The 223,659-nt window shown below is 40.0% G+C and overlaps 2 protein-coding genes and 1 pseudogene across 7 annotated transcripts; 1 reads left to right on the top strand and 2 right to left on the bottom strand.

Moving 5' to 3' along the window:
• Positions 1–753: 753 nt before the first annotated feature.
• REC114 (REC114 meiotic recombination protein) lies at positions 754–106,861 on the top strand. Its single transcript, XM_019441522.2, has 6 exons — positions 754–912; positions 23,700–23,789; positions 90,047–90,130; positions 98,051–98,263; positions 103,739–103,828; positions 106,600–106,861. The coding sequence occupies exons 1-6, from the start codon at positions 754–756 to the stop codon at positions 106,762–106,764; spliced, it is 801 nt and encodes a 266-aa protein (XP_019297067.1). The 3' UTR covers positions 106,765–106,861.
• Position 106,862: 1 nt separating this feature from the next.
• NPTN (neuroplastin) lies at positions 106,863–181,513 on the bottom strand. 6 transcript variants are annotated; one of them, XR_008417013.1, is made up of 10 exons: positions 181,226–181,513; positions 142,767–143,114; positions 137,716–137,887; positions 134,016–134,110; positions 121,420–121,553; positions 116,254–116,527; positions 111,642–113,868; positions 109,344–109,365; positions 108,439–108,513; positions 107,792–107,888 (listed from the first exon to the last, which is right to left on the bottom strand). XR_008417013.1 is itself a non-coding variant. In XM_019441520.2 (9 exons), exons 1-8 carry the CDS (start codon positions 181,314–181,316, stop codon positions 108,453–108,455), a joined length of 1,197 nt encoding a protein of 398 aa, XP_019297065.1. In that variant the 5' UTR covers positions 181,317–181,502; the 3' UTR covers positions 106,863–107,888; positions 108,439–108,452. The 6 variants fall into 6 exon arrangements, 1 of the variants encoding a protein (XP_019297065.1); XR_008417017.1 differs by lacking the exon at positions 111,642–113,868 and adding an exon at positions 115,864–115,956 and having other exon boundaries at positions 181,226–181,503; XR_008417014.1 differs by lacking the exon at positions 181,226–181,513 and adding an exon at positions 181,029–181,214.
• A 25,579-nt stretch (positions 181,514–207,092) lies between these two features.
• LOC109262566 (zinc finger matrin-type protein 5-like) lies at positions 207,093–207,597 on the bottom strand (annotated as a pseudogene).
• Between the last annotated feature and the right edge of the window lie 16,062 nt (positions 207,598–223,659).

The raw sequence follows: 223,659 nt of genomic DNA, 5'->3' as shown, positions 1-223,659 counted from the left end.
CTATTCAATGGGGGGCAATAATCTCTTTTTTGCTTAATTCACAAGGTTGTTGGGAGGGCAAATGAAATAACAGATGTAGAAGTGCTTTGTCAACGACTCTAAATCACCCAGACCTGTCATTTAGTTGCACCTGCTGTTTGATTGAGGCACATCTTTTATTGCCTGCAGCATGCTACCTATTTGCTTCTCTCTTTTGGAGAGAACTTAAGGGTCTGGAGGGAGTATGTCCACAGAACGAGGAGAAAATAGCCTTACTTCCTGAACGGCGGGTGGAATTGATGCTGTGTTGTGATGGGTTTGGGGTGGGCAGGGACACTGTCATCTGAAAGGCTGCTGTGAGTAAGGGAAATATACTTGTCCACGCAGCCTCGGTCAGCGGGCCTAGTCTCAGCGCGTAGAAGTTACAGGGAGTCCACCAGCTTTCGGAAATGTCCCAGTCTGAGGGGCTGGACCGTGACACGGGCGGCCTGAGGGAAGGTGAGGGCCTCAAGGATGTAGAGGAGAGGCCAACTACTATCTCCTAGTGTCCCAGCCCCTCCTCAAGGTGGAAGTTACTATCTCCGCTTTGCCAAGGAAGAGGAGAAGGTCACAAAAGTTCGGGTGCCCACAGCCTCAGAAGCATGCAGGAGTCTTTGGGCCCGTCCATTGGCTTCCACCAGTGGGGGAGGTGGGCTTTGGGCCGTCTCGCTTCCTGATTGGTTGGCTGCGCAGATTGGCAGGTGCCTGCCTGCAGTGCACGTCGGGAAGCTGAACATGGCGGAGGCGGGAAAAGAGCCTGCAGGCCTCGCGTTCCCGGGAGGAGGTGCCACCCAATGGCCTCTGCAGCGGTATGGACGCTTCATGCCCTCAGGCACCGGAGAGCCTCCTGGTCCTGGTCAGGGCGCGGGGACAGCCTCTTCCCTCACATGGAAGGTGAGGGCTGAGGGAGGGAAAAGCCGCGAGGCGCTCACTCCCGTGGGGTAGGTGGGGGAGGGAGGGTAGACCGGGGATGCCACGCAGGGTTCAGTCCTCGAATGCCATGCAGGCAGGAGGAGGGGACACCGCGGGACTGACAGGAATGGCTACAGCTAACAGAAAAAAAAATCTATGTAATATCTCATGTTTGGGCCCAATACATTCTCAAAATAATTATGCAAGGGAGTAGTCATATATTTAATATAGATTATTTACTGAGCGTCAATTATGTGTTAGATTTTATTCAGGGCGATGGGAATATATCATCAGCGAACAAGATCGAAATGGTCCCTACCCTCATTTATGTTTCCAGTCTAGCGGAGGACACAGTATTTATCCAAATAACTTTGTAATTATTAGACCGGTTCCATATCCCTTATGTGGAAGCAATGGTTGAATAGTCCATAACCAAGTTGTCACGCTACAGGCAGTCAAGCACTCCCACAGAAGAAGGACTAAATTTCAGTCCTTGCTTTGCCACTGAATTTCTGTGACCTTGGTTAAGTTATGGATCCCCTCTGTACCTTATTTAACTTACCTTAAAATAGAGATAGTAATAGTAACCACTTCATAAGGCTGTTGTGAGCAATGAATAAGTCAACATATATACATTACTTAAATCAGTGCCTTATACATTTATAGAAGGGTTTGCTATTATTATTTTCTGTTGTGGTGGTGGTATGTTTGGTATATTTTAACGCCAAGCGTTGTTAATCATTCAGTTCCTTTCGATCTGGTTTGACTTAGTTGTGGACCCTGAAGTTTTGGATTGTGCCTGTGCATGCGTATGGTAGTGTGATTTGGGTAGCAATGGGTAGGAAAAGAGTAAAAGAACAGATATTTCAGGTAGAGTTTGCAGCAAATGCAAAGGTCCTACACCTGGAAAACCTCAGCATGTATAATGTATGGAGAAAAGAAGAAGGCTGTTATTTAGAGGACAAAGGGAATGATAGCATGAGGTGAGATTGTCTGGAGAGGTATACAGGTGCCTTGTGAACATTATCCTAAAACAAGCTGGAAGCCACTGAAGGGTTTTAAGTAGGAGAATCTTCATATTTGAAAGATCATTGGCTGAAGTCTGAAGACAGAATTGAAGGGGAATATGAGTAGATTCAGGAAGATCACTTAGAATGCCATTGCAGCAGGCAGGTGATGATGACTAGAGTGGGAGGGGGTGTTGGAGAGGATGACAGTGAGGTTGGGGAAATGGCATATTGAAACTATATTTTGGAGGCCAAAATGATAGGATTTGGAGCTTGATTGGGTAGGAGTGGTGAGAGTAAAGGACTTCTGGGCTTCTAGCAGGAGCAACTGGGTAAATGGTAAAGGAATCGAGAACATTGGAGGAGGAACAGTGAGAGAAAGATCCAAGGCTTCAGTTTTGGATGTATTGAGTTTAAATGTGTTTATGAAACACTCATGTGGAGATGTTGAGTAGGTAGTTGGGTATACTGGTGTAGAAGAAAGATCTGGGTTGGAGATGTAAATATGTTATCAGGCTGAAGGTGGGTCAACAGCATGAAGATGGTATTTATAGTTATGAGATTACATGAAATTCCAGGACCAAGTCCCAAGATAGTCCAACATTTGTAGGTCAGGTAGACAGAGTCCCTAAAGAAGACTGACAAGGGACAGGGAGTTGGGAGGCACCCAGGAGAAAGCAGGTCTATCAAAGCTACAGAAAGTTGTTTTAAGAGGGAGAGAACAGTGAACTTTGTTGAATGATGCTGCAAAGTAGAGAAAAATGATAACAAAGGGATGTCTGTTGGATTTAGCAACATGAAGGTCCTTATGGTCTTTACTAAGAGAAGTTTCAGTGGAGTGAAGTGGTGCAAACCAGATGCAGTGGGTTGAAGAGTGACAGGTAGGTGAGGGAGTGGAGCTAACATTCCTAGATCATTCTTCTGAGAGACTTGGCTGTGGATGAGAGTAGAGATGGGGCATAATGAATTGTTCGCCAAATTTTTGAATATTATAGCTATAGGGACACTACTTAAAGCTTGAAATCAATATATCTAGGGCCATAAAAAGGGAGTTCAATACTTAGTTGTACTCTTGTAGAATGCTGTCTATATTCTGGAAAATTATATAGGCTGCAAATGCAAAAAGGCATGAGTAAAGTTAAATAGAAGGATGACTGATCTATAATTGTGTCTTATAAAAAACCTGGGCATGTTTGAGGACATATTTAATTTCTGAAATTGCCCATAACATTCCTTCACACCTTCTCTTAACACCCCTTCAAACTCTTTCTCCCAAGGCATCCGTGTTGGGTGCGTTGGCTCAGATGTACATGGGTAACTCTTGGATTCTTATTCTGCAGCCCAGAGGCCATGGACATTTGGCTATTGTAAGGAGTTCATTGTTATTGCAGTTATTTTTCCCTTCTTTTTGCAAAGCTCTTCATAATTGCTTATGAGGAATGGCACTTTTCAACAGTTCTCAAATGTTTGGCATAAAGCCACAGCTCCAGTGACAAGAGATGAAGTTGGCTTTTGCAGTGCTTTTGAAAACTGAACATTTGTACCTTCCTTTGAATCTGTGCTGAAGCATCCTACCTGCTGTGATCAGTTTCAGCCTAGGTCTGTCATTTTTCTTTTTGGAAAAGCGAAAGAGAAAACAAGATTTGTTCTATTTTATGTGCACTGTGACTATTGTGTAATAGTAATAATAAAAGATGAGCCATCTAAAGAACTGTACTAAGTCCCATGTGAATTTCTTATTTTAAAACTATGTGGTACCTGCAGAAAAAATTTGTGTTAGGTAAAGCATAAAAATATATTATTGTGGAGGATAGAATCATTCTGGTCGTCTTTTCCCTAGGGAGCTTTCTTTTTTTTTTTTTCCCTCCCCCTAGGGAACCTAGGAAACAAGTTCAACCTTGTTTGAAATTATTTTGAATTTTTCATTTTTTTCTGAAATTATGGGGGGAACTGATCTGGTATTGTTCTATATAGTTGTTTAATTACAGAGAAGATTTTGTCACAGTGGCCACATGCTAATGCTCACAAAAATGTTGACTCGAGAAAATATGGATAGTACAGCAAGTCTTCTAAGACTTGAAATCATGGTTGAGAGGGGAGGTCAAGTCTGAGACATAAATACTATATAGAGAACATCTAATATATGTATATCAATTGGATTTGTCTGAATTAAATACTCTTTAAAAAAAAATTTTTTTTTTTAATTTTGAGGGTGGGCAGGGGCAGAGAAGGGGGAGAGAGAAAATCCCAAGCGGGCTCTGCACTGTCAGCACAGAGCCCCATGCAGCTCGAACTCACAAACCAGACCGTGAGATCATGACCTGAGCTGAAACCAAGAGTCAGTCGCTCAACCGACTGAGCCACCCAGGCGCCCCTGAATTGAATTATTCTTGATGAAGAGTTACTATCTGGAGATAAGTCAATCAGTGTTTGGAAGCAAATAAACTTTTGTAATACTGTTAAAAAAAAAAAAAAGTATGGAAAAAGATCAAGAATTTAAAACTTTGCCATTCAGGTTTCATTGCGCATAAAATCACTTGGGGAGGGGGTGCCTAGGTGGCTCAGTCGGTTAAGCATCCAACTTCAGGTCACTCAGGGTTCATGGATTCCAGCCCCATATCGGACTCTGTGCTGACAGCTAAGAGCCTGGAGCCTGGTTCGGATTCTGTATCTCCTTCTGTCTCTGCTCCTTCCCCACTCGTGCTCTCTCTCTGTCTCTCAAAAATAAATAAACGTTAAAAAAAAAAAAAAAAAGAACTCACTTGGGGATTCTTTTTTAATGCACATTTGACTCAGTAGGTCTGGTATGCAGAATAAAATTCTGTAGTTCTAACAAGTTTCCAGGTGATGCTGATGCTCTGGTTATAGAACCACACTTGGAGAGGCAAGGGTTTAGAAGACCTTGAATGAAATGGGCAACCATACAGTAAAATTAATAAAATGAATTTATGGAGTTATGAAGTAAGGCAAGTAGATTCATAATGGAAGTGCAGATGTTTTGTTAATAGGGTTAATATTTAAGCCATCTGTCATTTAAGTGGAATGAGCAAATGAAATACAAACTTGAACTTTATTTTATTTTTTTATTTTTTATTTTTAACGTTTATTTATTTTTGAGACAGAGAGACAGAGCATGAACAGGGGAGGGGCAGAAAGAGAGGGAGACACAGAATCTGAAACAGGCTCCAGGCTCTGAGCTGTCAGTACAGAGCCCGACGCGGGGCTCGAACTCACAGACTGTGAGATCATGACCTGAGCCGAAGTCAGATACTCAACCGACCAAGCCACCCAGGTGCCCCATTGAACTTGATTTTAAATCCTTACGTCTGTTAGCCCAAGCCTTTCTGAAAAGATTATCACAATAACAGATTGGTCCATTTTGTGTATTTTACGTCTGAATATAATTTGTTCTACTAATTTCAGAATAATTTTGAAAGGTGGTGTTAATTGTAGGTTCCTTTTAAATTAAAGTTTTACCACGTTTTTCAGATTTCAGGATTTCTTAGACATGCCCTAATTGGTTGAACCTGACAATTTCTTATTTTTTCCCTTTCAAAGGGAAAAAAAATCAACCTTTAATTTTTATAGGAGGAACTTAAAATAATTGCCCTACTTAGAAATTAAGAAACAGAATATGAAGTTTGTACTTGAGATGAACTACGAAATGCGGATTCAACATAAAATATACTTCGGGTCCTCTCTATAGTGGCCTTTTTTTTTTCCCCATTGTATTCCTAGTGCCTAGATACTAACTAGCATATGATAGTTCCTCAGTAAATGTTTGAGTGTATGCTAATTTTTCTAAACTTTCCTTATGATGATGTGATAATTATGACATGATAGCTACTGTTTATTAAGTGTTTACTTTGGTATATTTATTATAGAAGCCCTATGAAGCAAATATTATCATACCATTTTATAGATAAGTAAGCCAAAATTCAGAGAGGTTCAGTGGCTTGCCCAGGAACAGAGATAAGAGTTTATTCAGAGTCTGGTTTTTCTGCCTCCAAAGCTTGTGCTTTTAACCACTATGCTGTTTATCTTTGAAGAGTTAATATTTCATATGGGGAATAACAGTTCAATTATGTAGATGAGGGATTTTTGAGATTAACACACAGGGTGAAAATGATAAAAATGACAGTTTTTTTTTTTAAGGAAAATTTAAGATTCAGTAAAACCCCAAGAAAACTATTTTTAAAATAGCAAAGTAGTAGTTCTTTACATGTCTGGTAATTTTTGATTGGATGCTTGATGTTGTGAATTTTACCCTGTTGGATGCAGGATATTTTTGTATTCCTATAAATATTCTTGACTTTTCTGGGATAAGTTATCTGGAAACAGTTTGATCCTTTCAGGTCTTGCTTTAAAGCTTTGTCAGGTGGGACCAGAGCAGCATTTGATCTAGGACTAATTTTTTCCTCACACCTGAGGCAAAACTCTTCGGACTGTCCTACCCAATGAGAAATTATGAGGGTTTTCACCTGAGCTGATGAGAACAGGCACTATCCCCTGCCCTATGTGAGGTCTCTGGATTGTTCTCTTAAATCCTTTCAGGTGTTTTTTTGCCCAGCCTCACACACACACATACATGCTGAAGAGTTGAGTCTCTGCAGGCATTGGGAGTTCTTTCTCTGGTAATTCTGTCCTGTGAACTGTAGCCACACTGTCCTTCCTGCACTCACAGCTCTATTCCCTCAACTCAGGAACACCTCACCTGGTTCTGCCTGGGCTCCTCATCTTTCTACTTTGGCCTGGAAACTCTCTCCAGGCAGTTGTAAGGCTCCCCTTTGTTTCCTGTTATTTCTCAGGAATCATGTTTTTTATTACCTAATATCCAGTGTCTTGAAAACTGTTGTGTCCTCTAATTTGCCCTGTTTTTTTTAGTTGTTTCAGGCAGGAAGGTAAATTCGGTCCCTGTTATTTTGTTGGCCAGAAATGGTGGGTCATTTGATTTGGTTCTACCTTGTCATTTTCCACTACAGTTCTTCAATTCAACAAAATATTATTAAATTATCTACTGGGTACTTAGCATTTAGTGAGGCACTGGAGAGGCTATGGAGCTGTCCTTATGTTTCATCATGATCTTTTTTTTTTTTTTTTAGCATTTATTTATTTTTGAGAGAGAGAGTACATGCCAGTGGGGGAGGGACAGAGAGAGAGGGTGACGGAAGATCTAAAGCAGGCCCCAACACGGACAGCAGAGAGCCCGAGTGGGGCCCGAACCCATGAGCTGTGAGATATGACCTGATCCGAAGTCGAAGTCAGATGCTTAACAGACTAAGCCACCTAGGCGCCCCTCTTCACGCTCTTAAAATAACAGAGCATCAAGCACAGGATAACAAGGATGGGTAGCGCCTGATCATAGAGCAGTGTTTCTCAAGGTGTAACGGGCACATTGCTTTCAACAGTGTCTTGGGGTACGTGCTGAAAATGCAGTTTTGTGGTTCCTGTGCTAGACCTAATGAACCAGTCTCTGGGGGTGATGCTCCAGGTTATGTTTATGTACTGCAGTCCATTCTCATGCTCCAATTCTGAAGGAAGGGTGGGGAAGAAGGAATAACTGACAAAGTAATTGATACTATATAGCTGTTTACAATTTGTAGAGTATTTTCGTAAACCTCTTCCAATTCTCACAACTTTTTAGATCTGTCTTACTACCATTTTATAGAAGAAGTTGAGGCCTGCCCAGGTTAAATGGCTTGCCAGAGGTTTTACGTAGGAAGTAGAAGAATTCGTTCTAAAACTCAAGTCTTAATACAAGCCAGTCCTCATTCTGTTGTACACTGCTGCTTCCTACATTGGTATTTTCTCTTAATGTAGATGTAGGAATATCATTGAGAGTTATTATTCTTTCATGCAGCTTGCTTCTTTTAAAGAGTTAACAGTTATGTTTTGTATTAATTAGAATTGATATTGACTCTGAGTAACAAAATATAAAATAACAGTGGATTAAATGAGATGAAAGTTTATTATTCTCCACATAAAAGTTCAGGGCTGGTATGACACTCCACAGTGTTAGGAACTGAGGAGCCTGTTTTGTTCCTCTGCCCCGTGTGGCCATGGTCAAATAGTCCAAGATAGAATTGATACTCCAGACAGCTTGGTGGAGAAAGGGATCAAGAAGTTAAAGGATATACACATGCTGTCTCTTAAGGAAGATTTCCCATAAGCTGCCGCATGATACTACCTCCTACGGCACAGTGGCCAGGACTTGGACCTGAGGCCATCGTAACTGCATGGGCAGCTGGCATATGTAGTCTGTATTCCACAAGATCATGTGTCCAGCTAAAACCCAGCAGTTCTATTACCATGTAGAAAGGAAAATGGATATTAGAAAATAGCTAGAAGTCTGCCACACACTCTTCTCTTCTGAATCTGGAGACTGCTAAAAAATGAAGGCTTTATTCCTAGGTTCCCTGGTTGGAACTCAAAGGCATTTTCTAATAACAATAGCAATAACCAAAAAAAAAACCAACCACCCTGTTATTTAGTGCATAATTGCTGTGTGGCAATAGGTATGTATCATTACTTTGTTTGTTTGTTTGTTTTTGCTCTGGGTGTTATGCTGTTGTAATTGTTTTTATTGTTACTATTAACACTTAGCATTTCTATGAAACAGCAAAAACACTGAATTTTATAGTTTGGTAATGGGTATGTAGCAGGATCACTTTCATTAGCATATATACTCTACTAGTTTGTTGAAATAATTTATGAGGCACTTTAGCTACCAAGAGGGAAGCAGCTGATAGCCTACTTAGCAGTTTTGCATGTTTTTCATATTTTGTAATGCATAAATTCCTTAGGGCCAATATATACAACTGTGACACTTTCTGAGGGGCCTCAAAAGCAGGAAAAAAAAAACAAACCCTTAATCAAGTACATAATTTGTCACATCTGAAGAGTAATGCTGTTTTAACCTTTCATCTAAGTATATTTGAAATATTTTTCTATATTTTCATATATTTCTTTTAACTGTTTTCTTTTTAACTTTAGTGTTATAGTGCAGTCTTGCACAAATACATGCATATAAAGTATTAGAATATAAAAATATGCATGTATCTGATTTAACCAATGTATAAACTGTGCCTGAAAAACCAGCTTGTAATAGATAGGCTCTATATCTTAGTGCATCCTATTGTATTGATGTCAAAACACCACAATAGACAGAGGCCAGGTTGATGTAAACCTCCTCCCCCCCCCCCCAGTTTTATTGAGATATAATTGACATATAACGTTAAGTTTTTGATACACAACATAATGATTTGAAATATGTAAATATTGTGAAATGATTACCACAGTAAGTTTAGTTAACATCTGTAACCTTACATAGTTATACATTTTTTTCCTTGTGATGAGAAGTTTTAAGATTCTACCCCCAGCAGTTTTCAAATATATAATCCAGTATTGTTAGCTGTAGTCATCATGTTGTATATTGTATCCCCAGAACTTATAAGTGGAAGCCTGTACCTTTTGACCACTTTCACCTATTTTGCCTGCCTCTATTCTCCACCAATCTGTTTTCTGTTTCTATGAGTTTGGCTTTTTTTTTTTTTTTTTTAGATTTCACATGTAGGTAAGGTCATGCAGTATTTATCCTTCTGTGTCTGGCTTATTTTACTTAGCATAATGCCCTCAAGTTTCATCCATATTGTTTCAAATGGCAGGATTTCCTTCTTTTTCATGGCTGAATAATACTTCATTGTGTATGTATAAGTCTCAAATTATCTTTATCCTTTCATCTGTCTCTTGACCCTTAGATTGTTTTCATGTCTTGGCTATTGTAAATAATGGTGCAGTAAACATGGAGGTGCAGATATCTCCTTAAGGTAGTGATTTCATTTTCTTCAGATATATACCCAGAAGTGGATTTGCTAGATGATGTGGTAGTTCTTTTAATGTTTTGGTTTTTTTTTTGAGGAACATCTCTACTGTTCTCCTTCATAGTTATACGAATTTACATTCCCACCAACAGTGTACAAGGGTTTCCTTTTTTCCATATCCTTGCCAGCACTTGTTATTTCATGTCTTTTTTATAATAGCCATTCTAACACATCTGAGGTGATAACATACTGTGGTTTTGATTTATATTTCCCTGATGGTTAGTGATATTGAGCCCTATATCATGTACCTTTTGAACATCTTTGGGAAAATGTCTTTTCAGGTCCTTTGCACATTTAAAAATTGGATTATGTGCTTTTTTGCTATTGAGTTATATGAGCTGCTTGTATATTTTGGATGTTAACCCTTTGTTAGATATGTGGTTTGCAAATATTTTGCCTTATCCATTGGTTGTCTTTTCATTTTGTTAATCATTTCTTTTTTTATGCAGAAACTTGTTAGTTTGATGTAGTCTACTTGTTTATTTTTGCTTTTGTTTCTTGTGCTTTAGTTGTCATATCCAAAAAAATCATTACCTAGACCAGTGTCAAAGGGCTGTTTCCCTGTGTTTTCTTCTAGAAGTTTTATGGTTTCAGGTCCTACAGTTAAGTTTTCAATCCCTTTTGAGTTAATTTTTGTGAGTGATGCAAGATGGGATACTAGTTTCATTTTTTTGCATGTGAATATCCAGTTTTCCCAGCACCGTTTATTGAAGAAACTGTCTTTTCTCCCTTGAGTATTCTTGGATCCCTTGTCAAATATTACTTGACTGTATATGCATGGGTTTATTTCTAGGTTCTCCATTCTGTTCCATTGGTCTATGTGTCTGTTTTTGTGCCAATACCGTGCATACTTTTTTTGATGACCTAAATCTTAAGCCACATTTAGGTTAGAAACTAAAAAGAAGAGAAGATGTGAACATGATAAATGTTCTCTCTGACAAATTAAAATTAATGTCTTTTTCTCTGATGACTTGGTCATTAGAGATAACATTTTTCTTTGAGCTTTCCGTATTGTGCTAATGTGAACATTTCAGTAAAATGCTAAATCATCACTCATTAAAAATATTTCCCAAGAACCAGAAATAAGTAATTTCTTTTCTCAGATGCCTGGATTATACTAGGCATTATGATATTTGGAATTTGTAGAGTTAGGACACTGCATGTAGTGTTCCTGTGCTTTGTAGTAAGCTAAATGCTTTCCTTAACCATAATTCTACCTATTCAACAAAGAAAATGAAAGGCTCTTATAAAACTTTTTGTTATAAAGAAATTCAAACATAATCAAAGGGATAAAAGAGTATAGTAAACTCACATGTATGTATCACCAGCTTCAGTGGTTATCAACTCATGACCAATCTGGTTTCATCTATATCCTGTGTTCATTGTGTTATTTTGAAGGAAATCTCAGACAGCATACCATTTCATTGATTATTTCAATTACCTCTAAAAGATAAGGGACCAGGGGTGCCTGGGTGGCTTGGTCGGTTAAGCATTCGATTTCGGCTCAGGTCATGATCTCACGGTCCGTGAGTTCGAGCCCCGTGTTGGGCTCTGTGCTGACAGCTCAGAGCCTGAAGCCTGTTTCAGATTCTGTGTCTCCCTCTCTGTCTGCCCCTCCTCTGTTCATTCTCTGTCCTTCTCTGTCTCAAAAATAAATAAACGTTAAAAAAAATTTTTTTTTTTAAATAAAAGATAAGGGACCAGTTTTTGTTTTATTTTTGTTTAGAGAGAGAGAGAGAAAGTGTGCGCACATGTGCACATGCAAATGAGCAGGGGAGGGGCAGAGAGAAGGAGAAGGAGAGAGCATCTCAAGCAGGCTCTGTGCTATTGGTGCAGAGCCAGACACAGGCTGGATCTCACAAATCATGAGATTGTGACCTGAGCTGAAATCAAGAGCCCCGACAGTCCGACACTTAATTGACTGAGCCACCCAGGTGCCCCTGGATGCTGACTTTTCTTTCTTTTTCTTTCTTCCTTCCTTTCTTCCTTACTTTCTTTCTTTAAAAATGTTTTACTTATTTTGAGAGAGACAGAGAGTGTATGCACACACATGTGAGTGGGGGAGGGGCAGAGAGGGGAGAGAGAATATCCTAAGCAGGTTCTGTACTGTCAGCATGGAGCCTGATGTGGAGTTCAGACTCACGAACAATGAGATCATGACCCTAGCCAAAACCAAGAAGAGTTAGATGCTTAACCAACTGAGCCACCCAGGCACCCCTGGATGCTGATTTTTAATAACTGCTCAAGGTGGGGTGCCTGGGTGGCTCAGTTAAGTGATTTTGGCTGAGGTCATGATCCCGTGGTTTGTGGGTTTGAGCCCTGTGCCGGGCAGAGCCTGGAGCCTGCTTTGGATTCTGTTGCTCCTCCTCTCTCTGCCCCTCCCCTGCTCATGCTTTGTCTTTCTCTCTCTGTTTCTCAATAATAAATAAATGTTAAAAAAATTAATAACTGCTCAAGGAAAGGTAATTGGTATTTGGTTTGGATTTGGGAAGGAAAGACTGTAAGGATGCAAACTACCGTTTTTCCTGACTCCTTAGAAACTTCTAATTAGACAATTTCAGAATGTATGAGCATACTTTTAAGATCTTTTAGATGAAGGATTGCAACAAATATTTGAAAAATAGTATTATATACCCAGATATTTGTGTAACCCTCTCATGCCTTCAAGTCTTTGCTCAAGCCTCACCTTCTCATGATGCCTACTGTGACCACATATTTATATTGTAACTTTCATGCCCTGTCTTTACACTCCTATTCTCTTGACCCTGCTTTACTATTTCCCTACCTCCTAGCACTTTCTGATATACTAGATTATTTATTTATTATGTTAAGTGATGTGCCTAGAGCATTTGACACCCAGAGTGGATAATTTTTTTTTAACATTTTTTATTTATTTTTGAGAGAGAGAGAGAGAGAGACAGACAGACAGACAGACAGACACTGAGCACGAGCAGGGGAGGGGCAGATAGAGAGGGAGACACAGAATCTGAAGCAGACTCCAGGCTCTGAGCTGTCATCACAGAGCCTGAGGTGGGGCTTAAACTCATGAACCACGAGATCATGACCTGAGCTGAAGTTAGACGCTTAACTGACTGAACCACCCAGGCGCCCCTGGAGTGGATGACTTTTTTTTTTTAATGTTTATTTATTTTTGAGAGAGGACAGAGCACAAGTGGGGGAGGGGGTAGAGAGAGAAGAAGACACAGAATCTGAAGCAGGTTCCCGGCTCCGAGCTGTCAGCCCAGAGCCCGATGCGGGGCTCAAACCCATGAACCACGGGATCATGACCTGAGCTGAAGTCGGATGCTTAATAGACTGAGCCACCCAGGTGCCCCTGGAGTGGATAATTTTTTAACACGCCACTCCCCTAAATGATGACATTATTTTCATAAAATTTTCACAAATGAAATTGTTCATTTATTTTGTAGATAGTAAATTTTTCTATTGAGCTTCATTATTATCCTCATGGCAGTAAAATCAATGAGAAAAGGGAAATACACATTATAGTATAAGACAGGAAAAAAGCATAACTCCTTAGCCAATTGTTTTTACATCTTGTTAACTGAACTTTGATTCTTTGGTTAGAGGCCGATACTTTATGTAATTAATCACCCACAAACTAACGAATGATTAAAAAACCTGAATCTCCAATGGTACAGTCTAAGCAACTAATGATAAAATTGCTGTTTTGTTCTCCTTTTTGTTCTTTAGTTTGGAAACATTTAATAATTTAAAATGTTAAAGTTATTATTCAAGTTTAGTAAAATACTTTTAGTGTGAGCTAAAATTTGCACTTCAACAAAATGTTCCATCTTATTAGTTGCACTTATAGTTTTTTAAAACACACTTTTAAACACAAATCTAAATACCAAGAGGTCCCAGGTTTTGAGTAACTTAAATCCGTTTTTTTGTCTTTACAATCAGTATGCTATCATTGTTTATTTTGAATCTAGTGTAAATGCAGAAGGACATAGTACCACAGGTTTGAAGTAAACTGCATCCTAAGAAAGAGTTGGAGACAAGAACTTTGCATTAAACAAGCTTGAAGTATTTCAAATCTTTGTGAGCTATTCTTGAAACAAATGTATGTGGTTAAGTCTGCATTTATGTGGGCCAACATTATAACTGGGAGTTTTCCAAATGAATGCGTAAAAGACCAAGTTTATTAAAGAATAAGTAATAACAATATGATAATTTGAAGCTTACATATGTGTTATTTAAACTTAGCAGTAATTGTAGCAGTTGTTTGGAACTAGGACCAACAAAAGACTTTTTTCAGGGAGGAGTATTTTCTCAGTGACATTGATTAGAATTGTGGGCATGTGGTGGTAGTAAAAAGCAGAGTGCTTGTTAGTCAGTTTGACTATTGTTTATAAATTCTTGACAAAGCATTCCCTTATTGCCTGAACCAGGATTGACTGCTCTCAACATCCCACCCTTAGAGTGCCACTAATTATACTTGTTTATTGTAGTCTCTACCCTTGCCCAGCATCCCATCCCACATTAGCTCCATGAAGCCAACAAATATTTTGTTCAGTGATGTATCACATCTTTCAAAAAAAACGCTTGACATCTAGTAGGTGCTCAATAAATATTTGTTGAATAAACAAATGAATGAATGAAGCTCAAGGTCAGGGACATTCCTTGCCATGTTTTTTTTTTTTCTTTCCTAAATATTTATAAAAGAAATTGGTGTATAGTGGGTAGTACTTTGTTAATGTTAACCTAGTGAAATGCTTGATATATGGTGTTTTTAATCTCTACAGAAGAGTTTAGAATTTTTATTACTGCTGTAACAAATTGCCACAAACTTAGTGGCTTATGACAACTCAAACTTACTCTTTTATAGTTCTCGTGGTCAAAATAGGTCTTATGGGGCTAAAATCAAGGTGTCAGCAGGGCTGCATTCTTTCTGGAGGCTCTAGGGGAGAATCTTTTTCTTTCCTGTTCCAGCCTCTAGTGGCTACCTGAATTCCTTGCCTTGTACTACCTTCCATGTTCAAAAGCCATCAATCACATTTCCTTCTCTGACTCTTCTGCCTCCTCTTTCCTTTATAAGAACTCTTGTGATTATATTGGGGCCCCCTGGACAATCCAGGCTCTCTCTCATCTCAAGATCCTTAACTTGAATTGCCTCTGCAGAGTCTCCTTTGCCACATAAGAAAGCATAATCATAGGTTCTAGAGATTAAGACATGGAAATCTTTGAGGGGCCATTATTCTGCCTGCCTCAGCATTGTACCAATACTAGATGTTCCTATCCATGAACAAAATGTCTCACTCCATAGATTTACATGTTCTTAAATTTCTGTCAATTTTCAGTGTGCAGGTCTTTCACTTTTCCTCATATTTATCCCTAAGTATTTCATATTTTTGATGCTGTGATAAATGTTGATATTTTTAAAATTTCAAATTCTTTTTTATTAAAGTTTATTTATTTTGAGAGAGAGAGAGAGAGTGTGTGCATGTGCAGGAGGGGCAGAGAGAATATCCCAAGTAGGCTCCACGCTGTCAGCATGGAGTCTAGCATGGGGCTCAAATCCATGAACTGTGAGATCATGACCTGAAGCCAAAATCAAGAGCTGGGCACTTAACTGACTGAGCCACACAAGTGCCCCTAAAATTTCAAATTCTAATTGTTCTTTACTAGTTTGTATACATTTAGTTTTCCTTTATTGCTCTTGTATCCTGTAACCTTTCTAGAATTCATTTATTCTAGGAAAATCAATTGGACTTTCTACATAAGTGATCCTATTGTTTGTGAATTAAGACAGTTTTACGTCTTTCTTTACAATCTGGGTGTTTTATTTCTTTTTCTTGCCTGATTGCAATTGTTAGAACCTCCAGGACAGTGTTGAATAGGAGTAGTGAGAGCTAATGTTTGTCTTGTTCTTTATCTTAGAGAGAAAGCTTTTAGTCTTTCACTCTTAAGTATGATGTTAACTGTAGGTTTTTCATAGATGCCCTTTGTCAGCTCTAGGAAATTCCTTCTATGCCTGGTTTGCTGAGTTTTTAAATCAGGAATGGATGTTAGATTTTGTCAGATGCCTTTTCTGTATTCTGTCATTATTGAGGTGATCATACGGTTTTTCTTTTTGAGTTTGTTAACATGGTGAATTACATTCATTTCAAAATACTTCCTAATTTCCCTTTTAATTTTGTATTTGCTCATGGGTTATTTAGAAATATACTACGTAGTTTCAAAATATTTGGGGATTTTTTTCAGAGATTTTTCTGTTATTGATTTCTAGTTTAATTGTGCTCAGAGAACATACTTATAAATTCACCAAGACTTGTTTTATGGCCCAGAATTTTGTCTGTCTTGGTAAATGCTTTCTGTACACTTGAGAAGAATGTGTATTTTTGCTGGTATTGGGTGAAGTATTCTATAAATATCAATTGGGTTATGTTGGATGATAGTGTTGTTCAAGTCTACTATATACATTTGCTGATTTTCTATGTACTTGTTCTATCAATTTTTGAGAGAGGGGTATTGACATCTCTGAATGTAATTGTGGATTTGTCTGTATCCCCCTACAGTTCTATCAATTATTGCTTCATGTATTTTTAAGCTCTGTTATTGGAGACACAAATGTTTAGGATAATTATGTCTCTTAATTAACCTACTCCTTTATCAATAAAAATGAAATGACCTTCTCTATACTTTTTGATACTCTTGCCTAATGTTAATATAGATACTTCAATTTTCTTTTGACTAATATTCGCATGATATTATATTTTCCCCACTCTTTTGTTTTTAACCTGTTCATGTTTTTATATTTAAAATGTGGGGTGCCTGGGTGGCTCAGTCGGTTAAGCGTCCAACTTCAGCTCAAGTCATGATCTCCTATTTCGTGGGTTCGAGCCCTTCATTGGGATCTGTGCTGACAGCCCAGAGTCTGGAGCCTGCTTCGGATTCTATGTCTCCCTCTCTCTCTACCCCTCCCCTGCTCGTGCTCTGTCTGTCTTTCTGTCTCTCTCAAAAATATAAACACTTTTTTTTGATATTTTAGATTCTTCTTTTATTTATTTTTCTCATTCTGGTTTTTTTCTTCATTTAATTTTTAAAAAAAATTTTTTTTTCAACGTTTATTTTATTTTTGGGACAGAGAGAGACAGAGCATGAACGGGGGAGGGACAGAGAGAGAGGGAGACACAGAATCGGAAACAGGCTCCAGGCTCCGAGCCATCAGCCCAGAGCCCGACGCGGGGCTCGAACTCACGGACTGTGAGATCGTGACCTGGCTGAAGTCGGACGCTTAACCGACTGCGCCACCCAGGCGCCCCTTCTTCATTTAATTTTTTATTTAATTTTTTATTTTAACTTATATCCAAGTTAGCGTATAGTGCAACAATGATTTCAGGAGTAGATTCCTTAATGCCCCTTGCCCATTTAGACCATCCCCCTGCCCACAACCCCTCCAGCAACCCTCTGTTTGCTCTCCATATTTAAGAGTCTTTTATGTTTTTGATCCCCTCCCTGTTTTTATATTATTTTTGCTTCCCTTCCCTTATGTTCATCTGTTTTGTATCTTAAAGTCCTCATAGGAGTGAAGTCATGTGATATTTGTCTTTCTCTGACTAATTTCGCTTAGCATAATACCCTCTAGTTCCATCCACGTAGTTGCAAATGGCAAGATTTCATTCTTTTTGATTGCTGAGTGGTACTCCATTGTATATACATATATGTATATATACCACGTCTTCTTTATCCATCCATTGATGGACATTTGGACTCTTTCCATAGTTTGGCTATTGTTGATAGTGCTGCTATAAACATTGGGGTGCATGGGCCTCTTCGAAACAGCATACCTGTATCCCTTGGATAAATACCTATTAGTGCAATTGCTGGGTTGTAGGGTGGTTCTATTTTTAATTTTTTGAGGAACCTCCATACTATTTTCCAGAGTGGCTGTACCAGCTTTCATTCCTACCAGCAGTGCAAAAGAGATCCTCTTTCTCCTCATCCTCACCAACATCTGTTGTTGCCTGAGTTGTTAATGTTAACCATTCTGACAGGTATAAGGTAGTATCTCATTGTGGTTTTGATTTGTTTTTCCCTGATGATGAGTAATGTTGAGCATTTTTTCATGTTTTGGTTGGCCATCTGGATGTCTTCTTTGGAGAAGTGTCTATTCATGTCTTTTGCCCATTTCTTCAGTGGATTATTTGTTTTTTGGGTATTGAGTTTGATAACTTCTTTATAGATTTTTGGATACTAACCCTTTATCTGATATATCATTTGCAAATATCTTCTCCCATTCCATTGGTTGCCTTTTAGTTTTGCTGATTGTTTCCTTCGCTGTGCAGAAGCTTTTTATTTTGATGAGGTCCCAGTAGTTCATTTTTGCTTTTGTTTCTCTTGCCTCCAGGGACATGTTGAGTAACAAGTTGCTGTAGCCAAGGTCAAAGAGATTTTTGCCTGCTTTCTCCTCGAGGATTTTGATGGCTTCCTGTCTTACATTTAGGTCTTTCATCCATTTTGAATTTTTTTGTGTGTATGGTGTAAGAAAGTGGTCCGGGTTCATTTTTCTGCATGTCACTGTCCAGTTTTCCCAGCACCACTTGCTGAAGAGACTGTCTTTATTCCATTGGATATTTTTTCCTGCTTTGTCAAAGGTTCGTTGGCCATATGTTTGTGGGTCCGTTTCTGAGGTCTCTATTCTGTCACATTGATCTGAGTGTCTGTTCTTGTGCCAGTACCATACTGTCTTGATGATTACAGCTTTGTAATACAGCTTGAAGTCTGGGATTGTGATGCTTCCTGCTTTGGTTTTCTTTTTCAAGATTGCTTTGGCTATTCGGGGTCTTTTGTGGTTCCATACGAATTTTAGGATTGTTTGTTCTAGCTCTGTGAAGAATGCTAGTGTTATTTTGATACGTATTGCATTGAATATGTAGATTGCTTTGGGTAGTATTGATGTTTTAACAATATTTGTTCTTCCTACCCAGGAACGTGGAATATTTTTCCTTTTTTTGTGTCTTCTTCAATTTCTTTCATAAGCTTTCTATAGTTTTCAGTGTATAGATTTTTCACCTCTTTGGTTAGATTTATTCCTAGGTATTTTAAGGTTTTTGGTGCAATTGTAAATGGGATCAACTCCTTGATTTCTCTTTCTGTTGCTTCATTGTTGGTGTATAGAAATGCAACCGATTTCTGTGCATTGATTTTATGTCTTGCCACTTTGCTGAATTAATGGATCAGTTCTAGTAGTTTTTTGGTGGAATCTTTTGGATTTTCCATATAGAGTATCCTGTCATCTGCAAAGAGTGAAAGTTTGACCTCCTCCTGGCCGATTTGGATGTCTTTTATTTCTTTGTGTTGTCTGATTGCTGAGGCTAAGACTTCTAATACTGTGTTGAATAACAGTGGCAAAAGTGGTCATCCTTGTCTTGTCCCTGACCTTCGGGGGAAAGCTCTCAGTTTTTCCCCATTGAGGATGATATTAGCAATGGGTCTTTCATATATGGCTTTTATGATCTTGAGGTATGATCCTTCTATCCCTACTTTCTTAAGAGTTTTTATCAAGAAAGGATGCTGTATTTTGTCAAATGCTTTCTCTGCATCTGTTGAGAGGATCATGTGGTTCTTGTCCTTTCTTTTATTGATGTGATGAATCACATTGATTGTTTTGTGGATATTGAACTGGGCCTGCATCCCAGGTATAAATCCCAGTTGGTCGTGGTGAATAATTTTTTTAATGTATTGTTGTATCCAAAACTAAATACACGTTTTAAAAAATAAAATGCATTTCAGGGTGTCTGGGTGGCTCAGTTGGTTGAGCCTCCGACTCCGGCTTCGGTCATGATCTCACAATTTGTGAGTTTGAGCATCCATTAGGCTCTGTGCTGACAGCTCAGAGCCTGGGGCCTGCTTCAGGTTCTGTGTCTCCCTCTCTCTCTGCCCCTCCCCTGCTCACACTCTGTCTCTCTCAAAAATGAATAAACATTAAAATATAAATAAAATAAATTAAAATGCATTTCGTATAGGCAGGATATAGTCATACCTTTTTGTCCTGTTAGATTGTCTTTTATTCGGGTATTTAAGCCATTTACACTTAATGTGATCGATCATTGATAGGGTGGGTATAAGTATATAATCTTGGTATTTGTTTTGTGTTTGTCCCATCTGTTCTTTGTTCCCTTTTTATTCTTATTCTGACTTTCAGATTACGTTTTAAAGAAAATAGGTAGATAACAAGTAAATATAAAGTAACAAAAATGGAAATAACTATGGAGGAAAGCAAAGCTGGAAAAAAGGAATAGGAGCCATCTGGTTTGGGCAATGAGAGGAATTGGTGGCAGTTTTCAGTAGGATGGTCAGGAAAGGTATTACCTGAAAAGGTGACATTTAAGCAAAGACTTGAAGAAGATGAAGGAGTGAGTTATGTGAATATAAGAGAATTTTAGATAGAACAGGACTGAAAAAGCCCTGAGATTTATAATCACGAATTTTCCTAGTAGGTTCAAAGAGCAGCAAGGAGGCCAGCGTGGATGGAGCAGAGTGCCCAAGGGTGATGAGAGCAAAGGGGCAGTAGGGGCTGGGTTGTAGAATACTTTGCATGAGTTTCCGAATGAGATGCAGGGCTACTGCAGGGCTTTGAGCTGGAAATAACATGATCTAACTTAGGTTTTAAAAGGATCACTCTGGAGGGGGCTCCTGGGTGGTTCAGTTAGTTAAGTGTCTGACTCTTGATTTCAGCTCAGATCATGATCTCACAGTTCACAGGATCAAGCCGCTTGTCAGGCTCTGTGCTGATAGCATGGAGCCTGCTTGGGATTCTCTGTCTCCCTCTCTCTCTGCCCTTCCCTGGTTACACTTTCCCTCCCACTCTCTCAAAATAAATAAACTCTAAAAAAAAAAAAAAATCACTCTGCTTACTTTATTGAGAATAAATTGTGTGGGGAGGGGGAGCAAGAACACAAACGGAAAGCCATTTAGGAGGTTATTATGTTAATACAACTGGAGATGGTAACTCAGACCAGACCCATGAGAAGTGATTGGATGCTGAATATTTTGAAGATAGACATGAAGGATATGCTGATGGATTGATTTGGATATGAGGAAAGGAGAGGATTTAAGAATGATTCCACCATTTACATAAGAATTATATTCTTTGATGTGAAACTGTGGGAGTCAGATACCTACAACAGCCTGGTATGTGGTATGCGTTTTGTGTTGGGAAGGCAGTCTTTTGTGCATGTAGTCTTTCAGCCCCTTTCGGCCAAGACCCTAAGAATGGGTCTGAAGCCTGGAACACTTCCTTTACCAAGGGAGAGTCCTCATAGCCCATGCTCCTTTGTTCTGCTTAAGTATTATATGGCACCCAGCCAACCCTACTGCTGTATCTGTCCCTTTGGGGGAGGGAATGGTGTCCTTCTGCTGCAGCACCAGAGGGCTGAGAACAGGCCAACTGCTCTGTATGGCTGCTGAGAGGGACCTGCTCTCTCTCTCCCCCACCAGGGGGAACTGACCCCCACTACTGATGCTCATCTTGCTCTATTTATTCTGTATGTGAGTAAAGTGCTGTTCCATCCAGTACTTGACTGTGTTGTGTTTTCCATAGTGACTCCAGTACCAAAATGCAGTGGGCAGAAATGGTTGGATTTCTACTCCTGGTGATAGGCAACAGATGTCACTTGCTCAACACTTTGTAAATATTGAATGAATAAATGAATGAATGGAGGGTTTGGACTTGGAATTAGGAGCTGTTAATTTTGAAATGACTGTTGGACCTTTAAGTGGAAATAATGAGTGGGCAATTAGATGTAACAATTGGGAGCCCAGGGGAGTAGTCTACTGGGATTCTCTTGGAAGTCATTAGTCACTACTTGAAAAACTTATAAAATAATTGGGAAAGAATTGGGGTCTCCATAGTGAGTGTTCCTACCCAACAAAAGACATATATAAAAATGTTCATAACAGCATTGTTAGTGGTAGACCTAAACTGGAAAACAATATTGATCAACAAGAGAATGAAAAAATAAATTGTGGTGTAGTCATAGAATGGTATTGTACAGTAATGAAAATGAATGAACTGGGTACATGCAACAACACTGATGAAGCCAGACATAATTCTTTCTATATGATTCTATTCTTATAAATAAAGCTAAACTATGGTGTTAGAAATCAAGCTGTGTTAGGGGGAGAAGGAGCAGGTAGTGATTGGGAGACAGCACTAGGGTACCTTCTGGAAGGCTGGCAATGTTCTGTTTCTTCACCTGGGTGGTAATTATTATATGTTGACGTTATCATTATTCACTGAGTTGTACACTTAAGTGTTGGACACTTTGGGGGGTATTTTCAGGGTGTATATTACATTTCTAAAAAAAATAAACTATCATGTTAACATATTGCCTCCTAAAGCATTTGTTGACCAAGCTCTAGTTTTGAAAGCTCCTCTTGACTCCTAGCTATCCATGTGGTTTTAAGTGGTCATGAAGCATAAAAGATAATCTATTTAAACTGTGGCAGGAAGAGTATCATACAAATAGCTGAATTCTTAATACTAGAAAAGAGGCAGAATAACAACCACTGAAGTTTCGATTTTAGCATACCTTCCTTGACATCTAAAAATCCTTCAAGTTTTTTTAAGGTTGGAATTTAAAGTGAATTAGAGGAAACTCAGTAGGAAATCTTAAGTTTAAATATAGCATTAAAGCTGTAAACCCCACATATGAAACTATAAGAACATTATTTCTCAATAGAAGGTAGTAACCGCATAAAGATATACTTGATATATATGTGTTAATTGTTTTGAGCTTTGAGCATTGAGGTGAATCCATAATTTCATCTTATTATTTCTACAAGGATGTTTACCTTACAATGTATGAAAACCACCTATACAGGGTAGCCACTTAAGACCCAAATTCTACTAGTCTGTATCTGTCAGTCATATCCTCCTTGACATTTTGATTTCATTGCCTCAACTCCCTACGAAAACTATGGACCAAATTTAACAAGATAAAATATAATGAGAACAAATGCAAGGTCTTACATTTAGGTTCAGATGAAAATGAAAGTCTGATTTACCAATATAAGTGATGAAGTTTCAGGAAGTTTTGCTGATATCAGATCATTCTTCAAATGGGACTACCCCCTCAAAAAGTTAATGTGATTGTAGGCTGCATTAGTGCAAAAAATAGGAGATAGTTAGACCACACCAAGCGTATTATGGTCAGTTTTGGGCACCATATTTTAAGAGTGACATTGACAAATTAAAGTTCATGCAAAGAAAAGCACCAGGTTTTGAGGGATTATAAAAATGGATTGTATGGCTGATGAAAGGAGGACTCTGAAGTCTCATAGCAACACTGTAGGGCATTATCCCCATTTTACAGAAAAGAAATTGAGGCTCAAAGATAATTAATGACTAATTAAAATGATACTGAAAAGTGGTTGGCTTAGGGCCCACATCTCCTTATTTTTAATGTAGTATTCTTTTCATTTCAAAATATATGTTTTAGTTATATTTTTTAAAAGCTGACTGTTAGCCCCTATAGAGGAGAAACTTGAAATGATAAGTAAATGATTACAGATCTGTAAATTTTTTTAATGTTTATTTTTTTTTAAAGAGAGAGAGATAGAGTGCGAGTGGGGGAGGGGCAGAGAGAGAGGGAGACACAGAATCTGAAGCAGGCTCCAGGCTCCGAGCTATCAGCACAAACGCCAACGCAGGGCTCAAAGTCATGAACCACGGGATCATGACCTGAGCCAAAGTTGGAGCTTAACAGACTCAACCACCCAGGCGCCCCTACAGATTAAACAGAAGGAAAAGAAATGTTCAGAGTAGGAAGCTCAGTGTGAGAAGATATTATACATTTATTGGTATTTCAGAAGTGTATTGTCTTATGCACATTTCTTTCACTTTTTCTTTTTCAAGGTTTTTGACTCCAGTGAAGAATCTGGGTATCTTGTTCTCACCATCGTTATATCAGGTCATTTCTTCATTTCCCAAGGACCCACACTGCTGGTAGGTTTTACGCATATAGTTTAATTATGCAAATATATTTCTTTATATTTGTAGCTTTACATTAATTTTTGTACTCTCATGCTTCTTCAGTCTCACAGAAATTCATCAGGTTCAACAAATTAAGCATTTATTGAATGTTCTTTAGCAGTAGGTAATACAGATATATACTGAAGAGGTTTAGGGTTCTGTTTTGGGAATCAAAGTGGATCAAAGGATTGAGATTAACCAGTATTATAAAGGATTCTTAACTGGGGAAATTGGGTTGAGACCGGCTAAATTTATAGAGAAATGTGTGGAGGGTTTTTCAAAGAAGGTAAAGAACATATGCAGAGGGATAGATTTGAGGAAATAGAAAACTTGAAACAGGCTATTATTAACTTACATAGCCCTCTATAAAACTAATTTTATAAAGGTGCATTTGTTCTTTATTCTGAACACACACATGTATTGTAGGAAATTTTTGAAATGAAGAAATAAAGGAGAAAATAACATTCATTTTTGCTTGAAAGTTTGTCTGAATTGGTATTTAGAAACAAAATGAAGAAACAAGACAACTTCTAGTCAAAGAATTGTAAAAGAAAGGAAATATAAAGGAAGGTTATTACATCATTTACCTGTGAATAATATCTACATAGACATAATTTGTACAGGTATTTACTGAATATCAACATAGGCATAACTTATTCACTTAACGGGTATTTATTGAGCAATTATTACATAGTAGGCATTGTTCTAGGTGCTAGGGATATAGCAGTAAACAAAGACAGAAATCCCTATCATCATGGAGTGTCATCAATTTAGTGGGGAGAAACATCATAAACAAATAGGTCAAATAATAAATAGGTCAAATATAGTTAAAAGATATGAATTTTTGGTGGATCCCTTATACATTCTATTTTATTAGGATGGCAGCATCCCACAGTCATATATTGTGATGATCCGTCTCTCCACTTACGTGGTGTATAGCCTTATCCTTGAATGTGAAGTGACCTGCAAAGTCCTCTTTGTGTTCCTCCTGATTTTTAAAACTGTAGCAGTGGTATCATTTTTGCTTTATTTACCACTGTTAGGGCTTGAATCATTTGCAGAAGAAAAGATGTCTTCTTTAGCTTTGAATGAAGAATATTCCAGATGGTGGACAGGGGGATGCCTGGTACACAGCTAAGTTTTCCTCTATGAATATTGTGAGACTTCACTGAATGATGACATTAAGGCAATTTTGCTTCCTGAGACATAGGAGGACATCCTGTGCTTTGTCTGCTCCATCTGTTTGTACCAGTGGTAAATGTTGTTACAAACTGATAGAGGTCTCTTTGTATCATACATGAAACGATTTTTGCAATGCAGTTATAAAACTAAGGTTATCAAATTCCAAAGAACCACTACTGAGAAATACAATGGTAACTCCACAGTTTGTTGCACGTTGCCTGTACATATATACCTTATATATTGGATAATACTTAAAAAAAAAAAAATTCTAGGTAGGCTTCATTCCCAGTATGGGGCTTGAACTCATGATCCTGAGATCAAGAGTCACATGTTCTACTGACTGAGTCAGTCAGGCACCCCTATTGGATATTACTTTTTAAAAGTCTTGCAATGCCTGGGTGATTCAGTTGGTTAAGCCTCCAACTTTGGCTCAGGTCATGATATCACGGTTCGTGAGTCTGAGCCCTGCGTTGGGCTCTGCACTGAAGCTCAGAGCCTGGAGCCTGTTTCAGATTACGTGTCTCCCTCTCTCTCTGCCCTCCTCTGCTTGCACTCTGTCTGTCTTTCTCTCAAAAATAAACATTAAAATTTTTTTAAAATCTTTATTAAATGCTTTGTTTTACTTTTTTTAATGTTTATTTATTTTCGAGAGAGAGAGCACGAGTGGGAGAGGGGCACAGAGAGGAGACACAGAATCCAAAGCAGGCTCCAGGCTCCCAGCACAGAGCCCAACACGGGGCTCAAACCCACGGACCACGAGATCATGACCTGAGCTGAAGCCAGATGCTTAACTGGCTGAGCCACCCACGTACCCCTGTTAAGCACTTTTTGAAACTCAGTTTTATTGGGGTATAATTTACATAAAATCACTAATTTTCAGTGTTCAATTTGATGTGTTTTGGGAAATGAATATAGTTGTGTAACCACCATCACAGTTGTGATGTAGAACATTCCAAATAACTCTAAAAGTTTCTGTGTGCCCTGTTATAGTCAGTCCCCTCTGAGGGGGGGAATCTACCCTTCTACCCTCAGATCCTGCTTTCTGTACCTACTGTTTTGCCTTCTGTAAAATTTCATGTAAATGAAATCTGATAATATGTAGTCTTTTGTGTCTGCCTTTTTCCACTTATCATAATGCTTTTGAGATTCATCCATATTGTTCACTCCTTTTCATTACTGAATAGCATTTACTTTATATAAACCTCATTTGCTTATATCCATTCACCTTTTGATAAACATTTGGGTTGTTTCCATTTTGTTAATATGAACGATGCTGGTATAGCCATTTGTGTACAAGCCTTTGTATGAACAAATGTGTTTTAATTTTTCTTTGATAATTCCCAAGAAAGGAACTGCCGCAGGGTCATGTAGTACATCTGTGTTTATAAAATGCTGCACAGCTGTTTTTCAAAGTGGCATTCGCACAAACAGTGTTTGGAAGTTCCAGTTGTTCCATGTCCTCACTAACACTTGGTATTGTCAGTCTTAAGTTTATTTTAATGGGTGTCTGGTGGCATCTCATGGCGGTTTTAATTTGCATTCCCTTAATAACTAATGACATTGAACAACTTTTTATGTGTTGACAGGTGTACCTTGGAGATACTGCAGGTTAAGTACCGAACCACTGCAATAAAATGAGCACAATGAAGTGAATCAAATGAATTTTTTTATTTCCCAGTGTATATATGTTAGGTTTAGATTACACTGTAGTCTGTTAAGTGTGCCATAGCACTGTGTTTGAAAAAAAACAACAACAGTGTACATGGATGCCTGGGTGGCTCAGTAGGCTAAGCATCCGACTCTGAATTTCGTCTCAGGTCATGATCTCATAGTTTGTGAGATTGAGCCCCACATTGGGCTTTGCACTGACAGTGCAGAGCCTGCTTGGGATTCTCTCTCTACCTCCCTCTCTCCTCTCTCTCTCTCTCTCTCTCTGTCTCTGTCTCTAAGTAAATAAACAAACATTTAAAAATTTAAAAAATAGTGTACATACCTTAAATAAAAAATACTGTGTGACTGAAAAATGCTAACTACCATCTAAGTTTTTGGTAAGCCATAATCTTCTTGCGGGTGGAGGGTCTTGCCTTGATGGTGATAGCTGCTGACTGATCAGGGTGGTGGGTGCTGAAGATTGGGGTGGCTGTGGCAATTTCTTAAAATAAGACAACAGTGAACTTTGCTGTATTGGTTGACTCTTCCTTTCACAAATGATTCCCTGTAGCGTGCAATGCTGTTTGATAGCATTTTCCCCACAGAACTCCTTTCAAAATTGGAGCTGATACTCTCAAATCCTGCTGCTGCTTTATCAACTAAGCTTATGTCATATTCTAAATCCTTTGTTGTCGTTTCAACAGTCTTCACAGCATCTTCACCAGGAGCAGTTTCCATTTCAAGAAACCACCTTCTTTGCTCACCCATAAGAAACAACTACTTATCTGTTAAAGTCCTGTCGTGATATTGCAGTAATTCAATCCTGTCTTCAGGTTCCACTTCTAGTTCTCTTGCTGTTTCCACCACATGTGGAGTTTCTTCCTCCACTCAAGTCCTGAACCCCTCAAAGTACTCCATGAGGGTTGGAATCCACTTCTAAACTCCTGTTCATGTTGATATTTTGACCTCTTCCCTTGAATCAGGAATGTTCTGAGTGGCATCTAGAATGGTTAATTCTTTCCAGAAGGTTTTCAATTTACTTTGTCCAGATCCATCATAAGACCCTCTATAGCAGCTATCACCTTACAAAGCATAGTTCTTAAATAAAACTTGAAAGTCAAAATGACTCGTTGATCCACAGGCTGCAGAATGACTGTTATGTTTGCAGACATGAAAACAACATTAATCTTGTCATACATATTCATCAGAGCTTTTGGGTGACCGGGTGCATTGTCAATGTGCAGTCATATTTCGAAAGGAATCTTTCTCCGAGCAGAAGGTCTCAACAGTGGGTTTCAAATGTTCAGTAAACCGTGCTGTAAACAGGTACGCTATCATCCAGGTAATGTTGTATTTATAGAACACAGGCAAAGTAGATTTGCCATAATTCGGAAGGCCCTGGGATTTTTGGAATGGTAAATGAGCATTGGCTTCAACTTCAAGTCACCAGCTGCATTAGCTCTTAACAGGAGAGCCAGCCTGTCCTTTGAAGCCTTGAGGCCTGGTATTGACTTCTCTTTAGCTGTGAAAGTCTGAGACAGCATCTTCTTCCAATATAAGGCTGTTTCACCTACACTGAAAATCTTTTGTTTAGTATAGCCACCTTCATTATCTGAGCAGGATCTTCTGGATAACTTGCTGCTTCACCTTGCACTTTTATGTTATGCTTTCCTTACACCTCCTGAACCAACCTGTGCTGGCTCTAAACTTTTCTTCTGCAGCTTCCTCACCTCTCTCAGCCTTCATAGAATTGAAAAGAGTTAGGGCCTTGCTCTGGATTAGGCTTTGGCTTAAGGGAATGTTGTGGTTGGTTTGATCTTCTGTCCAGACTGTTAAAACTTTCTCTGTATCAGCAAGAAGACTGTTTCACTTTTGAATCATTCATGTGTTCACTGGAGTAGCACTGGTAATTTCCTTCAACAACTTTTCCTTTGCATTCACAACTTGGCTAACTTGTTTGGCACCATTTGCTTGCACCTCATGTTTGGTACAAGTGGCCTAGCTTTCAACCTGTTCCAGCTTTCAACATGCCTTCCTCACTAAGCTTAATCATTTCTAGCTTTTGATTCAAAACAAGAGACGTGTGACTCTTTATTTCACTTGAACACTTAGAAGCCATTTCACTGTGGGGTTATTACTTGGCCTAATTTCAGTATTGTTGTGTCTCAGGGAATTGAGAAGCCCAAGGAGAGGGAGAGAGATGGGGAAATGGCTGGTCAACAGAGCAGTCAGAACACACACAACATTTATTAAGTTTGCTGTCTTAGATGGGTGTGGCTCATGACTCCCCAGAACAATTATAATAGTAATATCAAAGATAACTGATCACAGATCACCCTAACAAATATAGTAATAATTAAATAATATGAAATATTGTGAGAATTACCAAAACATGACACGAAGACATGAAGTGAGCAAATGCTGTTGGAAAAATGGCACCAGTATACGTGGCTTTGCACAGGCTTGCCACAAACCTTCCATTTGTTATAAAAACACAGTGTATGTGAAGCACAGAGGTTAAGTATTGCACAAAAGTGAAGTGCAATAAAATGATGTATGCCTGTATTTGCCATTTGTATGTCTTATTGGTATAGTGCCTTTTTATATCTTTTAACCATTTTTAATTCAGTTGTCTTTTTATGTTTGAATTAAAGGAGTTCTTATTCTGATTACAGCTCTTTTATCAGAAATATGTTCTGCAAATATATTTCTGTGGCTTACCTTTTTATTTCTTAACAGTTTTTTGATGAGCAGAAGCCTAAAATTTTGATGAAGTCCTTTTTTCTTTACTTTATGGCTCATACTTTTTATTTTTGAGAGAGAGAGAGAGAGAGAGCGCGCACACACTCATGCTCGTGCTCATGCAGGGGAGGAGAGATAGAATCCCAAGCAGGTTTTGTACTGTCAGTGCAGAGCCTGATGGAGGGTTCGATCTCTCGAACTGTGAGATCATGACCTGAGCCAAAACTAACAGTTGGACACTTAACCAGCTGAACCACCCAGATGCCCCTATGGCTCATGCTTTTTTATGCTGTTTTAGAAATATTTGTCAATTTGCCACTATTGCAATAAAAATTTTCTGTGTTTTCTTCTGGAAATGTTAAAGTTTTAGCTCTTACATTTAGGCTTATGGTCCATTATGAATTTTTAGTATTAGTTGATGACACTAATATTTATTAGGGCCCCTTCTTCCCCTTAATTAAAGCAATGGGTATTGAGAAAAATTACTATATTGTGAAATATGATCATGGATCTTAGGGAATCTACTTCTGGAACCATTGAGTGAATTTTTAATGTATGGTGAGAATTAAGGGTCTGGATTAATTTTTTTGCAAGTAGATAGCAGATGTTCCAGCACCATTTGTTGAAAGACTAGCCTTTGCTCATTGAATTAATTACCTTGGTACCTTTATGAAAATCAATTTGTGATGTATGTGTGGGCATATTTCTGGACTCTCTTTTCTATTGATCTATATGTCTATCCTTTCTTCCAGGAAGAGACTGTCTTGATTACTTTAACTTTGTTGTAATTTTTGAAGCAGGTAGTATAATTCCTCCAAATTTGTTCTTCAAAGTTCTGGCTATTTTAGGTCATTTGCATTTCCATATAAATGTTAGAATCAGCTTTCCTATCAAAAAACCCTGCTGGGGTTTTTACTGTGATGCTTTGATTCTATAAATCATTTTGGGGAGAACTGACAACTTCATAGTGAGTGAACATGTTATAATTATTTATATTCATTATTCCATTTGTTATATATACTTTTCCTCAGCAGTGTTTTGAAGTTTTCACAATAGGTCTTGCACATATTTAACTAACTTTATCCATAAATACTTCATAGTTTTTATGTTATTATAAATATAATTTTATGAATCTCAGTGTCTAATAGTTTGTTGGTAGTGTGTAGAAACACAACTGATTTTTGACTTTGTATCCTGTGATGTTGCTAAACTCATTAGTTCCATAGCTTTTTTGTGGATGTTTTTGTAGAATTTTCCATATAGATGATCTGTTGTCAATACAGTTTTCCATTCTTCTTTCTAATCCAACTACTCTCCCTTGCCTCCCTCCTTTCTTTTCCCCAGGTGACACTGGGTAGGACATCCTTTACAGTGTTGAATAGAAATGGTGAAAGTTGACATCCTTGCCTGTTCCTGATCTTAGGGGAAAGCATTCAGTCCATTCACCAATAAGTATAATGTTAGCACTGAGGTTTTTGTAGATACCCTTTATCAGACTGAGGAAGTTCCCTTCCATTCTAGTTTGCTGAAAGTTTTAGTCATGAATAGGAGTTGAATTTTGTTGAATGCTTTTTCTGCATCTACTGAGATGGATTGTCTTTATTTTTTTAGTTCTGTTGATGTAATACATTTTTAAAGATATCTAGTTTCTTATTGAATCTTCCTTTATCATAGAAGTATTTGCTTTTTAAAATAATATACATGTCTAAGTGATTAAAAATAAGAATGCATATTAAAAAATGTACCACCTAAATTAAATAACAATTTTTGTCAGTTCATACTATTTTTTTGACAGTATTTCTGGGGTTCCACAAGAACCAAAGTATAGAAGAGCAAACACATTGGAATTATAAAACATTTTAATTACAATTTTATATTGGTATTATATTTATACACCCTCCCCCCTCATGCTAATCTGGGTTGTGATATATTTTTAGAATTTTTCCCCTAAAAAGTAGGGACATAACAGCTATGGAAAGTTTTAGCCACTTCTGTTTTAGTAAGAGAATCCAGTTGTTGGCATAGATTAAATTGTGCTATATTTGTACTATCAAATCTTTGTGGAAGCTGCACAAACCTCTAAAAAAGTCATTTATTTCAGAGAAACTGATGGCTAGGGCTCAGTGACAGCTCCCACTAGATATGTTTTTGTAGAAATCCAGACAGGTCAACAAGGCTTTGGACTTTCTGCTTGGACCTGGCCCCTATTTAAACTTCATTTCCCTTAAATTTCTTGGTTCTCAGATTGTCACTTCCTATTGAGGTCCATGGGAACTTAATGTTTCAGATTAAATGTAACTTGGTGTCCAGTAGTACAATGGATTTTCGTTTAGCTCGTTCAGTTAGCACTTGCACTCGGGTGATGATTCACTGTTGGAAGGCGCTATGCACACCTACCACTGGGCCGTTCTATTATTTCTTAAGGAGGGTTAGTATGGCAAGAAGACAGGGAGACCTTGGCGCCATCCTCGTTCTGCCTTGGACTTGAGCTCAACAGGTTTCCCCTTTCCAGTCTTGGCATTTTGAACAGATTGTCCTTTGGCTGTTTTGGGCTTTTAAAATTTGTTTTTATATAATTGTAAAATGCACATAACATAAAACGTGCCATTTTAACCATTTAAGTGTATTGTCCGCTGGTATTAAGTGCATTCACATGATTGTGCAGCCAGGACTACTGTCCATCTCCAGAAGTCTTTTCATTTGCAAAACTGAAACTCTGTACCCATTAAACAGTAGCTCCCTACTTCTAGCCTAGCACCTGGCAACAATCATTCTACTTTCTATCTCTGTGAATGGTAACTAATCTAGGCACCTCATATAAGTGGGATCATACAGTATTTGTCTTTTTGTGACTGGCTTATTTCACTTAGCAGAATGGCCGCAAGCTTTATCCAGCTGAAACATGTATCAGAATTTTCTTCCTTTTTATTTCATTGTTTTTTATTAATATTTTTTGAGTAGGCTCCACACCCAGTGTGGAGCCCAACATGGGGCTTGAACTCACGATCTGAGCTGAAATCAAGAGTTGGACGCTCAACCAACCGAGCCACCCAGGAGCCTATCCCTCCTTTTTAAAGCTGAATAATACTCCATTTTATGTGTATACTACATTTTGTTTATCTATTTATCTGTCAGTAGACACGGGTTCTTTCTACCTTTGCCTACTGTAACTAATACTGCTATGAACATGGGTGTACAGATATCTCTGTGAGACTCTGCTTTCAATTTTGCGGGGTATATACCCAGAAGTGAGATTATTGGATCCTATTATAATTCTGTCTTAAGTAAAGAACTGCCATACCCTTTTCCCACAGTGGATACAGTATTTGAAGCTCCCCCTAACACTGCACTAACACTGCACAAAGGTTCCAATCTGTGCCAACACTTGTTATTTTGTTGTTGTTGTTTCTTTAGTTGAGGCATCATTGACATACCATTGTTTAGTTTCAGGTGTATAATGTAATTATTTGATATGTGTATACACTGTTAAATGATCACTACAACCATCTGGTTTAATATCTGTCACCTTATATAGTTACAAAAAATTTTTTTTCTTGTGATGAGAACTTTAATAAGATTTATTCTCTTAGCAACTATTTAATATGCAACACTATTATTAACTATAGTCACCATGGTGTACATTACATCTCCATGACTTACTTATTTTACAACTGGGAGTTTGTACCTTTTGACTCCCTTTTCTTATTCCTCCCCTGCCCCCCACCAGTATCCACTCCTGGCAGCCACCAATCTCTTTGCTGTATCTGTGAGCTTGTTTTTGTTTTTGTTTTTAGATTCCACATATAAATGAGGTCATAGGGTATTTGTCTTTCTCTGTCACTTATTTCACTTAATATAATACTCTCGGGTATATCCATGTTATCTCAAACGACAGGGTTCTTTTTTATGTCTGACTAACAGCCTGGTTGTGTGTGTGTGTGTGTGTGTGTGTGTGTGTGTGTGTGTGTGTGTGTGTGTAACATTTTCTTTATCCATTCATCCACTGAATGGACACTTAGGTTGTTTCCATGGCTTGGCTATTGTAAATAATGATGCAGTGAACATGCACTTTCATTTTCTTTATTTAATAAAGCATATTTAATAGTTGCTTTTCATTTTCTTCAGATAAAATAACCAGAGGTAATATTGCTGGATCATATGATAGTTCTAGTTTTAATTTTTTGGGGAACCTCCAGTGTTTTCCATAGTGACTGCATCAGTTTACATCCCTGCCAGCAGTACACAGAGGTTCCCTTTTCTCTGTATTGTTGCCAACACTTGTAATTTCTTATCTTTTTGATAATAGCCATTTTAACAAGTACTAAGGTGATATTTCACTGTGGTTTTGATTTGCATGGTGTATGATCCTTTTAATGTGTTGTATTTGGTTTGCTAATATTTTATTGAGGATTTTTGCATCTATTTTCCTCATAGATAATGTTATTGGCCCATGATTTTTTTTTTTCTTTTGGTGTCCTTGTCTGGTTTTGGTATCAGGGTAATAATGCTGGTCTCGTAAAAGGAGTTCAGAAGCATTCCCTCTTCTTCTGTTTTTTATTTTATTTATTTTATTTTTTTTTAAAGACTTTGAGAAGGATTGGTATTAATTGAATGTTTGGTAGAATTCACCAGTGGAGCATCCTGGTCCTGGACTATTGTCTTTTGAGAGGTTTTGATTATTGATCCAATCTCTTTACTAGTAGTTGATCTGTTCAGGTTTTCTTTTTCTTTTTCTTTTTTTTAAATTTTTTTTCTAATGTTTATTTTTGAGACAGAGAGAGGCAGAGCATGAACGGGGGAGGGTCAGAGAGAGAGGGAGACACAGAATCCGAAGCAGGCTCCAAGCTCCGAGCTGTCAGCACAGAGCCCGACATGGGGCTTGAACTCACAGACTGTGAGATCATGTCCTGAGCCGAAGTCAGACACTCAACCAACTGAGCCACCCAGGTGCCCCTGTTCAGGTTTCCTTAAAAAAATTTTTTTTTAACGTTTATTTATTTTTGAGAGATAGAGCATGAGCTGGGGAGGGGCAGAGAGAGAGGGAGACACAGAATCCGATGCAGGCTCCAGGCTCTGAGTTGTCACACAGAACCTGATGTGGGGCTCCAGCTCATGAACTGTGAGATCATGACCTGAGCCGAAGTCGATGCTTAACTGACTGAGCCACCCAGGCACCCTTGATCTATTCAGGTTTTCTATTTCTTCATGATTCAGTCTTGGTAGGTTGTATGTTCCTAAGAATTTATCCATTTTTTCTAGGTTGTCAAATTTGGTGGCATATTGTTCACAGTAGTCTCATGATTCTTTGTATTTCTGTAGTATCAGTCATAAAGTCTCCTCTTTTATTTCTTTCTTTTTTTTTTAACATTTATTTATTTTTGAGACAGAGAGAGACAGAGCATGAACGGGGGAGGGTCAGGGAGAGGGAGACACAGAATTTGAAACAGGCTCCAGGCTCTGAGCTCTCAGCACAGAGCCCAATGCTGGGCTTGAACTCACAGATCACGAGATCATGACCTAAGCCGAAGTCGGCCGCTTAACCCACTGAGCCACCCAGGCACCCCTTTTATTTCTGATTTTATTTATTTGAGTCCTTGAGTCTAGCTAAATGTTTATCAATGTTGTATATCTTTTCAAAGAACCAGCTCATAGTTTCATTGATCTTTTCTGTTGTTATTTTACCTTCTATTTCTTTTTTCTTTTCTCTTTCTTGTTTGCTTGCTTGTTTGCTTTTTTGACTACCTCATCCTAATAGGAGTGAGGTAGTATCTCAGTGTGGTTTGATTTGTGTTCTCTAATTATTAGTGATGTTCAATGTCTTTTCATGTGCATTTTGACAATTTGTAGATCATTTTGGGAGAAATGTCTGTTCAAGTCTTTGCATATTTTCTGATTTTTTTTATATTTCTGTTTTTAATTTAAATTTTAGTTAATATACAGTGTATTGTGTACTGGTTTCAGAAGTAGAATTCAGTAATTCATCACTTACGTACAGTACCCAGTGCTCATCGCAACTAGTGCCCTCCTTAATACCCATCACCAATCTAGCCCATCCCCCATCCACCTCCTCTATCAACCCTTAGTTTATTCTCTGTTGTTAAGAGTCTCTTGTGGTTTGTCTCCCTTTGTTCTCTTTCCCCCCTTCCCATGTGTTCATCTCTCTTGTTTCTTAAATTTCACATATGAGTGAAATCATATGAATTTGTCTTTCTCTGATTGACTTCTTTCACTTAGCATAATACATTCTAGCTCCATCCACATTGTTGCAGATGGCAAGATTTCATTTTTTTTCCTGGCTGAGTAACACACACACACACACACACACACACACACACACACCATATCTTTACCTGTTCATCAGTCAGAGAACATTTGGGCTCTCTCCATAGTTTGGCTATTGTTGATTGGGGTTTTTTGTTGTTGTAGGATTGAGAGTTTGTTGTTGTTGTTACTGAAGTATATTATCACATTTAACACACACAGACACACACACACACACACACACAGCAGCTGATGAATGCAGCTTCTTTTTTACTAGGTCTTATGTGATTTTCTTTTTCTCCCTTGTTTCTTCTTTCAGCTTGGGTAAGTATAGGCTGAGCATTGTGAGTCTTCTTTAGGAGGAAGACATGGAATAATGGCCTTTCTGGGGCACATCGTTCTGCACCCTGCTGACCCTCACCCAGTCACCATTAAGTGCAAGATTGCCCCTGCCTCTCCTCAGTCCTGCTTGGCTCCTGCCCTCTTGGTGCTGGAGCTCCAGGTCAGAGTGAGTTTATCCTTCAGTGAGGTGTCATCTGTCTTCTCTTTCTCAAACCCTTTTAAAAAAATCTAGAATTCCTTGTACCCCAATGTTTATAGCAGCACTCTCAACAATAGCCAAATTGTGGAGAAAGCCTAAATGTCCATCAACTGATGAATGGATAAAGAAATTGTGGTTTATATACACAATGGAGTACTACGTGGCAATGAGAAAGAATGAAATATGGCCCTTTGTAGCAACGTGGATGGAACTGGAGAGTGTGATGCTAAGTGAAATAAGCCATACAGAGAAAGATAGATACCATATGTTTTCACTCTTATGTGGATCCTGAGAAACTTAACAGAAACCCATGGGGGAGGGGAAGAAAGAAAAAAAAAAGAGGTTAGAGTGGGAGAGAGCCAAAGCATAAGAGACTCTTAAAAACTGAGAACAAACTGAGGGTTGATGGGGGGTGGGAGGGAGGGGAGGGTAGGTGATGGGCATTGAAGAGGGCATCTTTTGGGATGAGCACTGGGTATTGTATGGAAACCAATTTGACAATAAATTTCATATATTAAAAAAATCTAGAATTCATAACTCCTTTTGAGATATTTTTCTCCCATCCAAGTACTAACCAGGCCTGACCCTGCTTAGCTTCTGAGATCAGACAAGATCGGGCGGGTTCAGGGTGGTATGGCCATAGACGAGATATTTTTCTAAAGTTAAAAACATATTCTGTATATAATTGTAGATCTATAAAGATCCACCTTTTATCAGCATCTCCCTTCTCAAGCTAGAAGTTGCAGAAACCAAAATTCTAAAGATATCCAAATGGGGGAAATTACTTCCTAAGACTTTAGCCTTTATTTCCAGCCACTCCTTTTTATCTCACTTGGTTCTGATCCAGAACAAGTGTCTTCACCTAAATAAAACTATGTCTGAAACACAGGAGTTAAATGGTCTTGAGACAATATAAATTCTATCTTCTTGGGGAACATGGGTCATCCTGGAAGTGATGGCATTCATAGTTTTTGTTCTGTTTTCCTTTTAACTTTTCACACTCAGCCCAAATATTCTTCAAAAAGAAATTGTCTTTCTGTTTACCAGTAGAAATGTTAAATTCCTATTTACATGAACTCTGGAAACTTCAAACACTACTTCTAACCCAGTTTAAGAAATATTTGTTTAAGTCTCAGTCTGAACTTAATAATCTTCTGAGAGGAAAGACTCATCAGAGAGTTTTAAAATCAGGTTATTGTTCACACAGTTAAATTCTTTAAATTAGAACCAGTCTTTTCTTTGGCCATCTTTTCAAAAAGGATCAAGGACAACAGGGCTTTTGTAACTTTATTGTCATCCCCCTTCCCACATTTGAGACCACTGGCATCAACTGTATCATTGTTTTTTTGTCTTTTATCTCCCCTCCAGAGAGAATTGGGTTAGCAAGAGTTAAAGCATTCCGCTGCTCTATTTTTATACTTTCCCACTTCTAAATAAACTTCAGCGCCTATGCGGTACTGGCCTGAAAAGTTACTGACTACTCATCTAAGAGGCATGTGCAGGGCACCCTCCATCATGCCTCCCCTATCTCCCTGTGCTGCCTTTGGGGAACTGTAATCATTCGCACCACCTTCATTAGTGAGCTATCTGTGACTTACACATTAGACTGTCTTGCCTTTCCTCTTTTAAATTATCCATTGGGCTCAACTTGTCAATAAGTAAGAGAACAGCCTGTGAACTCCACTCATGACTACTCCAGAAAAAACAACTCTCATAGCTGCTGTAATTTCTCTCATCTCTGCCCAGACTTCCTCAGTCGTCACTTTCCTCTCTTGTCTTCCCAACACTCTTTCCAGACTTGTTTAACAAGGATGGTGGTGTGTCTGTGCCAGTCTCACTTGCCAATTTCAGGTGGGTGGAAGGAGAAGGCACACTCATGCACAATGGAGTTCAAGTTCCTTGCTTAATTGGCAATGGGACTACTATTAGAAGTCAGGTGACCACACCTGACTGCAGTAGATACAGTGAATGTCAGCAGAGTCTCCCTCACTCTCTTGTCTGATGACACTGGTTTTTGCCAGGCTCTAGAAAAACTCACTTTTTGCTAATCCATAGCCTTTTATATGTGAGACTTATGTTACCATTCCAGAAAAATGAATCAGTCAGCTTCTGATTAAGGAAATGTTGGCAAGTATTAGATTCACATCTGTATCTTTTTTAAGATGGAAAACTGTCAGGGGTGCCTGGGTGGCTCAGTCGTTTAAGCGTCCTACTTCAGCTCAGGTCATGATCTCGCCACTCGTGGGTTCAAGCCCCGTGTCAGGCTCTCTGCTGACAGCTCAGAGCCTGGAGTCTGCTTCGGATTCTGTGTCTCCCTCTCTCTCTGCCTCTCTCCTGCTCACACTCTCTTTCTCTCAAAAATAAATAAACATTAAGAAAAAAAAAAGATGGAAAGCTGTCAGTGCTCAGGGGTTTCTGCAAGCTTTTCAGCATTCTGGAAACCCACAGTGTCTTTCACATTTTCTGTTGGGAAACTGGAGTTTTGTTGTTGGTATTATTGGCATTATCTTTCTAGAGTAAGAATATTAAATCTTTGAATGTATGGTGAAATCTTTTTTCTTTTTTTTTTTTTAAGTTTATTTATTTTGAGAGAGAGAGTGCGTGTGTGCATGAGTCATGGAGGGGCAGAGAGAGGGAGAGAGAGAATCCCAAGCAGGTTCCACACTGTCAGCACAGAGCCAAATATGGGGCTCGAACTCACAAACCATGAGATCATGACCTGAGCTGAAGTCAGATGCTTAACCAACTGAGTCATCCAGGTGCCTGAAATCTTTTTTTCTTGATTTTCCATTAGCTTTTTTGAAAATGATTTTAATTGGAGTATATAACTTACATAAAATGTACTCATTGAGTGCGTGGAGTTTTGATAAATGTATATATACAGCCATATAAAGCATCATCACAAGCATGATATGGAACTTTTACTCCCCCAAATTCCTTCATGGCCACCCATCTCCATCCCCAGGCAACCACTTTCTTTCTGCCCTGCTGTTGCTGCAGATTAGTTTTGCCTTTGCTAACAATTGGTATAAATGGAATCGTATACTATGTACTCTTTCTTGTCTGGTTTCTCTTACACAGACTAATGTTTTCAAGACTGGTCCCTGTTATTGTGTGTATCATGTACTCTTTTATTGCTGGTTAGAATTTCATTTTATGAGTGTACTGCAGTTTGTTTATCCATCATCTGTTGATGGATATTTGGTTCTTTCCAGTTTGGGTCAATTATGACTAAAGCAACTATTAACATTTATTTGTATACAAGTGTTTGTATGGACTGATGTTTTTTTTTTTTAATTTTTTTTTAATGTTTATTCATTTTTGAGACAGAGAGAGACAGAGCATGAATGGGGGAAGGTCAGAGAGAGAGGGAGACACAGAATCTGAAACAGGCTCCAGGCTCTGAGCTGTCAGCACAGAGCCCGACGCGGGGCTCCAACTCACGGACCGCGAGATCATGACCTGACTGAAGTCGGCTGCTTAACCAGCTGAGCCACCCAGGAGCCCCTGGACTGATGTTTTAATGTGTCTTAAGTAATACCTAGGAGTAGAATTGCTGGGTCACATGGTAAATGAATATTTAACTTTATAAGAAACTACTGTACTGATTTCAAAGTAGTCCTATGATTTTTGCTTTCCCACCAGCTCTGTTTGTTAGTCCATGTTGCTCTACACTCTGGTTAACACTTGATAGTGTCGCTTTTTATAATAGCAATTCTAGTGTCTGCGTAATGGCATGTCATTGTAGTTTAATTCCCATTTCCTGAATGACTATTGATGCACATCTTTCATACACTTATTGTCCAGGTTAAGAAACAGAACGTTTTTTGAAGTATAATTGACATATAATACTATGTTAGTTTCAAGCATATGATAAAATGATTCAGTGTTTGTATATATTATGAAATAGTCCCCCAAATAAGTCCAGTTAACATTCATCACCATACATAGTTACAAAGATTTTTTTTCTTGTGATAAGAACTTTTAAGATCTACTCTTTTAGCAACTTTCAAATATGCAGTACAGTATTATTGACTATAGTCCCCATGCTATATGTTACATCCTCTGACTTACTTATCTTACAGCTGGAAATTTGTACCTAAGAAAGAGAAAAAAGAGAACATTTTGATCACCCCAGAAACCTCTCATGTTCTCCTCCAATCATTATTGTATATTACCACCCTCCTAAAGGCTAACCACCATTCTGACTTCCAACAGTAAAGATGAGTTTTGCCTGTTTTTATATTTTATATAAAATGAGTAAATACCTGGTCTCTTCTATACCTGGATTCTTTCACTCACTATCATATTTATGAGACTTATCCATATTGTTGTATGCAACTATAAATTATCCATTCTCACTTTGTGAATATATCACAATTTACTTATCCATTGAATTGTTTATGGGTATTTGGTTAACTTCCAATATTTAGCTATTAGAAATAATGCTGCTGTGAATATTCTAGTACATATCTTTCAGTGGACACTTGTATATACTTTTGTTGGGCATGTAGGTAGGTGAGATGGGACAGCAGCTCTGCACTTAAAATTTTTTTTTAATGTTTATTATTGAGAGACGGAGAGAGACAGAACATGAGCATGGGAGGAGCAGAGAGAGGAGGAGACACAGAATCTGAAGCAGGCTTCAGGCTCTGAGCTGTCAGCACAGAGCCCGATGCGGGGCTCAAACTCACAAACTGCAAGATCATGACCTGAGCCGAAGTCCGACGCCCAACTGACTGAGCCACCCAGGCGCCCCAGCAGTTCTGCACCTTTAATGTGCACATGTATTACCTTGGCTCTTAATAAAATACCTGTTGTGAATCAGCAGGTTTTGGGTGTGGCCTAAGATTTTGCATTTCTTTTTTGTTTTGTTTTGTTTTGTTTTGTTTTGTTTTGTTTTGTAAAGAATTTATTTATTTTAGAGAGAGAGGGAAAGAGAGAATCTTAAGCAGGCTCTGTGCTTAGCACAGAGCCAATGCGGGGCTTGATCTCACAACCTTGAGATAATGACCAGAGCCAAAATCAAGAGTTGGACACTTAGCTGACTGAGCCATCCAGGCGCCCCCCCTTTAAAATAAAAAAAAGAAAAGAAAAAATACAAACAAGTTTAAAAAATTAAAAAAATTTATCTTAGAATGGGGGAGAGGGACAGAAGGGAAAAGAGAGAATTGCAGGCAGGCTCCACGCTCATTGCAGAGCCTGACTCGGGGCTGGATCCCGTGAACCCCAGGATCATGACCTGAGCCAAAATCAAGACTTGGACGCTCAACCAACTGAGCCACCCAGGCACTGCTAAGATTTTGCATTTCTAACTCCAAGGTGATGCTGTTGCTACTAATCCCTAGACACACTCAAGGATATGCCTATGTTCAGCTTTCGTAGATACCACCCAAGAGTTTCCAGTGTGATTATGTTCAAGTCTTACTGTCATTAATAATGTGTGAGAGTGCTTCACATTTTTGACAACACTTGGTATTGTCTTTTTATTTTGGCAATTTTGGTAGGTGTGTGGTGATCTCGTGATTTTAATTTATATTTTTCTACTTACTAATGAAATTGTGTCCTTCTTCTTATATTTATTGGCAATCTGGATATCCCCTTCTGTGAAGTATATGTTGAAATCTTCTGCTCATTTTTCTATTGGATTATCATTGCTGTAGTTTTTACTTCTGCTATTACACTTATTATTCTTCTGTTAACATTTTTTTAAAATTAAAAATTTAATTTTATTTTTGAGGGTGAGAGAGACAGAACACGAGCAGGGGAGGGCAAAGAGAAAGGGAGACACAGAACCCGAAGCAGGCTCCCGGCTCTGAGCTTGTGCGCACAGAGCCTCATGCGGGGCTCGAACTCATGAACCGCGAGATCATGGCCTTAGCTGAAGTCGGATGCTCAACCGACTGAGCCACCCAGGTGCCCCTAAATTTTTTTTAATGTTTATTTTTTGAGAGCGAGCGAGAGAGAGAGCACGCACACAAGTGGGGGAGGGGCAGGGGCAGGGGCAGAGAGAGAGGGAGTCACAGATTCCAAAGCAGGCTCCAGGTTCTGAGCTGTCAGCACAGAGCCAGAGGCAGAGCTCGAGCTGATGAACCTCAAGATGATGACCTGAGCTGAAGTTAGACACTTAAACAACTGAGCCACCCAGTCGCCCCATCCTGTTAATACCTTTTCATTCTGTTACGTCTCTTAGTCGTCTTATTCTTTTCTTAATCAATCTTTCTTTCCTTCCTTCCTTCCTTCCTTCCTTCCTTCCTTCCTTCCTTCCTTCCTTCCTTCCTTCCTTCTGCTCCCTACTTATTTCTATTGACTCTTAGCCAGACTTCAGTCTGGTATACAATATCTGATCTGATATCTCTGGTTTCAAAGAACCTGTTTTTTAAGTTTTTATTAAATTTCATAAAATGCAATGTTAATTAAAATTTCTGTTTCCAGGGTTTTTTCAAAACTGCATGCCCTTGTCTGTATCTTGAGTGTTATATTTGACTTTTTTTCCTTTTTTGCTACAGAACAATTTCATAGACCCAGCATGTGTTTTTTTTTTTTTCTCCTCCTCTCTCTGTTTACCTCTTTCTCCTCTTTTTCCTCTTCTTCCTTCTCTTCCTTCTCTTCCTTCTCTTCCTTCTCTTCCTTCTCTTCCTCTTTCTCCTCCTTTTTTCTGTTTTATTAATCCTTATGCTTGGAGAAGTCTCATCTAGGGCTTGGGGGTGGATTCATTTGCAACAACCTCACTGTCCTTGGATACTAATAGATTTTCCTTTCAATTATTACATAAGTGACCTGGTTGATAGAAATTTATGTTTCTGTTCATCTACCCAGAAGCCTAAGAGGAGTAGATTGGGAGCCTGTCCTAGCAAGGAGTGTTGTCTCCAATTTCTTCTATGAGGAATTAAACTCATTCAGAAGCTACGAGGCTAGCTTTTGCTAGCTGCAAGGCCAACAAAAAATATTATACAACTGTAATGTTTCATCCACCTTCCTAGTAGATCTTCCCACTGTTTCTGGGAGAAATTGCTAGATTTCCTAAACCATTGTTTGGTACACTGCAGTGCATATCCTGGGGTACATTGTTTCCAAAACTTTTGTCCAGTAGAACAGATTTCACATGAAAGGTTTCTTATTTTTTTCCCGTGGTGTGCCTGTTCCCTAGCTCTTGCCCTTCTTATTAATGGTATTTTTGCCAGTATCTCCTCTACTTTCTCTCTGACTCACAGCTCTCCTTTCTCAGGAAGATAAGTCACTAGTCGACTCTTAATATCTTTTTTCCGTCCCAGATTTATCTTTCCATGTCTTGCAGAAATTCTTCAGTTTTGTCCTATGAATCTCATCCATTCCTAGTTTCTAACATTGGTATAGTTCTCTCTTATTTTAGATTTGTTTTGGCATTTTAATTGTGATGAGATGAAGGTGATGAGTTTAATGCCACTATTCAAGATGTTCTCATAACTGGGAGTATAAAAACCTTTTAGGTAATTTTTATGATTTTTTCCCACTAAAATATTTTATTCCACCAAAATGGAATAGAGTAACACCATAGAGTAACAAACATAGAATTAAAGTTTTGCAATTTTCTGTGAGGCTTGGTTGTTCATTGTATCTCACATGAGTCTGTATTAGTAATTGGGTGATCTTCTATTAGTGGACTGGAATATCCAAATATAAATCAAGAACATTTCTGTACTTGAAAGTACTTAACAGACTATACTGGATCAGACAGATGAGGCACTCTAAATGGGTGATCTTTGACCTAAGCCTGAGTTACTTTGTTATACTAAGTGTTTTGTGGTGAGTGAGTGTATATATCTAGCTTCACTGATAAGGTAATGGCTCTGATAGGGAATTTAAGGGCTTATCTAGCCTGCTTTGCTTTTAAAACTATAATTATACTTTTGTTATGTTGGATTTTACTGGGGCTTTTCTGTGTATTTCTTGTCCTTCTTAAAGGACTAATTCATGACAGTAATTTGTAAAAAAGCTTCTATTTTGTATTTAGTATGAAAACTCATAAGCATGTACAGCCTGTAATACTGATCATTTCTTTTTCTGTTTTCTCTAAAGTGAGTCATAACTTTGGAATGATGCTTTTGAAGGGGTATCAGCTACACACAAAGAGAAATTTGGACACTTGAAACCCAAGTGCTTCCCCCCATTCCTTTTCATGTCCACACATCTTGGAGTCAAATATATTTGCCAGATTTTGTGGATTGTGTCTTTGTTTTTAAAGCTCCCATTTACTTTACCAGATTGTAGTTTGGAAGAAAAAGTGGCTCTTTGGGGCTGAATTCTGGTTGGTTCTTATTTCATATGTTGAAAGTGTATATCAATATAGAGCTCACCAGTTATCTGTGGTATACTCAAACAAAATATTGTGAATACCATAGTCTTAAAATTTTTTACAGGGCAAATCTTTAAAAAAAATTCTTTTCATATTGTTTTTTACTGCAACAAATTAATTCTTGGTTAATTTATATTCCTCTTCACTGTCTTATCAAAGGATGTGGCATGAGTTTAATCACAGGACTCAGCCAGGCTTCTAGATTCCTTCTCTGGTTAAGAAGTTATAGAATTTAGAGTCTTTCTTAAAATACATCTTTGGTATAAGATTTTTTTCCCTGCAGTATTCAAGCCTACACAGGTTTCAATTGGATCAGCTTTCCTTGGGTTGTTTTAAAATAGTAAATCTTCTACTATTATTGGAGAAAAGTCTTTTTTTTTGTGTTGCTAATCATTAACGAAGAGGAAAAGAACAGATTTTACTTTGGCCATTACTACTTAAACTCTTCTTTTTAAAAATAAATTTAAAATAATTTAATACTTGAGAATGTTTAGTTCTTCAGTGGAGCTTACTTAGGAGACAAAATTTATACACTTGAAACAAAGAAAATGCAACTCCAACTGATACGGTTTAGATTATAAGCACCAGTAACTTTTTTTTTTTTTTTAACTGGTTATTTGGAAATAATTTCAGACCTAAACCAAAAGGTTGCAAAAATAATACAAGGAATTCCCACATACCTTTCACTCAGCTTCTCCAAATGTTCACATGTAGCAGAGAACAATGATCAAAACCAGGAAATTCACATTGACACAATGCTATCGACTAATCTGCCTATTTTACCAGTTCCACTGGTCTAACTTAGGATCCCACGCTGTGCTTGGTTGTCATTTCTCCTTGAGCTCTTTCAATCTGGGACACCTCCTCAGTCTTTGTTTTTTTGTGCATGTCTTTGATACTTTAAGAGTACTGGCCAGTTATTTTGTAGAATGTACTAAAAGAAGTGTTTGGCCCTTCTCAGTTCACCATCTCAGGAGGTACATGATATTGCTAGGTCTCATTGCTGGTGAGGATCACTTGCTTAAGGTAGTATCTGCCAACTTTCTCCATTGTAAACTTACTGTTTTCCCCTTGTAATGTGTATCTTGTGGGGAGATACTCTGAGGTATACAAGTTTCCTGTTTCTCATTATAGTCTGGTCCATTAATTTTACCATCCACTGATGACTCTTGCCAGCAACAGTTACTACTCTAGTGTTTGCCAAATGGTGGTTTTCTATTTCTGTTATTTTGTCCACATTTATTCATTGGAAGGGGTGTCCCTTTCCCCTTATTTGTTTATTTATTCATTTAGTTGGTTATATTGGTATGGACTCATGGATATTCTGTAGATTATCATCCACAACTATTATTAATTTTGCCACTAGCACCTTTTCTTTTTTTTTTAAGAATATCAGGGTTCTTAGCTTTCCTGTGTACCATGAAATTTGGTTTCAGGTAAAATATTCGACTATTCTCACCCTCCAGTGTATTCAGTAAAATGGAAATAATATCTGCTCTACTGTATATAAAATAGATTTGCAAGTGCTAAAATGTGATACAAATGGTAACATTGTTACTATTTTGTTGTTAAATGGCTATGGCTATGCAGAGAACAAAGGCTGTTTTCAGGGGCAGACTTGAGAGTTCATTCTTTTAGACTTGGTCCTCAAGTCTCCGCCACAGGGAGGACCAAGTCTAAACGAATGAAGGTGGAGAGAAATAGCTATATGGAGATAAGAGTCTGAAGAAAGACAGAAGTAAATCATAGAAATACAGAGGCAGCACACATTCTCACATTCTGCTGTGTGCAATAAATACTTTCTGAATGCCCTAGAATATTATGCAATAGTAAATGTATTTCTTTGACTATTAATTTTGAAAACTCCTTTGTTTTGTGTAGCAAAATAGGTTGCCAGATTAAATATAAAAACAACATAATTTTTTCTTGTATCTTAAACCGTTGTCTGGTTTGGAAACGTTATCTCTGGTGTACTTTATTATGGGTGTGTGAAACACACAAGACCATAAGGTACCATGGATGTTATTGCTTTTGGCTTTTTTTTTTTTTTTTTTCCAATTTGCTTTGTGAGTCTTTCTTGGTACCTATGACAATACTGTGTGCAGAAGTACTTGATGTGTCTTCCTCTTATTAAGTTTCTGAGTCAATACCTATATCCCCTGCCCAGGATGATTTGTTCCTTTATTCTCTTTGCTTTAGATATTTGGAAGCTACATCGAACATTAAATTTGCGACTTAAGATCTCTCTTTTTTTGTCTTTGGGGATGAAAGTTTTATTTCTTCGTGTCACCACAATCAGGCAAAAAATAGTAGACTAAGCTGCTAAGTAGGTCGACCTGCCCGAGCACGGTGAGGTGGCAAATTCTAATGAGATTTCCTGACTTCAGCAGTTACTAGTGATGGGGATGGGGAGTGGAAATAGCAGTGCTTGAACTGCAAATAGTCAAGGAAGAATAGATGAGATTCCACTGTGTTCAGCATTGTAACTGAGGAGACAGAAGACTTCACATCACAGTACGTTTTTTTCTATTTCATGTTAAAGAATGTGGCCAGATAAAGGCATGAAACCAGAATGAAATAAAGAACAGTCACAGTAAATAATTATATTAATGGATGGAGGACATTTCATTTGGCATCTTTTGTGTTCTCTTCTGCAGTAAAACATTAGAAATAGACTTGCCTCATCATTCTGTATGTTTATAAAAGCTAACATGAGGTACTGAAGCCATCAAAGGTTAATGTTTTTTTGCCAGTTATTTCAGGGATGGATGTTTTATAAAGTCCAGAGACCTCAAAATCAACAATAAATGCAATGAACCTCAAACTTTGGGTTTGGCTTAGCTTTTGCTTTTAGCTTGGAATTTCATCTTTTTTTGTTGGTTTTCAGCTGTTGACTTGTTTGCACAATGGCACTCAGCTGAACTCTCCTCCTTGTCACTGCTGTTCTGACTTGGTCTGCCAAGTAGCTAAGATTCTCCAGCTGACCGTGAGGACATTGGACACTCTCAAGGAACACCTGCCAAGGTGTTAGTACTTCTTCTTTTAATTTTTTTTAATGTTTATATATTTAATTTAGAGAGAGAGAGAGTGCGAACAGGGGAAGTACAGAGAAAGAGGGAAAGACAGAATCTGAAGCAGGCTCCAGTCTCTGAGCTGTCAGCACAGAGCCCTACATGGGGTGCAAACCCACAAGCTGTGAGATCATGACCTGAGCCGAAGTCGGACGCTTAACTTACTGACCCAGGCGCATCAAGGTGTTAGTACTTCTAAGTCAATTAGTTTGATTCCTTTTGTTTTGTCGAACTGAAACCTATTATGAGGGGTAAAGTATTATGGAAAAATATGTTTAATTGCTGTAAGGCTGTGTGGAGAATTTTTAAATAGAAAAACTAAATATTCACCAGAATTCAGTTTGACCATTTGCTATCTAATGCAACCTTTTGTGCTAAATCTTTTAGGTTTGTATACAAAGAACAAAAAGCTAATTAAAAAATGTTTTAATTGAAGTATAATTAACATACAGTGCTATGTTAGTTGCAGGTATACAGTATACAGCTGATTCTACAATTCTGTACATTATGGTATGGCTACCACAGTAAGTGTGGTCACTATCTGCCATCATACAGCAGTATCATTGACTATATTCCCTATGCTGTACTTTTCATCTTTGAGATTTATTTATTTTTTAAAATGTTTATTTACTTTTGAGAGAGCGAGAGAGTGAGCACGAGCACATGGGGAGAGAATGAGAGAATCTCAAGCAGGCTCTACACTGCTAGTGCAGAGCCTGACGTGGGGCTCGAACTCACAAACGGTGAGATCATGACCTGTGCCGAAATCAAGAGTTGGACGCTTAACCAGCTGAACCACCTAAGTGCCCCTTGACTTATTTATTTTGTAAGTGGAAGTTTATAGGTCTTAATCCCCTTTATCTATTTCACCCATCCTCCCACCCACTTCCCGTCTGGCAGCCAACAGTTCTCTGCATTTAAGAATGTTTTGTTGTTGTTCTGTTTGTTCTGTTGTTGTTGTTTTGTTTCTCAGATTCCACTTATAAGTGAAATTACACAGTATTTGTCTCAGTTTGACATATTTCACTTAGCATAATAGCATCTAGGTCCATCCGTATTGTCACAAATGGCAAGATCTCATTCTTTTTTATGACTAAGATTCCATCATGTATATGTACCACATCTTTCTCCGTTCATCAATAAATGGCCTAACATGTGATCTATCCTGGAGAACCTTCCATGTGTACTTGTAAAGAATGTGCATTCTGCTGGTTTTGGATGGACTATTCTGTGTATATCTAATAGGTCCATCTGGTCTAATGTGTTGTTCAAAGCCATTGTTTGATTTTCTGTCTGGAGGATCTATCCATTGATTTAAGTGAGGTGTTAAAATCCCCTACTATTGTTGTATTGCCATCAGTTTTTCTCTTTATGTTTGTTAATATTTGCTTTAGATATTTAGGTGCTTCTGTGTTGGTTGCATAGATAGTTCCAGGTGTCACATCCTCTTGTTGGATTGATTCTTTTATCATTATGTAGTGCCCTTCTTTGTCTCTTGCTACAGTCTTTGTGTTAAAGTCTATTTTGCCTGATAGAAATATTGCTACCCTGGCTTTTTTTTTCCTCTTCTTCCATTTGCATGGTGTTTTTTCCATCCCTTCACTTTCACTGTGTGTGCATCTTTAGGTCTGAAGTGGGGCGCCTGGGTGGCTCAGTTGGTTGAGCATCTGACTTTGGCTCGGGTCATGATCTCAGTTTGTGGGTTTGAGCCCTGCGTCGGGCTCTGTGCTTGACAGCTGAGGGCCTGGAGCCTGCTTCGGATTCTGTGTCTCCCTCTCTCTCTGCTCCTCCCCTGCTCACACTCTGTCTCTCTCTCAAAAATAAATAAAGATTAAAAAAAATTTAAATATAGGTGTAATCAGATCATTCTCTTGCTTATGGTTGCTTTAGTAGCTCCTGGTTGCCTTAGAATAAAGCATGAGATACAAGGACCTTAATGATCTGCCTGTCTCTCCTACCTTAACACCTACACTTCCCCAAACGACTTGTTCTCTGAAAACTCTGTAGTTTTCCTTCTCACCTTTGCTTTTCATATTTCTCTTGCTTGGGGCACCTGGGTGGCTCAGTCGGGTAAGCATCTGACTTTGGCTCAGGTCATGATTTCACAGTTTGTGGATTTGAGCACCACGTCAGGCTCGGTGCTACAGCTCAGAACCTGGAGGCTGCTTCTGATTCTGTGGTCTCCCTCTCTCTCTGCCCCTCCCCTGTTCATGTTCTGTCTGTGTCTCTCTCAAAAATAAACATTAAAAAATTTTTTAAAAAATATTTGTCTAGCTAGCATGCTTTTGTGTCATCTTACTGATTAACTCCTATTTGTGCTTCAGGACAATTTAAACTTTATTATAGATATTGTCAAACATACGCTAGAGAAAATACTGTAATGACCCCCCACACATCTATCATTCATGTGCAGATAATCAACAGTTAGAAAATCTTTCAACTTGTTCTGTTTTTCCAATTCAGTCTTAAATTTTTTTAACGTTTTCTTTTTAATTTATTTTTGAGAGAGAAAGACAGAGTATAAGCAGGGGAGAGGCAGAGAGTGAGGGAGACAGAATCCACAAAGCAGGCTCCAGGCTCTGGGCTGTTAGCACAGAGCCTGATGCAGGGCTCAAACCCGTGAACCACGAGATCATGACCTGAGCCCTAGTCAAATGCTTAACTAACTGAGCCACCCAGGAGCCCCTCCAACTCATTCTTTATTGGAGTCTTCTATAACCTTTTTAGGCAAAGTGAGCCATTTCTTCCCTGTGTTCTCCTTAGAATGCTTATAAGTTGATATAATTACTCATTTACCTGTCTCCCCCTCTAGATTGTAAGTCCCTGACGAGTAGGTACCAAGTAGGGGCACCTGGGTGGCTCAGTCAGTTAAGTGTCCAACTTCGGCTCAGGTCATGATCTCACTGTTCATGAGTTCGAGCCCTGAGTTTGGCTCTGTGCTGACAGCTTAGAGCGTGGAGCTGGCTTCAGATTCTGTATCTCCCTTCTCTCTGCCCCTCCCCCACCCATGCTCTGTCTCTCTCTCTCTCTCTCTCTCTCTCTCAAAAATAAACAAACATTAAAAAAAATTTTTTTTTTAAAGAGTAGGTACCCAGTTCCTTTTACCTGGTGTTTTATGTGCCTAATGTAGAGACTGATACATAATAGGTATTTAATAAATATGAAAAGTAATAAACCAATCTCATATCTTTCCCCTGCTTGCCATTACCCCATTCTCCCCTGCTTCCCAGAAATACATACATTGAAAAAAAAAAAAAACCAAAAACTTTTCCCCCCAAAGAAACCAGATACAAAAGAGTACATATATTAAAGGAAAAACAAAACTAAGCTATGGCGATAGAAGCCAGAATAGTGGTTACCTTTGGCAGCAGGTGAGGTGGGGACATTGCTAACCTGGAGAGATCATATGTGAAGGGAAATTCTAGGTCCTTGGTATGTTCTATCCTGATCTGGATGATGGTTAGCTATATATGTGTATAAAATGTATCAAGCTGTAAACTTCTGTGCTTTGCTTAAGGTAAATCCTCCCTCAATTTAAAAAAAAAAGGAAAAAAAAAAACCAACTTGCTCTCTTCCATTATTTTTTTCTTACTGGTACCACCATTTTCTTGGTGACTCCAATTGGAAAACTGGGAGCTGCTTCAGACTCCCTGCTTCTTCTTCTGAGTAATAACACTTGTCCTTCCCTCCTGTTCATCCTCAGCACCTCTGTTCCTAGAATGCAGACCAGCCTGAAGATGGGCCTCCTCTGTGTCAGGTCCCACTCTGGCCTTTTGGGTTGAGGGAGGGAGTGAGTCATTGGACTTACTATCCATCTAACAGGAGTTGTAGTTTGGGGAGGCAGTGATACACTCACCAACACAGATTACGTGAGTATATAAGGCATGTTCATGAAACCATTTTCAGTACCTAGGTGAGAGTGTCCATGTAAATGATGTATGATACTTGGCATAAAAAAAGACACCAAAACGTTGGTTTTACTAAGAATATTTTTTAATTTTTAATTTTTTAATTTTAATTTAATGGTTTTTAAAAATATTTATCTTTAAGAGAAAGAGAAAGTGCACACATGTGAGCAGAGGAGGGACAGAAAGGGAGACAGAGAATCCAAAGCAGGAAGGCTCCATGCTGTCAACACAAAACCCGACCTGGGGCTTAACTCACGCCATGAGATCATGACCTGAGCTGAAATGGGACACTCAACCAACTGAGCCACCCAGGTGCCCCACTACAGGAATATTTCTTATTGCATATCCATGAAGATGCAATACTCAGTCTGGTTGAATAAATGTTAATTGAAGTCTAAAAGACACAACTTTATATATGTAGTGTATAGTAGAATTTAAGGCAAGATGAAATTATTGCTTGTCATTTTCCTTTCTTGGAGGAAAATATATAGGAGGGTCCAAAATAAATAGTGAGAGTTTATGCTGTGAGTCTTGGCCAGTTTTATTCTTGAGGAAGGACAGAATCAATTCACTTCTAAGCAAGCTGATTTTATGTTTTATTTTTCAGAATAAATGTTTCATCAGATAATCAGAGCAGGTGCAAAGGACGCAGTGCAATGACTGGAGCAGTAAATACTTACATATATATACACTTCAGGAACAGAATTCATTTTCTTGTGGGATGAATTTTATTAAAAGCATATTCTTTATGCTCAGGACTTAAGAGAGTTCTATTGTGAAAAGTACAATTCCAAGAATGATCTTAGCAAGGAGAGAAAGTAATTTTGGTTTATCTGGAATGTGACACTTGTATACTTTGTGTTCTCCATGCCTATTAAATAATAAACTTTAAGAAAAAAATAATGAAAATAAAATATCAAGCTGAAGACTAAATTTCCACAGTAACATTATCTGTCACACTAAGTAAGGAAGATTAGATTACATTTAAGGAAGTTTGCTACTAAAATTTGTCAGGGTATAAAAGGTTAAATTTTGCATTGATTTTTTTTTTTTTTTTTTTTAATTTTTTTTCAACGTTTTTTTATTTATTTTTGGGACAGAGAGAGACAGAGCATGAACGGGGGAGGGGCAGAGAGAGAAGGAGACACAGAATCGGAAAGAGGCTCCAGGTTCCGAGCTGTCAGCCCAGAGCCTGACGCGGGGCTCGAACTCACGGACCGCGAGATCGTGACCTGGCTGAAGTCGGACGCTTAACCGACTGCGCCACCCAGGCGCCCCTGCATTGATTTTTTAAAATGAAATTTCAGCCTATTGTTTGGAATACCATTGCCTCCCCCAAAAAACTACTTGTACTTGTAACTGCAAAAAGGATGATCTCTTCAAGATATGTATTGATACTGAAATTAAATAATTTTGTTTTGGCCATTTATAAGAAATCATAAAGGAAGATGTGGAGGCTATTTAAAGATACTTTTTTATGAGAATATTCAAACAGAAAAACATGGGAAAAAACCATTGTATCTACCACTCGGCTTTAACCAGTCTTTAATATTTTTCTGTTTGTGTCAATTCTTACTGAATTGATTACATAGATTAAATAAATGCAAATTAAAACCACAAGGAGATACCACTACATGTCTATTAGAATGGCCAAGACTAAACAAATAAGAACTAAAATATTGTTTGCAAAGATGCAGATTTCACACTTTGCTGTTGGGAATGCAAAATAATACAGTCACAGGGGCAAAGAGTTTGGTGGTTTCTTGTAAAGTTAAATACATGCTTATCACATGGCCCAGCAGGAGAAGCTCTTAAATATTTACTAAAGTGAAATGAAAACCTATTTTCACATGAAAATTGGTTCATAAATGCTTGTAGCAGCTTTATGCATTATCACCCCAAACTGGAAGACCCCAAATCTTCCAATTGGTGAACATAGGAATAAAACCTAGGTATATACATGTACTATTCCTCAGCAGTACAAATACCTGACTACCGATATATACAACAATATGGACGAATCTTAAATGTATTTTGCAAGTGAAAAAAGTCGACTCAAAAGAGTATATGCCTTATCATTCCATTTACCTGACTTTCTGGAAAAGGGAAGACTATAGAGGTGAAAAAAAGGAGTGATTGCCAAAGGCTGGGTATTGGAGTCAGGGTTGACTACAGACAGGCAGCAATTTTGGGGGATGATGAAAATCTTATTTATTTTGATAATGGTGGGTACACAACTATGGTCATTAAATCCACAGAACTGTATACCAAAAAGGGTGGATTTTACTGTATGTAAATTATACCTCAATAAATCTGACTAAAAATTTTCCCATTTTTTAAAGACATAGCTAAAATATTTACAGAAAAAAAAAATGCTGCAATGCCTGGAATTTGCTTCAAAATTAACTGGCATTTGGGGCCCCTGGGTGGCTCAGTTGGTTAAACGTCCAACTTTGGCTCAGGTCATGATCTCGCAGTTTGTAGGTTCGAGCCCCACATCGCACTTTGTGCTGCCAGCTTGGAGCCTGAAGCCTGCTTTGGGTTCTGTGTCTCTCTGCCCCTTCCCCACTTGTGCTCTGTCTCTGTCTCTCAAAAATAAATAAACATTAAAAAAAAATTAACTGGCATTTGAGGTATAGATGAAATAAGATTGACTATGAACAAATGGTTGTTGGATTGGGGGGATGGGTGTATGGATGTCATTTTACTACTCTATTTTCATATATGCTTAAAATGCCCTATTATAATAAAAAATTTTTAAAGTTGCTAATTTGGTGGATAGGAAATAAGATTTCGTGTTTTTAAATTTTATTTTTCCTGATTATAATAAGCTTTAGCATCATTTCATAGTGGCAACTGAGGTTCCTTATGTATGGATTGGATTTTTTTCTCCCCATGCCTGTTTTCCTACTAGTTTGTGTGACTTTTACTAATCAACTTTTATGTATTCTGGATACTTGTCCCTTGCCATCAACTAGTATGTGAGTTGCAGATATCTTTTCCCAGTCTTTTGTTGACTTTTTCTAATTAGTTCGTGTTGACTTTTGCTGTACATAAGTTTCTAATATTTATGTAGGTGGGTTTATCCCTTGCTGCTTTCATGATTCTCTCCTTGCCTGAGTATTTTGTGAATTTGACTATGATATGCCTTGTTGATGGTCGGTTTTTGTTGAATCTAATGGGGGTCCTCTGTGCTTCCTGGATTTTGATGTCTGTTTCTTTCCCCACGTTAGGAAAGTTTTCCGCTCTGATTTGCTCACATAACCCTCCTACCCCTATTTTTCTCTCTTCCTCTTTTGGGACCCCTATGATTCTGATGTTGTTCCTTTTTAATGAGTCACTGATTTCTCTAATTCTTAAATCATGCTCTTTTGCCTTCATCTCCCTCTTTTTTTTCTGCTTCATTATTCTGTGTAAGTTTGTCCTCTATATCGCTGCTTCTCAGTTCTGCCTCACCCATCCTTGCCACTGCAGCGTCCATCTGTGATTGCAGCTCAGTTATAGCATTTTTAATTTCATTATGACTAGTTTTTACTTTTTTTATCTCTGCAGAAAGGGATTCTAATCCCTGGATTCGACTCCAGCTAGTATTCTAATTATCGTGATTCTAAATTCTGGTTTAGACATCTTGCTTGTATCTATGTTGGTTAAATCCCTGGCTGTCGTTTCTTCATGCTCTTTCTTTTGGGGTGAATTCCTTCATTTTGTCATTTTGAAGGGAGAAAAGGAATTAGTGAGGTGGAAAAATTAAAATTAAAAAAATTAAAATAAATGTTAAAATTAAAAAATTAAAAACACAAAAAATTTGAATACATGATGCTAGATCCTAGGTGTGTTTTGGTCTGGGGGTTGAAAGTGGTTTGACAGATTAGAGAAAAAAAGGGGAAAAGAAAAAGGAAATCATCTGAGAATTTGAAAAAATAAATACACTGAAGTAGATTAAAATGAAATGATGGGAGTAAAATAGAATTTGAAAAAGTTTACACAAAAGTAAAGAATATAGTAGAAAAAAATTAAAAATGTTTTTAATAAAAATTAAAAATAAAAATGAATTTTTTCTCTTTCTGTATTCAAGAAAAAGAAAAACGAAAAAGAGAAAAAAGAAAAAAAAGGAAATCGTTTGAAAATTTGAAAAAGTGAATACACCGTAGTAGACTAAAATAAAATGATGGAAGTAAAATATAATTTGAAAAAATTTACATAAAAGCAAAAAGTGTAAAAAATTAAAGAAAAATATTTTTAATAGAAATTGAAACTAAAAATGAAGTTTTTCTCTTTCTGCATTCAAGAAAAAGAAAAACAAGAGGAAAAAGAAAAAGGAAATTGTTTGAAAATTTGAAAAAGTGAATACACTGCAGTAGACTAAAATAAAATGATGGAAGTAAAATAGAATTTGAAAAAATTTACACAAAAGTAAAGAATATAGTAAAAAAAATTAAAAATATTTTTAATAAAAATTGAAAAGAAAATTGAATAGATGGACCTGCTATGTAGATGGGTTTATCAATCTATTTCTTTGCGTTTTATGCTTTTTATATCTTGTTTCAGAAATTCTTCCATAGAAATATTTTCATATTTGTTTTTTGCATTTATGTCTCTATTCCTCCTGGAATTTATCTTTGTGTTTAGTGTGATAAAGGAACCCAATATTATTTTTTTCTGTGTGGATAACTAATTGTTCTAACACTGTCCTTTTCTTGCTGGTTTGGAATGCAGCCTGCAGTTTGTCACTGGGCTGCCTGCTGATATTGGTTCCCTTCCTGGGCCCTGGTCCTGTTTGGCCAAAAGAATCCTAGCCTTTCCTCCTGCCCACAGCCAGCAGTTGTTTCCCCTCCTCTTGAGTTTCTTCAGATACTCAAGATTTATGCTCTTTGGCTTTGCCTCCCCTTCAGGTTTGGATATGAGTCATTTAAAAAAAATTTTTTTAATGTTTATTTTTGAGAGAGAGAGGGAGAGACAGAGTGTGAGTGGGGGAAGAGCAGAGAGAGAGAGGGAGACACAGAATCCGAAGCAGGCTCCAGGCTCTGAGCTGTCAGCACAGAGCTCGACGCACGGTTTGAACCCATGAACCGTGAAATCATGACCTGTGCTAGAATCAGACGCTTAACCGACTGAGACATCCAGGTGCCCCACCAGTGGATATGGATCATTTTTCATTCTTCCTTAGGAATATTCTTGAGGGAGGAGGACAGGGAGGAACAGTCAACTGATTTTACAAGTTGGGTTGAGCTGTTTAATCTTTCTGTTATTTATTAAAGCATTGATTACATACATATTATGTGCTGCATGAAAATCTTGAGTTAGCGATTTTGTGGATTTTGTTAGACATGTTATTAGATTCTGTTCTAATCCAGTTTAAGAAACCCTGGACCTTGGGTTGCCTAAATTTCTACAAGAATAAAATTGCATCCTATTCTCTAATCAAACTAAATTAAATTCTGTTCCTTGTTCATATCGTATTTCCTCCACTCCTCTGTACATTTGTATTTGCTGTCCTCACTTCCTCGAATGACTTTGTTTTCTCGTTCTCTCCCTAGAACACTTCAACGTGTTTATCTTCCTCGTTAGCTTGTGAGCTCTCTCCATGCCTTATTTATCTTTTAATCCTCTTTACCTTGCATAGCCCCTGCAGTGTAATAGGAGCCCTATAAATGTTTATGAATGATCTTACATTCACCATGTTTGTGGTATTCTTCACGTATCAAAGTTCGTAAACTTCTCCCCAATTTGGTTGGACATTTGGCAGTGTAAGTTTATCAATTAAATACATGTGTGTTATTGTTCAGTTCCTACCATGTGTACTCAACCTGTTTGTCTCATATTTGCTAAATCCACAAAGATTGTTAGGAAAATAGTTTTTTGTCCCATTGCTATGTATATAAATTTTCTGACCATCTCTTTGGGGCAGTCTAATTGGGAGTCTTTTATTAGTGGTAATTAATTAATTAATGAGAGAGAGAGAGAGAGAGAGGTGGGAGAGGGGTAGAGAGAGGGAGGGAGAGAATCCCAAGCAGGCTCTGCACTGTCAGCGCCGATGCTAACTCAGGGCTCAAACCCACAAACTGTGAGATCATGACCTAAGCTGAAACCAAGAGTCAGACGCTTGACTGATTTCAACCACCGAGGTGCCCAGTGAGGTCCTTTGCACTAAATAGGGCCTTTTCTTACCCAACATTCAGCTCTAGTCCTTCTTAACCTGGTAATAGTTCATAGAAAATTCCCTGCTTATTGTTGCTCTGTAATGTACTTTTAATTTGAAAAGGATTTCTTTTTATTGCTACAGATAGAACATTTGAGGAGAACATGCCTGAGAAATGTGGTTTGTGTCGAGAACATCCTTTCTGAACTGACAGAATTAACACTCCGCTGCTTTTTTTTTCCTTTTTGTAAACATGTTTTCATATTAATTTTGTCCTTTTACGCAGAAAACTTATAGTAGGCTTCATAAATTAAAAGTAAGGAAAGCTTTGCTATTTCTTAGAGGCTAAAAGCTTTATGTTTTGCCTTTGGCCTTTTATCACACATATTTTCTAATAACGGAAGATAGTGAGAACTGAATTGTGACCCTTCTGTTTTTAAAAAAGCTTCTCCATTTTGTCTTGATCGTACTTTTAATGTCAGTCAGTATTGTCTGAGTTGTACTGAAATAGCAAGAGGTGGCATTATACCTAGCTCAGCTGGTTCATTGCACTGTTATAATTACTACTACTTGTGAAATCTAAAAATTAAAGTTTAAAAAGATGCCTGTAGTGCTGATATAACATGACTGAAGTGCCACTAGAAATGAAAGCAAGCAGAAGTGCTGTATTTAATAATTCTGGAATTCGATAAGAAATTGACATTAACTGTGAACAATGTTGGTTCGATAAGGATTATAGTTTAATTCAGCTATAAATATTTCTTTATAAAAACTAAATTCTGTCAACGTAGAATCACTGTTACAATTATAAATCTTTTGGGGGATAAATGTAAATTAATGAGTGAGTTTTATAAATCCTGTCTTACATGCCTGAGAAGCCAATGACCACATCAAACTTAGAGGTCCCTTGGAAGATCAAAACTATAGGTCTGAAAGAAGGTACTTACACAGATTTGTGTACTAACTCCATAACTCTCTTACCTTTGAAAGGCTTTTCAAAATCACCAAGGAAAATATCAAGAAATGCTGACTACATAGAAGTGGAAAACTTTGGTTTTATGGATTTTATTGGGCATAAAATAAACTAAAACAAATCTATTTATTTATTTATTTAAAGTTTCTTTATTTTGAGAGAGAGAGAGAGACAGCGCAGGTGGGGGAGGGGCAGAGAGAGAGAGGGAGAGAGAGAGAATCCCAAGCAGGCTCTGTACTGTCAGTGCAGAGCCCAACATGGGACTTGAACTCACAAAACTTGAGATTGTGACCTGAGCTGAAACCGAGAGTTGGACACTTAACTGACTGAGCCACCCAGGTGCCACCAACTAGAAAAATTTTTAAATGGAGTGAGGAAGGTCTTTCTAATTAAGATGTAAAAACCCAGAATTTATAAAAGTTGATAACGTTTGCTAATAAAAAGAATCAGTACTTACACATGGAGAAAATGCCATAAACAAAGGTTTTTTTAAATAAAAATGACAAAAACATTCAACTCAAGACAAAGTGTTCATTTCTTAGATAGTGAAGAATATCTACAATTTAATTAATAAAACTATAACTCAAAAATAGGTCAAGGCTATAAAGAGAAATACAGAGTATCCATGTCTCTGGAAATGGAAACTATGTGTGTATATAACTTAGATAAATGTATATCATGTGATATATGCTTGTATATGCATATGCATAGAGTATATCTAGAGGCTTTATGAGAACTTAGTTTCAGTGTTTATGCCAGGTAGGGGACTGGATGGCTGAAGGACAGAGATGAGAGGAGGAATTACTCCTTACTTTCAAATCTTTATCCTTTGGTATTTTTCCATTGCATATTCGATACTATACCTATATGTATATATACACATATGTATAAAAGCCTAAGAACAATATTTAGAGAACAAATTGACAATATTTTTTATGATAACAATGAGCTCATGCAAGTTAACAAAAACAAGACTGTTATAGATAGAAGTAAGCAAGCACACATGAACAAATAGTGAAAAAGGAAAACAGAATGAATAAATAAACATACAGAACTGTGTTCAATCTCAGTAGTAATCAGAATGAAGCTGAGTTATAACCTCTTAGGAAGTCATTCCTAAGCACCTAAAATCAAGGTAAGCACCATTTCTGTGTGTTTCTGGCACCTGGCCTTGTGGTTCTTATCTCATCTCCACCGTAATTACTAGGTTATGTGTTGATGATGTTTTCTGTCTCTACTTTTGCAAGTTCTTTGAGGTTAGAGAGTGTGTCTTTTTTTTTTTTTTTTTAATGTTTATTTATGTTTGAGAGAGAGAGCATGAGCAGGGAAGGAGCAGAGAGAGAGGGAGACACAGAATCCGAAACAGGCTCCAGGCTCTGAGCTGTCAGCACAGAGCCTGAGGCGGGGCTCAAACTCAAACTGTGAGATTATGACCTGAGCTGAAGCTGGACACTCAACCGACTGAGCCACCCAGGTGCCCCGGAGAGAGCACAGGAGATTCTATTACTCCTGACATCCATAATGGGGAAGGCCAGGAGGGTCTTGAAGAGATCTTTACCAGAACAGAGGCTTCTTCTGTGCTTTTAGACTTTTGTCTTGAGGTGTTTCAGGTCCTAAACGGTTCTTAAGATTTCTTGGCAGTTTATGATCTTCAGGATCTTCTGTTTACCAAGTAGATATGCAAATGTTTGCATATTTCACCCCTTCCCACTTACTCCTTTGCAGAGCATATGAAAGTTTTTTTTTTTTTTTTTTATCCTTAGAGAAGTAGGACGCTATTGAAGGAGTCTAAGCAGAGGAGTGACAGGGCCAGTATGCTTTTAGATTAAAATGACATCTCTCACAGTAGTGTAGAGAAGGGAGTGGACAGAAGGTTACAAGAAGCCTACTTTAAGAGGCTATTTTAGTAAGTCAAGAAAGAAGATGTAGCTTATACTAGGATGGAGAGAAATGGGTTGATTGAAGAGATATTTAAAAGCTAAAAATCAGAGAGTAGTGGTGATTTGGAAGTGGTGGTGATGGGGAGAGAGTTGTAAAAGAAACATTCTAGGTCTCTAGCTTCTGCAACTCAACTGGAGGTAGCCTCATTCATTGTGGTTACGGAACTCTAGAGAAGAGCCAGGCCCTGGCAGTGGGTGTGTGTGTGTGTGTGTGTGTGTGTGTGTGTGTGGACTGTGGCCCTGGTTTGGGACAATTTGAATGTGTGGTGACTTTGAGATACTCCAGCAGAGATGTCAGTTCCACACATCCTCATTTACTGCTCAACAGCTAATCTCCTTGTTCTCTAAGGTCTCAGAGTGGTCTGCACTAGAGATCTGATTCAGGAATCAGAGGTATTTAAACAGTAATTGAGACTGTGGATGTAGTGAAGATTGCCTCGGGAGAGGGTAACAAAATAAACAAGGGGAGGGGGAAGTTAAGAAGAATAAACTAGCAAAGGAAGCAGAGAAGGAGCTGTCAGGGGTGGGAGGAAAACTAAAGAGTGTGGGATCATACAAGCCAAGCAGACATGTTTCAAAAAGGAAAAAGTGGTCAGCTGTGGTGAGTACTGATAAGACATTGAGCAAGAGCAAGATAAAATTAATGTGTTAATTAGTGTATTGTTAAATGAGAGGATGTGGGGTTTTGAAAATGTTATGGCAATTGGACAGGGAAATTTGGATACATATTTGAACTGTTAAAAAGTGAATTATGTTTGGGGGCGCCCGAGTGGCTCAGTTGGTTAAGCTTCCGACTTCATCTCCGGTCATGATCTCATAGTTTATGAGTTCAAGCCCCACATCAGGCTCTGTGCTGACAGCTCAGAGCATGGAGCCTGCTTCAGATTCTCTGTCTCCTTCTCGGTCTGTCCCTCCCCCTCTCACACTCTGTCTCTCTCAAAAACAAATAAATCATTTTAAAAAGTGAATTATGTTTGCTTTAAGCTGGATATTAATTAAATTCTTTGGGTTGCAAATAACAGAAACCCAACTCAGTTTCCTTTAAACAAAATAAATAACTTTTTGCCTTAGGGCATTGAAATGTCCAGATAGGAGTGGCCTCTGGCACAATTGAATCCAAGGGCTCAAACGATATCATTAACTATGTCTTTTCTATTTCTGTCTCTCTCAGCTCTGCTTTTCTTTAAGGAAAGATCTCTTCTGGTGGTCCCTGGTAACTTTGGGCTTTTCTTATCCTTCCAATCCTAATGGAAAGAGTGTTCCTGCTTTCCAGTTCTAGCAAAAATCTCAGGATTTGCTTGGATTGTACGAGTTTGTATCATGTGCTTATTCATAAACAAGTCACTTTGGTCAGAAGCAATCAGATATGCTGCCAGGCCAGGCCTGAGTCACCTGCTCAGCCCTGGAGCTGGGCCAGGTAAGGAAGTAGTCTAATCTGAATCACATGGGCTGTGAATAAGGGAGAAGTGATTACCCAAAGGAAAATCAAGATGTGTTCCCCAAATAAGGAAAAATGTGTGCTAGGCAGGCAGAAACAGCAGACACCTATTTCAGCTGTAAAAGTAACCTTTGGCCCAATATTTTTGAATACCTGCTTTGTGATATACTTTGTAAGTAATCTTTTGGCTGAAAGGATGATTGGGTCTATGTGTTATTGTAACTTACAGAAAGAGCCCCTGGATTTGATTCTTATGGCTAGAGAAATGTTGAAATTATCTTGCTGCGTGTGCTCCTGTGTTTGGGGAGCTGAATAATAACTAATCTTAAAGACACATTGAGATCAACAAACACATGAAAAGATGCTCAGCATCACTAATTACTAGAGAAATGCATATCAAAACCACAGTGAGATACCACCTCACACCCGGATGGCTACTATAAAACAACAACAACACAAACAGAAAATAACAAATGTTGATGAGGATGTGGAGAAATTGAAACCCATGTGCACTGTTGGTGCGCTGATTATAAAATGGTGTTAACTGCTATGGAAAACAAGATCATGATTCCTCAAAAAATTAATAGACCTACCATATGATCTAGAAATCCCACTTCTGGGTGTATAGCCAAAAGAATTGAAAGTAGGGTCTCGAACAGATATTTGTACACCATGTTCATACCACCATTATTCACAGTGAGCAAAAGATGGAAGCAACCTGACTGTCCATTGACAAATGAATGGATAAAATGGGGCATATACATACAATGGAATGTTATTCATCCCTAAAAAGGAAGAAAATTCTGATATAAACTACAACATGAATGACTCTTGAGGACATTATGCTAGGAGAAATAAACCAGTCAGAAAAAGTTAACTTACATGACTCCACTTATGTGAGGTACCTAGAATAGTCAAATTTATAGACACAAAATAGAATGGTGGTTACCAAGGGCTGGGTGAGGGAGAATGAGAAATTGTTGTTTGATGGGTTCAGAGTTTCAGTTTTGCGAGATATAAAAGTTCTGGAGATCTGTTGCACAGCAATGTTGAATGTATTGAATACCACTGGACTGTGCACTTAAAAATAGTTAAGATGATAAATTTTATGATACATATTTTTATCCTAATTTAAAAATTTTTTAAAAACACGTTGATGAATCAACAAATTACAGATGTTCCTTAAGGACTAACTTACTACATTTTGAAATAAGGACTGATGCACCTAGCCAAAAGCAAGGGGATTTTAGGGGTTGAACATATCAAAAGCTGTCCCCTAGCACCACCATCACTGCCACCCCTGCTTCATTTTGCCTGGATATGACTCTGAAATATGTGGTGCTACTTGCAGTGGAATTGGTAGATTTGATCCCTAATTTAATGTACTTTTCCCCAGTCTTCTTTTAAATAGTCCACCTGTATTATGTGTTATCAGTAACTACCTTTTAAAAGAGTACTTTTAATCTAGTGTCTAGGAATTTGTAATTTTTCATTATATTTGTTTGAGAAGTGAAGTGCACACTTTTTATGCCATTGGACATTTTTCATTCATTCAAAAAACATAAGTGCCTATTGAATATTATTAGTTTTTAAATATTTTTTAATGTTTGTTTTTGAGAGACAGAGCATGAGTGGGGGAAGGGCAGAGAGAGAGTGAGACACAGAATCTGAAGCAAGTTCCAGGCTTCGAGCCTGACACAGGGCTTGAACCCAGGCACCATGAGATCATGACCAGAGCTGAAGTTGGACGCTTACCTGACTGAGCCACCCAGGCACCCCTGAATATTAGTTTTATAAATTGGGGGCACCTGGGTGGCTTAGTCAATTGAGCCACTGACTCTTGATTTTAGCTTGGGTCATGATCCCAGGGTCTGTCTGTCTCTCTCTCTCTCTAAAATAAATTAAAAAAAATAAAATTGAAGTAGAGTTGATATACAATATTTTGTTAGTATCAGATGTACAACATAGTGATTCAACAATTATATATGTTACAAAATGCTCACCACAATAAGTGTAGTTACCATCTATCACCATACGAAGTTACTACAATATCATTGACTGTATTTCCTATGCCGTGCTTTTCATTCCTGTGACTTATTTATTTTATAATTGGAAATTTGTACCTCTTAATCCTCTTCACCTATTTTGCTTATACCCCCCAAACTCCTCCCCTGTTGCAACCACTAGTTTGTTCTTAGCACCTATAGGTCTGTTTCTGTTTGTTGGTTTAGAGTCCACATATAAGTGAAATCATATGGTATTCATCTTTCTGTGTCTAATTTCACTTAGTATAATATCCTGTGTTCCATCCCTGTTGTTACACATGGCAAGATCTCATTCTTTTTTATGGCTGTGTAATATACCATTATGTATATTTACCACATCTCTCTGCATTCATTTATTGATGGACACTTAGGTTTCTTTCACATCTTAGATATTGTAAATAATACTGCAATAAATATAGAGGTAAATGTATCTTTTTGAATTAGCATTTTTGTTTTCTTTGGGTAATTACAATTACTGGATCACATGGTAGGTCTGTTTAATTTTTTTAGGAACTTCCATACTGTTTTCCACAGTGGCTCTATTGGATTAGAATCCCCACCAAACATGCACAAGAGTTCCTTTTTGCCACATCTTTGCCAACACTTGTTATTTCTTGTACTTTTATTCCAGCCATTCTAACAGATGTAAGGTGATATCTCATTGTGGTTTTGATTTGCATTTCCCTAATGATGAGTGATGCTGAACATCTTTTCATGTATCTATTGTCCATCTTCTTTGGAAAAATGTCTATTCAGGTTCTCTGCCCATTTTTTAATTGGATTATTTGGGTTTTGGTGTTGAGTTGTGTAAGTTCTTTATATATTTTGGAGGTTAATCCCTTATTGGATATATCAGATTAAAATATCTTCTCTCATTCTATAGGTTGCCTTTTTGTTTTCTTGATGGAAAAAGTTTGACATAGTCCCAATTATTTATGCTTGATTCCCTTGCTTGGGAAGTCAGGTCTGGAAAAATATTTCTAGGGCTGACGTCCAAGAGGTTACCACCTATGTTTTCTTTTAGGAGTTTTGTGGTTTCTGGTCTCACATTTAGGTCTTTAATCCATTTTGAGTTTATTTTTGTATATGGTGTAAGAAAGTAGTCTAGCTTCATTCTTGTTCATGTAGCTGCCCAGTTTTTCCAGCACCATTTATTGAAGACTGTCCTTTCCCCGTGGCATAGTCTTGCCTCCTTTGATCATAGATTAATTGACTTTAAAAACGTGGGTTTATTTTTGGGCACCCTATTCTGTTTCATTGATCTGTGTATACGTTTTTGTGTCGGTACCATACTGTTTTGATGACTACAACTTTGTAGTATGTTTTGAAATCTGGGCTGGTGATACCTCTGGCTTTGTTCTTTCTGAAGATTGCTTTGGCTATTTGAGGTCTTTTGTGGTTACATACAATTTTAGGATTATTTGTTCTAGTTCTGTGAAAAGTACTGTTGGTATTTTGATGGAGATTGCATTGAATCGATAGATTGCTTTCAGTAGTATGGCAATTTAAACAATATTAATTCTTCTGATCCATGAACATGGTATATCATTCCATCTGTTTGTGTCTTTAATTTTTTTCATTCTTGTTTTATAGTTTTCAGAGTACAGGTCTTTCACCTCCTTGGTTAAGTTTATTCCTAGTTATTTTATTGTTTTAGGTACAATTGCAAATGGGATTGTTTTCTTAATTTCTCTTTCTGCTACTTCATTATTAGTGTATAGAAGTGCAACTGACTTCTATGTATTTTGATTTTGTATCTTGCAATTTTACTGAATTCATTTATTATTTCCAATAGTTTTTTGGTAGAGTCTTTAGGGTTTTCTGTGTATAGTATTATATCATCTGCAAATACTGATGGTTTACTTTTTTCTTGCCAATTTGGATGCCTTTTTTTTTTCTTGTCTGATTGCTGTGACTGGGACTTCTAGTACTATGTTGAATAAAAGTGGCAAGAGTGGGCCTCCTTGTCTTATTCCTTATCTTAGAGGAAAAGCTTTCATCTTTTCACCATTGAATATGATTGATGTTAGCTGTGAGTTTGTCATATATGGCCTTTATCATGTTGCGGTATGTTCCCTTTAAGCCACTATTGAGAATTTTCATCATGAATGGATGTTGCATTTTGTGAAATACTTTCTCTGCATCTATTGAGATGATCATATGATTTTTCTTTTTTGTTATGTTAGTGTGGTATATTATGTTGATTGATTTGCAAATACTGAACCATCTTTATATCCCCAGAATAACTCCCACTTGATTGTGGTGAATGATCCTTTTAATGTAGTTTGCTAATATTGAGGATTTGAGGATTTTTGCGTCTGTGTTCATTGGGGATATCGGTCAGTAGTTTTTATTTTTTGTTTCTGTTATTTGCATGGTGTGTCTTTTTCCATACTTTGACCTTTAGTTTGTATGTGTCCTTATTATTTTTTTTAAGTAGGCTCCATGCCCACTGTGGGGCTTGAACTCATAACCTTGAGATCAAGAGTTGCATGCTCTTGGGGTGCCTGGGTGGCTCAGTTGGTTAAGCGTCCAACTTCAGCTCAGGTCGTGATCTCGCGGTTTGTGAGTTTGAGCCCCGCATCAGGCTCTGTGCTGACAGCTCAGAGCCTGGAGCCTGCTTCAGATTCTGGGTCTCCCCCTCTCTTTGCCCCTCCCCTGCTCACATTCTGTGTCTGTCTCTCAATAATAAACACATGTTAAAAAAAATTTAAAAATAAAGGGGGTTGCATGCTCTACCAACTGAGCCAGCCAAGCACCCCTTATATGTATCTTTAGGTCTGAAGTGAGTCTTTTGTGTGCAGCATATAGATTAAGTCTTGGTGTTTTTTTTTTTTTTTTTTTTAATCCATTCAGTCACCCTGTGTCTTTTAATTATTCAGACCATTTACATTTAAAGTAATTACTGATAGGTATGTACTTACCACCATTTTGTTAATTGTTTTCTGATTGTTTTTATAGTTCTCTGTTCTTCATCTCTTGCTGTCTTGCCTTATGATTGATGACATTCTGTAGTGTTATGCTTGGCTTTCTTTCTCTTCACTTTTTGTGTATGTATTAGGTTTTGGGTTTGTGGTTACCATGAGTTTCATATGTAGGATCCTAAGTAGATAGCAGTTTATATTAAGTTGATAGTCATTTAAGTTTGAACACACTCTTTTTTTTATTTTTAAAAAAAAATTTTTTTTCAACGTTTTTTATTTATTTTTGGGACAGAGAGAGACAGAGCATGAACGGGGGAGGGGCAGAGAGAGAGGGAGACACAGAATCGGAAACAGGCTCCAGGCTCTGAGCCATCAGCCCAGAGCCTGACGCGGGGCTCGAACTCACAGACCGCGAGATCGTGACCTGGCTGAAGTCGGACGCTTAACCGACTGCGCCACCCAGGCGCCCCGAACACACTCTTAAAGGACTTCTTTTTTACTTCCTCCTTCATGTCTTTGTATATGTTGTCATATTTTACATCTTTTTGTTCATAATTTTCTTCTAATTATGGCCTTTTCTTTTCCATTTGAAGAAGTCCCTTTAGCCTTTCTGGCAAGGCCCATTTAGTGGTGATGAACTCCTCTTAACTTTTGTCTGGGAAACTCTTTATGTGTCCTTCCATTCTGAATGATAACTTCACCAGATATTCTTGGTTTTGGTTTTTTCTTTTCATATCTTTAAGTATATCATGCCAACTCCTTTCTGGCCTGCAGTGTTTCTGCAGAAAAATCAACTGATAACTTTGTGGTATTTCCTTTGTACTTAATGTTTTGTTTGTTGCTTAAAATTCTTTTTTTAAAAAAACTGTTTTGGAGCACCTGGGTGGCTCAGTCAGTTGAGCATCTGACTTTGGCTCAGGTCATGATCTCACGGTTAGTGAGTTCAAGCCCCACATCAGGCTCACTGCTGTCAGCATGTCAGCACAGAGCCTGCCTTGGATCCTTTGTCCCTCTCTCTTTGCCCCTCCCCTGCTTATACTCTGTTCTCTCAAAAAATAAAAATATTTAATAAATAAATTTTAAAAGTTTTAATTTTTATTTTTTTATTAATTAATTTATTTTGAGGGGAGCCCAGTGCAGGACTTGAACTCATGAACCGTGAGATCATGACCTGAGCTGAGACCAAGAGTTGCTTAACCAGCTGAGCCACCCAGGTGCCTCTAAAGTTCTCTCTTTACCTTCAACTTTTGACACTTTGATTTGCATGTGTTGTGGTGGAGACCTCCTTGGGTTCATCTTGTTTGGAACTCTCTGTGATTCCTGAATCTTGATGTCTGCTTTCTTCACTTGGTTAGGGAAATTTTTAGCTATCATTTCTTCAAATAAGTTTTCTGCCCCTTTCTGTCACTCTTCTCCTTCTGGGACCCATTTAATGCAAATGTTTGTTCACTTGATGTTATCCAAGGGATCCCTTTGCTATGCTCATTTTTAAAGTTCATTTTATTTATTTTGAGAGAGAGAAAGAGAGAGAGAGAGCCGAAGTTGGGGGAGGGACAGAGAGAGAGAGAGAGAGAGAGAGAGAGAGAGAGAATCGCAAGCAGGCTCCATACTACCAGCGCGGAGCCTGATGCAGGGCTCAAACCCATGAACCACAAGATCATGACCTGAGCCACGCAGGCATCCCAGCTATCCTCATTTTTAAAGATGATCTTTTTTTGCTGTTTAGCTTAGATTCTTTCCATTGCCTTTTCTTCCAGATTGCTAATCTGTTCTTCTATATCCACTAATCTGTTGATTCCCGCTACTGGATTTTTCATTTCAGTTATTGTATTTTTCAGCTGATTGGTTCTTTTAATATTTTGTATATCTTTGTTGAAGTTCTCACTGAGTTTACTCTTCTCTGCAGTGTTGTGAGCATCTTTATGATCGTTAAACTCTTTATCAGACATATTGCCTATCTCTGTTTCATTTAGTTATTTTTCTGGAGTTTTGTCTTATTCTGTTACATGGGGAATATTCTTCTGTCTCCCCGTTTTGTTTAACTTTGTTTTTGTTTCTATAAATTAAGCAAAACAGCTACTTCTAAACTTGAAGGAATGGTCTTGTGTATGGTGATTCTCCATGTAGACTGTGTGCCTGGTGACTTTGGCTGGTTGGCTGGAGCTGTGTCTGGTGTGGACCGGGGGTTCTGGGTCACTCCATGCTGGGCCACCCTAGTGAGATGGCCAGAGATGAAGTGGGTGTGGGCTGGGGTGGTCCTGGGGTTCTTTGAGCACAGCTGAACCTGAAATAGGTAAGCTAGAGTATCCTGGGGTTCTCCACATAGAGAGTGACCTGAAAGGACAGCTGGAGCCAAGGCAGGGTGACTGCAGAGATCTCAGGGTGCTCCACACTGGGATTGCCCTCACAGGACAGCTGTAGTTGAAGTAGGTATGGACTAGTGTGGTCCTGGAGCTCTTCCTACAGAGGGTACCCTGGGAGGACAGCTGAAGCTGAAATGGGTGCAAGTTGAAATGTTCAGGGTTCTCAGTGCAGGGGGTGCCCTGGTGGGGCAATTAAAGCTGAGACCTACATGGGCTGGGGTGTCCTGGGGTGCTTTGTGCAGGGGATGCCCTGGTGGGGAAGCTGACCAGGGGTTCCTGGGCCCTCCACAAAGGGGCTATCCTGGCAGGGTGGATGAAACCAATACAGGCACAGGCTGAAGGTTCTCAGAGCATTCTGCACAGAGCTTACCCTGACAGAGTGCATGGAGCTAAAGTAAGTGTGAGCCAGGAGGTCCCAGAGTCCTCTGCTCCAGGGATGCCCCAGCAAGCTGTCTGGAGCTGATGTGGTATGGGTCTGGAGTGTTGGAGTTTGTGCCTGTGTCACCTTGACATTGGCTGGAAATGTGAGTGCTGGCCAGGGGTGTCCTGATGTGTTGCACTGGGGCTGCCTTGATGGGATAGCTGGAGTCTGTGTGGGCTAGGGGCCTGGGGCATTAGATCTGGACCTTGCTCCTGTCCACGCCCTCAAGTTGCAGAGGGGTGAGTAAACCATGGTGCTCACCAGCCCCTCCAACTTGGAGAGTGTTCCAGCAGCTCTTCAGCTGTTTGGCAGAGTTCTAGGGCTGGATCTTTTATATTCTAGTTGTTCTTTTAAATTGTGGCTCTTTTTCTGTGCCCCAAGGCAGGAAAATCTGCTTATGGCTTTTCAGTGCTGTCCCTCCCCATTGCAGTTTGCAGCATTTGGGGTGGGGGTTCCTTTGTTACCACATCTCCATCTCTTCCTCTTCTCCATGTGGTCTCTCTTTGGTTGTGCGGAAACTGTTGAGTCAGCCCTCAGTTCTTCTTCAAGAGGAATTACTCTATAAATAGGTATCGATTTGGTGTGTCTGTGCCAGATGTGAGTTTAGGGTCTTCCTATATTGCCATCGTTGACCAGAACCTCAAGTTTCATCCTTTGGTATATAGCCTTCCAGTTTCCCCCCAACACTATCTGTCTATCTATATATCTATTTAATGTATTCTTTAGATGCATATTTTACTTAGTACATTTCACAGTATTCAACCCCTCATAAACATTTTGCAGGGATATCTATTCAATACTGATGTGAAGTATAGGATTCCAGTTGATTCAAAGGGTATGATTCCTCTTTTCACTCATGCCCAGCACCATTTATTGAAGATACTCTCTTTTTCCCATTGTATATTCTTACCTCCTTTTTAGTAGATTAGTTGACCATATAAACATGGGTTTATTTTGGGGCTCTCTATTCCGTTCTGTTGACCTGTGTGTCTATTTTTGTGCCAGTACCATACTCTTGATTACTATAGCTTTGTAGTATATCTTGAAGTCTGAGATTGTGATACCTCCACCTTTGTTCTTTATTCTCAAGTTTTCTTTGGCTATTCAGGGCCTTTTGTTGTTTCATACATATTTAATTATTAGTTTTTATAGTTTTGTGAAAAATGCTGTGGGTATTTTCATAGGGATTGTATTGAATATATAGATTGCTTTGGGTGGTATGGACATTTTAACATTATTTTTCCATCCATGAGCATGGGATATCTTTCCATTTGTCTGTGTCATCTTTTACTACTAAGCCACAAAAAAGGATGAGATACTACCATTTGTGACAACAGGTATGGACCTAGAGGGTATTATGCTAAGTAAAATAAGTCAGAAAGAGAAAGACAAATATATGATTTCACTTATATGTGGAATCTAAAAATATAGAACAAATGAATAAACAAAAAGCAGAATCAGACCTATAGTTACAGAGAGCAAACTGTTGCAGGGGGGAGGTTGTGGGAGGATGGGCAAAATGGGTGAAGAGGAGTGGGATATACAGGCTACTAGTTATGGAATGAATAAGTCACAGGAATAAAAGGTACAGCATGGGGAATATAGTCAATGGTATCGTAATAGTTTCGTATGGTGATGGAGGGTAGCTCCACTTGCAGTGAGGAAAGCGTTAGGTAGAGAGTCGTTGTACACCTGAAATTAATGTAACATTTTGTGTCAACTGTACTCAAATTTTTAGAAATAGAGAAAATAACATTAGGAATGAAAAGAGGTATATCACTGTAGAGTCTACAGACATTAAAGAGGTAAAAGAGGATATATTTTTAATATCTTTATTTCATGCCATTTGATTGTTTGGATAAAATGCACAAGTTTCTTGAAAAAATACAACTTACCAAAGCTAACAGAAGAATGAATAGAAAATCTGCATAATACAATGTCTATTAAGAAAACTGATTCCATTATTTAAACCTTCCCACAAAGAAAACCTCAAGCTGTATAACTTATCTGGTGAATTCTTTCAGATATTTAAGGAAGAAACACCAGTCTTGCAAAACTCTTCCAGAAAGCAGAAAAGGAGGGAGTAATACCTACCTCTTCTTGTAAGAAGGAAGTTATAGAATAATTTGCAAGGAAGGAAAATTGCAGGCCAGTCTCTTAGTGACCTTATTTATGGCGTAAAAGTCTTTAACACAATATTAGCAGATTGTATACATAAAAAAAGATAGTGTGTTACAGCAAAGTAGGTTTGTATCAAGTATGCAAGTGTAGTTTAATATTTAAAAATCAATGTATTTTACCACATTGACAGAAAATAGAAAAACTGTATGATCATTTTGATACATACAAACCTTTAAGTTTAGCATAAAAGGCCCTTTTCAAAGAACCTACCTCTGTCTGCAGCCTCCTCTCCTTGCATTGCCACGTATGCACAAATTCCTCCTACCATTTATGGAACAGTGTGCACTTTCTGAATCATGCCCTGTTATTTCTTGATTCTCTGCCTTCGTGCGTGTTACACCACCTGCTTCTTTACCCAATAACTTGTTCTTCAAAAGGCAGTCTCCCCTCCCTTTATATATTCTGGATTTAAGTCCTTTGTCAGATATGTGTATTGTGAATATTTTCTCCCAGTTTATGGCTTACTTTTTAATTTTCTTAACATTGTCTTTCAAAGAGCTAAAGATTTAAAATTTTCATGAATTCTAATTTATGAACTATTGATTCTTCTATGGCTTGTACTTTTTGTGTCCTGTGTAAGAACTCTTTGCCTACCCCAGGGTTGCAAAGATTCTTTCCTGTATTTTATTTTATAAGTTTTATAGTTTTAGTATGTTTAGGCTTATGATTTATTTTCAGTTAATTTTTGTGTATAGAATGAGGGTAAGAGTCAAGGTTTATTTTTCTCCCCAAATAAGTAATTTTGTAGTCCCAGTACTTTCTTCAGTGAGTTACTGTGGCACTTTTATTGAAATCAATTGCCTGTGCATGTAAGGGTCTGTTTCTGGACTCTATTCTGTGACAAGGATCTATATTCTTAATCTTATGCTAAAATCTTGTGTTTATTACTCTAATTTTATAATACTCTTGAAGGTGGTGGTGTAAGTCTTCCAACTTTGTCTGTTTTCAAGCTTGTTTTAGCTAGGCTAGGTCCTTTGCATTTCTGTATGAATTTTAGAATCTGCTTATTAATTTCTAAAAATTTCTGCAAGATTTTAATTGGGATTTCACTATATCTATATATCATCTAGGAGAGAATTGAATCTTAATAATATCATAATCCAGTCTGTGAACATGTATATCCCTCCATTTGCTTAGAGCTTAGTTCATTTGTTATCCAATTATGAAGTATCACAGTCCTGTACTACCTACTTCCCATTGTCTGAAAATAGCTGTTTCTAATAGTTTGTCCTGTTTTCTAGTTGTTTATGGCAGGAGTATAATTTTTGACCCTCTTACTCTTTCTTGGCCAGAAATTGCATCCTAGCTTTTGAATCTCCTCAAATCATCCTATAAAAATAGATCAAATAAGACTACAAAGCCAAAGACCCATGGATAACATCTACAACAAAACTAGGTGACTAGGCGTTTCTTTGACCCTCCAAATATGAATGGGGGAGGCTAAATCACTGACAGCTGAAGATCTGTGTGATATCACCATCAGTGCAGGAGGAAACAGGGAGGCAGCCTAGCTTAGGATACATGTTCAATGAATTGAAACAGCAAATATATTTGAATTTGTGAGTTTCAAATGATACTTAAAAAAAAAAAAATCCCTTCATTGTTATTATTGGAGTATACCAAGGAACCATCTCATTATTTTGAAAGCTGACAAATGAAAGAAGCAAGCATTTATCCTGCCTTTTCTGTTTTTACCTAGAGTGACAAAGTAGTTGATTAGGCAAAGTTTCTCTTTGCTGATGTACTTCAGTTCATAAATGAATGAAGAATGAATGGAAAACTAACGCATCACTTTGCAACCACTGATGAAATTAGTGGGTCTCTGGGCAGGGATGGTCAATGGCTGCTAATTCACAAAAAGGAAGAGAAGACATTCCTACAGAATCACACATGGCCATCTAGGAGGTAGTCTCACAAAATCTGAAGAAAAAAAAATCCAAACTGAATCTGATCAAGCTTACTGGTCCACCAGTTTACCAATCACAGTTACGTATTACCATGTATTAAATCACAATCATGTATTAAAAGACACCATAGGGATACAATAGCAAAATTTAGTGAGGACAACTCTAGAGTAGGATTTGGCAAACTTTGGCCCATGGGACAGATCTGGCCCATTGCCTGTTTTTGCATGGCTTATGAAGTAGGAATAGTTTTTACATTTTTAAATGGTTGAAAAAAATCATGAAATGTGAAAATTAAATAAAATTCAAAGTTCAGTGTCCACAAATAAAATTTTGTTGGAACACAGCCATGTTCATTTGTTTATGTGTTGTCTGTGGCCACGTTCATGCTACAGTGGTAGAGTTGTAACTGCAACAGAGACTATAAAGCCTACAAAGCCTAAAATATTTCCTCACTGGCCCTTCACAGAAAAAAAAATTACTGATCCCTGATCTAGAGGACTAATGACCCAGTTTCTTCAACAAAAAAATGTAAGGGAACAAAAGAGATAAAAGGAAGAACCAACAGTTTGAAAGACACTTAAGAAATGTACCAGTTACCACAAGATATGAATCTTATTTGGATCCCTAATCAAAAAACATCAGGATGGCTGGCTGGCTCAGCATGCGACTCTTGATAGTGGGGTTGTGAGTTTGAGCCCCATGTTGAATGTAGAGTTTACTTAAAAATAGTCTTGTAAAAAAAAAAAATAGAGAAATGTGAACATTGAGAAATATATTTGATATTAAGGAATTGCTCATTTTTAAAGTTATGATAACCATTTTGTGGTTATGTTTTAGGAAGAGTCCTTAGCTTTTAGAGGTATATTCTGAAATATTTACAGAATATTACAGAATATCTGGAATTGATCCAGAATAATCTGAGGAGTGGGAGTTATTGGGTGTGGGTATAAAAGATTGGCCATGTTATGAAAATTGTTGAGACTGAAAGATGAGTGCATGATGGTTCATTATACTATTTTACTGTTTAGTGTTGTGAATGTCTGAAAATCCACGTTACAGACTTAAAAATAAATCAGTTATTTCAAAATAGAAGTTTTTAAAAAATTGATTCAAGGGCCATATCCTCTGGGCCTTGTAATCTAATGCCTCTTTTCTGTGCTTCTGCAGAAACATGGGATTTACCACATTGATTGTTACTGTTAAATGATTGTTTGATTTCCCTATGAGTCGCTGAGGGCAGGGGTCATGTGTTATTTGACTTTGATGCCTAGTGCTAATCATAGGACCTGGCACATAATAGATTTTTCATTAATATTTTTGGAACAAATTGTGACACTTCATAGTATATTTGATTTCTAGATGTTAAAGATTTCAAAATATAGTAACTCCTATTTTATTGACATTATTCATTAGTTTTTATTTGCTATATGCCTTCCAAACAGCCTGTTTTTCAGTATGAAAGCAAACTGTTTATAGCTCTTATAAATCAGGAAAAATATAACTCTAAGTTACAGAATGGGCATGTTCATTTGAACTGTCTCAGTCTGAGACATGATATGGTTTGTTTATCTTCATGCTAAGTGTGGAGTAGTTCCTTCCAAATAAGACAATTATTTCTTCTGTAGGCACAATATTGTATATTTCTGAATGTAGGGGAAACATCCACATTCAAATGTAAGTTAAAAATCTAATCATCAAGGAATGCAAATTGGTGCACGCATTATGGAAAACAGTATGGAGGTTCCTCAAATGAAGATAGAGGGACTTACAGGAGTAGATGTAGGGCAGGGTAGGAGGGTCCTAAGCTCACCTTGTCCCATGGAAATGCCTAGATAACACCCACATTGGTGTAAACAACCCAGAAAATGACCCAAAGTCTGGCAGAATAGATTCTCCATAGCTAAATGTAGAGAAGAGAGGCCACATCATAAAGGATAGGAAGGGTGGAGACACAGTTGGGAACCAAACTAACCTGTGAGACTATCTGCGGGAGGGAGGGATGCTGTTGGCACAGAGAGGGGAGAGGAGCAGACCCCACACCAGGCACCCTGGGCATAGATAGGGACCTGTGCTGAGAAGATGAATTTCCATAACATTTGGCTTTGAAATCCAGAGGGGCTTAATTTTGTGAGTTCTGACAGTCAATGGAGCTTAACACCTAGAACTTTAAAAATAAGCGAGGGGTGCCTGGTGGCTCATTCAGTTGAGCATCTGACTCTTGATTTAGGCTCAGGTCATGACCTCATAGTTTGTGAGTTCAAGTCCCGTGTCAGGTTCCTTGCTGGCAGTGTGGAGCCTGCTTGGGATTCTCTGTCTCTTTCTGCCCCTCCCTGCTTGTTCTCTCTCTTTCTGCCTCTCTCAAAATAAATAAATTAAAAAATTGTTTAAAAAAATTTTTTTAAAGACACCAAAAAAAAAAAAAAAATCCCAAGGATGGACCTTGGGAGACTCAGAGGGCATTAGGAAACTGAGTCCTCACCCTTAAAGAGCACAACAAACAGTCCGCTGAAATATAGCATAGAAGCAGCAGTTTGAAGAACACCTGGGTGGGATGTAAAATGGGAGGGAAATTTATTTACCAATCTCAAAACGTGTTGGAGGGACAGAGATGTTTAGGAGACTTTTCTAAGAGCAAGAGCTAATGGTGCCATTTCCCTCCTATTCACCCCAGCCTAGATACATGGACACATGAAGGGACCAGTGTAGCATGAACACTCTCCACATAGTTTGTTAATAGCATGCCCTGTCCCCTTGCTCTTCTGCAGGCCTGCCCCCCCCCAACCCATCCTCAGCAGTTCTCCAAAGCAGCTACAGGTCCCCTCTCATAGCCCACCTGCGCAAACTTTGCTAACACTGTGTACCCTGTCCCCATGTTTTGTGGGCCTCCAACCCACCCTCAGCAGAAGTTCAAAGTGGTGCCACAAGTGGAGCAGAGGATAAGCAGCCCTGACAGGGCCAGTACCACTCCAAAATGATGCCTACCCTGGAGAGAGAGGAAGATAACCACATATACCAGTTCATAGCCCCAGCAGTGTGCTGGGAAGACATCTGGTCTGACCATAGGCCCTGCCCATCAATGAAAGCTTCCTGGGGCACAACACAGGAAGAGTGGCCTGAAGTTCACTGTGACCACAGCTCTGAAAGATGCCTGGTCTGATCCAACTCAAGCCCCAGGTGCTCCCATACTGGCCCACTGACAACATAGGGATCAAACCCTCCCCACACAGGCAGAGAGAGCCACTGAAGACAACTGGACTAAAAGCAAAAGTGGCTTAGCCACAACAGTAGGACACACATGTAACACATATAGGAGACACCCCTACAGTGCTAGTTTCTGGTGAACAAGGAACATTGCACTGCAGGGCACTACAGGACTTCTTCATAAAGCTACTACTTACTTCTTTTTTTAAGATTTTATTTTTAAGTAATTCCACACTCAGTATGGAGCTTAAATTCACAACCCTGAGATCAAGAGTCACATGCTTCACCAGCTAAGCCAGCCAGGCCCCCAGTGCCACTACTTTCAAGAGCTGAAGACATAGCTGACTTTCCTAACACATAGAAACAAACACAGAGAGTTAGGCAAAATGAGGAGGCAGAGAAATATGTCCCAAATGAAAGAACAGGACAAAAATCACAGCAAGAGATTGGGGCACCTGGGTGGCTCAGTTGGTTAAGCGTCTGACTTCAGCTCAGGTCATGATCTTGCAGTTTGTGAGTTCAAGCCCCGCATTGGGCTTTGTGCTGACAGCTCAGAGCCTGGAGCCTGCTTTGGATTCTGTGTCTCCCTCCCTCTCTGCCCCTTCCCTGCTCATGCTCTGTTTCTCTCTGTCTTTCAGAAATAAATGAACATTAAAGAAAATTTTTTTTAAATCACAGCAAGAGTGTTAAACAAAATGGAGATAAGTAGTATGCTTGATAGAGAATTTAAAGTAATGGTCATAAAAATACTCAATGGACTTAAGAAAAGAGTGGAAGACCTCAATGAGACCCTCAACAAAAAAAAAAAAAAAAAACAAAAACAGAAAACATAAAAAAGAATCAGAGATGCAGAACTCAGTAACTGAAATTAAAACTACACTAGATGGAATAAATAGTAGACTAGAGGAAACAGAACAGATCTGCAATCTGGAGGACACAGTAATGGAAAGCAATCAAGTTGAACAAGAGAAAGAAAAAAGGGTAATAAAAAATGAGAATATATTAAGGGAACTCTGACACCATCAAGCATAATAACATTCTTATTATAGGGATCCCAGAAGGAGAAGAGAGAAAATGGAGCAGAAAATTTATTTGAAGAAAATTTCTCAAGTCTGGGGAAGGAAACCGATATCCAGATCCAGGAGAAACAGAGATCCCCTAACAAAATCAACCCAAAGAGGTCCACAACAAGACACATAGTAATTAAAATGGCAAAAAGTAATGATAAAGAGAGAATTTTAAAAGCAGCAAAAGATAACAGTTACATACAAGGGAAGCCCCATAAGACTATCAGCTGATTTTTCAACAGAAACTTTGCAGGCCAGAAGGAAGTGGCATGATCTATTCAAAGTACTGAAAGAAAGAAAGAAAAAAATCCTGCAACGAAGAATCTATCCAGCAAGCCTATCTTTTAGACTAGGAGAGATCAAGAGTTTCCCAAACAAAATTGAAGGAATTCATCACCACTAAACCAGTCTTACAAGATATGTTAAAAGGGATTCTTTGAGTGGAAAGGAAAGACCATAATTATGAGTCAGAAAGGTAGGAAGCACAAAACGAGTAAAATTAAATATGTCAATAAAAATTAGGGGATTCACAAAATAAAAGGACATGAAGTATGACACCATATACCTAAAATGTGGAGGCAGTAGGAAGAGGAGTAAAAATTTAAGACTTTTAGAGTGGGTTCAAACTTAAGCAACCATCAACTTAATATAGACTCCTGTTTGCATAAGATGTAAACCTAATGATAAACACAAATCGAAAACCAATAGCAGGCAAAAATTAGAAAGGAATCTACATATATCACTAAAGAAAGGCAGCAAAAATGAAAGAGGAGAACAAGAGAAGAAAGGAGTAGAGAAAAATTACAAAACAACTACAGAACAAATAACAAAATGGCAGTAAGTATGTACGTATCAATAATTACTTTGATTTAATTTTTTAATGTTTATTTTTGAGAGAGAGTGTGAGTAAAGGAGGGGCAGAGAGAGATGGAGATAGAATCTGAAGCAGGCTCCAGGCTGTCAGCAAAGAACCCGATGTGGGGCCTCAAACTCACTAGCCATGAGTTCATAACCTGAGCCTAAGTCGGACATTTAACCAACTGAGCCACCCAGGTACCCCTATCAATAATTACTTTGAGTTTAAATGGACTAAATGCTCCAATCAAAAGATACAGTGTAACGGAATAGATAAAAAAGGAAGATCCATCTATATGCTACCTACAACAGACTCATTTGAGACCTAAAATACACTTGCAGACTGAAAGTGAAGTGATAGAAAGGCATTTATCATGCAAATGTAAGTGAAGAGAAACCAGGGTAGCAGTACTTATATCAGACAAAATAGACTTTAAAATAAGGACTGTAATAAGAGACAAGGACACTGCATAATCATAAAGGGAACAATTCAACATGATATGGTAATTGTAAACAATTATGCACCCAACATGGGAAAAAGCCACATACATAAACATAAAGGAAGCAATCAATAGTAATACAGTAATAGTAAGGGACACTAACACCCACATCAATGGACAGATCATCCAAACAGAAAATCAACAAGGGAATGGTGGTTTTGAATGACACATTGGACCAGATAGTTCTAAGATATATTTAGAACATTCTGTCCTAAAACAGTGGAATACACATTTTTTTCAAGTGCACGTGGAGAATTCTCCAGAATAAATTACCTATTAGGCCACAAAACAAGACTCAACAAACTCAAAAAGATTGAAGTCCTATTATGCATCTTTTCTAACCACAACACTATGAAACTAGAAATAAACCACAAGAAAAAAATATGGAAAGAACATAAATACAGTGGGGTTAAGTAACATGCTATAAAATAATAAATGGGTCAACCAAGAAATCAAAGAGGAAATCAAAAAGTACATGGAGACAAGTGAAAATTAAAACACAATGGTCCAGGGGCGCCTGGGTGGCTCAGTCGGTTAAGCATCCGACTTTGACTCAGGTCACAATCTCGCGGTCCGTGAGTTTGAGCCCCGCATCGGGCTCTGGGCTGATGGCTCAGAGCCTGGAGCCTGCTTCCGATTCTGTGTCTCCCTCTCTCTCTGCCCCTCCCCCGTTCATGCTCTGTCTCTCTCTGTCTCAAAAATAATAAAATAAACATTATAAAAATTTTTTAAAAACACAATGGTCCAAAATCTTTGGGATGCAGTAAAAGTGGTTCTAAGAGGGAAGTTTATAGCAATATAGGCTTACCTCAAAAAGCAAGAAAAATCTTTAATAACCTAACCTTACACCTAAAGAAGCTAGAAAAAACAGAACCCAAAACCAGTAGAAGGAAGGAAATAAAAAAAGAGTAGACAAAAAAACAGTAGGAACAGTAGACCAGGAGCTGATTCTTTGAAAAAGCAACAAAATTGATAAACCTTTAGCCAGTCATTAAAAAGAAAAAGAGGACTCAGTATCAGAAAGGAATGAGAAGAAATAACAACTAACACCACAGAAATACAAAGGATTATGAGAATATTATGAGAAATTATATGTCAACAGATTGGACAGCCTAGAAGAAATGGATAAATACCTAGAAACATATAACCTTCCAAAATTGAATCAGGAAGGAATAGAAAATTTGAACACACCAATTACCAGCAATGAAATTGAATCAGTAACCAAAAACTCCCAACAGACCAAAGTCCAAGACCAGATGGCTTCACAGGTGAATTCTACCAAACATTTAAAGAGGAGATAATACCTATTCTTCTCAAACTATATAAGAGAAAGGCCATTCTGTGAGGCCAGCATTACCCTGATACCAAAACCAGATAAAGACACTGCTGAAAATGAAGTACAGGCCAATATCTCTGATGAACATGGATGCAAAAATCCTCAACAAAATATTAGGAAACTGAACCCAACAGTACATTAAAAAAAAATTATTTGCCGCAGTCAAGTGGAATTTATTCCCAGGATGCAAGAGTGGTTCAGTATTCACAAATCAACATGATACATCATATTAATAAGAGGATAAAAGCCATATGATCGTTTCAGCAGATTCAGAAAAAGCATTTGACAAAGTACAACATCCATTCATGATAAAAGCTCTCAACAAAGTAGGTTTAGAGGGAACATACCTCCACATAATAAAGGCCATCTATGAAAAACCCACAATTAACATCATACTCAATGGTGAAAAACTGAGAGCTTTTCCCCTAAGGTTAGGAACAAGAAGACAAGGATGCCCACTGTCAATATTTTTATTCAACATAGTACTGGAAGTCCTAACCACAGCAGTCAGACAAGAAAAAGCAATAAAAAGCATCCACATTGGTAAGGATGAAGTAAATTTATCACTATTTGCAGATGACATGACACTAGATAGATAGATAGATAGATAGATAGATAGATAGATAACCCTAAAGACTCCTCCAAAAAACCTACTAGAACTGATAAATGAACTCAGTAAGGATGCAGGATACAAAATTAATATACATAAATCCATTGTATTTCTAGACACTAATAATGAAACAGCAGAAAGAGAAACTAAGAAAACAATCTCATTTATAATTGCACCAAAAATAATAAACTACCCAGGAATAAACTTTAACCAAGGAGGTGAAAGACTTGTACTCTGAAAACTATAAAACATTGATGAAAGATACTGAAGATGACACAGACAAATGGGAAGACATTCCATGCTCATGGATTCGGAGAACAAATACTGTTAAAATGTCAAAGCAATCTACAGATTTAATGCAATCTCTATCAAAATACCAACAGCATTTTTCACGTAACTAGGAAGTAATCCTAATTTGTATGGAACCACAAAAGGCCTTGAATAACCAAAGCAATCTTGAACAAGGACAAAGCTGGAGGTATCACAATCCCAGATTTCATGGTACAGTACAAAGCTATAGTAATCAAAATAGTATAGTACTGGCACAAAAATAGACACATAGATCATTGGAACAGAATAGAAAGCCCAAAAATAAACCCACGCTTTTATGGTCAGTTAATCTAGGACAAAGGAGGCAAGAATATGCATTGGGAAAAAAATCAGCTTCAATAAATTGTGCTGGGAAAACTAGACAGCTACATGCAAAAGAGTGTAACTGGACCACTTTCTTATACTACAGAAAAATAAACTCAAAATGGATTAAAGACCTAAATGAGAGACCTGAAACCATAAAAATCCTAGAAGAGAAAAAAGGCAATAATTTATCTGACATTGGCCATAACAACATTTTTCTGCCTGTGCCTCCTTTGGCCAGAGAAACAGAAGCAAAATGAAACTATTGGGACTACATCAAAACAAAAAGCTTCTGCACAGCAAAGAAAACAGTCAACAAAACTAAAAGGCAACCTATGGAATAGGAGAAGATATTTGCAAAGACATATCTGATAAGAGGTTAGAATCCAAAATGTATAAGGAGCGTGTACAGCTCAACACCAACCCCCCCCCCAAATAATCCAATTTAAAATGGGTAGAAGGCAGGAAGAGACATTTTTCCAAAGAAGACACAGATGGCCAACAGACACATGAAAAGATGCTCAGCATTACTCATCATTAGGGAAATGCAAATCAAAACTACAGTGAAGTATCACCACACACCTATCAGAATAGCTAAAATCAAAAACAAAAGAAAACCAAAAAAGGATATGGACAAAAAGGAACCCTGGTTCAGTGTTGGTGGGAATGCAGACTGGTGCAGCCACTGTGAAAAACAGTATGGAGATTTCTCAAAAAATTAAAAATTAATATAAGACCCAGTAATTCCTCTACTGGGTATTTACCCAAAGAATATGAAAACAGTAATTTGAAGGGATATGTGCACCCCTATGTTTATTGTGGCTTTACAATAGCCAAGTTATGGAAGCAGCCCAAGTGTCCATCAATAAGTGAGTGGATAAAGAAGTGGTATATATATACACAATGGTGTATTTCTCAGCCACATAAAAGAATGAGATCTTCCTATTTGCAACAACATGGATGGACCTGCAGAGTATTATGCTAAGTGAAATAAGACAAAGACAAAAACCAAATGATTTCACTCATGTGAAATTTAAGAAACAAACTAATGAACAAAGAAAGAAAAGACAAAAACACAGACTGTTAAATACGGAGAACAAGCAGATGGCTGCCAACGGGGAGGTGGGGGGATGCAAATAGTTGAAGAGGATTAAGAGTACACTCATCTTGATAGTGGCTGAGTAATGTACAGAATTGTTGAATCATATTGTATACCTGAAACCAATGTAACATGGTATGTTAATTATACTTGAATTAAAAATTATTTTTTAATGTTTGTTTATTTTTGAGAGAGAGAGACAGAGCGCGAGTGGGGCGAGGGGCAGAGAGAGAGGGAGACACAGACTCTGAAGCAGGCTCCAGGCTCTGAGTTGTCAGCAGGATCGAACTCATGGACTGGGAGATCATGACCTGAGCTGAAGTCAGATGCTTAACCAACTGAGCCTCCCAGGTGCCCCAAATTAAAAAATAATTTAAAATTGTAATCCTCAAACTAGATGTTTTTATCTTTTCCCTTTTATTAGCTTAATAAGTAATTGGTTATGATTATTGAAAAATTAATTTTTATTTAAAAAAATTTTTTTAATGTTTTTATTTATTTTTGAGACAGAGAGAGGAAGAGCATGAGCAAGGGAGGGGCAGAGAGAGAGGGAGACACAGAATCCGAAGCAGGCCCCAGGCTCTGAGCTGTCAGCACAGAGCCTGACGCGGGGCTCGAACTCACAGACCGTGAGATCATGACCTGAGCCAAAGTCAGATGCTTAACCGATTAAGCCACCCAGGTGTCCTGAAAAATTAACTTAAAAAAAAAAATTTTTTTTTAACGTTTATTTTTGAGACAGAGACAGAGCATGAACGGGGGAGGGGCAGAGAGAGAGGGAGACACAGAATCGGAAGCAGGCTCCAGGCTCTGAGCCATCGGCCCAGAGCCCAACGTGGGGCTCGAACTCACGGACCATGAGATCGTGACCTGAGCTGAAGTCGGACGCTTAACCGACTAAGACACCCAGGCGCCCCCCGAAAAATTAATTTTTAAAGATCCCAGTCCTTTTTCTTGCTTTCTTCTCTGTGCACATTGTCATCTTCATATTTTGTAGCGGCTCTTGTATCATGGATATTTTTTTCCTATCTTCAATGTAACTTGAACCTCACAGACCTTGAGCTCCAGGCAAAGTGAGTCAGAAACACAACTCTGAAATTTAAGATAGGATCTAGTTTTTAAATACATCACCTGGCACCTAAACACCTCACATTCATCAAGAAGCCCTTTGGGTGTTCTGGGGTTGAGGACTAGGTAGGTTGTCTAATGGTTAGTCATCGAGTTATTTTTGTAACCATATTCTCCTCTGCTGTTTTCCTCTGAATCAGAGTATTTGTAGCAGGTGTGAGCATTTTTTAATTGTTACTTCCATAAAAGTAAACTGCTGTTCCTTCACAGCACTTATGATCATATCTGGCATGGTTTGAAAGCTAATTTACTTAGCTAAATGTGACGACCCCCATGATGCCCTCATGGCTTGCCTGCTCAGACCTGAGAGGAGTCTGAACCACTAACGAAACTAGTTCAGTAATAGAATCGACAGCAAGGGAAACAGTTTAGTCAGGGTGAAGGTGTAGGTTCCCACCCTCTCTCCGCCCCCAACCCCGCCATCATTCTTGGATATCACATTGTCTACCTCTGACCTCTCCATTAATTAGTTCCTTTTTCCTTTCTTTTGATTGGCTTCCTTTCTGGTAACTGTTAATTATTTATGGTAATGGAGGCCAAGGAGAAGGTGGATAACTAAAATCTAGAAATGAACTTTGTAATTTATAATACTTGAAAATCAAAGTTTGCGGTTCTGTTTATATATACAAAAGTGTGGTATGGTGCCCCTTGGAATCATGTGGCTTTGTGCCACTGCAGAGAGACTGTGCTGGAGCTGGACAGCAGGAGGGAATAGGCTACAGGATGATCAGAGGACTGGCGGGGGTGAGGGGGCCAGAGATTGGCACTCCTTTTTTAATTCAATAGACACGCAAGATAAAAAGATGAATGAAACAATTCTTGGTCTCATGGAGTTTGCAATAAAGTGGGATCTAGAAGGAGAGTGAGGTAGAGTGACATATACACAGACCTAGTAGCATCTAGTCCCACCTGCTGAATTCAGTGCAGACTTCATAGCCCTTATTTTCACTCCATCCCTGTGCATCACCTGACACTGTCGATCATTCTCTATTTGAAAGTCTTATTCCCTTTAGCTTCTGCATGCCTCTATCTTCGACATGACTTCTTAGTTTTGGCTCTATTCTTTCGCCGGTGGTAAATTTTGCATTTCCTAGAGTACTCCTCTCTTTTTCCCCCTCTTACCCTATGCTATTAATTCCTAACCATTTTCCACCACCCAGCACTTCAAAGGGATATGGCAGACTCTCATCAGGTAGCAGTGGCTTCTTATGGCAGTGGTTTTTGACCAGGTGATGGAACAGTATCCTGAGCACCAGGAGGAGCAGCTCCCTGGGTGATTCTGATGCATTCTCCCCTGCCCTTAGGCAGCTTCTGTGTCTTTTTAACCTATAGCACAGTAGTCCGCCGTAGTAGAGCTCAGTGATGGTGAGTCTTTAGTAGCAGCTGGTACAGTGTGCTGTAGGTGCACAGAGCAGGTTTACTTAACTATCCGAGAAAGTCAGGAGAGGCTGCATACAGGAGCTATCAGTTGAGCTAAACTGAATTTATCAGATGGATAAGCCTTAAAGGAGATTCAAAGAGGTGGATTTTCAGAGACAGGGAGATGCATTATTAAAATCTAGGAATATATGAATGGCAAGTGGTTAGGTACACAGGCTTCTTTATTAAAGCCCAAAACATTAGGATGAAAAAGCACTTTTTGAATCTTCAACAAGATTGGTATGAGTCAAATAAAAGTAAGATGTTCTGCATCATTGGACAGGTAATAAATGTATGGGCTTCATTGTTCCCAAGAAATACTGGCATGAAATATTCTGTTAATTTTAAGAAAGAGCTTCATTCTTTCATTCACTGAAAACTCACTGAAGCATCTTCCAGTGTCAAACACTATTATGGGTGGTATATATCCAGTAGTGAGCAAAAAACAAATATAGCCCCTGCCTGCATGGGGCTTACAATGAGGGAAAAAATAGACATAAAGCAAATAATCACTACAGACACACCAACTGTGATCAGTGCTGTGTGTGCTATGAGAAAGTCTAACAGCGTGACCCAAGTGAGGTTAGGGATGAAATGAATAATGATTGGAGGTTAATTAGAAAAAACATCAGGGGGAGAGGCAGAGAGAAGACATATACAAAGTTCTAAGGCAAATGGTTTGGACAGGTTTTATGACGGGCTCTAACATGGCTCGAATGAGAGACACTGTCAGGGAGGAGACACCACTTTTCCCCACATGGCCACTGCACAGAGTCCTAAGTGGAGCGGCCACTGGGGTGGATCCAGTAGCATTTGCTAAACATTGTGCTAGTTGCTGGGATCTCAAGGGGGTAATGAGGCACATTCTAGAACCTGCCTTGCCTGCTCAGAGATTCCTCCTCAGTTTATGAAATGTAACCACTTATGAGGTAAGTACAAGATCCTTTGAGAGCACAGAATTCTGAGGTCAGCCCACTTAGTCTCGGGGAATTGTGGAGATAAAGCTGCGTTTTCAAAAATCAATGAAAAAGGAAGCCATTTCAGAAGTGAGCTGTACAACAAAATCCAGGTGTGAGGAGCATGGTGCATTTGCAGAACTTCAGGGAGCTTTGTATGGGCTCCGGTACAGCGTTTAGATGAGAATTAAAGGAAATAATCACACATGAAAGGCAGAAGCCAAATGTTAGAAATTTACATGCACTGAGGAATTTGAACTCTATCTGGCAGGTGCTTCTTGCAGGCAGTGAGGGAGGGGATGATGAGGCGGTGGCATCGAAAGGGAATGACTTCATCTGATGCTTGTTTTACAAAGTACTGTTCTGGCAGTAGCACAGATAGATGGAGAAACTAGGCCTGGACCTAATTTCTAGGGGACCAGGGGATCTGGGGACCAGATCCAAGGATCGTGTGGCAATTCTGGGGACAACTGGTGGTGGCCTGCTGCAGCAGTGGCAGTGTACGTGGGGAGAATGGTGGGTGAGGAAGCTGTTTGGGGGTAGGATCTCGGAGACTTGAGGACTTCTTGGTGTTGAGGGAGGAGTGAGGAAAGGAGGAGTCAAGCATGATGCCCAGTGATCGTTTGGGTGACAGGCAGGTGTGCATGATGCCATTTACTAAGGCAACACCGTGTAGGAATGGCAATGTGTGCGGAGGACAACTGTCGAGATCCAGCTGGACAAGCTTACATGGAGAGATCTGTGGAGCAGGCCAGTGAAGATGTCCCTTAGAGCCCAAACTGCACTAGAGACAGGAACAGGTGAGATCAGGGCAGGGCCAAGAGCGGTTCATTTCTTTCTTTTTTTTTTTTTTTAAATCAGCTTTTTATTCTAGAATAGTTTGGGATTTACAGAAAAGTTATAAAAATCGTACAGAGTTCCCATGGATTTATCATTTCTTTAGGTCTTCTACCTCTTCCTTGAGTTTTTGCCATATTGGAATGGGTGTCCTTGTTTTCACAGATATTCCCACATAAATGCTTAACAGGCTTATGTAGTTCAAAACACAAAGCAATATAAAAAGACATAGGGTAGGGGCACCTGGGTGGCTCAGTCAGTTGAGCGCCCAACTTCGGCTTAAGGTCATGAACTCACAGTTTGTGAGTTTGAGCCCCATATCGGGCTCACTGCTGTCAGCCTGTCAGTGCAGAACCTGCTTCAGAGCCTCTGTCCCATTCTCTCTGCCCCTCCACCACTTGCACTTTCCCAAAATATAAATATTTTTTCAAAAAAAGACCTAGAGTAAAAAATCCTACTCCAACCCCTGCCCCCATCTGCACTGTTTACTCCCACTCTGTACAGATAGCTTTTTTTCTTAGTCTATACTAATCCTTCTAATTTCTTTTTAATGTAAATATAAGCAAATAATAAGAATATACTTTGTATGTTTCCTCCTTTTCTTATCAAAATGTACTATATTGTGGACACCGTTCTGTCACTTGCTTTTTGCTGAACAATATACCTTAGAGATTAGTACGTATCGTAGAACTGCACTGTCTGAGAAGGCAGCAACAGACTGGCCATAAGTGGCTACTGAGCACCCGAAATGTGAAATGAAAACCAGAATTTAAATTTAAATTTAGATTTTAAAATGGAAGCAGTGTAAATTATTTTCCCATTAAACGTTATTTTGGTAGAATGACCTTTCACTTCAGCCATCAAAAAGGCAGCATCCAAATTAAGATGTGGTGTTAAGTGTAAAACACACTGGGTTTCACAGACTTAGTTTCATTTTTTTTTTACACTGCCGTAATGTTTTACAGTGTTTACATGTTGACATGTTTTGACATATTAAGTTAATTAAAATATTAAAGTTTTACCAACTTCTTATAAAATGTGGCTATTAGAAAATGTAAAATTACATATGTGGCTCAAATTATATTTCTACTGAACAGCACTGATATAGAGCATTATTTTTGTACAGTTGTATAGTACTCTGTTGTAGAGTACCATATTGAACCAGCCCACTATTGATGTATACTTGAATTGCTTCCAGTCTTTTACTGTTAGAAATGCAGAAATGCTTAACCTTGTCCATGCATCACTTCCCATGTGTGCAGATTGATCTGTGAAATGAATTCCCAGGATTGGAGTTGCTGGGTTAGAGAGTACTGTGTTGGTAATCCTGATATTGCCAAATCATGCTCCATAAGAGTTGTACCAGCTTGCACTTTCCACCAACAATGTGTGTGAGTGCCAGGGTCTTCGTATACTGCTGTTTTACACTACAGTATCTACATGTTTAGGATCTGATAGTGAACACATTTCTTTTTGCTAATTCTGAGTTTTAAGAAATCACAGATGGTTTGCCTTTTTTCACTAAAAAAATAAAAGCTACTAACTAATGATGAAACTCTTAGAATCAGCATTTTTTTTTTTCTTTTTCAAATGAAAATGCCAAGGAATTAACACACAGTTTTCCCCGGCTCTCCATTTCTCTGGAAGTTGTGGTTTCACCAGATACAGATTTAGGAAGAGAGACTCTATGAGGGTTCATTATTTATAAGGGACATTTTCTTTTGTTTTCTAAAAGTAGGAGTTTTCTCAGATTCTTCCAGCAGCCTTCCCTGGCTCTGGTGGATTAACACTACAAGGTAGACAGGCAGTGTAGGCAGGATTTGTATACTGCTAGATTTTCAGTTCCCTGGATTAGTATTAGTGGAGCCTAAACACATTCTAACTTGACAGGCTTCTTAACTGAGGAAATCCACTGACATAATTGGAGCTTATGAGTGACCATAATGGTTAAATAATCAATTGTTTACTGTTAATAAGCTGCAGAAAAAGCTCATCTTTCTACCATAAAGATCTAACTGCCATCTCTCTTTTGAGACTAGTGTGCCCTCTACTGCCCTCTTTGCCTTTTCTTCTTTCAGATTGAAATGAAGAACTAGACATTCAGCATCCAAAAACAAGTTGCTTCGATTTTTCCATTTGTAGGAATCGGAAAATGAGATTCTCATGAAGAGAACTCTGTGTAGTTAGACGTGTCAGATAAGTTAATAAATTCTTATAATGGAAATCCTTTACTTACAAGGATGTATCGAATTACCAACATATTGGCAAATCCTAGAAATGTATTTTATAGCAAATATGACTATGGACATTAACTATCTTTAATATTTTATTGATTTCCAGTATGAAAAGTTTAAGCAAAGCTGAGACTGTTACTGTTGATCAGGCAGGAAGAGCCTTAGGACTTACTGGAATGGTCATCCTTGGCAACGGGTGATGTTGAGTCATTTCTACTCTGCTTAATCTAAAAATCAGTCTACAACTTTCCAATGGGAAGCAGCTGCACCATAGCTATTCTCCATGTCCCTTTTGGCTTCTTACAGCTAATTGTGCTTAATTATTTTGTTTCAGGAAGGGTTTTCACTCATTGGTAGCAAGAACTGGTTGAAGATTGTGAGACGCATGGATTGTCTTTTGTTTGGAACAACGATAAAGGCAAGATACTGTGTAGCCAACTATTTTTAAGCAAATGATCGTACCCTTGTCATCTTCTAACTTATGCATGGGGGTGGAGTGAGTGCGGGAGCTTCTGTTTGCAGGGGAAATGGTACTGGGAAGAATATGTATGTTTAAGAAAGGTTTGTATTGGGAACATAACATGAAACAAGGTGTGTAGAGAGGCAGAAGCCTAGTTAGGAAGAGGGTGTTGCTGAAGAGCCAGGGCTTTGATCTGTCGATGCCTGTCTGACAGAGCCGTGCAACCATTCTCCAGTCCCCAGGCACAAACTGCGAGGATGTGGGGTACATCATTGTTTGTCTTACTATTTTCGAATGCTTTACTGTGTCTTTTCATTTTCCCTTTTCACTATTCAAAAATTTCCCTTTTACTTGCTTCCTAGCTGCATTAAACATAAAGAATGATCTTCATCAGAGAAACATACAATACAGACTAATCACCTGGATTATTTTCTTTCAGAAATAACTGTAAAAAAAAAATCTGTTAACATTCACCCAGTAGATAATATTGAAATTTAGGTGAAAGCTCCTAATTTTTCATGGGCTCATAGACTGAGTTGGAAGAGCATCTAACAGAGCGCCTAATAGAGGGGTCTTAGCCTGGGGTTCACAGACCCTCCAAAGGGTCCTTAAAGAATTCAGGAGACCATGAACTGCGTATTCACTGACACCTAACTGAGATGTATCATTTCCTTCAGCTATGAATGTAGGCATCAGAGCCCAGTCGTATTAGACCTTTGCCCCAGTAGAAATCAGCTACTTTCATGCCGCATCACAGGTATCTTCGGTGTCAGGCTCATCACTGCCTCAGAATTATGGTGGTGATTAGTCCCTCTGCTAGAGCTTTTTAGTTATGTGTTAAGCATATGTATTGTTAATTCACAAATTAGTGTTTTAATATTGTAGTAAACTACTTCAGTATAATTGGTTTCCTTTATAATCCAATGTATTTTATGTGATTAAAAACATTGTTTTGACGGGGGGCGAGGGGGGTGCTGGGGTAGGGAGAGCTGGGTGGCTCAGTCGGTTGAGTGTCTGACTCTTGGTTTCGGCTCAGGTCTTGATCTCACACTTTGTGGGTTCAAGCCCTACACTGGGCTGCAATGACAGGCTCTGCTCTCTCAAAATAAATAAATAAACTTTATTAAAACACACACATACACATTGTTTTGGGAAGCAATTCACTGGCTTCACCAGATTGCCAAAGGGGTCTGGAGCACATACTCAAGAGCCCCTCTTTTCATTTATGTATGAGGGCACAGAATTCAACTTATGCCAACAGTCAAGGTTGTAACTGGCTGTCAGAGAACTGGGCCACCGACTTATCTTCTGACTCCCAGCCTGGGACTGTGTCATGCCAGAACAACATGAGTTTGAACTCGCAGGTTTGAACTTGTGGCTTTTTTTTTTTTCTGATAAATACCGTACGGCACTATAAATGTATTTTCCTTATGATTTTCTTAACAGTTTCTTTTCTCTAGCTTACTTCATTCTAAGAATACAATATATACACATGTAACGTATAAAATGTGTTAATTGACTGTTTATGTTATCAGTAAGCTTCCTGTTAATAGTAGGCTATTAGTAGCTAAGTTCTGGGGGAGTCACAAGTTCTACTCGGAATTTCAGCACTCCTCACTCCCACATTGCAAGAGTCAACTGTACATGTCTTTCTAAAAGTTACACCGTGCCATATGTCTGATATGTGAGTTCTAATTTTTTCCTGATATATACTATTACAATTTTTAACTATAAAGAGTAAAATAAAAACCAACCATAATTTGACCACTGAAAAATAATCATTAACATTTTAAAGTTGCTATGTGGCAGGTATATTATGTCAAGATAGCATTTAAATGCACATGACAGAAAAATCCAGACATAGTGGCCCCCAAAATTAGGGGTGTATTTTTTTTTCACTAAATAACAGAAATAGGGAGGTGGTAGCTTTGGCTCAGCAATTTCACAGTGCCAAGGTCAACATCTTAGCAATTCCTTGGCCTCTCCCTCACATTTGCAAAATGGTTGCTATAGCTCTATTGAATGTCTATTGAAGGAAAACCAGCTTCATCTGTCCCTTTCATAAGGAAAGCATAAACTTTCTATGAGGCTTCCACCTTGCACAACCCCTAGAATATGTCTACTTATGTCTCATGGACCAGACAATGTAATGTGGCCAATTCCAATCTGCTAATATTAGCAAAATGAGTGCTTGGCTTTTCCAGCCTCTTGTATGTATCAGCTCATGGCAATGAACCCTGTGTCTGCTGTATAGAAAATTTATAAACTTGGGATTGTAGTATACAGAGTACTTTGTATCCTGCCCTCTTGTCATGTAACATTATGTCAGGAATATTATACCAAGTCATTTCTTAGTCTTTGAAAATGTGATTGTTTGTGGCTACCTAGCATTTTATTGTTTGGATGCAACATAATTCAGTTAACTAATCCCCACGTTTCCACTATTATAAAAATGTTTTGATTTTCATAAGGATTTATTTGCAGGGCTCTTGAGACAGAAGCCTAGAATATATATTTATCTTGTACATTTGCCCTCTCTGTAGGTTGTTTCTGTTTCTACAGAACTAGTGGTATGTAAGAATGCTCATTTATCCAAATTCTAATAGGGCGTATCATTTAAATTTTGGCGCAGTTCATGATCTCATGGTTCATGAGATCAAGCCCTGTGTCAGACTCCATGCTGACAGCGTGGAGCCTGCTTGGGATTCTCTCTCCTTCTCTCTCTGCTCTTCCCTACTCACTCTACACCCGCCCACCCACACACTCTCTCTCCCCAAAGTAAATAACTATTGGGGCGTCTGGGTGGCTCGGTTAAACGTCTGACTCTTGATTTTGGCTCAGGTCATGATTTCACAGTTCTTGAGTCCAAGCCCCACATCAGGCTCTGTGCTGACAGCATGGAGCCTGCTTGAGAGTCTCTGTCTCCCTCTCTCTCTGCCCCTCCCCTGCTCATGCACACTTCTGGTTTCTCTAAAATAAATAAATAAACATTAAAAATATTAAAAATAACTTTTTAAAAAGCTAGCTTCCAATCTGATTGGCAAAAATGAACATCTTCCTTTAATTTGCATTTCTTTGATAACAAATGAGAATGAACATTTTTTGTGTCTTTGTTAGCCATCTATATTTCTTCTTTGAATCACCTACTGGCTAGTTTTGACTTACTTTCCTCTTCAAAGTATTTAGACAGAATATGTATAGAGATTACATGTTATATACATGTATAGATTACATGCTATGTAGAAATATATGTTGACGTAATTTGTATAGTTATATGTATTTGTATATATGCCATATATGTAGTTTTTAGAAATATTGCTACATAGTTGTGCCAACTGTTACTGGGAATGATATTCTGTATCCCAAAGTTATTTCTAGCTGCTTATTATTAGATTTTTTCTGAATTGAAATTTAGCTTCCTTACTAAACTTTTATTAACTGATAATTTGTTAATTGTTTTAATTTCTAGGAAAGTGATTTTATAATCTACAATGACAATTATAGTTATTTCCAGTAGTTTATATTTATTACTTTTCTCACCTTACTGAATTATCTAGACCCTTCAGAACATTAATTTTATGGTTATAGCGTCATCTTTGACATCTTCCTGACCTGAATGGGAAGAAGTGTTTAGATGTTAAGAACATTTCTAGCTGTTGACTGGATGGATATTCTTTACCATTTAAGGGAAATATTCTTTCAGTTATAGTTTGTCTATCAATACTTTTCTCAGGATTACATATTAAATTTTATCAAAAGCTTTTTGACACCTTACCAAGATCATGTCTTTCTTTTTCCTTTCTATGATGTATTGACTTGATATATTAATATTGAACCAACAGATTCTTATTTTTGCCTTACCTGGAAAAGGATATGTTTGGTGTTCCTTGCCTTGGATAACTTTTAATTAACCAAGTATTATGTAATAAACACCAGTGTTTAAGTTGATAAATGGAAGAAGTATTTTGAAATAAAATTTTTATTCTGTTATCAGCAATTTAGTATAGCTTAAATTCTGTGGATAATAAAAGTTACTTCTTTTCCCTCTGGCTGAAGTAAGTAGATTATATAATTTCTGCCTACTTGTAAGTTGGGCTTCCTTTTTTTTGTTAGTAATTCTGATCAAAATGGTCCAGGCCAACCGGCAAAGGGTCTACATGTAATTACCTACCTAAAGGGACTTTGGTTTAAAGGAATAAACATAAACCACTCTCCTCTTTACCCCCCAGTAACTCACTGAAGAATGTTCTCATGATTTTGTCTAGCCTAGGCTTTGAGTAATGCCTCTTGGTTTCAGAGTAAAGGATCAAAGAAAAGTGTTGAAGCCCCTTCTCTCATTAAGTCCTTTTTCTGTACTCCCCTCTCCCTCCTTTTCTATGGTAGAGGAATTCTCTACCAGTGGTGGGGAAAACTGCTTTGGTTGGGGTCCTAGTGATAGGGGACTATATAGATCTGAGCATTGGATCTAAAACCAGCAGGAAAACCCGGCAAGCTGGTGAGGACTTGTATCTCTGTGGTTCTCCTCCCACGTGGTGTTAACCAGGTGCCTGTCTTCCACGTATGCTGGCACCATATAACATCAGCTGTAGAGCCTGAGGCTTAAGAATCTCCAAAAGGAGATGCTGTTCATGCCCAAGAGTCCGAATTTACTGGGCCAATGCCTTCCAGAAGGCGGAGCCTGACTTTCCTGTGAGCACATGAAGAGAAGTGTCAAGAGGCAAGCCCTTATCCTTAACTTTTGTTTCCTCAAGGCGTCTGTGTGAAGGGAATTTTCTGTTTGTTGTAATAACTTGAAATTAAGTGTTCTAAAATAGGAGAGAACAATCTAACATTATGCCATCACCTAAAATACAGTAATTTTGAGTTAATCTCCTTAGATGATAGAGTATATTTAGGCCAGTTCATGGCTGTTGATACATACTTGAAAACTTTTCATTTCACCACAAGAAGCCCTTTCTCACTTAATTATGGCATAAGAATAAATCTGATTAAGATTTTCAACCTAGGAGTCCTTTTTGTTAACACAGTGACAGTTTTCCATTGTGCCCCACGGCACTGAGGATGTGGGATGGTGATGTAACTCACTGTCACATTTTTCTTGATGTACCTTAGTTTTATCTTGGGTCCACATGCATTGAGGTGATATTTCTGGCTTCAGATGATAAAGCTCAAATTGTACCTGAGAATTTTACAGAAGCAAATACGGAGCCAGGCTTCAGTTAGGCTATTGAACATATAGCCTACCCTGTCATTCTGGGAACTACATTCTAAAGAAACCCTAACTGTCCAGACTCCTTCTTATGCACATTCACATACAGACACCTCTAGGCTTACATGATTGGTCTGAGATTTTTGCCCTGACAATACACTTAATACTCATCTGTTTCTGTATACAGCTTTTCATCCAGCTAAGAGGCACAATTTTTAATGTGATTACTTTTCAAAAGTTAATTACAAAATCAGCATGGAAATATCTAATATAAAGATATTTCATATAAAAAAGGTATTTCTTTTTTAATTACTTTTTTAAAAATTTGTTTAATGTTTATTTATTTTTGAGAGAGAGACAGAGCACAAGCAGGGGAGGGGGCAGAGAAAGAGGGAGACACAGAATCCAAAGCAGGCTCCAGGCTCTGAGCTGTCAGCACAGAGCCCAATGTGGGGCTTGAACCCATGAACCATCAGATCATGACCTGAGCTGAAGTCAGATACTCAACCAACTGAGCCACCGAGGCACCCCTAAAAAAGGTATTTCATATAGATGTCTTCATATAGAGTTTAAAGTAGTGTAAGTAAATTGGAAACAACTAATTAATTGTAAACAGGAAATCAGGTCAGTTTTATAAAAAACGATGCATAGAGTTACCAAAAATGGAATGTATAGTTCTCTCAGTTCTTTTCCCTTCCTCAGGGAAAAATCAGCTTTCAGTTACTCTTGAGAGTCTGGGGATTTATTCATCCAAGAGCAAAATGGCTAAGGAAATGAATAGGTAATACAGAAGAGATACAAATGACCAATATGCAGAAGAAAAATATTCAACCTTACTTGTAATCAAAGAAATGAAATTCTGCAATAAAAATCTATGTTACCCTAGTAGATTTAAAAACATTTAAAAGAGGGGCTCCTGGGATGGCTCAGTTGGTTAAGTGTCCGACTTCAGCTCAGGTCATGATCTCCTGGTTCATGAGTTTGGCTCTGTGCTGTCAGGGGGAGCCTGCTTTGGAACCTCTGTCTCCCTCTCTCTGCCCCTGCTCCATGCATGTGTGCACATTTGCCTGTGCTCTCTCTCAAAAATAAACTTAAAAAAATTTTTTTTTAATTTAAAAGAATAAGAATCTCCAGTGTTGGAGAGACTCTCAGTGGGAGTAAATTGATACTACCTCGCCCATGGCAGTTTGGCACTACCAAAATACCCAAGACCTTTTGACCAGGCAAATCTGCTTTTAGGCATTTATGCACAGATGTATGTATAAGAAGGCCTACCAAAGCTTTGTGGCTTACAATAGGAAAAAGGCTATAGATAAATGTTAGTAGGGGCCAGTTAAATAAAGGAATACTCTTCAGCCATTGAGAGCAATGAACTATACTTCTATTTTATACTTCTTATTAAATAAAAAAATCAGGTTACTAAACAGTAGTATAGTCTACCATATATATATATATATATATATATATATATATATATATATAAAATAATATTTTATACATTATATATATTCATTGTTGTAGGGGATGATAATGGATTATTTTATACTTAGGAAAAAGATGAAATGAATTAAAAGATAAGATCACCCAACAGTGGCAGTAAGGAGGGGGGCAGGGTCTGTTCTTCTAAACATGACACCTTACCGTCACTTAGCCATGCTCAGAGTTTTCTCTAACTTAAATATGTGGCTTTGCCTAATGGCTTTATCTAAAAATGTAAATAGTGCAAATTGGGACTAGGCAAACCAAGGAATTTTTACCTGTGGGAACTTACAGGATTTTGTGAACTCTAGCTAGAAACATTTTCCTGTTAGCAGAGTGATTTATGTGTTTAATAAATGTCACTGTGCTGAGTTAGCATCTGGACTTCTTTACAGAAGAAACTGAACAAAGGCACACGATACATACCATCTGTTTGGTATGTATCGATTCCTCTAAACTAGATGGAATATTAGACTAGAAAAACAGGAAACTATTGCTACTAAAATACTGGATTTATCATTGTTACTGTTACAATTTAGTTCTAGTTTTAAACTTACAAGCCAGTAAGTTTGATGTAGTTGCCAAATTTTTTACAATTCTAACTGCATCTCTCCCACATTTGCTGATTTGCCAAGGGATGGAACTCATACAGTAAATTAAAGGCAAGAGGCAATTTGTGTGGTAGTCTGGCTTCTTTAAGAATAAAGGGCACTACAGATTGCTAATAGGAGCTTCGTTAGCTCTTAGTATCTGCCTGTCCCCTGTTCCCCAGTCTCGTTTGTCAACTTCGCTGGTTTGTTTAGAGTACCATGTACCCAGTTTGCTCTTTTATATACTTAGGTTTAGAAAAATTTTGTTGAGCTAGCACTGATTTTTCACCTAAGGAATTAGAAGCTATGAAATCTTTATTCCAGAGTAAGACAAAACACTGGTATTTTACTGTAGTCAGTAGTGACTTTCCTGGTCTGTATGATACGGGCTTTTCCATTTTTGCTGATGTCAATTCCCTGAAGGAAACAAATTTAGTATGAGCAGCTCCCCGAAGGGGGAAGAAAGGAAATTACTGCCTTTTCTCTATCCACATTACCAATCTAGAGTTACCGCTCCCCGCAAAGGGAAGCACTCCCTAGAGGTGCCCACAGTAAATAAAAGTGAGGGCTTCTAGGGGGAACTTTGCATCTGCCCAACAGAACAAGAGCCGCATGTTCCGGGTGCAGTTTAGTGGAGGGTCCAAGGAGCAGGCGCTGGAAAGCTGCTGCAGCTGCGTGCAGAAGCTGGCCCAGTATGTGACCGTCCAGGAGCCTGACAGAGTCAGCCAGGAACTCAGGCCGAGTGCTGGCCTGCTGGGGGCAGGTGAAAGCCAAGGGAAGGATTGTGCACAGCGCATCCCACCGCAGCACCGGGTAAGTAGGCCAGTGTGTTGGCTGCATGAGAAACCTGACAAAGTATTGCTTTATGGGGACGAAATCACAGTGGAATGTGTTGAATCTATCCGGTTTGTAGGTTAAAAGATACCTAATGTCGAGTGACATATTTAAAAAAAAATTTTTTTTTAATGTTTATTCATTTTTGAGAGAGACAGAGCACAAGTGGGTACAGGGCAGAGAGAGAGGGAGACACAGAATCTGAAACAGGCTCCAGGCTCTGAGCTGTCAGCACAGAGCCTGACGCGGGGCTCGAACTCCTGAACCGGGAGATCATGACCTGAGCCAAGGTCGGACGCTCAACCGACTGAGCCACCCAGGCACCCCGAGTGATGTATTTTTAAAAATATTTTTAAGTCTGTTTATTTTGAGAGAGAGGGCGCACATGAGCAGCAGAGAGAAGATCGCAAGCAGGCTCACGCCATCAGTGAGCCCAATGTGGGGCTCAAACTCCCAAACCATGAGATCATGACCTGAGTCGAAATCAAGAGTTGGACACCTGACTGAGCCACCCAGGCACCCCCATAATGTTGACTGACTTATTTAGATTGAAGATTGATCCTCATCGTAGCTACCTATAATCCTAGACATCAGATTAGCCAGGTGTCCCGGCTACATTCTGGGTGTCATCATAGACAGTGGTTCTCAAAGTATGGTCTGTGGACCCTTTCCTGAGACCTTTCTCAAGGGGTCCATAAAGTCACCATTATTTTTATAATACTGAGACGTTATTTGCCCTTTTCGCTTTGTCAGTATTTGCATTAATCTGACAAAAGAATTGTGAGCAAAGCTGCTGTCACCTTGGTACCCATCAAGGTAGTGGCCTGAAACCGTGCAGGTGGTGATCAGTCTTCACCAATCACTCGCAGTAAGAACACAGGCAGAGCTGCTGTGCCCTGGGAGGCGAGGTGGCTGTTTGGAAGGGAAGTGCCTGAGGGCCTGTGCTGGGCGCTGAACCGGCCTTCTTCACGGAACACCGTTAGTACTTGAAAGAACAAGATAAACTAGGGTTATTCATACTTGGGCATTCAGTGGACACTTTCTCAAATGAAGGGAGCCTATCATTTCGGGAAAACAACTAATAGTATTTATCGACAATGATGAAGTAAGCTTTTCAAGGAAAAATTGGACTCTTGGAAAACGTGTATGTATCTGCCACTTGACCTCCACAGCTCCCTAACTCAGAAGACTATTCTGATAGTGCTTTTAACGAACGTGAGTGTTTTTCTTTGGATATAATTACGTGACAAGATGTTTCAACATTTTGGAAGATCTGTATAGTCCAGCCAATCAGTATTTTCCAAATGACCAATCCAATGATGCTACAAAATCATGCACGGATAAAAGATCCATTCAAAGTGCAAAACAGACCAGTGGTTTTAATATAACAGAGTGTAACAAGTTCATTGCTATGATTTCAGATTCCATGTATACAGCTAACTTTTAAAAACCAATCAATTGTTGAGTTTTGGTGTTCTATCAAAGAATATCTATTCACAATTATCCGAAAAGGCTACTGTAAGATACTTCTGCCTTTTCCATCTACGTATCTATGTGAAGCCAGACTTTCTTCATGTACCTCATCCAAAGCAACAGACTGAATGCAGTAGATAGGAGAGTCGAGCCGTCTTCCATTAAGCTAGACATTCCAGAGATTTGCAAAATCATGACGTCTTTATTTTAGGAAATAGAGTTACTTTTCATAAACATTTTAAATAACATATATTGGGTTCACTTTTAAATGAATATTTTTAATTTTTGCTTTCACTTTTAACATGTAAATATTAGATATAGCCTAAAAAGCAGCTGTCCGAGGGCCTCAATAGTTTGTCAGATCATAGAAGGAGCTTGTGATCCTAAGTTTGAGAAGCACTGTTACAGAATTTCTCCAGGAAGTACATATTCTCATGCTTCTTTGGCCTAATCCCAAATGCTGTTAGCATAGGCATTTGCCTCTGCTTTTGAGATGAAATTCTAGTTTCAAGTTGGGTTTTTTATTTTCTACTTTGAGAAATGATTTTCCAAACCTGGCTTTCTAGCCTTTCATCCTATAAGGGCCCTTAAACTCAATGGAGCAAGACCATTCATTGTTGCTGTTTTATCACCAAGTTTCTTGTGGTTCATAATTTACCTAGGGGGAACATAAATTTACATTATTTATCATAAGGTCTTTTTCTTTCAACAAGTGCTGTATGATTTCCTCTTGAATGTGTTCAGTTTGCCAAATAAGATTTCTAGAATTCTTTCCCTCCATTTGTTTGTCTGATCTTTGTGAAGATTTCTTCATGCTAAAGCTCCATTTCTTACAAACCCTGGATCTGGTTTCATTTTGCCACATCAGCTCCTGCTATATTAAGAATCCCTTCCCTGAAAATGGGATGGAGTGGTTTATTACAAGGTACTCTATTAGTTTATGATCCTTTGCCCCCTAAGTAGAATGTCTTCTTTTGTAGGTTTCATCGATCGTTATTAGATTCAGATTACGGTACCCAGTGCATGGAGTGGGACAGGAACCGAATAGGGTGCTAGAATTTGGGAAGTACGTCTGGAATGCCTTATAAAGGCAATGAAGACACGCCAGGCTGGAGCCTAACCAGGCTACACACTTACCTAAATATAAGAAGATAAATTGAGGCTGTAGCATGTAGGAGCAGATGCAGACTGAGGGTTCTGAGCTACAGCAACAAATGGAAGTTCTAGCTCTGATTTCAAAGGCTGGCCCCCAATACCCAGGTAGAAATATCCCCAGAGTGGCTAGACATTTTTCACATCTTTCCTCGATGCTGTATTCAGGGACTTTGACGATCTGCAGTTGGGGGTTATGCAATGCTGTGCAAAGACCACAGGCTTCAGAATCAAAATGGATCTAGGTTTGAATCCTGGCCCTGCTAGTGGCCGCGTGATTTCGTGAGCCCCTGAACCTCATCTGTAACATGGCAAGACGGAAATGCTGTATATACAGACATAGTACAATGCCTGGCAAACATCTAAATAACATTATTCATTATTACTATTATTGCCAGTACCGTTACCCTCCCAGATCTGTGTTCCCTTGCAAGTGAACACGTTAGCGCGCTGGTCAGTAAGCAAGGGTCAGAACTCCCAAGGCAAGGGGACTGTAAGATGGAACGTCTACAGCTGCAGAGCAGAAGACAAGGTAAAGCCACTAGGCTAATTTGCCAGAGTGTAGACATTGTGAAATACTGCCTAGAACATTCTAGTCTTCCTAATGGCAAAACATTCCCAGGTTTGTCGTAGCTGCTCCTGTGCAAATTTGGTATCACGTTCCCTTTCTCAGAATCCATCTTGAGAGTTGCAAGCTGTAGCCAAGTTCTAGTCCTCTTGCTGCCCTCCTGGACTCAGGTGTCATTTCCCCAATGCCTTATATATACCTTCTTATCTGAAATAGTTCTCTTCTTTGCAGGTAGAGATAATTTCCTGTCTTTTCATTTCACGTTCTTCAGTCATTTCCCAGAACATTTGGTTTTTATTCTTCCTCAGCTTTGTAATTTTACCAACTGTGGCCTAACCAAGGCTTCTCAACCCGAGGGCTTCTAAGGCAGCCCAGCCCACCCCGAAGAAGGGGGAAAGGAAAGACAGGAAGGCGAATGGCAGTTCCCAGCCGAACTGTCCGTTGTTGATACAAGAAGTCCAAAAGAAGAAAGCAGCCAGGAGGCTCCAGTTACTGTGTGCACAGCACCTTCCTTGTCTGTGCACTTGGGTGGAGGACGGTCTGATCCCGGAGCCACCTACTCACCTCAGGTGGTTCCACCACACTTGGCTACTCTCCAGCGTTTGTGCAACATGATGTTGGGTTGTTGTCTGCCCCGTGTTTGAAGCACATGTGTGACGTGAACTGGTACTCTAGGAAAGCATCAAAAGTCGGAGCTAGAAGAAATGCCAGGCACCGGAGTCTTTGATTTTTACAGATGAGGAAACTGAACAGAGAAAGGGGGCTTGCCTAAGGACTCCTGATTCATTAGAGTTCCTTATGTTTTTGCTCATTTTTAGTATTCCTGACTAGTTTTCTTTTTGTTCTTTCCTTCCTGTCTCCCTCCCATTTTTGATGCTTCCAGATCTGCTTTTCCGTTAGTACCTAGTGTTAATACCTATTACTTTTCTGTTAATACCCACTATTAGCAATAGTCAGCTTCACGTAAGAGGAGACAAAATTTGGACACTCTGACTTCTGCCAGCCGTGACGTGATGCTGTTAGAGGCATCTTCTAGGGAGAGCCTGGTTTCTCTCTGTATGCCACCAGCTTGTATGTGGGACGGGCGCGCCTGTGTGCAATAGCCCCAGGTATCCAAAACCTAGCCAGAGCTGCAAACACGTGGCTAGGAAGGAGGGGTGGTGGGGCTTCGGAAACTGTGCTCTTAAGTAGAGGCGGCCTTCGGAGGCCTTTTAGGCCTCCAGGCCACCTCCTACACTGTGCTTTTGCCTGCGCTCTATCCAAGAAAAGCCCCTCACGTTGTAGATTCTTTTGAAATAGATTCTGAAGCATTCCTACACTTCATGCTTAGTGTACCACCTACTATGGCTCACCCCATCCACTGTAAGCTTGAAGTCTTATACCTGCCTTCATTCTAGCACCTCTTAGGTTGCATGCTAATCACTGTTCTACTTGTTAGGTTCTCACTTGGCTGTGGGTTCTTGAGGGCTGGACCACTACCTTGTTCTCCGTGGCCCCCTTCCGTGGTAGGCACTAACACTGTTGAATGAAGATATCTCGGTATTTTACTAACAGAAGAACTCATTCCCTTGGAATGTCTAAAATGAGATTTTTTTTTAAGTTTTATTAAAAGCATATGGTTATCTTGAAATCATAGGGTTTATTTCTTCCCCTGCTTTGCTTTTCTGTCGTGACCATGTATTACTGGAGTTGTAACTCTCAGAAAGTAACAAATCAGGGGCGCCTAGTTGGTTGAGCTCAGTTGGTTGAGCGTCCCAATTCTTGGTTTCAGCTCAGGTCATGATCTTGGCAGTTTGTGAGTTCGAGCCCCACATCGGGCTCCGTGCTGTCAGCACGGAGCCTGCTTGGGATTTTTTTCTCCCTGCCCCTCTCCCACGTGCTCTCTCCTGCTCTCTCAAAATAAACAAACTTTAAAAACAAAATCATTATCGGAATCTGGACAGTGTCCACTGCCCTCCAGCACCAGCACATGGTCCTGGGCTGGGCCTCTGAAGACAGGAGAACATGATGGGGTTGGACAGCCGGTGTGACACCGAGGAACACCAGGCGCAGGGCAGGAACCTCAGACAGAAACTCTGTCCATAACCCCCTCCTGTAGTGAATCAAGGGACAGCCCAGCTTAAACCAGGACAGAGTCCACTGACAATGACTTTATGCCTTTACTGACACTGGTATTTTCTTTTCACACAAGTACATGTGTGGCCAGTCCTATGATGGCCAGTGGCATTTCTGATTACGTTCAGCTCGTCTCCTAATTGCAGTCACACCAGAAGCCAGAGAAGCAGCAGCAGGATGGACCGGCCGGCACAGGGACTTCAGGAGGAAGGACCTCAGTGAGTTGGTTGGCTCAGGTAGGGCCTATTTCCCTGTTGTCTTCCTTGGTCACAAGACACAGTGATCCTGAGGAATTTGTATCCTTCTGTTCACCCCTCTGTGGAATAGTGACATGAAGTGCCAGCAGAGAGAGGACAGCAGAGACAGATGGGGCCGCTTCCGCCTACCTGTGCCGTCGGGTGCGGTGGCGCCACTGAAGAGCTGCCCTCCGAGGAGGGGGGTGGGGGCGCTGTTAGCTTTTCAATGTGTGACATAAAGAATTTAATTGCCACGCTCCCAAAGAGAAATAAAGGGAAGAATTTCCATTTAATTTCGGAAATGAGATTGAGAACTATCCTAAGGCAGGTATCAATATGAATTTGGAGCCAGCTCAGTGATGGTCTCTGTGGCAGCAGATTTCCGGTGCTAAGAGCTGAGGATGTCCGGAAACCTGGGAGGACTCAGCCTTGTTTCCACAGACTTGCTTTCAGACATTCCCCTCCCCTTGCAGCTTGCTGTTACCAAAGCATCCCACAAAACCTATTCATTCAAATTCAGGGTTACTTGATGCCCTGCTCTGCTGGGAGCTCCTGGAGGCCTGTCTCCTCCTGTGTTCCCTGCTGCGCTCGACAGCAGCTCTCCGGCCAACAGCTTGTGCTTTCCACACAGTTCTGCATGGAAATCAGTATTTAAGGATGAGTTTTCTTCTTAATGTATTTATTGAACTGTGCTAACAGTAGTATAAAACGGAAAATATGGGTGTTTCCTCCATCTGGCTTACCACTCAAAATAAAGACAGTCCTACAATTAAAAATTTAAGACGATTAAATAAGAATTCACATCTATTTCTTTTAATAACTTAGCAACCACAACAAAAAAAAATTAAAAGCTTCTTTGTCCAGCAGCAGGACAAACTCCACAGTGACCCAGTTTGTAGCCTCATATTTGCATTGTGGTTAGAGGTTAATTGAATGAGTGGCTGAGGAAAACATGGAAACAAGGCAGGGTATGATATCGTTATTCAGGAAAGATCAGATGCTGCAGAAGGCGGACCGTAGCCCAGCGTATTCACATAGTGGAGAACCACGTACGAACCATGCACCAGGCGGGCGGCTCAGATAGGTTTCTCATTTGCTCTAACCTTCTGGACAAGTTGTTGCATGAACATAAGTGCATAAAACGTTTTAGGAACCAATTTAATGTTACATCTTATTACCCAGAATTCCATTTCAGCTACACAAACGTACACTAAGGATGCTCCTCAGTGTTGTTCATAGTAACAAAACTGGCAACAACATAAATGTGCACTAGTAGGATACTAAGTGGTTTTAAGTGTGGTATAACCACAAATGGGATAAAAATGCAGTCAATAAAAGTGATATAGTTCCCTATCTGTTGACGTGGAAGATATTTGTAATACGTTAAGTTTTTTAAAAGGTTAGAAATAGCATGGATGGTTTAGTTTTTATAGAAACACAAACACACAAACTAGGTCTGGAAAGAGATACACTGACCTGCTAACAGTGGCTCTCACTGGAGAACAGGGCTCCATGTTACTTTCACATTCTTCTGAGAGGCTAGTTTGAATTTATTAAATTTCTATTACAGTTTCTAGAGAAATAGCAATTGTGCACACCAAAACACACCAAACCATGCCATCCATAGAAAGGGCATAAAACCACCTACCTAGTAGATGGAGTGTGAAGAGTAAATATGGCGACGGAGTCAAAGCAGCAAACACAGATGTAACACAGCAGGGCTGGAGCCCATCGTATCACAGTAGACTGTGGATCTGCTGTCACCGTATCTTCCAAATTGCCAAGCACAGTCAGACTTTCATTTGAACTCTGATATCTAAATCTGGGCAACTTACTCAGCTGGTTATTTTTTTTTTATTTTGAGAGAGACAACTGAGCAGGGGAGGGGAAGGGGCAGAGAGAGGGAGAGACAGAATTCCAAGCAGGTTCCACACTGTCAGCACAGAGCCTGACTCAGGTTTTAATCCCACAAACCATGAGATCATGACCTGAGCTGAAATCAAGAGTGGGGACACTTAACTGACTGAGCCACCCAGGCGCCCCTCAGCTGGTTTAAAACACTGCAAGTTACCAAAGAAGTCATACAGGTGGCAAATAAGCATGTGAAAAAATGCTTGACATTCTAGAACTTCCATTTATGACATTCTGGAAAAGGTAAAGCTACACAGTAATGGAGAACAGATCAGCGGTTGCTTGCCAGGGGTTGTTTGACACTAAGAGTGTAGGCAGCATGAAGAAATTTTCGGCAGGAGGTGGAGAGGTATGGAAATGTCCGTGTCTTCTCTGTGGTGACAGTTACATGCCTCTCCCTGTCAAACTTCGTGGACAGGACTGGAAAGAGACATGAGTGAGCTAATTATCTCCTTTGGACAGTGAGTCTGTGACCTCTCTTTATTACATTCAGAACCCGCCTTCCACAAGGTGAACGGCTCACACCCATTCATCTGGGAGGTGAGAAAGATGAACTAAGCTAGTGCATTTCATTCATTGACAACTTTCTTACCCACAAAATGTTAACACAGTATTCCTCATTAAAGCAGGACCTTACCTTTGTAAATCATTTCATTAATTTGACATGCTTAAGGATACAAGTTTATCTCACTTCCTATGTGTAGAGGCATTATATATAGGAACCCCGTAAAGGTAATAAACACTAATTTTTGGTGTTTCCCTGATATTTCCTAAAAGCAAAGTTTTTCTGTGTTCTGTTATTTCAGGCCATTGCTTTTGGCTATAATCACTAATAAACTACTCTTCTGGAATCCCCCTAGTCTCTCCTGGTGTCAGAGGAGCTGTCCCCGGTCTATGAACAATCTGCGTGGGACACGGAAGACTTACGCCCCTTTCTGCGCTTGTGCCTCATGGATCAGAATTTCCCCGCATTTGTGGAAGAGGTGGAAAAGGAACTTAAAAAGCTGACGGGGTTGAGAAATTAACACTCCACGTACATATAGAACTAAGGAACTTGAAAAAGTTCACTGAAAAAGTGCTTCCTCCTAAGATTAGATACAATAAAGAGTATTATTCCAAGCACCCTTTTATCAATGTTTTATTTTTAAAAACAGTGAATCCACTTTTTTATACATCATTGCACTTCAACACTTACACAGAACACAAGTACATGCATCTACGGTTACACACCGCATGAGAACCCTGCCGGGTGAGAAAATCTACACTCAACTGTTTTAAATCAATGTGAAAAATACAGTGTCAACCCCAGAGGATAACTAGTTGCATAGAATACCATGCTATAACATTTCAAGGTCATTGAAAACAAAAGGTAAATTATAAAAGTTTGCCTTAATTGAATGTACAATAAGGTTCAACACAACAGTGCAAAAGGATTTAAGAATTTACATGATTTAACAGAAGAAAAAATAATCACTTCAAAAGCAATCATACATATATACTGCAATTCAATATATCCATTCAGTGGAGTGTTCCAGCTTTTTATCAAAGTCATAGGTTAAGCCCTTAAAATTATAGATTTCAGTTTATATTACTCATCTTTATGTACCAGAACTGCACAATCTCCTCATCTGACAACATACAGTAAGGAATGAATATCAGCAGCTAAAAAATGAAACAAGCATTTATTTTATTTTGGATTTCTCCCACCCCCAAAAATATAAATATATATATATATATATTTATATACTGTATATATCTGTAGGTTTTGCTGTACTTTACAAAAATGTTATCACTAGATGGCAGCAGTGCATTTTAGAGCTTTGCCAATTTTAACAGCTGCATTAAGTAAAAAATGGCGCATGCATGATCCGATCCTCAGAGGACCTTTTCACTTCTACTTAAATATTTTAACAAAGGGGGGAAAAAAAGCAACATTCACAGCACATCAAGCCCCAAATAGTTTACACCTTCTACACTGAAGCATTGTTTAAAATGTACCTGACTAGATCACCCTTACAGGAAAGGCTAAATAAGGCATGCTTTAGACAGTCATTTGTGGTGCTGCTCACTTAAAAGGGGAGAGAACCAAAGAGGTCCAAGCAGAAAATTTAGCAGATCATGTTGCCACCAGTTTCAGGAACCTAAAGATCTGTGAAGAAAAAGTATTTGGAAATTAAAAGGGAATATGCACTGTCCCCGAAGACTACACCAAATCCTACATACAACAAAGCTTTGGTTCAGACAGCACGCGCAGGGATGTGGTGTGAAACTCTGATCTCCATGTGCCGGCATGGAAGGCACTCTGGCCCAGCTATGCCCGGCCACCATCCTTGCCTTGCCCTCACAAGCAAAGTGGAATTAACTGGCCTCTGGGGATAATCCACCCAAGGTGACCATTTTTACCTCTTTTTTCAAAATACAGTTAAATAGCGGTGCAGAGGATGCATTTTGAGACACCATACGTATTCTGAAACGGCACTTCTATAAATATGTGGAACAACACAGCTGAAAATGTTCCTTTCCGGCTGCTGCACTGGACGGAGGGCAAACAGAACTTGTTCCATCATATCAACAGCTCTGAAATGAACTAGAAGATCCTACAACATGCTACCAACTACCAAAGAATGTGCAACAAGGTCAACAGAGGCAACGTTCGTTTGCATATAATTTTTAAAATTTCTAAGGCAGGCCATACTTACATTATAAGCAGTATTTAATTTGTGTTTCTCTGGCGCAAGTTTTTATCTTTGTGATTGTTGGTAGAGTTGGTTTTCCTTTGGAGGAAAAATTGCATTATAAGAGTTAAAGTCAGTGGCAACTCTTGAAATTCTAACACATGGAAATACAGGGATTCTTTCACTTACTACCATCCCTGGTATAGTAAGAAATTTTACTGCACAACATTAGTCAATAAAAATATTCTTTGTGTAAAGTGCATACACACACACCTTCGGTTAATCCTTTTGACTCCCAAGGCAGACAACATACAGGTAACTTTCCATCCGATTTACAAACTATAATCTAATTACCCTAACGGTGTATGGACAGTGGTTTCTTCTCTACTGAACACCACAGTCTCTTCTCGAATGATAAAAGATAATCACACACAGGCGGGCAGTGGTGTGCCCTCTGGCACTTGGCCAATCTGGGCCTCTCACCCCTTAGTCCCCAACTCTAGGAGACTCCGCTTCTCCTGGACCGACTGAAGATTTGCAGTACCATCTGTCTTGGCTACACGCAATTGTTAATGAAGCCAGACAGCTTCTCCATGCTATAGTCCAGCTTGAAATTAACGTTCACAAAACCGGCAGTCTCCGATACACTTGTTATTTCCGCCACACTATCAATTCAAGTATATAGGACGTGCAAAATTTTAAACGGTTTTTTGCGTGGCGTTCCGCCTTGTGTTGTTACGGAAAACAAAACTGCACAGCCTGTCCTGGGAATCAAATGGCTGTCAGCTCCATGTCTGCGTAGCTAGGGAGTCTACACTACAACACTCATTTCCACCCGCTGGCTCCCCACCACCTTAGCTACTCACTCCATTCAATTAAACTGCAAATACAAAATAAACTACTGAATCAGTGTCCAACAAAGTACTCACATTGGCCCAGCTGGTTCATCGTCTGTAAGGTATTCCATTTTTTAATAATCCATTGAGAGACAGGAGGAGAAAGGAGAAAATCGTGAGACTCTACATTAAGAATTAACAGAAGAGCAAACGGCAAGTGGCAAACATGGCTATTCATAGCATTTATTCAAGGCCATTCCATCTGGAGGTGCAAAACACTCATGGAGTTATTACTTCTAGATTCGAGTTTTTAATGGCGGGTATGTTGTTTCAATGGTTTTAGTTGACACTGGGAATGCTTGTCATGAAAAACTGCAACTGTAGCGGACAGACAGGCTGCGATATTATACTCATCTTGTCCCCAAGTTCCAGTGGTTCACTCTTAGAGAAATGAGAACACAAACCAACATTTCAGTTGTAAAATCCTGCTGTTTGTTTTCTTGTGGTGAATGCATGGCTCAATCCTGCAGTGTGGACGGATGTGTGTGTTCTATACATTTAGCCACACATCCTCACTTCCCCCAAAGACAGTGTTCTTGCTGTTTTGTAATCTTTAGGAGAGTCTTTAGTCTGGCGAATGAGATTGAGGGAGAGGAAGCCACAACAGTTCAACCTAATACTGGGTCAGCCCAGCTGGGCTATGCCAGCACAAGTGCATACATAACCAGAAGACGTTCTGTGAGCACATCAGGGAGAGCTGAATAGTGGTGACATCCCTCTGGAAAAGACTTCAGACTTCTGACAGAAAAGACAGGCTCAACTCGAGCCCTGGCCAAAACCAGAACCCGAATCCAGATGAGCCACGAGATAGTTTTTGTTTTGTTTTGTTTTGTTTAAACCAAAAAGCTGACATCATCTGAGTTTAGAAGCCTTTTTAAATTGGTATTTCATTATTCTGATTTATAAGTTTTTCTTTCCTGTTTCAACTAAGGGCAACTTGGTCCCCTTTAAGCAGGGATATATGTACATGGGGAGGGAACAAGCAAGTGCTCTTAGTTTTTCTGTTTTATACCAGTCAGGTAGACTAAATGATTCTGAGCAGTTTGGTTTAGCTGAAGGCTTCTAGAAAAACTCTCAGCAGGATTCCACAAGGGGGCTTGGTGCACATGAAGCAGTTATGGAGATTACAGTCTCAGTGTAGGCATCTGCAGGCGCACACGTCAGGAGTAATGTCTGTCACAGGGAGACATTGCTCCACCTGGTCCTTCGAGGCAACGGAGAGGCAAAGCCACCGCCAGCACACACAGTGACTGGAGCAAAAAAAGATTAAAAAAAAAAACAAACGAACGAACTAACCACAAACCAATGACTTCTCAGCCAAACAACAGGCTGGCGACACACCAGTGTCCAACAGGATTCTACTACTAACAGTACACTATTGAACAGGTACAAAGAACAAACTAAGAGTCGAGGACACCCGAGACATCAGTGTGCTGTGTATGCAGTGAAGATACACGAAGACATATCAGGACTGAGACACACGAGCCCGGCCTAAATCTACCCTCACCACAACACCCGACTGCTCTCAGCATCCAGGCCAAGCCAGCTCAGCTACATGCTAGGAACTAAGCACTTCAGGGACTTAAAGGAAAAGACACAGGAGCAAACTTAGGATAGTTTTAGTGCTCTGGCTGTGTACCGGAAAACACAAAATTCTAAAGATAACTGACAAGACCACCACCAACCTACTCCCAATGTGGAAAGAAAAAGCAGGGGAGGGGGGACATCGCGATAGCCAAGCTACTCTTCTCAAAGCATGACGCTGTCGGCACCGACCCGAGCACTTTACACGCAAGCTTTTCTTTTGGTGGGGGGTTATGCCCTGCTGTCCGCCCAGTGGGGTCGTCTTCCGGCCTGACAAGCCGGTAACGTGCAAAGGGCCGCACGTCGGGGTTTTAGCAACAGCGGCTCCGGTGCAGCTGCCATGCCTGCGAGTGGGAGCGGGTGCTATTCACGCTAGTGTCTAAGCCTCACTTCATCTCTCTCCCCACATCCACCTGCACATTTACAAGAAATCGAGAAAAGAGCCTCGTGTCTCCTACTGCCCTGGACTGAGCCACTATCCGCAGCACCACTCTCCCTTTACAGGTCAGACAATAAACAACCTGACCCTAACAGGGAAACCAGGAGAGAGGGAAAGAACAGAACTACAGAAAAAAAGGTACGAAAATCAAAAAGTAAATGAGAATTGAACAGCAAACTGAAATCCAAATTAGTTGTGAAAGTGAATGAAGTAAACTTGAAGAAAAGTGTTAACATCATGAACTGTGCATCGTATAGACTGAAGCGGAGATTAAACAAACTCCAAAAGCATGCATATCGCTCACTTACCACCATGTTTTAAGGGTTTGATGCAATTGAGGGGGGAAAAAAAAGAAGTCATAGTAACCGACAAATATCAACATACCCCAAACCCTCAGGCCAAAAGATAGCTGCTTAAACAAGGGCTCCTCTCTTCACCTAGGCATTACTCACAACCACTGGCTAGATGAGAGGAAGAGGACTGGGGAGAAGGGAAACAAGATGCTTCTGGAATCCACCTCAGGAGAGTGAAGTTCCTGGTGGAACTGCTGTCTTCCCAACAGACGTACTCCGGCCCTCACTCCCCTAGATCACATGGCCGTGTCATCAGGAAGAGTGCTCTGCGATGCCCGCTAAAGAACGGGTTACCTGACATGGTAGCACCTCCAAAAAGATGGCTTTCCAGTCAGAATGACCAAGAGGGGCCTGTCTGGTCAAAGCTCCTTGTTCACTGCCTTCATCTCACGGAGGATGGGCTTTTATAGTTTCTAAACCTGCTTACATTTCGCCTCATCTCAGCAGATTAGCATTAAACCAGAGACTGATTAACAGTTACTTCCAGTTTCCTTTCATATTTGGTCCTATTGTATTTTCCCCATAAGGTAACGGACTCAGAGGACCCCTAGTTAAGAGACAATGAAAGGCGTGTTTTGCATGTCATTCTAAAGATCACATTTCTTTACCAACATTCCTGATCTGTTGTAAAGCTTCATATTCCCAACTGATAGATTTTTCGGATGTCAGAATACCTCTTAATTGTAGAGTGTCTAACAGAGTTCGAATACATCAGAGCCACTAAAAATGGTCCCCCCAAAACCTCAGATCTCCATCAGTAACTTAGAAGAGTCCCTTTGAACTGCTTATAAAAATTATCTCCCTAACGTGAAAACAGAAAACTCTTTTTGATGCCACCACTGCTCTTCTTAAATCAGCTCCTACTGTTTTCACCTGCGGTCACTAAAACGTCCAGTAGAACTGAAGGCACCAACCATGAGGCAGGTTCCCGCCTCATCTCCCCAGGTGAGCGGGGAGGGGGGAACTTGGAAGCACACACCAACCCCTCTGCTTCACTCAGCAGAGAACCAGCACAGAAGGTCTGCTCCAGGCATGTGAGCTGTAGGATGGATGGAAGGCTAGGGGGATGCTGGCTGGACCCACTCTTTTTAGAAAATTACCATGTAATATTTTCAGAGAATGTAGTCAAGTGAGGAGTAAGCTGAAAAAACGAAGCCCTTGTTTGTCTCCATGACTCATCTGTTCCTGAAAACACTGAAGGTAAAAGGTGAGATGCAGACCATCTATCTAGAAGACAACCAATCTACTGGGCACCGATCCTCAAAGAGACCACAGCAGGGGCTTAAAGGGACTTAGTGTGAGTTTTGCTTAAAAATGTTCTGAGTAGATGCCAGCAGACTAAGACACAGAGGCCTTTTTTCCCCCTCCCCCTAACTGGAAGTAGCTAACCCTTAACCCTAAGCATCTTCTATGTGAGAAATCTAAAGCAACCTTTGCCATTCTGGTGAAGCGTACTTGGAGTAAACTCTCTAAGTTCAAATCTGTGGTGTGTAGTTTTAAACTGTTCACTTAGTGCTTTTCTGGTCAGGGGCTGAGTTACCAAGAACTCACAGACTACCCGAATGTGAGTATTATGAGTTTTATATGAAATTTGTTCACATAAGAAGAAGTTCAGTAAGTCAAAAATAAATCCTAGGTCTACCTTGATAATAAAAAGTACCTATTTTGGCAGAGAAAGCATGTCAGGCATATTTAAAAAATCCATTTTCACAGTGGCACAAATAAGTCAACAGAGCCACAGATGGCTGGCTGATAAAAATCCATCACCTCTAAAACTCCCAATTCGTATCAGATACAAGGTACCTCTTCATTCATTCCACAAAGGAGTGCCCGCATCTCTCTATATGTAGACCTGGGGACAGGGTAGGTGGGGAGAAAGCATATGAGGGATGCATAGGAGTTGAGGGGAAACTGGCTGGAAAAAAAGCCACAGCATAAGGAAAACTCACTGAGGAACAATCAACTTTTTTTTTCTTTAATAATTCCAGGAGGACAAGAAATAAAGGGGCATAGGAGCAGGGAGGGGTTTGAGAGGAGGAGGCAAACAAAGGAGAAAACTCTGGGATGGAAATGCCGGAGCAAGGCAGGGAAGTGGAGATGGAGAATGGAGCCTGGGCCGCGCTGGCTGTCGGGAAGGGAGCAGAGAGGAGGCGAACACCGCAATAATTCCAGCATCCCAGGTCTGTTGCCCCAATTCAAGAACAAAAAAAGTAAATGCTGCTTGCATTACATTTCTTCCAAGAGATCAGAGCAAAGAGATTTTACTTTGCACTTACCCACGTCTTTTATGTAGGATTCTTCCACTGTCTATAATAATTTAGCTGAAAAGAAGTACCTTCCCTTCAGGAAGCTGTTCAGAAGATTTACTGGCCACAGAGGACTCCTCTACGCAACTGGCCACCACTTGAGTTCAGTAGCCATGGAGCTCTAGCTCTTTTAAGATAGCCACTTCCCTGGGCAGGTGTCTGCACTTGCCAGAACCAATACTAACCACTTCTCAAATCTAACCCAAATGTCTTCCAGACACGCTGGGAGAGCAACCTGGTAAACAAAGTGGCTTCCTACAAGGAAGACCGGAACCTCTGATGGAGACCAGCTAAGCCAACATATCACTCTGCCAAGAGAGCAGCACCCAGCCTCATCATCTTAAAATAAAAAATCAGGTCCTGAAGCCCATCTTTGCCCTTTCCTACCTGACTTTTTGCTTCTCCAACCTTTCCAAAGGGAAGGCTGAGCAAGGTGATATTTAGCAAAGCAAAAGCATTCTGAGGGGATGAAAAGCCCTTTGCAGGACTGAGGCATAACTGCTTCTAAAGAGCTGTGCTAGAAATACAGACAACTTCCCTTTACTCTCAGGCCTAAATACAGGTATTCTGCCTTGCTTGGGAGTCCTAATTTGTAGCAGGAAAGAGAAAAATCTAGAGAAAAAAGCATTATGCATATGTGAAAAATCCCAAGAATGCAGTTCACCTCGTAGAACAGCAGTTCTGTGCACCTAGGAGAAGGAATGTAAAAATCCCGGGGGCACACTTCTGTTGCAGGGAATCAGCTCATTTATTCACACAGGCCCATCGACTTCCAGCTGGCGTCCGCCTCACTCCTCGGTCTAGCTCACTGCTGGATGTACACCGGGAGGGGTTCTGCCAGGGCTCCCTACATGCGTTGTTAGTGTCAGCGACAAATCTTTTTGCCAGCCTCCCTAGAATACTCCCCTCTACTTAGTGCAGGCAGAGATTTGGAGGTGCTGAGAAGAAACGAAAAGAGGGGAAGAGGCTGCTGTTCTCAAACATGGCCTTCCAGACAGGCTGAAGCCACCAGCATGCCTTCAGGGCTGCATGACTTCTGAGGGAGCAGCAGATCCCCCTTAGCAATTCTCCACAGACACACATGGTTGGGGCTGCAGTCCTGCTGGTCAGCCACGGGGACAAGGACAACTCTGTGGGGCAAGGCACAGGACCACAGTGCACAAGCACAGGCCCAGAACAGTCACACCAGAGTTGGCAACCCCACCATCACCCAAGGCCTGCCTCCACTGAACTTGGGCACACACCCTTCTCATCTAGTCAGTGATGAACAAGTGGGGGTAATCTCTGGCTGGCCGATTCATTTGCTGATGACGTGACAGGACAGGAGGGTGGGGGGCTAGTCAGAAAGCTGAAGGAGCTACTGATACAAGTCTCCAGCAGGAGCTGTCCCCTGACTGGAATCCCAGGGTTACAAATGGAATACCAAAAAAAAAAAAAAAAAAAACAAACCACAAAGATTTCCTAGGACCTTCCTGATTGTAAGCATGTCCCCAAATCTAAGATCCATGTTCTTTCCAAAGCTTAACAGTTCACTGTAGTCCTAGTGCCGCTCTATCCACTCCCATCTCTGGCACTCCACCAGCCTGCGGGTGCCACCCTGGGGCCTGGGCTCCAGGTGTTACTGCTTAGCTATCTCTGCCTTAAAAGTGGGGGTGTGGATGGATAAGACTCCACCACTTTGTCTGTGAGACAGAAAAGCCAAATGCTAGGTGCCTGCTTCATCAAGAACCTTGAAAACCTATCAAAGGGACCAACCAAGGGAACCAAAGGCTGGCCTGTTCCAATGGCTTTTCTCAAGAACAGTTTGACTGGACTGGGGCAGTTACCTACAGGGGCTACACGAGGCAACCATGTGACAACCAATTAGATACCTTAAATCTGCCTGAAAGGCCAGGTGGCCTGCGATCTTGGGGTGGCTTCTAGGCTTGACTTGGATTCTCCTCAAGCTCAATCTGCCTGATGATCTGTATTGAAGGAGGACAGAGCTGAACAAAGAGACTGACAGCTGCCCGCTCCCCACATGGGGCCTGAAGGGCAGATGGGACTGGGGCTTGGAGAACACCCAAATGGAGGGACAGAGCTAATAATTATAGCTCTAGGTGGCTAATCTTAGGGGTAGGGATTAAGGAACCAGTATGAGAATTTTCCTTCTCTCCTTTTGGGACTGAACCCCAACATACTTATAGTCCTCTTTGGGTGCTTGGAAACCATCCCAAGGAACCAACCCCAACATTATAGCTATTTTGTAGGGATGCTCTTACCATCAGGAACTTCATCTGGCCTCTTCCTCTTCTCATACACAACAATGATCACCACCAAGATGATGATTTCAGCCAGAATTCCCAAAAAAGGCCAGAGTGGGGCCAGGTGGCTCCGTACCCTGAGGATGGTGACAACGGAGGCAGAGCCAATGGAGTTGGTAGCATTACATTCATACTCGCCAGGGTCTTCCGTGATCTGGAGATTCACGATGTTCAGCTCAGTATAATTTTCCTTGTTGATGATGAAGAAGCGGCCAGAGGTATTGACAATGTCCTGCTCAGGGTGGAGAAAGGGAGAACACACAGAGGTCAGAGTAGTTGAGTTCGTGTCCAAGATAAGGTGGCACTGTTCTCCATTCTTAGCAAGATCACTGGCTGGGATGAGGGAGCAGTGTCTAGGACCATCTTTGTCCAGGTAACTTGTGAGCCCTTCATTATTAACTTCCTTTCAATATCGACAACAACAACAACACATTAGTAAACTTCTGGTAGAGCCAGGTTAAGGCCTCCCCTACTGTTGGTCCTCCAGACTTCTCCAACTTCTATGAAGTGACTGGAAGACCTACTCAATCTAGAAAATGCTACTTCAAATACCATATGGTAAGAAACCATAACACAGAAGGAGAATTGAGAAGGAGGGGTGTGACCTCCACGGTCAGGCATATATGCTAACCTCAGGCCTGTCTGATGACTTCAGAGTCAGGACATCTACTTCGTGCTTGGTGAATTCTGGGAAGTCTCCTTAAACTTCCTCCAAAAACAATACTAAGAACTTGCTCCTAGTCAAGGCTAGAGAAATTCGTAACTGCCCTTTCCTTTCAGAATTACAGGGTTAAAGCAAAGTTTATTCAATCAATCAACTATTTACTAATGTATGCTACATGTCTTATATCCTACCAAGGGGAAGGTGAAATAGGGAAAAGTATGATACAAAAACGAACAAGGAGACTGACCTCAAGAGGGAACCTCAAAAGGGATAGTCATAGGAATGCGACGAGAAGCCCCAATGGAGGGCATGTACCGAATACTGTGGGGCAGAGTGAGTGGCCAGTGCCAGAAACAGTCAGGGAAAGCTTGACAAGAGCCAGCTTTTGCACTAGATTGTGGGGAGGAGAGGTGCTAAGTAGGACGGGAGTACTCCAGGCCCATGTGGGAAGGCGGAGGTGAGAGTGCACAAGCAGGGCTCTAGGTGGAGCTGGGATCCAGCAGGCTTATAGCACTGATCCCCTGGGGTAGCAGGAAAATGGACTCATGTGCCAGTTGTTATGCAACAACTAAAGTGTAATCAGAAATAGTAGAGAGGAAAGGGGAAGATAATCCCCAGAATGATGTCTAGCTATAGCATACAATCGTGTCTGCAGCTGAGTGTGGGTATGCCTGAAATGGCAAACTCAGCCTTCAAAACAAGTTATCCCATGAAGCTTCGACTCGAGGACTTGGAAAGCTGCCAACTTCTCTCACCCCCCCACCCCCACCCCCTCCCGCCCTACCGGCTCACTAATTCCATGTTTTTCACTTATAATCAGAAATGAGTATTGTCTTCTTTGATCCACAGGCCTTCACTAAGTATTTTCTGAATACCATTATATGCAAGAAACTTTTAACCTTTTCAATCAATGCATAATAAGATACTGAGTGGAGACTTGTCCTGTTGCTACAGAATTGATGACTAAGGAGAAGCATCAAAAGTACCCTATATTCTTGGATGAAAGCACAGCATAGGGAATAGAGTCGATAATACTGTAATGACGTGTAAGGTAACAAATGGTGACTACGCTAATCGTGGTGAGTGCTGCATTATGTACAGAACTGTCAAATTACTATGCTGTATACCTGAAACTAATATAACATTATATGTCAACTATACTTCAATAATAAAAATGTGTACATTTTTTTTTAAAAAAAGGATTCAAACACCATTAACTTGCACTTAGGAAGCGTTCACATACATTTATGACTGATAGTGACTGATACTTAGGTTTCAGTATCAAGACTGTATCACCTTAGTCATTAGATATTCAAACCTTCTACAGTGTTGGTGATTTTTCATCTCACCTGTCAAAGACTAAAAATAATATATGTAAGTATGCCACCATATAATTGTGCTTCTGGCTACATTTCCATATATTTCCAATTTTTAATTCATTCATTTTGGAACTGTACTATGTAGTGTGAAAAGATCATGATAGCTTTGTCTTTATTATGGATTAATTCTCTTATGATAAAAAGGAACTCTTGGTTTAACCTTTTTAAGGTATTACTTTTTATTAGTTATTATTTTTGAGAGAGAAAGAGACAGAGTATGGGGGGGGGCAGGAAAGCGGGGGGAAGAGGGGCAGAGAGAGACAGAGTATGTGAAGCAGGCTCTCCGCCGACAGCAGAGAGCCCGATGCTGGATTCAAACTCATGATCATGACCTGAGGTGAAGTTGGACACTTAACTGAACCACCAGGCACCCTGGTTTAATGTTTTTTATTTGAATTTCACTTTCTGTGATGTTAAGATTTCCACTTGTTCTTTCTATTTATAGAATTTCACTATATCTTTGTCCATCATTTTTGTTTTAACACTTTTATATTATTTTGTTATATGTAGATTATCTTAAACAACATATCATATTTTTGTTTCTTAAATCTGCCTTTTAAGGAGGATACCTAAAACTTTGTATTTAACACGACTGTAATTTTTACATTTATGGTCAGAAATTATGATTTACTTTAAAAAAAAAGTACCTATCTCTTTAAAAGAAAAAAAAAAAAAAAGGTTCAAACAAATCAGGGGGCAAATAGTCCTGCTAGGGCTTACTACAAGGGAGTCCATCAAGCCACCTTACCCCTCACATGACCACATCAACCCTCACCAATCTATAAAAGAGAAGACAGGATTAGAGGTGACAGGAAGAGAGTTATACTTGGCATTGCATGCAGCTTCCCACCCTGCAGCTGAGTGGAACAGGCACCAAGAGAATCACTCAGGCTGGGGGTGCCAAGAAGAAACTATCTTTTTCCAGTAGGTATTTGTTTAGGAAGGAGACCGGCTGATGTGCCGTATGCCTCTCAATCTTGGAAAGGGCTATTTGGAGATCTGAAGGCAGAGTGGCCTATACTCCCAGGATTTGAAGAGCCATGATGTTCACGTTTCCCTGACAGGGTTGGTTGCCTTCTGGGTGAGAAGACCCCAGCAGTAAAAATCATCTGTGGCCGGAGCTAAGCAGGAAACAGAGATTTTGGTTAGAGTAGACCTCTAATATCTGAGAACTGGTCCTATAAGAACCAACACAAGTTCTTACAAGATCCAGATCTGGACACCTGCCAACGCAGAGGCCACAGAAGTAGCAGCCAAGAAGCAGTGGGCTATAGGATAAGTCAGATGAGCCATACTTGTCCTCTTTCCCACTCCATACAGAAGAAAAACCCAGAAGACAGAATGAAGACAATCCTCTGCTCCCCTTGCAGCCTAGGGAAAGGGGATGAGAGAGAAAACTGGAATTTTGGATTGGGCTGGACTAAATTCTTTAAAAACAAAGAGGTCCAACAAAGTTATGGGATCTGTCTAGAAAAGGGATCTGTACTGAAATTAGTGTCTAGAAAAAAACTGAAAGCATTTTATCTTAGCCCTCAACCAAGTTTAGACTGTTCGACAAACTGGTTTTCAAAGGCATCAACCTAGAAATTGCTTTTCGTTTCCCTACCCCTCTTTCATTAAAAGTTTTCTGTTTCCCAAACGATTCACAGCTTGAAAGCAACAAGAAGTAGTAATTGATTTCAAAGGTTCTTCACAATGTAACAGATAATTAAGAGTTCATGGGCATGAGGGGCATCTGGGTTGTTCAGGAGGTTAAGTGTATGACTTCATTTAGTGGTTCATGAGTTTGAGCCCCGTGTCAGGCTCTGTGCTGACAGCTCAGAGCCTGGAGCCCACTTCAGATTCTGTCTGTCTGTCTCTCTCTCTCTCTCTCTCTCTCTCTGCCCCTCCCCTGCCCACACTCTGTCCCTCAAAAAAAAAAACATAAAACAAACAAACAAAAAAAGAATTCATGGGCATGAGAAGAAGAGGAGATGAAAATATCCACTGAGGAATCCCAATCTGCTTTGGCAAAAGCTCAAGGGCTCTCCTACCCAGATACCAGGAGAGAAATGGGCATTTGCTTGCCAGCACTTTAGAGAATTAAATATTTTGTTGACTTTTCAGGGCCTGCTCTGAAAATAACCTCTCCCTTCCTCATCACGACCCCTTATTAGTGGGTTTCTGAAATCTAGTCATCATTGTTAATGTCAGAGTCCTTACCACCACTTGACATATCATTATTGAGAGATCCTAGAGTGGGAAGAATTATGGACTGGAAATTTTAAAAAAATGGATTTGACCCTTCCTTGGTTTTGTCACTAATTCACCTTGGTTAATAATGCAACCTTTCTGAAGAAGCAGATTAGATTATCTCCAGGGTCCCTTCTGATTCTGATGATTGACAAAGAGGATGCCTGAAAAGTACAGTGCTGGGCATGCAAGGCCTCAGGAGAGGAGGAATGTATGACACCCTCTCACAGAAAAAGAGACTGGACAAATGTCACGAAATCAGAGAGAGAATGAGAGTCTAACAAATATTTGACTCCCCCAACACCATCAAGAATCATCCCACAGATTGAAAAAGATGTCTTCTTTGACCTTTTCTGGAGCAGATACTGTCAGATTTCCAATGTCTAAGGCTGCTCCTGAGGCTCATCATGTTGCCCCAATTCCTAATCAGTACTTTCTGTGTCCCAGGCATATATTAGTAATTGCCCTCATTGCCTTGTCTTTCCAAAAAACAAGAAAGGTATGTTAAGACTACACCAAGAACAATATTTTCTTTAGGACAGATGCACTAGAATAATAAAAAAAAGTTTAAGATTGGGATTAGCTCTTTCAGCTTCTTGTCTTGAAGGCAAACCAGTCAAATCGCTTAGTAGACAAACAGCTCTAACAGATCACGTAGGGATTCCAGTGCTGGACAGAGACTGTCAGTGACCTCCAGATTCATAACATTCATGACTAGAAAGGGTAACTGGGGCCATGCCATTATGGCAGGGGTTGCAGAAACTGGTCCAGATGTCTGGACCTCCCCAGGAGAAACTCCAGCAACCACGGAGACCCAGGTATAGAGAATCAGGGCTGCCTCCTACTCACCATGGGCATACCATTCTCCTTCTTGCGCCAGATCCACTCTGGGTGCGGGTAGCCAACTGATTTGCAATACATCATGGCATCTTGCCCTTCATTCTTGTTCTCGCTCCGTTTGTGGCCAGTGATGTCAGGAGCAGCTGTGAGAAACAGTGTTGAACAGTTATCATGGGAAGCTATTCTGAAGAGGATACAAAGGCCCCACCTACTGACTCAGAGCCCTGCTTCTAAGATAGCCAATCTTTAGGCCCGTCCTCATATTTATCTTTGATAACATGCATTTCAGGTCAGAACAGAGCAATGGAATCAAACCATGCCCTACCTCCCACCCACCAAAGCAGCCAAAGCAGATACCAGGATTGCTATATGTGAAGTTCTGCTATTAATACAGGTGGCTCTCTAACCTCCTGGAAGAGGGGGCATAGGCTCAACTGCCCTAAATTAAAACATCCTTTAAAAAAAAAAAAAAAATGCAAACAGAAGCTATTATCATCTCCTCTTCCAGTCATGGTTTTTTCATGCCTGAACTAATAACAATTATGGATTATATCAAATGTCATATATTCCCTTAAGGAAATGAGAGATCTCTAAGGTCAAACATTTAAAATCAAGTCAAAGATTGCAAGGTATATAAAAATAATGAATGCCTGGAGAAGCTATCTGATGACTATCAATGGGCAAGGCTCTTCCAGGAAAGAGGGAATCCAGCAAATCCGTCTTCACAAGAAACGAATAAACAGGAAATTCAACCAGTGTCCCAAGAGATTTTATTAACAGTTTAAGAATCTGACCTGTACACCTGATTTGCAGTAATCTCAATAAACCCAATCTTGGGGGAATTTCTAGACATGTTAGACGCTGCTGGTCTTCTCTGCTTTAAGGGATCACTTAGGAAGAAATAGACAGCACCTGTGGTTTAAAAATTAGATAAGTTTCAAGGATCCAGGAAGCCTGAGATGGGGGCTAATTCTTTGAATTTAGCCTCCTTTGATCTTGACAATATTTTCTACCATACCTCACCAGTTACAGTAAGTAATGTGAAAGCAATAAAACTCAAAGTAGGCCAGATGTCACGCAGTTGGCCAAGACAGGAAAGAGAAATCAACAGGTCTGGTCCAAATTCAAGTTTTGCTAATTCTTTAATTATTCTGTGCTTCATTTCTACACCCATTATCAAATGGAGATAATCCTAGCCCCTGCCTACATCCAGGGGCCTTGGGTAGGAAAGATTTAAAACACTCACTTTGCAACTATAAAAGCCTGTACAATTGTATTATATCATGGGCTTATCCCATGTTCCCCCTCAAAACAGCCTGTTTTTTCTTGGCTTAAAACAAATCCAAAGTTCTGCTACTTCTCAGACTGTGCTTCCAAGGCCACCTCCAGAGGCACCTGGACAGAAATGGAATGAATGAGGTCCCAAGCTGTCTCTATCACCACTGCCAGCCAAACTGAAACCTGCTCAGTACTACACAGTGTGTGGTGTTTTCTATCTAAAGAGGAGGTTTTAAAGGAAATGCCTTTTTGTTTTTCCAGGTAGACTTCCTCACTGCAGAAGGGAGTGGGCCAGGCTGGCTCCATCTTACTGCCATGTCACCAGATTTCTCCCAAAGCCACTTGGTTACTGCTCAGACCTACTGCTCCCCCTGTCCCCCTTTCTCAGAGCTTTCTTCAGTCAGTAAAGAGTGAAGAACATCTTAAGTCCTCCAAGGAGCAAGCTCCAAGGCAATACACTAAGTAAAACACCATCATGGGGAGACACAGCAAGCAGGACTACCACATTTTGCTTCTAGTTGTATTTCATTCATCTGACAAAGACTTGTTGAGCACCCACCACATGCCAGATACATCACTGACTAGTGGGGGAAGGTCTTTCTACTGAGGTGCATTTTCGCACAGTCATGAAGAACACTAAGGGAGGAGCACACTCCTGTATCTGTGGGAAGAACACTCCAAATAAAAGACAAAAAGCCTTGAGGCACAGGTGCACTTGTTATGTACAAGGAACGGCATGGAGGAGTTTGGCTGAAACACAGTAAGCAAGGCAAAGATGGTAGGAGATGAAATCAGTGAATGGAGCCCAGACTGAATAGGACTTTGCAGGCCACTGAAAGGACTTTGGCATTTACTCTGAGTCAGCTGGGAAGCCACTGGTAAATATCAAACATAGGTATAAAATGATCTGCATGTTTTAACAGGCTTCCTCTGGCTACTATGTAGATGACTATGTGCAATCAAGACCATTTATTTAAGGGAGCTATTAGAGTAATCCAGGCAAAGGAGAGGGTGGTTTGGATGAGGGCGGTAGCAGTGAAAGAGATTCCGATACATTTTATAGGTTGAGTTAAGGTATTTGTTAATGGAATGGATGTGGGATGTGAGGAAGAAAGTCAAGGATGACTCAAAGGTTTCTGGCTTGAAGAATTATAAGAATGGAGTTGCCAGTTACTAAGATAAGACTACAGAAGAACCAGGTAGTTTTTTGTTGGCTTGCTTTTGTTTTGTTTTTGTTTAGGAATGGAGCAATGGCTGTGGTAAAAACCAGGAGTTCAAAGTTGAGGACATGTTAAGCTTAAGATACGTCTTTAACCTCCAAGTGAAGTTGTCAAGTAGACAGCTGAGTATCAAGTCTGAAGCCCAGAGGAGTAGTCTAGGGTGAAGATATAAATTTTAGAAATCAGCTTATGTGTGACATATTTTTCCGTTTTCCTTTGACCCACAGAGAATACCCACTCTAGCCCAGTTAACTAACTAATTCCAATAGTACTGTGAATTCAGTACCATCAGCTTTTACCTTGGGGACTCATCTCAAGGTTACACATTAGAACCACCCAGAAGGCTAAAAGTCGATCTGGTTTATGGCACCATGGCCTCCAAGAAAGTCACTATTCTGTGCAAACTGGTGCAGCCACTCTGGAGCACAGTATGGAGGTTCCTCAAAAAGTTAAAAATAGAACTATCCTATGGTCCAGCAATTGCACTACCAGGTATTTACCCAAAGGATAAAAAGATACAGGTTCTAAGGGGTACATGCACCCTGATGTTTACTGCAGCATTATCAACAATAGCCAAACCATGGAGAGAGCCCAAGTGTCCATCAATTGATGAATGGATACAGAAGACATGATATTTACACACACACACATACACACACGCACTGGAATATTACTCAGCCACCTAAAAGAATGAAATCTTGCCATTTGCAAAATAAGTCAGAGAAAGACAAATACCATATGATTTCACACATGTGGAATTTAAGAAACAAAACACATAAACATATGGTGGGGGGGAAGAAGAGAGATGGAAATAAACCATAAGAGACTCTTAAAGATAGACAACAAACAGAGGGTTGATGGAGGTGGGTAGGGGATGGGCTTAGATAAGTGATGTGTATTAAGGAGGGCACTTATTATGAGCAATGAGTGTTGTATATAAGTGATGAATCATGGAGTCCTACTCCTGAAATCAATATTGCACTGTATGTTAACTAGAATTTACATAAAAATTTGAAAAGAAAAAAAAAGTCAATATTCTGAAAGGATGCAGACTAGAAGGCCAAGACCTGAGGAGAGAGATGGGGATGGTCTTCACTCCTACCTTGGTGTTTAGGAGAACACTACTTCTCCTTTTCATTCATCTACCTTGGTGTTCTACAGTGGCTTCTATTTATAGATGTGAACATGCCTTAAAGGCTACTATGCACAGAGATTATCTAGGAACTTAGCTACCCCATCACACTTCATTGGTCATATTTACATAGAATAAACCTACAGGAAAGAGTTTTCAATGGTTAGATCTGTTGCTTTCTCCTCAGCTTAGCAAAGAATACTGAGTGAAGCCCTGATTATTCACCCTTAGGATGGTGGGAGTGTCACTAGTATTATGAGCAGAGAGAAAATTAAGCCACATCACTCTATCCTTAAGGGAGTGATTATAACAACTATCACTTTAGCCTCTGGGTCAATGAAAAGTTTTTTCACTTCTCTCTTTCCTTTATGGTAACTGCTCAATCAAAAATCACATTCCTCAGTTGGTGGCCACACTTGTGAACATAGCATGATGCACAAACTTGTCAAATCACAAAGTTGTATATCTGAAGCTAATGTAACATTTTATGTCAACCATAGTCAAATAGTAAAAAAAAAAAAAAAAAAATGTTGGGGAGGGGGACAAAAAGAAAGCAAGCCTGTTCTTGTCCTACCAGCTAAACAAGACAGTGGAACCAAAGCAAGAAATGAAACCAGGCTCTCAGAGCACATGTAAAGCACTGGTCAGAGAGCAGAGGGGCCCTTAGGGCTCAGCGTCCACCCATGGTGGTTTTTAAATAGTCTCCAAATTCTTTGATGTTCTTCCCTTCAAAAGGTGAAGTGTAATAGCTCCCTCCCCTTGAGCGTGGGCTGGACTTAGTGGCACAATTCTCATGAATGAAGTAAAGCAGAAATAAAGGTATGCAACTTTGGATAGTTCACAAAGCCAGTGTGGCTTTCTCCCTGCTCTCTCTCGATCACACAATCTGGGGCAGGTTAGCTGTCATACTGGGAGGCCACTCAAACAGCCCGTGGAAAAGGCCCACACAGTGAGGAATTGACCAACAGCAGCCATGTGAGGCAGCCACTGAGGACACAGATCCTCCAGTGCCAGTCGAGCTTTCAGAAGACTGCTGCTTGCAGTCACCCCCACTAATCTGCTCCCTAATTCCTGACTCACAGAAACTATGAGGTAGTAAGAGTTTCTTGTTTTAAGCCACTAAGTTTGGGGGGTCATTTAACAACCCAATGAAGAAAGAAAATATTACCCCATTTACATAAAAGAAAACTCAAGTTTGGAAAAGTTATTTAACGTCTAAAATTACACTGCTAGTTAACAGTAAAGCTAGAAACAAATTCAGGGTTGATCCAGAGGCTATGCTTTTTGAACTTTACATACAGAAGGGAAATAAACCAAACTAGAACAGAGTCCATAAAAATAAAAATATACAGTATGCTTTACAACATGCATAACAAACTGTCCAAGTGTTATCTTTGCTTGTAGAGGTACTGGAACATTCCAGATCTGTAGTGGACTGATTTACCTGTCACAGTTTAACTACTCCATACACTATAACATAAGTAAAAAAGCTGTGGACTTTAAGTCAGAGGAATTTAGGCTCTAATGAGACTACTACTCACCAACTGAGTAACCTAAGGCGGATCATTTAAAGTCCTTTAAGTCATTTAAGTTTCATTACTCACTTTTGTAAAATAGTAATATTCACATACCTCACAGAGATCTTGTGAGGATTAAGTTATATCTCTGTATCAACTAGAGCTCGGGGTCAAAAATAAACATTTAAATTGACCTATTAGTAGTCAGGGAAAGGAAAGGCTAGGCTTAGACTCTGGCCTTTGAGTTCTAAGACATCAAAGAGATGCTGATTATTATGTTCTCTGTTTGCCGACACAAACAGGACTTGTGCTTGTAACTCCAGTAAGGTTTAATCAGGTCAGATACTGGACAAATTTTTATTAATGGCCTATTTACTTATATTAGTTAACATGCCTTATCTTCTGTGGGCTTGCCACGTAAATAAGGAACTGCTTAACCAGGATCTGCTGGTCTGAAGGTAGGTCTGAGGAGTCTGACACAAATACCTTACTTCCCTTTGCCCTCTCAGGGAGGCAAGGAGGAAGAGAGAGACTTTAAATTTTTTTTTTTTTAACGTTTTATTTTTATTTTTGAGACAGAGAGAGACAGAGCATGAACGGGGGAGGGGCAGAGAGAGAGGGAGACACAGAATCGGAAGCAGGCTCCAGGCTCTGAGCCATCAGCCCAGAGCCCGACGCGGGGCTCGAACTCACGGACCGCGAGATCGTGACCTGAGCCGAAGTCAGACGCTTAACCGACTGCACCACCCAGGCGCCCCGAGAGACTTTTAAAGAGCTCACAGACCCACTTGGGAATTAACTGGCTCTCTCCCTTCATTAGTCACATACTCCAATGAAATTAGATAATGGATAGATATCCTTCCAGTATCCTAATGAATGGCAATACAGGGGCTCCAAAAGAGTCTTAGTTCCCCATCAACACCCAACCCAATTTCATTATCTGGGTCTGTGGGTGAGAACAACCTCATGCTCCTCAATACCTTCTGTTGCCTGACCAGCCTACACTCAGAGCAGAGCGTCCAGCTTCTCTGTCAGACTGGTGGCTGTAGAAAGTGTCCACTTAGGCAATGGAGTTATGTTTACCTGAAGCTGATGTTAAATACAGTTAAGCACGACAGAGCCGAGAAAGGGGTCATGGTATGGAGTTTCTTACATAGACTGCTTCTTTGGTGCTCACTTTTCAAAGCAAATTCATAACCTCACAACTCATTTTCAAAGAAACTCTATCCTTAAAGGTGTCAATGAGTAGCCTGTTTCTAAGTAAACATACTATTCCATATGATGATCTCATTGCTTCCTTTATGTAGCCTATCAGATCCCAAAGACGCCTCATCTTGCTGTAGGCAAAATTAAGAGGCTTGGCTGAAGAAGGCAGAGATAACAGCAAGATTTACTGTTGGGGCACCTGGGTGGCTCAGTCGGTTAAGTGTCCGACTTCGGCTCAGGTCATGATTTCAGGGTTCATGGGTTTGAGCCCCGCATCCGGCTCTGTGCTGACAGCTCAGAGCCTGGAGACTGCTTCAGATTCTGTGTCTCCCTCTCTCTTTCAAAAATAAACACTAAAAAAAAAAAAAAAAAAAAAAAAAAAAAAAAAAAGATTTACTGTTAAGCCAAGGGCTAAGCCCAAGAAGCAATACGAGACTGGTCAGGATGGAAGCAAGGATGCTGGCTTGTGGCTCAATAAGCCTTCTCTACACAGAGTAGATTCATCATCAACTGTAAAGATTAAAGCAGTCTGGGACTTGTGCTGCCTTCAGCAGATGAGGCTTTTCCCTTTCCTGCAGGAGAGAGCACTGAGTGGGTAGTAACTGAAGTCTCCTCTAAGACCATGATTCTAACCTTGGCTATATGCTATAATCACCCGGAATGCTCTTAATAAAGCCTGATGTCAGACCACATTGCCTGCACATTAAATCAAGTTTGAGAACCACTGCTTTCATACCCTTCCTCGCACCAGTGTTTGAGACAAGGCGACTGTAAGAAGGAGTGTCCCCTAAGACAGGGAGATGAGTGGAAGTATGGGGAACACTGAGGTGACATTCTCAAAGTTGAGAAGGTGACACAGGCGCTACCATGAGGAAAAGAAGCTTAGAGATCATTTTTCTTTAATAACCCAACCTCTCATTTGTATCCATATAAGGGAACTACAGACTGCTGGAGCCTTACAGGACCTCCAAGACCATCTATCTCATCCTGCTTCATCACATGCTTGTGGAAGCTGAGGCCCAAGGTAGGAGAGCAAACGGTTAGGGCCACAGCAAGTTTAATGGCAGGGCAGGATCAGAATCCGATTCCTCTAACTCTCAGTCCAAGGCCTTCTAACTGTTACATGCTGTACACAGTAACATGGCTTAGTGTTCAGGAGCACAGGTGAGAACCCACGTTCCACTCTTTACCTGCCACACCAGTTAAGTCATCTAATTCCCTTGAGTCTCCATTTTCTCCCCTGGAAAGTAGGAATAACAACAGCATTTCCATCCAAAAGTTGTGAAGACTACTGGGAGGACAGAAACAGCAGTGCACCCAGAATGGCGCCTGGCATACAGTTAATGTGCAATGTTAGCCATTCTTATTCTTATTAATGAAGGCCAGGGTAGCACCATGAAAAGAAAGTATAGGTATGGTTATCTGGGCTGAAGTTGATGCTCAAAGTGTTCTAGAAGCTTCAAGGTATTATTATTATTTTGCTCTCGAAGACTTTTCAATTCTGAGTCAGAACCAGCTTTGCCATCAGCTCTGACCTCAGGATGTCACAACCTCTAAGCGTCCTCACCTACCAAACTAGCTGCCTATCAAACAAATAAATAACCATGAGAACAATCTGCATGCTAAATGGCCATACAGATGAAAGATATGTATTATTACTCTTAATGATATTCGGTGTCATCACCATGAGGTCCATCTCGGCCAGTCTGAACTGTAATATATCATTTGTAAGGCCACACAACAGAGGAGGAAACAGGGATGCCAGACAAGGTTACTTAAAGAGATCCTAACATTTAGTCATAATATTAAAATACAAAAAAACTAAGAAGTATGGAGGGAAAAACAAGATCAGTCTTAGCTCTGGTACCCCCAAAAGACTGAAACTCACCCGCAGTGCCCAGTGAGCAGGAAGAGATAATGAGCCTGATGAGACCCGAGACCCAGACCTTCATAGGGCTGGGATGTACCTTTCACAAGAGGCAGTAGCATGTTTGTTGCAGAGGATTTGATGACCACCAAAATCTTTTTCTAAAAACAGAATAAAATTCCATTTCCTTGTTTCTTGGATTAATCAAAATAACTGAACAAAGAGGATGGGGTTTAGGAGTCATGAGAGGGATTTCTTCCTTTTTGCAGATTTCACAGACATTTTTATGTGGTTTTTTTATGAGCACATTTTTTTAATTTTAGAAAAGGAAGAAAGGGGAAGAGGGAGAGAGTAAGAGTTAGAAAGGTTAAAGAATTACAGGAATAGAAAGTTCAATACTTATCCAATCACAAATGCTCTGTAATGAGCTGTGGACTCTCTGGAAGACATAAACCTTGAAGAGTCGAAAAGCTGGGGAAAGAGATGCCTCCCCAGAGTTATCTAAGTGGATCCCCAGAGAGGCTGGGCTATGGGGCAGAGGTCCCACTAAGGTCTAGTCATTGCTGTTTCCTCTCCCCTGGCCAGCCCTGCTCCATCTTTCACCTCCAGCATCTGCTCAGGTCACCTGCTAGATACCTAAGAAATGTAATCCTAAACAGTAACAGTATCTTCCTGTTTACACTGTGCCTCATTCTTGGCCTTTGAGAAAAAAAAAAAAGTGAAAGAAAAAAACCCTACTTCAGACGCAGGGCCTTCCCTACTACACGTAGATATTACCATCCTCAAAATTCCTTTCTTGACAGACTAAGGTGGAAAACATTGCCACCTCAGGGCTGTTCCAGGACACACACCCCTCCCTCGGATTCCTGCAGCCTTCTTTTCTCTTGCACACAAGTAACTCAAGATGTGCTGATCTGCTGCACAGTGCCCAGTTCTGGCCTAGTATAAACCCTTCACTCCCCACAGTGCTGAGCCCAAACAACACCCCAGGGAGGAGGTGCTAAAATGCAATAAAAGCCAAATGGGGAAGAAAAGGACTGAGTGCAGAACAGGTGCTGAAGAGATCTGTCTGGTGTAAATTCTATTGCCCTGACACGCCGAGTTAGTTAAACCACAAAGAAGACGCTCAAGAGACTCCTTTCAACAGAGGTCACTCGTGTTCCTTAAATCTCTCTCGAGTACAACCACCTCTTACCTGTATTACTCAGATTTTTCAAGTCTTTATAGCTATAAAAAGGTAACTGTCTCTTACCCACCATAGAGGCACCAAGGAAATAAAACCAGAGTTTATATGAAAATGCTTTGGGAATCAATCAACCTCTCTCTCTCTCTCTCTCTTTCCCTCTCCCTCCCACCTTGGCTCCTTCTCTCTTTCCATCTCCCTCCCTCCCTCTCTCTCAATGCAAGGCATTGGGTTGGCAACCACAACCACCTAGCTTAGAATATGATCCTGGGGCACCCCCAGGGTGGCTTAACCACCTAGGGTGGCTTAGTCAATTAAGTGTCTGACTCTGGATTTCAGCTCAGGTCACTACTTCATGAGTTGTGAATTCAGGCCCGAGTCGGGCTTTGTGCTGACAGTGCAGAGTCTACTTGGGATTCTCTCTCTCCCCCCTCTCTCTGCCCCTCCCCCACTCACTCACTCTCTTTCTCTCTCTCTCTCTCTCTCGAAAATAAATAAATAAACTTTAGGGGTGCCTAGGTGGCTCAGTCGGTTAAGCATCTAACTTTGGCTCAGGTCATGATCTTACAGTTCATGGGTTCGAGCCCCACATCAGGCTCTGTGCTGACAGCTCAGAGCCTGGAACCTGCTTCAGATTCTGTGTCTCCCTCTCTCTCTGCTCCTCCCCTACTTGCACTGTCTCTCTCTCAAAAATAAACAAACATTAAAAAAAATTTTTTTTTAAAGAATATGATCCTGGGCCTATAGCAAATCTTTTTGAAGCTAAACAGAAAAACTCAAATGTTCAGTCTTTTCCATACTAAACTAAGGATCACCTATAAGACATTAAATGTTCACCTGTCTTCTATCCAGGTATTAGGGGACAGAAAGGAGAAAGACTGGAATTCCCTGTGAATTTTCTTGAGAGACTAACATATCTGTCCAAGCTAATCACAGCATATGCTTAGGATTCTATGAAAGAGAGTTTTCTTAAGGTCTACTCCTAAAACCAGGATAGCACCACCTGCCCAATCTTCCTCGCAGAGCTGTTGTCAGTAAAATGCAACAGCACACATCTCGTGCAGTCACGATAAGATGCCATGGAATGTTTTAACTTCCTCTGAAATCACTCCTGCTTGCAGCCTCCCATTCTCTGCCCCCCAGCCCACCACCTCCTATCTGCTAAAGACAATGTGAGGAAAGATGCTGCCTCAGGGGCCACTGAAGCCCACCTCTCAAGCAGCCAAGCCAATGGGAAACCTCCTCTGTCTCTACTCCTGAAAGTGCTGCTAGAAATCATTAGAGCCCAATCAGCACTATCACAGGGAAGCCAGGACTAGGAACTGCATGTAACCATCCTTTAGGTTTGGGGAGGGTGGCTAACTACACACACCACTTTCCCTCCCTCGCCCATCCTGCTACCTCCACACTTGGACGCTGTGCCAAAGGCTCAGCCTGGAATGCTGCAGGGCCTCTGGTCTCTCGTGGAGGAGTAAAACATCTCCCCATGCAGGCCAGCTCACCCAGGTGAGGAAAGATACATGGCAGGCTTAGAGAAAAAGCGACTTCTCACACCTTCATCCTCATGTTGAACAAATGTGCCATCCTTCAAAAACAGAGATAAACCCAGATCCCTCCAAGAAAAGCCCTGAATTAATCAAAGCCCACATTCTCTGGCCGGTGTGGACTACTACCAGGCCATCGTGACTAAACCCTTTCAGGCATTTAGAATTCAACGTGGCAGCTGGAAGAGACACTGGCTGTCCTTACGTCAACTTACAAATTAGGGCTGGGTCACCAAGACACTACTTTCATTTAATAACAGATCATTGAAACTTGGAATCTAAGCCTTTCTTTAATCTGAATTTCTAGTCTTCTAAATATTTTAAGAAAGATCTGATACTTGCTATTATAGGACCTTCCCATTTACTAAATTTATCCCTCCAGCTGCTAAGGATCACCCAAGGATTTGAAGAACAAATCCGTATCCTTCCTGAGCAAAATAAAGACTGAAAAAAATCTGGGGCACCTGGGTGGCTCAGTCGGTTGAGCGTCCGACTTCAGCTCAGGTCATGATCTCATAGCTAGTGAGTTCGAGCCCCGTGTCAGACTCTGTGCTAACAGCTCAGAGAGCCTGGAGCCCACTTCAGATTCTGTGTCTCCCCCTCTCTCTGCCCCTCCCCTGCTCATGCTCTGTCTCTGTCTCAAAAATAAATAAAAACATTAAAAAAAAATTTTTTTTAAACATGAAAAAAATTTAAAAACCCTCAATTCTTCAGTCTGACCTCAAACAGCAACCCCACCTCCCCCTGGTCATTTTATAAAATGGATAAACATGGGATTGAGAATCAAGATCTGGATTCTAATGCTAGCTCTGCCACAAACCACTCTGTGAGCCAGAGTTCATGGCTGTACTTTTCTGGGTCTCAGCTGCTTCTTTGAAATAACACAGGAAAGCTGGGATTCATGATGTTAAGTAGCTTCAACTTTTACAGTTTTCTTGGCCCTTTTGGGAACTTTTAGCTACAGCTGCATCTTTAAGATGCCATGCACCCAGAGTTTCTACTAAAATTCTAATGAATGGGGCACTTGGGTGGCAACAAACTTCAGCTCAGGTCATGATCTCACGGCTTGCTACTGTCAGCGCAAAGCCCACTTCAGATCCGCTGTCCCCTTCTCTCTGCCCCTCCCCCGCTTGTTCTCTCTCAAAAATAAAACAAACACTAAAAAAAAATTCTAATGAATTATCCACAAATAGTTTATGTTCACTCTGCACACCGTACTTTGCCAAATCCTTCTGGCCCATTGGAGATCTGTGTAATAATATTTGTACGGCACTATTTGCTCGAAAACATTTACATAGGTTGAACCATACGAAGCTGCCAACATTCAAACTTTTACCAGACAAAAACAGCAATTTCATATGGTTCAAACTACTACATTAACTTATTTATTCCTCCTTACAACCCCACGAGGTAGATTTTGCAAATGAGGAAACAGGAGCACAAAGAATCTAATAACTTGCCATAGTCACACAGCTAACAGATGATGGGGTTTGGATTTAAACCTGGGCAGCTGAACTCCTGAGCCTGTAGTCCTACCATAATGTTATATTGCCTCCCATAATGGGAACAAGAACAGCTTGAAGACTGGGAGTCCAGAGCAAGGTAGTGTCTCAGAAGGAGAGTGAGAGGCTCACACTGCAGCCTCTGTTGGGTTGTACCTTTCACTTCAATGGTGGCATTTGCTTTAGGAGCACTGACAAAGTGATATACACAGTGGTATTCGCCTGAATCCTCAGCTCTCGGCTTATTGATCCTGCAGAGATGAGAAAAAAAATCAAGTAAGGAAGCTGGGAACAAATATACAACAAAATATACAACAAAAGAAGAATCAAGAGGGTAACCAGGGACTCTCCTCTCCAAACTGTGTCCCTGAATGCAACTCCCCTCCTCCTAACTAAAAGCAAAAGCCTCCCTCCATGAAACATTAATGCTTTACTCCTTACTGGGAGTAAGATAGAATACAAAGAATGATACATGGTCTCTAACCTTAAACAAGTAATCAAAATAGAGGGCTGTACAAAATACTATGGACTATATTTAGATATTGAGGATGGAGCCATCACCAAAAACTTTTTGCTCACCTTGTGGTTCTAGTCAAATAAATAAGAGCAGAAAAAAGCAAACCTTTTTCTGTGTTTCCCTAAAGACCCTTGTTCTTCTCATCTTGTTCTTCCCACCCTGTATTTCAGTAGCATGCCTTTCAATAAGTCTACTCACCAACAGGACCCAAGGGATAGTTTAAAAAAAAAAAAAAAAAAAAAAATCTGCCATCACAGCACCCACCGCAGAGAGGCAAATGCACTTTTAATGCTTAAGTGCAGCTAAAACTCCACAGCACTGCATAATCTGCCGTACCCTCACCTCAGCCACTTTCTAGCCCTGCTGCGCTCTTTTCAGTTTTTCAACGTGTCACACTCGTTCCTATCTCAAAACCTTGACACAAGGGGCACCTGGGTGGCTCAGTTGGTTGGGCGGCAGACTACAGCTCAAGTCATGATCTTGTGGTCTGTGAGTTCGAGCCCCGCATCAGGCTCTGTGCTGACAGCTCAGAGCATGGAGCCTGCTTCTGATTCTGTGTCTCCCTCTCTCTCTCTCTCAAAAATAATAAACATTAAAAAAAAAAAAGTTAAAAAGAAAAAAAGCCTTGACATGAGATGTTCCTTTACAGAGAATAGTTCCCATCAATCTTAGCCTACTTTTGCATCAGTCTCGGCTCACATCACTTCTTCCTACCCCCCAATCTAAGTGACATCCCCTCCATGATATTATCTCTAATACTACAATGTCATTCTTCACAAGCATTCACCACAACATGTAATTATATGTTTATGCAATTGTTTGATGAATGTCTAGTTTCCCAACAGAACAAGTTCTATGTGGACAGGCACTGTTTATTTTGTGAACAGATCTACACCCAGCTCATGGCCTCGCTGGAATATAGCAGGGGGATGAATAAATAAACGAGTAAATGATGGAGTGAATGTAAATTCAGAGTGCATAGCTGTACAGAGATCCCAACCAAGGTAAGTAGAGGGACAAGGAGGACTGTAGGAAGTGTGTATGGCCAGAACAGCACTTCCTCTGAATTCACAAGGTGATCCTTAACAAGCTGTCTTGCCCCTAATGACCAACTTCACACCAGCTCAGCACACTATGGCCTACACACACCCCCAAACATATGCAGTAAGGCTGGTGTGTAATTACCGAAAACAGAGAAATCCACATCTGATAACCATTATACAGATCCTGCTCTTTTACTCAGTGGTTAAAACAGAGAACTTGCAATGGTGAAAGCTCCACTGCACTAGTTAATGCCTGAGAAAAACTCAGAGAAACCTTGACCACTGAGTGGCCGAACATATTTATCCACCTTACTGTTCAATCGCAAAAAAGAAATACGGGTTACTAGACCACGGATGAGGAGAGACACACAGTCTATCCCCAGGACTGTCTCAGCATACCCATGGCAACCTAATATTCTAAGAGGAACTGCCAAGAGTCTTCTAAACCTCATACAAGTGGCTCTTCTTAAACCAATATCCTCCCAACTGGAAAACAGACACAAGTCAGCTGCTCTTAGCAAATGTTCCACAGTTTGGAGAAAGAGCAGCAGCTGTATCTTCAGAGCTCAGACTGACTCTAAGTTCCTTGAAAAGACTTAGAAAGATGACTCCCAAGCTTGAGCCCATGCCTATGGGCTCAAAATCTCCCTACAACATTCCCATCAACTGGGAAACAACGCAAATGGAAAATGTCCCCTACAGCTGAGCAGGAGCAGGGTCTGAGACTGGCTCCATGGCTGACCAAGCTAACAGGTGGCTCAAGGGCTCATCGGCTGTTTGTTTTTTTTTTTTTCTTTTCCTCACAAAATGTGGGAGAACACAGACTCCTTGAAAAACGGACAATGCAGAACACTCCTGGAGAGCTTCAAATAAACTAAGAGGAAGAAGAAAAAAGAGGAAGAAGAAGAGGAGGAGGAGGAGGAGGAAGAGGAAGGGGAAGAAGGGGAGGAGGAGCAAGGGGGAGGAGGAGGAGCAAGGAGGAGAAAGAGGAGTAAGGGGAGGAGAGGGAGGAGGAGCAGGAGGAGCAGCATTTTATAAAGTCAGGCTCAAATTTATAGTTACAGTTCAAATCTATATGGGTGACATAGTACAAGACCCAAGAGAAACACAATTGGATGTCTGGTACCTTGAAAGAGTTGTTAAAAAATACAAACTTGTAAAACTAAGAAACAGACCAGGAATATATATATGCCTTTCATTCCACCAAACACTTCTATTTGATTAACGTTTTCCAAACTATGAGAATACAGCTGAGGCTATATTTCCAATTTAATACGAGAAGAAACTACAGTGGAGACAGATTAGCTTGCCACTAAAATGGCAGGGGAAAAAAAAATGACCTAGATTCTAGAAAGTCAGAAGACCTGGAACCAACCCTTGCTTCTGTAATTTACTAGATACAGTATTTGGCCTGGAAAACAGTCATTACTCTTGGAGGTTTAGCTTCCTCACTTGAGAAAAGGAGGAGGATCCAGAAATTAATGTGGGTCAATAAATAAGGGGTATGAAAAGATCTCAATTTTGCAAAATACTGCAGAATGTCCTTGCTACTACTGGGTACACAAGTCTTCCTGATCTCACTCGAGTGCACTCTTTCTTCTCACTGCATAATCCTGCCAAACAGGATTAGCCGATCCTTTTCGGGATTAGGTTTTAAACACAAACTATTCTGAAAGGTGAGGTGCCATGTGTTCTAGATATTACAAAAAAAAGCACCAAATGTTTGGGTGCCAGCTTAACTTCAGCCAGCAAATATCCCCCCTTTCATCAAAGGATGTTTACAGGCTACTAAACTTATTCCAGATCACTAAAGAGCCCTATATCCACCGGTCTTGATCTGGTTATGGTCATATTAATCACTCCTAAAAGGTAACTCACTAGGAATTCTACCCAATGGCGAAAGATCACTTACAGTGTTCTTGCTCTAAGAGTCCTAAAGCAGATTTCATTCTGATTCCTCAAAGCACTGACTTAAGTCAAGGGACCTGCATTCAAGTTCTGACTTTCCTACTGACTAGCATGGTTACCCTGAGCAAATCACACCTTATGCCCTCCGTTTCTCTATTATCATAATGAGGGGAACACCTAGAGCTCTCAAGCCTAGCTATTCATTGGACTCCGTCGGAAATCTTTAATAGGTTCCTGGGCCTCACCCCAGACACACTGGATTAGACTCTCCAGAGAAGGACCATATATATCTTATGTGTCTCCTACGTAACATAATTATGGATTATGAATGTCCATAGTAAGTTCACTGCTCCCTCCCATCTTCCTAGGAGCTGTTAGTCCCTCTCACCTGTATTCCATGTTGCTGGCATTCTTGCGAGTGGCAGTCAGCTCTACCCCATTCTTTGTCCAGTAGCTGTATGTAAGGGTGTGAGAGCTGGAAGTGAGGTTACACTGCAGAGTGACGGGGAGAACAGGGCTGTCTCGAAGAATGACCTCTTCACTGGTGACAATCCGTGGCTCTGTAATAAGAGTGCACAGTGATAGGGAGCCACAGCCTTCTGTTCTCTGTAGCCCTGGCCTGAGAATTGGATGGGGTAGGATAGGGAGACTAGAAGAAGAGGGAGGGCAGACAGGACCACATGAGGAATTTCACTTTACCAGTTTGGAGGAAGTCAAGAAAGGAAAAACAATGATTATAAGCAAATGACCACTAGCGCAGACAACAGCCTGAAGACCAGTTGGCCTAGACGTGAAAAGAATGGGAGTATTATGGGTACTTATACTGGCAACAATCCACTTACACTTTTAACACCACGGTTTTATGATATAAGAACCACCAACCAATTCAGCTTCAATTAGAAAACCAGGCTCCACCTTGCAGTTCTGAAGACAAAGGCAGTATCATTTATATAACTAATAAACTCCCTATGGAGTCACTAGGCCTTGGAACAGTAATTTCTATAATTAGATAATACATGTATGGCTTTTCCCACATTTAATTCTGATAAACCTATGGCAAATCAGCCATGGCCATTAGTTATGCAGAAAAAGTGTAGATCCTTAAAAGCAAATTTCCTGCCAGAAGTCTATTGTATTTTCCAAAATATGCCACGGGAAAATTCTTAAGGAATCATCACAGTTCTTCTCTCCAGCCCATATTTATTCCCAAAACAAAACCTTTTCAGAATTCCTGTTTAAAACACATTCCACTGTGGAGATAATATAACTAGAATGCAGTATGTGTTGGTATCATGGGCTGTAAACATTTTAGAGCGGAGAGGCCCTTAGAGTTCACTAAACCCCACTCTTGAAGAGCTAGAGACAGAAAATGGCTTGTTCAAGGCCATAATTATTATTAGTGGCAAAGCTGGGCCTAGAACACACATCTGACTGAATTCTCTACCTCTGCCTCCCTTTCCCGGCCCCAAATGCCCCCACACACTTTCCACCCTACAGCAAGTTACATACTTCATCTTCTGGTTCTATCCTGGGCTTAGATAACCTGGGGTCATTAGTTTAGAATCTACAAAAATAACCTATTTGACCCAAATATTAGAACACATTGAGCAGAAATTCTGTAAGGCACACTCTGTCATTCCTGGAAGGTTCATCCTTAAAGCCCTTTGAATTCCACCACTATATGAAAGTCAAGATGTTTGTTTGCTGTCTTTTTGTTGTTGTTACTTATCTCTAATCTTTTCCCACACTTAAACATTTTCAGGTAAAGTCTAAACTTTTCCCATCCACCATTAGAGGTATTTCTTCCTCTTTTATCCTTTTTCCACTTTTTCTCAGAAATTCTTGACTAGCTTCCCATTTCCCTGCGCCTGGCAACTCTGTAGCAGCAACCTAACACCATTTTACGCAGTATAGTGCTGACTCTTAACTCTTGAGGACAGAACTCTCTCCCTTCACTGGAACTAAACTTTGTTCACTGTGCAGGGAGGAGGATAGTATGGAGCAGTCATGGGACACTTGAAAAACATAATGCCCAAGGACCTCCTAATCAATGCAACATTTCTGACTGTAGACTCGTATCAAAGAACACTGTGGCAAATAAAGCAAATCCTCAAGTTTCTTCAATTAAATTGCCTCTCACTATTTTCTGACTCTGGCAAAAGGATAATGGTTATCTTCCATTCAGCACTGATCCTTACTGGTGACATCAAACAGGGTCTCTATGTACAGATAATGGAGGCATAGCAGCCACTAAGACAGAAGCAGATGCATGTAAACACGTTAGCGCAGTGGTGTCCCATGGTTTCCAAAACACACTGGACAGAAGCCAAATCCCTGGGCCTTTAAGTCGAGCAGAACGGCTGCAAACCCTGCAACGGAAGGCGCACACACACCATCAGCAGAAAGCACCACAATTCCAAGAAAAATCAAAACCAAGCAAAAACAAAAACAAAAAAAAAAAAAAGAGAGAGAGAGAGAACCAGTACTCCACAGAAATTAAAAATATAAAGGCAACATTAAAACCCAAACACACTTTTAGGTTTTTACTAAATTTTTATTATCCAATTTTATTTCCTGTCCCATTTGGGACTCTCCTGGTTCTTCTTCTCAGACTGCACTGAGAAAGGGTAAACTCTGAGAATGAGGCCAAGAGCTTCTAGATGTTTAAACACAAGGAGGCCAAAATAAATGCTACTCTTACCTGTGACGATGCAAATGCCCACTGCAGCTCAGGGAGATTAAGAAGTTGATGAGAGCAACCTGGTAGACTTTCTGCCAAGAATTCTTGGAAGGCAAAGGAAAGCACTTTTCCCCTTAAGTGTTAAAGATCCAGGAGAGAGTCGGCTGGGAGCAAGTGGATAATTTAAATAGGTTTAAATATGATTCTGCACCATAGGAAGGTTGTAGGGTATGGTACCTCCCTCCGATGATCGCTGTATATGGAAACCAGTGCTAACCCAAGCTCCTTGGCCATGGTGCCACATCTGCATTCTGCACCAGGATGAAGGTGGAGCTTTTGTTTCTGTGGCCCAGCAATGCCCATGAAAGTCCAAGAGAGATGAACATTTAGGAGAAGCCCCAAAATTTTTGCCTGCCACTGACTCCTACAGAGAAGCAGTGGATGGGAGACCCCTACCCTCACCGTCACACATGTGTAGAACATGCTATGGCCAGGGAGATACCCTAAAAACTGGGCATATTTCTCATCCTGTCTTATTTTACTCAAGGAGTTCTGGGGGGAAATACTGTCAAGGAGTCATTTTAGAAGACTTCAACCTCCTCCTGGAGGCAAATGTCCTTGGGATGCTAAGATCATAAAATCCAATTAGAGTGAATTCAGGGTGTTTTTTAAAAGTAGCATCAGCAGGATGGCTCTCTAAAACAGTTAACTAGAATTAACTGATTGATGGGGAAGTCTGGGATGAGACTGAACCAGGGTTTGGTTCAACCACATGCAGACACTTCTAAGTTAGGAAGTTTATTTCCAAGTAAACTGGAGAAATGTTATGTATTCTCAGGATTGGTAGTAAGTACCCCAAAGACTCATCTTCTTCTAGCCCCAAGACATGACCTCTTAACTATGAGTCTACTTGAGTCAAGCTCCTGGAAGTACAAATACCAAATGCCCAGCCCAGTCCATGCCTACAAACTTCTGCAGGTCTTTGTGGCCATTTGGGTAATTCTGCTTTTATAAGGAAAGGAGCAGGGGGGCAGGAGAAGGAAGCGTGCAAGGGAAAAATTGTTAAATAAAAGGAAAATCGCTGGGTTAATATTCCCCATTTTCACATAGACAAGGTTTTCTTTTCCCCTTTCCAGAAGCAGGTTCTCTGATTGAACAGTGCCAGCTGCAGCAGCCTCTCCTACCTCTTCCCGAAGGCCTCTTCTCTCCATAAGCATCTTCTAAGGAACTATGAAGGACAGACAACTAACTTGCTATCTTCTATATTAAGTATATAGATAGATTCAGGGCCCATATCCTATTAATCCCTGTGTTACTACCAAATTCCTCATGAATGTGTTCTTACTATTTTTACTTACTCTTTCTAAATCAATCAGTTCTTTAAGCCAGAACTGGCTACGGGTCTGAGTTCTTAAAAGAGAAGGTGAAAACTCCAGAGGATCATTCCATTAAGTAAAGTATGCTCCCTCAATTACAATCAGGTCAGATGTGGGGCTAGAACTCTTCCTGGCCAGGAGCACTGGCTCTGTGGTGGCTTTTCCCTCCCTCTCCTTGCCTCTATACAAGTAGCAAGACACTTGCTAGAAAGAGAGGTGGCCACAAAAGTCCCTGTGCCTAATGTCTTACTTATACCTGACACAACAGATGAAGAGAAGAATTCTAAGCCAGCCGCCTAGCTTTCCCTCATCACTTAGTTGGACTTTAGTTTCTTCTTTTTTCAAAACACAAGAAAAGGCCAGTGTGAATGGCTTCCAAACTATTTCTAGGGTTGCCAGCTTCTGGGAAGAGGAGCACTGTGCCAACAGTCAGTCATCAGAGTCAAACTATCTGTGAACAGGAAGCAGATGCAACTCTGACTCTGAAACAGCATGATGGGGTTTAAAAAAAAAATACTTTGCAGCTTGTGTCACCTGGTGCCTAACAGCAAGACACATGGAGGAAATCTCAGACTACTGCTTTTAAAAGAACAGGAGACTGGATGGGCAGGACCAGTAAGGAGTGTGCTGCTGTAGTGCAGGGCTGTTATCAGAGAAGCACGTGCCACTGTTTTAGAAAAGAAAAAGAGCTGGAACTATGGAAATACCCAAGCTTACATGCCACCCAACAACCAAAACACACCATCACACCGCACCTATGGCGACATTCCCATCACAGAACAGGATGACACCAAGTCACAGTGAGGGAAGAAGCTGGGCAGACACAAACTTAAAATCATAGAGGTGAAGGCAGCTATTCAGAGAGCTTCAAACAGATGAACAGAAGAAATAAAAAGTAGTTAGACTGGGGAGAGAAACAAAAATAAAAAGGCACCAGAGAATAAATCAGCAAAAGGATAGCAGGAAACCTACTACAAAATTAAAGGGGAGGGAAAGAAACAATTCAACACTACTACCCTGGTTTAACTGCCTGGTCTTGTGAGTTTTAGGTGGTTTTCTGAGCCTCCCCAGTTCTCCCTCCCCACCTCTTCCCAATGCAGATGATTTTGGACAGGCACGGATTTCCCCAAATTCTTTGTTCCTGAGGAGAAAGACACAGAGAAGGGTTGGGGGATGAGGGAGGTAGAAAGGACGGCAAAGAAAAAAAAAGTTGCCACAGATGTTTTTATACACTACAACCAGAAGGGTCGTGGGTTTGAAAAAACGAAGACAAGGGGTGGGGTGAGCGATCATACTGGGGAAGAGGGAAAGGAAGCAGAAGGGAAGGGTCATTGGGCCACCTCTAATGACTACAGTACTACTACTGTAGGGTGCTGGACTCACTCTGAAGGACGCTTATGGTGGCCTGGGCTCGAATCCATGTTATGGAGGGGTTTTGCCTCAAGTCATTCCTCTTGGGGTCGTTGCTGGCCCTGCACTCGTAAGTCCCAGAGTCCTCCAAGGTGAGCCGGGTTATTCTCAGCACACTCACGCCGTTTGACCCGTAGGCGGTGTTTACGGTGACACGGCGCTTCCGAGCACCGTCCCACAGCTGTCTGAAAGACTCTGCCCGGTTGACTTCTGCGTACCACCACTGGATCTCTGGCGTGGGGCTCCCGACCACGTCACAGTACAGCTCAAAGGCGTCCCCAGTGAGCTTAGTTTCTGACATGGGCGACTTGACAAACCCAGCTAGAGGGAGGGGGAGCAGGAATGCAGTGACAGGCCAAGCAGAAAAAAAAGAATCAACAGGTGTTAATAGTAATTTAAAGAAAAGAAAAAAGCAAATGAGTTGCAAAGAACAAAAAGGATTCATTTTTAAACTATAAAGATATAAAGAGACAGTAAATAGCATTTCATACAAGCTTTTAGAAGAAGAACCACCCTGGGAAGCTTATGAAGCAAAGGCAGGCTAATTACAAGCTGGGGCAGCCCAGGTGCTAGCCAGGCAGAAGCAAGCCCACTGGAAAGCATTTTAGCAATGGGCCCAGTTGGTAGGAATGAGAAAGCCTCAGGTCTCAGGGAAGAGTATCTTTCCTTAGAGCACAAACCATTACCTTTTCAAATTCAGGCAAGTGATGAAAGATAAACGCAAGTGGCAGTAGTTCTATATGCCAAGTCAGGATCTCTCTTTTGGATGGGGGAATACTTTGTTAGAGATGCAATGTCTTTTGTGGGCCTCAACAAGAAATATTAACTGACCTAATATTTTTCTTGGGAATCAGGGTCCAAATTTCAACCGAAAATGTAGCATAATTCTCTCTCATACAGGATTCCATCCTGAGTTCAGCACAGACTTCCCCCACATCCTATTCTTCCCTGGGCCTGTGGCAAACAAACAACCCAGCGGTCTGTGATTAGGTAGCCTCTACCCGAATGCAGACATTCAGGCACAGGTAAATAAGACAGTCTGTACACTTCAGAGTGAGAATTACGATGGGTGTCAGCTCAGGAGTGGAACCAACAGTAGCATCAACCCAACTCATTGCCAATGGAGAGACTATACCTTCCACAATTCTGTGAGTTCATACAACTAGAAAACTCTCCCGAAAAGTGAGTCTTCAAAATAACTATGGTACTTGACAGTCTCTGTCCACGTAGTTCAGTAGCCTAGCCCCCAGAGTCCAGCTCGTAAAGAATAAGAAATGTATAATGATGAATTAAATTAAATTCTATGGTGAAGGCTAGGCCTCAACATCATTGCCAGGCATTTCTCAGGAACTAAAGTTGATGCCTATTTCCACTTGTCCAGAATTTGCTTTAGGTTACACTCCCATAAGACAAGGTGGCAATGGCAGAGACAGAGTAGAAAACCCAAGCTTATTTGAAGAACTTGGGAGTGGGGTCCATAGTAAATTAAATCACAGTGCAAGCATACTCTCTCTCACCCATTTACTCTACCCAGGGTCCAGCAGCATTTCTACCATTTCAGGCAGGATTCTAGGATACAGGGCAAGAAGCTACAAGAGGTACTCTCAGTGGCTGGGCAATTTCTCCTGGGACCAAGCTGGCCCCTCTGCAGTGGTGGGGGGGGGGATCTACCCACATCAGATTAAATACATTTCAGAGGGAAAGTATGAATTAAATTGAACAGTTTTCCTACAGTCCAGAAGCCAAGGACATAATGGAGCTGCCTGAAAATGGAGGTTGCTAAGTGGAAAATTTTGTTTACATCCATAGAAGTATTTGCCTTTGTAGATATACTCCACCTTATGGACCTCAGAACCCTAAGAGAAGTACTATACTTATTCAAGTAGAGGTCAAGACCTCCAAATTCATACTAGCCTTTCAATTCATAAAACATACAAAATGTGGGGAGGATAGGAATCCAGTAACTAACAGCCTTAGACTAAATGTTCTACCTTGCAAATACTATTCTAAACTACCTCTTCAAATTGTGTCAGTTCCTTGTAAGGAACTATCTACCAGAGGCTCCAAGAAGCCAAAAAGATGTCATTCTCAGATGCAAAGGAAGTTTCAGAATTTGAGAAAGGAAACACCAACCCCCAGCGATGAAAACCTGAGCTCACTTCCAGGTAAAGTGGTAATAAAGGACTAATGTCTTAATCTCAAAACCTGCCACCTGCCAACCTGTCAAAGTCGATGCCAACTAATATAGAAGGCTAGCTAAAGGAACCTGGTTCCATTCATTTTACTATTGGTTAAACCACCATGGAAAACTGATTATCAGTAAACCCCTAGGGAGCAGTAAAGAGGAGTACTCTATTTTAATCACACTCTCGATCATTAAGTGGAAATTACGAGTGCTCTTATTCTCACATTCTCTGTGAACTGGGAGAGTTTATGCCCTCTCAAACACTGATTATGCACAAATCATCCTCGACTTAGCGATGGTGTTACATCCTAATAAACCCATTGTAAGTTGAAATTTTAAGTCAAAAATGCATTTAATACACCTTAACCTATTGAATATCATAGCTTAGCCTAGCCTACCTTAAACATGCTCAGAACACCTACATTAGCCTACAGTTGAGCAAAACCATATAACACAAGCCTGCCTACTTTACAAGAAAGTGTCGAATATCTAACATAATATGTTGAATGTTGTACTGAGAATGAAAAACAGAATGGCTGTATGGGTCCAGAACAGTTTTAAGTTTATTGGTTGTTTACCCTCATGGTAGCATGGCTGTCTGGGAGCTACAGCTTGCTGCCACTGCCCAGCACTGTGACGGAGAAATGTACAGATCACTGCCTAGGAAAAGATCAAAATTCAAAATATGGTGTCTACTGAATACATTATCATTTTTGCACCATCATAAAATTGAAAAACTTTAAATTGAACCACAGTAAGTCAGGGACCATCAACTTGATTATGCTCTAGAAATCTGTTAGTGGGTTTGTTTTATATTTTTTTTCCCCTTCTGAAATGCGGGCTGACATTTAAACCTCTTTATCAATCTAGTGACCATGCTAATGTAAAGGGAATGCCTGCAAGTATGTAAAGAACCCCAAGAACCCATCCAATCCCAATGTAATCTCAAATCCCAACACCACACAATTCAAAGGTAGCCAAGAAACAGCCTGAACACAATCTTCATTGCACAGAATCAACCAAGTCTTTCAACCTGACACCACCACCCCTGGGCAAGAGTCACTTCCTAAGGAGGAAAGAATGCTGATCTGATTTAGTTAAATTTTCTATCTGAATACAGGAAAATGGGAGTAAGTAAAAAATAAATGTTCTTTGAATTAGTAAATGATATGATGTATATTTAAAAAAAAAAACTTATCTAAAAACAAGATTTAAAATCCCTTAAAACACTAACAACAGACATCTATTTATGTATTCTTTGAAAGCTATTATTATTAGACATGTACATCAACAGGTAACACTTCCTAAGTATGTGTTTGTTATGTGTTGGACAATGTGGTAAGCACTTTATATTATCTCATTTAATCCTACAACAGCCCTATAAGATAAGTGCTATTAGAATACCCTTAAAGATGGAAACTAAGGCCCAAAAAAGTTAAGTACTTTGCCCAGAGTCACAAGCTAATAGTGCAAAAGTCTGATCTGGAATCCAGGTGTGTCCAAAGACAAAGCATGGTCTCCTAACACTTTCCACAACTGCAGTCAATGTCCCTTACTACAACAGAAAAAGTTTTCTGTAGCTATTTAAAAGTTAAGCATATTTTGTGTCACCGCTTAAATATAACTAATTAATAATTTCTGACTACAAAAAGCAAGGACGTGTCCACTGGAATGTGCAGCAAACTATGATCACTAACTCCTTCAAATTATAATCCTAGTAAAGAATGGACATAGTGAAACACGGGATCAAAGAGTTTCCCAAGCAACTGGGCGGGGGGGGGCAGGCATGTGTGTGTTGTGGGGGGTGTGGTGAGAAAATAAAAGAAAAGATGGTTCCAGAGGCAAGATTCCCCCCCCCCCCCCCCCAGTTCTAATGATTTCATCACCCTGCTCCTGAGAAGGCTGGCTTCATAGGAGGGAAGACATTAGATATGGGCGCCTGGGTGGCTCAGTAGGTTAAGCATCCAACTTCGGCTCAGGTCATGATCTCATACTTCATGAGTTTGAGCCCCACATCAGGCTCTGTGCTGACATCTCAGAGCCTGGAGCCTGCTTTGGATTCTATGTCTCCCTCTCTCTCTGCCCCTCCCCAATTGCACTCTGCCTCTCTCTCAAAAACAAATAAACATTAAAAAAAAAATTTAAAAGACATTAGATGAATTTCTCTGGTATTGTGGTCAGTGGGCAAATTAACAAAGGGCAGCACCTGAAATTTTTATAAAACTTAACAGTTTACAAAGTGCTTTCACATATGTCACATCTCATTTCATTCACACAGTTTGACAAGGTTCATAGATGGGACAGGCACAGAGACAGGTTCATGACTTGCCCAAGATTGCCTGGGTAGCTAATCCTGAATGGAGATGGGATCAGAACACAGGTCTTCAGCTCTTAGACTATGGTTCTTTCCATTAAACTGTAGTGCCTCTAAACAAACCCAAGCACAGGATTCTTGATAGCTCAACATGCATCAAAAATCATGAAAACAGATCTATTTCTCCTCCTAGCAGCAAGGAAAAGAAAAAACAAAAAAACAAAAAACAAAAAAACAAAAACCATCTTTACACAGTATCGTGAAATCACAATTAGCAAAGGAAAGTTATTAGCCACCATCTACCTCATTATCCATCCAAAATTAGCTCCAATTCAGAAGAGAACTAGCTTGCAGCAGCAGCAGCAGCAGCAGCAGCAGCAGCAGCAGGAGGAGGCGGCAGACAGCTCAGACCCTGACTCACTGCCCTACCTTTCATTATCAAGGGCTTTCAATCAAGTATCTGCCCTCAACGTAAGAGCACACAACTACCTAAAGTTGGGAGGCCAATAGAAGCATCTGTTTGATCTCCAGCTCAAAGCCCATCCAGTATTTTGGGGAAAGCCTGAATTTCAGAAAAACAACTTCCTACCCCTTCCCCACCATCATCTCTATCCAATGTAATATGTAACTGGGCTCAGACCTCAAACAGGTTTGAGAAAGTACTAATAAAATACATTAAGTTCAACAATGATAAAGAGGGAAGCTGAAAGGTGGTCACTGGTTTGGGGGAAGGGAGGGACTAGAAGCTGGGGATGGAGGCAAGCAGCAAGCACAGTATAAAAAATAGAGACAGTAAAACCGGGAAAAGCGTAATGTAAAATTGCATAACTAGGGATGGGGGATGGGAGGCGAAGATGACAGCTGGGGCTAGCAGCCGGAGAAAAGGAGGAGCTCTCTGGCAGGAAAAACTGGATGTGTAGATATGTAGCAGCGGGTGAGAAGAAAAAGGGAACACAGAAGAGCAAGTTGAGCCCAATCCCAAGAAAACTGCTTTTATATATGCCCTAAGGAAGCAAAAAAACTAGCCTAGCCCCACACAAGAGAGACCATCACTGACTTTTACAGCTAAAATTCTTACTTACCTCCAGGGCAACTGCTGAACAGGTAAGGAGACTAACTTCCCTCCCTCTCTCTCAGGTGACCATTGCCTGCTTTTATCACCTTTTATTTACTTTTTAAACAGCTGTTCCCTTCAAGCCCCAGTTTACTAATTCCCTGCGGGTGGCTCAGTGGGTTAAGCTCAGGTCAGGATCTCATGGTCCGTGGGTTGGAGCCGTGCGTCAGGCTCTGTGCTGACAGCTCAGAGCCTGGAGCCTGCTTCAGAATCTGAGTCTCCCTGTGTCTGTCTGTCTGTCTGTCTGTCTCTCTCTCTGCCCCTTCCCTGCTCATGCTCTGTCTCAAAAATAAACAAATCTTTTTAAAAATATTTAAATAAAGAGAAAGTGACAGCCAAGGACAAAAGAGCATTTCTCTCCCTCCCGCCCACCACCCCAAACACACTATAATATGTACCTCAAAAAGAAGAAAGACTGAGCAAGACAAGCTGATCTCTAACTGTGGTTATATGCACAGTATTTCAAATCTGCTTAAATGACCGTGAACAGCTGTAAGGCTGTATACACAGGCTGTACACATCTCACCTATCCTCACTGTTAACTTAAGAATTATTATCACTATTCCTCAACAAAAAAGGCAGTTCATAAATCCATATGCACTTATTCTGTGTGTAACCATAAAGGGTAAGGCAGGCTTGAGGCCCTGGGAGTGAATGAAAACAGGATAACCTCATTTTTTGCAGCAGGAAGGAAGTATCTGGGTCCGATCTCATGGATTAGTCTGATCTGTCGGTAGAGAAGGCAGCAATTACAAAGCTTTCACAGCTATCTCTACCAAGCAAACATGACAAAGGCTTAGGGTTGTCAGCATCACTAATTTCTAAGCCATGGCCCACCCTTTATTCAGAAAGTATACCTCCAAAAGGCTAAAGAAATCTGCTCAGCATTTTAGCCAGCCTTCTGTTTTGAAGAAACAGGGATATCTAGTTCAAAGGAGACTATGTAGTTTGGCGATTAAAAGCAGCAAACTCTAAAACCATATTGCCTGGAGGTGCAATCACTAACTATATGACCTCAGGCAAGTGACCTAACCTCTCCAAACTTCTCCCTAATCTGTAGAAAGAGACTAATAATAGTAGCAACCTGACAGTGTTGTTGCAAGGATTAAATGAAATAACACAGTTTACAACAGTGCTTGGCACACAGAAAGTACTCAATACTGTTAGCTAGTATTATATGTCTCCACAGAAATAATGCCGAACAGGCCACATGCAATAGCCTTCAGCACTGCTCCACAACAGTGGAGAAACGTTACATCCAAAATGAGTTGTTGTTGTTGTTCTTCTTCTTCTTTTTAATGATTTATTGAGAAAAAGAGAGAGAGAGAGAGAGAGAGCGCGCGCACAGACCCTGACTTGGGTCAATCCCATGAACCATGAGATCATGACCTGAGCTGAAATCAACAGTCGACACTAAACCAATTGAGCCACCTAGGTGCCCCTCAAAATGAGTTCTAACTTAGAACAAACTTCTTCAAGAAATAAAAATTAACCTTTAAAATTAGAACCAGAATGGAAATACTGATTGCAGGAGGCAATGAAAAAGGAGGGAATTCTTCATCCCTTCCTACTCTTAGAGCAAACTAGAATAGGGAGAGTCATAACAGCAGTGCAGACTCCAGCAATTTGCAAATTTCCTAGAGTTATAAACCATTAAATCTGTGATATTATGAACAATGTAGGAAGTCCAAGGGTAATGACAATAAAAAGAGGCAGTATAAGATTCTCCTTAAAAAAAAAAAAAAAAAAAAAAAGTAAAGACTAAACCTACCAATTATAAATCAAACTGTTTAGTAATGATATATGGAAAGATACTGAACACTGGTCAGGCCAAACTGTAAATTCACAAAATGTAAGATTAAATGGTAGTTATGGGATTTTGGACCATGTCAGATTAACCTTAATCTCAGTGTAAGAGTGTCAGCTTTTGAGCCCATACCTCCACACCTTAAATTCTCTTAACACTGAGCAGTTTCTTCAAACAGAAATGCTGCCACCTTCTTTATAGGGTAGTTGTGAAAGTCATGTAGTTCATATGGAAGAGCCTTGTAAACTGTAAAGCTCTATCCAAATGCTATTGTAGGACAGTAAAGGCATAAGCATCTGATATGACTGATCTTCAACAAGGAATTTCATTCAGTCCTGTCAATTCCCACTGACAAGCTAAAAAAAGCATGATCTACCTAGATTCCTGGATCTAAAAATCAGTGACCTCTTCCCCCCCCCCCAAAAAAAAGAGGTTCTAAGTATGTTAAAAGGCATGGGTTTCTCTCATCCCAGAAAATACACTGAAACAAAATTCTGCCATTAATACAGGGGTGTCCCAGACACCAGATTAGCCATTTGTGTCTGAACTGTACTGCTACTGAACGAGGTCAGATAAAGGTCTATGAAGCTAAGAGAGCTGCTCACCTTATAAGGAAATGAAGCATGGTTTACATCTGGGTTGGATTCTTCAATTTCTTCAATTTTAATCTCCTCATCTGAAAACTGGGGATAATAATCCCTACCTTCTTCATAAAGTCATGGCAAAATTCACATAAACAACAGTCTGTAAAATTACTTTGTAACCTATATGGCTATAAATATAATAACATAGATGGTCATTTTATGCAAGCATTTTAGTCTGTAACAAAGGATGACTTAAACCAGTCTTGGGTGTTCTAAGACTCACCCATGGGGGACAGGTGTTATCTACTCCTATGGTTTTTCTTAATTTTTCAATTTTCCAAAAGAATAAAAGCATTGAAAACCCACAGAATTTAAACATGTTCAAGTAGAAAATGACATTAAATAAGGTAGGGTTGCCAGCAATTAATGATAAAATTTTAAATTCTGGTCCCTTCTTGCATTTCTTCACGGATACTAGCCTATGACCATGAATATCCTCAAAAGGGGGCTCTAACAGATTCAAAGCTCTGCTTATATGTTACTTATTAGAAAATCCTAGCCACTTAAGTCTTTTACAGACCTCAAATAAAGAGCTTCATTATTGAAGACACTCCTTGAGACTAACGTTTAGTCCTCAGTCCAAGAAGGAAACAGGCATTTTAATCTTGAACAAAGAGAGGCTAAGTATAATTGATCAGGTCCCATTTGTCTGTGATAGCAAAAGGTTTTTAAAAACTAAGGGTGCATCCAAGGAAGAAACATCATAGCCACAAACTGCTGTCAAGCTAGTCTTTTTAGGAAACTTTAGGAAATCTACTTTACTCCACAAATAGTACTCAAGCTGCTAGTACACAAAGTAAAAAAAGCTAGTTTCGCTAGCCATTAAAAACCAAGGCTATCTCATCCAAAGAAAATAGACAAACGCACGTAAATCAGCTGTATGTCAAAGGGCGATCTTACTGAAAGGTCTGATTTCAAACTGTGACACCCTTATATATTTAAGTAAATGCTCATAAAAGTTCTCTTATTCCAATAGATTGTCAAAAATAGTTATGCCCACCCCCCTCAAAAAAACAGCTATGGACCAATCCAGAACTATACCCAAATGGAACTTTGAGGTCAAAAACAATTTCTTCTGTGGTGGGGAGAACAGTTACAGAGCATTTTAAGAAAGTATGCCTCAGTTGACCCTCCAGTGAGGATTTATTAAAGGCAAAATGAAAACGATATGCTAGAAAGGTTGAATATTCCAGTTAAATAAGCGATTCTCAAAAGCCATGGGTAATTACTAATGAAAAGCTAACCTCCACCAATTACTTTTTCTGTGAAATTTACTTGCCTATAAATTCACTATAACTTTTAATATCAAACTCACTTTCTGTCCCTGTCAACATCCAACAATCAGGATGTAAATGTTAAACATAATACAATTCATCTCATTCTTTCATCATCATATATCCCCCATAAGAATGACAAAGGACATAAGCAGTGCAAGCTGACATTCTGGATATAATCTAGAAGAGATTTTATCTGAAAGAGGTAGAAAACCGGCTTTCTTTTAAACAGCCATTCCCAGAAACCAGAGTCAAATACTTTGCACATAGGGAAATTTAATCTTTGAATCACATCCCAGAATGTTAGGTAATATAGTCCCAGTCTTCTTTTCTGATGAGTTATTTCCAAAGCATAAATAGCATATAGTGGAAACCACACTGGAAACTTTGTTATTATATGTCTAAAGCAAAACTTTTCTTAGATGGCAGAATCCTAGAGCAGCTATTCTTTAACCTTATTATGTATCAGAATTATCTGTTAAAACACAGACTGCTATGCCCCATACCAAGATTCTGAGTCAATAGGTCTGAAAGTAGGGCCGGGCATGTGCATTTCTAACAAGGTCTCAGGGGACACTGATGTTGCTTGTCCACAGAACACACTTTGACAACTAATGTCTTAGTTGAAACTGCTAAACTCATCAGCTTTTTCAAAGAGAAGGGAAATATGGGCATAGGAGCCACACAGATGTTTCTGAAACCATATATAATACTCTCCTAGAAGCTGAGTCTGATTCATAACCAACAAAGCGAATATGGCAAAAATGGTTGCTAAAAACTGTATCACTCACTACAACTTTTGCTTGCTTTGGCAGCACATGTACTCCTTATAACTTCATGACTTTTATCTTGTCTTTGCTCAACTTCTCCATCTATAAACTGTGAGCATGCTTTTAATTCAATTTGCCATTTTTTGAGGGCCTATTTACTAAAGACTGTACAGAGGAGTAATTAAAATAAAGTTTGTTTAAAAAAAAATGTAAATGAACTTTGTTCCTAAAGAGAGCTCAACCTTGAAGACATGACACAGAAAAATAATCAAAATACAGTAAACTGATAATGGTTACTTCTATAACAGATGTACAAAAGACAACAGGAACATACAAGAAATAACTAATTTTGCTGTAGGACAGGGCTGATACATGCACAGAAAACATATGCATGTCAAAGTCTAGCCTTATCAGCTGTGTAGAAAGGAGAGATGGTTTGCTCTAGGCAAGAGGAAACAGTTGCAAGCACAAGGTTAAGAAGTGGCAGAACTGTTCTAGGTTCAGCTGAAAAAATTCAACTTTGAGTGCTTTTACATGCCAAGCACCTGTTAAGTACTCATGCTGCTCAGAAAAAATAAGATAGTCTGTAACCTCAAGACCTCACAATTGAGGGAGAATGACAAGCATCCTGCAGGCTAAGGCCTGGGGTTCTTTCCACAGAACAAGCAGTGTGACCAATCTGGTGGCAGTATGAGGGATAGATCAGAAAAAAAAAAAGGAGCTAGGAAACTCCTTCAATAATCCAAATGAAAAATGAGTCTGAACTAATTAAGAGTAGCTGTAGAAATGGTGAAAAGGTGATGGATGTGACAAATGTTTAAGGGAATGGGTCAACTGAAATTGTTGACCACCGGGTGGAGAGTGATACTGTAAATGGAATAAAGGAAGACGAACCAAGAGTTGGCTTTGGAGACACATACAGGATAAGCTATGCTGGTGAGTGAGATGTTCAGATGTAGTTAAAAATATGGATCTGTTATTCAGGAGAGAGGTGGAGGCTGGAAATACGCACTTGGGAATTATCAGCTTAGATGGAAGTTGAAGCCAAGGGAGGAGATGAGATCACTCATGGAGGATGAAAAAGGAACTGAGAATGGAACTTTCTACATAATTACACTTCTTTCCAAATGATTCACCACTGAATGCAATGCACTTTTGCTAGGATAAAATATACCAAAATAGGAATTAATTCCCTTCCTTTATCTGGACAACACTTCTAATAACATCAGGTAAATAATGTATTATTCTGCTTTGCAAGATGTAAAAGAAGGGTCTTCTCATGTTGTTGCTATTAATGACTCGGATACAAGGCACAGGATCCATGCCAGAAGCTCCCAAAGCAACACTAGACTTTCCTTGAGTACAGTGCCTAATGCTATTTATTCACCTTTATAAAGAATCCTTAACCTTTCATAAAAACAGCACCCATTTGGTTCCAAAGATTATCTTGAGAAACAATTTTTCTTGGGATAAAGCTAATACTTAATCCCAACCAAATTTTCGCAACTTTTAAAAAGGAAAATGTATGGAATCTCAGCCTGAAGCCCAAGATTAGACTAACTCTCACCCTGCATGCACTCCACAGTAAAGTACTGAAAACAAAACCAATATGCCACATACCAAATGAATCTAGAGGGGAAAACAAAACAAAACAAAACAGGAACGTAGCTCCTATTTTCATGAAGTGCTGCAATGTTTATGTTCTTTTTCTCACCTTCTGGCCCTCTTCAATATTTCTATAAAGACTAACCAGATATGAATTCGGAAAATAAAGACAGTAACACACAGGCAAATGACCACGACAGATTCTCCACTTCAACAATGGCATGAAATGGGCAATTTCCTTCCCCAATCTAGGCTCCAATGGTCTCTCAACTTAAAAAAACTGAGGATATTCAATAAAACTATGTTGTGTCTTATTTTGAATTTTTAAAAATGAGTTATGAAATGAGACAAATTTGACTCCTTCACCTATTTTACTGAAATTGCAAACTTTCCTACTACTTAAGTCATGACAGTGGCAAAATTATATGGTGAGATTACACAACAGAGACTAAGGAATATTTGGTATTACACACTTCATGGAGATCTGTATTTCTCTCCAAATTCTCAACAACTGACATAATTATAGTTCACTCCTGAAATTTCACTTGCATCCCCAAAAGGGGCATATAATATGAAGAAAGTTTTAAGCAGGGAAAATCATTCTTAAAGCAAATAAACAATTTCACCCCCACTAAATGGGAATATAACATACATTCAATCTGCTGTTAAAAGAATTAAGATCCTACTTGTGGAATTTAGTAAGCCTACTTATAAAGAGACTATCAAGAACACTTTCTTAAAATTAAATATACTCCAGACAATGAAATATTATTCAGTGCTAAAAAGAAATGAGCTATGAAGCCATGAAAAGACATGGAGGAAACTTAATTGCATATTACGAAGTGAAAAAGCCAATCTGAAAAGGTTATATACTGTATGATTCCAACTATATGTCACTCTAAAAAAAGGCAAAACTATGGAGACAGTAAAAAGATCAGTGGTTGCCAGGGGCTAAGGGACGAGGGGAAAATGAACAGGTGGAACACAGAGGACTTTTAGGACTGTGAAACTATTTTCTATGATACTATAATAGCGGATACAGGTCATTTCATGTCTCAAAACTCCTAGAATGGACAACATTGAGAATGAACTCTAATGTAAACTATGGACTTTGAGTGATAATGTGGTATCGATGTGGGTTCACAAATTGCCACAAATGCACCACTCTGATAGGAATGGGGTATTAGTGGAGAAGGCTGTAGGTGTGGGTAAGGGCAGGGGATATATGGTATTTCTCTGTACCTTTTTGCTCAATTTTGCTGTGAACCTAAACTGCTCCAAAAACTAAAGTTCATTAAAAATAATTAAATAAACTAACTGAAAAATACTTATAACCACGTGCTAAGATTTATTTGCCCTTGGGATTGAGTACCTGATTTCAGATAAATTTTTTTTAAATGACACATAATGGGCACCTGGGTGGCTCAGTCAGTTAAATGTCCAGCTGTGGCTCAGGTCATGATCTGGCAGTTTGGGCTCTGTGCTGACAGCTCAGAGCCGGAGCCTGCTTCAGATTCTGTCTCCCTCTCTCTCTCTCTCCCCTCCTACTCGTGCTCTGACTCTCTCTCTCAAAAATAAACATTAAAAAAAATTTTTTTAATAAAAATAAAAATCAGACATAAATGCAAAATTATCTTTGAGCAATGAAAATTCAGTTTAACCCAGACAAGCTAAGTAATATCCACCAGTCTTGTGTTTCTGATGCAAGCACAAACACATAGGGCTCTTTTCTAGTCTATAAATCGTCAGCCTTGAGATCACCCAGACTTCCACAAGACTGTCTTTATCAATGACCTCCTAACTCCACTAAACAAATATCTCAGCTTAGGGAAAAAACATATTACCCAAAACAAGACATTTCATACACCTTCATCATATTAAAGTACACAAGGCAGATATCATGCTCATGAGTAAGGCAACCACATAATTTATTATCTAAACCAGGACACTTTTTAAAAAAAAAATTTTTTTAATGTTTATTTATTCCTGAGAATGAACATGAGTGGGGGAGGGGCAGAGAGAGAGAGGGAGACACAGAATCCGAAGCAGGCTCCTGGCTCCGAGCTGTCGGCACAGACGCCGACACAGGGTTCAAACTCACAAACCATGAGATCATGACCTGAGCCAAAGTTGGACACTTTACCAATTGAACCACCCAGGCGCCCCTAAACCAGGACACTTTTAAAAGTGAAAGGGATGCTATGAATAATTGTGATGGGGCAATAGTCACCAACTGAGAATTATGGTTATCCCACTAATGGGGAACCTGGAGGTTGTACAGTGTAAAATCAAGCAATTAGAATGGAGCTATATAGATTAAAACTCCAGGTCAATTAACTTTCAATTCTAAATACAGTGTATTTGTGATTTACAAACTTTTCCCAAGAACTCTAAGCAATAATTTTCCAAGAACCCCTTTGACTGTTAAAACAACGATGTCTCAAATTTAAGTATATCTAGTCCTACAAAGCACCTCCAAATTCCTGGATTCCCACCCCGCCCCCCAATCAAAACTGGTAAGTCCTCAACCCTATTCCTCTACATTCAATATTATTTGGTAGCTATACCACCCTTGGCTAAGATAATTTCCCTACTAACCATATAAAGTATGCATATATATCCAAGCTCTACTGCCTTGGTTTCAAATGACAGTATACAAAGATCAATGAACTCTAATATCTGCAAAAGGTAGTTCCCTACTTGGTAGTCTGAGAGTACTATCTTATCTAGTAAAATTAGAAACCCTGGTACAAAATAGGCCAAGATTATGTAGGCTAGCACTGACTCTTTCAAATGTATTATTAGGTGCTTTCTGATACTGTTTCAGAAATGAATACCAATTTCACAGTAATAAAATGCTAGACATACCAATTTAAATTGTGACTAAGAAAAGTTATAATAATGTAAAGAAATCGTTCCATTTGAGAATATAGATGTTTCATCTGAAACCTTAGTTCACTTGTGTATATAATCATAAGATTGGAATGGATGATTTGTAAAGTCTTTTCTAATGTAACAGCTAATATTCTGTAAATCTGCATATTATTAATGGTCAATAAATTGAAATACAGTATTCTCTGAATCCATGAAGATGCATAAAGCAATACTGTGCTTGAGAGTATATTTTTTTTTTTTCAACGTTTTTAATTTATTTTGGGACAGAGAGAGACAGAGCATGAACGGGGGAGGGACAGAGAGAGAGGGAGACACAGAATCAGAAACAGGCTCCAGGCTCCGAGCCATCAGCCCAGAGCCTGACGCGGGGCTCGAACTCACGGACCGCGAGATCGTGACCTGGCTGAAGTCGGACGCCCAACCGACTGCGCCACCCAGGCGCCCAACTTGAGAGTATATTTTAACAGATTATGAATTATTTGAAAACCAGAACAGGTCTATAATTTTGTATCCCCACAATGGCTTGCTGCACATATTATAGTCAATAACACCTGTTAAAAGAATGGTGAGAAATACAATTCTCATTAACAGAGGATTAAGGGTAAAACGCTTTTGTCAAATTTCAACCTATTAAAAACTTAATAGTGTACTAGTAATTAGTATGTTAACGAGTAGTACAATAAATGAAACCATATTTCTTAAATTAGTGGAGTTTTTCACAATATCAGTCATATTTCTGAGTATTGACAGAATCATAAATTCTAGAAAACTCGACTATGGTATGTTTGAATTTACCACAGATGCCCCTAGAAGTTACTGTCATTAAAAACAAAAAAAAGGGGCGCCTGGGTGGCGCAGTCGGTTGGGCGTCCGACTTCAGCCAGGTCACGATCTCGCGGTCCGTGAGTTCGAGCCCCGCGTCAGGCTCTGGGCTGATGGCTCGGAGCCTGGAGCCTGTTTCCGATTCTGTGTCTCCCTCTCTCTCTGCCCCTCCCCCGTTCATGCTCTGTCTCTCTCTGTCCCAAAAATAAATAAAAAATGTTGAAAAAAAAAATTTAAAAAAAAAAAAACAAAAACAAAAACAAAAACAAAAAAAAAAGGGGGGGGGGGGATCCCTAACGACTGTTTTCTTGCCATGCATCCATATCCATTAATCCTAACAAGCAAGGGAATAAAAACTGAGTTAAAAAAATTTTTTTAACATTTATTTATTATTTTGAGAGACAGAGCACAAGCAGGGGAGGGGCAGGGAGGAGACAGATAATCCAAAGCAAGCTCCAGTCTCTAAACTGTCAGCACAGAGCCCAACACAGGGCTCGAACTTACAAACTGTGAGATCATGACCTGAGCTGAAGTCAGAGGGTTAACCGACTGAGCCACCCAGGCACCCCCAAAATTTGAACTTAAATAGACTTTTGAGATTTTACTTTAACAGTTGGAATTCAGCTTTCCCATTCTTTTCCAAATTAGGTAATGATGTTGCCCATCATCCATCCCAAAAGAGAAGGAAATTCAGATTTCCCTGTAAACCTCCCAGAATCAAAAACAAACAGCCTAGAAATTTCTTCTTTGGAAAGATAATCTTTAAGAAAGTCCTCTATGGAGGAAAGGGCAGAAAGCAGGACATTTTCTAACTATTCTTTAAAAAAAAAAAAAAAAAAATTCTAAGGGCATCTGGGTGGCTTAGGTCATGATCTCATGGTCCATGGGTTCGAGCCCCGCATCAGGCTCTGTGCTGCCCGCTCAGAGCCTGGAGCCTGCTTCGGATTCTGTGTTTTCCTCTCTCTCTCTGCCCTCTCCTACTCGTGCTCTGTCTCTCTCTCTCAAAAATAAACATTAAAAATAATTAAAAATAATAATAATTAGGGGCGCCTGGGTGGCTCAGTCGGTTGAGCGTCCGACTTTGGCTCAGGTCATGATCTCACAGTCCATGAGTTCAAGCCCCACGTCAGGCTCTGTGCTGACAGCTCAGAGCCTGGAGCCTGTTTCAGCTTCTGTGTCTCCCTCTCTCTTTAACCTTCCCCCATTCATGCTGTCTCTCTCTGTCCCAAAAATAAATAAAAAACGTTGAAAAAAAAAAATTTTAAAAAAAAAAAAAAATTCTAAAAAGATAGTAACAGTTAACTGAATGTCTCTGAAAACAAATTTGTTATAACAGCATCTAACCTTTACTGATCACTTATATATGTCAAACATAGTGAAGTGTATATTATACAATCTCATTACATTAAAATAAGGCCTATTCCTTGAGGTTGTTATTGCCATTCTACAGATATGCAGAGGCAGGATGCAGATGCTAGCAGTTATGATTCCGGAGTTCAAAACACTACACTGTTCTGCCTCACTGACAGCAATACTTTATTACAGATAACCAGACTAAATAATATCCTATATGCATTATGTAAACCAAAAACATTTTATCTCAGAATGACTACTGCACAGTGTGTTCTACTTCTTTTTCATCACTATTACCAGTTCAGGCCTTTTTCAGTATACATCTATCCCCAATTATCTAAGTTACCTATACAAAAATTCTACGTGTGCCTATGAATTTAAAAGGTCTTTGGCATTCCCAACTGTGACATTGTTTTAAGCTCGTGTTCCTAGCTAGTAAACTGGTACTTAGTGGTAGATTTCTAGTTCTTATTGGCAGATTGCCAAGGTGGTTCTAAAACCACACATACTCTGAAGATTTTCCTCCCACGGAGGGATGAAAACGAACGGCACTTTGAATCCTTTTCCAGGCAGGGACTTAACAGCGTGGCTCTGCACTCTTCTATCTTGTGCATATCCTTGGATTTCAAAACTCAATGCATATGACAAGCAGGTCTTTCTCACAAAAAGTCTACAAATCTTGCAATAAAAATTATTTTAACAATTATTTTAACATTTTGCACAGGATGACTATCTTTGTGCTATTTTATAGATTCTGCCTTAAAGAGATCATCATTTCCTTTGGTCTTATGTCAACCACAGACAAATCTATTAGTATAAATACTTTAATCACTGACTTTGCCAAGTATCTACAGGACCTCTCCCAGGCAGCTATAAGACTGAGCAAGTAGATCACGAACTAAAGGTAAGATACATCCTTGTGCAAAAACTTCCGTAGTAGGTCCACAAAGAGGTCACCCATTTCATCAATTTTAAAATTCTGCTCCTCCAACCCTAAGGATTCTGGGGAACAATTAGGAATCTCCCTCTCCCCCTAAACAACTCTACTTGAGATTCTACTCGATTTTTAAATGAAAAAAAAAATTTTTTTTTCAGCTGCTAAAAGTTGAAAACTTAGGGGCACCTGGGTGGCTCAGTCAGTTGAGCATCTGACTCTTGATTTCGGCTCAGGTCATGATCTTGCGATTCGTGAGATTGAGTCCCGTGTCAGGCTCCCTGCTGACAGAGCAGAGCCTGCTTGGGATTCTCTCTCCCTCTCTCCCTCTCTCCCTCTCTCTCTCTCTCTCTCTCTCTGCCCCTCCTCATCTCATGCACAGGCTCTCTCCTTCTCTCACAAAACAAACAAACATTTTTAAAAAGTTGAAAACTTAAATCTAATTCTTGCCCCAATCTACAGCTTAACATATACCATGGTCCAAAGAGGCTCTAATTCAAGTGCAGCACCCTTACTAGAATCCAAATCTTCTGAATCCTATTCACTAATATTTTATCCACTACAATCTGCTCCCTCCTTGATTCCTCAGGAAATCCCAAAATTCAGGCAACAATTCAAATCTGTTCTCTCCTTTCATAATTATTTATTTGTACTCTAATCATCTTGTTTCAGGTCTTCAGTATCTCATACCTCCAAGATTAAGTAGTACCCCTCCACCACCACAATGAGGTTATATTACTTACCTAGTCTCCCAAACACCAGCAAAATATTGCCGCTTCTCTTGAAAAGGACAGCAAAATTGTATCCAGAACACTTTCACTAAAAACTAGCAGAGTTGTCCCAGGAATCAGCCACATGGCTAAGATATTAAATGTGTGAACATTCAAGATTTCAGCCAAAAAAAAAAACATGCCCCAAGATAAAAATACAATAATATATTGTTCTTTTCCATTTAATAAAGCTTTTTTCCCTATTTGAAATGAAAAAGGCCCTCTCGCTAGTATCCAAAATCTATAAAGAGCTCATCAAACTCCACACCCGAAAAACAAATAACCCAGTGAAGAAATGGGCAGAAAACATGAATAGACACTTCTCTAAAGAAGACATCCGGATGGCCAACAGGCACATGAAAAGATGTTCAACGTCGCTCCTTATCAGGGAAATACAAATCAAAACCACACTCAGATACCACCTCACGCCAGTCAGAGTGGCCAAAATGAAGAAATCAGGAGACTATAGATGCTGGAGAGGATGTGGAGAAACAGGAACCCTCTTGCACTGTTGGTGGGAATGCAAATTGGTGCAGCCGCTCTGGAAAACAGTGTGGAGGTTCCTCAGAAAATTAAAAATAGACCTACCCTATGACCCAGCAATAGCACTGCTAGGAATTTATCCAAGGGATACAGGAGTACTGATGCATAGGGGCACCTGTACCCCAATGTTTATAGCGGCACTCTCAACAATAGCCAAATTATGGAAAGAGCCTAAATGTCCATCAACTGATGAATGGATAAAGAAATTGTGGTTTATATACACAATGGAATACTACGTGGCAATGAGAAAAAATGAAATATGGCCTTTTGTAGCAACATGGATGGAACTGGAGAGTGTGATGCTAAGTGAAATAAGCCATACAGAGAAAGACAGATACCATATGGTTTCACTCTTATGTGGATCCTGAGAAACATAACAGAAACCCATGGGGGAGGGGAAGGAAAAAAAAAAAAAAAAAAAAGAGGTTAGAGTGGGAGAGAGCCAAAGCATTAGAGACTGTTAAAAACTGAGAACAAACTGAGGGTTGATGGGGGGTGGGAGGGAGGGCAGGGTGGGTGATGGGTATTGAGGAGGGCACCTTTTGGGATGAGCACTGGGTGTTGTATGGAAACCAATTTGACAGTAAATTTCATATATTAAAAAAGAAAAAAAAAAAAAAAAAAGAAAAAGGCCCTCTCAGTGGGCCAGTTTCAGGTATCAAGAATTCAGTCATCATCAATGTAATTCCCTTCAGTGACAATGAGTAACAACAGATGTATTCTAAAGGCTCCATACACTTAATAAATAAAAATATCTATCATTCCAATTACCATAGTCAATAAAGGAAGGCTATAAATACCAAGATAAATTATATCATAATTAATACTACTAGAGCTTTACAGTCTATAAATTATGTTTACATAGAACAAACTTTGTAAGGATACCCAACAGACTACTAACAGTGCTTGTTCCTGGAGAGTGGGAATTAAGGCATAAAAGGAGGAACTTTAATATTTTACCTTATACACCTGGGTATTATTTGAAATTACCATGTAAGCAAGTCCTTTCATAATTTTTTAATCCAGTAACTATCCCCTTTTTTCAAAAACTTAAATGAAGTAACTCCACATCAAAATGGTTAACTAGTATCCAAGGCAGGAAGGTTTATCCTCCCTGTCTGCTAATATTCCCTCCTGTAGTAAATTATATCCATTCTTTGAAAATTCAACCCAATGAAAACTTCATTATATTTTAGGTAGAGATAGCTGACAAGTTTTATGTATCTGGTTACCTCAGGCTCTCCTAGTTACTACTGGGCCTGTTAAGTTTTTCCAGTGGTGTATTTTGAGAGTTTAAGACTTGATACAATTCTTGAGCTGTTTCAGTGACAAATGGATACTGTTGCAGAATGGTAAAGTGATACTCTAAGACGCTACTGAAAACACATTCCCATTGTTTCTTTCCCATTCTGACTTTAAAGCTGCTAAAATATACATACCTGTTACTGAAATAAATACAAATGCTAGCCATCTCATACTTCCACTGGTAATTTCTCAATTTTCACTATAGTTTAGTGTTGTCTCTAAAGTAAGAATTACTACTCCATACACTCTAGTGTTTTTTTTCTTTAGTGAACATCAAAGTTTGCCCTTTCGTCCTACAGCTGTAAAATCTGATTACCCCTAGCACCACCCCCATCCCATAATTGAATTTTAATGTCTGCCTGCCAAAGGATAGCAAATTATATGCTCTATAGGCAGACATTTCAGAATGTTTCATGTGCACTTCACAGTAAGTGGTAGCTTTGCAGGGAAGCACTAAAATTTGCCAGCCCACAGTCAGCACCTCATAGTTCATAATCAATATTCATTACTAGCCACCTGCCTGGAATTCTTTCTCTCTTTATGTCCTCACTTCTATAAGGAATTAACTTCCTTTGTGCTAGTCCTCGAAGCCTAGCTGAGCAGTTTCTGGAAAATATGGACATTATAACCCTGTGGGAATTAAAAGATTTTAAGAGCATGTTAGAAAAATCTCCATCACATAAAGAAAATCATTAAACAGCTATTAGGAAAAGCAAAAATACCCAGAAGTCACAATATGCAAACACTCCGGCTCAAAAACATGAGTCAATTAAACTAAACTTTGCATATGACAAGTACAATTGAATTTGCCACCCCTCTGCCTCAAAGATATTCAAATAAAACAGAACAAAGAATTTAAAAGTGCCAAAAGTTTGCCTAGAAACAATGGAAGATACCAGAATGGGCAAGACCAGATAGGTATGGGTAAGAACTAAAGTTAAGATAGAAAAAAAAAAAAAAAATAGGAAAAAAAGCAACATCTGTTGTTACTCATTGTCACTGAAGGGAATTACATTGATGATGACTGAATTCTTGATACCTGAAATTGGCCCACTGAGAGGGCCTTTTTCATTCCAAATAAGAAAAAAAAGGACTTTAAAAAATTATATGTATACTGTATGTATACTATATATATATATTATATATATATTTCTTGGTCTTACACATATATGTATATACACACATATATGTATATACATACACACACGTGTATATACATATATATACATACATATACATATATATATACACATATATATAAAGCACAGAGCTCTTAAAAATGACTCCAAATCATATTGTGGAGGAAAACAAAGATGAACAACAGAATTCTGAGGATGGGAATAAAGGAATAAAGCACACATTTCTTGTATTGCCTTAATCATTGAGGTATGTCTTAATGCCTAAAGTTAAAAAGAAAAAAAACTTCCTGCTGCTAAAGTATGAAAACAAGATGTACAGCAAGATCTACATGCTTTTAAAGCATTTTACAAGAACAAAGAAAATGTGGAACCTTTAAAGCATTCAATGCACAACTGGAAGAAAGTCATACATGTGAGTTTCCTAGTGAAAATTATGTTGCTAAATTTCTCACTCAAGCAACAACTATAAAAATATGTCACTACTATGGCATAATCTAATTTTGAAGGTGCAATAAAGTGTTGTAGTATTAGCAATATCGTTACTTCAAAATTAAATAGCACTGCTAAATAAACATAATTGCTAAGCTAAAATTGAAAGCTAACCAAAAGACACTGATCTACCGAAATAGTTTGGAATTAGCAATGTTTAGTGTTATAAGCATCAATCTCCAAATACCTTAAATGGTTGATAGGTTGTGTGTTAGCCGAAAACTTTCATTTTAATTACTTCCTTGTTTTTATTAAAAATAAGGGACTAATATCCCCATATTAGAGATTTCAAATTTCATAATCATTTCACTATAAAACACAGCTAGCTTTGAGATTAAAAAGTAAACCAAGATAACTGAAAGGGTATTAGTGACAGAAAAGGTTATCCAGCACATATCTTGTGTCAAGTATCATGCTAAGTGATTACATATGCAATCTCATCCCAACCACCACTGTGTATATGAGGTGTCTGTTATTCCTAGTTAACAGATAGGGAAACGGGGATTAAGAGAACTGCCAAAAATCAGGACTCCAATCCAATGTCTCAGGCTTCAAAACTCCTAATATAATCCTTTGGTAAAGGGCATGCAAAACGGGGTCCAGCGACAGTTTTATTTGACCAGTACAGTATTTTTAGAGGTCCAACTTGCAGTGTTTTCAGTCCAAGCATGTATTGCAGTTTAGCAAGCAGTACTTGCCTCGCTCCTGCAATAACTGAATTTGCAACCCCTGCTTTCATGCATATTAACAAAAAGAGGGGCGCCTGGGGTGACTTAGTTGGTTAAGCATCAGACTTTGGCTCAGGTCACGATCTCATGGTTTATGAGTTGGAGCCCTGCTCGGTTTCTGTGCTGACGGCTCAGAGCCTCCAGCCTGCTTTGGATTCTGTGTCGCCTTCTCTCTCGGCCCCTCCCCTACTTGCACTGTGTCTCTCTCTCAAAAATGAATAAACATTAAAAAAAAATTTAATGCATGTTAACAAAATGAATAAAAACAAGTGAACAGCTGCTCTCCTTGCCTTTCCATTCCTAGAATAGTGTGGCTTTGACCAATGGTTGTCCTGGGGACTAGGTACTATAATCCTCTAGCAGAGGATATTTACAAGTGGAGGGAATCATGGAGATATTTTCAACAGAGATTGCTCTGCCTTTTATGGAGCATTTTGGAAATCTGTGGGTGTATTTTTGATTGATACATGATTGAGATGGCACTACTAGCCTCTAGTAGGCCAAGTCCAGGGATCCTCAATATCCCACAAAGTAGGAATGTCTTGCACAACAAAGAGTTGTCCCCCTCTCCCTACACAACTTTCAAATGACATTCAAGATGAAAACCTTGCTCTGAGCCTAGAAACTCTGTTTTAAATATAACACAAAGTAAAAAACAATAAACAAATATTTACATGACTTTAATCATCATTCAATTTTCCAGGAATGCAATTACTACATAAAGTGAGGATAAACTGGACTTCATTTCATTTGAAACTTCACCAAAACTTCTTCACTTTCTCAGAAAATGACACTGTCAATAGCAATGCCACCTGTGGTATCTGAATCACCTTTACAAAGCAGGACTATACCAGCCTGCGTTTGGAGCTATCACATTCTTGGTTTTTCTACATAAGAATATAAATGGCAGGCTACCTCACTGCCTTCCTATGCAGCCATGCCTGAACATTCAGACTGAAATAAGTATTTTAAGTTATATTCTCCTTTACATTACATTTATGGAATTACATATTTTTTTTCTTAATGTGTAGGAAGCTTAAAACATCTATGAAGTTCATGGAGGATAGCAAAGGAGAGTTACGAAAATGTGTTAAAAATGAGGACACAAAATATACTTTACTTTCTGTCATCTATCTAGGGGAAGGAATGAATAGGCATGAGGCATAACAGGGTGTCCCTGTAACCAGATTTAACATGAGATGACAGCAGTACAGGGAAGCACACTTCAAAGACTATAAAATTTTAGTATCAGGCTTCCCTAGCAGAGGGAAGATGATTCAGTCAAAAGGCTAGTCTGCTGACAACCAACTAAAATGCACATTCTAGGGGCACCTGGGTAGCTCAGTCAGTTGAGTGTCCGACTCTTGATTTCAGCTTAGGTCATGATCCCAGGGTGGTGGGATCAAGCCCTACATCGTGGAGCCTGCTTGGGATATTCTCTCTCCCTCTGCCCCTCCCCTGTTCACAAGTGCACATGCTCTCTCTCTAATAAATAAGAAACAAACAAATAAAATGCACATTCAAATAAAATAAAATGCATATTCTAAAACATAGTCATCATTTGTTAGAAAAACCAACCTTGAATTAATCTTGCCCTTCTCATTAGTACTTTATTTTCCTCTTCAATTTCCTATGAACCACCAGGGTGGCAGTTAACCTATAAGGGTAAATACTCTTATAAAGGACAAGGTCCTATATAACTGAATACTACACATGCATGCCACTTTACAATATAGCAGTCTATAAAGCAGTTTCCTGCACATCATTTAATCTAATGAAAATCCTATAGATTAAGTATTATACCAACTTAAAAAATAGAAACCATAGCAACTAAAATGGAAATAGGAATTCAAGTCTACTGCCAAGTGCGGTGCTTTTTCTACTTAACCACAATGTCCCACAAAAATAACATTTTAAACATAGTTTTTATTTACATTTTACATTCACAGGGAGGAAAGAATCTATCAGTTTATCCTGTAATATGGTCTCCAACTGAATTTAGGCATCAAATTTAAACTATATTAATTTTCTAGTGTCATAAAAACCATGAATTATTTTTAACACTTCTTAAGACTGCATTAAATATATTTCAAATAAATGCATAAGTATAATTATGATTATGTTTTATGCTACTTTATATCATTCACCCTGGAACCTCTTACATTGTTCAATTCTTGTTATTTTTATAGCCACCTCACCCCAGCCCACATCAAAAGGACAGAAAGTAAAATCTCTTATACTGAACTATTAATACATAGTGACACACCTCTGGTCAAAGACCTTATAATTAAAGTTCACAAAACCATGATTTTTCTTAGTATTAAAATTTAACTGTAGGGGTGCCTGGGTGGCTCAGTCAGTTAGGCACCCAACTTCAGCTCAGGTCATGATCTCACGGTTCATGGGTTTGACCCCTGTGTCAGGCTCTGTGCCAACAGCTTAGAGCCTGGAGGCTGCTTCGGATTCTATGTATCTCTCTCTCTCTCTCTCTCTCTCTCTCTCTCTCTGCTCTCTGCTCCTCCCCCGTTTGTGCACTCTCGCTCACTCACTCTCTCTCTCAAAAATAAACATTTTTTAAAAAATAGATAAATAAAATAAAATTTAACTGTAAAGAAATCATATCCCTAGACTGCAGAGCTAACACCTACTTTCTGACTCTTTACATCAGGTGGCTATAATTCAGCAAGCGAAAATTATTCTGAGCCCACTAGGAGGAAAAGGGTGTGTCATATCTTCATTTATACTCTTCTTCCACACCAATAACGCAAATACATTCCAAGCCCCTGAGCAAAAATCTGAAGGACAATCTTTGAACTAATAACCTCAGAATCATCTTTGTCATATACCCTCAGGCAATAGTGCCCCAAATTTTAAAATATTTTTAGGTAAGAAGAGAGGAATTGCTAAAAAAATCTAACTTGAGACCTTCTGCTCACATCCTTCCTGAAAATAGCTTCAATTTTTAGACAATAAAAAACATATTCTATCAAATATAACAGAACTGAAGAACATATATAGAAATGTGATGGAACAAAAAAAAAAAAAAAAAAAAAAACTACCCTAAACTATCTTCTCATACACAATTTGCAATATAAAACAATTTGGGTCATATTAAATCTACTTTAAAAAGATTTGTTTTGGGGGCCCCTGGGTGGCTCAGTAGGTTAAGCATACAACTCTCTTGGTTGCTGCTCAGCTTACAGTCTCACAGTTCATGAGTTTGAGCCCCACATCAAATCCCCTGCTTGGGATTCTCTCTCCCTCTCTGCTCCTCCCCTGCGTGCTCTTTCTCTCTTTCAAAATAAATAAACTTTCGGGGCGCCTGGGTGGCGCAGTCGGTTAAGCGTCCGACTTCAGCCAGGTCACGATCTCGCGGTCTGTGAGTTCGAGCCCCGCGTCAGGCTCTGGGCTGATGGCTCGGAGCCTGGAGCCTGTTTCCGATTCTGTGTCTCCCTCTCTCTCTGCCCCTCCCCCGTTCATGCTCTGTCTCTCTCTGTCCCAAAAATAAATAAAAAATGTTGAAAAAAAAAAATTAAAAAATAAATAAATAAATAAACTTTAAAAAAAAAAAAAAAAAAGATTTCAAACTCACCAAATTACAAGACTCTTTGTCACTTAAGTTCTAAATGGAAAACCAAAATGGGGGTGGAAAAAGACATTCTTCTACTGTTTAACAAATAAAATAACAAATAAAAATTTCTCATTGTTTATCTGAAATTCAAATATAACTGACATCTTGCATTTTATCTGGCAACCCTACACTCTGAACTAATTAAAGTGAGCTCCCACCTCTACCAAAGTATTACAGCACCAGCTCCCACTCAAAGAACAAGGGAAGGCTTCTATGCAGAACTTTGACCAACGAAGTCTTAATGAGAGTCTGTAAGTGCTCTTTTCTGTTGATAAGTCTTTCTTAATAGCTGACATTTACCATATAAAAGACAAAGCCTAATTTCTAAGAGCCAAAGGTTAAACTTTTACTAGGTTCCATGCAGTCTAGTGAATGAACTCTTCTGAAGCTTATGCTTCCAAGTGTAAAACAAACTGGAAAAGTTTCATTGTATAGGTTTTTGATAACTAAACAAAAAAAGCTGTTTATGAAGGTTATAATAAAGAGAATCCCATTTTCAGCGTTACAGGTAGATCATAAAGGTACTTTAGGGGTACCTGGGAGGCTTAGTCGATCGAGCATCTGACTCTTGATTTTTTTCCCCTTTTCCTCCTTTTCTCCTTTTTTTAAAATTTAAATCCAAGTTAGTTAACATATAGTGTAATAATGATTTCAGGAAAAGAATTTAGTGATTCATCACTTCCATATAACATCCAGTGCTCATCCCAACAAGTGCCCTCCTGAATGCCCCAAGCCCCTTTAGCCCATCCCCCTACCCAACAAACACCCCACCAGCAACCCACACTTTGTTCTCTGTATTTAAGAATCTCTAATGGTTTGTCTGCCTGTTTTTAATCTTATTTTTACTTCCCTTCACCTGTGTTCATCTGTTTTCTTAAATTCCACGAGTGAAATGTTTTTTTCTTTCTCTGACTTTTTTCATTTAGCATGATACACTCTAGTTCCATGCACATTGTCGCAAATGGCAAGATTTCAGTCTTTTTGATCGCTGCTGACTCTTGATTTTGGCTTAGGACAGTCCCAGGGTCATGGGATTGAGCCTTCGCTGGGCTCTGAGCTGAGCGTGGAGCCTGCTTGGGATTCTTTCTCTCTCTCCCTCTCTCTGAAAGATTTTTTTTAATGTATTAAAAAGCTACCTTAAAAAAAAAAAAAAAAGCTACTTTAGTGGATTTCAAAATTAGTCTACCATTTTTCTTGAATTCATAATCACAGAACTTTAGTGTTGGAAACAAACTAATTCTGACCCTTAGAAACTTCTGGACATCCCATTTCATTTTATATTCATTTCCATAAAGGTTTTTTCTTCTATTATTGAGCTCCTAAGCAAGTACTAGATATAACAGAAAGAGATCCTCCCTTTTGTTTTATGAGGTCCCTCCCAATCAGCTCTTTGTCCTACTTATAATGGCTCTGACAATGAGTAAGTGCAAATAACTATTCTTCTGCTAGTTTCATTAAAATCTTAATACTAAACCTATACTTTTCTTCCTTGTGCTCTAGGCCACCGCTCTTTCATACAGCCCATCCATCTTTGGAGACTGCCTAATTCCCTTACTTCATTTACACCGCTACCTTGAAGGTATTAATAGATAATCATATCCCCCCTAGTGCTCCCTTTTCCTAAATTTAGATCCCTCAGGATTTTTCCCTAAGTCTTAAGCTACCATCAACGTAGAATTATTTGGGGGCGCCTGGGTGGCTCAGTCGGTTAAGCGGCCAATTTCGGCTCAGGTCATGATCTCGCGGTCCGTGAGTTCGAGCCCTGCATCAGGCTCTGTGCTGACAGCTCAGAGCCTGGAGCCTGTTTCAGATTCTGTGTCTCCCTCTCTCTGACCCTCCCCCGTTCATGCTCTGTCTCTCTCTGTCTCAAAAATAAATAAACGTTAAAAAAAAATTTTATAAAAAAAATGTAGAATTATTTGCATTTCACCTTAAATGTGGATAGAAAGTGTTCATAATTATTTGAAGTTCTATCCTAGTAAGAAAACAGTAATACTGTTAGTAGTTCCATAATTTTGATATGTGATCACTAGGTTACTTGTCTAAGGGTAATTCAATGACAGCTCCCAGCAAGTTATCTGAAACCTCTTTATAGCTGCTTTTTTCCAGGTAGCAGTTTCCTGGTTTGCATTAAGACCATTTATTTCATCTTCCTTGGTGAATGATTTGATGTTCAACATTAACAAATACAATTTCAATGCTGAAGCTACTATGCCATTTTTTCCCAGTTGTTCCACAATGGTTTCCAACCTGCTAAACTTAAATTAAAAATGAAAAATCCTAAGTTAAATGTAACATATTCCTTCAATCTATGGATTGAGAAGTATTTCAGTGGTGCCTCTGGCTCCATCAGTAGAGCCTATGATTCTTGATCTCAGGGTTGTGAGTTCAAGCCCCAAGTTGGGTGTAGAGATTACTTTAAAAATAAGGTCTTTGGAAGGAAGGGAGGAAGGGAGGGAAAAAGAGAGTATTCCAATAGTTGCCAAAACAGAACAAAGGACATATTGTTGCCTTTTTTTCCTCTAAGCAATGTCTAAAAATAAGAAAACAAACGTGCCACTCTAGGATCTTAAACATGAAAGGCTAATGATTCTTCTGTGATGCTTCTTTCTTTTTCCCTCCCTTCCTCTGGCCAGTGCTCAAGTCATTCTGGACTCACCAGCAAAGTGCCTCAGACAACAGCATCAGAGTAAGCATTTAGCTCTAAGTAAATTAAACAGGTAGAGCTACCAGCCCTGTACTCAACCAATAATTCGAAGGCAGGGGTTACAGAATAAGGAACGTAAGTTCTAATTTAAAAGGACAACTAAACATACTACAAAACTTAGGTTTTGCTTATGATATTCAAATTACTGTAGCTTCCTCTATGTCCCAAATCCAAATAGGGAAAACAAAAACCAATATTATACAAGTAATGGCTAATGTATTAATTCAACAATGCTGTATTTTCCTCTTTAATAGTGACCAGTAACAGTACATGTTGATACTACTGACAGATACGTTGTGAAAATCTTTACTATGTTTATAAAAATCATCAGATTGTTCCAGACTAACATGGCATATAACAAATAAAAACAAAACAACCCAATACTACTCCATACTAGAAAAGGCTGTTTTTCAAACAGGAGTCTCACCATCCATTAATGAACTACGGATCCAGCCAGGTCACAATAGTTTTCTTCATATACATTACAGAGTGCAGACACTGCTGTACAAAATGTTACATATTTATGCATCTACTTAGTCACAAATAAAATCTATTTCTCCATCTGGGTCACAGACTAAAGTGTGAAAGTCTTTTTCTAAAGAGCTTTTATATTTTTAGAATCATTTCAACATAATTAAATGTGAACCAAATTGTTTCTATTTTACTAATAATACAAGCTAATGTCTACTAAGTGTATTTCAGCAACTAGAAAATTTAATTTGTAATGTTAATTATCAGGTTATTTTAAAATTAATAAGCAGCAAGGATGTAGTTGATAACACTTGAAACTAGATAAGCATATGGGAGATTATTACATTACTCGCTCTGTATGTTTGAAATTCTAACAAAAACATTTTTTAAAAAGCAAGGAAATGGACATACCTAACAAATACAAAGAGGTATAATGAATAAACATATAAATTGAGACTTTTGAGGGGTGCCTGGGTGGCTCAGTCGGCTAAGCGTCTGACTTCGGCTCAGGTCATGAACTCATGGTCTGTGAGTCTGAGCCCCACGTCGGGCTCTGTGCTGACAGCTCAGAGCCTGGAGCCTGCTTCAGATTCTGTCTCCCTCTCTCTCTGCCCCTCCCCTGCTCACGCTCTGCCCCCCTCTCTCTCTCAAAAATAAATAAACATTAAAAAAATTTGAAACTCTTCAACACACTGTTTCTAAGGACTATCTATCTAGGAACTTCCTCAGATTTAATTCCAAGAATAGTTCGATTGTCTTGTTCAACTATAATGGAAAGGGTTAGAGATCTAAAAAAAAAAAAAAAAAAATACTAAGAGACAGGAGAAATGAAGTCATAAATAGAAAACAAACCTGCTCAAAGGAGAACACAATTATTTAGTGTGCCTCATTTTCTCTTCATGGCCTCCACAATAGCCAACTACTTTTCTTTTTTTTTTTTTTTTTAAGTTTATTTTTTGAGAGAGAAACAGAGCATGAGTTTGGGGGGGGAGGCGGTTAGGAGGTTGGAGGACAGGGGGTGAAAGAGAGGGAGACATAGAATCCAAAGCAGGCTCCAGACTCTGAGCTGTCAGCACAGAGCCTGACGCGGGGCTTGAACCCATGGACAGCGAGATCACGACCTGAGCCTAAGTCTGATGCTTAACCTACTGAGCCACCCTGGAGCCCCAGTCAACTACTTTTCAACCAACAGAAAGAACACAAAATATCTACCTACCTGGCAGTGATTTTCATTTCTTAAAATGTTTAACTCACACTGGCAATTTTCCCAGTGAGTTTAATATAAGATCTCTATTACACCATTCTGCCTTCCTTGAAACAAAAACTACAAACATTGTCTGAAGTAGGTTTACAGGCAGTTGGGATTTCAAAGCAGCATATGCCTCAAAGTCAATTTTTCTTATTTCCAAAAAGTAAGTTTCTAAAAACTTATTAAAATAAAGTATTCTCTCCCTCGGGCCTCTAAGTTATAAGGTCAATAGAACTGTGTAATTTTAGAACTGGAAGGGAATTTAGACATCATCTAGTCAAAGTGGTTTTCAAATGCTGTATCAGGAAGAAAAGAAGAATCAATGTCCTAACAATTTATATACACAAGTACACTCTTCTTTTTACTGTATCATACTGCATAAGGAACATTTCGCCTTGTTAATATTCTACCAGAAAAGGACTTGACCTTTTGTCTTGTACAGTATTTTATATTTAATCACTTTCAGAATGTGAGTATACATTTGAATATGATTTAAACTACTGGTACATTTTGGAACTTAATGTTTTCTGATAATAGAATCTTACATAATATATAGAACCCTGACACTTTCAGAGTGATTTCACATTGTCTCATTTATATTTCACTGTCTAGTCACTTTGAAGTGATACTTGGGTGTAACAACAATATAAACCAAGCTAAAACAGAAAGAAGCAAAGCATATCTAAACTGATATACTTCTGGAAAATACCATAAAACACACCATAAGCTTCTAGTAATTAAGATTATCTGGAAAGAAAGCCAGTCTTAAAACATTCCGTAATTGTTTTCAGAGATGCAAAATACCATTCACAACTTTTTAGTATAAGTAACTTAACACAAGATTATTTCCATCAAAGCTGACCGCAATCTGTTTTAATGAAGAGATAGGACTGGGTTTTTAAAATCCGAAACATAACAAAAATAAGAAACAAAAAAAACCAACAAGTGGGTGAGGAACATCAAATATGTCTCCCACTAATTTACTGTATGCAAATACTTAAGAAATTCTTTAAACCCCATTTCTACACAGATAGACCAATTAAAAGTTATGAGCAATGAAAACAAAAAAAAGTTATGAGCAATTAGGTAAAATTAACCTCAAGTTAATTAGCTTTGATTAACAAATGTATCTTTCTGTGTACATAAAAACAGACAAAAGAACTACTTTCAGTTTTAGGTAACACAGTAAATTAGAATTAGATAGGTACAAATCTGGACTCCTCCTAAACTGAATAAATTCTTGAAAAACAGATAATGTTTTACCTAGAAATAATGTTTTTTCGTAAGATTGCTGCAATGTCACTTTAAACTCAGTGAGAAGCATGTATTATATATTATATAATCTCACAAACAAGTTTAAAAATGCATTATCTAAGGTGCTTAAAATTAAACTCCATGTCATCAGGGGCACCTGGGTGGCTCAGTAGGTTGAGCATCTGACTTCGGCTCAGGCCATGATCTCACCATCTGTGAGTTCGAGCCCTGTGTCAGGCTCTGTGCTGACAGCTCAGAGCCTGAAGCCCGCTTCTGATTCTGTGTTTCCCTCTCTCTCAGAGTGCCCCTTCCCCTTTCACACACTGTCTCTCTCTGAAATAAAAAACGTAAAAAAAAAAAAAAAAAAAAAAAAACTCCACATCATCAATGGTAGTTTTAACAATTCATGTAAAACAATACAGTAATGTTTTATTTAAAGAGGCACACTGAAAGTCACAGGAGGTGATTTTGCACCATTTAAAAAAAATTTTTTTTTTTTGATGTTTACTTTTGAAGGAGAGAGAGAGCGTGAGGGAGGAGGGGCAGAGAGAGAGAGAGAGACACACACACACACAGAATCTGTAGCAGGCTCTAGGCTCTGAGCTGTCAGCACAGAGCCCTATGCCAGGCTCAAACCCGTAAACCATGAAATCATGACCTGAGGCGAAGTAGGAGGCCACCTACTGAGCTACCCAGGCGCCCCTGCATCATTTAAAAAAAAATTTTTTTTTAATGTTAATTTAGAGAGAGAAAGAGAGAGAGAGAGAGAGAGAGAATGAGCGGGGGGAGGAGCAGAGAGAGAGGGAGACACAGAATGCAAACCAGGCTCCAGGCTCCGAGCTGTCAGCACAGAGCCCGACCTCACAGACAGCGAGATCATGACCTGAGCCAAACGAAGTGAGGACGCTCAACTGACTGAGCCACCCAGTAGTTCCGCTTCATTTTTTGTTGTTGTTGATGTGTGAGTTTACTTTAGAAGTTCCTGCTCTATTCTTTCTGACAGATTCTATTTTTCCAGATGCTTCTCAAATGAATATTTATTCCTCAGTCTTACATCTTACTTTTCTCCTTGTACTTCTGCAGCCTTTCCCTTTCTCTTACAACGTCATTCTCTATGTCTGATCCTGTCCAGACTGTGCTCTCACTGTAACCAAACTGAACAGATGTAGAAAATTCACAGAATTCACCTCTTCCAAAACTTCTTTGCACAATTTTACCCAAAGTTTTATTGAACATCTCCTGTATTTTATCCAACATAGTCATTCACTGTGTTTTTACATACTTCACATTTGTATAGATTATTAGCTACTCGTTACCTTCCCAAATTGTCTTGCAAACAAAAACCTTTACATAGATCCAGCAAGTATCAGATTTTACATATACCTTACTTTGAAAAAGTAGCTCAAACTAAGTAAATGAGAAAGTGTTCAAATTGTCACAGCACTTATTTGACCACATCTGTTCATCTTTGCAGACCCAGTTTAACAATTAACTTTTATTTTAAAAAAGAAAAAGACAATACAGTAACATTTTGCCTTTTACTAATGTCTAAAAATATGCTCCACTAGAGAAAACATTTCATATCAAAATTGTATTTAGAAAAAGAACGGGATTCCTTCAAGACATAGCAGTCTAATTCCTCATGAAAATTTGTATAATTCAAAGTCAAGAGTGTAATGATCTTCGATCTTAATTTTTGGCCAATGTTTGGACTATGGAGCACATTTATATTTAAAGACTTTTATTTCCTTTTGTTGTTTTAAACCTTGGAGTATTAGCAGGTCAGCTATATCAAGTCTCACAACACAAAAACCCCATCTGCATCTCTTTCCAATTTGAATCTAGTAACGTTGAAAAACAAAAACTTAAGAGCACAGGACCAATCCTGACGTAGTAACAGGGCCTTTCCACCCCAGACCCAGGACCAATTTCTCTCGCCTCAGTGCTCTGTGATATCAGCAGTGACCCTTCTGTCAGTTGCCTAAGAGACTAGAGGCTTATAATCTCTTCAGGAAATGCTTTATTGCAAAGCAAACTATTTCTTCTGGTCATTTAAAATCTTATTTGGATTAATTATGTTAAGATGTGTTGCTTGACATCTGGCATGTCTCTTGTGCCACAGCTGCTCTAGGTACATCTGTCTTCTGTAGCCCATTTAAGTTCACCCAAAGAAGAGATGCACAATCAATAGTGAATATATGTCTAAAAATGTACTTGGAGAGAAAACTGCCAAACCATTGAAGCAAACAGCACTTGACAGAAAAGAAAAAGATTTGTGAATCATCTATTTCAAATACTGGCATTGCTACAAATCACAATGTTCACAACTACCCAGTATCACCCAAGCAAAATAGTTTCTTAAAGTTTAGCTCATTAATAATAAAATTCATGGGGTGCCTGGGTGGCTCAGTCAGTTGAGCATCTGACTTCGGCTCAGGTCATGATCTCATGGTCTGCGAGTTTGAGCCCCGCATCGGGCTCTGTGCTGACAGCACAGAGGCTGGAGCCTGCTTCAGATTCTGTCTCCCTGTCTCTCTTCCCCTCCCCCATTCATGCTCTGTCTCTCTCTCTCTCAAAAGTAAATAAACATTTAAAAAGTTTAAAAAAAAATAACAATAAAATTCATTAGGCTCCTTATTTTCTCCCACTGAGCAGTGTTAATTATCCAATTTTATATTTTCAGTATGAGTATATTACATTGTTACACTCCATTCCACATTCTTTCATCAGTTAACATCTCCAACACTCCTACCGTGTGCCAGGCAATACATTCAACTTCTCTTTTTCACAATGGGATTCTATGAAAAACTTCTAGATTCTATCTAGCCCATATGAAAAGATACTTCATTCACTGAAAGAAAAAGCCATGAAATCTCCCTGACAATGAAATGGAAATACAAACTTCCTCACCAGAATTTGCAACTGCAGAGGCAGCGCAGCTGGTCACTTAAAGTTATATAAGCTCAAGCGCAAATCTCTCCGTTGTGGGCCTTCAAAATGGCCTGCTTTGCTTTATTCAAGATAGTGAACAGTATTAACTAACAAGTGGTTCAACATATACATGAGGAAAAATAATAATGCTACTTTTTAAAGGACAACAGTAACAGCTAACACTATAGTGAGCACTTAGTACATATAGTACTGTTATACTACATAATATAGCATATGGCACATATAGTAACATATATTACATATAGTAAAAATTCACTCTATTAAAACTCACTCTCTATATGCCAGGTAGAAATCTAAGTACTTTATGGCCATTACCTCATTTAATCTTTGCATCATTCCCTAGGAGACTGGCATTATTATAAATTCCAAATTACAGATGATAAAACTGATATTTGGAAGTATTAAGCACTTTATTCAGAATCACTTAGCTAAAAGGGCTGGCCTCAAACACAAGTCTATCAGGATCCAAAGTCTGTTCTTGATCACCATATAATAACGCTTGGCTTACGCTCATTCAATTTTAATTTTAAAGTCTAAGGTTCTTGAATGTCTTATCAAAAAAGTTACTTTTTTTGAGGAATTTAATTTTTTTTCAAGTTTTTATTTAAATTCTAGTTAGCTAACATATATGATTCCTCCCTTACTTATAACAACCAGCGCTCATTACAAGTGCCCTCCTTAATACCCATCACCCATTTAGCCCATTCCCCACCTTTAAAACAAGTTTCTTCCTTTAAAATGAATTACAACTTTCTTGATACATACAAAAAAACCAACACCGTAACTAAGGATTTTAATTTAAACTGTGGTCCTACCAAGTCTAAATATTTGGATGAGAAACAAAGTCTACCTGAATGAAAGCCTTGAGTCTCTATGGTAATGGGTCACAGAGGTGAGAAGTAAGAGACCTTGAGGGTTCAAATTTTTCATTTTCGGGATAATGAAAGAGACTTTTTGAAAAACATCTATACTCAGTCTAAACTACCACATACTTAATCCAGAAACACTTAGGTGTTTTTTTCCCTAAGTCATCATTTTAAACAAATAATCTAACATTTTGATATCATACAGAGCATGGTATCCATTTCTGATGCACTATGTAAGAAAACATAAACTCCATAACAAGAGGTCAGACTATTGCAGCGCTATTACCAGTTGAAAGCATGAATCTTATAAGACATGTTATAGAAAACTATAAAATGGCATCCTTACCTATATGGACTCAAACTCAAAAAAAAAGCCATTTTTTTCTTTTAAATTTACATTCATTTGGGTCAGGAACAAGCTCAGCTCCACTTCACCAGTCATGTCATATGACTGAATTCAAGCTCATTTCAAGGAAAAGCTGCACTATGCTGTATTTAGAACACATTGCTGAGAATAGCCAGTTGAGTCTTTGGTAGGCCTATCCAAAAACCTTGCTTTAGTTGCTAAGAAACTACAATTTCACCGTATTATAAATCATTGAAAGAAGCCAAGCCACAGCACAGAGATTAAACACGTTAAGATCAACAATCTGTCACCTATTGTGCCAAATGAAACCATGCTGTTTCCACACATCAAATAGGTAAGGTGAAACTAGTATTAGGCTCCTTTAAGGCACATTGTTAACACAGACTAAAAACTGATGACACAAATCAGACTTCCATAGCGGCCTCATGCTTTGGAGGAAATCGAAAACTACCCAACAGACTTCACATATTCAATGCTAGAGACAGAAGAATATTTCCTCGCTGACCCCTGCAGTGATAATTCAAGGCGGTGAAGCATACATAAGATTTGATTAGTGCAATCTGTTACAACACTTACATTTAACAGATAATGGGTTTTCAATCCTTTATTGATGCATTTTCATTGTAATCTTCAGCATTTAAGCCGAGACTCTCCTTAGAATCCTTAACTCCGCTGGCTCTTTTTTTTTTTAAATGAGCCAATTTTTTTTTTCATTTTCATTAAAAAAAAAATTGAAAACCATTACATCTCAACTATTCTAACAAGAGTAATTTTAAATTGTTCTAGCATAATGAAGACACTGAGGAATTAGCAAAAGTAATTTATAGTTCACTCTCTAGTACTGACTTCTCATAAATTCTTTCCTATAAAAATACTTTAAAGGCTGTTTCCACAAGAGCAGAAACTAGTTCACAGTACTTTTCACCGGTGAAAGATCAATTCAGCAGCTGAATTGCAACACATGTCCTCACCAGTCAGAATTCTCTGTCCAGATCCCCCATCACGGGGATTCCTCACGATTTCTCTCCATCTTCTCTGAAGAGCTTCAGCTTAAAACCGAATTGTTTCCACCATCCCCTGCACGCATCTCAGGAACTACTTGTATGTTCCTCAGAAATAATGTCTGCTCTTCCTCGAAACTTTTAGATCTTAAAAACCCACTTCCTCCATCGCCTGGTCTTCAGGCGGATTCAGTCCCACCAGGGCAGTTCCAGTTACGTGTCCCTGCCTTCCCAAAGGCCTAACCAGTGTCCTCCAGCACTCGCCACAACTCCGCTCCTCCCATCCCTAATATATCCTCCACACTGCACACCAACATTACACCCCCGGCTTCCTGTATTTTACTCCCTTCCCTTATTTTCTGCCTTCGCCTCACCCCCATCTCTCTACCCAGGCACCTTTACTGCTCTAATAAATATTCCCCCTGCCTCAGTTTCAACCCTTTCTCCCCATCCTCTGCTCATTTTTCCTCTCCTTATTTAGACACTCCTTTTTGCTCTCCCAACCACTACCCCAGAATGCCCAACACTCCACCCTCCTTAGCAAACCCAGCCCTCTTCCCCCATCTCGTTGAGAGCCCCAGCTGCTTCTCTTTCCAGATCCCTTACTGCAGTCAACCCACTACCTTAGCATTCCACCTACCTTCCCTCCACCTCCTTATCCAAGGTTCCCCGAGTCTTTGCCCCTCCTTGGGGCTCTAGTACTCTGCTCAGTATTCTTCAGGACTCCCCTCCCCCCCCCCCAAAGTCTCCCTTATTTTTTTAAGGATGTCGCCGGTCTCGCGGGGCTCCGGTAGAATCCCAGATGACCCCAGTGCCCGGGACCCCCCGCTCTCTTGGGCAGCCTGACACTACTCTCGTCGCCTTAACCACAAATACCTGTTTTCCACCTCCTTCTTTAAAAGCTGCGCCCCCTCCCCATCCGCCCCCGCTACTCCAGCTCCTCACGTCGGCTTCCTGGGTGTCCCCTCCCTGACTCGGAGCGACGAGCCCCAAGATGCGGAGCCTCTAAGTCAGCAACACCTCAGGCTCCTAACGGACGCCCCCACCTCTCGGACCGGCGCCTCGGTTCTCACACCCGCGCCTCTTGGAACTCCAGACCGGCATCTCCTCTCGGGTCCGCGGCCCCTCAGATTCGACCGGCCCTCTTCCCCTTGCTCCGGCACCTCCTCGGGCCCGGGACGGCCTGCTCGGGTCGCCGGCGTCTCTCAGCCCCCGCCCGGCCCGCCCCCGGCGCCCCACTTACCGTTCTGAGCGGCGCCTGGCCCTGGAAGGAGGGAGCCGGAGACCAGCAACAGAGAGAGGGCCAGGGCGCTGGGCAGCGACGAGCCCGACATCCTCCCTGCGGAAGACTGAACAGCGAATGGGCCGGGGCCGGGGCCGGAGCCGGGGCCGGGGAAGGGAGGGGAGGGAGGGAGGGGGCGGGCGAGTGCGCGAAGGAGTGAGCGAGGGAGGCAGCAACAGCTAGGCTCCGTCCTTCTCCGTCCTCCTCCTACCGCCGCAGCGCCCAAGCCTCGCGAGATCTTCACTCCGGGCCGTGGGCGGCTAAGGAGCAACGGCGGCAAGGCTCGCGAGAAGAAGCGGCCTCGACTGTGTTGCTGCCGCCCCTCACACTCTGCGTCCCGCCCCTGCGGAGGCTGATTGGCCTAGAGCGGGATGGGTCACGTGCCAACGGCGCTTCTGGCCACGTGACGGAGAGAGGCGGGGCTCCTCCACTCCCTTGGCCCTGAGGAACCGAGTAGTGTGCTTGCAGCTTACCTTCTGTGAAACGGGAGCGCCCATAAATAAGAGGAAGCTTTGGGGACGCAATGTATTTCCTCCTCTCATCCTGCTTTTCATTTCTTGGAGCTCTTGGCCGCAGAATTTGATGCACCACCGTCTTTTTTACGCCTTCCTCTCATTGTCTCCAATCCAAGTCCTGTTATTTCTTCTTTCTGGTCGTTGACCTTAGACCCCTACAGGCATCTGGCTCCAACCTCCCTCCTTCACCTTATGTTTTAATTTTCCAGGCATAGTGATGTCTTCCCGGTGCCCGATACTACCTTGTCTTTCCTGCCTCTCGTGCTCCCGCCGCTTGAAATGTCCTCCTTTTCTGCGCTTCTCCTCCTCCTCCTCCCCGATTTTGACCTTATTTTGGTTTCATAGAATCTCTGGGCCTGAAGTTCAACTAGCCTAATAGCGCATCCATAGACACTAAATTCTACAAGGAAGTCATCATATATTAACTTGCATGAAGAATCTTCAGAAGCATTTTTATGCAGCGAACATTTATTGAGTACCTGCTGGGTATCAGGTTTTTGCATATGCAATGAAACCCAGATGAAAAGATAGTCCCCATTTTCAGGAAGTTCACCACCTAGTCTATCAGGGGAGTGAGGAAGAGGACGACAAGTGGCTGCATAGCAAAACGACCCATAGGGAAGGAGCCAACGAAGTGCTCTGGCAGTGTGATCACCATGGTTTGTATAGAATTGAGAAATGCACTTTTTAAGGGTGTTTTTTTGTACTGCTCTTAGCACCGACAATCCTTGGCTAACAAAGGAGTTTCTGTAGCTTAGCTCATCCCTGAGTCAGAGCAGACATCCTGGGGAGTGTCCCTGGGGTGAAATTGTGAGAAGCCAAGTAAACAGTCCTGGTGATCTGACTTGATTCAAAGATAGAGCTTGGGGAACCTGGAAGAAGGATCACTCACCAAGACCCTCACACTCTCAAGCCAAAGCAGTCTCAGGCTTTCAACATGAACTGGACAGCTGGTGGTTCCAGACTGAATTTTCAAGCAAACACTGGGACTACAACTATGGCCATGTTGATGACGGAAATGAAAATATTCTCTGAGACATTAGGTGTGTAAATGACCAAAAGGTTGGCATGTATCCTTGGATAAAGGCTATTCTGCAGAGAGCTCCATATGCAGGGCTACAGGGCTGCCTGTGGTGAGGCAAAGATTGTCAGCTAATGGAAGCTTCAATGGGATGCAACTGTTCTGCCTCATCATAACCATAAGCAACATCCCCCATTTAATTAGGGAGCCTCATAACAAGGGATCCTTACAAAATGATTGTGCTCGTTTTGTGGGTAGGGAAACTGAGGCCAAGAAAGGCATGACCTGCCCAGGGCCTGAGTGGTAGTGGTAATCATTAATAGCAAACAGCTTGTTTGACTCCTTCTGGGCTCATGGCAAGAGTGCATCTCCTTGCCCCTCCAAGCTGGGAGTGGCACATGACTTGCTTTGGCTAGCAAAATATGAGAAATGACACATACCATTTTCAAGTAGAAGCACATCATTTCAGTTGCAGACACTATAGCATACTCTTCTCTTTGTGTGGCCATCTGTGATGGTGGAAGCATGTGTCAAAATGAAGCTTATGTCAGCCTGGGTCCCTAAATTAGCACAATAAGCCCAGGCCTCCTGCCAACCTACACAAAACAGGTAGCGTCTTTTGAGTTAAGCTACTGAGATTCAGAGGCGTTTACTGCTACTGCATAATCTGGGCTATTCTGGTTAGGGGAACAATGAAATTCAAGTCCATCCCACTACCCCCACCGCCCCTATTAGCTGTGTGGTCTTGGGCCAGTGACTTAATCTCTCCCTACTCATCTACCAGATGGGGCTAATGATAGCACCTACCTCATAAAATTATAGGAGGAATAAATGATCAATTTATATACAATGTTTACATCAGTTTCTGGTGCATGTAAACCCTCAAATGTTGATTATAATGATAATAAATACTATTGTTGGTGCTGCTGCTGCTGCTGCTGCTACAATTATAATTCCAGCCCTGTACTCTTCCCACTAAATCATGCTACTTACAAAAAATTTAAGTACGGTGTTACCATCAACCCTCAAAACCTGCAGTTATGAGGACTCCTTTCACTCAGGAGAAAATGTAAAACCCTACATGATAGTAGCCGTGCTTTTACATCTCTTTTATTGGAAAAATAAATGATAGCCAAAGCCTTCCAATAGTTCAGTAAAGGAAGTAAAAGGAATTTAGGAATTTGTTTGGGGTTTTCGTTGTTGTTGTTGTTTTTAAGATTTACTTAATGCTTAAAATCTCCCTACAGGTAAGCGCAGCTGTGGGGAAGGATGGCTGAGCTCCTTGCAATATCTCACAAGAGCCCTAGGGGTCCTCAGTGCTCAGGCTGAGACACACTTTCCTGGCCTCCAGGGACTGCTTGGAGGTCTGCTTTCCAGTATTGACAGTGCTTCCTGGTGGCAAGACCTGTAGTAAAGCATTCCCAGTTGAAATATATCTGGTGGTTTGGTTTGGTGTGGTTCATTGGCCATGGGAAGGATGCCAGTAAAATATAGTAGTGTTGCTAGAGTTGACTTTAAACTTCCTAATGGTTTCCCCCCACACCTCCTGCAAAGATCTCTGCTCATTTGTTAAGTTCTCTCCATTCAGATATACCACCCTGACCATCTTGATTGTTGTCACCTTCTGACCTCCCACGCAATCTTTTTCCCTGCCCCTTCCAACTCCTAGCACCATGCTTGAACACCATGGGTGAGTTCAACATCCATGTTGATGCTCTAGTCAATATCCTGGCCTCTCAGCCCTTTGACCTTCTCACCTCTAACAACCCTCTCAACTTAGCTACTCTTTCCAGGTTTACACCTTCGACACTTTAATCACCCAAAAAAGGGCCCCATCTTTGAAATATGAAAACATAATACCTCACTCTCCATTCACCACCTCCTCTCCTTTAAAGTTCTGTGTGCTAGGACCCCATTTGCTCTAATTCTTCAACCTCATTGAGTGAGACCTCTAATCCATTAATCCCACCAATTCTTGTCCATTCTTCACTTCCTTCCTGATCCAGCTTAGAGTCCATGATTCATCATTACAGTCATTTCCTCACCCACCTCAACCTCCAACATACTTTCCTGGAAAAACCACACAATCTACCTAAATAAGCACTATAGTCTGAGATGAGGTTTCATACCTGCACCTGAGCAGCTGAATGTTGCCAGAGAAAAAACACACAAACAGGTTGAATGACTTCATTTTATTTATTTATTTATTTTTGGAATGACTTCATTTTGAATTCCTGGTCTCAAACCTCAAATAGGTACTCAACATCACCCAGCAATCCTACTCTTTCCTATGTGGAAAAACATGAATTTGCAATCAAATGGTCATGTGCAGGAAATGAGCATTTCTTCATTTCTCTAAATCAAATTTAACCCATTCTGAGCACCGTTCTGCTGAGACAAGAAATTCCATTTTGCTCATTATGAACTTCCCTCCCTACTTCCTGGGGTAATATGAAATTCCTGGGGTTTTATGCAGCCCAGGACATTACCAGGTTTTGTTTTGTTTATTCATTTGTTTAGTTCACTCTGGTCACTGCTGGTATGTGCATTGCCCAGAGCCACATGGTCCCTTGCAGGTGAATGGTTCAGTGCTTCCCACCCCTTGCCTCACAAGCCTCACCCCACACCATACTCCCTTTCAGTTCTTTATGATTGCTCTGCTCCTTCCCACCTTGGGGCCACAGCACATTCTGTGATCTTTGCCCAGAATGCTTATCACCCATCCTCTTTACCTCATCTGCTTCTTATCCTTCAGATATCAGCTTCAAATCATCCCTGCTTAGTGCAAAGGGGCCTCTGGGTGGCTCAGTGGGTTGAGTGTTTGGCTTTTGATTTCATCTCAGGTTGTGGTCCCAGGGTCGTGGGATTGGGTCCAACTCGGGTTCCACACTGAGCATGGAGCCTGCTTAGGGGATTCTCTCTCTCTCTCCCTCTGTCTCTCTCTCCCACATTGAGCTCTGTGCTGACAGCTCAGAGCCCAGAGCCTGCTTCATATTCTGTCCCCCCCCCGCCCCTCCCCTGCTCACACATGCCCCCCCTCAAAAATAAATAAACATTAAAAAATTTGAAAAAAAGAGTTAACCAGGTATATAGGGGACAAGCAGAGGCAGAAGAAGTGTGTTCCAAGTGGGTGTAACTTCCAAGTGTGAAGGGTCCCAAGTGGGAGGGAGCAAGGGCTAGAGAGAAGCCCAGTGTGCCTGGAACTCAGAGAGCAAGGGGGGAGGGTGTGTAAAAAGAGGCCGAAGTTGAAGGAAAGGCATTGGGGTCAGATCAGCAAGGCCTTGAGGACCATGTGAAGGATTTGAGATTTTGGCTCCTTTAACAAAACCTAGTCCAGAGCCTCTTTGGTTGGAAGTAAAGTAAATCTCTCCATAGAGAGTGTTTAGCTGTCCTCTCCAGACTCAACTGTGCTGCAAGGAATTAAGGGAAGGGCCATTTGTTCCTTGGGTTAGAACATGAATGGGCAGGAATCCTCCCCTAAGGCCCTTGTATGCTGTCCCTAAGAGGAAAGTGAATGAAGCACAGAGGGCAGAGATCAGTGTGGTGGGTCCAGTCTTCCCTCAGCACAAGGAGACTCTAGTTATTTCCAAGGCTGGCTGACCACCCCTCAATTTTCCCTCCTCCAGAAACCTATAAGGTATCTCTACCATTGAAAACTGTTATCAAGTCTTACATGATGGGTTCATTTAATACATCTCTCCACATCTAATCTCCCCACCTAGAATATGAGCTCATTGTAACAACCTCTTATATTTCACAGCTTTTCACAGATTACAAAGCATTTTCACATTCATTATCTCATTATTTCACTTGGTTATCAAAACTCTATTTCATACACAAGATAACTGAGGCTCAAAACGGAGAATATCTTGTTCAAGGCCCCCAGCTGGCAAGTAATAAAACCAAATAGAATCTGAACCCAAGTCCTTTGTACTCCAAAAGGAATGTGCTTAGGGTGGCTGAGTCACTAGCCTGAGAAAGACAATCTCAGTCTCCTAAAATGACCCTCTTCAGACAGCCTGAGTCTTTTCTGATGACAAAGCAAGGTCTTTGGGCAAGATCTGCTGAGGGTAGAATAAGATTGGCTCATCTCCTGTGAGGAGTTTGGTGTGCCCATGATTTCTTCAGAAAGTACCTTGGGTACCATCTGTACTCTGATGGGGCAGGGCAACTCAACAGCCAAGGTAGGCTCTCCCTGGTGTTACAGATGGAGTTCTAGGGACTAATTAATCCAGAACCTTCTTTTAATTCCTGCTCAAATTTGGAAACAATTGAAAGACATAGGAGTCAAGTGTTGACTGGATTCAGTTGGCCAAGAGCACCTAAGTGGCTCGGTCAGTTAAGCATCTGAGTTCAGCTCAGGTCATGATCTCACAGTTCGTGAGTTGGAGTCCCACATCGGGTGAGCTGGAGCCCTGCTTCAGGTGAGCTTGAGCCTGAATCAGCTGAGCTCAAGCCCCATCCCGGGTGAACACAAGCTCTGCCTTGAGTGAGGCCCACTTCTCTCCCTCTCCCTCCCTCTTTCTCTCTCTCCCTCTGACCCTTGTAGGACTCTCTCTCTCCCTCTCTCTCTGCCCCTTGCTCAGTTGCCCACCCTCGCTCTCTCTCTGTGTTTCTCTCTCACTCTCAAAAAAAAAAAAAAAAAAAAAAAACTTTGGCCAAATTCACGGGCAAAGTGTTAACAAGCTTATTTGGCTAACAGACTAATCCACATTCTCCAACATCACCTATATAAGGGGGATATTTTATCTCCAAAGTGACGTTGGAGAATGTGGTTTAGCCTGCTAACACACCTGTTAAAACTTTGCCCCTAAATTTGGCAGACTATCCAGGCAGAGACACCAGCAATGTGAAAAAAATCACAATTCTCCCACTGCCACTGGAAAACATGGGGCACCATGGAGATACAGACAAACACCTCTCTGTGGGTGGCAGGTCCCAGGCTTGCTCACATCCTTCTCCCACGCTTGCCCACCAAAAAACTCACTCCTGAGCCCATGGGGAAAAGCAAGTAACAGGAGGTTAGGAGTGTTATAATAACGAAGTAGTTCTCTGCCCTGACCACACATTAGAATCATCACAGGAGCCTGGAGAAACCCCAACGCCTATGTATAGATATATACTTGCTAATATCCAGTCCCAGCCCCAGAGATTCAGGCTTGTTTGATTTGGGGTGGGGCCCAGCATGTGTGGCCATGTAATGCATTCTAACGTGCTGTAATGCACGGCTTCTCAAATTTGGAGGCACTTTAGGTCACCTGGGAACTTTAAAAATTCCCAATCCCTAGACCACAACAATTAAACCAGACTCTCTGGAGGAAGGACCCAAGCATCAGTGTATTTTTAAGACTCCCAAGGTGATTCCAATGGGCAGCTAAAACTGAGAACAAGTGCTCAAATTCAATCTTTTTTAAAAAATTAGGCACATAGCAGAATGACAAAGAAGGCTGTTCAAAAACAGATTTATTGGCCCCACTGTATTGGGGGACCTGTAACTGGTGTATTAAATTAAGAATCTACAGATTATGATCTGCTGAATTAGGAGGCACAAGCCACCCTGAGCAGCTGGGCTCCCACCTTGGGGAAGTGAAAACTCCAAGGGTCATTTTGATTGAAGGCACTATTTTAATACACTCATACAAAGAAAATAGAGTCACACGATTTATTACTTACAGATCCCAGAAATGGGGATGAGGAGGTGTGCAATGAGCCAGTCTTCTGTCTCAGTCAGGAGCATGCAAAATAAAAGAGAGAAGGGTAGCAAGCCCCTATTATTTATAAGGTGGTTGGGATAGAGGTCACTAACTTTTTGCAGGCCGCACTCTGTGTGGTTAGCGTAAAAGATGCCTCTGGAAGAGCAAAGCAGGAGCTTGTGGTGGAAGTCCTAACCTTGGTTCCTTATCGAAATGTCCAGATTCGTCGTGAGCAGGGTTGTCATACCATAAAATGAAACTCAAAATAGCTGTTTTCCTCGTGACATTTACCCCTAGAAATTCTGATTCAGTAGGGGTGGAGGCTGAAAATTTGCATTTCTAACAAGCTTCTAGGTAATGCCAATGCTCTTGGTTTGCAAACCACACTTTGAGACCTGTCTCTGCACAGGGCACAGCAGAGAAGTATTTCCTCCTTTAGTTGACAGAGCCATAAGCCTGACATGATAACTTTCATCTGTGAAGGTCCATAGGAAAATAATTTTCGGGCAAAAGAAAAAAAAAAAAAGAAATCAGTCCAGTTGGCCCATGTGGGGTTTTAAAGAGGGTTAATAGGTTCTGGTTTATAAAGGGATGCACTCTGCTAACTGTGGCTAGTGCCAGAATGCTCAAGATGTTCTCCAGGTCCCTGATCTTCCCACAGATGGGAAACTCATTTCTGTTGTTTCCATGTTAATGACTGATCAAAGCTGTACTGCAGTGTCTTTTTTTTTCCTGAGAAATGCTCTGATCCACGTGGGTCTAATGGGACCATTCCATTCTTGCAAGACCCTTTTTCCCTGTTTGATTCAAAGGAGGAGGCAAGACTCCAGACAGGCTACCCAGAAGCCCTAGGAAATTTATGGATTATAATTTAGGAAAGCCGGCCAGTCTCTCTCTGCTCAGGGATATAAGCTATGAGATGTGAGAACTGAGGTGTCAGTGGCCAGGAGTCCTGCCATTTTCAGGAAGCCAATCTGCAGAGGGAGGATGAAGCTGATGAAAGAAAGAAAGAAAGAGAGAAAGAAAGGAAAGGAAGAAAGGGCAATGATCCCTCTTCACTATGAGCTCCTCAAGGAGGGACATTACTTTGGGTTCTGGCAAAGTTAATAGCACAAAGGAGAGAATCAATAAGTGTCATCAACAGTTTTATTGAGGTATAATTAATAGACAATGAACTGCACATATTTAAAGGGTGCAGTCTGATAAGTTTCGACATATTTATATACCTGTGAAATCATCACCATTCATTTCACTCCCAGAAGTTTCCACTTTTTCCTTTATAGTCCCTCCCCCCACTTCTCTCCAGCTACCCCTGGGCAACCACCGATCTGCTCTCTGTCACTATAAGTTTGCTTCTTCTAGAGTTTTATATAAATGGAATCATATAATATGTATTATCTTTGACAGCTTCTTTCAGGTTTGTTCACGCTGTGTGTGTCAATAGTTTAATCTGTTTTACTGTGAGGAGTGTTTCATTGCATGGATATGTCACAATTGTTTTATCCATTCACCTGTTGATGGATCTTTGGGTTGTTTCTAGGTAATGCCTGTCACAAATAAAGCTGCATGAGCAATCTTGTACAAGACTTTGTGCTGACACATGCTTTCATTTCTCTCGGGTAAATACCTAGGTGTGGAATGACTGAATCAAATGGTAGCGTACAATTAACTTTTAAGAAACTGCCAAACTGTTTTCCAAAGGGGGTTATGCCATTACATTCCTGGCAGTGTTTGAGGCTTTGAGTTCTCCCACACCAACCCTTGGCAAGGTCAGTTTTTTAAATTTTAGTCATTCTAATAGGTATGTGGCATACCATTGTGATTTTAATTTGGATTTCTCTAATGATTAATGGTATCTTTTTATGAACTTATTGGCAATCCATGTATCTTCTTTGGTGAAATGTCTATGAACATCTTTTGCCCAATTTTATTTGGGCTGTTTGTCTCACTATTGAGTTGTAAGATTTTTTATATATTCTAAATATAAATACCAAATATGTTTTACAAATATTTTCTTCCATTCTGTGCCCTGCTTTTTCATTTCCAAAGTAGTGTCTTTTGAAAAGAAGAAGTTTTGATTATGATCAAATCTATTTATCAATGCTTTCTTTTAACATTTACGTTCGTGTGCCCTATCTAAGAAATCTTTGCCTACCCCAAGTCACAGAGATTTTCTCCTATATTTTATTCTGGAATCCTTAAGTTTCAGCTTTCACATTTATGTCTATGATCCATTCAGAGTTAATTTTTCCATATAATATGAAGTAAAGATCAAGATCTTTTTTTTTTTTTTTTTTTTTTTAGTACCATTTGTTGAAAATACTGTCCTACCCCATTGAATTCCCTTGGCACCTTTGTTATGAATCAGTTGTCCATATATGTATGGTCTATCTTTGGACTTTCTTTTGTTTCATTGATCTGTATGTCTAGCCTTCCCCAAATCACAATGCCTCAACTACTTTAAATTTATTCTAAGACTTAAGATAGAAAAAAAAATAAGATAACGAAAGCTATTTGGAAAGAATAAATATGTAAGTAAATATAAAAGACTTTTCCTCATTTAAAAATATTAAAATTATTTTTTAATGTTTATTTTTGAGAGAGACAGAGTGCAAGCAAGGGAGGGGCGGAGAGAGAGGGAGACACAGAATCTAAAGCAGGCTCCAGGCTCTGAGCTGTCAGCACAGAGCCCGACGTGCGACTTGAACTCACAAATGGCGAGAACATCACCTGAGCTGAAGTTGGAGGCTTAACCAACTGAGGCACCAAGGTACCCCTCATTTTAAAATATTTTGAAAGATAATTGACTGTTTAAAACAAAAATAATAGTGGGGCGCCTGGGTGGCGCAGTCGGTTAAGCGTCCGACTTCAGCCAGGTCACGATCTCGCGGTCCGTGAGTTCAAGCCCCGCGTCAGGCTCTGGGCTGATGGCTCGGAGCCTGGAGCCTGTTTCCGATTGTGTGTCTCCCTCTCTCTCTGCCCCTCCCCCGTTCATGCTCTGTCTCTCTCTGTCCCAAAAATAAATAAAAAACGTTGAAAAAAAAAAATTTAAAAAAAAACACAAAAATAATAGCAATGTATTATGAGGTTTATTATGTAGAATGTAAAATGTATGACAATTAAAAAAAGGCATGAGTGGGGAAAGGAGAGTGTACTGTTTTAAGGTTCTTACACTTTGTATGAAGTGATATAATATTGTTTGGAGGAAAACTGTGATCCATTAAAGATTTAGTAGAGCAACTTGTAAAAACTAAAAGAGATAGAATTAATAAGAAATGGTGAAAATAAAATGGAATCTTAAAATATATTCAATTAGTCCAAAAGAAGGAAAGAAAGATAAAAAATTAACAAGGAAAAAATGGGTCAAATAGAAAACAAATAGTAATAAAATAGATTAAAACCCAGCCAGGGGCATCTGAGTGGCTCAGTCAGTTAAGCATCTGACTTCAGCTCAGGTCATGATCTCACAGTTCAGGAGTTTGAGCCCCACGTCAGGCTCTGTGCTGACAGCTCAGAGCCTGGAGTCTCCTTAGGATTCTGTGTCTCCCTCTCTCTCTGATCCTCCTCGGCTTACACGAGCGCTCTCTCTCTCTCTCTCTCTCTCAAAAATAAATAAACATTAAAAAAAAAAGAATTCCAAGTTGACAGATGATTTTTTTCCCCAATTCTTCAAAGATCCCATTGCATATCTTCTGGTTTGCATAGTTTCTGGTCAGAGGTCTACTGTAGTTCTTGCCTTTGTTCCTTTGAACACACGTGTCTTTTTTTTTTTTTTCTGGCAGCTATTAAATTTTTCTCTTTATCACTGTGTTTCCAGAAATTTGATTATAATATATATATATTTTTTGACGTTTATTTATTTTTGAGACAGAGAGAGACAGAGCATGAACGGGGGAGGGTCAGAGAGAGAGAGAGGGAGACACAGAATCCGAAGCAGGCTCCAGGCTCTGATCCGTCAGCACAGAGCCCGACGCGGGGCTCGAACTCAGGGACCGTGAGATCATGACCTGAGCCGAAGTCGGACGCTTAACTGACTGAGCCACCCAGGCACCTCTGATTATAATATATTTTGAAGTTTTTTGCTTTCTGTTTCATCTACTTGGACTTCATTGAGCTTCTTGGATCTGTAGATTTATAGCTTTCATTGAATTTCATTGGATTTGGAAAACTTTTAGCTATTATTTCTTCTAATATGTTTCTGTCCTCCTCCTCTTCTGCAACTCAGATAATACCTATTTTAAATCACGTAAAAGTGTCTCATGGGTGGGGTCAGTGCCTGGGTGGCTCAGTCAGTTGAGTGTCTGACTTAGGCTCAGGTCATGATCTGGGGTCGGTGGGTTCGAGCCCCCAGTCAGGCTCTGTGCTGACAGCTCAGAGCCTGGAGCCTGCTTGGGATTCTGTGTCTCCCTCTCTCTCTGACCCTCCCCCACTCACGCTCTATTCTGTCTCTCAAAAATGAATAAACGTTAAAAAAATTTTTTGGGGGGGCGCCTGGGTGGCTCAGTCGGTTAAGCGGCCAACTTCGGCTCAGGTCATGATCTCGCGGTCTGTGAGTTCGAGCCCCGCGTCGGGCTCTGTGCTGATGGCTCAGAGCCTGGAGCCTGTTTCAGATTCTGTGTCTCCCTCTCTCTGACCCTCCCCCGTTCATGCTCTGTCTCTCTCTGTCTCAAAAATAAATAAACATTAAAAAAAAATTTTTTTAAGTATCTCATAGGATCACTAAGTTCTGCTAATTTTTTCAGTCTTTTTTTTTTTTTTTCCTCTGTGTGCTTCATTTTGGAGTTTTTGTTTGCCATGTGTTTACATTCACTGGTCTCTTTTTCACCGCAAGGTTTAATCTGCTCTTAATCCAATCCTATATAAATTTCACCTCAGATCATTGTTTTTTATCTTTAAAGATTCCATTTGGGCCTTTTTATATCTTTAATTTGTCTCCTCATTATTTTTATGTTTTCCTTTCAATTTTGAGTGTATATAAAATAGCTACTCTGTTGCTTCTGGGTTTGTTTCCGTTGATCAGTTTTTCACTTAGCTATGTGCCATATTTTCCTTGCTTATATACATGCCTGGTGGTTTTTTATGCATGCTCTACATGGTAAAATTTACCTCGTTTTATGTTGCATCTTGCTGTATTTCTTTAAAGAGTGTGGGGCTTTGTTTTGGCATCCAGTTAAGTTATTGTGGATCAGTTTGATCATTTTGAGGCTTGCTTTTCCATGTTGTTATGACATGAGAGCAACATCTCTTGGTTTAATTAGGCCCTGTATTGGGGTTCCCCCTTCTTAGGATGTCCCATATATTACAAAGTCTCTTCACTCTGGCCGTTGGGAACAAAAACCAGTCCCAACTGAGTATGAGTTCCAGGAATTGTTTGACCTACTGCTTTCTAGTGGTTCCTTCCCCAGCCTCCTGCGGTTTCACCACAAACATGTTCAGATCATCATTCAGCCAAAGATTCGTCTCTAGGATCCTTTTGCAGATCTCCAGAGCTTTCTGTGTGTGTAGCTGCCTCCCTTCCAAGATGGTGCCTCACAAATTCTAGCCACCTGTCTCTCCAAATTCCAATCTCTGTCTCCTCAACTTAGATAGACTGATCCTGTTTGAGAAATTTTGAGAAAGAAAAAGAATCTCAAGCAGTCTCTGCGAAGCCTGATGTGGGGCTTGAACTCATAAACCCTGAGATCATGACCTGAGCTAAAGTCAGACAGTTAACCCACAGAGCCACCCAGGTGCCCCGAGCTGGGGCAATTTTAGGACTCACACGTTTGTTTCCCTTCTTTCAGTGATTGCAGTCCTGTGCTGTGTGATCAACTTACATTTCCTTCTTTACAAGATCACTGATATGAACCTGTGATACTTGAAAGAGACCCAGGTCAAATGGGTTCTCTTTTGCTTCCCATTTGAATGATGACTTTTTTGTACACGTTCTTCCCTAGAATTTCTAATTATCTTCCTCTGTTGTTGAGAAAACTAATATGACCATACCACTAAGCTCTTTCAGATTCTTTCCTACTACTTTTGCTTGAAATCTATTCTATGCTTCCTCTGAAAGACATTCTTGTTGGATCCTTCTGGTATGTTATCCTAATATGAAATGATTGGCTTCTAGATCTGTAACAATGTGGTCTTAGTGAGACTTCTTTCCCCTGGTGAGCACAATAGGAAGTATTGTAGTGAACACTGCTTGATTCCTCAATTCACATTCCACTGAGATGATTAGTCTAGGTCAACAATGATGATCCCATTCACTTTGCTAGTGATTGGCTCAGAAATGTGACTCAATTGTGGCTAATAAGACACGAGGATAAATTAGCAAAGGGGCTACTGGGAAAGATTTTCTTGTTTCTTTGAGGGGGAAAAAATACAGAAAACAGTCTTTTTTCTTCCTCTGGATGTGCCATATGTAGATTTTACACTGAAATTGTGACAGCCATCTTGCTATCAGCTTGAAGCTGAAGCCAACACTAAGAAATGGCAGAGCAGAGATACGAAAAGAATCTAGCCTCCAGGTGGTGTCACAGAGTTAATGAATCAACTAATTCTGGAATCACTACATCTGGATTTTCTTTTTCCTTACTGCTTAAGCCCTTCTTGCTTTGTAGAGCCAAAATTATGTTTTATGTGGTAAGCATTGTTGGCTGACTGCCCAATAATTTTTCTCCTTTTTTTTTTTTTATTACTATGAGAACCTCACCTTTTTTTTTTGTTTAGGAAAAGAAGGGGAATATACCTTAAAAATGCTTTTCTAAGCCAGCCTAAAAAAAATGCTTTTTCTCTTTAGGTTCTTTTTCAGCTAGGGGTGGCTGGCCATATGATCCATTTAATTCTAGCTAATGAGATATAAATGAAAATTTCTGAGTGGGTCCTCAGGAAAATATTTTTGATGGGAATAGATTTGGCTTTTACATTTGCTTCTTCCTTCTTGTCCATGGGAATGGAGATGTGATGTTTGGAGTTGCTGCAGCCATCTTGTTACAGGGAAGATGAAGATCAAATGTCAGAGTTGGTAGAACTGGAAAAAGAAGGTGTGTAGAACCTAATGACACCCAGGAGCTCCTAAAGCAGCCATTAAATGCCTCCACCAGACTTTTTATGTGGAAAAAAACCCCCACATTTATTTAAGCTGCCATTAGTTGTATTTTTAGAAAATACGTCAAGAATCCAACATCTTCCTCTTTCATGGTTTTTACCTGCATTTTATTTCATTATATCCTCAAGATTCTACCTCCTAAAAAGTATATAGGAGGTTAATGTTCTTAGTCTTTGCACGTCTAAAATGTCTTTATTTTGTTTTCATACTTGACTGATAGTTCCACAGTATGAGTGAGTATACAGTTCTAACTTGAAAATAATTTTCCCTCAGAACTATTGAAACGTCGCTTCATTTTCTTTTAGAGTGTAATGTTACTGATGCAAAGTCCACTATTAACTTGACTTTCCACCAATGTAAGTGGCTTTTTTTAAAAAAAAAATCTTTGGAAAATAATAATAAAAAGTAAGAATAGGTTAAAAGAACTCAGCAACATGGGGCGCCTGGGTGGCTCAGTCGGTTGAGTGTCTGACTTCGGCTCAGGTCATGATCTCGCAGTTCGTGAGTTCAAACCCGGCATCGGGCTCTGTGCTGACAGCTCAGAGCCTGGAGCCTGTTTCGGATTCTGTGTCTCCCTCTCTCTCTCTGACCCTCCCCCGTTCATGCTCTGTCTCGTCTGTCTCAAAAATAAGTAAACGTTAAAAAAAAAAAAAAAAAAAAAAGAGAACTCAGCAACATTATCAAGCACAATAGCATTAACATTATAGGGATACCAGAGGAAGAACAGAGAGAAAAGGGGGCATAAAATTTGTTTGAAGAAATAACAACTGAAAAATTCTCTAATCTGGGAAAAGAAACAGACATCCAGATCCAGGAAATACAGCGAGCTCCCACCAAAATTAACCCAAAGACGTCCACATCAAGTCACACAATAATTGAAATGGCAAAAAGTAGTGAAAAAAAAAAGAGAATTTTAAAAGCAGGAAAAGAGTTACATACAAGGAAAACCCCATAAGAGGCTATCAGCTGTTTTTTTCAGCAGAAATTTTGCAGGCCAGAAGGGAATGGCATGATATATTCAAAGTGCTGAAAGGAAAAACCAGCAAAAAAAAAAAAAAAAAAAAAAAAAAAAAAAAAAAAAAAAAAAAGAACGAAAAGCAGAATACTCTATCTGGCAAGGTTATCATTTATTTTATTTTTTTTTTCAACGTTTTTTATTTATTTTTGGGACAGAGAGAGACAGAGCATGAACGGGGGAGGGGCAGAGAGAGAGGGAGACACAGAATCGGAAACAGGCTCCAGGCTCCGAGCCATCAGCCCAGAGCCTGACGCGGGGCTCGAACTCACGGACCGCGAGATCGTGACCTGGCTGAAGTCGGACGCTTAACCGACTGCGCCACCCAGGCGCCCCGGCAAGGTTATCATTTAGAATAGGAGAGATAAAGAGTTTCCCAGACAAACAAAAGTTAGAGGAGTTTATCACTACCAAACTAGTTTTTTTTTTTTTTTTTAATGTTTATTTCTGAGACAAAGAGACAGCTCAAGTCAGGGAGGGAGGGACAGAGAGAGAGAGAGGGAGACACAGAATCCAGAGCAGTCTCCAGGCTCTGAGCTGTCGGCACAGAGCCCGACGTGGGGCTTGAACTTCTGAACTGAGAAATTATGACCTGAGCCAGAGTCGGACCCCCGACCCACTGAGCCACCCAGGTGCCCCACTAGTAAACTAGTCTTGTAAGAAACATTAAAAGGAATTCTTTGAGTGGGGGAAAAAAAAGGCCATAACTAGAAGTAAGGAAATTATGAAAGGAAAAAATGTCACAGGTAAATGCAAACATATAATAAAAGTAATAGATTAATCACTTATAAAACCAGTATGGAGCGGCATACAACAACTGTTTAAATACAAACAAACAAACAAACAGTATGGAGGTTAAAACACAAAAGCAGTAAAATCAATTGCATTGACAAAAATCAGTCAAGTGATTCACAAAATAAAAGGATGTAAAATATGACATCAGACAAATAAAACATGGTGGGGGGGAGTAAAATCTAGTGCCTTTAGAATATGTTCAACCTTAAGTGACCATCAACTAGATGGCTATAAGCATAAGCTGTTATATATGAACTTAATGTATGAATCAAAAACCTGTAATAGATATACACACACACAAAGAAAGGAATACAAGCATAACAATATAGAAAGCCATCAAACCACAATGGAAGAGAACAACAGAAGAAGAAAGAACGGTAAAACAAATAACAAAATGGCAATAAGTATATGCCTATCAATAATTTCTTAAATGCAAATGGACTAAATGCTTCAATCAAAAAACCATAGGGTGACTGAATGGATAAAAAAGCAAGACCCATCCATATACTGCCTATAAGAGGCTCACTTCAGACCTAAAGGCATGCATATTGAAAGTGAAGGGATAGAAAAACATTTAACATACAAATAGAAGAAAAAGAAAGCTGGGATAGAAATACTATATCAGAGGTGCGCCTGGGTGGCTCAGTCGGTTGAGCATCTGACTTTGGCTCAGGTCATGATCTCGCGGTCCCTGAGTTCGAGCCCCGCGTCGGGCTCTGTGCTAACCGCTCAGAGCCTGGAGCCTGTTTCGGATTCTGTGTCTCCCTCTCTCTCTGACCCTCCCCCGTTCATGCTCTGTCTCTCTCTGTCTCAAAAATAAATAAACATTAAAAAAAAAAAAAAAGAAATACTATATCAGATAAGGTACACTTTAAGCAAAAATTATAGCAAGAAACAAGGACACTCTATAACACTAAGGTAATAATCCAAAGGATATAACAATTGTAAATATCTATGCACTCAACATGGGAGTACTTAAATACATAAAGCAACTATTAAAAGACTTAAAAGAAGAAGTTAACAACACAATAAGTAATACAGTAATAATAGGAACTTTAACACCCTACTTGCAACAATGGATAGAGACAAGATGGACCTAACAGATATATATAGAACATTCCTTCCAATAACCAGAGGAGTACATATTCTTTTCAAATGCACATGGAACATTCTCCAGAGTAGATCACATGTTAGGCCACACACACACACACACATACCCACAAATAAAATAAATAAATATCAATAAATTCAAGAAGATTGAAGTCATATCATGCATCTTTTCTAATCACAATGTAAAGAATTAGAGATCAATCACAATAAAAAATCTAGAAAGAATACAAATACATTGAGGCTAAATAACAGGTTACTAAACAATGAATGGGTTATCCAAAAAAATCACAGAGGAAATTAAAAAATACATGAGACAAATGAAAATTAAAAACACAATGGTCCATGGGATACCTGGGTGGCTCAGTCGGTTGAGCGTCTGACTTCGGCTCAGGTCATGATCTCACGGTCGTGAGTTCGAGCCCCGCGTCGGGCTCTGTGCTGACAGCTCAGAGCCTGGAACCTGCTTCAGATTCTGTGTCTCCCTCTCTCTCTGACGCTCCCCTGTTCATGCTCTGTCTCTCTCTGTCTCAAAAATAAATAAATAAAAAAAATATTAAAAAAATTTTAAGAACAAAAACAAAAAAAACACAATGGTCCAAAATCTTTGGGATGCAGTAAAAGCAGTTCTAAGAGGGAAGTTTATAGCAACACAAGTGTGCTTCAAGAAAAAAGAAAAATCTCAAATAAACAACCTAACCTTACTCCTTAAGGAACAAGAAAATGAAGAAAAAATAAAACTCAAAGCCCATAGAAGAAAGGAAATAATAAAGATTGGAGAAAAATAAATGCAACAGAAGCTAAAACAAGAAAAGACTACTAAAACCAGGAGCTGGTTCTTTGAAGAGATCACCAAAATTGATAAATCTTTAGACAGACTCATCAAGGAAAAAAAATAGAGGATTCGAGGGGTGTCTGAGTGGTTCAATCAGTTAAGCATCCGACTTTGGTTCAGGTCAGAATCTCACAGCTCATGGGTTTGAGCCATGTGTCGGGCTCTGTGCTGACAGCTCAGAGCCTGAAGCCTGCTTCATATTCTGTCTCCCTCTTTCTCTGCCCATTCCCTGCTCATGCTCTGTCTCTCTCTCCTTCAAAAATAAACACATAAATAAATAAATAAATAAATAAATAAATAAATAAATATTAGAGGATGCAAATAAATAAAATCATAAATGAAGGAGGGTAAATAACAACTGATACCATGGAAATACAAAAGATTATGAGGATATTATGAAAAATTACATACCTACAACTTGGACAACTTAGAAGAAATGGATAAATACCCAGAAACATATAAACTACAAAAAGTGAATCAGAAAGAAATAGAAAATTTGAGCAGATTAATTCCTAATAATGAAATTGAATCAGTAATTTTTAAAAACTCCCAACAAAAGTCCAGGACCAGATGGATTCACAGGTGAATTCTACCAAACATTTAAAGAGGGATAATACCTATTCTTCTCAAACTATTCCAAAAAAAAAAAAAAAAAAAAAATAGAAGAGGAAGGAAAGCAGTGGTCCTAAATTGCCTTTAGGTCTGAAATGAACATCTTGCAGGCAGGTGGAAAATTGTGATCCAAATTTGTTCTTTGAGGCCTTACTTACCAGCATTACTCTGATACCAAAATCAGACAAAGACACTACAGAAAAAGATAACTACAGACCAATATCTCTGATGAACATAGATACAAAATTCCTCAACAAAATATTAGCAAACTGAATTCAACAATACAGTTTTAAAAAAGTCATTTGCCACCATCAAGTGGATTTATTCCAGAGATACAAGGGTGATTCAACATTCACAAATCAATCCATGTGATACATCATGTTAACAAGAGAAAGGACAAAGATCATTTCAATAGATGCAGAAAAAGCATTTGACAAAGTACAATGTCCATTCATGATAAAAACTCTCAACAAATTAGGTTTTGAGGGAATATACTGCAACCTATTAAAGGTGAAATATGAAAAGCCCACAGCTAACATCATACCCAGTGATAAAAAACTGAGCTTTTTCTCTAAGATCAGGAAAAAGACAAGGATGTCCATTCTCATCACTTTTATTCAACATAGTACTTGAAGCCCTAGCCACAGCAATCAGATAAGAAAAAGAAATAAATACATTCAAATTGATAAGGAAGAGGTAAAACTCCCACTATTGCAGATGACAGGATACTATACATAGATAATATACTAAATATAGATACTATGTAGACAAAACCCTAAAGACTCCATCAAAAAACTGTTAGAACTGATTAAAAAAATGTCACAGCATAAAAAATTAATATACCTCTATATACTACTAATGAAGTAGCAGAAAGAGAAACTAAGAAAAAAATCCTGGGGTACCTGGGTAGCTCAGTTGGTTGAGCATCTGACTCTTGATTTTGGCTTGGGTCATGATCCCAGGGTTGTGGGATCCATGCTGAGTGTGGAGCCTATTCCCTCTCCCCTGCTTGCTCTCTCTCTCTCTCTCAAATAAGTAAATTAAATTAGATAAATAAATAATTTAAAAAATCTCATTTACGAGTGCATCAAGGAGAATAAAATACCTAGGAATAAATTTAACCAAAGGGGTGAAAAACCTGAAAACTATAAAACACTGATGAAAGAAATTAAAGATGACACAAATAGAAGATATTCCATGCTCATGGATTAGAAGAATTAATATTGTCAAAATTTTAATATTGTCAAATATGTCCATAAAAAAAAAAAAAAAAAGTTGAAAAAAAAAAATTTAAAAAAAGGGGCGCCTGGGTGGCGCAGTCGGTTAAGCGTCAGACTTCAGCCAGGTCACGATCTCGCGGTCCGTGAGTTCGAGCCCCGCGTCAGGCTCTGGGCTGATGGCTCGGAGCCTGGAGCCTGTTTCCGATTGTGTGTCTCCCTCTCTCTCTGCCCCTCCCCCGTTCATGCTGTGTCTCTCTCTGTCCCAAAAATAAATTAAAAAAAAAAAAAAAAAAAAAGTTGAAAAAAAAAAAAAAATGTCCATATTACACAAAGCAATCTACAGATTTAATGTGATCCCTAACAAAATACCAACAGCATTTTTCACAGAAATAAAACAATTAAAAGACCCCAAAGTAATCTTGAGAATGAAGAACAAAGCTGAAAGCATCACATTCCCAGATTTTAAGATATACTACAAAGGTATCATAATCAAAACAGTATGGTGCTGGCACAAAAATAAACACATGGGTATTAATGGAACAGAATGGAGAACCCAGAAATACACCCACTCTTTTATAGTCAATTCATCTACGACAAAGGAGACAAGAATATGCAATGGGAAAAAGATAGTCTCTTCAATAAATGGTGTTGGGAAACTGGACAGCTACATGAAAAGAATGAAACTGGACCACTTTTTTACACCATATACAAAATAAACTCAAAATAGATTAAGCACCTACATGTGAGACCTGAAACTGTAAAATTCCCAGAAGAAAACACAGGCAGTAATTTCTTTGACATCGGCCATAGAAACATTTTGCTAGATATGTCTCCTCAGGCAAGGGAAAAAAAAGCAAAATTAAACTATTAGGACTACACTAAAATAAAAAGCTTTTGCACAGCAAAGGAAATGGTCAACAAAACAAAAAAGTAGCCTACTGAATGGGAGAAGATATTTGCAAATGATGTATCTGAGAGGGGTTAGTATCCAAAATATATAAAGAGCTTACACAACTCAACAACAAATTATAATAATAATAATAATAATCTGATTAAAAATGGGCTTTTTTCCAAAGAAGACATACAGGTGGCCAACAGACAAATGCAAAGATACTCCACATCTCTAATCATCAGGGGAATGTGAATCAAAACCACAATAAGATATCACCTTACACCTGTCAGTATGGCTAGAATCCAAAAGAAAGCAAGAAATAACAAGTGTTGGTGTGGATGTGGAAAAAAGGAAACCTTGTGCACTCTTGGTGGGAATGAACACTGGTGCAACAACTATGGAAAACAGTATGGAGTTTCTTCAAAAAGTGAAAAATAAAAATACCATATGATTCAGTAATTCCACTACTGAGTATTTACCCGAAGAAAACTAAAATAGTAATTTGAAAAGGATATATGCACTCTCACATCATTGCAACATTATTTACAATAGCCAAGATATGGAAGCAGCCCAAGTGTCCATCAACAGATGAACGGATAAAGCAGATGTGGTATATATACACAATGGAATATTACTCAGCCATAAAAAAAGAGATCTTGCCATTTGCAACATGGTTGGACCTAAAGGGTATTATGCTAAGTGAAATAAGTCAGCAGAGAAAAACAAATACCATATGGTTTCATTCATATATGAAATTAAGAAAGAGAATGAAGGAACAAAGGGACAAAAAACCCCAGACTCCTAAATACAGAGAATGAATTGTTGAAGAGGTGAGTGAGAGGTTGGGTGCAGCACAAAAAGGGGATTAAGAGGTACAAACTTCCTGTTACAAAATAAATAAGTCACAGAGATGAAAATACAGCATAGAGAAAATAGTCAAATAACAATAGTAATGATGTTGGTGACAGAAGGTGACTATACTTGTGATGAACACTGAGTAATGTGCAGAATTATTTAATCATTATATCGTGTGCTTGAAATTGACATAACATATATGATAACTATACTTCAATAAAAGGGTTTTTCTTTGGAAGTTTTGGAAATGGCACTTATTTTTGGGGTTCCAAAATTTATAAGGGTATGTTGAGGTGTGGGTCTTTTCCATTTATTATGTTTAATACTTGTTGGAATCTTTCAATTAGAAAACTACTGTCTGTTCACTACTTGGGATAAATTCTGACCCTCCATGTTTTTTTCCTCCCTTTCTGAATGTTTGACTTTCTGCATCAATTTTCTTTGTCTTACCTTTTTCTCTCATATTTCCCAGGCCTTTTGCTTTTTGTTCTGTTCTAAGATATTTTCTTTATTTGCCAATTCTTCTATTATATTTCTAACCTCAGCGATTATATTTAAAATTCTAAGAGCAATTTCTTATTCTGTGATTGGTACTTTATCAGAGCAATCTGTAATTCTTTTATGGATATATTATCTTTTAAAAATCTCTCTGAATAGGTAGTTTTTAAAGGTTTTCTGTTCTCTGAATTCCTTATTCCTTTTAGGCCAGAATTTTTTAAATATTTAAATATATTTAAATTTATTAAATATATAATATATATTTATATATTATAAATTTTATTTTTTTGTTTTTGTTTTGTTTTTGTTTTTGTTTTAATATATGAAATTTATTGTCAAATTGGTTTCCATACAACACCCAGTGCTCATCCCAAAAGGTGCCCTCCTCAATACCCATCACCCACCCTCCCCTCCCTCCCACCCCCCATCAACCCTCAGTTTGTTCTGTTTTTAACAGTCTCTTATGCTTTGGCTCTCTCCCACTCTAACCTCTTTTTTTTTTTTTCTTCCCCTCCCCCATGGGTTTCTGTTAAGTTTCTCAGGATCCACATAAGAGTGAAACCATATGGTATCTGTCTTTCTCTGTATGGCTTATTTCACTTAGCATCACACTCTCCAGTTCCATCCACGTTGCTACAAAAGGCCACATTTCATTCTTTCTCATTGCCACGTAGTATTCCATTGTGTATATAAACCACAATTTCTTTATCCATTCATCAGTTGATGGACATTTAGGCTCTTTCCATAATTTGGCTATTGTTGAGAGTGCTGCTATAAACATTGGGGTCCAAGTGCCCCTATGCATCAGTACTCCTGTATCCCTTGGATAAATTCCTAGCAGTGCTATTGCTGGGTCATAGGGTAGGTCTATTTTTAATTTTCTGAGGAACCTCCACACTGCTTTCCAGAGCGGCTGCACCAATTTGCATTCCCACCAACAGTGCAAGAGGGTTCCCGTTTCTCCACATCCTCTCCAGCATCTATAGTCTCCTGATTTGTTCATTTTGGCCACTCTGACTGGCGTGAGGTGATATCTGAGTGTGGTTTTGATTTGTATTTCCCTGATAAGGAGCGACGTTGAACATCTTTCATGTGCCTGTTGTAGACCAGATTTTTAAAATCCTGATCTTTTTCTTCTATTTGTGTGTGCGGTGATCTATATTTGCTTTTCTATATTTAAGAGAGAAAAACCATGTTGGTATTTCTGTGTAGCTGGTATGAGTTTCCTGTGTACTGTATAAGTCTAGATCTGTTTCCTCATTCAGTATCTCTCTGAAGGGAAAAGCTGATCAGAGGCTCCAGAGGTTTGTTATTATGCCAAGACAGGGCTTGGAGCTGACTTTTAGAATTAGAGGGAGGGAAAGAAAGAGACGCCTCAAATGGAGAAAATCTTAGGGCACCTGAGTGGTTCAGTTGGTTAAGCATCTGGACTCTTGAATTTGGCTCAGGTCATCATCTCATGGTTCTTGAGTTTGAGCCCCATGTAGGGCTCTGTGGTGACAGTGCAGAGCCTGCTTGGGATTTTCTCCCTGCCCCTTCCCCGTGCACATTCTCTCTCTCTCTCTTTCCCTCTCTCTCTCTCTCAAAATAAACTTTTTTTTTTTTTTTTTTTTTTTTTTAAGTAGAAGGCCTTATTCTGACATTATTACCCACCTGGCAACCTTTGTTCTCTGTGGTTGACCCTCTCTGGTGAGCTCTGCCTGAGTGCTGATAGCAGGGGCGGGATGGTCCAAGGATGGCCTCTTGGGAAGCTGTTTATAGAAAGACTTCCACTTAGCTTCCTTTTAGATCTCCTTGTATCTCTTCTGTCCTCCCCTACCAACTCTTGGGCTCTGCTGGGCATTCCAGCTCCCTCCTCAGCTAAAGGCCCCTTTCTTCACTTATTCTGGACAGTGGGCTCACTCCACGTCTCATCCACCAATTCTCTCTACTTACAGTTTTCCAGAAAGCTTAGGAAGTCTCTTGCTTGGTGATGGTCCATCATCATGCCCTTTGCTGTATTAGGTTATTTTACTCTATCACGTTAATGGAGTTTTAGGAGAAAGAATAGTCAGATGTGTGTGCTTAACCACAATATTTGCTAGTATTTTATTTCTAATTTTCCATCTGTGTTCATAAATGAGGTTGTTCTGATAGTTGTTCTTTTCTCCGTGTGATCTTTCTTGGTTTTGGGTTCAGGGCTACAGTAGCTTTAAAGAATGGTTGGCTGACATTCCAGGTTTTTCCACGCTTTGGGCTAATTTAAATTCACCCAAACATTGGTCCAAGGACTACTGCATATACTGTGACTATATTTAAAAAAAAAACACTTTTTTAATGTTTACTATTTATTTTTGAGAGAGAGAGAGAGACAGAGTGCGAGCCGGGGAGGGGTAGAGAAAGAGGGAGACACAGAATCTGAAGAAGGCTCCAGGCTCTGAGCTGTCAGCACAGAGCCCGACACGGGGCTCAAACCCATGAACTGTGAGATCATGACCCGAGCCAAAGTTGGACACTTAACTGACTGATCCACCCAGGCGCCCCGTATAGATTCCATTTATTTTTGTACCAATACAAGAAAAATATGAAATAATATACATTAATTGATAACATTTGTTAACTCAGAAGGAGTGGGAGAGAAATGGGGGGACTTCATTTTTATTTTATGCACGTCTTTATTGTTGGATTTTTTTTTTTTTTTTTTTTTTTACACAACCACCATACATAACATTTGAAAACAAAATCTTAATGGAAAAAATAGATTGTCAGGGCAAACTTTGGAGACTCTAGTTCATTGATTCTGGGAAGCCAGGAAATCTATATATGTATTTTAAAATGTACTCAGATAATTCTAAGGTACTTGCATACATAAACCTACAGGCCTGGGATTTGGAGGGGAAAGGCAGGGTAACAGAAGGGAAGGTAGCTCTTCGACTTCTTCTTTTTTTTTTTTTAACATTTATTTATTTTTGAGAGACAGAGAGTATGAGCAGGGGAGGGACAGAGAGAGATGGAGACACAGAATTCGAAGCAGGCTGCAGGCTCCGAGCTGTCAGCACGGAGCCCAACGAGGGGCCCGAACTCATAAACTGCAAGATGATGACCTGAGCCGAAGTTGGACACTCAACCGACTGAGCCACCCAGGCGCCTCTCTTTGACTTCTTTTTCACTATTATCTATTTGTCCAGTTTTTCTGCTCTTCTTGAGCCAGTTTTTGTACTATATGTATTTACTAGGGAATCTTACCCACTCTTTTAAATTTATTCATGAGAAATTGGATCATTACCCCTACAATCACCTTTCCTTTCCTTCCTTCCTTCCTTCCTTCCTTCCTTCCTTCCTTCCTTCCTCCCTTCATCTCTTTTTCTCTTTCTTTCTTTCTTTCTTTCTTTCTTTCTTTCCTTTCTTTTTCTTGGCAAACTTTCTTTATAAACATCCAGAAGAAAGTTTTCTCACCCATGTTCTCAAGATGTCCCATGAGGGAGGGAGGGGGAAGCTGCTTGGAACAGAGCTAGGACCAGGACTACACCTGGTAGGGAGACTGTGGGGGCTCAGTCAGGCCAAGCCAAGCTGATGGTTTCAGAGGCTCCATGGGGTGCAGCAGGAGGGGGTCTTGGTGTCCCCAGAACAAGCCCTTCTCTTTATTGTGACTAACCCAGAAGCTGACAAGAGGGAGGCAGGTGGGGAGGGAACCTTCAGTCTCAGTGGACTCTGGGCTTCAGGGACCACCCCCTGGGTGGGGCTGCCCACAGGAATTCAGACAGCTCTTGGACTGGTGGCTAGCCTCCAGGATAGTGGAAGACGGTGGTTCTCATGGGTTCGTCCTTGCTGCTTGGGGCTGAGCTCAGCCGATTGGCTCTTTTCCAACCAGTCTTCCAGATGGCCCTCAGGGAGCTTGAGGACATTTAGTGGCCACTTCCTGGCCCACCTCTCCTTCTCCACCTGGATACTCTGCCCCTGCAGGTCTGTCTGTGACATGTGGGGAAATCTGCATTTGGAGCCAAAGTCACACTGACCTGTCAGTAGAAACTTCCCGCGGGGCCGCTTGTTCTGTTCATCTAACAAGATGGCAGACGCGTCTTAGAACAGGTCATACCAGACGTTCTTGGCTTTGAGGTGCTGCAGCCCATTCAGGTGTTTCTTGTGGGTGTGGAGCTTGTCCTGGAAGGAGTGGTTGCGGTAGTCACAGAAGTAATGCTTCCCCATGGCCACCTACACCGGGTGCTGCTGCTGCCTGGCTCTCTGCAGGGCCCAAGGGCTCTAAGCAACTCCTCCTTCTGTGCCTTCCACCTTCTTTAGCTTTCATTTTAACCCCTTTCTTTTCCTTATTTGTGGTTTTTCTATTAAAGCGTTCTCTTGTGGTAAAATATGCACAATGTAAAATTTTCCATTTTAACCATTTTTAAGTATGCAATTCAGTGGCATTTAAGAATATTCAATGTTGTGCAACCATCACCACCATCTATTTCTGGAATTTTTCACCATCCTGAACATAAACTGTACTGTTAGTTAACCTTAAAAATAAAACTGCCAGTTCATTTTACCAGCAAAAATGGGTCTATTCGGGAATAGCAGAGACTTGCAATCTGGGACCAGCAAGCTACAGCAAAAACCATAGGTAAGTCTGGAGAACAAAGGAGAGAAACTGCTCTTCTATAGAGGAAAGGGAGAAGTTGGGAGGGGTTTTAGAAACAAAAAGTCCAGTGAAGTAAACTAGGATTTGGAAGCATAGTGGCTTCTCATTGGCTGAGTAGTAATTGTCTCTCATTGGCTGGGCTGTTGCTAGGGGGAGAGAAGGGTAGCCTTTTCCCTCCTGCCTGGATAGTAAAGGAGTACGGAGATGCAAAGTCCATTTCTTCCTCTTGGATTTGTAATTGATGATGAATGGTAGGACATGAGAGCTCCCCCTACCAGCCTTCCGATTCCATTTTAGTGGTTTCCCTTTATTAATTTTCATAATGCCCATTAAATAGTAACTTCTCATTCCTTCCTACTCCCAAGCCTCTGCTAACCTCTAAGCTACTTTCTGTCTCTATGAATTTGCCTCTACTGGGTACTGCATATAAGTGGGAACATACAGTAGTTGTCCTTTTGTGTCTGTTTTTTTTCACTTAGCATAATGTTTTCAAGGTTCATACATGTTGTGTCAGAATTGCATTCTTTTTAAAGACTGAATAATATTCCATTATATGTGTATACCACATTTTGTTTTCCATTCATCTGTCGATGGGTATTTGGATTATTTCTACCTTTTGGCTATTGTCAATAATGCTGCTATGAAGATTAATGTGCAAGAATTTATTTCGGTCCTTGCTTTCAATTCTTTTGGGTATGTACCTAGAAGTGGAATTCCTGAACCATCAGGTAATTTTTATGTTTAACTTTTGAGAAACTGACAAACCATTTTCTATAGCAGGTGTTCCATTTTGAATTCCTATCAGCAATGCACAAGGGTTCCAATTTCTCCACATCCTCGCTAATACCAGTTATTTTCTGGGCTTGTGTGTTTATTTGTTTTTAACTGTAGCCATCCTAATCGTTGTGAAGAAGTATCTCACTGTGTTTTTATTTGCATTTCCCTAATGGCTAATGATATTGAAAGTCTTTTCCTGTGCTTATTGGCCATTTGTTTATTATCTTTTCAGAAAGTTCTTTTCAAGTCTTTTGCCCATTTTTGAAGTGGGTTGTTGGTTTTTGTTCAGTTGTATGAGTTTTTCTATTTTTTATTGACTGGATTTATTTTTCTGTCTCTCCTGAATTCCTAGGAAGCATACAGTGGATCCTCTCTATTTGTGCTGTCCAATATGATAGCCCCAAGCCACAGGGGACTATTTAAATTTAATTTTTTAATGTTTATTTATTTTTGAGAGAGAGAGAGAAAGAGAGACAAAGTATGAGCAGGGGAAGGGCAGAAAGAGAGGGAGACACAGAACCTGAAGCAGATTCCAGGCTCTGAGCTGTCAGCACAGAGCCCAATGTGGGGCTTGAACTCACAAACTGGGAGATCAGGACCTGAGCTGAAGTTGGAGGCTTAACTGACTGAGTCACCCAGTCACTAATTTTTTTTTAATTTATTTTTTGTTTTAATGTTATTTGATTTTGAGAGAGAGACAGAGACAGGGTGTGAGCAGGGGAGGGGCAGAGAGAGAGAGGGAGACACAAAATCTGAACAGGCTCCAGGCTCTGAGCTGTCAGCACAGAGTCCATTGCAGAGCTCAAACTCGCTAGCCGTGAAATCATGACCTGAGCCAAAGTTGCATGCAATTGATTGAGCCACCCAGGCACCCCGTGACTATTTAAATTTAAACTTTAATTGATTAAAACTAAATAAACTAAAAATTCAATTCTTCAGTGGAATTAGACACATTTCAACTTGTCAATCAATAATCATGTGGCTGATGGCTATCATATTGGACAGCACAGAATGAACACTTTTATCATCACAAAAAGTTCTATTAGACAACATTGTTCTAGATCTACCTTCCATATCTTTATTTTCCCCTAATATTCTGCATCTCTATTTTTATGGTCTTCATCCTGAGAGAGGCCCTTGACTTTATCATTCACACCTTGAATCGGTCTTCAGTCATGCCCAAATACATTATTGACCTCTAATATTTAATTTTAAATCTTATTTAGCAATTGGCTTTATAAATGTCAATATTTCCTTTTGTTCTTCTATTCATAGGAGCATATTCTTTTTTTTAAAAATGTTTATTTATTTATTTTGAGAGAGAGCGAGAGTGTGAGCAAGGGAGGAGCAGAGGGGGGGAGAGAGAGAATCCTAAGCAGGTTCCGTGCTCAGCACGCAGAGCCCAATGCAGGGCTTGATTTCATGACCATGAGATCATGACCTGATCTGAAATCAAGAATCAGATGCTTAACCAATTGAGCCACCTAGGTGCCCCCATAAGAGCATATTCTTATAGATGCAGTTTGCTTTTGATTAACTACAGGGACTCGAATTCACTTAAAAAACTTTTTTTATGTTCTGTTTCCTGAATTAACTTTGTTTCCTCCAGGGTTGAATGTCCTATTTGTTCATCTTAGTTCTTCTCTTCCATGCTGTTGGTTTCCTAATGTCTAGTGATTCTTAATTGTCCATTTACATTTTTTAAATGCAAGGCTATGTTGATATATAGCTCATATTTATTATCTTAACAATTGAAGTTCCATTTCCACAACTGGGCTCACTCCTTAACTGCAGGATTGATAGAAGGTTCTAGGTTGAGAGCAGTCAGATAAGCTACCGCAGTTGTTAAAACAAATGGAAGGCTTTATTCTAGAGGTGAGTGTTCATTTCAATCATGGGTGGGGGCTGCATTCCCTTATTTTCTTTCTTCTTTTCCTCCATGTATATTGTGAATGTACAGAATTATCTCGGACCTAATTTGATTCTCTGGTCTCAAGAATTGACTAGGCAGGTTCTCCAATTTGATTAGAGAGTGGTAATCATGGGTCTATCCTGGGGCCAAATGCTGCAGCCAGCTGCTCTAAATAGAGAGAGGAGCTCAGATGATCCAGGACAGACCTTTAATTAGTTACTCCACGGTCCACTTGTGCTCCCTGCCCTTGCTGACTCCTTGAAGCTCTGAGAAAACTCATCTCCAGCTTATGTTTCAGATTTCTGCTACTTTTGTTTGTTTAGGATGTGGATTTCTCTACTCTGCTTTCTCCATCAGATGAATGACATCTGCCCATCTTCATTAATTGGTCTTTGCTTTTGTGGACCTCTGGTGCATTAGGTGGTATTAATCCTCAATTTATAGTGATCAGTTATCATTAGTACATTGTTCCATCATCATTGTTGCTATCACTGTTTTTTTCATCATCACACACCATCTCAACTCCTTTCTTACAGGATGCATGTATTTTTGCTCGATGTGTGTTTGCATTTTTAACTGATATAAATGGTACTAAGAGATTTGTTTTCTTTTCTTCAATGTTGTGTTTTAAATATGTACCTGTGACATCCTATAAACATCAAGTTAATGCTTCAGAATTCATCCTGATATTCCATTATAATCCTCCACTGCATTCATTTATTTATTCTCTGGTGTTGGATACCTAGTTACCTCCAACTCTCTACTCCCACAAGCACTTGGTAGGGATCTCTATTTCCCCATATATTTCAACAAATTTGCTATTCCTCTACTTTCTAATTTTTGCCCATCTGATAGACATGAAGTAGTATTTCATTGCTGCTTTAATGTGTATTTCTTGAGCATCTATTCCTATTTACATGTTAACAATTTGGATTTCCCCTTCTGCAAATTGCCTGTTATATTATCCAAGATATACTAGATTATGCTGTTCTAGCAGACAACCCAAAACACTGTTGGCTTATAAGAAGAAATGTTTATTTCTTGTTCTTGTTAGTGGTCGGAGAGGTTCTAGTCCTCAGCCACTAGGGGACCCAGGATGGTGGAGCAGCCATAATCTTAGAGTTTGCCAATCATTATCCCAGAGGAAAAGAAAACTTTGTTAATCGTGTATTGACTCTGGAGCTTCCATTTGGCAATGGCACACTTTATTTCTACTCACATTTCATTGCCGTAGCTAGTGACAGGGCCATGTTGAACTTTAAGGGTATGGTAAAGTACAAGCGTACTATGTGTCTAGAAGGAGGAGAACTGGAAATATTTAGTGAACGTCCCTAATGACAACACTGGTCTGTCCTTCTGGTCAAAAAAAGTATTCAACTTGTTTGTTTCCACTCATAAAAACTACACTCCCTCCCTACCTAAGGCAGTTGTCTAAACATCTGGAGGGAAGGAAAATTTTTTTCTTTCTACCCTCTGGGGGACCCCTATAACAAAAGACAGATTAACAAGAGAAAAATAAAGAAAAGGTTATTAACACTTATATCTCATATACACATGGGAGAAACTCAGGAAAATAAGTCAAAGAGGTGGCTTACAATGCAGGTTTATATAGCATCTTCAACAAAGAACAATACATTTGTAGACAAATGATGGGACCAAAAACACCCCCCCACATTTTTAGGCTTCCAAGGGTGACAAATGGGGGAAGGCAAATATATGGGAAACTAATGGTAGATGGGGGCTAGTTCGTAAAGTTCATATGTAGATTCCAGGCTCATAGGGTCTAAAGTTACCTCTGGTGATTAACTTTCATTTTTTCTGGTAGAGAGGGAAAACTTATGTCCTACTTTTAAGCAAATAGAAGAAGGACAGGGGAATTTTCTTGTATTTGCTTTTTCTCAATTGCCTTCAGCTCAAAACAATCCTTATGCCAAAGTGGCATATTTCGGGGTGCGTATTCTGGTTTCTTTCACATTCCACCCAGTCATCCACACTCTGTATCCCAGGAATGCATATGTTCCTTGCTTCAGCCCCAATTCCCTGCTCTGGGAGTAGCTTCTCTGTCCTTTGTTCTCCATAACCCTTGGCTGTACCTTGTGGAAGTTTCTTTTTTTCCCACCATCCTCTTTGGCCTAATCTAACATAGACATTAGCACATTTCCTGCCCACTGATGGTGGGGGCTCTAGCATCATTTTAAGGCTTAAAAGTCAGAACATTTATGCTCGTAATTTCTTTGGCCATACAATGCTTCCTAAAACCTTAGTAGCCTTCTTATTTATTTTATTCTCATTGATTCTGTGTGACAGAGCTCATCCACAGCCATTTTCTAGATGTACTTCTTGGATTTGCTAGGTTCCTTTCTCACCCTATTCCCCACCCTTTCCTTTTTACATAATTGCCTGGTAAGGTATTGAGTTTCTCAGGCTGTTGTGGAAGAACTGCACGTTTCGTCTCTTAGAGCCATTTGGTCAAATTTAAAGGAATTACTGATACCTCACCTTTAGTTGAACCCTCGCCCTGAGACGTCTTTATCCATTCAAAGGTTTTTATCGATGGATAAAACAGTTACAGACTTGACACGATCCATCAAGAGGCTGAGATTTTAATCAGCCTTGTCCTTCCAAGCCCTTAGCATTTTTTCCTTTTACTTGTGAGAGTTGAGAAACAGTTATCTCTTCCAACTGTGCAAGACCCCAATTTTCTGGTCCCTCTCAATCTCCTTCCATTCCTGCTTGGAAATGTGCCAATAACTTTCTGCTTATTTCCAATGCAGTCAACAGAAGCTAATGCTCACTACTCTCTTCCTTCCCTCTAGGGTTAAAAGTTTATTAGGTATAAGACCTACCTTCCAAGTTATTGCAGACGACAGTTTTATCCAATATTCTGCCACTACATAACATAAAATGCTATCTCTCCAACATCTGCTCACAGGTTCCTTGCCACCTGGTGACCAGCTCCTAAGCCATTGCCACATATTTTAGATTATGTTGCTATGGCGGAACCCCCTTTCTATATCAGATAGGATAGATTAAATTAGGCTTGGTGACGGACAACCATAAAATCTTAATGGCTTGAAACCACGAAGGAGTACTTCTGGGTCACTGCAAGTCAACAGGGGCTCCACTTATCACAGCCACTCAGAGACGCAGGTTAATGGAGTGACTACCATCTCTAACGTTGCTTGTCATCAGGCCAAAGGGAAAGAAAATATGGTAAACTGCACAATGATTCTTAAGCTTCTGCTTAGAAGCAATACTTGTCACTTCCACTGAAATTTCATCTACTGATCAAGCTACAATGGCCACGCCTAACTTTAAGGAAACGGGAAAATGTAATTCTACCATGCATCTGGGAGGAAAACCAGAAATATTTGATGGAACAAATAAGGTCACAAGATGTGATCATATACTTTCTTCTACTATGTCTATCTTATACTTTCCACATTTAGATTTTTAATGCATCTAGAGTTCCCTTTTTTAAAGAGTTATGCAGAACTAATTTATTTTTCTCAATATTATCAACTATAAAATTCATTATTTCTCCTCTGACTTATGATTCCATCTTCACCAATTTCAAATTCATGACATCTATTTTTGTTCCATTGACCTACTTGTTTGTTTCAATTCTGGTTCTACGTTATTTTTAGTACTATGGCTTTGTAGACTGTGTTAATATGTATTAGGAAAAATCTTTGCTCTTCTTCAAAGTTGTCTTAATTATCTGTGAACTAGTCTTCCCTATAAATTTCAGAATCAATGTAATGTTTCTAATTTATTCTTTTAATGTTTATTTATTTTTGAGAGAGAGAGAGAGAGCATGAGTGGATGAGGGGCAGAGAGAGAGGGAGACAACAGAATCGGAAGCAGACTCCAGGCTCTGAGCCATCAGCACAGAGCCCGATGTGGGGCTCGAACTCGCAGACTGCAAGATCATGACCTGAACTGAAGTTGGGTGCTTACCCAGCTGAGCCACCCAGGTGCCCCAAGTTTGATAAGTTCTTTATAGAGTTTGGATATCCCCTTTATCAGATATGTTGTTTACACATATCCTCTCCCATTCTAGAGGCTACCTTTTCATTTTGTTGATTGTTTCCTTCGCTGTGCAGAAGCTTTTTATCTTGATGAAGTCCCAATAGTTTATGTTTGTTTTCATTTCACTTGCCTTCAGCGACATGTCTAGTAAGAAGTTGCTCTGGCCAAGGTCAAAGAGATTGCTGCCTGTGTTCTCTATGATTCTGATGGCTTCCTGTCTCACATTTAGGTCTTTCATCCATTTTGAATTTATTTTTGTGTATGGTGTAAGAAAGTGATCCACTTTCATTCTTCTGCATGTCTCTGTCCAGTTTTCCCAACACCATTTGTTGAAGAGACTATCTTTTCTCCATTGGATATTCTTTCCTGCTTTGTCAAAGATTAGTTGACCATATAGTTGTGGGTCCTGGATTTTCTATTCTGTTCCATTGATCTATGTGTCTGTTTTTGTGCCAGTACCATACTGTCTTGATGACTACAGCTTTGTAGTATAGCTTGAAGTCTGGAATCATGATGCCTCCAGTTTTGTTTTTCTTTTTTAGGATTGCTTTGGCTGTTTGGGGTCTTTTGTGGTTCCTGTATTTTTTTTCTTTTAGCCCCTTGAACTTGTCATTCCATTTCCTTCTAGTTTCTATAGTTTTGGTGCAAAATTATCAAATCTTACTGTTGCTTCATTCTCTGGATGCTTTTAAGATTTGCTACTTTGCTTGCTTTTCAGCTATTTGACCATTAAGTGCTTAGATGTGGCTTTTTTTTTTTTTTTTTTTTTTGGTATTTATTCTACTTGGGTTTCAACAAGTGTCTTAAATCTGTACATTGATATCCTTTGTCAGTTTTGGAAAGTTCTTGATCTTTCTATCTTCCAATTTACTTCTTTTTTTAAAACTTTGTTTAGTGAAAGAGAGAGCATGAGCAAAGGAGAGGAGCAGAGAAAGGAAAAGACAATCTTAAGCAGGCTCCACACTCAGTGCAGAGCCCGACATGGGCTAAATCCCACAACCCTGGGATCATGACCTGAGCCAAAATCAGGAGTTGGAAGCTCAACCGACTGAGCCACCCAGGCATCCCCTGAATTTTACTTCTGTTTCATTCTCTCTATCCTTTAAGATTCTTTTTTTTTTCCAACATTTTTTTTTATTTATTTATTTTTGGGACAGAGAGAGACAGAGCATGAACGGGGGAGGGGCAGAGAGAGAGGGAGACACAGAATCGGAAACAGGCTCCAGGCTCCGAGCCATCAGCCCAGAGCCTGACGCGGGGCTCGAACTCACGGACCGCGAGATCGTGACCTGGCTGAAGTCGGACGCTTAACCGACTGCGCCACCCAGGCGCCCCATCTATCCTTTAAGATTCTAATTGCACATATGTTTGAGCTTTTGATTGTGTCCCACATGTCTCTTGTGCTCTGTTCTTTTCATTCTTGTTTCTCTGTGGGCTTCAGTTTGGATAATTTATATTGATATTTGAGTTCACTACATCTGTCTATTGCTGTTAAACCCAACCAGTGAATTTGTAATTACAGATATTATATTTTGTAGTTTCAGAAAGTCCACTTGATATTTTTATAGGTTACAATTCTCCATTGAAAGTATTCTTTTTTAACGATTTTTTTCAAACTTTCCATTTTCCTCTTTGACATATTTGTAATGGTTATTTAAAATGTCTTATCTATAAAATAAAATAAAATAAAATAAAATAAAATAAAATAAAATAAAAGTTTCTTGTCTGCTAACCACAAAATCCGGGTCATCTGTAGATCTTCTCCTATTATTATTTTTTGTCCTGAGGATGTGTGATCACATTTTCCTGCCTTTTCACATGCCTTATAATTCTTTATTGTCCACTGGAGATTGTATATACATGAATTGAAGCTGAAGAAGATGATATTTTCCCCCAATAGGTTTTACCCTTACCTCATTAGGCAGATAAGGTAAGGGGACAATCACAATATAGTTTGGTTAGTTTCTACCTCTTTAGCTATAAGACACTGTGGGAAATTCCTTGATGCCCTTCAGAGGTTTGAACTTAGCTCTTTAGCCTCCAACCAACACAGCTTCAAAATTTGGCAAATATCATAAGAGAGAGCTGTATATTTGACAACCTCCCCCTTTCTCTAGCAGGACTTTGTGTCCTAAGCACTGTGAGCCTGTGGGAAATTTCAGTTTGTTATTCCACACCCTCTCGCCCCGACCACCATGCCCCCAGCTTCCTGTGCCACTCAAGCACTCAGCAAATGTTCTGTGGGAGAAAACTGAGGGTCACATTGATTTCCCATCTCTCATCCTTATTACTCCATTGTCGCCTCCTTCCCTCCAGCCCCAGGAAGGGATGCCTCCCCCCAGGCTCTGAATCCTGTCCCTTTCTGCTTTCTCAGAAATCTTTATGTACCATATATCATACCCCTTCTCCCCGTGCAACTTGTCTTCTTTCTTTCTTGGTACCTTACCATGAGCACATAAGCTCAGGTCTCTCATATCTTGAAAAAAAGCACTGCAACCTTATTCATCTGTGTGCTCTTCAGCTACTGGTCCTTCCGTTCACCCATCCACTTATTCGGCAAACTTTGATTGAATACCTACTATGTGCCAGGCAGTATTCTAGGTGGAATATACAGCATGAACAAAAGAAAGTCCTGATTCTTACGGAAATTATATTCCGTGGAGGGATACAGAAAATAAATGCATAAGCGAGTAACATAGTCAGAAGGTTAATAGGTTTTAAGGGGGAAAATCAGGCAGAATAAAAGAGTTGGAGATGACTGGGGATGGGGGCTAGGTGCCTATCACTTTATATAGGGTGGTCAGGGAAGCCTGCCATGATAAGGTAACATCTGAACAGAGATACGGAAAAAAGTAAAGGAAGTTGCTGTATGGACACCTGGAGGAAGAGTGTCCCAGTCAGGGGGAATAGCAGATGCAGAGGTCCTGAGGCAAATGTGCCTGGTGTATTCAAAGAACAACAAGAAAGGGAGCATGGAGAGGAAGCAAGGAGGAGAGTGGCAGATGGGATCATATGAAGAGCAGAGGGTCAGGTCATGTAGGACTTTGTGAGCCCACATAAGGACTCAGCTTGTACCTTGGAGAAATCTGGGAGGAACCAAAATTTACCCATATTTGAAAGGACCATCTAGCTGTTGTGTAGAAAGTAAACCACAGACAGAAAAGGAAGCAAAGGGACCGCGTAGGATGCTATTGCACGTGACAAAGATGGCTTGCACCAGGGTGGTAGCAGTGGAGATGGAAAGGGGTCATCTGGTTCTGAATGTATTTCGAAAGTAGATACAGTAGGATTGCCAATATGGGATTTGCAAGGAAGAAAAATCAAGGATGACTGCAAGACTTTTGGCCTGAGCTACCAGAAGAACAGAGTTGTCGTTACCTGAGATGGGGAAGGCTGCAGGAGAAAAGGGTTTTTTTTTGGGGGGGGTATTTTATTTTATTTCCATAATGAGGGGTGGGGGTGAGTAGAAATGATAAGCTTGATTGGAGACAAGTGGAGATGTTGAGAAGGCAGACAGATACACAGAATTCAAGGGCACATCCCCAAGCTAGGGATTTAAATTTGAGAGTTACCATCGCATAGATAATATTTAAAGCGATTGGAAGATGAGAGGATGAAGGGAGTGGGCATAGAGCCGAAGAAAAGAGTTCTGGGTACTAAGTCCTGGTGTTCCCCATCACGAAGGGGTCAAGGGGAAGAGAACGACCCAGCCCAGGATATTAGAAGGAGCAACCAGTGAAGGGAGATGAAAAGCAAGGGACGAGAATGTTCTAGAAGTAGAAGTGCTTCAAGAAAGAGAGTGAATAAATCAGGGGAGAGAGTGAAAAGACGGATGACGCAAGAGAGAGGGAGCGTGACTGGAGTAATGTCCTCAAGTAGGTGAGAGGACACATGTGGGGGCCGGCCTCCGTAGAGCACCCAGTCTCACCCACAGCACCAGGGGCAGGCAGAGCACGTGGGCCCAGTTGTTCTTTCTCCTCTTCTAGCTCTGCTGTCCTCAAGGGTGGCTTTCCCCTTCTGCCTCCACCACCTGACCCTTTTCTTGGTCTCAGATCCATGAGGCACACCCCTGGGGTAGTCAGATCAGGGTCTTCCCACCCTGTGCAGTGGGAGACCAGTGCCAGACCCGGACAGCCCCTGGTGTTATTCACTTGTCAAATTCTTCCCATTCTTCAAAGTCGTCTAGAAGCCCATCTCCTCCTGGTACCCTTGCCTAACCTTCGCAGCCCCAGCCCACACTGCTTCCCCCTCCCCAGCCCTCCCACTTCCTCCTCCAACCTCAAAGCTGGCATCGAGGAGCATCCTTGGAGACCCAGGGTGGAGGGAGGATGGATGCCCCTTCGCGTGCATTTCGACGTGTCACCAGGAGGGGGCTCAGTGTAGCAAGTGCAGTTGTCAACCACAGTGGGGAGAACTTGCAAAAGCGTGGTGAAGCTGGAGGCCATCTGTGAGTCCCTTCCTGACTTTGCAGACGGCTTGGACAAGTGCTAGCCTGTTTCATCAGTCCTGCCGGCTTCAGGGTCCCCGGGGGACATCCTTCAGGTGCTCTCAGTGAGAAACGATCAGGTGACTCAGCACACCCTGGAGGGGACTGGGCAAGACCCTTTCAGAGGAAAATGAGGCAGAGACCCAGAACAGCTAACCCATTTAGCCTGGTCACAGTCCTCAGCAGGGCTGGGAGGGGGGCCCTGGTGTCCTGGTTTCCAGCCTACTGTCCTGTCTGCACCCCGTTCCTCCTAGCCTGGGTTAAGGCTTTCGCTCCAGAGTTCGAGCTTTCTTTCAACTACAACGTGAGAAGGGGTGGGGGTGGGGGAGGGGAGCCTGGCTGAGGAGCCTGGAGGGGAATGAGCTGGGGTCCGGCCTTGAGGAAGTCTCCTCGAAATTACGTGGGCCATGCAGAGAACACGGGGCAGCTGGGCACGTGCTTCTTGAAGGAGGGAAGGAAGTTAAGTGGATTTGTCCAGCTTGAGAGGCCTACCTCTGATAGGCTCCTTTTCCCTGAGGGACACTGAGGGAACTGAGCTGCGCGGGTATTTACGGAGGCACGGAGGGTGTGAAGGATGATAAAGTGAGACCACATTTTGACAGCAATGCTGCCCCCAACAGAATGGTGAAGGGCTGACCAGGGAGTTTCTAGGGTGAGTGGAGACCCCCCCTGGGGGTGGTTGGGGTCATTCCTCAGAGGTGGCCATGCATCTTCCTGAGTGGATAAAGTCAGTGCTGCGGCTAAAGGCCCGGTTTGGAAAGCCAAGGCCCGGCACGGGTTTGTCTGTGGAGGTGTCGGGTTTCCTCTGAAAGTCTGGTTGTAGAGATTTCTTTAGAAGTTATATTTGTGATGATCTCATCGTGGGAAACGAGGAAAGAAGAGATGCCAAATATGTTATTGTGCTGAAAATCCTGTTTTAAGAAAACAATCGCAAGATTGTATTCATTAACAACTGCTAACCACAAAAGTGGAAAAAGCAGTTAGGCCAATAAGAAATAATCCCCACATCTGATGAAGTGAGTGTCCTTGGGGACTGGGCCAGGGGGAGAGAGCCCACTTCTGGTGGCAGAAGCTGGGTGGGAGGGCTGACTGGGGACACTGCAGCTCATACAGCCTGCTTGCCTCGGACTGGGTTTTCCCCAGGATCAGTGACCTGAGTGGCCACCGAGCCACAGCCAAGGCATGGTCCAAGAGGGGCCACTTCCATCACATAACACGTATCTCCAGATGAGAGGGAGAGCGGCGGGGGGGAAGCCAGCAAGAGAAAGGGGCTGGGTTTGACTGTCGTCCTGCCTCAGAAATGAGGGATTGGCATGAAAAACCGGCAGATGGGGGCGCCTGGGTGGCTCAGTCGGTTGAGCAACCAACTCTTGGTTTGGGCTCAGGTCATGCCCTCTCAGTTCGTGACTTTGAGCCGCACGTCACATGGGGGCTCTGTGCTGACAGCGCAGAACCTGCTTGGGACTCTCTCTCTCCCTCTCTCTCTGCCCCTCCCCTGCTCTCTCTCTCTCAAAAACAAAAACAAACAAACAAAAAACCTGGCAGAAGAAAAAAAAAAAAAACAACAAACACAACTCCCAAATGTTACGGAAAATGTCTCCTGGCACCACAGTGCCCTTTTACTCTTGTTGCTTTGTTTCTTAACTCCATTCCAGCCCTGCCGTTCAGAGAACCTCCCCGACCCTCCAGCAGCAGGACAGGCTCCAAGATGGATTCCTGGTAATGGGAGCGCTGTAAGCCTGGGATGGAGAAGGAAGAGGAGAGGGGGAGGAGGCTGAATGGCTCCACCAGGGTTAGGGGAGGAGGACAAACACTGGAGATGGTGATCAGAAAAGAAGAGGGGACCGCGGGTCAGACGGGGGCACAAGCTGGTTACACAAGCTTGGTTAGAAGATGTGCTGTTATTTTGCGGTGTGTATGTTGGATGGGGGGGTGGGGGCGGATAGTCTTGAAGGATCAGTTCCATGCTTTTTTGCAGGCTGCTCCTGTTATTTTGCCGGCCAGATGCTTCCAGCTGGAAGTATTTGGATCTAGACACCTGAAATCTACTCCAACACTCAAGAGCCAGGAATAAGAGAGCAGAAAGCAGGAGAGCTGTGACCATCTTCAACCCGATACTGGATCCAGTCATTTAGGGGAAACCTGGTTGCCTTAGACAGTCTGGGCTGGCTGGCTGGCTGGCTGGCTCCAGATGGCAGCCCTTTCAGCCCTAAATGAGTGGGTGGGGCTGGGTAGGGTGGTAGCCTTTGCCAAAACATCAGGGACGGGAGGTCTGAAAACGCAAACAATTCTGGAGGTAATGTGCAGCCTGAGCAGGGGGAGGCCAAGGCCAAGATACTGGTAAGCTTCACAGAGAACTTTGAAAAAATGCCCCAATGGGGCCTTCAGTCCCCAGCATTGCCTAGACTGGATTTTTCTTTCTTATGGAAATGAATAGTTCTGGGTATTGTTCTTAGGTGAGGCATGCCAATGTCCCTGAGCTGCTTTCTGAAAGATGGGCTGCTAGGCTGCTCCAAGGGGCCAAAAAGCCCCTACCTTAATTAATGCTGGGTTAAGGAATCCAGTTTGCTTGATTTAAAAGTGGATTGAAATAGACGAGGAAAATTCTTGTCCCTTTGTATGTTAAAGGAGGCAAAAGGAAGTTGTCTCTGAATTTTACCAGCAACTCAGAATTTCTGTTCTGAGGAAAGTAAGAAGAGGGTCAGATCACCCCGTCCCTTCGCCAGAATGATGGTCCTTACAGAAAGCCTGGGGAGGACAGGACTGTTGAGGGTCACCATTCATCGCTCAGTCAATACTGAATGAGCAATGGGGGCAGGCCAAAGGCTGGAGGCAATCCAGCCTGGGGTGACAGCTCCACAATGCCTTCAGGAACCAGACTTTTTCTGGCTTTCTCCACGGCCACCCTTAGCTTTTGTCCTCATAGTTGCAAGATGGCTGCTTTACAAATGGTTTTGTGTCTGCACTTTAGGCACAAAGAAAAAGAAGAACACAGGCAAAAGGCAGAAGCACATGCCAGCTAAGCCTGCTCCTTTTTATCATTTTTTAAAATATTTAATTGTTGGGGGCGCCTGTGTGGCTCAGTCGGTTCGGCGTCCCAGTCTTGATTTAGACTCATGTCATGATCTCATGGGTCATGGGTTTGAGCCCTACGTCGGGCTGTGTGCTGATAGTGCAGAGTGTACTTGGGATTCTCTGTCTCTCCCTCTTTCTCTCTCCCCTTCCCCTACTCATGGGCGCGCGCACTCTCTCTCTCTCTCTCTCTCTCTTAAAAATAAATAAATAAACATTAAAAAAATTAATTGTAGGGCACCTGGGTGGTTCAGTCGAGTCAGTTAAGTGTTCAACTCTTGATTTAGGCTCAGGTCATGACCTCACGGTTCATGAGAGGGAGCCCCGAGTCAGGCTCTGTGTTGACGGTGAAGAGCCTTGCTTGGGCTTCTCTTTCTCCTCTCTCTCTCTCTCTCTCTGCTTCTCCCCTGTGCACATGCGTGCTCTCTCTCTCAAAATAAACTTAAAATATATATTTAATTGTGGTAAAATATACAGGAGAGAAAACGTATCATCTTAACCATTTCTAAGTGCACAGTTCAGTAGTGTAATGTACATTCACATTATTGTGCAACTAATCTCCAGAACTCTTTTCATCTTGTAAAACTGAAACTCTGTATCCACTAAACAGTAACTCCCCATCCCCTCCTCCCCCAGCTCTTGGCAGCCACCCTTCTACTCTCTGTCTCTATGAATTTGACTACATTGGGTGGGTATTTCATGTAAGTGGAATCATACAGTATTTGTCTTTTTTGTTTATTTATTTATTTTTGAAAGAGAGAGAACACAAACAGTGAAGGGGCAGAGAGAGAGAGAGAGAGAGAGAGAGAGAGAGAGAGAGAATCCAAAGCAGGCTCCAGGCTCTGAGCTGTCAGCACAGAGCCCAAAGGGGGGCTTGAACCACAAACTGTGAGATCTTTACCTGAGCCAAAGTCTGAAGCTTAGCTGACTGAGCCACCCAGGTGCCCCTGTCTTCATGTGACTGGCTTAGTTGGCTTAGTATAATGCCCTCAAGGTTCATCCACATTGTGGTTTGTATCAGAATTTCCTTCCTTGCCAAGGCTGAATAATTTTCCATTATACATATTGCCACATTTTATTTATCCACTCATTTATTCATTTATCCACTCAAACAACTTGAGTTGTTTCTACTTTCTGGTTATTGTGAATAATGCTGCTATGGTTATACAAATATCTCTTTGAGACCTTGCTTTCAATTCTTTTGGGTTTATACCCAGAAGTGAGATTGTTGGATCCCACAGTGATTCTATTTTTAGTTTCTTGAGGAACCACCATGCTGTTTTCCATAGTAGAAGCCTGTTCCTTTAACAAGTTTTTCCCCAAGCCCCAACCAGCGAGTTTCACTTCCATCTC

This window comes from Panthera pardus, unplaced genomic scaffold (genome assembly GCF_024362965.1).
Source record: "Panthera pardus isolate Hobbes unplaced genomic scaffold, ASM2436296v1 HiC_scaffold_24, whole genome shotgun sequence".
Lineage (NCBI taxonomy): Eukaryota > Metazoa > Chordata > Mammalia > Carnivora > Felidae > Panthera > Panthera pardus.
Note: the sequence above shows the minus strand (reverse complement) of the source record. Positions and strands in the feature narration are given on the sequence as shown.

Excerpts from the sequence above, each read along its gene's own strand:
- REC114 (XM_019441522.2), top strand. The coding sequence starts at position 754 with ATGGCGGAGGCGGGAAAAGAGCCTGCAGGCCTCGCGTTCCCGGGAGGA. Across the intron at positions 23,790-90,046 it reads CCCAAGGACCCACACTGCTG|GAAGGGTTTTCACTCATTGG; the intron begins GTAGGTTTTACG and ends ATTTTGTTTCAG. Across the intron at positions 103,829-106,599 it reads CAGTGAGTTGGTTGGCTCAG|TCTCTCCTGGTGTCAGAGGA; the intron begins GTAGGGCCTATT and ends GAATCCCCCTAG.
- NPTN (XM_019441520.2), bottom strand. The coding sequence starts at position 181,316 with ATGTCGGGCTCGTCGCTGCCCAGCGCCCTGGCCCTCTCTCTGTTGCTG. Across the intron at positions 121,554-134,015 it reads TGCCACCATTGAAGTGAAAG|CTGCTCCTGACATCACTGGC; the intron begins GTACAACCCAAC and ends TGTTTCTCACAG. Across the intron at positions 109,366-116,253 it reads GCCAGATGAAGTTCCTGATG|ACGATGAACCAGCTGGGCCA; the intron begins GTAAGAGCATCC and ends AATACCTTACAG.